This window comes from Lonchura striata, chromosome 5, assembly GCF_050655825.1.
Source record: "Lonchura striata isolate lonStrDom1 chromosome 5, ASM5065582v1, whole genome shotgun sequence".
NCBI lineage: Eukaryota > Metazoa > Chordata > Aves > Passeriformes > Estrildidae > Lonchura > Lonchura striata.
In genome coordinates this window covers 38,997,553-39,285,910 of record NC_140707.1, presented here as the reverse complement: position 1 = coordinate 39,285,910, position 288,358 = coordinate 38,997,553, and the positions used below count along the sequence as shown (strand labels likewise).

The window sequence follows — 288,358 nt, the reverse complement described above, 5'->3', positions numbered from 1 at the left end:
AAACCTGCAACAGGTACAGAGCCAGGCCCACAGTATATCACATCATGCCTTCAATCTGATCCTGCTGTGAGCAGTTACAAGAAGCTGCCCTTGACCCTGCCTCCCACCCAACTTCAAGGATCACCACTATGTTAAGGCTGCCTGAAACTCAGCACCTGCCTGAGGAGCTTTGCAAAAGAGCTGTTTTAGCCTTCAGGAGTTTATATACTTAGATTAAATTCTCACTATAGTAGGCCTTAATTTTGCTGACCACACATTAGTGAAGTCCCTGTTTCTGTGCATTATTAATATTTAGCCCAGATGGGAGAGGTTTGTCTTTGTAGCAATTTGAGCAAGAAGCCTAAGATGAAGCAAACTTGGCAAACAGTCCCATCCACTGCCATGTTGTCAGGGTTGCTCTGGGGAAGGTAGAATAGGTGACTTTGGGTTTTGCAGAAAATCAGTAGTAGAACCCATCAAAGCCCAGCCATGACTTCTATTGCCACAAGAATGCACCTTTTTTTCATAATCTCCTGTAATAAATAGCCTCATCTAGTCTGGCTTCAGAAAATAAATATTGATGATACATCTCTTTTACAAGGCAAAATATGAAAATACTTTTAAATTTCTCTCTCACATACTCTTTCAGAATTTTGTTTTGTGTTTGATATTTCTGGATTTAGCATAGAGTTCAAAAGCAGTCTCAGTCCTCATGTTTTTTTCCTGTTCTTCATAGATCTGTCTGGCAAACTGTCCTAAAATTGCCAGAGCTGGTAGTAGAAACAGGCATAGCTCTCTGCTACCTGCTATTCTGTGAAGACTTTTAGTTTCCTGCTTGGAAACAATCATGCTAACAGCCAGCTCCAAGGAGTTGAGGATGAAAATAGCCTGCCTTCCTGCTAGATCAGAACTGTTATGTCTCATTCACTCAATATTGCTTTGTCCAACTTAATTTTAAATGTACCAAGCAGTAGAGCTTCTGTCATATTAATTTTGAGAGTCAATTTTGTATACTTCACCACCAAGAAGTCCTTCCTCAGTCTCCACATTTTCCTTTCTTAACTTTATCCCTGAATGCTAAGTCTATCGTGATGTATTTTGCTGATTGTGTCCTTGCTCTTCATAATATATAAACCCTCTCAGATCTTTCCTGTCATCACTTAACTGTGCTACAAACATTAACCCCTTGAGCCTTAGTCTTCTGTTTGTGATTCAAGTTTTGCCAACAGCTTAGAAGACAATGCCACAAATCTTCAAACCTGCTTCATAGGCAGAGTGGTGGAAATGATTCTTTGAACCACTCCATTAAAAAAAAAAAAGCACAGAGAAATTTTCTTCCTTTGGCAAAATAACATATGTAATCAATGTTAGTTTTGATGAGAAATTGCAAAATAAAGGTGCTTTGTTTTTAGCAGTCCACTTCGACCTTTTTTGCAGTCATTCATTGCATTGTGTTTAGTTTATTCATCTACCTCCACTAACTTCCAGCTACATTAGTTAATGAAAGGGTGCTTAGCCAGGCAGATCTTTAAATGCTTGCAGCATCCAAAAGTAAGAAGGTTAATAGTCCAAATGCTCTAGCATTTGAAGATGCTTACAGCATAAAAGCTTTCTTTTGCATTTTTATTGCTTTAGTAGATGATTGGAAAATACTTTGAGGACACACTTTTGGCATGTGTTGAAAGACACATCTCTGCAGTGGTGTGTGGGCTGTGTTTCTTGGGGCAGGGGTGAAGGATACCAGGGGTCTCAGGATCCAGGAGTTCCCATTAAACACTCTCTGCAGTAGCTGGTTGGGAGAGTTGGTCTTTGCTTGCAAATCTGCTTATTCAAACAGAATCCCCTGAATTGCTGCAGGGGAAGAACAGAGTACTTGGGGGTATTTAAAAGGTCATTTTCCATGACTGACTGTGGTACATCACCAGTCTTCGTGGACACGGATTCCTTTTGTCACTGATTGTTCACCCTTATCCTGTTCTAAATCTGAGTATTTTGTGATCTGCTCTTCTCTATCAACAAAACACCTTCCCTTCTGCAGCCCTCTCAGTCTTTCTATTGCTTTCCAACTAGGATGCCCATATCCTTGACAAACTCTGACTTTGCATTGTACAGAGATACCTGCTTCAGGAAAATCTGCAAATGTGGATAGTGGCACATGGAATAGATTACAAAGGTCAGGGATCAAACACAATTGTGTTGATCAGGAATCTGCAAGGTGAGGGAAGCACAGTGCAAGCAAATACCTCTCATCTTGTGGGGTGTGCAGCTGCCACTTCAACATGCATATACTCATGCATGGGCAGCCACCCCTGGGCTAGGACCTACCATGTGTTTTGATAATGCACTGTTTATATAGCTTAAGTCATCCATTATTCCTGTCTGTTCTGGGATTTCTTTACATCTAGAGAGGTTTTTGAATTGGGCTACTCCCTGAATAACAGATATAAAAAAAAAAAAAACCTAAAAAACAACAAAAACCTGATAAAAATAGCCCACCGTCTTCAGCAAGGCTGAATAATTAATATTTTGCACATATTTACAGACAGTTCAAAGCTTTTTCCTAAGTTCTTGGACTGATGTTTTTTCCTACCTCAAGCACTTAAAGAAAACAGTGCATGACCTCTTTGTCATCAGATGAATAGGCTAGAAAACTGTCCAGGGAAATCTGTAGCCTAGTCTATATCCCACAAGGCAGGTCCTCTAGATGCTGCCCATCTGCCTGAATTGAGCTCCACAGTAGCTGCCAGGGCTAGGAAGAAATCAGATATTCCTGCAGGACTCTGGCAAGGGGAGTACTTGGGCTGGGAGCTTGCTATCACAATCGACTGATCACAGTAAAGGAGTGGAAGACAAGAGTCTCTAACAAGTCTGTGACCCATAAGAAGGCAGCATGAAGTTGGAGACTGGGGTGAAATTTCTTCTGAGTGAAGCATTAGTGCTTCTAATGACCCAGCACTGCAGGAGCTGGGTGTGAACTAAACTATTTTGGACTTTGGTCTTCAGACTTCCCAGCAGCAAAAGCTTGCCTAAAAGGCAGTTTCCTCTGAATATAGGATAAGCGGTCTAGCAAATGTACATATGCCTCAGCAAAATGATTTTCAAATGAATCTACCATATAGAATTGCAAGCAAAGTAGATTCAAGGAACATGTGATAAGGTGGAATAAATTTGGGTCTCAGTAAAGCATTTAAAAAGAGTCCATCAAAGATGATTCAAATTGCCTTGGTTCTGACATAGACTTAGCCATTTGTAAAACTGCCCAAGATTCTGCTAATATAGGATAGCTGGCAACAAGATATCAGTGGAGAGCACAAGGAAATCAGGGAGCAATGATGAGATATGCAATGCTAAATAGTATGAAATCTGTATTCAGAAAAATGCCCATGCAGGAACCAAATGAGGGAATAGGCATTACCTGGAAGCTGTTCCTGGAGAGTACTGGACAGCAAGGAGCTGTAGGTTCAGGGAAAGGAAAGATGGTTAGAAACAATATGATGGTGAAATTTGTGGAAAGTGCAAAATGATCGCAAAATATGTCAACCTACTGGGGCAAGCCTGGGGGAAGAGACCCCAAGAGAGTTTTAGTCTTGGCAACAGTAAATGATACATAAAGCTTCAGTGCAGCAGGCTCACTATGATATTATTCTTTACTAATTTCCATGGTATCTGAGCACTGCAGAGATTATCTATATAGACACTTTCTGAAGAAACTCTTCTCCCTGCTAGGACACATTAGGAATTTTATTTACCAGCTTTTGCATTTTGCAGTGATGGGATGGGTTATATTGAGAAGAGGGGCTTGAATTCAGGCTTGGTTACAGTAAGATCATCCTGTTCCTGTGAGAGAAAAAAGAAGCTGTACTTGTAATATTACTAGTGACACTCTTCTGTTCTGATCTCCTGCAGGGTTTGCCCTGGTGTGAAAAGGACCACTACCCCTGCTACATGTTGCTGGTGTGAGTGCCTGTCTCTGCAACACACTTGTGCTCAGGAGCTGGAGCCTGAATCTAATCTGCACCTAAAGCAGCAGCCCGAGGACTGCCCAAAGCACTGGTATGGTACCTTCATAGCAGTGTGTGTGGGAGAACATGTGGGCTGCTGAATCTTCAGGCAGATGACATGATATTTTATTTCACTCTATTTCTAGAAACCCCAAACCTTCGTTCCTAAGTGGTGTATGGTGCATTAGTGGTGGTGGGAGGTGGCAAATGCGTGATTCAGCGGTGCCTGGGTCTTTATCCTTCAGTACAGGCCCATCATAAACAGTGAGAAGAGCTTCTAGCTGAGGGCTGGAATAGACTATTTGGCTGTGAAGGCAGTCCTGAAGGATGCCCCTGGGAGAGGGGCATGTTCTGCTGCACATGCTCTGTCTTGTAAACACAGCACACTCCACCTAATTTTAGGTATGTTTTAGACCTGTTTCTTATGGAACTTTCATGGGAATCTTGTGGACTACCCTCTTTGTCACCCTTATGATTAAACTTGTTAGCCAATTTCAGCCAGAAAAGGGCTCCAAGAATAGTACCGGTCTTTTAAATTTCACAAAAAAAACGTTGCGTGCAGAAGAAAAGAGAAATTGTTCCCAGGATTTCCTCTGAGAGTCACCAGTGTTGCAGCACATACCAGCTTGCTTGCATGTCATCAAAGTATGTTTCTGGGGAGAGCTGTAAGGCAGAAAAAGCTGAAGGGTTAGGAGGGAAGAGTGAATTGGACTGTGATTCACTTAGAAAGCCAGTTAACCCCAGGGCACAAGCCCAGAGAGAGCATGGCTGGTCACTTCTGTTATTCACTGACTGCTCCATCCTTGCTCTGGACTTGGCCCAGCCCTAGGCAGCTGGACAGTGCTAGCCATGCAGGGTCAGGGACTGAGGTTAGGGACAGTGGAAAAAACTACATGTTTCTGCACAAAGAGGTTTTAATGCAAGGAGGAGAAGGCATCAGCCATGTCCAGGATGTCCCCACACAGTACCCTAATGTCCATGAATCATAAGTTACTCTGCAATCACAAGGCTGAGTCCTGTCCTTTTCCCTCAGTATAATCCTATTAAAGATCACAGGGTTACAGCTCATCGTTGAAAAAGAATTTGACCTGTGTTTCCCCCCAAGCTGCCAAATGAGGGCTAGTCCATGGTAGGGGTTGTTGCTATGCTGAGGGGAAGGCAAATGAGGCAGGTGTTCAGGGAAGACATGGTGTTTTCTTAGTTTTTAACTGTTAATAAGCCAGCAGAGGAGAACAGCACATTGGTTGATTCAGTGTGTCTTGGGACTGGAAACCCTCATTTGCAGCTGCAGGAGCTGCTCAGCTCTGTTAGCTGGAAAAAACATAGGACATCAGCTGGAGAAGTGCAGCTTTTGCATGTTTCCTTTCACATAAAATTACAGTGGTGGGCTTACTCCATGCTCCCTTAGTCTAGCTACAGCTTAAGTGCCTTAGACTCCCACCCTGGAAGAGGTTGAACTGGAGCTGAAACATGAACATTTAATGGCACAGCAATAAAATTACACCCTAAGGTGTGATGGGCCTTCACAGGCACAGGCTCCTCTCAGAAGCAGCACAGTCTGCAAGCCAAGATCCAGCAGAGGGAGTTTTTGTCGGGAGGACTGTGCAAAGTACAGCGCATCAGTCCAAGAACGTTAGAGGTCAGATAATACTGAGGGGCATTTTCCCCCAAAGGTCCTTAAGCTTCCAGCCTCACAGTCAGATGCCTGCAAGGGTGTCATGCTTCATGGACACTGCCATCTGTGGAGCAGGAAAAAGAGAGAGGAATCTGCCAAATGATTTGCAACCATAATGATCTAGAGATGATAAATGATGAGCAACAGCAGTGTCATCATCTCTAGCCAAACCAAGCATTAACTATTCCTGTGAGTGTCAATAAAGGAAAAAAGATCATATTTTATACTGCCCAGGGACATTGTTTGCTCTTTATAAACACTGAATTTCACCTGACTTCCCTGTGCGAGGCAACTTGTGCTATTGCTAATTCACTGCCTGAGAGCCTAGCAGGCAACATCTTAGTGCTTTGGCTGGGGTTGTGTAACAAGCCTCCAAAAGGAGGGTCTTCTGAACAGAGGCTGTGCCCTGGCCCTGTAGTGGCCCCTGGTTCCCTCCCAGATACTCAGGAAGGCCACCAGTTCACGGCATTCTCAGGGGATTTCAAACAAGTATGAAGCTCTTTAAAGCACACCTCAGCCTCTTAGAGCAGCACAACTCATGGCCACTGGGAAAACAATGCTGTGCTCATAGAAAGATGTAGCTGAATTATTCCTAGTACATTTGTCTTAGGTGCATTAAAAAGTCATTGAAAATATTTACTTTTACCCCCTCCTGTATAGCTCCTACCCCTCTGGAGAAGTGCTAGTGATTAAGCTGGATTGAGAAGATCCCCCTCCAGCCTGGCTAGGCAGGCACCCTAAAGCATGTCAGGGAACATGTATGTGCATGTGCAAAGGGCTTCTTGAAACTTGGGGATTACTGTTTGTATTAAGCTGTTGTTCTTAGGTTTTTTTCCAATAAATGAAGATATCCTTTCCAGAATTCCCCAAGAACCAGAAATAAACAGAAACATGATGGCAGACATAGCTATTTTTTTCCGTTCCCTTTGGTGAGACACAATTCACAGACCTGGGGCAGGTGCTGCTTTGAAGTGATGGGATCTCTGCTGTTATGGTAGAGAGGTCTGAGTGCACATATTCAGCTACAGAGAGTGGTAGAGATAAGGACTATGCCAATTTTAGTCAGTGGTTGTCAAGGGCTTCCTGAGTCCATATCTCCAAGGAAACACTTTATCAGGGAGTGTAAAAGCCCTGCATTCCCAGCTATCACATCTCTTTTGGTGAAGGGCTGGGGAAGTGTGGTAACTTCTGGTGGGCTCCTGAGGAGCCAGGAAACTTGTGGGGAAAATCCATGTGTGGTACTGATGTAATGTTACTTGCCAAGCACCTTTGGAAATCTTCCTTCATGTTTGAAATTCCATGGAAAATAAGGTTTGAGAGTTATTAGCAATTTAGTATTTTTCCACTGGAAAAAATTTTCTTGCAAAATTTATTACTGTTTCCCCTTATGTCTGTAGGGCGTTTATTTGATGGAAAATGCATCTTGCCCAGATGTTTGTCTCTCAAGTGGAGACAAACAGCACATAGGTGTCTTCTTAACATAACCTAAGGTTGGAATTCTAGGTCACTGTGGGTACAGAAAATTCCTGTTTAGGACAGACCCTTGCACATGGCAGCATTTGCAGACAAAGCAATGGCAGGCTCTCAAACCAGTCACAGCACAGAGGTGAGAGTTGTCCTTCTGCTTTTGCACTCAACTTACTGTCTTACTGAATAACTTGGCTGCAGCTAAACTTGGCTCTGCTACCCGGACTTCTTTTAATAAACTTAAGTCTGTCAGAGTGCTCAGGAAAGTTTGATACAACATCACTGCTGAATCAACAGAAACCTGTGTTGAGTGGATTTGCTTGCAAATGCATTCAAGACCTCAGCTGTAATGCCAAAGTTTGGAGTCATTCAAAATACCACAGATCCCTTGTGATTTATAACCATCTAATTAGTACTTTAACGCAGTTATGGGCAGAGAAAGCAAGGGTGAAGTCCCACAAGTATTATTTGCTCATGAGAATAGGAAACTAGAATAAGATCACACCAATTCTGGAAGCAATTTAAAGCCCTGATGTGCCTCTAGATACCATTCTGAAAAAAAAATGCCCCATAGCCCCAGACTTATGGGAATATTTGTATTCATTTTGATGCTAGCACTCTCCTGTGTAGCCCTTCCTGCAGCACTAAACCTTGGCCAGAACCAAAACAAGTAATTTGTAATTAACTGCATCACCCTTTCTCCCCTTCACTGCTACCATGTGCCAGCCTCTACTCCCCCTCCAGCTCCAGATGATGCGGGCAACACAAGGCCAGTTGTTGTTTAAGTGTTTCTAGGCTGTCCACAGGGGGAAAAGTTAATCGTCGTCTGAAAGAGGAAGCTGTATTTTGTGGTTGAAACAGTATTTCCCAACATTGTGGTTACCAGAGTAGTCCCAGAGGGCCCACAGACCAGAGGAAAAGTGCATGGCAAGTGCAATGGGTAGGGGAAGCTGTGTCTGATGATTATATGCTTCTGCTATTTGGATGATAAAAAGATCTTTCTTCTTTTTCTGCCCCTAACACATGTAGATACAGAGTTATCACAGCAGGCTGCTGCCAAGCAGGTCCCTGGGACAGCACCGTAGGTGACTGTCTTCCAAGCTGCCTTCAGTGGGGAGTGTAGGAGAAGATACCACTAGAGAAAATATCAGCATTGGAGGAAGAAAAAGAAACAAGCTGGGGTAGGGGAAACCAAAAAATAAAGGAAAAAATGCTGGAAGGTAAAAGAAAATAGAGGGGACATTAACAGGAAACAACAGCTGAGGAAGGAGATGCCAATGAACACAAGACATAAGCCAAGTAGCCAGTGGTGAGGTGCGCCAGCTGAGAGCAAAAATGGAATGGCACTATAGGACAGACGTGGATGCCTGTGAGGTGTTCCCAGCTTACATTTAATCTCTAGGGTGTGTTAGAGCAGTAGGCAGAGAGGAGCTCCCCGAGCAAGCTGTAAAAGCACCAGAGGCAGGTAAGCAGCTGGATGTCCAGTCCTGCTGTGTCCTGCACTGACATAGCTGCCACATGTGCCAGGTCTGCTGGCAGCTCTGGTAACAGCAGCGATCTTCTTCAGGTCAGGCTCTGACCAGGTGCCGTGTTGCTTATCTCAGCACCAGTAACTGGCTCCAGCCCCAGAGCACCTGAACGCTGCACGACTTCTTGCTCCAGTGAAGCAAAAAAGAGTTAACTCCTCCTCAGTTCTCATCTGAGGAGAGAGAAGATGGAAATGTTTCATGCTGTGCTATTTTTAAATCGTTCAAGAAACATATTACTAACAGAAGAACAGCATAACTGACATTTCCCAGAATCAGCTGATGAAAGTGCACAGCACAGCTCCTGTTGGGCAGTCCAGGGAAGGTGGAACAACTTAAAATAGCTCCCAAATAGAAGAAAAATGCAGGAAACCATTTTAGATCTCTGTTGGCAACACCCTGAAGTCCACTTTAGCTATTAGCCATTGTACTTAAGGCAATAGAGAGAAATTAAGCAATGAGACCACTGGAAGGTTTGTTTCCGCATTGAATCCTAAAATAGCTTCAACTGATTGCTAGTGAAAAGCATCACAGTGACAGGCCAAGGACCAGAGGCATCTACCCAGATCTTACATAAACCTCTGTAACAAGGGTCTCATTTAAAGGAGGGGTCCCCAGCCCTTTAGACTGTGGGATGAACATTCAGGAGTGACCTGTGGCATTGACATGTCTCCACTGTGGCCTGATCTGAGACCCACAACTGGCTTTAGATGATTTGACAAATGACTCACATTTTCCTTATGGAAGCTCATTCAGAAACAGGGACAGATAGGACAACGTGTAACAGCTATATATATGGAAGGATCTGAAATGTCCCATGTGATCAAATAATTGCTGCTACGCTGAAGCAGCAGAACAGTGTCTTTCTGAAGGCTTTTTACTTCTGAGGGCAGTTAAAGATAAAATTTTCAGTGGCTAGTCCAGACTAAATTTCATGTATAATAAATTCAGATATGAAAGATCTTGAACTCTTCTGTGGTCTGCAGGAGGAAGGAGGTCAGGCAAAGAGATTACTTTGACTTCTTCTGAGTTTATAGTGTCAGAAGGAACATGGTTCCTTGTCAAAACACACCAGTGAGCAATAGTAGTAGCACTGCTGGGAGATGTGCTGCAATGAAAAGCAGGTGTCTTAAAGAGCCTGTGAGGAAATGCTCATCCTGTTGGAGTGGATGGTAAAATGTCGACTCAGGTAATAAATGTGGCTTCCCCACTTCCCCTTTGTTTTCATTGTAGGTTACAAAAAACCCCAAGCCTTTCTTCCTTTGTTTTAAAGAAGTAAAAATGAAATGCAGTTTTTGTGCTGCAGGTGGCTGTGCTCTCATCCTGAGGGTGAACATAGTCTAAGGTGTCTTCTTCCAGCTGAGGAACACAATCCTTTGACAGTGCAGGATGCTCCAAAATGCTTTTGGTGCTACCTTCAAACCTGGCATATGCAGCAATCCCCAGAGCAGTACTGTGCTTGTAATGTCCTGAGCCCGAGCCAGGCTTGCATCATCTCTGTGCTCTGCTGTTGCTGCTACGGTGGATGCTGGAGAGAGTATCCCCAGCCTTTGAAGAGTTTGCAGGGGAGAGCAAGCTAACAAGCCTGGGAGCAGTACAAGCATATCTAATGTGTGACTAGTTGTACCTTCCTCACTTACAAGCCATTACTTGTAAATATTTGTGGAGGTACCTAGCAGGAGGCAGGCAAAATGCACTGAGATAGGGAATTTTTTCCTGTCATAAAGAAGCTATATTAGCAGCTACCAGTGGTAGGTCAGACATGCCCTTGGACAAAATACAGGCACTAGGAACTGCCTGGGGACCTGGTATGGGTTATTCTCTGAACAGCTACTGTGCACAAAGTCACAGTTATGTTTTGATTCAATCTTTTCACTGCAGGGCACCTTTTAGATACAAGCAGCTTATCTTACTGCAGAGCAAGTGCTGCAAGTTAGTTAGAGACGGTTGTTAAAGATCACTAACATGCTTTGTTCTCTGGTAGAAAGGTTGCATTCATCTCATGAAAGAGATCCAGGCCCAATGGTTTTCAGTCTGGCTGGGACAGTACTGCATGTGGAGGAAAAAAGTACTCCTGCAAGAAGATTTAAGATTAAGATACTATCCTTTCAGGAGGGTTCTCTGTGCAAACCACAAGTTTTCTTTCATGGTGAGATTCTCTGAAATTTCAGGCAATTTTGTACAAAACCACTGGGTCTGTTTTCCTGTGGTCTCCTGTCCTACAGGGACTCTGCCAATACAGGCCACCAGTGGCTCCCTGGGATAGAGGGAGGTGGGGTCATCCTGTTTGCAGTTCCCCTAAGGCAGGGGTTTCAGAGCTATCCTATCCAGGAAACAGACCGGCAGGGCTCTGGCCTGAACAAGCTCATTTTCTATCTTATGTCTCCTACTAAAGGAGATCTAAACTGCTCTGTGAACACTTAACCAGTGAGAAGAGTGATGGGGTGGAAGAGCAGTGCTTATCTCCTGGCCATATAGATGCAGAAGGTGTCTCAAAGAGAGGTTAAGGTATTTATCTGGGGCTGCAAAACAAGTAGGCAGTAGAGCTAGGAGCTGACTCTCACACTTCTCTGACCCAGTCACTAGAATAATCTTCCTTCCTGGCGAACAACCTCCAGGAAGGACAGCTCAGAAGGAGTGAAGGAGGGACTGAGTGAGTGAGTGAGTGTGAAACTCTGTGTGTGTAGAGTAAAAATGAGCATATCCATTGTTATTCTATGTTTTCTGTGTGCAAAGTAGGAAAAGATGGTGCAATTTGCCTAGAGGGTTGTCTCCACAACTGGAAATATTTAATTAATCAAGTTGCTTTCCTAGTAGTAGTTTAAATGGCATTATACCTAGCCTGAGCCTCATTTTGATATGCTCAGTGGACTGTGAGGAATTTACTGTCAGATTAAGAGAGACAAAAAAAGGTAGAAGTCAAACTGGTGGCAAAATGCAGGTTTTGGCTCCTTGTCAAGGCACCCACATGCCTCATTACCTTGGTTTAAAGCCAACAGACTAACTTAACAGGGCTGTTTATTATTCCCTCCCCTTCCATCTATACCAAAAATGGGGTTTCAGCTACAAATCCTCCTTTTGCTAAGTTGCACTTTGCTTTTATTTTTTTGGATATATACATTTAGAGTGCCTCACAGAAGCACGATGTTTGCATACAGCTGATAAAAGCCACCTGCTGAGGATGCCTCTTGGGCCATTTCAAACAATATCCTGTCTCCCTACCAGCTGTTTCTGCTGGGAACATTATTGTACCCTGCTGCCAGTCTTTGAGCCAAATGATCCTAGGGAGGAGGGGAGAGAGTGTTAATGAGATAATAAAAGTATACTCACCATTTTCTACTACAGCTTTTTCTTGACTTTAAGTCTGATTAGCCATTGGAACGTGGCTCTGTCAAAAAGAAATGTTGATTCCTCTTTTTATTGCAGCCCTCACAGCGCTGCCCAACATGAATTGTCAGCCTTTTCTTTCCCTTTTAACCAGAAAGCATCTGTCCCGTTTTCCTTCATGTCCCATGTAGCACAGACACCCAAGCGTGGTGCTCATTTCCTTTGCACCAACCAGCCTGCCATAAAGACACCTCCTGGAGATGGATATAAATGAGGGACATAAATGCTTCTGCTATAGCTGTGTCCCTTATTGCTGAGGGGATGGGACCAGATGAGAGTCTCCAGAGAAATACATAGCTTCAGGAAAGGAATTAGCTGTAACCTGGCCTAAAATTGTCTGCCCATATTAGGTACAGTAAATATTCAACAGGCAAAACAAAGCACAAGTGCCACAGCTGGTGCTGGATCTGCTCAACCACAGCCCCACTGCCATCCCTTTCTACACAGCAAGGGCAGTTCCACACATGGGAAGGGGTCAGAAAATGAGTGCAGACATACAAGTGGCCTTTTTTTCCTGCTCATCACTCACTGACTGAGAGCTGGACTTGCACCTCCAAGCTGCCCACAGAGCCATTAGCCCTTGACCTCTGGATTTATATCCAGCTAAGTGGTTTCTCTTGTAAGGCTGTGCCAGGTCCCCATGGCCAAAGCTTCTCCTTTCTTTTTCTGCTGAAGAACAGGTTACTTAGCCTGTATCTACACCCTACTACACAGTGTGTCAGCTGTTTGCAGTAGGAACCTTCCATGTAGCTGTCAGCCACCTCCATCATCAATGGCTCCTTAATCACAAAATACTAAAAGTTAGCAATAAGAAGGATAGTCATTTTATGTCAGCAGTGTTTAAAAAGTCAGGGGGTGAATAAGCATATGATTTTGTATTCAGTTAGCCTAAATTTTAACAAAGCTTTAGTCTGACCAATCATGCTGTTCCTACTTATCTTATAGTCTTTCCTATACTGAATGATCCTCCTTCATACAAATGCAAGCAGAGTTCCCAGAGAGCCAGCCTGTAGACTTAGCTAATTAGTCAGCTTGCTTGGGGGGAGCACAGATAACACCTGGCTTCATCTCTGCTGATGAGCTGTCTTCAAAAACCTGATTCAGTGAAGGCAGGGAAGCCCTTCACTGAAAGGAGGTTTTAATAAAGTCTCTGCATGCTCACCCAGAGAGGAGAGATGAGGATTTTGCTCAGCACCTGTACTGCCAACAATGTTCAAGCAGGGATGTGCAGAGTGGGATGGGGTGATGGGTTCCAGCATCCATTGTTGCCTGGCAGAGCAAGCATCACACATAGGTTGCTTTTCCAACCTCACCTACTTCCCTTTGGTTTTAAGAGGGATTGCTTGCAGCTGTAAGCACTACTCCAGTTCTTCTGAGACATTGTGAAAGAATGTGATGATGTAGCTTTATTATTTTTAGCCTATGTTCCAAAGTGAATTATGCTTACACAACTACATCTCTGCAGCCCTACCCTCCCTGCCCCTCAGATGCAAGCACTCGTAGCTTTTACATTCATATGCTAATTTTAAACAAATTTGAGAGGGAGCAGAGGTCTCAGAGCTGTGAAGGATAGCTCCCAGCGCTGGCATGTGGGCAGGAGAGAGACACACACGGCTCATGAGCTTGCTTGCTGGCAGGTAGGCTGGAATAGCTTGGCCCCGGACTATGTCACAGGTGGCTCCCAGCCAGCCTGACCTCACAGGGTGTGGAAAAGACCGGGAGGGGTCAGGCACAGGGCACAGGGGAAATTGCGGGGAAGGCTGAAGGATGTATAAAGGATGTAAATCTGTGGCAGGTCCGACCTCAGCAGTGCTGGCAATGAGGAGCTTCCTGCTTTGTCCAAGAGCAATTGGTGCCCTTGGCACAAGTCTAAAGAAGTTTGTCTACAGTACTCCTCAGCAGGACTAAATTCTGCTTGAATGGATTAAGGAAATAGTGGTAGAACCTGCCTCGACATGTTTGCTGAGTCTGGTTCTAGCTTAGGACAGGACTTTCTGGGTAGAAATGCAGGGTACTGGGTGCTTGTATCACTACTGCACAAGTCCTAGGCATTTGATACTCAACATCCACCTGAAAAGTGATAGTCATTATAGTCATTAGACATCAGATTTGTTGTGTACAAAGGATGAGGAGATAAGTAAATTCAAAGGGCTTATAAGGAGTACATGAGGCAGTTTGGCCTTTTATTTCTATTTGAGGATTGTTCTCCAACCTTTCTCCAGCAGAGTAGTCCTGCTGGAGAGCTGGACTCTCTCAATGGGGTGTTTCTTTGGTGGTGCTGGGTACAAGCTGATGTTTAAAGGTAGAGCCACAGCTAACACTGTCTGTTTGGTGGCACTGAAATCAGCCTGAGTATAAACTTATTTTTTCTATTTTATAATCCAGACTCTTTAATTTTTTTTCGTAGTTACTATGGCCAGTAGCCAATCTTTCAACAATAAGGACTTTCTTTCACTTTATCAAACATAAAGCTTAGAGGAAACTCAATTCCATTTGAAGTACCATAGTGTAAGAGAAAGAACCTCTTACCTTGAAACTGGAGTGCTGCTGACTGTCAGGAGACCTGAGCTGCCTGTGGGGTCAACCTGCCTGTGCTCTGGAGAAAAGCACTGGGACCAAACTCTCTTCTGAGTAACCTTTCATTTTGAAAGTCTCACTATTTGCATACCTGTCCCGAGGCTGCTGACAGTTTTTATCTTCTGTTATTTGTGGCTGCTTCTAGAAACAGAGCATGTGTATAATTCTTTTATTTTAATTTTTTTATGTCTTTAATTTTTGGCTACACAAGCTTTGTATAATTGAGTTCCCGTGACTATATTACCATTGTCTTTTATAATCAAGAAGCCTGTAATCAAAGAGAAATGTAAAATTACTAAAATATCACCTTAGCTCTTATTTTTAAACTAAAGTAAGCAGTTAAATGAGACATGTACTTGAAAACAGTCAACTTACTCTGACATTGTGATTTCACAGTAGATCAAATCCAAACCTTATAACAAATCTGTAGAAGATGATGCCTTGGCCACATAAATCAGAAGTCCCATTTCACAGGAGCTAAGTGGAGTTCAAAGGAAGCTGTTTCTCCATTTGAAATGCCAAAATCTCATATGATAATATTTAGACCACTCATCAAAATAAAACAAATCCACTTTCTCCACTATGACTGCACAATAGAGTAACTCTTATATTTAGCCTATTTAGATGGTAAACTGCCTATCACTGAACAATGCCATTCCATGGAAGACAAAAGCTACTAAAATCAAACCAGTCAGGTTATCAATGACTCAGGCAGCTAAAATAAAGGAATTAACTGAAAGCACAATAACTTTTAAAGGCATAAAGCACTACAAGGATCAGTTTCTACCTGTTGTAGAGTATGGTAAAGGTCAATAGTGTCTTCTGCTATAATTCCTTTGCAAAACAGGGCATTCACAAAGCAGTTTAAGGAAGGTTGACTCAGCTAAGTGGGATATTCAGGGATCTCTTCAGGTAGTAAGGGGAATAGTGAAAGGTGAGGGGAGCTGCAGAAGACCAGATGCTTGGCCAAAGCTTGATCTGGCTGTATCCTTTCCATGGTGGTTGGACCATAAGAAACCAGCTGTGCCAGCTGAGTATTTTCCAGGCATGAAGAAAAGGCAAGCTATTACTGCTGGACTTGGAGCATTTCTGAGCTCTGTATCTGAAATCTTTACCTTTTAATGTGCAGGGAAATCGTAACAGAAAAAGTGTGCTCCTCTTGCCCTGATCTTGCCCTGATCAGTCCACATGTTTCCATGCTTTGCTAAGGCTGCATGGCCAGATCCAGAGACACCACTTCATGTCAGAGAAGCATCACCTCTGATAGTCCCTGTGGCAAGTCCTTTGGACCAGAGTTTAGCTTCCCCATGGAGAAGAAAAGAGACATATTTCTTACTAATGGGGATAACTTCACTGGAATGATATGTACTCTGTGTTTGAATGAAAAATGAGAAAACCCCTCCTATGGACCTTTCCCCCTGTGGCCCACATAACAAGTTTGTCTCACAGTCCCCTTGCAATTATAATCCCACCAGTAAAGGAGCTCTAGGCTCATTACCTAGCTGCATAATGAAGCACATTAGCAGGACAGATGGATAGTTGGCAGTAGAGGCTGAAACAGGCTAAAATCCAAAGTGCTCTGAAATATGCCCTTGGGCTTTCTCTGAAGCCTATTTGCTTATATAAGAGGATTTTAACATTCAGGAGTTCATAAGAAGCTTGCTTGGTTCCAGAATTCGTCATTGTCCATGGCGTAGAAGCCCCAGCTGATGCTCGGATTCTTCATTTGCCAGTTAAGCCTGGTAATTGTTACACTGTCCTTAAGATTTTAAAGTTGAGTCACTCAGGGAGCAGCACTGCTAGTGCCATGGATTACACCCTCTCTGCCAGGAGTGATCCTTGGGAAATCCATCACAGAAACCAACCACCCTTTGTAGAGAATCTTCTGAAAACTCTCCTGTGGTTCTTTAAAATAAAGTGGTACTTTATTTTTTTTAAAAATTCTCTTTTCCTACAACTGTTTTGGTAGCCATACTGGTTTCTTTGTCAGGAGGAGAGGAATGTCCTGACAGGATAGTCCTGACAAATACTGAGATACACTGACAGGCAGCACAGGGCTATATACTGACTAGCCAGGGAAACTGAATCTTATCCTACACATCCAAGAGTCTCTTTGTTTAATATTTTCCTATAGCATGTGCTGATATCCTTGTGTATTTTTAAAGCACAGAAATTGTCCTAAACAATTTTTCTCCTTGCTGTATAGTAATATTTTATATCACTGGCAAAAAATGATACTGCTGTTGGACTGTGCAGCAGGTGCCTTGTATGAAGATGCATGAGGCACCCTTCCACTGCCTACAGGGGCATTATGTCTTCCCTTGGCAGTGCCAGCTTTCTGCACTGTGCATGGCAGGCCGGTGCCTTCTGCCAGGAAGGGATCTGGCTTCTGCACCAGTGAACATTTCTGATGGGTATTAACTGCTCTGCTGAATCACTTGAAGCTCAGAGACTACAGTTCAGCTCCCCAGGAAGTGGTTACAGACAATCATGAAAATAAAAGGGCAAGTAGCAGAGACAAACCAGTAGCAAAACAAGTCTTATACAAGTGCATAAGAGAGAAAGATAGGGATAAGCACTACCCCAGCCCCAAGGTTGCCTGTAAAACCAGGAAAGACCTCAGCTTCTCCTACAGATCTCATGCTATTGGAAAAGTGGCGTCCTTGGGTGTGGTTCCATCATTCAGATTCCTACTGGTTAGGCTATCAGCTCCCTGTCTGTGCTGGTGTGAGGGACCAGAAGGAAAGGGTTGCTCCCATGTTGGAGCCTGCCTGCCATGCTCAGGTGAGGGGGCTGGGAAGAGGGTTTGTGTTAGAGGTGAAGCCAGCATCCTGTACTGATGAAGTGGAACTGACATTTGTCATTGAAGAGAAAGCACTATCACTTGAGGCTACCCATGCATATGATCTGGCAATATTGAGAACAGAAACAAATGTTACATGTGTCAGAGTGCACCTGCCACTCAAAGGTTTCAAAAATATTTACAAATCCTGCATTTCTGAATTAGCCTTACCTAATTACTTTGCAAAACAAGCAAACATGACAGCACCATTCTGCAGAACACTAAAATAAGCCATGTGGATGCTCTCCTGTAACTCACCAGGCCATGTCCCACTTGGGGCTGATGATGGATAATCCAAATGTTCCTACCCAGTTCCTTTGTCATCATTTGACCATATGGCTTCTCAAACTTCCTTTATCTATTACTTCAAAAGTGTTTCTCTTTGTAATGTTAACTTGAACTAGAGCACAGGTGTTGCCCTACTTTAGCTGCCATCTGTACACAAAACCCTGCTGTAGCTTGGATCTCTTGACTAAGATGGTCAAGTGGACATTCTACATACACTGCTTCATAGGGTAGCTGCAGGCTAATGCCTTAGACTACCTGTGGTCCTCCACAGCTTTTCCAGAATTCTCTGCCAAGCATCCAGAAAGGATAAGCATGTTCTCCCACAGTACCATCAAAAGCTTACTATATGTCTGTGATTTGTGCTAGGCCTTGTATTTCTGAGAAATTAGGTCAGGGCAGGTGTGGATCATCCAGTGTTTCTGCTGTCATGGGTGCCAGACTCACTCAAGGTCAGCAGTGTGACCATAAGTAACTCAAACTGTAACTGCTGGGAGGGTATTGCAAAAATGCAGAAGGCAAGAACAGAAATATCTTCATGAAAGGTTTGTGTTATGTAACTTGTTTGACAAAACAAAAAAGGAGGAAATTAAGGAAAATCGTTAAAAATAAAAACACAGAGTGAATTCCTTGAAACCATAGGTCTGTAAAGTACTGTATTTATTTAACCCAAGCCTACAAAAATACTAAATAAACTGAGTATCTTAGTCTGGGGTTTTAAGGACTGTCTAGGGCATTTGTCTCTCTGCCAAGGGTTTGGGTGAGGTACTGAAAAAACACATCCAGAAAAAAAATGGGAAATGTTGTTTTACTTAAGGAGGAGGGGAGTCAGAGCAATTAATCTGCCAGAGGCAATCTTCTTCTTTACAATGAGTAAGTGTTTACTGCTCCTGAGTGGAGTACAGGTGATGTGTACTTTACAGCAGACAAAGATGAATTATCTGGAATAGGTCGCGGACAGCTGAGCTTATTAAGAGAGTGATGGGTCTGCTGGGCTGGGAATACACTGGCCAACAATTCAATATCATGCTACCTAATGCAAAGACAGATGAAATACTTTTAGCCCTTATTAAGGCAGTAGTATGTAACATTGGATTAATGCTGTCAGGAAGGCAAGGATATATATGACTCCTGGTTTGGTTCCTCCCCCCCCTCCCCCTTTTCTTTGTTTTGATTTGTTTCTGAAGGAGGTGGTTATGTTTTAATCTCCTTGTAATGAACATGAGGATAGCAAGCCAAAAATAGTTTTAGGGGAGTATTTTGCAGTCTCTATAACAACAAAACATATAGATAGGCCACAGTAAAGCTTTACTAAACATGCAGTTGTTTATGATCTAGAAAGGGACAGGTAGTAATGAAGAACTGAATGTAGTCTGCATTTTTGACAGCAATGTGCCTTTGTAAAACAGAGGATGTACCAATCGATCCTTCTTTCAGATTTGGATGCAAAAGTTTATATTTCCCTCTGTTTCCATTAAACCTCCCACAGCATATGACTTGAAAACAATACATTTAATGTCTGCCCCTTTTTATTTTCCAATTGCTTGTTTCCAAGTTTATTTGAATGTGGACATGAGTGAAGGCAAAACACAATGGTTCAGACAGCAAAGAACACCATGCATCTTGTCCTAAGACTGTTAATTAAGCCATTAAAGATTGCTGGGGTTGGCAATACCACGTCTACAGGGAGCTAATTACTTGTGCAACTGATAAAATACCATGACAACAACAAAGAATGATATTTTGTAGACAAGTAACAATGACAAGCTCCTCCCCTGCAGCATAGTTGGAAGTTGGTAAGGTCAACTTGTACCCTTCCAAGACAGGGGGGTATCTCAAGTGAATAAGAGCAACTTAGAACCCAGATTTTTTCTGAGGATGTGATTAGAAAGAATGCAGTAAACTCCAATAAATATACAGAATAGAGATGTGTCAATCAGTGCAGATACACTGCAGCTATACAGTGCATATAGCTGGCTACTACTTTAACAGGAGAGTGATAAGCCCAGGGGCCTGCTGATTCACTTTTTTGTGGTTTCCATTTTACACCTTCATAGAGATTGTGGGTTTGGTTCAAAAGTCTCTCCAAGGGCATCTGCTTTGGTGTTCTTTTTTATCTTTTCTTACCAATACCCCCAAAGGAGTTACACTTGCTTCCCTTTCTCTGCAGCAACAGCAGCACAGGGGCTCTAATTTGTTTGCTGGAAGCATGTTTTTGTGTTGAGAATTATGTGTGTTCCTCTGAGAGCTTTCAAAGGAGCCTGCCTTGTGTAATTTCAGGAGTTCAGATGAGGTCTGACTGTTGAAGGATCTCTTTTTACTCGGTAACCTGTATGACTTATGTCTTTCCCTGATTATAAGAGCCTTGATTTTTAATTAATTTAATATTAATTAAGAACAGAGACTAGTTGAAGCATCTGCTAAAATCTATTCCTGTAGTTTTTTATAGGAAAAGAATTCAAAGCAAATTTTTATGAGGTGGAAGCTTAAAAGCCTTAAGGGTACTGGCATTAAAACATGGACAAATACAGACTGGGAAGAGAATGGATTGAGAGCAGCCCTGAGGAGAAGGATTTGAGGATATTGGTTAACAAGCTCAACATGAGCTGGTAACGTGCCAGTCAAATTAAAGACATCCATATCTGGGCTGTATCAAAAGAAGTGTCAGCAGGTCAAGGGAGGCAATTCTCCCCCTCTACTTCACTCTCATGGCACCCCACTTGGAGTAATTGATCCAGTTCTGGGGCTCCCAACATGAAAAGGACATGGACCTGCTGAAACAGCTCCAGAGGAGGGCAATGGAACTGGAGCACCTGAAAGCTGGGGTTGTTCATCCTGGAGAAGAGAAGAAGACCTTATAGCACCTTCCATTGTCTAAATTGGGCTACAAGAGACTTGGAAACAGACTTTTTACAAGGGCCTGCTACAGGACCAAGGGAAATGGCTTTAACCTGAAATTTCAAGTATAGATTTAGATTAGATATTAGGAAGAAATTCTTACTGTAAGGGTGGTAAGACACTGAGATCACTAAGAGAAGCTGTCTATACAGTTTTATAGGCCTTGATCACATTCAACCTTGATTTTCTCTCCAAAGAGAGGAACACAAGCATTTTTAGTCTCTTTAAGTCAGCTTCTTTATCTTCTCAGCTGTTCTAGTTGCTGCTGTCTAACTCTGTCTGCTACATCCTTCCTGAGATGTAGAAACCTAAGCTGCACTCAGCTGCTGTGGATGCATCAGGACGTTACATAGCGGCAAACCAGTACCTTTTGGCCTTGATCTCTGTGCTCTTTGTGATGAAACAGAAGCATTTCATATTACATGGTGGGTGTCTGTATTGCTATATATATGTCAGGACTAATAGTAAAAAACTGCAGCTGTTTGCCTATCCAAACAGCACAAAATTCCCTGAAAAATCTATCAGGGCATATTTGGATATTTCTAAAAACTGAATTAGCCATTTATTCTGGTGACTTCTGTTTTTCAAATGAGGTAAAGGGAAAAAAATATCCCGCAAAATTGAAAACCTGCCTGACACTTTTGTAGCCACCCATTTTTTTCAGCATTGTGGAAAATAACATTCAACAGGAAGGGTCTAAAGTCTGAATTGATGCAAAATTGCTAGGCACAATTTGAAATGAGGAATTTTTAAGTCTCTGAGATCTGGACTTCAGCCACCTTCCTGCACCTCTCCTTCCTTTTCCTACCCCCACTGGGCAGCATAAGGCATCCAGTGAAAGAGCTGTGGTGACTGGGGACTTAACTATAGGCTCCTGTTTGTGGACACCAGCTGGGAATCTGCTTCAAATTAATACCACCTTGTTTTTCCTCCTGAAATGATTCTCAAAAAGGCAGTGGCTGAAAGCAGAACTTATGGCAATCCCACTCTGCTGAAAACCTGGCTTGTGAGGCTCAGGAGAGAGGGAAAATGGTTAAAAATTATGAGACAGAAAGCTATTGCAGAAACCACACAGTTTTCCTGGCCTTCTTCAATGGATTTTTTTCCACCTAAAAGAAAAAAGAATACTTTGGCCTAGCAACAGTAACTTGAGGTTCAGTATGCCCAGCAAAGTTTTCCACACCCAGCTTCCTGTGAAACACACAGGAGAGGCTGATCTGTTCTGCATAGGCACACAGAGGGAAGGTTTGCAAAGACAGAAACACAGTGAACTGCTACAAGAAGCACCCAGGTGGGAGTGCTCACAGTGCCAATTCAGCATTGAATTTCAACCGCATTGCTTACTAAACTTCCTGTACTTCAGCATGAGATGCTGTTGATGCTGTGGAGGTCACATGGAGGAGGATGCTTGGCTGCGAGGGTGCTGTGGTTTCCCTGCTCGTCTGTCTTCTCTCTCTCAGTGGTGGTCAGGAGGACTGGCTCAAGGCAAGAGAATGTTCCTCACTCCTCCACATGACCGACAAGGCCTTGCTATGGAGCTAATCTCAGCACTCCTTGCTTTGCAACCTGTTATGTAACATGCTATGCTACCTTTGACTGGGGTAGAGTTAATTTTCTTCACAGTAGCTAGTATGGGTCCATGTTTTGAATTTGTCCTGGAAACATTGCTGGTAAATACAGGGATGTTTGGTCACTACTGAGCAGTGCTCACACAAAGCCAAGGCCTTTTCTGCTTCTTGTACCACCCTGCCAGCCAGTGGCAAGAGAAACAGAAGGAGTTAGGAAGGCACAGAGCTGGGAGAGCTGACCCCAGCTGACCACAGGCATATCCCACGGGATATGGCACTGTGCGCAGCATGCAAAGCTGTAGGAAGAAGGAGGCAAGGGATACATTCGGAGTGGTGCATGTATCTTCTCAAGAAACCATTACACATGATGGAGTGCTTTCCTGGGGATGGCTGAACACTTGTCTGCCCATGGGAACTGGTGAAAGAATTCCTTCTTTTGCTTTGCTTACACCCACAGCTTTTGCATTCCCTATTAAACTGCCTTTATTTCAACCCATCAGTTTTCTCATTTTTACCCTTCTGATTCTCTCCCCCATCCCATTGTGGGGAGAGATCAATTGTCTGTGTGTGGTTTAGTTGTCAGCTGGGGTTAAGCAACAAATACATTATGGACTTGGTATTACAGTATTACAGTCCAGACTTTACATTCCTGTGTAAGGCATGTATACTGCATGTCTTGCTACTGCAGGTATGGAATTTAGAAGTTTTCAAATGGCCTTTCAATGGATGGATGGATGGATGGATGGATGGATGGATGGATGGATGGATGAAGTGAGTTCCTACTGGATTGGTCTCTGCATGGCAATCTGCTAGAAACTGGTGGACATGATATTGCATATATTAGTCATTTACAGTGAGAACGTGCAATAACATCATGAAACCTCTCTGGCCTTGGAAGGTGACTTTTGTGCTATGCAAGGAAAATGAGGTTGGGGGGAGATTGTTGTCTGCAGAGTTATATGTGTCTCAAAGCTTCTCCTAGTTCCCTTTCTTGGTAGGCCCCTGTTTCTAATAAAGGAATGCTGCTAGAGCAAACATCTTTTTGTTGAGCTCTTTGTTCTTTTGTTGGTCAAGAAGGATCAGCACTGTCTGTTTAACCTTTGTGCTCAAAGATATACCATATTTCCATACACACAGCTGTCTCTTGGTGCTTTTCTGCCCTTGATGGTTGGCTGGTCAAAGTGATTCCCTTAGATATTTATAAACATGTGTAAATACACTTTAGACCTATCTGGTCCATCTCATCCTGTCCTCTTTCTTTAATTGCCCAAAGTGAATGCTGCGAGCTCCCAGTATCACTTTATGAGATGTATATGAGCCTGCACTCTGCACGGGGGTGGCAGAACCAGGTTCAGCAGCTTTGCAGCTTGCAGGCAGCTGAAGGAAGACAGCCATATGAAAAAGAAATCATATGAAAGAGCATATAATGCAAGAAAAAGCAACCAGTAATGTTGCAGCTAAAGACTGGAAATCAGCTTTCCATAAAAAACAGTGAGGAGAATAAAACAGAAATTGAACTCAAATCTCAGTTTTTCATGTTTAAAAGCACTTTTTCATTAGTTTGAAGATCCTAGCACTTACCAAAGGAAGGGCCTTTTTGCATCCTCTCTTTTACTATTTAACCACAAACTACTAGGTCACGGTGATTTACCTTTCTGCCACTAGTTATGATCTTTGCATGCATTTCCAGTTTACTAGGTGGACAGTTTAGCCTTCTGACATTTATGGGAATAGTGCAGTTAATATAAGTTTCAGCAGAGACAAATATAAGAAAAAAAAAAAAAAAAAAAAAGGAAAAAGAAAAGAAAGGAGAGAATTTAAAAAGGGAGTGGAATTATTTGCATTTAATGTTTGTGTATGAGTTTTTCGAATTCACATTATGTAGTCTGCCCTCATGACTTTGAGGGCAATGAATGCAGACTTTAAGTTCAATCCAACTAAATCCGTGTGATTTCAGAATTCACCTTAAAATGACAGTGCACACACCACTCATTGTTCCCTGGCTTCATTTCCAAAGTCTGTAACAGCATTAGTGGTTATTTGTAGATGCCCATAACTATTTCATCACTTAAGTAACTACAAAGAGCAGAGCACAGTGTCCCCTGGGAGCACTAGTGAGGCACCATAAACAGCACATAACCCTTTTTTTGTGACAACCTCTACCACTGAAGTCCTGAGAGGAGACTAGTTAGTAACATTCCCACAGCTAGAAATTGTGATGAGAAAGTGGTCCAGACATCTTAATGCCTGATTTTGCAGGAGACTGAGCAAACAGGAGAAGCAAAGTCTTTCCCAAAAGCCCTGGATGGCTGGAGATTTGGGAGAGATGCTGCCCCAGCTGCTTGCTGCCAGCTCCCTGTAGTGAGGGCAGTGGGAACAGCCGTGGCTGAGAGCTGGTTTCAGCTCACCCCAGAGCCCCTGGGAGCCTGGGTTGCACAGGCACACAGCTGGTTGGCCCTGCGGTCAACAAAGCTGTGAAAATGTTGGACTTTGGAGCCTGTCCTTAGGGAGCAAGCATATCGACTGCTGTAGCATGCAAATGTGTAATTGCACTCTAGTGGCCTGTGGACAGCAATAGAGCCAGGACTGTGCAGATGTGTTTACAAATATTGTCTACATGGGCAGTTACATTTACTCACAAACTCTACCACACTTTTATATTGAATCCCTATTTTAGGGTCACGAGAGCATATTAAACTTGAATTCTGTCCTGCTGGAGCATGGGGGCAGTGCTCTGGCTTTCTCCTATTCTTTGTGGGTCCTGTGTGCCATAAGGGCAGAAAAAAAGAGCCAAGTACTGACCTGGTATACTCCTATTAATACTGATCCAAGAATTATAAAACCCCCAATCTATTGTAATGTTTCTTTGCTCAGTCTTATAAATGATCAAAAACTCCTAGTTTGCTTCCAGAAGCTTTTCAGTGCTCTGATGGACTTTTCACTAGCTTTTTATTTTTGTCATCAAGTGTATTTACTCTATGTACATTTTGAATAAGTGAATCTTACTTCCAAAATCTTCTTCACATGGATAATCAAAAAGAAGCCTCTTGCTCATAATCACAAAAAGCCACAGAGGCAACTAAGTAGATCAGGAAGTTTGCTTCCTTAGAGTGTTGTGTGCCACAGAATTTGTGTCCTGGCAGTGATTTGGAAAGATACAATATATACAATTAGCAAATAACAAGCAATAGAAAGAAATTATGTTGTTTTTGTAGACATAGTCAGAAATAGTCTGCAGAATTAATTACTTTAAATGGTTAGGCAAGCTGAAACAATTTAACATCTGTGGATTTTTTTTTTGCCTGCATCTTAGGAGAGATAGCAGTGATTGGCCAGGCATAGCACGGCCATGTGCATGTCAACTAAATGCAGAACAGTTGTTGGCTCCAGATATTTGCTGAGGATAGGTTTTCTGAGGCACAGAAAATGATGCTGACACAAATGTAGTATGCATGAGAGAGAGATGTGCATTTAAAGGGCATCATGCCGAAGTGGGACTTGCCATAGATTTGTTTTTTAACTTGGCAACTTGAGGCATTGGTCTTTTGTTCCTTTAGATTAATAGCTTTGGGATCTCTACTATCTACCCATGAAGTGTATTATTACCAAAGAGTTCCCTTGATTGCCCTTTCCACAGGCAGACTTTGGCCTTTTTCCAAAGGCATATTGTATTTGCATTGATCACACTGCTGACTATATGACCTTGTCATTAGGAAAGCATGAAACATAAAATATGAGTTACTTGGATTCCTTCTTCTAGTATTATTCATTATTTTAATTTCTGATCTCTGAGAGAGATTGCAGAGCCAGCAGGAGGTCTGTTTGAGACCCGCTGACACCATGGAATTTGTGGTACTTTAATTATCCAAATGATCTAAACAAAAGAAGTTAAACACTGGATAGTGTATGACAGATTGTTAGCTGCAAACTGCAAAAATTAATTTGGCAGCTGGATTGGTTACTTGAAACCCTGGAGGCTGCTCCTCTAATACCCCAACTAGGGCATCATATTAAATGTGCTGGATGCAAATAAAGCTGGAAGCATTCACAGAAAATTGTTTCTGTACTCAAAAGATGCTTCTTTGTTATATTTCTGTAATGAGCTGCTCAGTCATTACGGTGGGCATCCTCATTGCTCTTCAGGTCAGTTTAGAGTCCCAGCATCCCTCTTCCCCTTATATTCTTGAGTGTTTACAGTTTTGTACTCATTTAACATGCACAGAAAGTCTGCATCTTTCAAAAGTACAAAGAGTAGTGCTTTCTACCATGGCTGTGAGTTCTGTATGCCCTGGATACTAAAAAAATGTTCAGATTAAACAAAAAGAAAGACAATATATGAAAAAAAAAAACAAAAAACAACCAAACAACTCCCAATTTCTTGTCTATATTTGTGGCAGAAAGGTTCTGTCAAGGGTGGTTTACTGGATATGGGTACAGCAAAGTTGAAGGAGTCCTTAAGCTGCAGCTTGCTGGAGAGTATTCTCTAGCACCCTGTGCTTGCCCTTTGCTAAGCATCCCTTACTGACAGTAAGACAGTGGCCTTTTCTGGCACTCTCACCCTCTTAATGGTTTTGTCCTGAACATGGAAGGGAGGATTGGGTCACAAAGACACTTTCCCCCTTTGACATCACTACCAGCCCCTGCTCTTAGGAGACAAGTCAGGGAGTGTTAGGAAACACCATAAACCCAAATGTAGCAATGTAGTTTGCAGTTTCTAGTAAAGTGTTCTTTTTTTTTTCTTGAGACTGTCTTTGAGAGCCATGTAGAGCTAATTACCTGAGTGCCTGCAACAATTTTCATCACACTCAGAACAGGCAAAGCATCCTACCAAAAACTCACAGAAAACTGCCATAATGGAGCACTTACAACAATACTCTGTAAAAGGAGTTGATCTCAGTATTTGAGCATTTTTAAATCTAAAATATGTTTGTCAAAGTCTGCAGTGCTACCATTACCTGTGACTTTTAATTCATCTCACAGTGACAAGTATTTTTGTTAGCCAGGATTGCTACAATTGACTCCTTAGGAGAATCTTCATCTTCTGAAAATAGAAACAAATGGGTGGTCATGAAAACTGAATCAGAGGAGATAGGGAAGAAGAATCTGAAGCTGACTTGGCAAAGAGTAAGTATTAGGAGCAAGGAAGACAGAGCTTACAAGAGGTCAAAAGGCAATGTTCCCATGGCTTAGGAGAGGCAGCTAAGAAACTGCCTGGGATGACTAACAAAATTGTACAGGTGTCCCTAGATGAGAAACTGGGCATCAGCCAAAACATGGGTGAAGCTGCCAACAGGCACATACTTAAATTCAGAGAGAAATTTGGGCAAGTAGAGGGAGAGGAGGAAGTGTACAGACAATTTGGAAAAAGGGACAGAGGGAAAAAATGGGTAGAGAATTTCTTTCTGTAAGCAATCACCTTCCCATTGCTCCACATCCCAAGGATGAGGGATTATCATCACACTCAGTTATTTTCTTGGTCTAGGTAACAGGTCTGTGTAGAGGAACGTAAGTGTCACAGATGATGTATAACAGCCTGATGCTACCACAGGGAATTTCTACTTTTATAATCTGAATAATTATGTATTGCACTCTTTCTGGCCTCACCAGCAAGATTTCAAAGTCAGGTCTTAGATGGCTGGAAACAGCAGGGTTAAGAATGCCTGTGTGTGTTGCAGGGCCACTGTTAATTTTATGGTCACACAGGACTCCACAGGGCCTTGCTGCACCCAGTGCACAAGATGGATGATTCTCATTTAAGGACCAGCTGCTCAGTGTTTTTTTCCTTCATTGTTCAGAGTGTGTCTCCATGCCTTACTGACTGCATACTATCTGCATGGAAGGCAATTACTTTCCTCATGAGCTTTTTGTGCTGCTTATTGCTATAGTAACTGTGTGCCTCACAAATACTAGCTCATCTGTTTTCCTTCTTCCCCTTGGAGATGGCAGGGCACTACCTGTGTTTCATGAATGTAGAGCTCAAGAATGGAGAGCAGAAGCTGAAGGCACTCAAGTGTCCAGTATTAGAATGAAACTGCATATTTCACAGCACTTGGTGACACACAGCACTTTGCATGCTCTAGCTCCAGCTTGCTTTGCCTTTAGTTCTTCAGTATTTCTTATAATCTGAAAGCCACAATTTTGGCACCTGGAGAATAATGAACTACTGAACATCTCGGAAAAGTCTGAGTGACTTAAGCTAATGTCACATATGATATCTGTGTCTCAGATTGGGACAGTATCTATTTGTGCAGCTTGATGTTCATCCATCTGTAACCATGACACCAGCCAGTCCCTCACCTCACTCATCATGTACCATATGTTTTAGGTACATTGCCATGGATTACAGAGGCAAGGGAAGCGTCAGCTAATAAAGTAGTACAGTGAACTGTAAAAAAGTATTGCCAAATAAACAGAACAAGCCAGTAAGTTATGCATTAGCAGTATGATTGCTCTGTGTGCTTGCACATTGTCCTTTTTCTCTTCTCTGTTATATGTTTTAATTCTTTCTATATTACACTCCCCAGGGTTGAGACTGTCATTTTCTGTATTTGCAAAGAACCCTGCATACGCTCAAAATTATTTGAACAGACTGAGACAGGTAAATACCACTAGTTTAGATGGGAGAAACCTAAAGAGGCCTAAAGCAAAAGAAAAGTGTTATAGTGATTGCATATTTGTATTTGTACAAGAAAAAAAAAGCCATTTATGAGCTCACAACTCTACTCCTGTGGTAGGTGGAACAAACAGATGAACACAAGAATGAGGTTTTTAGATAATGATGTGCAGAAGCTGTAAATAATTTAGTGAATACCTCTTTAGAAGTGTATAGATATATGTGAGTCATTCAAAGTAACATAGGAAGTCAATCAGTCTTGTCATCTAATCAGTATAACAAAGGAAAAATATGTTTTCCTAAAATAGCAAGCAAATAAGTCATGTGAGAGATAATACTTTAAATTTTGCTGAGAGTCTGTAAGTTCCAATAAGCACCAATCTTTTTCACTTAATTACCCTCCTTGGGAGCTACATTGCAGGTGTTTTTCATTATTTTCAGCAGAAGTTTAGCAATTTCTCTTCACTTTGTTTTTCTCAGGACTAACCTTTACTTTCCAGCTGGGGATAGTTTTGTTTCTAAATTGTTCCTCTAATTTATCCCTCACATGCCATTGGGAAGAAATCCACTTCCTCCTCCCTGATCATCCTTATGTACTTTCCTCAGGAAGAAGCAGCAAATGTAGGTTGGGGAAACAGTACTGCTGCCCGAAATCTTATTTGTTTGGATGCTAAGCACAAGTACAAATCAATGAAGGAAGAGGATCCTTTTTTCATTATTAGTAATAGCACACTCCTAGCCAGACACAAGGGAAAATAAGAGTCTCTCATTAGAAGGCTTGACCAACCCCCTGCAAGATTATATTAAGCTGTTTATAAGGGTTATGTCTTATTTTAGCAAGTCACATACTCATATACTCAGCTGCCCCCCACTCACACAACTCCAGTTCAGTCAGTTTACTCCACAAGCCAAAATGGGAGTGACCTCTTGGCTACAGAAAATACTTGGAAATGTAGTTATGTGGAACAGACAGGCTTTTTGTGGGGTGGTTCCTCAGTTCAGGGAGCATTCATGCTCCAAAACTGGCTACGGTTTTGGTGATTACATCCTCTAGGGTGATTACATGGCCTTGAGGGTGGATCTCAGACCTATGTTGTGTGTGTCCATTCCTTTCCTTTCAAAATGCTTGGGAGTCGAAATAGCAATATTTTCTGTAAGAAAATGTTAAAGAAATTAATGCTTTCTGTTGACACAAGCTAGAAATTGGGTGCCTCTGAAATGCTACTTTATGCCCTGTGTTTTTAAGCATGCTGAATAAGTGACTTCTAGACACTACAGAACTTGAAACTACAAAAATATTAATGGTAAATTCAAACTACAAACATAAACCCAGCTCTATTCTCTGAGAGCCTCTGCAAGGCAAGTGAATCTCTAATGAGGGGCATGAAGGACTATGAAGGTGGGTGAGTATGAAACAGAAAATATAACTGTAGTCTTACAGTTAACAGAATTAAATTTCCTTTCTGGCCAGGACAGTGGCAGAAGTTCAGTGAAGTACCCTGGGATGTGTAGCAAGAGGTGGCTTGGGGTGGAGTTTAGCAGCTTTATCTGCAGGCACTCCTCAGTATTTTAACCCACTGACACTCTGTAAGGGGAGATCTGTTATGTTAACAGATGCCTAATTCAGGCCTTGGAGCAGGGCTTTGCGTTTACAGTGCTTTCCTAGCGGGAAAACTCTCACAGCCTGTTGACTAATTAGGTTGTTTTAATTTACAGAAACATTAAGCCCTGATTTTTAAATCTGCTCTTGAAATGCTGCCACTGAAACGTCCTTGCCTACAACACCTCCAAGTTTGCTTCTGCCAGTGTAAGGCGTGACATAAATCAGCGCATCCCTGACTAGCTGTCTCTTAGCTGTTGCTTTGGTATCGCCTGCAGTTTGGCGAGTGGCGGCGGGCGAGAGAAGACGCGTGCCCGGGGGCGAGCAGGGCGCCGGCGTGTCCGGGGGCGAGCAGGGCCCCGGCGTGCCCGGGGGCGAGCAGGGATCCGGTGTGCCCGGGGGCGAGCAGGGATCCGGAGGGCCCGGGGGCGAGCAGGGCCCCGGCGTGCCCGGGGGCGAGCTGGGCCCCGGCGTGCCCGGGGGCGAGCAGGGCCCCGGCGCGCCCGTCTCCGTTTGCTCCCCAGGGCAGGCGGGTGCGCAGCTCGCTCCTCTCGGCTGCCACTGCCACTGCCACAGCCACAGGGCTGCAGGGGCCCCAGCCCTGCCGGGCACCTCTGTCCCCACCCCAGGAGGGCCACGTGGGCACCATGCTCGGGTGCCTCCAGGACACTCCAGGTGTGGGAATCTGGATGGAGCCCAGCTGAGCTAGCCGTGAAAGAGCCTCCTTGTTTACCATGTAATGCTATTTGCTGTAGCTCTCATGCAGTGATGTGCTGGTTGAGAGCTGTCAAGGCCAGAAGGAAACATTGCCCCTTGATTATATCCACTTTTTTGAAATGGTGACATGCTTTCCTATCATAGTGAGAGAAATGGTGACTACAGCTTATTATGTATCCTTCTTTGCCAGCTCATGGAGACACTTTGCGGCCTCTACCCTAAAGGCAAAGATACACCCCTGCCCTAAGGAGACAGATGCACATCTAAAGCTACAAATTCAGCTCATAAGTACTTGATAACTACCTTATAAAATGTGTGCACAAGCGCCATGCAGAAGTAAGGAAGTGGAAATGCCCTGAGGAGTGGCATGAACTTTTTGTTTGGTACAGCAATTTACAGGGGCTCATCCCAGCTGTGACTTGACCAAACAGTCTCTCCTCTCTTCCTTGAGAAGTCAGAGAAACTGATGAAATTGGAATAAAATTCTAATCTTAATTCCTTAACTTTTCTGGTCTTAGTCTGAGCCTTAGTTTTGTCACATTTTTGTTCAGAGCATTACAATACATCTGGTGCTAAAACCCCTCCTGGATATAACAAGACTCTTAAAAAGCAGATAGGAAATGTTCAGGAAATTTCTGTATTTTCTAGGTCATCATATGGTGTTGGTAAATACAGTGTGGAAATAAACACTGGATCTGCCTTTGGCACTGTTCATTTTACAAATGATTTAAAGAATGTGGATAATATAGGGAGTGAATGTATGTTCACATGTGTATAAATTAAGATGTACACATGTTAAATATTAAGTTAGTAACAAAGCAGCAACATTTACTTCATTTTCAAGATCTGTTTTATGGAATTTATTTAGGACTGTAGCAGCAGCCAGTCTACAAGCAGTTAGCTTCCAGTCATTTCCAAATGAGTCATTTCCACCTACATTAACACATGTCAAAATGGTTCCTACTGTGTGTCTACCTACTGGAAATAAACAGAAAATAACTGTTAGTCTGAACTTCTACAGCTTCTTTTACCTTAGGGTCTTAAAGAAGTGTAGAAATAGAGACCTCCCGGCCCTTGTATTGTGTTAAGGTGTTACAATTATACACGTTGTGGCATTTTTTAAATGGGAGACTGAGGCAAAAAATAGTTCATTTGGCTAATGTCACATAGCAACTCTGCAAATAGAGTAAAGTTAGACACAGCTTGCTCCCATAGCTTTGCTGCCTACCCACTGGACGGTACTGTGATTAAATCCCAGTAATATATATATATTTTTTTTTTTATTTTATTTTTTTTTTTGCTTTATTTCCAGATGGAAGTGATGAAGTTTTTTTTCCTTTCTGTTGCTTAGCTACCCCCTGACCTTTGGATAGTCTTTCTCATTGGCTGGGTAAACGCATTTCCCTCCAGCTGCCTGGACACGCACGTGTCTCAGACCTCCCCTCCGGCAAGATTTCATCAGCTGCCCTGTCTCAACCATGTGTTTCTCTTTCCATCTTGCTGAAAGAAATTTTGTTATTCTGCCTCTAGCACTTATCAAACGGTGCTAGAAAGAATGTAGAAACAGCCTTTGTGAGTGATGTTTATTTTATCGACTCATTGTATTGCTTAACAACATGCTGTTAATTAATGCTACCCCACTAAATTCTGTGATTCTGCTTCTCTGGGCTTTTCCACAACCTACAGACCAGGGGGTATAGTGGGTTGACCCTTGCTGGACACCAGGTGCCCACCAAAGGTGCTTGATCACTCTTCCTCCTCAGCTGGACAGAGGAGAGAGAATATCATGAAAGGCTTGTGGGTTGAGATCAGGACAGGGACAGATCATTCACCAGTTAATGTCATAAGCAAAACAGACTTGGGGAAATTAATGGAATGTATTACCAATCAAATCAGGATAATGAGGGTGGAGAGTAGGATAATGAGAAATAAACTCAACATTAAAAACACCTTCCCCCCAACTCTCCCTTCTTCCTGGGCTTAATGTTTCTCCCAGATTCCTTCCCTCCTTCACTCAGCCGCACAGGGGGATGGGGAATGGGCTGGGCTGCAGCTAGTCCATCACATCTTGTCTCTGCTGCTCCATCCTCCTCAGGGTGAAGACTCCTTACACTCTTCCCTTCCTCCAAAGTGGGGTCCCTCCCCAGTAGACAATCCTTCCCAGTAGACAGTCCTCCCCAGTAGACAATCCTCCTTCCTACAGGCTGCAGTTCTTCACAAATTGCTCCAGTGTGAGTCCTTTCTACAGCCTGAAGTCCTTCAGAAACAGACTGCTCCAGCATGGGTTCCCTCGGGGATCACAAGTTCTACCAGCAAACCCGCTCAAGCATGGGCTTTTCTTCCAGGAGGCCCACAGGTCCTACCAGGAGTTTGGTCAGCACAGGCTTCCCATGGGATCCCAACCTTCTCCAGCATCCACCTGCTCCAGAATGAGGTCCTCCAGGGGCTGCAGGTGGATATCTGCTCTATGGTGGATGTCCATGGGCTGCAGGGGGAGATTCTGCTTCACCATGGTCTACAGCATGGGCTGTGGGGGATTTGCTGCTCTGGCACCTAGAACAACTGCACCCCCTCCTTATTCACTGACCTTGGTGACTACGGAGCTATTTCTGTCCCATATTCTCTGTCCTCTCTTACCTGTCCACAGTTGCTTTTGGGCAGTAACGTTTCCCCCTCCTTAACTGTGTTATCCCAGAGGTTCTACCCCTCACACCAACGGGCTTGGCTTTAGGCTCAACCAGTGGTCAGTCCACCTTGGGGCCAGCCAGCACTGGCTCTGTCAGCCATGGAGGAAGCTTCTAGCAGCTTCTCACAGTAGCCCCTCCTGTGGATTTCCTCCCAGCCTTGCCACTCAAACCCAATGCATTGGGATTTCCTGTTCAAAACAGCTAAAACTACAACAGTGGGAAAACACTGAACAAACGGGGATCTGAACTTGAAGACTTGAATATCCATCCACATGACTTTACTGATACTAAAAATATCTCACTAACAAAAACTCTGATGAGAAGTCTACTTGGTATGGGGTTTTTAAAAAATCTTTAAATAAGACATTTGGGAGTGAAACTTTCAGTCTTAATGGTATTAGTACCATTTCATACTTTTTCTAGGATTACAGTTCTAAACTTATTCTCAATTTTGGCTCCAGAAACAAAGGCAGACAGAATAATCAGAGATAGCTTATTTTTAATTATTTATTTATTTTTAACCAAACAGCTTGTGTACATTCTTATCTGGAAATATTTTGCCAATTACCACATTTGCTGGAAGTGGAGAAGCAGTGGTTGGAACTGAAGACACAAAAGAAAGAGAAGAAACATGCCTTGTCAGGCCATTCTTTAACTTTTCTTGAATTATTTAATCATGGAAGATGACACCAAATGGACTTCATAAAATGTAGAGCCCTATGTTAGACATGAGCATCCTACACACAGCACAAGGACAGAATTAAATTTTCTTTCTAATATGATTTGAACAAATCATAGGATGGAGCTTCCTATGTTCAGCCTTTGATGAACCGGCCAAGAACCAGCCGGGAAATGCTGATGATACATAAGCCTTAAATCCACTTCTTTGGGAGTCTTCCAGGAGGCATATTCATCTCTTTGGGATCCATTATGTATGGCTTTCCCTTTAAGGGTTGAGGAGGTCACTCTTTTGCAAACTGCCAGAAGCTAAGTTGGGAGCTCATGCTTCTGCAGAGCCAACCTTTGCAAAACACTGGGTTCCTGGGGTCAGTTTTCATCCCAGTCAGAAATGCTCAAAACTGTCTGTGACCTCTTGGGAAAGTGTCCTTGCTATCAGGGTATTTGGTATTTATCAGAAATAGCTCACATGTGAGAGACTGAGCTTAATTCACAGGAAACTGTACAAACAGTCAAGATCTTCAGATGGAAGGTTCTGCAGAACTGAAAATTATTGTATTTAATCATACTGCTCTTGAGACTCAGCCCTTTGGAGTCTGGAGGCTTCCATTAGCAACATCATGTAATGCCAACCTCATAGTTGAACATAATGAAGATACCTTCAGGATGAGGGGAGAAAAGAAGCACTGAGTTTCCTCACATGGGAGGGAGCATAAGAAGTAGATATGCAGTCCTAACAGATACGTTCCTTCAGGAAAGAAGAATTTGTGTATTTCTTCTGGCATCAAAATGAATTTACCAGAAATTTTAAGGCAACCTTGCCCCTTGCTGATTATGCTCTCAGGTCATTTTCCTCTTTGTAAGAAGGTGCATCCTGTCTCCTTAATAGACTATCTGCAAGCATCCCTAAACACCAGGAAACTTTCAGTCAGATTTGAATTTAGGCCCCTATGCTAGCATCCATTTTGTAGAGGGAACGTGATGCTGTAACACTTTCTTCATGAGGATCTGCATCTCAGTTTTGAACTGGGCTCCTCTATGACCCTACATGATTGCAAATGTCTTGTGACCAAAATGGGCTCTTTACTACACTATAATCTTAGATCTGCGGTGCACCAGAGAATGATGAAGGGACCCACAGGCACAGTTTGTGCTCTAACCTATTCAGGCCAGAAGCCAAGCAGATGGGCAGGGAGCTGGAAGAAATCAGCAGTGCAGAAGTGAGAACTACTCTAACTTTTTTTGTGTGTGTACAATTGAAAAATGTGGATTAAAAGCCACTTTGCTGCAAAGTGAATAAAGGAAGGGTATATAGCTAGAGTGTCATTAGAAGTGCAAAAAGCACCAGCAGACACAGCAAGTGCAGGTAGCAGAGAATCTGTAATACCATGGCCTTAGTTCTGCTGACACAAACCTGCAAGTTTTACTTTTTCCTTGGTATTTGTCACCCATCCATTCATCCAAACAAAAGAAAAAGGCTGGAAATTATTGCCAATTGTAGCATATTTGCAAATTCTTCTCTTATCAACAAACTTCACTTCTATAAACAATTTCTGTGCATTACTAACTTTTAAAATACAGGACACATGGAAAAATCATACTGGGGAACTGGTTCCAAGGACACATAAATATCAATAACTCTTTTGAAGTTCAGCTGGATAAAAAATTATTGGAGTGGCTATGAGCTTTCTCCTGGAAGGAAATCAGCTAGCAGTAGGACAATGAGGGGGGCTTTGTGAAATTTTTGACCTTGTAGGGGTTCTGGAAAGAAGTATATTTACTTAGGATTATTTGAGGGGCTTGGCAAATTGAACAATTAGGGTCTTAGTCATCTTTGCGTGGGAATAGTGTATGCTGTCTGTGTAGCAGCCTTGAAATGAAAAGCCTGCTTGCCTGTCTGCCAAGGAATGGGACTGTAAGCTGATTCAACATGGAGGCTTTGATTATTCTGGGTCCAGATTTGTATCTTATTTCTTTCTCCATTCTTTCATCTTTTGTTAATCTGCAATAAATCATCCATTCTGGAAACACATATTTTTCACTTTGCATTTGGAAACTATTACTCTAGAGACCTCTACTTTCAGCACTGAGCTACATAAACTGATGTTTGTGTATCACAGATTATTAAAAGTTCAGGAGATTATTATAGGGTTTGGGGATACCTGTAGGCACATGGTCTAAAAAGATAGGTGAAGTGGTAGCATTTTTACTTGATCTTTCTAGGTGGAGACCTAGTGAGTTGAGTGATGGCTGGCACCCTTTGGGCAGTAGGCAGTGTGCTGAGGGCAGATCTGCCAGCCCCCCATGGCCTGCTCTCCACAGTTCTTCCTCCACTGCAGTGCTTCTGACACTCTGCTTTAAGTCTCAGGGATATATTGGTTTGCCAACTGCAGAAAAATTATTTCCATGTTATGTATAGTAACCTGACACATCTTGCTGCATCTCCTGGCACCTGCTGGAATAAACCTTCCTGGAATGCAAAGATGAAAAGGGGTCTCTGCCTCTTTCTGCCTCTCTTCACTGGCTATTTTTTCTTCTTTCCTTTTTTTAATATATTTTAATTAAGTGGTAAAAGTAAAGTAATGGTTCCTGTGATGGGATGATATATCAGTGTTGTGCAAGGATTAGCTGAATGGGTGGGTTTGGGTATTATAAATGGGATGTGAGTGTGTATTCCTGGCAGTAAGTAAGACAGGGTTAACCTGCTTGGCTCTTTGTTCTTGTTAGACAAATAAAATGAGTTTCCTCTGAGTGGGTGGTAGAAGGGTGTATTTTGGATGAAGTCTCAAACATGAGGTTCTTTGTGGATGTTTAAATACTCCCTGGCATGTTATGTGAGAGAAGGGATGGGTTAGTGGAGAAGCAGAGGTCTGTGGCTGCAGGAAGCAGTCTAGCCCAGCTGCTGGAAACATCTTTGGAGGCACCCCACCAGGCAAATATTTGACTGCTGAGAAACCCAGGCCAGTGTTATGACCTTGTACAGTGAAAACAGTGTTTGGTCCTTTTGTGGGCTCCATCCTGCCTTTCTTTATGTGACCAAGGAGGTCAGGAAGAAGATGCCTGAAATTTTCTGCTCTACAGTCCACTCACAGTAAAGGCCAGCTGGGGTTGTGACTGAACACCCTGCTGTTGGTACCTGAGCCTTTTCCCTGACTCTGGAGGGGTTATTCAGCTTCCTGCTCATGATGCTTTCCTTTTGGCATGCAGCAGCAAGTACTGTGTACTGCTTCTGGACCAGACCCAAGGAAGGTGGCTGCATGTATTGCCCTCAGAGCCTCTTAACCACTCTGCACAGCTGAAAGATTAAGAAAGTCTCTAGGAACCTCTGCTTCACCAGCACAGCTGTACCCTCTTCATTGCTCTAGGTGATGGGAATGGAATTAGGGTAATTGGATCAATGGTCTGGGAACAAGGACTGGAGCTTGTAAGAGAGTTTTTGCATGGCAAAAATTATTTTTAAAATAATAAAAAGCAAGGAATCCTGTGATAAAAATAATATTAACAATGTGCAAATCTTCCTGCAATGTAAGAGGAAAGGGAGGGGGAAAGGGAATACACCTACAGAAGGAAGAAAATATGACTCCAAGAACTGAAGAGGATGGACTGTAAAAGCAGTGCAATAATAGCTAATAATCAAGATCAAAGAGAAACAGAGTAATTATTAACTTATTTGCAGCATGTAATTAAAGCCTAATCCTTCAAGTGAAAGGAAAACTGAGTGGAGTTCGACTTCCTAACCTTTGTATATGGTAACTGAAGAGGTAAGCCAATTTCTGATTTTTTTCCTAAGGGTTCACAGATTTAAAAAAAACCCAAAACTTCTGAAATCTTCTTAATTTTTTTGTGAATACTATGAGGCTCTTACAGCCATTGTAGAACTTTCTTTTGCTTTAGTTCCCAGGTGGTGCTATATTTAAAGGAACAAACAACCTCTGCAGTCCTGCCTATCAAATGGAAACCTCCACACCCTGCTCATGATGAACTGTACAGAAGAGCAATCATGGCAGGCTTTAGTCAGTTTCTGTGTGCTCAGAAGATACCAATTTTGTTTCTGGCTCTCTCCTCTGAGGAGAGGGGCTCAATCCCACTTGTCTTACTCAGAGTTGGTGCTCGAGTCAAACTCAGCAGTGTGACATGTGTGAGTCACTGCATCGCTGAGTGAGTTACAGTCAAAATGGTTTATCCCAAATTACAGATCAAAGAGCACAAATTGCTTCCATTGCTCTTCATCCTTAGCAGCCTGCTACATTTTATTGCTGAGCATGTATGGGAAGAAAAGATGCACAAAAAGAGCAGCTTAATGATTATAGCAACTAAGGGAGGGTCAGACTCTCCAAACCTGTTATCAGATGCAGAACTTCTCTGCTTTGTACTGCCAAGGCTTCCTCTTGCAAAGGAAACAAGCACATGAAGAGTCAGGCATTTCCTATGGCTCTTCTAAAAAGCACATCTGTATCTACTGAATCTTTGGAGTATTAAGAAATTGATGCTAAACCAACTGCCACACACTTTCCCAGCCAACATCAAATTAAAGTAAAGCATGGTGTCATAATTTCCCATGGCTGTTTTAATCTGTTACAAAAAGAAAGTCCATCCATTTATCATAACCAACCAAATTATAAAATATCTGGATCTCTCACACAATTTTTAATATGTAGATAATTTTTAATATTATCTTTTTAAAGCAAGGCTGTAGTGTGAGATGAATGATGATCACTTCTCACTATACTAGCAATTACTTCACCAATTCCTCTCCAAATGTGTAATATACTAATATTTGAAGACCATATTCAACAGCAAGGTAAACTGAATGCTGCAAGGGAAGTAATTACCTTTGAATATAATTTTTCAGACATAATGAAATTTCTTTTAAATTAATTTTGGAATGTTATCAGAGCTCATGTAAGCACATCTGTTATCAGCTTTGTCTAATTATATGCAAACTGCATAGTGATACTGCTTATACCAAAAAATATTTAAAATATATCCAGTATTACAAGAAAAGTTTGGTTTTGAAGAAGTATCAGCACAGTAATAAACTTTTTCAATAAAAGGCAAAACTTTAAACTATCTATTTTTTAAATTGTCCCAATAATTATTGCTCTGTGTGGAAGACAGAAGAATAAAGGCAGTCATGACTTAATAGAAAATGTCTGGCTAGAAGAGACATATTTCTAATTTTCTTGACTGGAAATCTAATTTTAATAATGGACTTGGGTTTGGCTAAATTTCTTAGGAAAGATGGTATTCTAAGTTAATTTTTTCTCCAAAATTAAAAACAAACTGAGAGACTGTTGGTCTGTGGAAATAAAAGCTCTCTTACACAAGAGAGTCATGGAAACATGTAGTAAGTTAAGGTAAGCAAAGTTTTCATAGAATCATAGAACATGCTGAGTTGGAAAAGATGCACAAGGATCACTAAGTCCAGCTCCTGGCCCGGCACAGGACACCCCACAAGTCACACCCTGTGCCTGAGAGCGTTGCCCGAACGCTGCTTAAAGTCTGTCACATTTAGTGCTGTGACCCTGGGGAGCCTGTTCCAGTGCCCACACACCCTCTGGGTGAAGAACTTTTTCCTGATATCCAACCTAAACCTTCCCCAACTCAGTTTCATGGTATAGTTATTCATAGTATATAAAAATGCTAGTGTCTATAGGCCAATGATTATTCTACAGAAATAATGAAAAGTATTTGGTAATAACACAATGAAAATTTCATCCCTAGCACTGTGGGTTGTCATTACTCCAAGCTTTAACAAATCGGGTAGGCTCTGGCATGGGGAGCACTCTAAGAGAGAGATCCTTCAAAGAGTGTAAATAACTTGCTCAGATGAAGCTCTGAGAGAGCTGCAGTTTGAGCAATGAGTGAAACCACTTGTCAGCTGATTACTCCAGGAAGAGGATTAAATAATGAGGTGTCTGTGAAACCTGTGTGTTGTGTTCTTCAAGTAGCCCCTTCCAGCCTGATATTCCTGGTTTATTTTTCCCTGCAAAGCCCTGCTTAACAAGGAAGGAGTTTCGTGGGGAGCCTGTCCTTTTGGGTTTTTTTGAATGAAGGTGGCAGTTTACATCCTCCTTACATTCTCCTAAACAACTCTGTCTGGTTCTCCTGAGAGCAAATTTTGGCTCCTGTTGGTGGAGGAGGCTGCAAACCAAAGGAGAGGTTGCAACTTTCCTATGCTTATGTGCAAAGATTAATATTTTTTGCAACTAATAGCTGCAGCACTTTTACCAAAACTGCGGCAACTCGTGCTTTTATTTCTGGAGTTATGTAGATCAGCTGTTCTCTGTGTTGGCCAAATGTCCTCATGCATTTGCACTGTTTTATAAGAAAGCAACACAAGACTGTCCTGTAAAGATGTTACATGAACACTCTAGATTTCTGCCAAGACGTATTTGCAGCATTAAATTTTGTGTTAGATTTTTTGGTAACTAATCTGCACTTGCTGTGTTTCCTCTGTGCAAAGAAAATATATTGAAAATAACAGGACTGTATTTTCTGAGGCTCCTGATATTCTTAGGGCCACTACTTTTTAAAGAAACATAGTAAAATGGAAATCTTCAGCCCAGTAGCTGCTGAGGTGATAGCTTTTTGTGCTAAAGTCCAAAAGACTTGAACTCAGACTTCAAGAGTCTTCTATAATTTGTTGTATGCTGAGGTATATCTTGCTTTTGGGCTTTGGGCTGAAATGCGAGCTTTCTAGTATAAATAAGCATGCAAGAATTGGCTTTATAACTCACAGGTCTTAGACTGTCACTGGCTTTGGATTATGTCCAAGTGTGACATACTGTCGGGAGCTGAATGCTTTTGGTAGTTGATGTGTATACCAGCACTGCAATACTAACAGGCTTCTAAATGCCCACAGTAGTAAATTTTAACCAAAACTAAGAGGATATTATGTCAAAATGTCTATAGCAACTGCCTTAGCTCCTCACTGCTTGGTTTCCTTTTGGTCTTGCTTTTACTCCTCCTCATCTCTCCATTCTGCCCGTGCAGCACTGGTGTACTGGTACATCCAAAATGTCCTTCTCTAGTAATGGAGACAGAAGTTGACAGAGAAGCTTCTGCATGTAGCAAGTCACCAAGGGTCTGTAGGCTCTTGAGGAGGGCAGTGCTGGGGAGGTAGAGCCCATAAGATGGGATACTCTAGGAGGAGAGCCACCTCGGGCTGTAGCCTTCTCCAAGGAATTACATTCTCCCAAGTGTCAGATCAGCTGGAAAGTTACCATTAGGGAGAGGAAAGGGAGAAATTCCGTGCTCACACGATCCACCCGTAAAAAGTTCACCTATTCCATCTGAAAGAGTTAATAGCATTGAGACAGTGGTATTGTGATACTGTGTTTTCTGAATTGTTACTGGGAAAAATGTTACTGCCTGTCATTACTTCTTGGTCCCTGGCAGGCAACACTCAGCACATGACAGGAAAAAGACCAGTGATTCCAGCATGGAAACTCTCCAGGACCAATTTTTCCCATACAAGAAATAGAAATCCTAGCTTGAATGTCTGAGATTACAGCTTCAGACAAATATCTCTAGACATTACAAAAGTGAAGAGATTGACAGAAAACATTCTTCTGTGCAAGACATGCTGTTTTCCATGTGGTGATGAACAGCATCTCTTTCCTCATCAAATACCAGGACATTCTGAGGCATATCCATTGATGCTGTTCATGGCAAATGAAGTGATGCTAAAGCAACAGACTTGTGCATACATTCAGCACTGGAAATTTTTTTTGGGCTCTTGCAGCTGCTATGGTTACCAGTCACGCGGTTGGCCACCTTCTGTAGTGGAAGTACAGAGCGATTATACCGTACATTGTGTGAGGATGTCGGATAGACCTTGGAGGTGTGAGGTGGGTGTGAAGTTCATACCCACTGCAGACGGATCTGGAATTAAAGTTCTCTGAAAGGAATACATTTCAATGCTAATACTGCCTGAGTGTTTGTAAAGCAACTGTCTTTGACTTTTATATTACTTCTAAGGGAAAGAAAATCAACTGCAGATTGGTCTTCAGGAAGGAGCAAAGCACTTTTTGCTCAGACATCATAGTTTAAATCACCATGCTAATGAAAGAGCTGTTCATTTTGCCTATCCAGGGATATTTTTCCTGACTTTAAGCTGGCAGCATGCCATAGCTGACAGAAACTTGAATTTCTTCTTCTTGATGACATTGCAGCTGTTTACAAGATGGGCTATTTCCATGTTGTTCAACATCCTGCCTTTTGTTGCTATGAACAAATGGTGCTGACACTTGTGCAGCTTTGATTGAGTTTTCACAAAAGCTGTCACTGTGGATGAGACTGCCTTTGACTTTATCTTTGTTTGTCAGTGATGTCTGCTTGTGGTATTGTCTCCAGTTTATAGTATTTCTTTGGGCTTCAGTGGCCTCCACCCAAGATTTACACTTGCCATCACCTAGGTTCAGCTGCTGGTGCTGACTCCTGTGAGCTCATTGATGACATCAAACCCTCCAAGCCCTCTCACTCTTCCATTTCCCACCCCGTTACTGGTACATTAACTGGGCTGAAATGTTAATATTTATTAGAATGTGTTACACATAAGAAAGGTAGCAGCAACAGCTTGAAATCTTAATGTTTCCTGCTTTCTTACCCTATACAGAATACTCTCTATGCATACACACCCACATGGGCATGATTTTACTTGTACTTCTATTGCTGCCTGATACTCAAATCAGTCCATGGCAGTTTAAGGTGTCCTTCTTGCTAGTATGTTAAAGAGGCAATAGGGGTCCTATATATAGAAGTCCTGTATATCCCTAAAGGGCATAAAGGAAAACAAATAGAGTTATGTCAATAACAATTTCCTGGGCAATGAAATAGCATATAAAGAGTTGAAAAAGAAATGGCAATAAATTCCTAATAGTTTTTTTCATTTGTGAAATGTTCTCATGTATTTATTTTGTCAGTTTTCCCTCCTCCATGAGGGTAAGAAAAAATCCTTATTTTAAAAAATTTTATTCTGCAAGCTTATTTTCAAAAAGGCTACTGGCAGGTTGTCACAGACAGGGAAGATTATGATTAACCGAAATGTCATCAGCCTGTTATTCTCCACAGAAGCCATACGAATAGGAATTAAGTAACAAACTTCTGCAAATGGGTGATAGAGAAGCAGAGGTAACAGGCTGATTTCTCAGCTAATGCAGGGTTTTGCTAAATGAATGGAAAATGAGATTTTCCTTTTAACTTCTTACAACTCATCAACTCCTATTATCCAAAAAAGACAAAACTCTCTTGTCAAAAAGAAATCTATAAGATCATATAGAAAGGAAACATTAATTTCCTCTTTATTTAACCAAAGTCTTGTATTTTTAAGCTTTGAGTTTCCTATTAATATTACTGTGGCATCCATGCTGCTGATCTTTTTTCCAATGTTGCAAGATTAAATCATTGCAATGACCACGGTAACTGATGCATTTTCCTTCACAACACTAGCAAAATGCTGATGATTTTATCCCATGGGAAGCTTGTGCCTGATTCAATCAAGCATTATTTAACTTCTTAAAAATTGTTTTATCAAAGGAAAGACAGAGCAGTTTATTAAGTTATACATTATAACTTAGAATGAGTTCAAGCCATAGAATCTGGATAAGAATTTCAAATGCCTCTAAAAAGCCCATGTTACTGTGCTGATATGGCTATATGGCTGTTGTTTGAAGTGTTCAATGGTTTGGAGGTGAAATCTCCAGAGAAGTCTGCCCTTCCTAATTGGACAAGACACCAAAATTTGCCAATGCAGCAACATGTTAGAATCTGTGATATTTAAATGATCCCAAGATTGTAGAAAGTCTTTGTCTTTCAGCCCCGCTGCCAAAGAAAAAGTCATAATTCATCTGTGCTGGTTTTCAAGGTTGTTTATTCTTGCTTATCTCTAACATATTCTACTGCCCTGCCACAGCTCTGTCTTGCAGGGCAGTGAGTGAGGCTCTGCCCCTCAGTGGGATGTTACAAACATTATATACCAGAAACTACCTGTGCTGTATTTACAATAATGTGCCAATATCTGTCACCTACATTGAACAGTGTGTTCCCAGCCTAAACCAATAGAAAAATACCAACACTACAGTGAAACACAGAAGGCATGAAGAAGAAGGACAAGACACACCCAACTTCCTCCATCTTGCCTTCTTTGAACCCCTAATCTAGAATCCTAAAACTCTACTTTTGCACCCGTGCCACACTAATTATTACTTATCTCAAACACTCAGAGCTTGTAATTCATCCTGTAAGATTGAAATCTCTTTTCCATGGACAGAGATCAGAGACAGTGTCTCTCGGGGCTCTGTACAGGGAGGTTCCTGACCCTCTTGCCAGGGTCCCAGACCTTCCAGGGTGGCCAGAGGGATGCCCTGGATTCCCACAGCAACAGAGGCAGTAATCCAGCCATGTAACACACAATGGGGGAAAAATCTCCTGTCAAATGGCAATAAAACTGCCTTCTGTCCAAAGGTTAACATATCTGTGCAAGTCTTGTTGACAAGTTGGTTCCTCTGTATGTGAGAGAGCAAGCTGTGCTTTAACACTTTTTGGAATTGTCCTGCCATGAGCTCTTCATTCTGTGACAGTGGCAGGCCAGGGTCCCAACAGCCTTCTGCTGGGCACAGAAACCTGGCTGTGCTGAAGGAGCCTTTAAACTGTCCACGAATTATGGTTGAAAACCACCTCAATATGGCAAAGAAGTGCTGGGCTGCAGAGAAAAAGCTGCAAGGCCACAGGTCAGATTCCTCCTCCCCTTCCCATCCTTTAGGGACACAGGAGAAACCATCTGCAAGACCACTGAGAGCATTCTCAGAATGTAGTGGAGAACTCACAGCTGATTCTTGTGACAGTCCCCATTTTCCTGCCCCCCCCAGCAGGTGCTGAAGAAGTAAATTACCAGCCACACAAAGCCAGCTCTACACTTGGGAATCAGCTTCTCTTTGCCTAGAGATATTTAAAAGACATATAGACATGGCATTTAAGGACATAGTTTAGTGGTGACTTGGCAGTGTTAGGTTAATATTTGGGCTTCATAACCTGCAATGTCTTTTCAAACCTAAATTACTCCAGTACTCCTTTACTCTTTTTCTTGCTTGTTCTGTGGGAAAAGCATTTGCCCTGCTGTTAGCCTAATCAGTTGGTTTTTCGGGTTACCTTTTGTAAGACTTCCTTACATTATATGGCATTATATGGGAAGCAACCAGCTGAGTGATCCATCATTGCAATTTCCACTTCTGAGATACAAAGAACAGCCCACAGAGGCACAGGAACCAGCTACAGCACAGAACAGGCACCCCCAGCCTGCAGCATTGCTGGGTTACCTCTAAACTGCTCCAGGTAAGCTGGCAGTGGTGGAGTTTGTGAGGGATTCCACATCTCCAGCATGACAAGATTAGATCACACATTTCAAAACCTTCAGTACAAAGTCCAAGGACATGTTGCCATCTTGTAATAATAATGTAATATTTCTTCACTCCAACTGAAAGCACACAATTTTCAAAGATCACAAATGGACCTGTGGGCCAGAGGTGGTGGCATCCATTGACACAGTTAAGGGAACTTTGTTCTAATTATTTAATATAAAATGCTAATAATATTATTTTATATAATAAACTCTGAAAATAACACTTTCAAACCTTACTGAATTTAAGTGCCAAGATTCCATAAAAGGTCACTTTTTCTCTGTCAATTGCTTTCTTTTTTTCTAAACTGTGGTAATTAGAATCTAAAGAAACTCCAAGCTGAATAGGGGAATTGAAATCTTGCAATTTCTCACAATCACATATCTTAGTGCTCTGAATAAGGCAAATCAATTTTTCACAATGTTGTCTTTATAATCTCTCCAAAATGCCTTCCCCCAACCCTAGTGTAACTCTCTTCAAATATTTGCCTTTTTTTTCTGATAAGTAATTTTACATTCATTGGCATTGCTTGCTTGTAATCAGAGAACCATTCCAGCAGCCAGCAGATGTTTAAAGACAGTGTCTGTTGTTTTGTTTAAACTGGGGAGGGTTTGATCCCAGATGTCCTACCAAAATCAATGGGGCTGCCTGTCTGCTGTAAAATACTCGGTGGCAAGATGGGTAGAACTGAGCTCCAGAGCTTTCAACGGAATCAAGCAGGTATTTAGAAAGGATTGGTGGAAGCTGATTTTGCAATAGTAATTCCCTTGATAGTACTGATGCAGGAGTGCATTTCAGATTTTGCAATAGTAATTCCCTTGAAAGTACTGATGCAGGAATGCATTTCAGATGGGTTGTGGAATAAACTGAATGACTGGCAATATTCATTGCTCCCTCCTACCTGTATGCTGCAATGAGAGCTCTAGTTTCCTGTTTCTACTGTGGTTCTTGTAATGTGCTGAAATAGAGTATCCTCTAAAGTAGCCAACAGCAAGACCAGGTGCGGAGATGGTGGCAAACAGAGGTAAGCACATCTTTGTAGAACAGTGTGGAGATCAGATGCTACTTTATGTGATGGTGGGCTCTCAGCTAGCTGACAGCTGCATCACTTCATACTTGTGGCTGATGCTTGTAATGTGTAGCACATTGCAAAGAAGTATTTGTGTACTTTATTTGTTGGTGAAATACATGACACAGCAGAAAATTTTAAAGATGTCCCACATAAATATCTAATGAAGGATTTTCAGTTGCAGTAGTTGTGACAATTAAACAGCAGAGGGAATGAAATGCTATCTGCTCTAGAGAACCTGCTGTGATATATTTAAAGCCTCAGCTAATACATTACACAGGGACCTGTTCCAATAGTTTATAACAATCCCCCATGGCCAATAGCACCTCTCTTCAGGACTGTAACGCCCACAAGAGGCTTTCTTTAGGATGAACAGGATTTATCTGAATCCGACTTGATATCACAAAAACATCTTTTGCTTGTGGTGTATTAGGTGCCGAAGATGCAAATGAATAATCCCTGAGTAAATTTTACTATTACTAGGTTGTAATATACCGTTCCAATTCCCTGTTTATTCAGGTTTACTGCTTTGATATTTATGTGTTGACACCATTTATTATGATAACCAGTCACCTGCTAGACTTGCTCTTCCTTCAAAGGTGTTTTATGTCCCATTAGGTCTTATACAATTTTCAAATCTCACTGCTCCCTTTCCCGCTTTCTCATATTGATTTAAACCATTATATCACCTGCACATTATGCACATGACTTCTTGTAAACACTGAACTGCCCCTTTTAAGGCACTCTTGTATGTCACTCCCACTTTTCAGACCATCAGAGACACAAAAGCGTTTTTCTTTAAATGACAATCAGGCCCCATGAATCCAAGTATGAGATCCTCTTGGTTATAGCTGTGTTTTTTAGGAGTATGATAACAGAAATAACATTTGACAAAATGAGCAAATATTGGCTCATATAGTGACACACCAGCAGTACTTTGGGTTTGCCATAAAAAAAAAAAAAAAAAAAAGGCAGGATGTTGGGGAGACAGTTTCAGAGTGGTGGAGTGGTGGGAAGCCAGCTCATCAGGGAAGACAAGTGATTTAACATGGCCCTTCACAATAAGTGCCTGCAGCTAGCTGATTGCTAAAGCAGCATTGAGAGGATCTGTAGATGAGATTAAATAATCAAGCAGGCCAGCTAGCAAAAAGGATCCTGTGATGGCAATAGTTGCAGCAGTTTCCATTGAAAAGCAGGCTGATTCCTACCAGTAGTGTTCTTAGACTTCTGAAGATCACTTAGAGTAAGCATTACTTGGTTTAGTATGCATTTTTCAGTTTACCTTGTTTGTAAGCTTTTTTAGCTTGCTTTCTGTTGGTCTGTCCTTAGATGATTATATGAATAGTTGCTCCTTCACTTACCTCTATCTTTCACTGTTCTCTGGGGAGAGAGATGGGAGGGAACATCCTGTCATGAGAACCCATATTTGATCAGCCAACAGAGATAGCTACAGAGTAGTTGCTCTTCTGGTAGCATTCCTAAAATCAAATCACCAAAACTGAATTTTGAGGTAGCTGTGCAGAATGCTATCTGCAGACCATAAAAGTATAGTTAAATGGCAATATATGATTTTTTAAAATATTATTTTTTAAACCACCAGCCAAAAAAGCTAATGATAGTCATAAAGAATAGCAGATGGGAGAGTGTCTTGTTCTCACCTGGTCCCAGACTGATTTTGGAGTGACTGGCAAACACTTAAAGGTTGCATGCATTTCATTACGTGAAATACTTTGAAGGTGTCAAGATTGATTTCTGGATAGGTTCATCAGCAAGGTTACTTGTGTCACACAGCTTTACCATGTCACGTAGAAATCCTTCTACTGCCAATAAGAAATTACTCTATAAATACTAAAGGTGTGCCAAAACCCATAAAGCACTGTAAAAACCTAATGCTGTCCTGCCAGGGCTCAGATGAGTAGTGACTCTCGCTGATCTGAGCTGATCTGATATGCATTAAGCTGTGACAGTATGTGCATATTGACACAAAAAGAACCTAGATCAATATAGCCACTTGCAAAATGAAGGGGATGCATTGCTATGGAGCTATTATTAGGCAACGTAAAAGAGGAAATTTGAGCCAAAGACATTCGTGAAAATACTGAAGACAGTCAGAAGTGTTATGGGAAGTTTAATATCCACACACGACACAGCTGTACAGGGCTTAAGCTCTCATCTGGAAGATAACATCAGGAATATTTTACTCTATGTGCTTGCATTAATTGCATGTTTACAGTTTTAGAAGGGCATTGGGGACTTATTGGAAAACAGATAGAAAAGAATTTTCCATCATATCTTTTAACCAAATGTGTTTCTCTGATGTTAGAGAAGGAATCTGATTTCTATTAAACCAGCATAAATCTCAAAACCCCCCATCACTCTAATTTTATGATGGTGATGGATTTCACTGAATAGCTTGTGTCTCCCCAGTTTTTAGAAGCAATGAAGATAACAAAAAAAAAACAAAACAAAACTGCTGAAGGTTTACAGCAGGAAAAACCTGCAAAATTATTGTCTGTACATTTTTAGTTATAATAATCCTGTAGAATAATAAACTATTTTGTTGCTTGCAAAATTGTGTGGTGTTATTTGTTCCTTACATAATTGTTGTACTTGTTTCATCAAGGCTTAAAATTACTAATATAAGCACATTTTCAAGCAGTGACATAGTAGAAAAAGAATTCATTTTTATGCTAGTTGTCAATAAATTGTAATTAAGAATTCATACAGACATGAAATAAAGAGCGGAAAGCAAATTACAAAAAGCGACAAAAAGTATTTGTGCACAAAACTCATGTCTTGTCATTCTGAAAGTCCAATCTCAGTAAAGGCCATTTAAGTATTTAGGCAAGAAATACCAGCTAGGAAAAATGCACTGCTGCATTTATACTTATTGCATTCAATTTGGAAATTATTGCCAACAGCACCACTTACAAGGAACTTGAGTCTGCTTGGATATAGATTTTCTACTGACTACCCCTGGGCAACTACCAGAGAGGATGGTCACATCTAGGATGTCTAGACAACTAGTGCTTGCCTATTTTTACAGTACAGTTACATTTCTATTGAGCCTAGAGATCACAGGAGGGCAGAACATAAAAGTTACTAATCCATTAATGTTTCCTGTTTGTTTCGTGAGAGGGTTATGAATTGTTTCAGGAAATAGAGTGACTTCAGGGGTTATCAACAGATGTCTCAGATTAATGACTCATAGTTACTGTGATTCAACTAGGTTATGTTTTGGGGTTTTTTTCAGAGAAAAGAAATTAACTCCACCAGACAATATCATAGAAGACAATCACTGCAAACTTGACAAAAATATCTGCCTAGCAGGGCAAGAATGGAAGCTCTGTGTGTATTCTTACTATGCAAATAAAACACACAAAACTGAAATTGTAGGGGGGGGGGAAGGCAGAAATTATAAAACTTGTAAAGACTCTATCAAGACAGGAAGTCCTGCAATCCATGGGCCTCATAAATAGATCAGCAGACCCATCTGTGTCATTAGGTGACTTAGGGGACCCTGAACTGAAAGAACATATATTATTCTGCTAAATGTCATGTGAACTCCTAGGGGTTTTATTAATACAAAGGTGGTTGAAATTTATAAAAGAAGAAATTTGTTGAAACTCAAAATACCTTTCAGTTCTGAAAATATTAGGTTTTCAGGACATCCAAAGTTTGGAGAAATGTAAAATAAGTCTGGAGACTCTGTGTGTGTGTGTGCAATGATGTAACTAAGGTGCCTCATTAAGACAGACAGACTGATTTAGATTATAATCTCAGGAAAGCTTTTAGAAAACTGAGGGGAAAAAACATAAGGATTTATCCACCAGAAAGTGGGACAGGGAATTCCAAAGTTTTGACAACAGCCTGAAGTGTAAGCATATCAGCTGCTCTAGATCAGAACTGATAAGAATGTCATGAACTTCCAAGTTTTAATTGAGGGAAACATACACATATATGCAAAATAATCCCAATAATTTCTGAATAGGTTTTGTACAGTACTATGTAGAGCTTTTATCTTTTCTTGAATGAAAATTGAAGATAACCTTTTATTCAGTTTAAAAAACTTTTTACTCTTAAAATCTGTTGTTTTTCAGTTTTGATAATGGATAAGACTGAAATATATATCTTCCCTGCTTTCACCAGAATTAAATTCACATTTTGGCTTTAGCTAGCATTCCGAGACATAGTTCATTAGTCCCTTGAAAACTACAGAAATTTTTTTTCTTAAAACAGGGTCTCCAGGTCACTTTTTTCCTTATCTCTCTCCCATGAATAATTGCCAAAGGTCCCATTTTACAAGCTCCTGTGTATTTTTTTTTTTCCCTGGTGATTCTAAAACCACTGGGATTTCATAGTCTTTAAACATTGATGGCATTTCAGGCTCTCAAAAATCCAGCCTGGCTTTCATGTTCAACAATGTGTGTAGCCACATCTATCTAAAGTTTATGCAAATACACTTGGGCTTGTTCCTGTAAATAATTTTTGTGTGATTATATAAGCTAATTTAAAAACCATTAAGCACTGAATGAGCATTTGTATCAACAAAGCAGATTTCTGTGATCTGAAACCACAATTTACAATTAAAAAGTTATCTTATTGATTCTGCTTTTGAAACTCCTGTGAAACTTGATGAAGGATGTATATGCAAGACTACCTATTTGGCCCTTGTGTAGAAAATGTTTATCAAGGAGCAAGAGAATCTTCCCACAGAATATTGTTTTCAGGCTACAGGATACATTCAAAGCTTTCATGGTTTAACAGAGTAACTCAGGTCTAGGCCAGTCCCTTCTATTTTCTACCTTAGCAGCAAAAATAAATCTATATTGGTGCACTCATATTACTGAAGAGTAATGCATCCTACTCACATCCCCATTGATTTACTTTAAATAACTCCTGAGTTTCTGCAACTATACTGGCTATAGGTACAGGTTGATATAGGTACCATTACAACATAACTAGTTAATAGAAAGCTTGCAACACATATTTGTAACTTTTATGACATGCTGAAGAGTCATGGTAAAGAAAGTCTATGGCACAAGACAAGACTGCAATTCTCCCTCTTTCATATATTTAATATGAAATACAAGCTGCAAAAATAAAAGGAAAAAATAACTGTCTATATACCTGGGACTTTTCCTTTACAGATCTCTGCAGTCATCTTTTAAAGATCACTGAATTCCAGTTGCAGTTGTAAGTTGAATGGTAGTTGAAGTTCTAACTTCCTCCTGTTTCAGTGCAGGCTTTTTTGGCAAAATATCTGGAAGATGACTTCAAAGCAGCTGAAACCTGATGTAGGCACAGCAATGAAAGAGGAAGGTGAACACTGAGGTTTGGATTGCACAAAACAGTCTTATGAGATCTTAATTTATCAGTCACTTCTAAGTAGACTTGTGAGTCCCATATAAAGATTTTCAGACCCTGTGGAAGCAAAAAGGCCAATTAGAACCTACACATAAAAGGGTGGGGGCTGGAGCAATCCCACTCTCTGTGGAAACCCTATAGGATTCCAGAGGAGAGGAAATTCTGATTTCTACACCTCTTCCTCCCACCCAAATCTTTCTTTTCAACAGAGTGGACATAAGATGAGAAGGACTATTCCCAGCAGAAATGATAGAATTCAAGACTGAGATCTACAAAAAAATCTGTTGACCCATAGAGATCTAGGATGAGCCACGAGGAACTGAATAACCAAACCAGAAGTATAGCTAATCAGCATAACTTGCTCCATTGAGTTGATGTACTCTGTGAGTATAAATATACTTTTATAATAGATATAGTAACTATAGGTGGCTCAGCTCTTTAAAAATAGCATGGGAAAAAAAATTGTGTTTTAGCCATGCTCCAGAATCTTTTTGTCAGTTTTTGGACTTCCAAAACAGCAAAGTGTTTTCTCCTCTCTTCCTGCTTTATGAAATCCTCAGACAAACAACAGTGACTACTCCCTTTGCTATGGAAAGAATGATACTGAATATTTAGAGAGTTGCCAAAAGCAGAATAAACAAACTGATACAACAATTTCCCCTCTCTATCTAATATGGTGATCTTGGAGTTTCAACATCAGTACTGAAATCCTCAGACAGAATAGTCTTTCAAACGAATAATATCTATTTGAATGTAATTTTTGAAGAAGCAACTTACTCTGCTGAAAAATGGAAGCTGATGATACCACAATATTATACTCTTGTGGTAACAGTATCATCTCTTTTCATGCAATATAACTGTTTCTTCCATAGTAATTTAAGCCATAGAATCCTGTCACTGCAATTTGTGATTCTAAGAGAGTTCTCGGAATATATCCCAGCACTCTCAGTGATTGGCAGCTTGGTAAAAAGTGCTAGGTAGCCCAACTATCCATCAAACAAATGAGTGGCAAGTCATTTGGAATTTCTCCCAATGCTATTCAGTTTTCTGTAGAATTTAATTCTGTTGTGTGTAGGAGAGGTTTCCCAAAGGTTAATAACTGTGTCATTCTATATTTTGCTCAGAAAACTGAGAGCTAGAAAACCATATTTCAGACTAATTGTATATAAAATACTTTAAAAAATAGTCACCTTGAATTATGGAAACACAAAACTGAAATGTATCTGAGGGCTTTTTTATTTTATATTTTCTTCAGAATGAATCATTCAAATTTGTTTAAGAATGCTGCTCAAACTTTCTAGAAATTTCTAAGGATACTCGGTTTTGTTTCCCTCCCCTTTTAAATGAATGTGCTGTTAACATCAAAGATAAGACTAAGAGATATGAACAGCCCAGAACCCTTTGCTAGAGAGAAACGCTTGCTACAAGTAGAAATGAGAGGGCATTCTTTAATTTTGAGATGTTGCCAACAGAAGGGGTGCTGCTCCTTTCTGCCAGGACTAAATTTTCCTTGAATACAGAGCATTGGGTTATGTTTCTCTCTGGTCCATATCAATCTTCAACTACATGTTCCACTTCCTAGGCACATGCTATAGGCATGCTACTGTCAGCTATTCTTGGGGGGAATGTTCTCCATGGCTACTGCTGAAATTTTGCCATTTACCAGAAAGGAAAGGAAGGATTTCTGGTGCCAGAGCATTAAAGTCAGTACTGAGACACTTTGGACTTTACACAAACATCATCCAGAATGTGTTCTTCAAAAAACATAGAAACAACCCCCGGGGCAAGAATTCAAACTGCATTTCCTCTTTCCGGCTCACTTGTCTTAAATATGATACTCATTTGCAGAATAAAATGGACCTCCTTCTCTACAAAGTGCTCAGAAAATCTATGAAGATATGCCAATTTAAATATTACATTTTAACTCAGTATGTGAGCCCCATCAGTGAAGAACAGTCCTACAGTCCCACAGAGAAGGAAGACTCAAGGGAAACAGGCAGTCAAAAAAGAGAGTTCAGTAGTCTCAAGGTAAAAAGGCAGCTGAACTGAAATTGTGTCCTTTCCACCGCTACCACACTGTCTTGTAATCGGGTCTTTTCCTTTCCAGTCTAGTCCTTGAACAACACTGATGTGTTTGTGCCCCAATTCTGAGGTTCAAGTCGTTTCTATCCAGAGGAAGCTGCTGCTGCCAATGAGTGAAGAAATCCTATGTGCCTGCCCTCTCGGCTCTTTGCTTCTGTTCCTGTATTTTGTCCTATCTTGTATCAAACGTTTATGAGGCCACAGTCTAAACTGCATCAGGAAACTGATAGGTCTGAACACTTATTTTCCTGCTGGGTTAGTTTCTAGCTAGGAGAAGGTCTCTGAGTTAGTTTGCTGTAGAGTCACATGAACAACCGTGCAGCACAAAGGTTGGGGCAGCACAGGGCAGGAACAGGCAACCAAGAGGAAGAGGGAGCAGAGTGTGGAGAACACAGATCTACTTCCATTAGCAGTGCCTGTGAATGCCATCTTGTGCTGCTTGAGCCTTACACCAGGGAGCCTGGGGCTTGATTTGCAGCAGTATTCACAATTACAAGTGAATTCCTGGGGAGATGTGCTTCTGGAAAAGAAGAGCTATCCCTTCCTAACCACGTTGGAAAGCCAGGTGGTAGCTATTTGAGCTATGAAACGGGGACAACAATATCACCTTACAGGAAAAATGCATTTGTTGCTGTTTGTGAAACACTGTTCTGATGAACACTCCAGATCGACCTAGTTGGCAACACATCCAGCTGTCTTCAGGGCTGGCGTACAGCAGTTTGCAGAAAGGAAGGCATAGAACTTCACTATGATTTTCCAGGCTTCAGAGAAACGAGGGAGAAAGTTATATAATCATGTAATTGCAATTCATATTATAGAGTGGCTATGCCCAAGAAATTTGAAATAAAGGTACATGAAGATGGTGTTTGGGATTTATCACTTCTGAGTATTTGAATTTTCATCCCTAATCATGGGAAGGGAGTTTTTATTAAATAAAGCAGAGAAATTCTGCTTATGTTGTTTTAAAACACTTGAATGGTATGATTTAATGGCTGACATTGTATCACATCACTTGCAAATTCGAAACAAAGCACCCTCTCTCCAGAAACATCCCTGCTGTTTTACCTTCTTGTCAGCAAGAAAACTTTCTAATTTTCCTTCTCTTTTCTTGCACTTTCTCCTAAGCCCGTAGTACTATGACTCCTTGACACATTATGCTGAATTACTGTACATTGGTCTAACCAGCCATATTCTTGCTCCAGGTACTAAATTAAAACCAAAAGGTAATATCAAAATAATATTTTTAAGTATTCTGATGTGCATCAAATAAAATGCAGGGTTTTTTTTTTTTACAAAAAACCTTTCAGCCGATATTATTAACTGTGCCTTTATTATTGAAAAGCCTTCTTGATTCATAAAGTTAATGGCTATGTCATGCCTCTGTAAATGCAGACTTGAGACATGCTCTGAATGTGTGTTTTGCAATTCTTTTCTGAGGAATTTACAGCTGTCTAGGTCCTAAGTGGCTCCCATTAGTACAGTTTGTGGGCTTTTTTCTCTATTCCAGTGGTTTGGCAGACCATAGAAATGCATAAGAATAACGCAGATCCTTGTGAATTGTGAGAAAGAGGCTGCTGACTGCAAAGCAGGACAGACAGGCTTGGCAGGAGGAAGCAACAATGTGGTTGGGTACCTCTGTGAGCCCACAGCTGAGAGGTCACAAAATTCTGGCCTGTCAGACTTCACATTGATAATTTCATTTTGTACTTCCCACTTGACAATCCCTTTGCACCAGCCTTCAAGCTCACCTGCACACTTTGTCCCATTGTTGCAAATGCTCCTGCATTCTTTATTTTCAAATCCTTTTTGAGGGAAATCCTTCAATATTTCTACAATGTTAAATTTACCAAAGTGTGAAACATTTCCTTGCATTTATAAAAAAATACATTTTTCCCACTTCTAGCTAATGTGTATTTCTCACATTGAGTTTTAATGACTTAAAATACTTTTATGCCCTACTGGTAATTACCCATTCCAATTAAATGGAACAGATTTACTTCAGGATGAATTCTTATAAGCTGCAGAAAGCATTGCTTTAAAATGCTCTGAAGTCCCTTAGAGAGTTCAAATGACTGTATTAGTTGCCTAGAATTATAACTGGTGAAGTCAGGGAGTGTTTATATCTACTTGATGTCAGAAGAGGCCTGTTGGTGAGTGAAAAAAAGGAGAAAAAAACACAGAAGTTATAATTCACAAGATGCTGCCTTTTCCTGCTAACACTGGCTAAAGAAGTTTCCTCTTGTCCCCGTCCCCAGTGCCCCAAAGCAAAACTGGCCTTTCCTTATCGCAGTGTAACTGTTTATGTGATAAAAACTGGATCACTGAAATGATCCATATGAAAGACAGTCCTCTAATCCCCAGGGCAGCAATGCTAGAAAACACTCCAAGAACATAAAGCCTTCCCCACATACAGAGACTTCCTGAGAGCATGAATGTCCTGGAATGCACTCATCTTGGGCTCTATCTATTTTTCTGGGGAGATGTATATCCAAATTGTAATGCTTCTTGGAAGGGTGTTCTGGATACAAACTTTCACATGTTCATTGTTCATCAATGAATAAATGATGCAGTTTCAGGGTGGTTCAGGTTCCTAGTCAGATTTTCCCTGTCCTTCCAACAGCTCCGACCAGCTTTACTCAGAAACAGTCCTACTATTTACCCTTTCATAAAGCCAAATCTTCAGAGAGCAATATAAATATTAATTAATTTACACTCATCTTGCTCTTCTAAGGTAAATAACTGTCTCATTTTCCCTTTTTGTTTAAAGGACAATACTAAAACAGAAATTAAGTGACTTGCCTATGGTAACACAGCAAGTTAGTGGCAGAAGAAGGGCTGGCATTCAAAAATCACTGGAGTTTTTGAGGCTTGTCTTTACATAGGGAAACCAGCTGTGCATCCTTCATTCTGTTACAGGTAGTCAAGCAGACACTGGTGTGTGACTGCTCTATAAATGAGAAGAGAGCCCTTTTGTTCTGGAATTAGGTGTGCATTATTGAGGCAAGATAATTATTTTAGAGTAAACCCCCTGTTATCCTTCTTATTTTGATCAGCTCTTCTGATGACTTTCTTACATAGGCTGGAGGTAAACTCTAAATTCTGCTTCTCTCCCTACCTCAAGCCTAATTGCTAATTATTAATTACTAATTATTAATAACTGTTTATTATAAAGACACAGAAAAGTTTGCACTTCCACAAAAAGAACACATATTGCTCTTGAGTGCTGCTGCCCCCTAATCACAGCTCTGGACAGGGAGCATCATGCAACAGGGAGAATGTGATGAGAACAGCGTCTCACACCAGCAGCCCTCACCACAAACCCCTGCCGAAGCAGATGTCAGCCTCCAAGGCCCGGGATTCAGGGAGAAACCGCAGGGGCCCAGGACAGGAGCCAGCTCCTGGCTGGGCTGCAGGCAAGGGTGTGTGCAGCTAGCACACAGGCTGGGCTGTGCGTGGTGTCAGAGCCTCTCCCTCCCTGTGCGCCCCTTCTGAGTGCCTGCCTCATCTGAAGATCTGACGCAGCAGCAGAGTGTGAAGGAAGATCATACAAACCATTGGAGAATGTGCTAGCCTCATTAACCTCATTAAAGAGCTTGCAAGCCAGAGCCTCACTATCTAAATTCCTCTGATGAAGGCAAATTCAAAAACTGCACACCACAGTTGCTAATGCTGCAGTCACATCCAGTGCTGTTGCGTGTATGAACCTGAGGCCTGTAAGCCTCTTCCCTTTATAGGACTGGGGCTCCAGCTGCCAATAAAAAGTTTTCATTTAAGTGAAAATCAAAAAAAGCCACATTCTTTTAAAAGTAAAAAAACCACTTCAGGTTTGTGACATAAGAAAAATATATTTAAATTCTGAAAATATTCCTGTTTTTTTTCTTTTTCCCTAGCTTTTCAATTCTACTTTTTCTTCCATTCCAGAGCAGCACTGGGATCAGTTATTTGTCCATCCATAATGTTTCTTCTTCTCAGGAAAATGAGTTCAGGATTATTTTTTCTGACCCCATAGCACCTGCAGGAGTCATGATTTCAAATTGAGAACCTGTAAAAGTGTGATTACTCTCTGGAAACCCAGATATTTTTACAGTACCAAACACTGTGATATTTAAACATGAGTCCTTAAGATCCGTTAGGAACATCTTCAGAAGGTATCAAGCCACATGGACCCGTATGCAAGTTTTGTTGGTCTTTGCTGTCTGGACATTCCTGGAAAGTGAATGGGGTGTGAAGAGAGAATGTCTGCGGCAGAGCAGCTGCTCACCGCAGCTCGGTTGCTCTAGCTATCACCATGCTGCACACTGCTGGAACGTCGCCAGTCCAAATCACCGTGTCCTAATTTCAGGGAAAGCTTCACTTAAAGTGGTTGAACTGAGATTGTTAAGGTTCTGCCAAGCCAAGGACAGTAACAACCACTAGCATCCAGAATATGATACCCGCAGCTTGTTTTCAAAATTCTCACCATTTGAAAACTCAGCAGCGTTCCTGCAGAAGGAGGAGTGATATTTACGTATGCTATTTTTCAGATGTGCCTTCCCACATCTTTAATTTGTTATCTGTGATGGATATCTAAGGGAGAATCCATTTTAATTTGACTGGCAGCAAAAGAGCTCGGGATATTCTTTCAGTATGGTAGCGGTAGGCTGTGTTAGCAACTACAGCGACCTTCTCCCTACAGGTCTCCAGGAGGCTGGGAAGTGCTGTAAATACCAAAATGGTCAGCAGTCAATCGGAACGCAGGGAGCTCGGGCCTGAGCCGCCCGCTGGGCCCGGCTTGGCCGTTGCCATGGGAACGCCGCCGGCGCGCGGGCGGGCAGCGGGCGGCCCCTCTCGCGAGAGCGGCGGCGGGCGGAGCGCGGCGGGGCGGGCGCGAGGTGAGCTCATCCCGGGCTGCGCGGGCGGGGAGCGCCGCGCTCAGCCCAGCCCAGCCAGCGGAGCCGAGCCGCCGGCAGCCGCCGCAGCAACTTTGTTGGGTGAGTTGCGAGCGGGAGCGTCGAGCCGGGGCGAGCTGCACGCCGCGCCCCCTCCTTCCTGCCGCGGGGAGCCGCCGTGCCGTTGGCCGAAGGGCTGTGCGGGTGGGTGTGCGGGGGAAGGGTAGCGGCCCCCAGCCCCGGGGCTGCGCGGCCGCCTGCCCGACGGGGGTTAACGGGGCCGAGGGCAGCGGGCTCCGAGTGAAAGTGGCCTTGTGAGCTGCCCCCCGCCGCAGCGCCCAGAGCCGGGCGGGGGTGCCTGCCCTGAGCGCCCCCGGGGCGGTGGGAGCCTGCCGTGCCGGCGGCTCCGGAGCGGGCCGGGCGCGGGTCCGCCTGCAGCGAGCCGTGCCGGGTGCTAGGTTCCGGATTTGTGTTTTTTTCCTGCGCAGGAAAGGCAGCCCCGAGCGGGAGCGGCGGTGGCCCGGCTGCGCTCCGAGGCGGCGGCTCCGCGCTGCCCGTCCGTGCGGAGGCGGCCGCGCCGAGGGCGCCCTGCGGCGGGGGACGCGCTCCCCGCGGCCCGCAGCGGCACACGCTGCTCGCCCCCGCGGCTCGCTGGATAACTTGTCTCTTGCTCGCCCCCGTAAGTTGCACTTGAACCTCTTTTATTTATTTATTTATTTATTTCCTTCTTTACTTTTTATAGCCAGCGAGGGTGTAGTGGGACCGGTTTTGTTCCGAGCCGGTGCTGAGACCGCGGTAATGATAACAATTAGGTGATTTGGGGGCAGTGCCGGTGGGGATGTTCTGAATGCTCCGCTCGAGGAGGCGGGGTGGAGGAACAAATGTTTGCGGATGGTTGATTTCTTCACTGGGAGCCTGGAAAAGTGGGAAAGCAGGGAATGCCTTAAATCGAATCTTAAGGGGAAGGAGGAGGTGGAGAAGCAAGGAAGGGTAGATGAGAAGGCGAATGATTATCTTCCTAAGCCGAGTTGGTTTGCTCTTTCCCTTTTATATTGCGTGAAGTCCTGATGTTAATGTTCTCATGCTGTATGTAAAAATAACTGTATTGTCTGTACCGGATAGCTGTGATGCAGCTTCAGCTCATGTAATGAGGAATGTACTCATTCATGTCTGGTACAGCAGCGACACAAAATGGGAATTGCTCAACTTAATGAAGATCTCCTTGTATAACCTTGGCCACAACATCTGTATGTTTTAGTTTGAGGAGGCACGTTTTAACCCATAGAATAAAATAGAGGCATTTTTTTTGATAATACGGCTTACCAAATCGTGTTTTTAAATTTTTACCTGCAAAATCGCTTTAAAAAATTTGAGTGATGCTGCTTTAATGAACCCGTTACTGCATGCTGAATGAAGTGCATCTGTGAGCCGGAGCCCTAGTTGATAATACAATGCAAATTTGTCTTCAGAGTTAAGGTGTCGGATTTCATTAGGTTCCAGATCTGTATGGATAAAGCAGGATTGGTATTTTCTTTAGAAAGCAGCCCTTTCGTGATGGGATTTTGATTGTTTTTATTTCTTTTTCTAACCATGGGAATTATTGTTTCCTTTAAAATAAGGCATATACCAGTTTTGTAAAAAGGAAAAGAGTTTTTGCTGCAAGTACTAATTGGGTAACAAGTATCTGTGTTCTCTCAGGCGGAGAGTTTGGTTGTTATTTATTTGGAATGTATTGCTGGGCTAGACTCCATTCCCCTTCAGCTGAAGTGGAGGGAGAGACATGTGAAAATATTAAGGTAGAAGTTTGTGGCAATTGTAATCACAGAGATCTCTGAAGTTGTGTTTCAATGTCAAGGCTTTTATGCCTTAGGCCATCAGATGCCATACCAGTTACTAATGTAGAAACAGTGTGGGAACTTCACAATAATTTTTTCTTGGTTTCAAAAAAACAACCCCATAGGTTCTATTTAGGTAAAGCTAAAAAGAAAAATTTCTTGATTGTTTGTGTGTATACTGTGTCTCATTTTGGTGATAGGAAGTTAGGGATAGAAGATTTTTTTCACCATTTTAAGTGTTTATTTATGGCCAGTTGATTAAAGGATGTGCACTTAGTTGCTCAACATTGCATTAAGAAGGTTTTACTGATGCTAATAAAGTGCTTAGTTTCATCATTGCTATTTGGGATAGGCATACTTAGCTCTCAGTTGTGGTTCATAAAACCTCATAGATCATGAAGTCAGAAGCAAAATGGGATGTCAGCTCTGGCTATTGTAGGGCTGCAAAAATTTGCTTGATGAAAAAGGCTAGCAGGTGTAGAAGCAAGCACTGACACAGACCTGTGAAAGGGTGGAGCTGCAGCCAGGAATGAAGACTTAATATGAGGACATGCAATTAATTATCTATTTTTTCTATAATAAAAGGTATTATTGTAATTTCAGTCATGCATCATTGGTTCTAGGCTGGAAGAGCTTTTTTTCCCTGCTCTCATGTTTTATCTGAAATGTTATTTCAAGGTTTGGGATTAAGTTTTGGATTGTTGTTTTAAAAACCATGTCCAAATGTGGCCTCTCACCCTCCTGCAGCTTTTCAAGGAGTGCTTTTTTTTCCATCATTCTTATAAGCATTCTGCTGGCACTGTGGGAGCATTTTGGTCTTGTGTAGCTCTTATTGTCTTCTCAGTTTTGTAAATCTGTCTCAAATATATCCTTTAAAATGTCCATTTCAGCACTATTAGTTTTGCTACTATGGAGGCATTTTTTATTTGTAAGATAGGAGAACAAAACTTAACGTAGAATAGTCCAACTGGTTATTTTGAACTTTAGTAAGGTCATGAGGATAATTTTAGAAATATGTTGGGAAAATGTGAGGTAGGCTAGTAAGAGAATAGGTTGAGGCCCAGTTGAATTTCTTTTCTATTCCTCTGTTTTGTCCTATAGCATGTCTATTGTAGAGGAAAAAAAAAGGGAACAGTTTTCTCCATATCAGTAGTTTAATCCCTTCAGCAAGGGGGTTGCTGCAAGCTATTGAGTTCTTATTGCTACTGGTTAGAAATCTGGGATGCCCTACTGGGGTAAAGAAGCAGAGCTTCTGCCTTCATCAAAATTTCAGTCACACAAGTTAGTTTCCCTAATGCTGATGTGTTCAGAGGTTGAAATTTATTCTCGTTGACCCTAAGTGTTGGTTGTTTTGCAAACAGTTTTGATCTATTGTTTCGTTGGCTTTCTTGCCTTCAGGCAGATTCCTTTTATTTCTCCGGAACTCTTTAATTTAGATATTTTAAAAGTCAATAAGAGATCATTTAATCTTAATTTTTAAATATCTTTGCTCTGTTTACTTCTTTATCTGTAATTTAGATTTTTGTTTTATTCATTTATTCTGAGAGCCATTTGTTTAACTTGTTAACAAGTTGTGACAGGAATACAACAATAGTAAGTGCAGTTATTTTTTATCAGTGTAAATACATAATTTTAAGAACTGCTAGGTGAGGGTTTTGTTGATTTGGCATGTAAAATCAATCATATGCTCAGTATCTTTCTGTGAGTGAAAAAAGTTACATTGTTCTGTATTTTATGTTTCCAGGGAGATTTGACTTCAGTGACTTGATTTCAATTATATCTCCCCTAAATGGCAGTTTTTAAGTAATCTTAAGCTTTATATTTCACAAGACTTCAGTATAGTATTTGAATGAGGACTCTCAAGCTGGAGGTTTATAAAGTGGGATTTGATGGCTCTATGAGACTTGAGGTTTTCTCTAATGAAAGGCAGTCAGTGCTTTTTCGGGGTGCAGCCTTACCAGCAATGATGAACCTATGGCTTGATTGTAAACCTACAGATTATAGTCATTGGTGAGGCTGAATGACAGTAATTTTTTATTTTAAATTCTTATGCAGCTGGCAGCACAAGACTAACACAGTCTGTAGCAGTTTTGGTGTTAGCTTTGATAGTAGTTTTGCACTGTGAACTTGGGGAAACCCGTTGGGAGTTGTAGAGTCTATAACTGTTTTTGAATATGAATCAGCAGATAAAATAGTTTTAGATGTCTGGTTTTTGCATATGTAAAGCTAAATTATGTCATTGTCTTAGTCTCTTTAGTATTGGATTCTGTGGCTCAGTTTACTGAGCGAGTTATTTGATTTAGAGTCAGCCGCAAGTCTTTTATGTTAAGTGAGGCTAAGCATTTACGTCTTTGTGTTCTTTATGGAAGCATGTTTTAAAGAGCACTACTTTTGAATGCAGGGACAGAACACTTTTCATAATCTTAGTAGCTGTTGAATTGTATGATTGCTAACCAAGTATTTGTCATGGTTCTTTCAAGGGTCTGACTCTGTGAGTGGAGTGGAGTCCTGCAAAGCTGTGTGTTCACGCTCCTTCAGCTTGTGCTGGATGCTGCAGTGCAGTAGTCATAGTTCTTGTTCCCTTCATCGTGGATGGCTGTCTCTTTCCAAGAGAAATCAAGTTCATCAAAATGCATGGCTGTGTAGAAAACTTTTCTGAAAGTGTATCATAGAGAAGGAGGAGTTGTTACTGGCACTAGTGGTTCATACATAGGCCTGAGAGGCACTTCGAATTTTTTGTTGATGTTTTAATAGTCTTTTACTTTTGGTCTTAGGGTCTGTAGAATGGGAAGAATGCTTTCTTCAGGTGGATTGGAGAGATTAGTGGAATGATTTTTGAAGACCAAGTTTTATTTTATAAGTTTTCAAAACTTAGAGAAGCTACTGGTATGTATCATATAGTTGGTTTGTTCTTTATTAATCCATATTGTTTACTTACCGTGCTCAAATAGCTTTTGGAGGTGTTTAAATTTTGTGTTATTTACCTTTTGAGGTCACAGGATTTGTACCTCAAAATACTCACATAAACCTCAGAGAGACTGATTGTTATTTTATTACTGCAGCTGTGAGATGTTAACTTTGAACTTGTGCTTTAACACAGACTTTTAATTTAGTGAAGCTTCTTCAGTTAACCCTAAAACAATCCTGTTTTTCCTATAACTTGTAATGTTATAGTTGATTAAATATTCAACTAACCAAAATCATCGGGGAACAAGTTCTTCTTCCAGGCTGCTCAGAGGTATGGGTCAGAAGTTGAGCATAACTTGGACAAAAGTTGCCTGTTGGATCTGCCTGTGAGAGTTATGTTTAATTTGCTTGGCTGGATTATTTTATGGATTTTAATATTTACTTTTCTGGGTGGGGGAAATTGGCAAGCATCTTCCTTTGCTGTGTAGGCTGCCTTGCTGCCTTCTCTGTGCAGTGGAGGGTGAGGTTCCAGGAGGTGCCAAGGGCTGCTTTTGTAGCATGGCTCTGTTCTCAGAGTTTCTCCAGTCATGATGCATTTTACAGCACCATAAGCTAAGTCAATTGTCTTTTGACTTTTGAATAAATAATAACAGGCTTATTGTATGCTGATGTGATGTGAAATAGGATTAATACAGACTTTTTTTAAGAGTGGCAGATAGTATCTGTAAAACAATTGCTGTGGTGGCAGAACTTTCTGTATGCCAGCTCACATCAGCAGCTTTGGTACATATCTTGGGTTTTCTTGTTGGCGGTTCTAAAGACAGCTCTCTTTGAAAACTTTCAGACACTTTTAATGCATGCATTTTTATATTTGACCAAAGGTTGCTGTTGTGGTTTAACCCCAGCCAGCAACTAAGCATCACAGCTTAGCCCCAAGAACATTTTAAAGTTGTTCTTGGAACTTTTTCAAATGATTGCAATTTTATTTTTGTATTGTTTTTATGATTAAATACTGGATTCACACTGTCTCTGGAAGTATTTGGCAGATCTATGTTGATTGGTGTTTATGGGAGAGATTATTTCCTGTTTTAAAAGTTTTTTTTCCTTTTTGTGTAAAAATGTAGTTTCATTTGATTTAAAAATTGCTGTTTTATATGCATGGTTTTGTCACTTGGTCTTACTAGAGCAAATAATTTGGCACAGTAGACATGGCTCTCTGGCTGAAGGTGGGGGCATTAAGTCTTGTGGATGAAAACTTTTTGCATTTGAGCAATTTTACTTCAGACTGAATTTAGTTTGATCTCCTGGATTGGATGTTCCCTACAGAGATGTGGTTTGTTGGCTTGGACCTCTGTGACCATTAAGGGTTGGGTCACATTTGGTGAACTTCTGGGCAGGGATTTTTAGCTCAGTTTCCTCTAGGGGAATTCTGGTTTATGGACACCAGAAAACATATAGAAATTAAAATAACTAATTCTGAGGGTGAGAGCATTTAACAGACCACCCCAGAGTTTGGTGAATGTCCATCATTTGAGATGTAAAGCTTGACAGGACAAAGCCATGAGGCCCAGGAAGCAATGTGGCAGCCAGCCCTGCTCCAGTGGAGGTTGGGCCCGGGTTAAACCTCTGTGGGCTCTGCTGACTGCTAGCTGGTGATAGCTAGAGAGCTCCTCAAAGGGCACTGCTGTTGGAAGTGCTATTGTAGGTACAGCTTAAACAACTTCAAGAAAAGAAAAACCATCCTTATAGCAAGCTTTTTTTATTACTCATGTGAAGCACTTTTCCTTTGGTGTCTAGCCCAATTAGTGTCTCTTGCAGCGGTAGCAGCAGCACTGCTGGCAGCTCTCAGGTTGCAAACCTGCGACAGGAAGCCCCCTTTCCTTTATCTCCAGGCACACAAGGGGGGCAGTGGGTTTTGTGTGTACTTAGTTATTTTTCCTCAAGAGACTCATGTAAGCAGTAACATACACATCTTGAACGTTTGCCTTTTGGCAGTGCCACAGCACGAATTTGCTCTTGCTGAAGAAACTGGCAAAGATCAGACTTTAGTTTTTTCTTTCTTGCATTTCTGAAGTGTAACATAACTTTGTCTGCATGTTTAAAAATTAAAGAAGACAATGGGTGATGAAACTCAGACTGCAGGCTTAAACATGTTAGTGCTATATAAAAGTTATTACAGTTCTTATCTCTGAACTGTTCAAAGATCTCTTTTTGTTTTTGTGGACATGGCTTCTCTCCTAATTTTCTGAATTGCCAATCTATTTTTTTTTTTTTAGCTTATAAAAGCTAAAATGTCAGATACTCTTTTTGGAATGTTTTTGCACATGTCAAATAGAAGACAATACTAGACTTCAACAAATAAATCCTGGAGAGCCTTCCCTCCTTCTGCTGGATGCAGTTGAAATTTCTAGGAGTATTCTTCTCAAATTGTAAGGGCTGAAATAGGATTTTATGCTTTCAGTCCATGCTGAAGAACTGCATAATTGTGCAGAAGAAAGATATGGCATTTTCATGCCTTGGAAATAAATATATTTTCATGAATGACATGATACTGGCACTGATAATCTGCTTCCCATATGTATTTAACCGCTTGTTGTATGAATCAGAATAAAATAGTTCAATAGACTGCACTGTATTGATCATGCAGCAGCTGGAAGAAAGAGCGAACCATGATGCTTTCCCACAGCTTTTGCTGAAGAAAATATTTAGAAGTAAGGAGAAAAGGAGATACTTCTGTAAAAGCTGTTAACATAGTTTATCCTTTCCTTGGATGTTTTTTTTTCCTTGACTCTCTCCCTTCTTTTGCAGTCTTTGAAGAAGGAACTATTGACAGAATGTCTGTTCTGGTTTTGTTTAACCTTCCCCCCTCCCTGATTTCTGCATTGTCTTGTAGTGTAGTCATTGACTCGTACTCAGCCTAGCTCTGGGAATTCCCAAATCTAGTACTGTTTATTGCATTGCCATACAGAGGTGGTAGGAGAATCTTTGCTAGGATGCCTCTGTTAATATAAACAAAAGGAAAATGCTAGTGTAATCTTAAAACATGCCATCCGTTTCAGATTGAAAAGGCTTTTTTAAAAATTCAGATCTGTGAGTTTTTAGTGCTTACCTGTACAGTGACATGAGTGTTGGTGGTGGTCTGGAGACCTACCTGCCAGAGACACTTCCACTCTGCTATTTGAGCTGTGATGCACTGTGGAATAATTTGAGAGCCTGAAGTTAAGTCTTGCCTTATTATACAGTTACCACCCAATCTAGGTAAAGCCAGAAGATCTGCAGAACCTCACAGGGCTTTTTATCATGTGCTAAAATGAAATAATCAGAACTTTTTAGCAATCCTGTACTATTGTACTTTTATTTTCAGCTGGAACTTTTTTTTAAGTTAGTTAATATGCTAGATAACATTTGAGAACAGGGACAGATTATTGTCTCCAAACAGCAGTTTTGGGATTGGTTGTGAACATGAAATAGTGTACTCTGTGTTCTAGACTTAATCACTTGTATATGCAGTGTTGATGCTGTAAAGACTTTCAAATTTGTTGGTAATTTAAAGCGCAGCTCCTATAAAACAAAGGTGTGAAAATAAGCAGTTATTAAATGTTGCAAAAGGTGCTAATCATTATTTTAGCAGAATTTACTAATTATCTCCTGATTGTTGACGTCATTAAATATATTTTTTTTTAGTATATGAATTGATACTTCACTGAATTGAGGTTTTCCATTCTTGCATTGTTGATGTACCTTTTTTTTTGTGTGTGTTAAGTGTAATGACTTGCCTCAGACTGCCAACAACTTTATGCCTGCCAAGGGCAAGAGGGCATGTATTGTGAATGTATTTTTTTAACTGAGACATAGAATGCATCAGTTCTGAAAATAAGAGGGGGGGAAGCAGTTATTTTAATTCATTTAATTGCAGTTGTGTGAAGCTGGCTAAATTAAAAATAATTATAGGCAAGGTAAACATTGCCTCTTGTAGAAGCATGGATTGGCCAGAGATAAAAAATGTCTGAAGTGCTGGATAAGGGAAGAGAGCTTAACTCCTCCTTATTTTTTGTAAACCTGCACTTTGCTTGAAAAAACCCACAAAGCAATTAATACTAGTGATCAAATATTCCCAAGTAAGGTCAAGCTGTCTTTATGTTCTTGAAGCATAGCCTCAAGTGACGTAGGACTAAACAGACCTCACAAACTGATACAAGTACTAAAATTAAGGGGTAGTTGAAGGAATTCTTAGATAAAATGCTCATGTAATCTTTCAGTTACAAGTAATAGGAAAAAGTAATTAGAATTAACAAGAGTCAAACTTGAAGTAATTGTAAAATGTAGAGCTAGTGGACAGATGTAAAATCAATTAATGCTTTGATAATTTACTTATTTGGAACATATTGGAAGGTAGTGTTGTGAACATCAGGGATACTGTAGAGGATAAAAGCAATCTCAAAGCATCCAGAGTTAGCATGGCTAATGCTTTTTGGTAGAGAACAGTACTGATGAAAGCATTTTTTTGATGTGTGTTTAAATGTTGTAGCTAAAACTGTATGAGCAAGTGAATCATGTTATCTGTTTCTGCCTCTCTCTTCTTCTCTCCTTTTCGTGTTACAAATTATAAAAGAAGGGTCCAGAGATGTCTCATTTTCTAGCTTCAAAAGTGAGAGAAGAGTTGACAATATGTTTGAAGGGAGGTGGAAGAAGAATTGGGACAACTCGATAGAAATGAAGCTTAATGCTTAAAATTCTGACTAGTTTCTTAAGTTTGGATCCTGCTTTCCTCCAGAATGCTTAGTTTATTTTTCCAGGTGTTGTCAGAAAACAGAACTAAATTAATGCTTTTTTGAAACATCACTACAAATTAGAACTTTATTCCTTGAAACAGAGAAGTTACATGAGCATTGTAAAAACATTGTATTGGCTTGTGTGTTTTTTCATATTCACATTTTTACATGGGGGAAAGAAGAGGACTTGTAAAACAGTGCTGTCTATTTCACTGGCATTTTACAGGTTTCAATAAAAACTGCAGCAGTATGTGGGTGTTATGTGCTTGCAAGTAAAGTAATTTATTGTTAGTGTTTAATAGTACTTTTGAAAATGAAGTAATGGTATATGTAGTATAATACAAAATATCCCTAAGTAGTGGTTGGTTTCAGCATTACAGTATTTTCCTGTTCCTGGTGAAGGAGGTACAAAAACCTCTTTGTGTTAGATGTTCAAAGCTCTTTTGCCAGGTAGAAAAATTCTTTCTGAAGGTGGTTGTATCTTTTTGTTTTGAATCCAGTGTTAGTGCTGAGTGACTGTTCTGTTGATTTAAAAATATTAATAGCAGTAGATATCTTGTTTGCTGTAACCTCTCTTTGTTATCACGTTAGTACTTAGCTGAGATGCCAAAAGTTCTTGAAATAAATTGCAGCTTCAAGCAGGTTAGGTGCTCAAATACTGGCACCCTGGGTTGCAAGTCAGTGTGTTTTATTATCCCTATGCTCAAAATTTTGAACCTGAAAGACTCAGGATACTATTGAAGTGCCACCGCTGTTCAGTTTATAATGATGTTAATTAGTGCTGAATGTCATTAAGATGAGCATATGCAGTGTTAATGAAACTACTTCTGAAATTAAACTGTTGTCATTATCTCACAGAATGGCTGTACCAAAAAGTTGTTTGGCTCTGCCTCACAAGGAAGATAATTGAGAAGGGCTTACAGCATGGAGCTGTCCCTTGGGAATGGATCATCTGGTCTTAGTTTCCTCTTCTGAGACACTGGACAGTCAGAGACTTGGCTGCAAAGGGAAGGACTGGTTTAATAGCAATATACAGCTCTGAGCACACGCTCTTCTCAGGGCCTTTGCTTGTCTTGTGAACACAAATGACTTGTCCAGTCTCATGATTACATATAAGGAACAAGCTGTTGCTTCTGGTAAAGGTTAATGTCATCTGATCTGCTCCTTTTTTGCATCTAGGAAAGAAGGGATTTTTGTAGGAAAGGTTTTGTAAATGGTTTCTACTAGACACAGAAACAATTACTTCTGGAATGAAGCTGGTTCCTTTATATCTCACTTCTCCGTCTCACTTAGTTTTAGACTATTCTACCTGTCTTGATTTAAAATAAAGGGGAAATGAATCAAGCAGAATAATTACAATATTGACAATAGGGAGGTATTATGCACTTGTGTCTGTACTTTCATTGACTGGAAAAGGCCGAAGCCCTAATTGGACATCTTAGATCTTGGGCAAAATACAGAATCATCTAGGTAACTAATGTGGTGCAGCATTAGTTGCATGATAGTGGTGCTGCTCTGCATTGCGTGCACTCTATTTATAATGAGAGGTACTAATGAGATTGTATTTTGATGTGACATTACTGTAATGTCAGTGCCTTGTGTTCCTTCATTAGTTTATCTCATTGACTTTGTGAAGTAAGGAAATGAAGGTGCCCTTGAGCAAGGTGTCCTAACACATACATGAGAAATATCTAGTAATGTTCAGAGCAGAAGCTGCCTTGGGCTTTAGATTTCATCCTACTACGGACAAATTTATTTATTACTAGCTGTAAAGCTGTGCTGGAGATTCTTGAGCCAGCTCAGAGGAAGGCAGGGACTACATCTGTACTTGTCTGCTTTTTGCTTCCAAGAGTGGCTCTGCTCAGCTCAAACTCTTGCTGTTTGCTGGGAACAGTCCCTGGCCTCACGAGATTTCGTGTACATCATGGCCCCTTAGTAAGCTTGAACAGAACCATGGGAGTTATGGATTAAAGCTTAGACCTGTGCCCTGGACTTATTTTATTTATTGTTATAGCTTTAGCTCTTGGTGCCTACATGGCACCATGTAATGCTGTGCTGGATTTGTAGGTGCACGTGTGTAGCATTTAATGGCAGGAGCGTAGCATTGCATGTGGCTAGCAGCCTTTCCTCTTCAGGCTCAGGGACAGTGTTGGGCTGATGTGGCTGTCGCCTTTCTGGTTCTGCCATTAGTCCAGCAGTTTTAGGTCAAAAGTCAGAAGAGCAGTGCTACCAGCACAGTACCTGGCATGCTGCAAATTAAAGTAATACTGAAATAGACTGCCTTGAATTTTAATTGCTAGATTTCCCTGTTTTAGTGAGCTCTTGTGCATCTTGACTTGTAGCAATAGAGAAGGTCCATAAAACAGCAAAAGGAATCAAACAGAATGCATAGAAAATGCTTAGAAATCGTCAAATCTAAGGCCATTAAAATGTATTTTAAAGTATTCCTTTAAATCTGAATTAATATCTGGTGTAGGCTCTCATGATATCTCCAGAAAAAATTGTGTTCAGAAGTTATCTGTGAGGTACTGCCTGGCTGTACTTCAGGGAGTGTCTTTGTTGACACTGCACCCTGTGAGAGGCAGCCAACATGCCTCACATTGTCACTGGCAGGTTTTCTATTTGAGCTTTTCTCTAGTTCTAGCAAATGCATGGATAGTGTTCTTCAGCTCAGCACTAGCTTGGGTAGCTGTGCTGCATGGCAGTCACTGCTGTGATTGCAGTGGCTGTGTTCTGCATTTCCTGTAACAGCTTTGAGGCAAGGTTGCTCTCAAAGTTTTTGGTTTGCTGTGGAAACCCTTTGGAATGGTTATGCTGTTTGTGTTCCTTCCAGTTTGCTTTCTTCCTTAACACTTCTTTCTTCTCCCCAACTTCCTAAATATTTTGTATTTGCTGGGGTTTGGTTTAGCCCTTTATGAGGTCTTAAAATGTCCAATAGGTTTTGTAAAGGCTAATGAGTGAGTGAGACCGAGTCTCAGCAGTGCTAAGAGGTGTAGCACACTCAAGGATGTTCTAAGCTGCCAGAGAAGCTGTGATGAATGCAATTTCATGGGAAGAACTTCAGCTGAAGTGTATGTGGTTTTATATATCAAATCTGAGAGAGATTTGAAGGTACCAAGACCTTGTTAGTTCATGTAATTGCTTGTCCAGTCTTCCTTCCGGAAAAAGTGCAGAAGATAAATGTAGTGGGAGTCTGTAGTGGTGTCTGTGTTTAGGTTGCTCAATAGTTTTAGCTGTAGCTAAATGTCTTACAAGATCTCTTTCTTTCTTTCCTTCCAGTATGGCTAGTGCTACTCTTGTGTGAGCAGCTTTTGTCTATTTTTGGCAAAGGAAATCACTTTGTATCAGGAAAATGTCTTTTTTGCCTTGGAGTATTTTGAAATACCACGCCCCTCTATTCCTGCCCCCCCCCCCCCCCCCCCATAGTGTAACTCTTGAACTTTGAAATACTGGTTACCAAAAGCTTTTTCATAATACCTTTCCTCAAGAAGAATCTCTTAATGTGCTACAGAGATGAGTGCTTTAAGGCTCAACCTGCAAAATTCTGTGAATGTCAGAGGAGGATGAACACAAATGGGATCCTGTCCTCCCAATTCACTCTTAGCAGACCCTTCTGACTGCCTGTGCTTACTGGCAAGTGCCTTGCAAAGCTTAGTTGAAAAGAGGTGGTCTGATGAGTGTGAAAGATGGTTTTATTCTTGGTTTTGCTTGTCTGACCAAAACGTAAGCATTTTTTTCCTTCAATTTTTTTGGTTTTGTTTGAGAAATTAAGCAGTGTCATTTTGTACCTGGACAGAGAATGCAGAGGTTAAGTGTTTTGGGTCTCACTGGACAAGTGGTATGAGAAAGGAGTATCCCAAAAAGAGCATCCTGACTTATAAAGTTAGAATCTTATGTGGTTGTAATCCTTTTGATTGTTGGACAGTAAGCCTGCAGGTAAGGCAGAATTTGTAATGACTTATTTTTCATCTTGAGACTGACTAGAAGATAGTTGCAGTGTGAGATTTCTTGTGTTGTAGAGATGCAAAGCCAAGTGTTTATATCCATCTCAGAAGGGGAGATCTTTGAATAAGCTGCATATTGACTTTGGTTGTCTGCAACAGTGGCATTGTGGGGAGCAGTAACGGGGCCAGACTCCCCTTTCTGTCTCTGGGAACTCAGCACCTGCTGTAGGATGTGCAGTCTGGGCTCAGTGAGCTCTTGCTTCCATTCCATTGCTCCTGAGATTAGAGATCTTTGATCCCTCTTTCCTTCTGGAGTTGAGGAGAATACTTGTTCATGTGCACTGACTATTTGCATGGCCTAATACTAGATTATAGTTATTCACAGATATTCTAGGATAACTTTGTTTTGAGGCTGCTGTAATGGTTTTGCAGTTTTGGTGACAGTGTCTGTCAGCCTCACCCTTTTTCAGGCATTCAGTATTAATCAGCACTGGGTTGAAGAAGTGCTGCAACACAAAATAAATGCATTTAAGTTCCTTCTTAGTAAAAGGAGGAAAGAGCAATTGCACACAAAGTCATAAAAGTTCATGTGAAGAGTATGTAATAATATGTATCCAAACTTAAGGTTACTGAGTTAGAACACTGGTTCAGTGATGCTACAAGCAGGACTTTAGGACTCCCACTACTGGGTCAAAAGTACAGTAGTCATAGCTAAAGTATCAGTCTCTTAAATTATTATGTTGGCTTTAATAAAAACAGCAACACCAGGTAGCAGCATGGCTTATTTGCATTACATGTTGATTATTTAGACCACTAGGATACTGAATTAGATCTAATGTAATTCCCTACCACTGATACCAGTTTGGTATCGTGTTCTGCCACACCTGATAAAATTTGAGCATGTGCCTAAATCTCATTTGGACCAAATTTATCATGTTTGGTGATGTGATAGTGCAGAGATTTGCTGTAAATGCTTGTGAAGCCAGTATTTCATCTCCTGTAGCTTCCTGACAACTTTATCTCTACAAATATTTGAGAAAGTGCACTTTTCAACTTTTTTGGACCTAACAAATAACTGGTTTTATTCAGTGTTTGAGTGGTTATAGAAGGGTTGGTCTTTGCATACATTGTGCAACCACTGTTGTCTCAAGTTATGAATGGATGCTTTCAGACATGCTAAACTGATCCTCATTGTATTTATCTTTTTGTTCATCATCCATTCTTAGTTATGCCAAACCCAAAGCCTATTTCTAATTTTAAAAATAGAAATATAGAAAATAGAAATATTTGTTGTATTTTTAGAAATTTCTATTTCTAAAAATAGAAAAAATAATTTAGTCTTAGTTAGGCAGATTTTTGCTTGAATTCTCTTTAATCTTTTTGATAGGTATGAGGCTACAAAGCTTTTTATCTGGAGAATGCTAAAGAAAGGAAGGGGCTGTTAGAGGAAAAGATTGTAATGGGAATGTAAATGTTCTGTTTGTATCGGTCTTATTAGACATTGCTTGGAAATTGAATCTCCTTCTGAAGACATTTACATGTTCCAAGTTCTCAGTATTTGACCTGATTTTATTACGAGCTGCTATTTATGTTTCAAGACATGAATTGGGTTCTTTTAAAGTCTTTTGACCTTTCTTTTGCAAAAGAGGGAAATATAATCTCTCTTCTAGCCTTGTGGCTAAGTGTATTTTTTAAAAACTAAAACAAAATTATTGTAGGGTCTGGGGTGAAACTTCTACAGAATAGGATATGCTGAGGTTCATAAGCAGTGTCTTGGATGCTGTGGAATATCTCTGAATCTATGGTGTCCAGAAGTGCAAAGTGAAGACCTTCAGCTTCAGATAATGTTGGGAGGTTTTTGGCAAAATATTTGTTAAGGGCATGGCTTAAAGTGATTTATTTTTATTTTGAACAATTGGCAGGGTTTAAAATTTTCTTATTATTTTAGTAGAGATTCCATTTAAATGTTTCTATTTTTAAAAATTTTTTTCCCTTCCCAATAGTGGTGTTTATCAACAATGTTGAGGAAGGGGTATTTCTATTTATTTTCATGTATCATGTGCCACAGAAGTGTTTTCTTACACATTCTGCAATGGATGAGCCTTTCCTGACCCTGATTATTCAATTTCAGTAACTTACAGTGATAGTGACTTTAGCTTAGTCTTTGCTGTAAACTCCCTTTATGTAGGTGCAGAAAGCAAGATGATCCCTCAAGCCTTTTCCAAGTAACAAGTGAGGTAGCTCAGCCTGTCCTTGTTCCTTGTGCACTTCAGTCCCCAAATGGCTTGGTGGTCTCTGCTGAACTTTCTTTAGTCCATCTTTGTTGCACTGAGCAGGCCGAAACTAGGCATCTTAATTTAGGATCTCACTAGTGCTGAGTAAAAGTCAATGTCACTTCTAGGTTTAGACAGGGCACCATCAAGCACTTCAAGGCAGATTTTTTAAAATTCGGTCTTATCTAGAGCTTGAGATTGTCTATTTTTATTCCTAGATGCATGAGGAGTCTTAAATTGAATAATATTTTACTATGTTACTTTTGTTTTCAAATAGAGTTTTTTAACATTGTTTGAAGTAGACTTCCTAATTCATAGCTAGCTTGTTTCATGCAGCTGCAGATTAAATCAATGTATATCTCTGCTCTTTGAAGCTTTTTTCTGTCTAAATTGAACTGGCAGTAGTTGCACATAATTCTAGTTGTCCCCCTGATACATTTTGCCTTGTGTGGCATGTTATATTGCATTTCTTCAAGTTAGGCATCAAGCAAACTTGTGGTTGTCTAACTTTCAGTGAAAAAGTAGCTTTCTGCCTTCTTTATTTTTGTTATCAGCTTTCAGTTTATAAATTACTGTTTGTTTGATCTGCATGCAGGGATGCACTTTGCACCATATTTTAATGTGTCTAAGTCAATAATAGTCATACCAGAATAAATGCTTATGGGAGAAACATGAAAGTGGGTATTCTCAGTAACAGTGAGTAGGAAAATGAAGTAGTGGCAGGGAACAGAAAACAGACAATAAAGATATTTTAGTCCAATGCAAATCAGTCTTTTACATGGACCAGTGAAAAAAGATGTTTTGCCGTTGCTACTTGTATCTTTCATCATATTGCTTGTGATGTCTGACAAGCTGCATGATGATGCCAGAGCAGAAGCAAGGTGCCATAGAGCTCTCTTGGTGCAGAGTCCAGGTCATCCAGAAACTGGATTCTTGGTTTAGGTTCAGACCTCTCCTATGGTAATACTTTTAGTCATATAATGCTGAAGACCTAGCTAAAACTTGCTGGGACACGCACAATATTGTTTTCTGGTAGCTGCAGCTCTTGTGCCATGGGCTCTCAGCAGATAGGATCACTTGCTTCATTTATAAGAGAGCACATAGTGTTTCAAGAGATAAGGACAAATCAGTTTGCAGCTTGTGCTTGTCACAGCTGTCTTGCCTTGCACCTCATGGGAAAAGATTTATCAGGCATAATTATATCTAATTGAGACACTCTTGTTATCTTGCCAGTGTTACTTTTTTTCTGTTAATTTGCTCAGTGGACACAGACAAGATAAAAATATAAACAGTGCCTATTTGAATTGCTTTCTGCTTCTTGGATTATTTAAATGTTTCATTTAATCCGCCATGAAATTATGCAGGTTGTCACATGGAGATTCAGCTAACTCAAGTTTTCTATATCTAAGAGTTGTATTTCCATGAGGAAAGTTTTAATATTTTTAATCCCTTGTACAGGATGAATTTATTTCATCATGTACTTGCATCTCGCTTTCTGTAGTCACAGGCATGGACTTTCTAAACTGCAGCTTCTTCTTTGTAGAACAACTTCTAAAAATATCCAGTGTTCATGATTATCAACTTTTTCAGCCTTACTGTTGATATATTATTTGTAGTAGATGTAGGTGAGCTAAACCATACTAGACTTGTAGGAGCTTAACTTTTGGTGTATATGTGTAACTCAGGAATGCTTTAGGAGAAAGCAAGGCTGTATTTTAGGGTAGGGAGTCTGTCTGCCTTGAGTGAAATAGAGGTGGCTTGCAGGGGGATTACTGTAGGGAAGCTATAGAGATGTTGTTGCTGAGTGAAAGCCTGTCTGGTGTCCTGGAAATACAAATCTTGAAATAGAAATGCTGAGGATTTGGGAATAAAAATAAAAGGAAAGGAAATAAAATGGTTTTTACTTCAGACTTGAATTTCCTTTATGTTTGAACATGTTATATTGCGTTTCTAGTTCTGTATGTGGAATTACTTGTTGGATGGATAAGGTGAAGAAAATTGGGGTATAGTAAACTTGAATTAATTTTTCTTTCTTTCCCATAAAGTGCATTTTAAAGTTTTTTTTCCCCTTTATTAAAAAGTGTATTTTTCCAATGGCAGGAGTATGGCTGGAGATTTTCATTTGTAGCCTAAAGCAGTCTAGTTGGAGATGGAGGTTTGCCTGTGTGTGGGAATTGTTCTAAAACGGCTTTCTGTCATTGTTTTCTTCTAAGACAATGCTATACCAGATAAATATTTAGAATATGTCTTGACTGGAATATAAGAGTTAGTGGCTTGCTTTTGCTAAGAAGGTTGGCTCTGAAGACCTTGCTGGTTGTTCTTTGCTTCCAGTATATACCAAATGTGAGTTTATTTATGGAAGGTGAACCTGCTTTAAAGCAGCTGTGGCCAAGGTGAATGCAGTCCTGGCTTTTTTTATTAGTTCCTGTCTTATCAGCTGGTGAAATCAAAGAAATAACCTAGTACATATAAATGTTTTAGTTTTTGATTTCTGTGCCTTTAAAAAAGCCTCATAAAACACCACTCTTTCCCAAAAAAGCTGACGGGAAAAAAGGAGAAATGCCTGGTGAAAGATCTTTTCTATCTTAGCAATCATACAGAGTGGTGGTGCTGCTCTTGCCATGCCAATGTGTTTGTGGAAGATCCAGTGTGTCTTGCTCTGACATCATGTACAGTGCTGTCAGGGAGTGCCTGGAGAAGAGGGGCTCCCAGGTGGTGATGGCTTTCACAAAAAGTACTACACTAGCTTGGGTTGTATTGAATGCCTTCCCTCTGCATCATGCATGAAACTGTAAGGGATGCCTGTTTCAAGTTTCCTACTGTTTATAAATTTGTATTCGTGGTTGCTTGTGACTTCATTAGAGTGATCTAAAATTATTTCAGGAAATAGAAGAATTTGTGTAGCATTGAGGAATAGGAGACATTGGTGGGGCATTAAAACTTTTCTGCAAAGGCAATTGAATGCTCAGTGGGCAGGAAGTCACTATTGCTGATTTTAAACTTTTTTTATGTATTAGTTTTTCCCCCAGCTGATGCTTTTGAAAAGTTGTGTAAAAGTTGCTTCAGTTAATGAGCTTCATCTTTTTGAGAAGCCTTTCCTTTTTACAGGTGGGAGAATAAATGATAAAGTACTTGCTTGATTAGTCTTTGTTTTCATGTGTTTTAGTAGATAAAATGGAGATTGTTCTTAAAAGCAAAACTCCACTTTGCATAATTGCAGCAACACTAAGTAGTAAGATCAAACAGTAATTAGCTGAACAACTGGCTAATGACCACTGGAAGAGGAGAGAAAATGGGCAGGAGAGGTGTACTGCTGTTGAACCTCTACCAGGTTATATTCTGGTTGGGAATCTTTACTAGGAAAAAATGGTGCTGATTTGGAATACTGCTTTTTAGTGTGACTACTGATCACCACATCTCCTGAAAGATAACCCTTAACTGCAGCCTACAAAAAGTAAAAACTGATGCCGGAATGTGTGTTCAAGGTATAATCAGATCTCTGTATTTTTATATCAAGGCTAATGTTATTAGTGTTTGTGGTTTTTGTACCTTACTGTGATAATGGCTTTCAGTCAAGGTGTATGGAAGAATTTTCTTGATGTATATGTTTGCTAGGACATAAGCGTTTAGTGTTTAGAATTTTCTGATTTGCAGCTCTGGCGGTGTGTGAAGTTAAGAGATAAATTGAGAACTGAGTTACAAAACTTGGAAGTAACTCTGGAAGTAACTACTGCTGTACCCTGCTGAGAGATGTTGGCAAAAAGGTCACCTTAAGTATCAGAGGAAGGTTAATTAGGAAAAAATATCACCACCAAATAAACCCACTGGTTATTTCTTCTAATAAACATGGGGATTTGGCAAATTCCTGTACCATGTTCATGGTTGTGGTCCTGTGGCAGAGCCGTGTAACTCCTGTGCTTGTTTAAGGTACTGTTGCTGCTGTGTGGAGTGAGCCAGTGATGTTCACAGTAAAGTGTTCAGACTGTTGGTTCTTGCCAAAAGGGCTTTTTGTGTTCTGAACAAATTGCACAAATTGATTCTTTTGTGTACCTAAAGGATGATGAAGGCATATGGTGCATCCATAATTGAACTTGCCATGTAGTCCTACTCGGTTATCAGTTTGCTCTGTGAATTGCTTATATGGCTGAAACTGTAACTACAATTTTGCTTGGTAAGGTCTTTACAAAAGAAGAGAATGAATTTAGAATGCTTATTTTGGAGGAAAATGGGATTTTTTGGTGTGTGTATCTCTGTCATGATGCTGTTGCCATTAAATCAGATATTCTATTTTTGGTGTATTTTAGATTAAGATTATTCTTTGGACTTCACAGACGTTGGTACTGATAGGGATAAAAAAATCTGAAGATTTTTCTGAACCTACATTTTTAGAACAGCTATCTAAAGGAATTGGTGAGCAGGATAAGAATTCCCATATCTTGCATAAAATTCTTGTGGGTATCTGGCTACTGTAATGCAGAACCTGCCAATTCTTGCTACCTAAGTGGAAAAAAGAGAGGAAATTATGAAGGATAAAGGCAGCAGTCAAATTCAGTCTGTCTCTGTTTCATTATAAGGCAAAATACCATCATTTGGAGTAGTTAAACCTGGAAAATGGCATACATCAAGTGTTTTCCACAATACCAATATATGGTGGCAGAACACTGAGGGAGTGGAGGTGAAGTTTTGGCACCTGTTTATTCTGAAATGTAACAAAATAACTGAAGTGCCATGTTGACAGTGGAGCTTGGAGGAAACAGTTTTTAAATGAGGTTTAATATATTGAGGTAATGACTGTTACTCAGGAATAACTTCAGGGAGTTGCTTTAGGTTTGAAGTATTTTAAAATATATTTCATTTTAATTTAAATAACTTTTTTCTTGTCAGATACTAAAGTTTTGCCTGATAATTTTTTTGCATGCAGTAGAAAGCTCACATTGTGAAGAAGATGAAGGAGAAGTGGGCTGAGAACGTAACCTGTTTCTTTTGAAGGTCTGTTTCACAGTGTGTAGATAAACTATACCTGGATTTTTCTGTGTTAATTTCTTTTAACTTCTTTAGTTGCAGAGCTATAGACTATTCATGTAACAGTTTCTGACCTTTTCTTCTAATTGATAATGGAAATAGAATGACCTTTTAAAAAACATTGTAGTAATTTAAAGAAAATTTGATGGACAGAAATAATCATCCCTTGGCAAAATTGACTTAGTACAGTGGCTTTATACTTTGAAGCTCTTATATTTCTACCAAAGAAAATCTGATTTCTGCACTGCAATGCTAACATGGATTTGGCTCAATTTTTCTTTTTAAATGTGAAGAGTGTCTGAGCTTGAGATGAGTGGAACAAGGGTTTACCTATGTGCAGGTAGAGTTTTTTTTTTAACATTTCTTGAAGGTAGATGAGGAAAGAGCAAAGGTGGTTTAAACAGACCTAACAATAGTTGAGGTGGTCATGTTTCTAACCTTGCAGGTTAGAAAACTGTTGAATTTGTTAATAACCTTTTTTGTTAGTGTTAACTTTTGAGGAGTACTTAGGAAGGCTCTTCAGTGTAATGAGTTCAGTTCTTTTTCCCGAGAATGGTTTAGACCCCATCTTTAATTGACTGTATGTGATAGAAGGGTATTTGTGAATTTTCCAAGTTTCTTACATGATTGCTACCTAAGCTAAATTATGCAGGGACAGCACTTGTTAACCTGTGGTGTGCCAAGTGGCCCTCTTTCCTGAATGTTGGTGAGCCATTCCTACATGCCCACAGCAGACCTGTGTGGTTAAGACAGGGTAGAGTGGGGAACTTTTGTTTCACTGGTTTTGGTGTTTTTTAATTTTTAATTTGAAATTTCTAAGCATATAAAAGCACCGAAAACTGAAATGTACTTAAGTGCAGGTTGGGAGGATGATGTGCAGGATTTCCTTCAATCTCATTTGAAGTTCTGATATTGAGAGATGTCTCTAAAAATTTTGACAGCCTAGGAAAGGGACTTGCAATACAAGGTAATATACTTAATAATGAACTAGAGTGCCTTATGTGTCAGACTTACACCTGCAACTGCATTATGACTGGCCTCTCTTACTGCTAGATTTTGCTTCTAGGCCCCCCTCCCATATAATGTCACTGCTGCACAGGGCATGTTGCTGTGTCAGTCCTCCTCCACCTCATACCTAAAATTGAGCAGACATGAGAGGGGCAATTAGCTGCACCAAAAATTTGCTCGTGAAGTCGCATCCTAAAAGTAGTGTTGTAACTTCTGGGGTTTCTGGGTGCTTATATGTTGCTTTCTTTGAAGGCCAGCAAAGCTAGGAAATACATTTTTAAAGAGCTGGTATAACTTTTATCTGTAAACCAAGAAGAATACAGGTTGTAAGAAATGCAACTTTGTGAGTATAGTGCAGCTGCTGTCTCACTCAGAGAATGCACAGCCACAACAATTCTTCTGTTTCTTTTGATTTTTATATCCTGCAATGAGGATGTTAATTGAGACTGTTGTTGGTTGTTTTGGACACTAGAAACTGGGATGAGACAAGATCTCTTTCACAACACTATACACAGCTGTTGGATGAGAATAATCTAGTTATGTTTTCAACTCTACTTGAAATCTATAGGTGACAGACCCCTTGGTTTCCTTTTTTCTGTTTTTTTTTCTTCTGTTAGGAATGGGTCACTCCTTTAATTTCTCAGTGCTGTTTCCACCTATGCCATGTCAATGATCTGAGGTATTTATGGACTTTCTTTATGTTCCTGTTATGAAACGTAAAGTTTGTAAACTGTTTTTTTTTTTTGTCCCCTTTGCCTCTTTCAAATCTGTGTCACTTGCAGGTTTCTGCATGGCAGATTGCTTCTGTACATGTATTCCAACAGGTGTGTTATTTTTGTTTTCCTGGAATTTGTTTTGCAATTTAGTATGAACATACTTTATGTCTGTATTTTGGTCTGGTTCAAACAAGTTTAGCTCAAGTAGTGGTTGAGTCGTGGTTTTGATGGAATGACTGTTTGGCAAGCATTGCCCGTAAATGCTTTGGTGTTTTCAGCACATAATATTTTGCGACTGCCATAATCCAATTGCATAATCTTACATTATGTGCTTACAAATAAGAGATGTTTTCAAAGATTGAATAGGAGCTTTGAAGTAAATAAAAAAAACCTTGTAACTTCTTATCACTGACTTTATTTTAAAACTTTTTTTTTCCACTTATGTGCATATTTTCACCTAATATGATTATCCTGATGATACAAGAATATGTGGGATTTAGTTCAGGTTTTTTAGGGGCTCCTTAGCGGAGCAGTTTGTTCAACTTTGGTAGTCTGTAGTTTCAGATGATTCATTTGTGATCCTTATGACATTTTCCCTTCCCCTCTGTTCCAAATGGTGTCTAGAAAACTTTGGGTTGATATGATGTTCAAAAAATGCTGCATTTTCTACTGAAAAATGAGAGAACTATGGTTCTTTTCATATTTTGAGAGTGACTTAGATATTAAGGAATAGTGTTTTAAATGTATCAGTTTTGAGGATATAAATCTAAGCCTTAAACACTGCAGGGTGTATGTGTAGCACATCCACCTAAAATTGTGCGAGATTTTTACAAACCATATAAGAGAAGCTACAAGCAGTTTTTACAGTGTTCTACTGGCTTAATGCCCGCCAGCATTGGAGGTGACAGATTTAGGGTGTTATTTTTAAAAAGTGCCAGATCTTCTGTGGATTCTCTTCTTGAATCAAACTATAATTCTGATTTTCATATTGTCCTGTGGTAACAATTATATATTGTATGGGAAAAAAAAAATTGCTTTTAAATTCCTAAAGTCTGGTTATCTTACTGAGATTTCACCAATCCTTGTATACAATGGATAACTATTTCCTGCTTATGTTGCTGATTTTAATTATTTTTAATGGCTCCAAGGCCATAATTATCCGTAATTTTTTATATGGAAGATATGCTATGTCCATTTATCACTTTTCTTTGGTTCCTCTATCTTTTTGAACAATGAGTGGTAGGTTGTATGGGGCAATGATTTTTATTTTCTCTTCTAAACTATCTCAGTTGTTACCACTTGAGGTTATTTTTCCATTCTGTTAGATTTATGGGCGATGGATTTCATCTAACATTTTATTTTGCAATCAGCCATTTGCTGTCTAAACCTTCTGTGGCTATCCACAGTGACTTTGAAACAAGAAGGTTCTGACTGGATAGCAAGCTTTTTAGCTTTACAAAGTTTATGAAAGTTTCTATAGCTGTCAGTTTAATCCATATTTGTAAGTGTAAGTGTGTATCCTTGTGGAAGGTTATCAGTGCATCATCCTCTTCCCTTCTTTTCTAATTACTGGGTCACCATTTTCTTTAAGACCATTCAATGAGAGATGTTAATATTCTCCTAAAACTCCATGTATGTTTCTGGGCTCTCCAGATTATTGCATCTCATAGTTTTTGAGTGCTTATTGTCTCTTTAGCAAATCCTAAATGCTTGGACTTCTCTTTGTGGAAGGCAGGGTGCTTTACTACATACCATATTGTAAAGAAATTATAGATGTTTTTCTTTGAACAGGCCAGCAAAGTGGGGTGAACAGTGAAGAGTACCTCCAGAAGAGCCAAAAGGCACACCTTGAAGTTGTGGCAATGGCATGAGAGCTCTGAGTTTTAACCTGTTGCATTATGCTGCCTTAAACCCAAGCTGCTGCACGGTAGAACTGGAAATATTTGACAGGCAAAAGTTCCCTGCCAATTTTGAGGCAACCACACCCTGACTTGTTTGCTATGCTTACAAAGGTACATTTTTGATTTGTAAACATTTCCTTAATGTTGCTGTGTAATAAGAAGCTGATTTAATGACGTTTTTGAAAGGAACAAGAACTGTAAATCTCAGCTTTTCTTAACTAGTTCTTTTGTTTGAACACTTTAAACTGATGAATAAAAAGTGTGACTTCAGTTAAGTTTTACTGTGTACATAGTACACAGCTCTTTGTGCCTGTTGCCTGCACTAAGGTGGTGGGGAAGTTTCCCTGGGTGTTGCCTTCCTTGAACTTTCTTCCTTGCCCCCTCACTGGCTGTGTAAATCAGTATGCTGCAAGTACACAGGTGTATTTTAGACCTGTCAGTATTCCAGTGGCTGTCTAACAATCAGAGATATACTATGTGGAGAGGTATCTAGCAGGCAGGATTTGAGAGCCAGTATAGTAATGTGAAATAATAATTTGCACTAGATTTTGGCACCAGGTTACATTCCAGATAGTAAGGGGAAGATGCTCAGAATATTTCTAGTTTGCTTGCCTTTACAATTATTTCTCTGAAACTTCTAGATAATACATAAAAATCAATTCATGGTTGGGCTCTGGTGTTGCAAAATGCCAAACACAAGACTTGTGAAGTATTACATGAACTAAAATGAGTTCTGTTACTGATGCCTTCTGTGAAAAATGGCTTTTCACTACTCTTTAAAAGAGATTACTCGTAACCATAAAGATGACCTCATAAAGTGTTATGACTTTAAGTCTACTTCATGCCACAGAATAATTACATGCAAATACTGTATGGAAATACACAGATATTTATACTAGGAAATTTTGACTTGATGAAAGTTCTACATGGATAATGAGCAGAAGGCCAGTTTTATTGTAGTAAGATTGTGGTGACCATGAACATATGCCTTGAGCTTTTATTTATTGCTCTAGCTCAGAACTCCTTGCTTTTTATTTGTGGGGAGCACAGGCCTGCGTTTTGCATGGTCATTTTTTTTACTTTGTAGGATAGAGTAGGGGTTGAAGATCTTTTGGAGCCAAATAGTTTCATCCAGATTCGGTCAGCTCTCAAGTGTATAAAAATCTGGTATGAATTTAAAGCATCAGAGTTCATTTAACAAAGAGAATGTGCTTTTTTTTTTTTTTTTTTTTTGCCAGTTTCTAGAAAAAAAGTGATAGGAACAAGAAGTAATGCAAAATGACGTTTTAACTTGATTCATGCATTAAGTATGATTCCACTAAGACCAGCTTCTACATTATTAAGTATATTATTATAAGTGTACATAACCATGTATTTTATATATGTGTATATGCATATTTCAGGGTGCTTGTTGTCCTTGTAGTCCAGAAGAGTTGCTACATACAGTACCTATAATGGTTATGTACTCTCATGGCTGGTTAATGAAACTGTTTGATCGAATAAGTCCATTAGTTCCTGAAAATATCTGCCCATGGAAATCTGAGCAGCAAAGTCCATCTAATAGCTTGAGCTATGAGTTAAGCTTGCAGCTGTGTCAAAAGAATAGATTTCAGGGAATCAGCTTTTGAGGAATTGGGAAAAAAGGACAGTGCATCTCTTACTGTGTTTCATTTAATGTTTCCATACCCTGCTACTGGGTGTTTTACTCTGCAGCAGATGAACTGAACTGAAAAACTTCTATTGCTTACTATGCATTTATGAGTGAAAACAGTTAATGTACAGACCTTCAGTGCTGCTCTTTTTGTCCTTCATATGAAGCAGTTTTTCTGCTTGAGATACAATTCCTCATCTGTTTCCAATGTCAGAGGACAGACAAAGAGCTTAGAAAGCAGTAATTACTTAAAGCCACGTGAGAGTAATATATTACATTGGAGTCTTTACACTATCTTTGCTTGTGCTCTCCCATGTGTACTCTTAAAATTTTCTCTACTATTTAGTGTTTATTCCAGTTGAAAATGAAATGTAGAGAAAAACTCTATTTGTTTATTATTTATAAGACCCTTAAAGACTTTCTTACTCATCAAGAGAAATCAATTCTTGGAGTATGGATGCTGATCCTTGCATATATTTTATGTAATAAACTTCAGTTTGGACTAATATTTTACTGGCATCAGTCTCTATACAGCACAGAGCTGCTCTGTGAGAAGCACTGACTTCTCTGTAGCCTGCCAAAAGCTGTATGTTTGTTGGCAGCATGAATGCCATCCTTTGGATGAAATCTTTTGATGCCAGGATTAAGCCGCACAGAAAGTAGAAGGAAAAAACTACAATATGGAGTCTGTTATTAAAAAAAAATTAACAAGTTAGTCTTTCAGTATAGAAATGGTGCAAAATAAAACGCAACAGTTTTGTGATGTTTCTTCACATTTGGACACTTAATACCTTTTCCAGAATGTTTTGAAACTTATGGGCGATTTCTTTCTAAAAGAGAGCAAGATTAACCATTTTGGTAGTGTGCTGAGTAAGCAGGAAAATTGCTAAGTTTTGGCTAATATATCTAAGAGGAATTTTAAAGATATATTAGATGCTTTGCAATTAAGGGTTTGACTTGCTATCTCAAGAGGGAATAATATTAAAATCACTGTGTTCTTAGTCATGAAGTTTTGTGATAATTGTATAAGGTAGTTACATTTTCTGAGCAGTAAAGACAGAATGAAGGGCAAATAATTTTTTTCTTCATGAATGCAGTGGGATTTGAGATACCTGAGGATATGATGTTTTCAGTAAATGCCGTTTCCTACTACACAGTTGTCTAATACAGATTCCCTTTGTGAGGGGAAGAGGAGGGGCAGACACTGATCTCTTCTCTGTGGTGACCACCAGTGACAGGACCTGAAGCTGTCAGGGAAGGTTTAGGTTGGATATCAGGAAAAAGTTCTTCGCCCAGAGGGTGTGTGGGCACTGGAACAGGCTCCCCAGGGTCACAGCACTAAATGTGACAGAGTTTAAGCAGCGTTTGGGCAACGCTCTCAGGCACAGGGTGTGACTTGTGGGGTGTCCTGAGCTGGACTTAGTGATCCTTGTGGACTCTTCCAACTCAAGAGTATTCTGTGATTTCCCTCATGGAAATTTCTTTGGAACCATGACCAGAAAAGCAGTTCAGCTAAAATTTAGTGAAGAGTCCTAAAATTTAGTTGAAAACCTGGATTAAAAATGAGAATTAATCTTTGTTACAGATAAGTTACAGAATTTACTTATTCCAGATGTTCTTTAAAGGTGTATCTTGTTCAAAAGTCAATTCCCACAGTGCCTGCAGTTTGAAAATGTACTGTGTGTAGTTTTGGTTTCAGCCTAAGGTAAACCAGGGCTAAAATTGCACTTCTGCTACATTACTTCTTTCTGCTGAAGCATGCTACTTTCCTTTCTTACAATAGTACTAATAGATGGGCATAAACAGTGAATCATAGAAGCTCATGGACCTGCACAGATTTTTTGGTTTTGACTTTTTGGATTATTTTTCTTCTTAGCCAGAGCAGTAAAGTTATTCAACTTGGTGTGGACACAAGGGAGATTGAGGCTGTGGGGCTGTGCCTGCATCTTGTGTCGGTCAGTGCAGTGTTAGATGGTTCAAATGAGTAGTCAAATTTTTGTATTTCACTGTTAATGGTGGTGTTGAAACTTGCTCTTGCGTATCATCCTAATATAATAATCTATATATATAAAAATTTAGCCTAATTAGTTTTTGAGTTATGAAATCTTTTTAGAAAAGCTTGCCAGTTCTGAATAGCTCTTTGCCTGCCTGCCTTCCTTACTTATTCTTCTTTATAAAAATAATCTGAACAATTTTTTGCAGTTTTGTTGCATTAACTTCTGTATCTGGTCACTATTTCCAAAAAGCAGAGAACTTGGGATAAATTGGAATAATTTTTTTTGGTACAAAAAGTATCAATACCGATACAGGAAAATTTGTGAGACAGTGCTCCTTTGGCTGACAAGGCCTATGAAATTGAAGTAAAAATAAAAGTTCTTAATTTTAAAATAGTGATAGATACACTATATCTGCATGAAAACTCTACTATTTTATGCTGATTACAATGTATTTTTGAGGGGATGTATTCAAGCAATGGTAACATAAAAAGATAGTATCAAATTGTAATTGCTTTCAAAACATCCTTTTCTGCATCTTGAATTTTCTTTATATTCATGTTTGTTGTTTTGTTTTGCTTCCTATACTCCATGAGAGATTTATTGCATTGTCCCTTCTCTAAATGTTGCTTTCTGTAAAATGTGTTGTGTAACTTGTTTGTCCCTTGGCTTCCTTGTGGAAAGGATGTCCTGTGGTTGTTTACGCTTGTGCATTGCTGTCCTTTCTCATCAATTTTGTGACTGGATTGCATTTAGTATTCTTGTGCTTTATCTTATGATGAAGAGATTTGATGATAGTGAGTTATTTGACTGTTCCTTATTACAAATGGTTTTAAATGAGAGCTACACTAAAACTGGAAGTAAGTGCAGTTAGCAATATTTCTGAAATGCATGTAGGATGGTTGTTCAGAATGGGCCAGGATCAGCTGTGAGCAGTAAGGTATAATGAGGATTAAACAGCTTGTACATATTCTTGAAGGAGTCCCAGTTTTGTAGGGGCCCTGTGTGACTGGGACTAGGTGTAACAATGTTGTGGTGTAACATTGAATATGTATCTTCCTCCTTTCCTGTTTGTGCTTTTTTTAAAAAAAAATTATTTTCCTATTCAGTAGAGCTGTTTTAGGAACTATGTATGCTCATTTGGAAAGTACGAACAGCAGAATATCTCTGAATTTGTGTTGGTGTCTCTTTTCCTTCATTCCAAGTGGGTAGTTATCAGGAAATCTTGCTATCATATGTCTGGTAGAGATAAGACTAAAAAGCACAAGTGCTGGGAAACGGTTTAAGTAATCTATGTGAAATTTAGCTTCAGATTCTGCTCTAGAAAGAATGGCCATATGCTGAAAAATGTCAGCACATGTTCCTGGAAATGAGTAATTATGAAGAGGGACTTGACTTAATCTCCCTTAGTACTCAAATTCATTTAAAAAACATAAAATTACTACTTCTAAAGTAAATTGCTAAAGTTTGTTTGTCGAGCTCCTTAGATAATCAAATCTTGTGGTTGATGCTGAAATAGAAATAGTGTGATTTCTAAATTAGTATCTTAAACCCAACAGTTTTCCAGAGTATGTACCTGAGTGTTTCTCTGACGATGGTGCAGATGCTCATAATTGGATTATTGAAAATAATGTGTTCTTCTCCAGTTTAAAAAAAGGCAATGAAATGTGCTCAGTCATTGATGTTGAATGCATTGTTGCATTAGGAATTCAGTTTTGTCTCTTAGTTTAGGAGGATCCAGGGCTTTCTTTTGTCATGGGGCTAAAGATGCTAAAGTGATGTTTGGATGGTGTGGGACAGAGGAGCTATATCCAGAGTTATCTGGCCTCTGTTTTGGTGGGGAAGGAAGCCAGTAGCTTCCCCCCGAGATTATTCATAACACACTGCTTGCTCTCAAGCAAGAGCTGGAGGCAGGAGGTTTGCCTTTGTGTAGTACCTAACTCATAACTGAGTGTTTGCATTTTCTACAGGTACTGTGAAACTCTGCCCTGAATAGATAAGGCGCAATGAAGAGTGATATAAGGATTGGATGCTTAGGCTTGCTCTGAGATGTCCATAAATATTTCCCATTTCCTTGGGTTTCTTATGGCTTCTGTTGTAACTGCATTTTGATTTATTATAAAAGGTATTCCTTGGGTCTTTAGCTGCTATTTAGTAATAGCGTGGAATGCAGTGTAATGAATGTTATGAATTTTATTATGTATTTTTTTAAGTTTTACTTGTTTGTTCAGCTTCTTTGTCAGCTCAGCATAAAGAAAAAGGTGTTGCCTTTTAATTTTAGGTTTAATATCTGGTAAATTACTTTTGGGCTTGTGGGTTTTTTAAAATTATAAAACATGACAGAACAGTGAAAAGGGAAGTTTGTCTATAAAAAGCCTTATTAGAGACTACTTTTTGCCTGTCTTCAGCAAGCTTTATAAAGGTGGAAGGATGACAAGTGGTTCAAAGTGCTAGCTGTATACTTTCATTAGCATTACCCTACAATTCTTTGTTTTATAACTTTGTGCAGGTGAGAGAGATGTGTACACCTGTTGGTTCATTCCAAGGCAGTATGACTTCCCAAATTCTCATAAAATTTCATGTTGAGACAGACCAAAGGCACGTTTGAAAAAGGGCCTGTGGTTATCCCACCACCCAACAGCTCCCCCTCCCATATTCCCTGTATCAGCTGCAGGATTGTGTGAGTGCTGTCTGAGGCTCCCTTGGCTCCTGTCCCAGCCTGCCCTTAAAAGTGAGACTGAGCTTACTAAGGGCAAATCCTTGCCTGAAAGCAAGTGGTTTGGGATATTAATATCTCAAGCTACTCTGACTGTGTACAAAGAAGTTTGTCTGGGACTTGGATTTACGCAATGAGGTTCGTTTAGGTTTTTTTCCTTTTCAGCCCTAAGTAGGTTCTTTTTCAAATGCCTGCTTTTTAGCACCCAACGTGGCAACCCAGGTCACTTTGTTATATGCAGATCTGACAACAGCGTGTCTAAGGAAGAAAGCAAAAGTGCTGTGTTTACAAAATACAGCCTTTGTCTCCTAATGTTTTCCCATGTCAGGAGATAGATCTGATGTTCCTAGTTACTGCTTTTATGTATTGTTAATTGATTAGAATGGTTATATTATGGTCAGAAGTGACATTTAAAGGATTCAAATATTAGTTAGAATATTGCTGAAATGGAGCTTGGTTTTAGATGTGTTATACAGGTATATTTTCACTGTGTGTGCTCTTGAGGGGAAGGGGCTGAAATCTTAATTTTCTCTTAAACTGAAACTCCTATGCTTTGTGGCATGTTTAGTTTCTGCATAGCTTAATGTCTCTTCCTGGGGTGAAGAGCTTGTTTTAGCAGCACTCTTGTTAGATGTAATTAGAATGCTTTGTGTAATATGCTTTAGTTCTGTAGGGGCCCTGTGTGATTGGGACTAGGAGGTGTAACAATGTTGTGGTATAACATTTAATATATATCTTCTTCCTTACCTGTTTGTGCCTTTTCAAAAAAAGTTATTTTCCTATTCAGTAGAGCTGTTTTAGGAACGAAGTATGCTCATTTGGAAAGAACAGAATATCTCTGAATTTGTGTTGGTGTCTATCTCTTCATTCCAAGTGGGTGATTATCAAATAGTGGGTAATACAAAAGAAACCCTCCAGCTCATTTGAACAACAGTTTTTCTGCAGTTAGATTGGTCTGGTAAATAGTTTTAAAGTGTGCGTTTTAATGTATATAGTAAATGTTTTGAGAGCTGTCAGAGGGAGACCTAAAAGGACATCCACGTGGGTGCTGGGCTGGACAGCAGTGACAACACTGCGGATGCACAGGTTCTGGTTGAGACATGGCATTGTTTTGGATCAGGTCCCTGTCTGTAATTCTTGTTTGGAAAGATGGAAATTACTATTTCTTTTATAAGGCCTAACTAGATGTTTGTGAAAAGCTTTGAGAAGCTTTTGGTTAATAACTGTATGTAACATGATTATATCACACAGAATAATAGAGGGTGGGAGGAGAAAGAACAAAGCTTTGTTTTCACAATGCTTCAAGAGCTACATTGCCAGCCTTTTTCGTATGCTGTCTTTACATTTAAATATCATTTCTTCTGCTGTTTTCCCCTTATTCATTACCTTTTCCAGATCAATAACAAAATATGAAAGAAGCAGGTCTCTTTTTAAATCAGGAAGAAGAAAAAGTCTAAGATAGGTAGTTTGGGCTAGTTATGTTGTTGGTTAAAAAAAAAAAGTTGAACTTTTTTTAAAACTGAATTTGCAGTCAGTGTCTGTCATCCCAATCCATGAAAAATTACTGCTTTTTTACTCCTCCCCCAACTTCCTTTTTTTAAAGACACCAGTAAGTGGTAAAATTGTTTGCAGGCTTTTTTAGTGTTGGTTACTTAACTTCATAACACTGTAGAGCAATACTCTGCCCTTCTAAGTCTAAAACTGAGGCACTTTTAACCTTAGACACCTAGGTATCCTCCTTTCCTCCATTTCTTTTTGACCTACATATCATCCCAGTAACTTCTTGGCTGCAGGTTCTTTGAGTTGCTTTTGCATTTAACATGTATCCAGCTGTTTGAAAAGTAATTTCAGAGTGATTATTCTGAGGAGGTGTTTCTGGCAGCTGTGGATGACTGATTTGGAACTTGGATGGCAACTTGTTGGAGGTGTGGTGGAAAGACTTGCTTAGGAGGACCAAGGGCACTACACTCCAGAAGCTGGCCAGAGGAAAGCAGCAGACCTGGAAATGGCTGCTCCACTGTCCATGGCATCCTACAGGATAGTGCAGTTGATTTAAATGGGCTATCCCAAATAAGAGCTGTAGGTGAAATTCTTCCAGAACTGTGGTTTCTAACCTTTTGTATTTAAAAAAAACCAAAAAACCCCCCCAAAAAAACCCAAACAAACAAAACCAACCAACCAAACCCCAAAGGAATCCAGTAGGTGCAAATAACATGCTGGAGGCATAATCTGGTGGAGGAAGTTAGAAACTTTTCTGCCAAGGTTCTGACCATGGAGTCCTTATCTTGGCAAGAGTTGTCTGAGAAACTTGTCGTTTGTCAGCTGAATGTAGGTGGCTAACAAGCATTTAGTCTGATGCTAGCAGTTTTTGTCAATAGTAATGCTGGGATATAATGAAAAATAGTAATGATGGAGAAACATCACTTTTGTGGGAACACGGTTATATTGGAAACTTGTGAGAAAAACAAGACTTTGCCCTTCAGAGGTGTTATTAGTACATACTAATATATACTGAAGAAATGAAGCAACAAGTATATGAATCTCTTGGAAAAAAGAAAATCCCCAAAACCAAACCCTTCAGCTTCTTCTTTAGCACATGGAATTGTCTTGAGTGAAATTCATTTTGGTTTGGTTGTAAAATGTTCAACTGCATTACAGTGGGACAGGTTCATAGACTTTCTCAAAGGGTGTTTGGGTAGGGTTGAAATCCTGTAATCTAAGCATGAATTGCAGGTGAAGTAGAGGCCAATAGGCAGTTACAGATTGTATTTTGGTGATGTGATTTAGTTAAGAAAAATCTAAATTACAGGGTTAGACTTATGTCTATGAAAATGTTTCATTGGCATTTTTTTTCTGTACTCTTCAGAGCACTTGAAACTGTTAAAAACAATTTAGCATTAAAGAGACAAGATTTAGCTGGAAGGAATATTATGTTTTTTTCCCCCAAAGACTCCATATTTTATGTATATGGAAATATTTTTGAAGGCCTTTATAGTAAGGAAGACACCTTTCTGCTTATTTGGAATATATGAGTTGCAATACATAGACTGTGCAATGAGCACTTCTCTTACCAAGGGAAAAATATAGCGAAACAAGAATTTTCAAGTAACTGCAAAAAATTAAATGGAAATTGCAACAAAAAGGAGAGTATGAGGAAAGCTAGAGGTAAACTAGACTGTAAATGTATGGCCTGGACTGTTGTGTAAAGCAAGCTTTGTTTGGAATGTCTGTCTTTTAGGTTGTGACAAAAGGGCAACAGCAACAACAGGGTTATTTTTCTCTTTAATGAACTTCAAACCTTCCTTAAAACCTGTCCATTATATTAGTAATGGAGTGCCAAGACCTGCTTTTTCTTCTGTGTTATTGCCTGCCCGGTTAAAGGGTGAGGAGGGTGTATTTATTTCAGTTGGAGGTGAAATTCAAGGGTAGATTCACATTTTGATCCATTTAAAATTTATTCTGTGCTACAGTAGGACAGAGGAGTAGTTTCTTTTGAAATGATCAGTACATTCATCTGTGATGGGCACAGTCTATTCCTACTGGAATTGAAATGCAGAGATGGCTTTGCTGTGAAAATATGTAGGCCTGCTATAGTAAGAAAATCTTCTTTAGTGGCAGGACAATATATACAATAATTACAGAAAACAAAAGTTCTATTAATTCTTGATGAAAGATCTGGCTGATAATGTTGTAATTGCTTAATACAGAGACCAACAGCAATTGCCAGTTTATATTTCCAGTCGCTGTACAGTTGTTAGTGCCAAAGTTCAGAGACTGGTGTCCGAGAGACAATTAGAATTTTGTCAGTTAGTTTCATTGGATTACCTTTCTGCCTTCTTCCTGACAATTGTAATGGAATAAATTATATGAAATTAAAATATTATAGCAGCCTGTTAATTTACATTGTGTAGTTCTTGGCTTTCTTACTCTTTTTTTTTTTTTTTTTTTTTGTTGTTTTCTGGGAAGCAAACAAAGGAAAAATTAATAAAAGCTCGGTTTAGTTAGCCAACAGAGATATAGTGCTGAGTTTTGTCAACTAACATATTCAAGCTTGCTTAAGTCTCATTGATGCTTGCATACCAAAGGGATTGTGTATCACACTGGAAACAAATGAATTGTAGTTATTTTTGGATGGGCAAGTCCAGGTTAGGCAGAATTAAGACAAAGGTCAGAAAATACAATATCATATGAAAATTATTCACAGTCTTGGCAACTTGACAGTAAAATCTGTTTTGGAATATTTGCACTTTTTCCCTTTAATGAAGTTCAACATAAGCAACATATTTGACAAAATGGTAGCAGAAAAGAAATCTGTGTTTTAGCTGCTTGATAAAAACCATAAACTTCAGTTTGGGCAGTTGTGGTCAATGCTATACAGCCAGGGAACAAAAGCAATGGCATGAAACAGATGGTTTAACACTTCTTGTGTAATGATGAGAAATCATCAGATTTTAAATGGAATTGTTTATACTGAGAGATGTGCTTCCTTGTAAACTTGAGTTGTTTCATAGGTCAGAATTCATGTCTACCAAAATCTGCCAGATGGGCTTTCAAAAAAAATGAAATATTTGTTACATGTTAACAGAGAAAGATTAGATCATCATCACAAGCCAACAAGGTTAGTATTAATATAATTTTAGTGTGTCAGTTTTCCTCTTCACTGTTGAAAAGCTTTCTTGGGGCCCATTTGAAAATTTTGTTACTTCTTTTTATTTGGTCTAGTAGTCTTTTGCCATGTTTTGAAATGAAAATTTATTTTATCTTCATTAAAATGCATTTCTGTTTTTATTAAACTTCAAGCTAGTTACCTTAAATACATCTCAGAACAAAAGCCTGAGACTCAGAGTGCAGAAAAAGCGTTTGTGATGCCTGAAGTCAGAGTGCAGTGTTTGTGATGCCTGAAAATAACTCAAACTTTTCATTTTTAGGGGTGACTTTAAAAAAAAAATCCAAGCCTGAAAGTTGGGTTTGTATAGTTTTACCTTTCTACCTTGCAAACCATTGCTGTTTGCTTGTTGGTAATTTTTTTTTTTTTTTTTTGAGCCCTGCATGTGTAAGCATTGCATATGTTGGTTCCTTTTTCCTGTGTGTGTTACATGCTTTTGGAGTCTGACAGGTTTACTTGGTAGGTGATACCTGGGAAGCCAGTATTAATCTATTTCCTATGTGTGTCAAACACCATGATGAGGGAGTTGGGAAACCCTGCCATGACTACTGCTCCCATATCTCATCTTTCTCATGATGTTAGTCTGTGTCTGACTTCACTCTGTGCAGGTCAGCTGGGGCTGGTGCAAAGATAACCCAAAAAGATGAGGTGGGGAGGAAATAAGTTGTCTGTCAGGTTATGGCTTGTGGCAATAGCAAACTGTTGGGTAAGGTGGCTATGATTAATCTGACTTCATCTCTTTGGGGGCAGGTGTCTGTATTTAACTGATGATATTTCATTCAGCTTGTTTTTTTAAATGTCTACTCCAAGACAGGGTGGTGGAAAGGAGTGCTGAAGCATTGAGAGGAGGGAATTACAGCCCTGTCACAACAGGTGCCTGAAAACTCAGGGATCTGGTATTACCTTTATTTTTTTCAGTTGTTATGAAAATATTGCTAGATCTTGCTAGTATATAGAAATAAATACATATATAAGTATATATCTAAAAATTATGCAGTAACTTTAAGGAAATACCACCTACCATCAAGGAACTGGGGCCAGAGGAGTATTTTTCTTAACTGAGGTGCAAGGCTACAACCATTAAACTCTTTCACCAGGATTTACAGTACTTGCCCCTTGGCCAAATGATTGTCAGATGGGTGTGATTTTTGTCTTGTTTGCAGGCAGTAGTGCCTTACAGAGGGGCCTGTGTGTGAGATTGCAACAGGCAGGGGGAAGTCTTTGTAGATATGAAATACAAATATTTGAAAGTTTAAAGGATGGCTTTTTTTAAGTATAGGCTAATCTGTCTTCCCAAACTGTAACCTCTCTTTCTCTAGTTAAATGGAATTAGCCAATAGTGTTTATGAGGATAAGCTCAAAACATGGAAGTTTTATATAGTTATTTTTAAATGTTGTTTTCTAATGCTTATCTTAAACTGTTAAAGTATATAGTCTTTTCTGTTTTTTTTGATTTGTTTTAAATTTCTTAAAAATGAATTCTCCCGTTCTGTCAAAGTTTGTGTGTAAACAATCCCAGTGTGTAGTAAAAAGCCTGAAAGATAAATAGGACACCTGCTGCTTACAGTAGAAGGAGGAAAATGTGCTTTATAACTCTTGCATACATATAAAAATTGGTTCACTGGGATTTTTCACTAATTAATCTTATAAAATAATTTGGCCCTTGGGATGATTTAAGGAGGTTGTAAATACTCAAAGTATTGGAATTTGTAAAGAGTATGTTTGTTTCTTGTGTTTGCAGAACTAATTCATTAAGTGTTCTTCTGACAGCTAATTTTTCACATCGTAAATGGTGGTCATAATCAATATTTTGACTTTCACAGGTACTCTGCTGGACCCTTTTTGGGGAAGCACACACACACCTCAGTTGGAATAATAGAGTTGAATTGCAAGAGTTTTGCTGAAAAATCGTATGCCAGTTGTTGGGAAGGAAATTAATTTTCTTTTTGTCTTTCTAAGAAAAAAACACAGCTCTGTTAATTGGCTTGATGATGAAAGAATCTCTCTTGCTTCTTAAAAAAAAAAAAGCTCAATTTTTGATTTTGGGACATTTTGATTAGAAAATGTGTTGTAACTGATTAAAGGTGAGATATTTGCATATTAAAAAACCCTAAACAACATCTGTTTTGCTAGGGAATTTGTTTACAAGAAGCCACTCCAGTGCAAGACTTCACAACAACAAAGCAGAAATCATATGAATTTTTTCTGAATTTCTTGTTCTGCTCTTTTTCAAACCTCCTACCTAGAAATAGATACTGTCACTTGGGAGGGCTGTTGGATGTGTTGAATGTGTTGCAGTCCTGGTGCATCTTTCCTGGGGGGGCACTGGCTTTGGAGGAATTCATCTTCAGGTGGCACAATGAGCTGTATGGCATTTGAGCTCGTGGTGGCCCTGGGCTGAGTTGCTTGTCTCCCTCTCTATTCTCAGTTAATGTTAGATGAAGTCTAGAGACATTTAAGACTCAAATGTTCTGTCTGAATATTAGCAGCAGTATTTATTGGCATTTATCCAGGAGTCATCCTCAATGGGAAGTGAGGTTGATGACTGCTTCTAGTATGGAAATGGTGCTGTGAATTGGATCTGCAATGATGCTTAACAGCCAAGGCAGAGGATGTCACTGTCCTGCAGCACTGTCCATTTGGGCAGTGCTGCTTGAGGACCACCAGGTCACAGTGTACTGAGGTAGCTCTCAGGGATATACCCTGAGTTAGCCCTGGGGACCTTCCTTGCTAACACTGCTCCTGGTGTCATTACAGAGTTGGTAGTTTGGTTTTTGCCATTGCCAGGCAAGGATGCCTGCAGTATTTGGCTCAAGGTTTGTAAAAAGCACTTCTGAACATGATTGGATTGGAGGGGGCTTAGAAGCCTGAGGCTGTGAGTTTAGTCATTTGGAGCAGATTTCCTCTGCTAGTAGGTGAGATATTTTTAAAGTTCCTTCCAGAAATTGCTTTTGCCTGCCTGTGTACTTGTGCAGAGTATTTTCTGGATCAGGTGTGTGTTACTAGGGAGACGATGAATTCCTGGGTTCTGACTGCAAGATATTAAACGAACTGAAACATGGAGATTTGCATACTGTATAATTAAATGACTTTATAGAATTTGTGCAGATCAGATTGAAACAATCAAAACAGGGATTGCACAATAGAAGATGAACTTGTCCATCCTTAACTATATGCATCTTTCCTTATGGCAGAGACAGTATAGTTTCAATATTAATTGCCCAATGCTTGTGGTATGAGAAGTAGTTTAGATAATTATCTTGGGAACTGTCTTTGTTTTTGCTGCACCTAGTACAAAGTAGGTCCTATTTTTATTTAATTTGCTATGTATTGTAATAGGAGTATTTAATAGTGTTTAATTCTTAGTGTGTGCTTTAAGATCACGATCACAGGGAATTTTCATGTCCTTTGAGGAGTGTTTTGATTCTCTTATTCCAGATATGCAAGTACTATATTTCACAAAAAAACCCTGAATACTTTTATGCTACAATCTGTATTTCATGTAGCTATTGTTCCTGAGCATGGTGTTCACATTACTCACATTGCTCTGTAACTCTTCAGACATAACCTTGTACTCCTTGCAGAAATCTATGTGGTGTGGGGTGTCAAAGCATTAATTTACCACCTGACTGGCTGAAGACAGACTGCATTTTGACAGTCAGGCAGCGTAACCTGTTACATGAGAATTTGTAGCTCACCAGAACAGAGAATCGTGATATACTGTATTTATTCATACGCACATCCTTCTCCTGGTATTTGCCAGTGTGACTGCATAATGCATGTCTTGTATTTCATTGACACATGGAGGGGTAGTTGGGCATGTCATTGCTGATGGGTGGATTTGAGTAATGGCCAAGCCTTTCTCGGGGCTGGACCTGCGAGCTAAGCAAATCTTGCCCCTCATTTCAGCTGATACATGAACGAAATAAAATTGACTGGCTCTTCAGCCCCCCTTTCATGGATTTTTAGAAATAGAATGCTTGAAGGAAATCCTTCATTGAACCAAAAGCCTCATAAAAAGATTCTTCTCAAGTAACATGTTATCCTTGCTCTTTCTATTCTGTCCTTTAATGGTCAAGGTGGAGGTGGAAATGCCAAGTGGAATGGCCATTTAATGTATTTCGCTCTTATACCCATGGGAACAAGGGTTTATACATGAAATTAACTTTGTCAAATAAGAGAGCCTTTGGTTTTACTAATTCACTTGAGATTTGAAAATAACAGTATGTATTTTTAAAAGGTGAACCAGTATTGTTAATTTGATGCTTGAAGAAGTGATTTGAAACTTTAAGACATAATATAAAACATTTTTCTCATGAGCCTTCAGGATAAGAACCTTCAAATACAAACATGCCCAATGTTCAGGTCATAAATGACTATGCCATGGAAAGGGAGAGAGATAGTAATTGAAGCGTGAAACGGAAGGGGAAATTCTGTGCTGCTCCTGATGGCTAAAAGCATCTATTTTACTATGAATTTTGTTTAGGATGGCTGTACCATTCTCTGGGTATATAGGAGGACTCCTAGTAGAGCATTTCTTATTTCTAATGTCTCCTCACAACAGGTAGCTTTATAAAGCGAAGCTATATGTGCTGGGAATCACAGATGGGGAGTACTTCCTTTTCAGAATGGATACTCTTCAAACTCTCACATGACTTTGCTTTCTGTTGTTTTCTTTTTAGAAGGCAAAATACTTCTGCCTAGTGGCACATCCTTCTCTGGCTGTGTTACCTGTTCTAATGAGGGAAGCTTTGATTCAGGGGAGGGAAGGCTATTTAGTTTTTGCTTTATTCTGGAATAGATATATGTATGTGTGTATATATATACACACACACACTTTATTATGACACACATATATCTATATCTATCTCAGAAGTAAAAGAAAAAGCAACATAAATGAGATCTTTCCATAAGGTATGCTTCTGCCTACTTAGAGATGAATTATGCTGGTACAGGTTTTACGAATTAAGTGATTGTTTAAAAGACTAAGTATTTCTTGTTTTATAAGCAGAATTATAGATGGTTTGAGTTGGAAGGGACCTTAAACATTATTTAGTTCAGATGTCCCTGTACTTTATTTTAAGTGCAAAATGCAATATAATGATACAGTTTTTTTGTAACAATGCATGGTCCTTTTTAGTAGTACTAAAGTTTTACTGAGATTTTAATTGTTTGGAAAAAACTTAGACAAGCTGGAATAGACACTTTCTTCCTGGTACTAGGAGTAGGGAGAAAAAATGGTCAGCTTTCTCATTCAGCTGCAAGACTTATTTCAGTTTTGAGAGCAACCACATTGATCTGATCTAAAAGTGCAAATACTGTCAAAACATCCTTATCATCTGGGGTGGGCTGTTCTTTGAATCAGTTTTGTATGGATTAGAGCTGAAGTGTATGGTCATAGTAAATGTGACACATCAAGGCAAAGTTTTATTTATAGTTGCATCCTGTGATTTGGCACTGGAGTAAGGTACCCATTTGATATAAAGCTTTGCTGCAGAAGTCATCTTTCCAGAATTATTTTGGTCTGGTTCTGTTTTGTATGTTACAGAATGTATGCTTAATTGGTAATGAAGAATTATAATACAGTAAATGTGGAGCTAATTAATTAGGAGTGGTTGCTTTTCTAATTAGTTATGATAAAAATCAGATGATTTGAGCCTGAAAGTAAAAAGTCTAGACTGTTTTCTTTTTGTCTATTCATATCTTGATCAACACTTTATATTAATGAAATAGTATCTAATCTTGGTCTTGCTTTTTGGATGTGTACTGGTGTTGTCTAGTGAAAACAGTATCTGTTAGTAAATGCAGTAACTTTAAGCTAGGAAAACCCATTGATGTAGTAAAACATAATGATTGTAGCAATAAGCATAAGACATTTTTAGTCCAATTTGTATTTTCTAAGCGTTGATAGAAGAAATTCATCTGTATTATTAAGTGTAATTACACGTGTGTTTACTCATAGTCTGGCTAGTATAAAGAAAGATTTGGCTGGTTGAAAATATATTTCTATCATGTGAACATTTGAAATTGAGTATGCTTAAGTTGTTAAAAGGATAATGATTTGAAAGGCCCAGTAATAGTCATGTAGTCAAGTGTTATGATGAAGTTAATCTGGGTTGCTCAGGATTTTTTCAAGGGGTGTTGTTTCCAGGGGTGAAGTTTCTATGGACTCTCTAGGCAGCTTGTAGCTGTGTGTTCCATGTTACTGTCCACTTCAGGAAACAAGTTGCTCTGTATTCATTTTGGTTCTGTATGAGTAATGAAGATTTTTGCATTCTTGAGGACTGTGAGAACTAAATAGCAGTGGACCTCTTGTGGTATTGCTTGTTGGACTTCAGGTTTGGAAGACCTTTGGATCCTTTGGAGTTGTGGAGGAGGTAGCTGAGACTGAACTTCAAAAGTTGATTGGTTTGCTCAGTGCTGGGAATGAAAGTCACATCAGATCCTTTTATGTACAAAACGGTGCACAGATGGAAAGCCACAATGGAGAACTAAGTAATTGACTTTTGACTGCCTGCGGAGTGACTTGTCAAGTTAAGGATTCCTTGTGCTCTAGCACTCTTCCCACTTCACCTGAAACACTCATTTTATTCTTTGTGACCATATATTCTCCTTACTTTTGGTGAAGCAGAATGTATGCATTATTTATTATGAAAGTATTTATTACTTATGGTATATTTATATATTTATATATATTTATTACTTATGAAAGTGCAGGCTATGTTTTGTTTTTTTTTTGTAGTTGCCCAATATACTAGTCCTCATTCCCTTTTTATTTTGATATTTAACATCTGACCACATCTAGAAACTTTCCTGGATGCTTGTCTCTTCTAATGAACAGAGATGGAGCAGCCAAAGTAAGACTTCTTATGTCAAAAACATGTGCCTAGTTATTCACTTAATGTTTCCTCAACTTTGATCTAAGCATACTTATCTGGAAGGAGTCACTGTCCTAATACTGTGTTACTCCTTGGATGATTGCTCCCAGTATTCATTTAGTAGTTGCAGGAAGGAAGGAATGCCTACTATTTAAAGAAATGAAAAAAATATGTTTGTCTTGATTTAGTGGTAGTGCTTCTCTTTACAAAAGAAAAGGGGCCCTTGAGCGATATTAAGTTGCTAAGTTTGTCTTCTGGGTTGGTGGTCAGAGCATATTGAACACTGTTGGAGATTGTGTATGTGGAAAGCCATGGCATTGCAGTTGTGAACTCCTTGTAATTGGCTTCCTTCTTGTGTCCCAGCAAAGTGCTTTGTTGAGACCAGTTTTAGTAGGTCATGCTTCTTTCTTTGGGTTGTTCTTTCTCAAGGAATGACTAGACTGGTGAATGTTCCCACCCAGCAGATGTTGTCTTTTGGTTAGAAGAAAAGGACTCTCAGTAAATTGTAGAACCACTCTGCTGTTTGACATGCATCCAGTTCTTGGATTTTTATAATGCTCAGGTTGGAGATTGCCTCAACATAGTGCCATTCTTAACCTTAGCCTAAATGCTAAAAGTCACATCTGAGTCTTCATGTTTGGTGCTGTTCTTGTGTCTAAACTGGACCCTTGCAACAGATGAGAATAGTAAAGACTTTTAATTCTTTGCAACAGAGAATAGTAGAGACTGCCTAGGTTGCAGAGCTGTACAAGTGTGACTCTGTCAATGGTAACAGATGAGATATTCCAAGAGAAAGGAAATTGTTGAGCTGAGGAACAATATTTAATTTGGCAGTAAATTTAATGTTACTAGTTCTAGAGAGTTGATAGCTAATATTGTGGGAAAAAAATGTAGTCCAGGAAACATGTGGGGCTATATGCTTTGTCTGCAAACTAATTATTTGTGGGCTAAATGCTAAAACATTTATGGCTGTGAAGGGGACTGACTACCTGGGGTGGTTTACTGACAGTTTTGGGAAGTATCCAGTTCAAACACCTAAAGCTGTATGGTATTGAAGATCTTCAGAACCACAGAACCACAGAAACTCTGTCCATTTTCTTTAGTATCTCTAAATGAAGCTTGTCTTTATACCTTAAGCTGATTGTACATACTTTCCTAAAAGAGTTCTGTAATTTCTAAGCTTTTTATAATTCTTGTCAGTGAATGCTGTTATTGTTTCCTCTGCAGTCTACATGTGCATTTTTCCTCCAGGTGTGTGTTCTCTCTGACTAATTGTCACAGGGGATAAAACAATGCAATAGCACAGGCAGGATTATGTTTACTTAATGGTCTGTAAGGTCTTTTCAGAGCGATGCAGAAATGCCCACAGGAGAAAGAAATCTACAATAATACAGCAGAATGGTCATAGGGTTTTGGCTGTGAGCAAAATAAGGTCACACATAGAATGCTCCTAAGAAAAGCATGATTTCTGAGAATTGGGGGCAAAAACATGAGTGATACGGGAGCCAAAAGCAACCACAGTATGATAGCATGGCAAGAATATGAAGGCTTCAAACTATTTAGCATTAACTTGTCTGCTTTTTGAGTTATCATGATTCAAATCTATTTGCTTATTTCCATTACCTGTGTTTGTAGTTTGATCACTAGAATTCTCATGCATATAGTGATTTAAGAATTTTGATGTAAAGGATGTTAGAGGGACCACGGCAGCTATCTTTAAATATGTATTTAAATCTCTATTCTGAGAGATCCTTCTTAAAAGGAGAGTGAAATACAGGCACTTAATATTTAGGCCTGGGTTTATTTTTGTTCCAAGTCATATTTATTCATCTCTTTGACTTGTTTGTTTTTTTCTCATGGACAGGAGGGGAGTTTGGAATGCACAATCTCAAGGAATGTGATTATTTCAGTGACTCAACTGTTTACTCTAAAACATACTAAAGAGGTTCCATGATAAATGAGTATGAGTTTATTGAACTACTAGTTATTTGAAAACCAAAATCTGAAAATATAAAACCAGTATTAGATCTGTGTCTTGCACGTTCCACTTCTGGAGTGTACTGGAAGGAATTTCTTCTGGTGCAATTATTAGGAGCACTTGCACACCATATCCTACACCTCCGTCTTGCTGCAAAATCTTCTGAGGGTCATGTGAGAAAAATGAGTATTGCAGTCTCTATTTCTTAATTTCTGTCCAACCACAACAGTTTTGTTCATGAATTTGAACTGCAACCATAGGGAGTGCCGGGTCTGATTGATGTGATGGACACACCCAGGGTGTATGCTGAGGGAGTATCTGGGGTTTGTAACTTCTACTTGTGATGTTTCATTAGTTTATCTTAGAATAGAAGAATTATCTCCCAGCTCATCTGTTTGTACTCTTAGCTGCCTTGATCACAGGACTGAAAAGGAAACTAGTTATCTTCTACAAATGGAAAGTCTGGAAGCAATTACCAGGATAAAATATCCCAAAACAAAACAGCAACCCCAAACTTCAGAATATTAACTACGGTGACACTTAGCAGGATCGTGTTTATACAGGGCTGGGTGTAGCTGCCAGCTAGGAGGGAAGAGGGAGAGGTGCAGCTGTGCATGTGAGCCAGAGCAAATAGCTGTCCTGGTCATCCTGGGGAGACTGGTAGCCACTCTAGCAGACCAATACTTGTCTCTCAATGTATGCCCGGGATCAGTGGCAGTTTGGCATCACTGAAAATGGGCAGTTTATTGATAAATTTATCTTCTCATTTGAGAAGTAGGAAAAGTTATTTTCACGCAAAAAGATCAGTGCTCATTTGGACTGGTATAACTAGTAGATTTCTAAGGTCAGCCAGGAGAGATGTGGATGGCAAAGGGATGTTCCTTTGTTGGTTAACAGTTATAAAAAGAGCTCTATTTTATTGGCAAAACAAAGTGTTAGCCTCTCATGAAAAACCCACCATAAGCTGTTTTTTAGACACAGTGAGGTGATGTTTTCCCTGGACTGCACTGTAAATTTTTCATTTCCAATTTGTTTAATCACTAGTATTTTTTTTGCCAAAACCTTATGCTTATAAGTGGAACACAAAACAATATGCCTGAGATATGGGGTTTTTGAATTAGGATAGGGGTTTCCACCAATGCTTTAAATGAAGTAGCTAAAATCAGTGTATTGCATTTCTCATTTGAAAAAATTGAAAGCAGATTAGATTCAAAATACACCAAGTCAAAAGAGACTTTGTGTTCTTGCTTTAACAAAACAGCATAAAAAATTGAAAAGGTAGGTTGTGTGCTCAAAGTGTCTTCCTAGAGGTAACATTTTCCAGTAGAGCCACAGTTCTGAATTGTACTACTGAACATAGATCTCTATAGACAACTTTTGCAATCTGTGTCTGCTTACAGAATTGGGACATCCTGAGAATATTAAGTATTATACAGAGCTCATTAGTACTGAGGGAATGGGTGATTGTGTATTCCATCATGTTGGTAATGCAGAAAGAACATTGCAGTGCAATTGCAATTAAATGCCTTTATTTTATTCCTTGCACACCTGTTGATGCATTGCTTTTTACCTGAAACAGTTTTGTGAATGCGATTTTCTTTGTCTTGCACATATGCTTTTGGCTATGCCTCTGATACCAGTTCTTCTCTGACTAAATACCATTGTGTTAGTACCGTGGAAGTAAAGGTGGAGAAAAGAGGAAGAACTCATGTAGCTAAATTATTTGATTGATTTTTAGCTATAAAACGGTGGCCTTTTTCAGATTTTTAGCAGAAATTTTAATTTTACCTGGAGAGTCAGCAGCAAAGCTTAGCTAGAATTACAAAAGCCAGAAATAACTAGGACAGTGTATTAGAAATAAGTGAATGTGTAAAAGGTGTGCTCCAGACAACATCCGTGACTAGATTTGCAAAATTAAACTTGATGAGGGTTTTATCCAGTTGGAGATATATATATATATATAGAGAGAGAGAGAGAGAGAGAGTGTTGCCTGTTGGCTATTAATTTACAGGTATTTTTTGTGAGGGGATTGGGATGTGTTTACACAGTACATACTTGCCTGTCCAATCTCGAGTATGACAATTTTTAGTAATCTTTTAAATTTGCTAATAATGAATGAGTTAACTTGTGGAAGACTAGTAGATGAGCAGATGGGATATTGCAAGGATGTGTTCCATTTTGGGTATTTTTTTTTTCTTTTTCCCCAACTGACTTGTTTTAAGATTATGAAGAAGTTACTGAAAGTACTTTTTTCCTCTAAGAGTTAGTTCCCAGTTGTAGCATCGTGAGGGTGCTTAATCTGTGAGCAGTCCAGTTAACTTCAGCAAGAGTATTCCTGTAAGTAAAATTACTCAAGCATTTGGGGGGGAGACTATTATTTTAAATTTTTTTCATTGTATTATGTTTCAAAGTAGTAGTAGCATTGTTACCTCAAGTTTCAGCAGTAAAAAAATTACCTTGAATATGTTCTGTTTGAGGAAGCCAACTTGAGAACTATTAGCAGCTTGTTCTGTTCAGGGTTTGAGACATTATTGAACCTGAAGAACAATGGTAAGCCTCTTGTGGCACTGGCTTCCCATGTTGCAAAGCAGGGAGGTTATGAGGTTATCTGAACCTGAGGCTCTTATTTCATTTTAATCTTGCATAAGCTGAGTGACCAGTTCTTCCAGCCACAAAAGCCAAAACTCTGCAAGAACCTTTAAGTTCAGATGTGAATACTATGCAACCCTTGTTGCTTTGCCTCTTTCAGAGGTTCAGTGTACAAAGCTTTTCAATGTGCAGATCCTTTTCCTACAAGACATGGAAACATTGCCTTTTATAAAGGTCTTTTTATAAAAAGTAGTTATTTCTTGGGGTGTACCTTTTAGGACCACTTTCTTACAGGTAGGTGATCTTACATCTGTGATTTTGTTGCCTTTAGTGTTTCATAGCAAGTAGCTGTCTCTGTGTACTGTTTCTCAGCTTGCTCCAGTTTAACCTACTTTTTCCAATCTTGTTCTCTTTTCTCTGAGCTCAGAGTACCTCAAAAGGTGACAGCATGTAGCAGGTTATGAGTTGGAGGCAAAGCAAGGTCAGACACTTGTTTCAAAGAAAGGTGTTTATGGAAACATTCCAGTGTACCAAAATATCTGATCTTTTAACTCCAGCAGCTCCCTTGAGACCTGATAAGATTTTCTTCCTTCAGTTTGGTTTGCAGAATTTGTCTCTTTCTTATGTTATATTTAAGATACTCCTGCTTGGCTTACATTGCAGTATTCACTTCAGTGGCTTGGTGGATAATGGCACGATGAGCATGGTAGGTGGAAAGCTCCAGAGAGGTCGATATGAGTCTTATACAACTAGAAGTAATTTTGGTAAATGTGCCTTCCTACTGATATATAAAACCAGGGAGGGTGACAGACCTAGTTTACATGTATTAGTCAACATAAGTAGAATTTCATTTTAAGTTGGTTGTAAGTCTACTTCTTAACTTACTTAAGACTTTACTTCTTACTTAACACTGTTTACCAGAGTCCCCAATTATCGCTCATTAATTAGAAAGAATAATTTTGTTTCTTTACTCAACTCATGTGGACATTAATATATTCATATGTGTTATGTTCATTTCCTGTTGGCTCTTGAGATCTGACATCAAGCTATGGTTGCTTGCAAGTCCACTAAATCCAGTGTTTATTGTTACGATTTAGCATTTTGTTGTAGTTTTATGATTTTTCTGCTTAGCTTGTGTGAGGAAAGACCAAGATCACCACCTTGTCTAATGACTTTGTTTGGAGTTTGGGGTTAGGAATATTATTGGTTTTATCTGCATGGCAGAAGGATTTTGAATTAATAGGATTTCTAAATTTCTGATTAAAGATAAAAATGACACAATCACCCTGATAACAAAATAATTTTGTGTGATTTAACTTTTTGCTGATATTTAGGCTTTTCTCTTTACTTTGACAGTAATGCCTGTATTAATGCACATATTTGAGTCCAACTGATTCGATTGCCTGAGAATTCAAATAATTATTTCCCTTCTTTTACCTTCCCAAAAGGAAACTATAAATGAGCTGCAGCAGTGTCCTACAATACCCTTCTGAAATCAGTTACATTCTGAATGTTTCTGTTTTATTTGGTAGGTGAAAAGGAAGACACATTGTGTTTTATTTGTTTGAGGAAATCTGATAAAACTAGATATGAGCATGGATTTAAATCAGTGGAATGAAAATGTGGTTCTATATGGGGGATTGGAGAAAAGCCCTTTTATATATCAATAATGTCTTTGCAACTCAGAAATAAAATAATGTAGAAAAAAACTGGCTTTTTCAGTGGTGAGCTGGTAGTGGACAAATCTGTAGTTTGGTTGATGTAAATGGATTGTGCAGTAATGGCCACGTGGAATGCCCATGGGCACAAATCAGAGCTGTGACCGAAATGTCTATAAAATCTGAACTGGCAATAATCCACTATTTCTGGACTAACTTGTCAGCATCTTCTGTATAAATACCTTTTGTTTATATCTGTAAAACCACATAGAAAAGTATCTGAATGAAACATCATGATTCCAGAACAGTGAAGTTAGATAATGTTCTTCCTGCAAATTGTACTGTTTCATCTCTAGCAAGAACTGAGACCACAGCTGAGAAACATGAAATATACAACCTTTGGGAAAAGGTTAGATGCATAAGGAATTAAATAGGAAGCATGCAAAAATTTGGGGATCAGTTTGTTGTGTATGTGCTATAGCCTTTGCACCTAAAAGAAACCTATTTTTTTTCTTGATTACTCTGCATTTGTAATTTCTATCACAGTGGTGACATTTTGTACATCTTTTAATACCCTGTTTATTAGATGACTTCTTTAAAGTAATTCTCTTTTCTAAAGTAGATCTCATATTAGTGTGCCCTGAAATGTCCCTTCTATCTGAATGATGTGCAATCCCTGCCTGTTTCCTGGAATCCAGTCCTCTGTCCTGGCCAATTGTACTGGAGTAAGATGCTGTGAAAACCTCACATTGGAGTAACATAATGCAGGAGTATGTTTTTTGATCCATAGGACATTTTTCAGATCTCTGTATCTCTGATAAAGTACATCTACTGCCAAGGTGGCCTACTGTATCTGTATTGCTGTTGTTGCTGTGTTCTCAGTTCTTTATTTTACAAGGCTTAAAATGTACAGGCGTTTGGTTCCCTTTCTAAAACCAAGTCCATCTTTAAAAGCTGTAACTTGCTGTCACCAACGTCAGAACTAATCATGTCTTCTATATAGTAGGGGGTTGACATGATGTGACTTGCATGGAAACTTTCTTTGAAGGGCTATGTGTCTTCCTGGGGGGAAGTGGTTTGCCTTTTTCACCTGTCCTTTCACCAGCTGGTGAAACTGGTGATAACATACTCTGCAGGAGTGAGTTGCAATTCATTGACATAATGTGTATTCTTTTTCCACCTTCCTTCTCCCCCTATACAGTATCAAGTCACTGCATACTATTACTAATTTATGACCTCTTCAGGGCATAGTAGTCATTTGATAAGATCTGCTTTGGTCTTCAGGGAAATTACTGGCATTTCAATCAGTAAGAATGATACCCAGTGAGCAGTATACCAGTTATCTTGTCTAGGTCACAGACAATTAAAATCCTTAATAAGCTTTTGATTTCCCATGTTTTAAAAACATGAATTTGTTCCCTAGAGCAAAATCTATTATGTATTTGCAATTAGTGTGCTGTATATGTGTGACAACTATACTTATAGTGCAGTTTGAAAGTTGCTAAATATGTCACCTATATCAATATTTAGTAGCTTTCTGTAGATGTTATTTTTATTTTAGAAGTAGGTAAGCTTAGAAGTTATTTAGAAGTTTCCTTATATATATTAATATAGTTATTACAAAAATGTACAAAATATTTTATGAATATTTGGTAGTTTTAGGAGCTAAAATGCAATTTAATGTCTTTTAATGCCAAAAGTCTTCAGTAGACAGTTTTGTGAGTCATTTTGTGAATGGTCAGGTTTGTGCATATTTATTCTTAGTTCATAAAGTACAGTTCCTGGATCTGCTGGTTAAAAGAAAAGGTACGGGGGGTGGAGGGAATCAATTGCACTGTGTCAAATCTGAGAAATGCTCATTTACCCTTTATAACCAGTACTACCACCCCTTTCCTGAATTCTGAACTAGCAGTGTCTGTATTTTTTGAGTGATGTGGATCACAGTTCTCTTGTTCTGTGAGAGATGTATTTTTGATTTAGGTGGATGTGCTTGATTGGGCCCTGGTGGTGTGGTGGTTTGTTTGAAAACCAGATTCACTTTGGTGGTTTAGGTGGCACTGGGCATAAGATAGTAAAGATGCTCAAACGGATGAGAAGCTTTGGAAAAAGGCATACGGAAATGCAGATATTTAATACTGTAGTTCCCTGGCTGATTTTAATCCAGTCTGAATTTACTCAGAAAACTGAGGTCTTGTAATCCTCTGCAGTTTCCCAAGCTAGTCTGGGAATTGTGAGAGGCATTCAGCAGACTTGAGCGGGAATTGCTTTTTGTGTCAGAGCTAACCTGCCAGAGAAGATGTGTGGAGTTCCAGATGAGCTGGCTCTCCTGATCTGGTTCACCAGGTCATCAGCTGCCAATTGATGACAGAACACGAAAGGGCTGAGAGAGTGGAAAAAGCCAAGACTCCTGCCCTCTGCAGCCCCTGCTTCTTCCAGGAGGAGGTGGTACTTGGCTGTTGGTTGGCTGCCTTAGGGAGGCCCTGGGGACACCATGGCTGCCCAGTAAGTGGCTCTGACCTTCGGTTTACCTACCTCATTGATGTCTCTGAAGTGGTGACATTTTTGTTTCATAAAAGGGTGATAAGGAGACATCTTTGAAGACTCCAGTAAGGAAGTTACACACTGAGTATGGAATTAGTCCTGGCTTGTAGGGTTGAACAATGTCTTCTGTAATCCCTGCAAATCCAGTATGCTAACATAGCTTTTGTGTTTCTGTGGTTAGCTGGGTAAATTTTGTACAAATCTGACTTGTGACCCGGTTAATAAGTTAAAGACATAGAAAAAGTGTGGTAAAAAAGAGGATGTTTAATCAAAATTGTAGTCTGAGGACAACAAGGAATTCTTATGTGTTTCATTTGCAAACCTGAAAGTTCCGGGATACTGTTAACTCCATAAGAGTTGTTGTAACTTGCTGTGAATTAAAGGAATGTTTAAATATGACAGAGATTGAAAGAAGGTTTTTTTTTGGGATTTAGAACCACAGAGGTATAGTGTAAGAAAGCAGCTTTGCACATGTGAGTTCAGGATCAGTATTTCTGAAGTATTTTCAAAATATAATTATTTGATTGCATTTCGAGTACTTTGGTTGCTAAAAAGCATTGTCAAATGTTTTTATTAGAGGCACCAGCTTCTCTAACCTATGAAAGTTGCTTAATAAACATCCTCTATTACTATAAACATCCTCTTGACCATCTGCCAATTAAGGCCTGAAAGGAAAGAGGAGGAAGGTAGAACCTTTTACTTGAGCTTGTTTAAGGGCAGATATCCCATTATGTATGCATTTTACTGAGAAACAAATGGCTTGTTAAATAAGCCAAACAAAAATACAGCTGCAAAAAAAATCCCTTTCTGAGTCTTCCAGTGTGGTATTTGTGCTTTGAATACAAGTATGCTTGAAAAAATATTAACAGCTATAGTTAAAGGTAAATTGTTGGAAATCCTTAGGAATCCTTATTTCTCAGAAGGATGAATTTATAAACTTCTTGAAGTCCACAAAAAAAATCTGTAAAAAGTGAGTAGACTTTAGCCAGTAATTTCATTAAGTAATGGGTCTGGCATCTTGCTGTTCTCTCATTTTTCCCCCTTTCCTTCCAGATCTATACACAATTTTTGGCATATTAGTGAATGTGAACCAGAATTTGGCTTGATGGAAAATTAAATGTAAACATATTGCACACGCATTTTGGTAGACAATTTTAAGAGGAGAGTTCTTACAGTATTTTCTCAGTAGCCAGAGTTACTTTGTGTAAATTAGTGTACAGCCAAATTAGTCTCCCATTACCTGTGTTTTTTCTTTGTGTGAACTGACTTGGAACAGTTTGCCTTGGTTTTGCTTAGAGGGTAGGGTTCTCCCAAGGCCCTCACAGTTGTCTCTGGGGTTTCTTCTCCCTGCCTACTACAGGGAGGAAGGGTTTCAGGACTTGTGTTGAGTGGTGAAATAATGAATCTAAAGGTTTTTTTTGTTGTTTTTGTAGGCTACTTTTATTTTCAAGGGATATTTTCTTTTAGTCACACTGACGTTATTTACATCTGATGTTCATAGATTACAGCTTTTCTTCCCCCGGAAATGATCCTTTTGTATGTGCTCTAATATTTTTCCTCTTTCAATTCACAGTTAGTCAAGATTTGATTTGCAACATATTGGGGTTTATTTTTATAGCTTGTTTAATGTAAAATGTGATGTGCTTGAGTGAGAAGAGTGCGTCTGTGAGCATTTGCTATGCCGGTGGCACATTTTGGAGAAGGTATTTTTCCTTTGGAGCCTTGTACAGTGCTGATATTCCTGTCTGCCAAATTGTGTGCAGTCTGCTGCCTGGTGCAGGGATTACAAGGAGCATTCTTTTGGCTAAAAGCAAACATTCCTATCTGGAGAAGTGCTCTCAGGTAACAGGTGGGGTTTGATATAAGGTTGGTGATGGGAGAGTCTAGATATGAGGAAAGGCCCTTACTTAGGCTTTGTTAAAACCCAAATATTTCAAAAAGCCAGAGAAGTGTGAGGAATACTTATGATCAAAGTATGCTGGTGTTGAAAGCAACCTAAGACTGTAAACTGAGACTCTATTACACTGAAACAAGTGAGTGAGCAGCATGATAGAAGTCTTTTCCTCTAGAGTAAGCTTTGTCTTATTACTGACTGCTGTTCTTGAGTATCTTACCAGCTATTTTGGGTATTCAGTGTGCAACCAATATGTCTGCAGAGAATGTTTTTAAAATTGTTAAAAATGTGTTAAAAATATGTGCATCTTGTAATCCTGTGCTGCATATGGGCTTGTTGTGTGTTGTCCCCCCTGTGCAGAGGAGTCATGTTTCCTTAGCACCTTGGCTTTATGTGGCTGCGGTGCTTGAGACCCTGGTGATGGGGAAGTCTTTGAGGCCATCATCTTAACCAAGTATGTTGTGCCCTCTGAAACAGCATAAAAATACATATCTTCAGTTTTGCAAACATTTCCTTCTCAAGGATACCATTTCTGTTTACTAAGTCCAAACTGGAACTGCTAATTATTCTGTACCCAGACACTGAAGTGAGATATGGGATGGTGTGTCTCTTTATTTTGGAGCCCAAACATCTTTTGGTTAACATGTCAGTAATGCTGTGTTCTCCAAGTATTTGAAACTGAGCTGGAAATTGCTTTTCAATTTAATTGCTAGATGATAATTTCTGATCTTTCTTAAAAATTATTTCAGTGTTTTTTAAAATGTTGGAAATCGAGCAGAAAATGTAGAAGGCTGGCTTGGCTGAGTGAGGATCTTCTGTTAGAGCTCAGGCAAAAAAATAAAGTGTATGTCCAGTGGAAGAAGAAGAGCTGTCATGGGAGGAATACAGAGGGGCTGCTTGACACTGTGGGGAGAAAATTCATGTAGCCAAAGCTCAGCTGGAGTTGAAGCTGGGTGGTTTGATGGGGGTCTTTAAAAAGAGAAAGGGTTATAGGAAATCAAATTGGTGACTGGTCACTAGCGGGGTTCTGCAGGGCTCCATTTTAGGCCTAGTCCTCTTCAACATCTTAAAAAATGACTTGGATATAGGACTTGAAGGCATACTGAGTAAGCTGGCTGATGATGCCATCGATTCCTTGAAGACAGAGTGGTCCTGCAGAGAGACCAGGACAAATCACAGGGCTGTGTAATCACCAAATGGATGAAGTTTTAACAAAGACACATGCTGGATTCTGCATCCAGGATGGGGCAACCCTGGGTGTACAGACAGACCGGGTAATGAGAGGCTGGAGAGCAGCATTGTGGAAAGGGACCTGGGGGTCCTGGTTGTTGGCAAGTTTGGATATGAGTCAGCAGTGCCCTGGCAGCCAGCACAGCCAGTTCTGTCCTGAGGGAATCAAGCACAGCCAGGCAAGGGAGGGGGTTGTCCCGCTCTCTCTGGCCTGGGACAGCCTCGCTTCCAGTGGTGTGTGCCATTTTGGGCACCACAATATAAAAAATATACAAAGCTCTAAGTGAGTGGAGGGCTACAAAATGAAGGGTGTAGAAGAAAAGCTAAGAAGCAGCTGGAGTCAGTTGGCTTGTTAGGCCTGGAGAAGACTGAGGGGAGATGTAATTGCAGTCTGACTTCTCAGGAGAGATACTGAGCTCTTCTCTCTGATGTCCAGTAGCAGGATCCAAGGGAATGGCATGAAGCTATGGTAGGAGAGATTTTAGTTGAATATTAGGGAAAGGTTCTTCACCCAGAGGGTGGTTGAGCACTCTGGAACAGGCTCATCTGAAATAGAGAAGTGGTCACAACCCCATCCTGACAGAGTTGAAGAAGCATTTGGACAATGCTTGTAGGCACATGGTGTGACTCTTGGGGTGTCCTGTGCAGGGCCAGTGATCTTTGTGTGTCCCTTCCAACTCAGGGTACTCTATGAATCTGCAATTCCTATGGCTGGAAGAGGGTCCATTAACAGAATGCTCCAGTCTGGGCTTCATTTGTCTCCAATCTGTGGGACATTAGGGCTGCAGAAGCATGTCTTCAATTCCCTTTATATCAGTCATCTGCTGTATTTTTTTCAAATATTTCTGCTGAATCTCTTGGAATAGGAGTCAAAAGTGCATCCAAGCCTAATTTTGGGGTGTATGAAAAGATTTTAAGTATGCTTGTACCTGATTAAATTGCTATTTCAGGTGAAGTTCGAGTGTTTTATTTTTTCCCAAAGCAATGAACAGTAGTCTGAGGTAACTAGTAAAGCCAATAGAATGAGATTTTTTTATTAGCTTGTCTTGGAGCTCAGCCCTCTCTTGGCAATTGCTTTTTAGCAGTATGGGGTGGGATCTGTATGTTCCTAGCATAACAGAACTTTTTGCCTGGCAAATTCTGGGTGTCAGGGGCAGCTACACCAGCCTGGCACAAGCCCATGTTGCCCCTGGAAGGGCACACGGTGCTTTTGTCCTGCTGCAGCCTGCCTCCTGTGCTTACAGATGTGTGCAGCTGCAGGGTGGGCTGAGTTGAGGGATCAATCCTGCTGAAAGCCAACACTCCCAGAGATGGGCCAAGAGGGCTCTGCCTCTCCCCAGCCAGAAGCATGGATGTGCTCTATAATGTGTTTGACTGGCCCTGTATGGCCTTAATAGGATATTTCTGAAACTGGATGACACTTATGGTATGTCTGGGTTTTTTTATAAGTAGGATTTGTTAAAATTGTGCTTGTGCCCCAAGTTCTTGCCCTAAATTGTTTCAATTCCATGTAATGCATTACTAATGTTTTCTTTCCCAAGCTTTTCTTAAGCCCATCAGAAACCAGTCATTGTGCATTTGTAGTAATGATGCTGTCATATTGTTAAAACTGGATAAAAATAATTTAAGACCTGCCATAGGCTCTTTGTAGACACTGTCAGTGGTATCATATAACCCTATGGATTTTCATAGTGGCCTTCAAATGTGTAGGGAAAACAAAATGCTGTTAGGTAATTTAAATGGTCACAGTGCATCTGAGATGGTCTTTTTTATATTTTCCTATTTGTAAAACAGTGTAAAGCTTTGTGTGTTCTCTTGCAATAGAAAAAAAATTAAGATTGTTGGATTTTATTTCAGGCACGTGGGAAAACTTTTTTTAGATAAGAACAATGTGGACAGTATTTCAGAATGATTATTTGACTTCAGATTTCCTGTTCTTTAGTGTAAGAGAAATTTTTTTGCTCGAGACATTCCTGTATCTACGTATTTGGAGGAATGTCATGAGGAGTCCATAACTTCCACCTAATAGCATTGATATCTAACTCTCCTCTTACTGAGGAGAGTTTGCTCACTGAGTTGTGCAAATTTCCAGTTGTTGGATATGAATGAACAAATAGTTCTATGAAAAATTAAGGGAAAATATGTTAATATTTTTCCTCAAGATTTATAGCCACTATTTATTTTCGCATTCAACTGGTGGAATATAAACCTTTGCTGCCATGCTTGTTTGGATGACCCATTCAGACAGCATTCTCAAAGCTTTTATTTAGAAGAGTGTTTATGTTCTGCAAAAAGGATATAGGGAAGCAGATGAAGAATTGATATGTTCCTGTGGATTCTCTTGACTGTGCTGGATTATGACTCAAATGGACTAAAGCTGAAGATGCTATTTGGATTGTGAAATTACTAAAAAAGAAATGTTCGTTTGCAGTATATATGGGTTTTACGCTTTTTATACTAATTCTCCTTTTACATTTGAAATTTTTAGCTTGGTGCAAGATTATAGTTTTCTCTTCAATGGAAATCTGAGACACAGAGTGTATTGGATAAAGTACTAGATGTGGATAGTGGGTGTCTCTGGCTGGGTGAGTCGGGTTCTTCGATGGCTGAGCTGAGCTGCTGAAGACAACATGGCTGTCTTCTGGAGGTGTGCAGCTGCTGGTGGAGGTGTTTGCACCTCCTCCTCTGTGGTTCTGTGGCTTGGAAAAACACAGTCTCCCTTATTGCCAGTGTTGTGTTCTCCACATGCCCTTTTTAGTTTTAGGTCAGCATCAAACAGTAGCTTCTGCAGCTTCTGTAATTTTTGGTTAAGTACACTGGCCTGGTGCTGGAGGTCTGCAGTTTATAACACTGGAGAACCTTTCCTTAAAGAGTATCTTTTTGTAAAGTAAAAATAACTCTGTTTTCTATGTCTAAATAAAAAAAAAAAAACCTACATTGTCATTTTATTAAGTCACTATTCTGCTCTTGTACTTCTAGGTTATGTTTTTCCCCAGCAAGAATGAATAATTACTGAAGTGTAGAATCTCAGGTTGTGGTCAAGTAGAAGCGTTTCATGTGCTTCATTAAGAATTTATAGCCTTATTGTTCTGTTTCTTCATAATCTAATTTCTCGTATTAATAATTTTCTTAGTTTGTTTCATTAGAAACAAGGGTCTCATATTCCTCTTCTGATAAAATGAATCGTTCAGCAGTGTATGTTTCTCTCCAAGGGTATTAGTTACAGTATGTTTTGACTGCAGCATTTGTAGATAAACAGATCTGCTATTTTAGTCCCCTTCCAGTCCAAAAATACAGAAGAAGACCCCTGTCTTCCTTATATCTTCATCTCCTAACTTGAGTTCAGTGTTGCATCTTGTAATTATTCTTTTGGCTTCAGACCATGGTACTTATAAAGGTTATGGATTTAGTGTCAGGGTCAGTGTAGTCCATTGACACCAACTGGGTAACTTTTCTGGCCTTGAGTTGAACGTTTGAAGCTGGGAATGAACCTTCACGGATCCATAATAGTTAGCTGTAATAATAGTCTCTGGATTCACAAGGTATTTCTTGTATTTTGCTTTTGGTTTGGGTTTATTAAAAGTATTATATTCAGAGTGTTCTGCAATTCTCTTTCTTCCCATGGGTAAATGAGCACCAAGTTCTTAGAATGTAACATCTCCTTTTGTTAATGAAACTGCAGCAACTTTGAAATGGACAAGAATCAAGGCAGATTCCAAAACTTGTCTGTTCAGATAAACATCTGGCATTAAAAAGGCTGCTGCTGTTCAAGGCTGGGCATTTAGTTCAAGAAGAATTATATTAGCTCTGAGTTTTCTTTTTTTTTTATATATGCAATTTTACTAATATTCTGTAGCTGGTTCTGCTGCAATTCAAATATTTTCTCATTTGAAAGTGAGTATAAAATCTAATTTGTTTTTCCTTTACCCTTTCTCCTTGGAGATCTATCAAATTATCCTCTGCTTTAGATTCAAGCTCTTCGTGAAAATTAATCGTTCTGACCTCCTGTGAGGTAAATATTATTTTCATTAATAGGAAAATTGCAAAGCAGACAAGTAAAATTGCTTGCTTGAATTATGCAGAGCTCTAGACATGTGGTCAAATTGCTAGACTGCCTGTTTTCAATAAATTCTTTACAAAACTTTTTTAATGCAAGCTGTAATAATATTGATACTGTCTAAGCAGACAGAAAAATACTTTTTCTTGTTTCCTGAAGCGTTGTGTGACCAAGAGGACAACTATGAAATATTTTATATCTTGAAAAGTGGGTAGATGAGCTGTCTACTGAGAAGAATATAAAACAGTTTGGAAGTTTGCTGCCGAAACAAAGAATCCTTTTAAATGTTATCTTAATCTGGCAAAAAACATGAAGGTCCTTGAATGGGCAGAGAAACCACATCTCTAATGGAAATGACCAAGTCTGCCAAGTGAATCAAATGGGAATGGAGTTGTAGGATGCTTGTGTCTTGTAAAATAACAGATGATCAGTTTCTGTGATATGCAGGAGAGAATATCTGGAATATCTTACTTTTGACTTTTTCAGTAGGATGGAAATAATGAGTTCTGCTTTATCTCAAAGGCCCTGTAGATGAAAATTTTTTTCCCCCTTGAATGAAGGCTTGTAACATAGGAGAGCAGAAGTTTACATATGCAAAAAGCTTTCTAGCTAAAGAATCTTGTCTTGTTCTTATAGTTGGATTTTCAGTTAGGGATAGAAGATATGATTTATGGAGTGTGAAACTTAGAGATTACTGGGATTTTCAGTTTGACGCGGTGTCAAAGCTTTTGAAGACAAATTCTCCTTAAAAGTGTAATTTTTCATATTATTTTGGATATTTTGAAACTGTAGTATGTAGTTAATACCTCTTTTAGCAAATTTTACAGGCAGAAAGCATCTATACAACTTTTTACTGGGAAGTTTCCATCTGTAGCAGGTGGATGTTGCTGGTGTGCTGTGAAGGAGGCTGGAGACTTAGACAAGCAATGCTTACAGCACTAACCAGAATCTACATTTGGGTACTCCTGGCTTAAAGGCCTTTTGTGGTAAAGGGTCAAGTAATGGAGCTTCTGCAATATTCCAGTATGTTATGAAAGATGGGACAAATGTGATTTCACGTATTGTTTGGTGACACATGTTCAGTGATAGCACTTCATGGCTTTTACTTTGTACACAGGTAGCTCTTTGCCTTCTTGTTTTGGACACCTAATTTATATAGCTAATGTTTTTACTTAGATTTTGTGTATTAACGGTTATTTGAAGTGTTGCTGAAAAGCCTTCCTGTGAAGAGAAATAATTTGCCTTTTCCATGGGTGTTCCAACTTGGAAGGCCAATATTTTTGCTGAACACTTGGCTGCTGGATGACCCTGGCAACTCATTGTCCTTCTCTTGCCTTGATTTACCTTTCTTTACATTTTATTTAATGATATGTACCTTATCTGCTGAGCACTTTGAACACTTATCAACCTGTGGAAGCATCGTAACAGCACCATATTCTCTATGGTTCTTCCTCTGTTTTGATTGACAAACAGCCTTAAAATTCCAAAGTCAGTTGAGACACCAGCTCAGTCTTTCTTTTTAACAGCAGACAGATTAAAATTACTGGGGGGAAGGGATAGGAAAGCAGAATGGAAAACCAGTGAGTTTTCAAATTGTGGATGTGCAAATTCTGTGCTGCATTTGCCCTTTCTAAATGTTTCTCCAGTATTTTCTGCAGTAGACACATTATTAGTTCTGTCTTTGGCAGCAGTAATTCATTCTACACTGTAAAATCCTGTCTGTTTTAGTTTAGCTGTGACAGCTAGACTGAAAAGTAAAAGAATTACTTATATGAAGAGAAAATCTAACTTTTAAAGAGATAATATTAGTATGAAGGATGGGTCATTACCTAATGTAAGTGGGGGGAAGTGGACTCTGTATTTATTGGTGTTTTTCTTCATTATAAACTGTCATCTTTGCATTTCTTGCACTAAAGTGCTTACTGTTAACAGGAATAACTCCAAAGTCCACATTTTCATGGTTGGGCTCTGTAAACTCCATGTTTCACTTCAGTTAGTCCAAATCTGGACAAAAGCATTAGTTCATAGACAAGGAGCTCTTTCAATTTGGCAGCATCCTCTTTGTGTTGGTGTTTTATTTATAGAATGTACAGTTAGTAAAGGTAAACATTAAACCACTTGTATGCTTTTACAGTCACACTGTAGAAAAACTGCCCTCAGCATGGAAGTCTCTAAGCCATGGTGATTGTGAATAATCAGGAAAAGTTACAACTTAATTCAGAAGAATGATGTTGTGAACATCAGAAGAAGCCTTTTCCTGTTAAATTAATTTAAATTAAGTTTTCACTACTGCTTTTGAGAAAAATGTTAAGAATTCCAGTAATTGACTCCTGTTGACATGGCAGCAGAGTAGTTAATGAATTAAATGCAGTGGTACTAATTTTGATTGATACTGTATAATTATGGTGTCAAAGGTATTTAACTTTGTATCAGACTGTAAATCTGCAACAGACTTCTAGTCTACCCTTTACGAAAAAATACATCAAATGGGAAAACCCAGACGCTCCCCCAGCCTGAGTTATTTTGCAAAAGAGTATGGGAAGGTTAAAAGGTTTCACTAATTCAGCCTACTTCCTTGTCAGTAGCATATTTGAGAAACCCCTGAATGTCTTAGTGTCTGAAAAGCAAAAAGTAAATGCTCTCTGTGAATTTTATGTCAGCAGTAGCAGAGTATTGTCTGACAGCCCTCTATGGTCTTTTACCTTTTTTTCTGTCCTAATAGCTTTAGTCTGACTGGAGGTCTTAAAGCCTGAAAGTAAAAGACAGCCTTCCAAACTACCTTAAGCTGCTCTGTTCTCACTAAGAAGTGAGAAATTATCATGCAGGCTTACTTTCATTTTTTACCTAAAAATGAAGCTTATGGAGAATATAAGATACGATTATTTTGGCCATGACTCTTGAAGCAGGTCTTCTTTAACTTGACAAGCCAAGCATGAAGGGATATGCGTTCTTAGGATGTACATTCTATGTGTGATTCATTTGTTGTGTAATATTGTAATGTATTTTTGGTTTAGTGGAATTTCATATTGATTACTATTGAGAGAGGTTTTACTAATATTGGAAATAGTACTTCACTGTTCACCAAGGTGAAAGTCAAGATGCCTATGATTTCAAAGGGCTAGTAGAAATCTATGCACCTTATTTTTTAAACGAGTCCACCTTTTCTAGAATAAGGGATTTCAATTTTTAGCATTTTTTATAGACCATTATTTTTTGTACTTGTTTCTACATCACCCTCTTTTTTGGGTTTTTTTTTTTGCCATTTCATATTCATTGGTTCAGATTCTCTTTTTTCAGGAGGTTCTTCTGCTGGTGAGTTTTATAACTGCCATTGATACTTCATCACTATCTGTCTTTCTGACCCAGAAGAATGTGCTTCACTGAACCTCAGGAGCATTTTAAAAGTAATCTTATGAACTTAGTTGTTATTCTGAGTGTGCTGCTTTTGCTTGCCATATAGTTTAGGGCAAGTCAGGCTTGTGCTTTTCAAAATCCTGTCCTGCCTGTGTTTCTGATGTGTATGTGTAGTAGGCATTAGTCCTTAACAATCATATAGTTGAAAAGTTGCAAAAGAGTTGAGTTTACATTGTAGTAATGTCACTTACCAGTTTCTGTCATTCAGCATCTTCAGTGACAGCATGTTTGGTTGGAGATGAAACTTAGGACCCTGCAAAAACTTTGGTTGCAGATGGCTTCTCAGGAGTACTGCTCTGTGGGCTGTTCTCTGCTGTGGCAGTGTTCTGTGGGTGCAGGAATTCAGTCATCTGCTAGAGGCACAGGGCTTTGATGTTACCAACCCAAACACTCAGGGGAATTATGTGTCGAAGTCCTGTCTCCTTGTGACTGGTTGCAAAATAAGTTGTAGGGCCCAACGCCATGGGAGAAGCAGCATCTTATCCCTGCAGTGAATCATCTCATGTTTATTGAAGTTCACTGGTGAAACTTGTCCTGGCTGTCTTCATTCCCCTGGTAGTAATTGTGGTAATAATCAGGCAAAGCACATATGTCAAAAGCCTTTTGTTTTTATTTTGAAGAGAAAGACTGAGCTAATAAATATATTTTCATATGTTTATGATGGCATGAAAACGCTTCACAGATGCTTCTTTATTAAGGATTTATAATGCTCATAGGTGATGCCTTCCAAAGGTAAACCAAGAAGGATATTTTCCACTGATGCTTGTTCCTTCTTTCTTTGGAAAATCTGAGTTCATTAATAGGACATCCTGAAATGCCTGCTTACTTCTCTTAGAAGATGGAGGGACTGAAAGCTGTGTAGGGTAGGGAGGAAAATATTTTTTCTAAGTCTGTATGAGAAAGATATCTGAAATTCTTGTGGTTATTTTTTGCAGCAGTTTCAAATACTGTTAGATTCTGCTGAGATTAAATGTTAGTTATTCTTAGTGTTCACAGACAGCATTCTCTCTCCTTATGTTTTTAACAAGCTTTGTTTACAATTTCAATACTTCTAATGTTATTAATTATATAAGACTTTTAAAGCTTTGAACTGCTGTTCTGCAGGTGACTTGCTGTTTTATGAGAACAGCTTTTGCATGTTATGGCAGAGAAGTGGAGGAAGTGAAGCATTCCTTGGGTAGGTGGCAGATTCTGAGATCAGAGGGATGAATCTGCAAGGATTCCTTCTCTTGCTTGTAGTACTGCATATTGATAGCTGGAACACAGCAAACAACCCTTGAACTGTCTTCAGTTAACACGTTTGGTTCCTTCAAGGGTGATGTCAGAAAATAGCCTTTTTCAGTAAGACCAAGTTCTTTCTTCCCTCCCTCCCTCCTTACAGACGCCTACAGTGATGTTTTTTCAGCTCTACAAATGTGTGTTTTCTCACTCTCTCTGCTGTGTAGGCGGCCTTCCCAATCACAATTGAGCTTCACAGGCAATCTTTTACCCCCCCCCCCCAAAAAAAAAAAATCATCTTTACACAGCAGGTCTATAATTTAACACCAAAGGAAATTGAGAGTTCTGGGTCAGAATTGTGATGCATCTTAGTAATGCTTGAATTGGAAAAGAATTTCACCCTAAAAAAAAATTAGAAATAGTTCTCTTGACCAGGAGGCCGCTCACTACCTGTGGAAATTATTTTTTTACATTCTACCCAAATGATTTGCCAAAATGTCAGTTGTAATGACAAACAAATAGACTTTAAATATTACACTTGCTTCATTAGGCTAAGTTATGGCTGAACTTTTCTGTCCTAGAATTAAAATGTGATTCTAATGAAAAAGACAAACCCAGTTTGTTGACAATATGAAAGTTAAAATGCAGTTCTTCTAGGAATGTTGCCTTATTTTAAACATGATTCTAGTTCTCTGCCTCTTATAAACTGCTTTTCTGCACTGCATTATTTTTTTTGTGTACTGCAGCTCTTTTGCTGATGCTTCTCATTTCACCAAAGTCTTAATTTTACACAATATTTTGTAAATAAGCCTAAATTTAACTTGCAATAAAAAAATCTCTCAGCTGTATTTTTAATGGCTCAAAAAAGATAGCAGTAATTATTTTCTTGAGTTCTGTTGATAACACTATTTGGCATTTCTTAAAGAATTTTTGTTGATTATAGTGTTATTGCCACCAGGTAGGTAATTCCAAGTTTATAAAACTCTGTCAAGGAGTACCTTTGGGAGAGTAGCAACAGGTGACTTAAAATTTGCTTATCAACCTATCAGATTTCAGCAACAATTATTGCATATAGCCCTTTTACCATGGTTGATGTGCAGTTTGTGCTGCCATTGCAGCTGAAAGGAATCCTCCTTCTCTGCTTCTCCTGTCTGGTACCTTTTCTGTGTCATGGCAGCACAGGTGCTCATGTTGCTGTGCAGTGAACTGGACTGGGGAAAACCAGGCTGGAGAAGAATCTAGGTGTTTTTCTTTAGACTCCTTTACTTAGAGCTGGATTTTAATCTCTCTTTGAGATGATTCATTGTACATCTTCTCTAACACGTGAGCTTGGTGGGAGTAGAGTAGGACAAAAATTCCTTGGCAGTATGTGCGCTGCCTCCAGCTTGTGCCTCTGCGGAGTTCTCGGGACTGCAGCAGAAATCTCCATGGTTACATCTGTTTGCCTGGTCTAATTTTAGAGGACTCATATCATCTAGAGATGCAAGCCTTTTGTAGCAATAGACAGAGGTCAGATGTTAGAGTAATTCTGAAAAAATACAGATTATAATACAGGACCTGGTAAATAGGAAGGACCAGCTTTGAAACCTTTAAATTTCCTTCTACACTTGGAGACTTTTTAGGGTGCTGCAGCTAGTGGCTTAGATAAAAACTCCTGCTCTCCCTTCTTTTTGGTATGTGTTACAGACTTTATGTTGAGCAGTGAGGGGAAAAAAAGTGGGCCACAGCACTGCTAAATGTCCCCTTTCTTTCAGGCATTGCCAAATGTGTGTTTAATCTCTAAATGCTTGGCAGAATGTGTTCTGGAAGAAAATAGCAATTCAGAGAAGGGGTGATAAAAGAAGGGTTGGGATTGTTATAGTGAGAAAATTATCATACAGGCTTACTCAGATGTGTAAGTTATGTGCAAAAAATCAATAGATTCAGTTTTATATGCCTTCATTGTTGCTTCTGGCTTCTCACAAGCACAATTTTCAGAATACCCTTTACCTTTTGAAAAGTATTTCATTTGATTGCTTTCTATTCAAATTTTGTTCATGCCTATGACCTTTTTGCTTCTAGGTTTCACTGTGGTATGATTCATCAGAAGTAGATTGTGACGTTCACTGGGAGTTTTTTGCTGAAGCTGCATGTGTCTCCTTTCTCAGGAATTTGGACAGGTAAGAGTGTATATCCTACTTTTTGTACCTTTTGAACTTTTGGAGTAATGCCAGTTGTCACAAACTGAGTGTTGTTTGCTGATATTGTGTAATGTTTCATGCAGTGTGTAAGGGGTGGTCTCCAGCAGGATGGTTTACCCGCATAGGCTGGCTGCCACAGAGTGCCAGACTGTATCCCAGGCTGTTAGCTTCCTCTATACATCAGTGTTTTTCCAGGAAGGACATGCAAGGGAACTAGATGGCTATTCCCTCCCCCCTCTTTCTACCAGATATGTGTAGAAGAGTTTGCTAAAGCAGGTTGGACTGTGTTCAGGCTGTGACAGAATGCCTACTTTTGTCACATTTTCTGAAACAGAGCAGTTCTTGTAGGTGGTTTCTTTCAACCCACTTGTGAAACTAAACTCATGTTGTAAGGAAGAAAAGGATGATTCTTCTGGATGTGTCTGATCCTTGAAAAAGACTGGGCTTTAGTACATGATCTGTCCTTTTACAGAGTAACATAATTAATTAGAATGTGAAATGGATGCAACAAGTGAGAGGTGCTGCAGTTTTGCCCATGCAGCCTTGCCCTCTGTCTTGTACCAGGATGCAAGTCCTTGACAGGTGTGTGTAATGACCTGGTTCAAGATGGTATATGAAGAAGGTTGGAAAATTGCAGCGTGTGGGTTTGGGGTGTGGAAGGATGAGAGATGAGGAGCAGTGGTGTTGGTTTTGCGAAGATGGGTGGGGTTGGATTTGTTTTTGGATGGATCAGCTTCCTGAATTAACTCAACAGGTTGTGCAAGCTGTACTGTTGCCTAGAGGGAGGTGACCAGAATTTGCTATGGACTGCAGGGAGAACAAAATTGGAGATCTCAATTAAGATTAGTTGAAGCAGATTTGCAACAAGGCAGTAAAAACATAACTCCCTCCACTGAACATGTTTTAATCACGTGCTTATTAACACACAGTGAAACCTCTAGGTATAGGATATGCAAAGGAAGTCCAGTCTGGAAATAACAATGTAAAAACATTGCTGCCAAAGGAAAAACCCTGCCATGTAACATTGGTTCATCAGTTTGTTGGATGTCAAAACAAACAAATATGTTTCTTATGTGAGAGAATCTGCCCTGTAGTTGTTGCAGTTGCCTTGAAGGATGTTGTTATATCAAAAGTGTCAGTGTAAAACTTTCCTTCTGAAACATTGTCAGCATAAGCTCATCGTGTTGGCAGAGATTTAGCTTCTGAGGTTTGACTTCTGGTACTGATAAAGCCTTTCCTTCAGAGGACATATATACTGGAAACAAATGTATTTGTTCACAGAACTAGCAGAGCCCTTGGAAAAGGCTGTTTTAATTGTCTTTTCCCTTGAGTAATTTTACCTTTTCATTTGGCATCATCTTTAGTGTTGATTTTTATACACAATCATTATTGGTTTTTTTTTTATATATAGCTCTCAAAGTTACCACAGAGGAGAAAATTGTGTCCATGTCTTTCTCAACATACAGAAGTTTGTTTTATAAAGTTTGTGGTTCTAAGAGGCTATTTAGAATCATGATACTGGTGTACACTATAGTGGGGCATAGACAGTGAAAAAGGGCTGTCTTGAGTTATGAAGAGCAGTCTTAGTAGTTTAACTTACTGCTGTAAAGTAAATGAGTACTTTTCCCCCCTACTTTGTTTGGATTCCACAGTCCAGGGTTCTTGTCGCATACTTTCTGTAAAGAATGAGATAAGCTTCATTTTGGCAGTGGTGTTACCATGTTACTTCACTGAAACATTGAAGCTGATCAATTCCTTTTTAATATAAATATACAATTTTTTGTTCAAAGTGGAAATTTTTCTCAGTGGAATTTTAATAATTTTTAAATTCCAGCCTGTAGCAAACATAGTAATACAAAATTATACTTAAAACCCAATTTATTTCCTCAGTAACAGCTCTGGTTACTGGTTGTTTATGAAGGTGTAGGCTCATGGTCCTATAAACCCAGTCTTATTTACTGAAATTCTTGAGCAGGTTTTACAGTTGGGAGTTGAACATAACTATATTAACAAGCAGCTTTTTTTAGGAATAGTATCACACTCCAATAAAGCTGATATTTGCTTATTTCAAATAAAGAATCTTAATTTGATTTGTAAGAATATTTAGGTGCAAAACATTCAGCAGAATAAACTTAGTTTTGTTAATTCCCCACATACTTCTGTAGATACTGGCAGACTAAAACTTGTAAAATTCTCCATGAAACTTAACTTCAGACTGCTTATTTGACCTGAACTTAAAATGAAGAAGAGGACTGTGGGGAGGGAAGAGGAAGAGATGGCCACTGTGTGCAAGTGGCTGATATTGACCTTAAGTTATATATTGTTGGTTTTATTTGTACTATTCTTTTCCTGTTGACAGGTTGAAGTCCTGTGGCTTCGTTTGTTCACTAGTAAAAAAGCCTTATTGGGTGGGGTTGAGATGGAAAAGGCTTTGCTTCAGTCATTCTTGCTTTTTCTCAGGGATGTGTTTAAGAGTACATAGTGCTGTTTTCCCTGCAAAGGAAGGCAGGAGCTACTTGGGTACCGTTTGTCTGAATGGCTGGGAGGAGAGTTATACAGAATTGTCTTCCTTCCTTACATTTTGCAGGTTTTATTTTTTTTTCCAGTGATTTCCCCAAGGTTTAATTGGTGATTATACAAAGGATTTCTGTTATTAGGACTGTGTAGGTTTGTAGTTCAAGTTCCTTCCCTGAGGAGTCTGAAGAAAGTTAGGAAGAACACATGCAATTAGTGCTTACAGTTTTAGCCTATTTGTAAAGAAAGGAGGGTGTTCCTTCAGGAGTGCACATATATATTTCAAATGCATGTACCTGTGCACACATTCACCTATGAGTCAAAGGAAATTGATGTATTGGATGCATGCATGTTCCCAAGTTAGTGATTGCCTTGTGCAATGTATTTGTACTGTGGTATTGCAATGATATCTACAGTATTATGTTTAAATGGAAAAGAAATAGAAAGTGCTTATCCTATTTTTATGTTCTTTTATGTTTAAAAACAGTGTGATAAATTAGTAGAAGTTGGTATGTGATAGTTGACAGATTAATGTATTTGAGAACTGGTGAATTGCAGTAAGATCCTTCAGCAAAATAGGATAATATTCTTAATATGTTCATTTTAATAGGGAATAGGTGTTCCTAATAAAAGTTTCACCTTCATTTCATTGTGTATGAGACTGAAAGAGTTGGATATTCAGAAGGTAAGTGTATATGAGTGAATCAAGAGAGGAAAGCCTGGATTCCATTAATTTTTGGCTATCTCTAAGTTGGTGAGGATTTTATGCTGTGACATCTTTTTTCTTACTTCAAAATGATTATTTAATAGTATGGATTGTAGTGATCCATACTCTCTTCTGTTGCAGGCACCTGTTGAATAGGCAGGCCAAGAATGAGGCATGCCATGTCTGCAGACTTCCTGATTTCAGAATGGTTAGGCACACCCAAGTTAGCATTAATCTGCCTAGCCTGGATTTAAAATGATTGCAAGGATTTAACAGCACGGATTTTAGTATAGCCTGTTTGAGGCTGACTAGAAGTCTGGGTGCTTAATCATTGCAATCCTGTGCCCTGGAAATTGAGGGTTTTGTAAAACCGAGTTCTGTAGCTCGTATAAATGTGGAGAGCTGTTGGTAGATTAAATACATACATTATTCTATGAATTTTTCGTAGCTCTCCCCTTAAGGTGGTAGTAGTGTAACTTAGAACTATTAAGTATGTACTTAGTACTTTATATGATTACAGATGTATATGGAGTAATAAACAAGATGTTTTCTGTTTATTAAACAGGAAAGCAGCTGATTCTGCTATATTAACATTTTATGGGACTGGCTGGTGAAGAATGAGTAATTGTTGTGTTTTGATTTTTAGGCATTGTTAAGTTTGCACATTGCTAAAGTATGTTGTGCTGTGCTCCTTAAACTTGAATAGTAGTACAATTTTTGTAGTACAATATTTTCATTGTTTCAGGTGAATAATAAGAAGTGGCAATTAAATAAATCTGAGGCATTGAACAGATGTGAAATTTGTGAATTCCACAGACGTGGAAGCATAAGAACCCCCCCCCACTAAGTTTATGTACTGAATAAAACACCAAAACCCAGCAAAGAAAAAACCAAAATAATAAAAACCAACAAAAATAAATAGTCCCTCTCCCCCCCACCAAAAAAAAAAACAAAACAAAACAAAAAAAAAACCCAAAAAACCCCACAACCAAAGAAGCAACAAACAAAAACTAGCAAACCCCTGGCAGAAGAGACAACAGAGCAGCAAAATTTGGACTACTATTGTTACTCCCTGCTTTTTTTACCTGTAGAAAACAAAATACTTTATTCCTTTATAAAATGTTTTGAGAACACATGGAACTTCTACTACTACAATTGCACTGACCATGAGATTTCCGAAATTCATGCTTCAGAAGAGATGCATCAGCTTGAAATACAGCATTTCTGTAGAAAGCTTCAAAGACAATGTTTCTGGCAATTCAGAGATGAACAATTCTTAAATTATTTCATCTACCTAAAAGCAAAAGGTGTCCATTCACTTGGTAGTCCTTTTAGAACTCTCCTTGTTTGAATTCCTTCCTTCTCTTGGTCTCTCCCTTTTTAATAGGCATTTTATTTTTTTTTCTTCAGGTTTCAGTACCCTTCTTGAGCTGTAAAACCGAATTTCTCTGTGCCAGACAAAATAAAAGAACTGCTTTTCTCTTTTAATTGGTATTCTCTTGTTTAAATATTAGTGGCTTAATATTGGCCACAGCTACGTGTTTCAAGTTTTCTATTGTGTACATAGATTCAAGGAAGCTGACTAGTAAATTGGAGTGATGCTCGGAGCTGTCACCTGTGACGATCAGAATTCACACTTTCCACTTGAGATCAGAGAAGATAGGCTTGCTTTTCAGCCTAATTGTATTCACTGCTTATACATAATGCAAACCCACAACTTAACTCTGCTCCATTTGATGAAAGATAAAGATCAGTGCCTACTAGACAGTGTGATGCTAGCTTTACAGATCCCATCAGCATCAGGCATTAGTCATGTTTTTTTATGTATAAAACATAGCATGCATGTCTGTACACATCATAATGGAAATGTAGTGTTTTAGCATAGAATACCAGGTTGGAAGGGACCTCAAGGATTATCTGGGCCAATCTTTCTTGGCAAATGCACAACTCTATGGACACAATGACCCAGCACTCTGTCCTTCCAAATCTTAAAAGTGTTTGATGTTGGGAAATCCACTACTTTTCTAGGGAGATTATTCCAATAGCTGGTGGTTCTCAGTGTGAAAAATTTCCCCCATGTCTAATTGGAATCTCCCCAGGAGTGACTTGTGCCCATTGCCCATTGTCTTTTCCATGTGACTTCTTGGAAGAAGGGAGCTTCAGTTGTCTTTGTAGCAGTAATAGTGATGCAATTAATAAGTAGTGCATCCTAATAATCTTGTGTGTGGATTTTATAGCATGTTGATCTCTTTAGTCTTATGCCCTGTATATGTAGATGAACTTGCCATCAGTCACTAGTTAATTCCATCAGTTCCTTGTGTACAGACTTGGTAGTAATACACAGCTTTTTAGTACCTCAAAGCTATATCATTTATTGCATTGACCTTTAATACCACTAATACATCTTTTCACTGAGTCTTTTACAGCTTATAGTTTTTTTAAAAAAACAAAGGAAGTTTTCAATTTTCTAATTCATTGGAGTAGTTGAAAAATCAGCTTTGGCTTTATGCATTGCATATTTACAGAAGCTTTATATGTTTGAGCTGCAGTGTCTCTGATACCTGCTCATCTGCAATAGAAAATGAAAGGAGAAGAAGCAAGGTTTGTCATTAAATCTCATCAAGTTACATTTTTGCATCTATATATGTATATTAGAAAACATTCAAGAGGAGATGTTTCTCTAAACTGGCAAGTGTAGGGTGGCAAACATTTTTAAAGTTGAGGAATTGCCTAGATAGAATTAAATTGGGATGTGGCATGGTGGATTTTTTGGGTTAATTGCTGTTGGTATTTTGTGTGTGTGTGCATGCAAACCTTCAGAGATCGTGTGGGAATGGTCCTCTCCTTTAGCCACATCAGTGTCCCCTAGTTTGTGATGCTCAGTGTTGGGATGTGTCAGGTGGCCAAGGCTGACCTAGAGCATGCTGGCCTGGCCAGCTGTAGTTCCTTCATTCCACCTGCACACAAAAGAAAGGCAGGAAAGCTGTTTCTTATCTGGTTGTTCAGCGCAGCTGTTTACTTTGTCGTACATGCTTGCAAGTGTTCGGATGCTTCTGGTTGTGTAGCTGTGACACAATAAATGCTGTTTATTTTTTTTCTCCCTTGTTTTGGTATTTTTTTAAAGTTAGCTGTGTCATTATTGGTGTAGCATTACTCTTAAATACCTTGATTTCTTTGTGTGATAGTGATACCTTAGGGAAGCAGCCACAGTTGTTCTTGCTTTCTCTTGTTGCTGTGTTCTTGGTAATGTGTTTGTAAAGCCTGCAGACCAGAGGTGCAGTAAACTTGTATGTCTGTGTGGTAGTATAGGTATAATTTTTCAGGTGATGAGGAAGCACTGAATAATCATTGTTTAATATAATCTTTGTGTTATTTCTTGTTCTGTTTTCTTACTGTGCTCTTTCCTTTATTTTCTCTACTACTTTTCAGCATTTATTTTCTGCAGCATATCTTTCACTTTTTAATCCCCTTTTTCTCCCTTCTGATGCTTAGGTTAGAGCTCTTTGCAAAAGTTTGCTGAGGAGAAAGGTTGAAGTTGAGAACCAGAGCACTGTTCCCTCCTCTGAGAAGGGAAAACTGCTTTAGTCACTCTTCTCTGAAATAAGTTGCTCTTGAGAGGAGGTTGTGTGGAAAAAAGATGAACTGCAAAATTAAACTGCTAAAGCCTGAGGACTTTACTGCCTGGGATTAATTTAGAATCAAAGCTTATAATATTTTCTTAAACATTTACAAGCTTAGCTGTGCCGGAGTAGAAGGGGACAGACGTGTACCTTGGAGATCTTTGCTCCTCGTGTCTGTTCTTGACTATAAAAGGGAAGCAGAGGTACATTTGGTTAGACTGAAAACTTGAGAGAGAGAAGAGCAGGTAAATGCAGTGGCTATTTAATATTTTTGCTGTGGAGTTAAGTTGTAAGATAACTGCTCTTTCTGGGATTATTCTGCAAAGCAGTTGTCATTTTTTCGTTACGGAAGGTTAATCTGGGGTTTTTAGCTTTGCTTTTATTAAAATGGCTTGGATATAGAAGGACATGTTGAGGCTCCTGACCATCTTCAGAGAGACTACAAAGGTATTTCGAAGAGCTGGTTAAATATTTGGACAACATGGGTGGATTTTCTCATACATGGAAATTTAACTGTTGTCCTTCATCCAGAAATCCAGTTAGTTTACTCTGTCAAATCAAAGTTCCCTCTCCACAAGTGTGTTGCATCTGGCAGAGCACAGCAACAGATGTAAATGGAGGAAGATAGGATGGATTTGTAGCTGTAGACTTAATGTCATCTATCTCAGGACTTTGTGAATCAGGAAATCCATTACCTTTTGGTCTTTGTTGCCTTTCACTTACACTTCCTTATTCTGCAAGAGCTTTTTTTAATTGGGAAGAGCAGAATTGCATGTGGTAGTGATGGTAGAAGTCTTACATGGTGATGTGGTAGTGAACGAGTGTTCTTTTCAGAATAATTGCTAATGCTGTCAATGTGTGGGTGTTGGTTTTGTGTTGTTGGGTTTTTCTTTATTGTGAGTGTTGGGGTATGATTTGATGGATACAAATATCTTCCTAGTTTTCAATATAAAGAATTCTATAATGAATTGAGAAATACCAGGTAGTATTTTAATGTTTTTTTTTTTTTTTTAATTTGATTATCTGTTTGGTACAGTCACCTAACCATGGGTGCTTCAGAGCTGGAAGGCATTGCAGTGTGTAAAACATTGCAGAGTTTGGGCTCCTGTAGTCATGATTAGGGCCTAAGCTTACTCCAGATCAATAATACCTCTACTGACATGTCCAGAGGTGTGCCTGCTGCATTTTTGTTACCTATGTCAACTGTTACTTCATGTTCACCAACAAATATAGCTCTTAATTTTTTCTAGGATAGTTGTACAGTTACATATCTTGAGTCCAGAGGGGACTCCAGAGAATAAACTAAGTGGTCTCGGTGCTCTAAGGACACTTCTGGAGTTGTTAATTTACAGAGCAAAGAGGATTGTGGCTGACCTTCTTCTAATGTATTTATATAATCAGGATTTAAGCTGTTTTCTAATTTTGCCTATTAAATGAAAACAGATTTAGCCTTTCCCTTGAATTAATAGATTCTGAAGCAAATCAATGTAGAAAACCTTTAGAGACCCTTTAGAGTTTTACTGTGCATGTGGGAAATTGCAAGAGTGTATTGCTACATACTTTGAAGTTTTGGTATGGAAAGGGTCAACAAACATGGCCATTATACAAAATCTGAGGGTGCTGCAGGAGGTGTTTGCTCTTTTGCAACCAAAGGACTAGTGTTACTGGTTTTTCCTGACAGATTTTTTTTTTTGTGTGTCCAGAATTCTATTACGAGAGAAATGGAAGTTTTCTTGTCCTTTGGTAAGCTGTCAAGAACTGACATTTTTGTCTTCCCTTTTTCAAATAAAACCAATCCTTGAGGCTGAGGCTTGGGTTTGGTACTCCAGCTGTGAGCCTTATAGAGACTGCTGCATGTTCTGTCATCTCAACTGAAACACAATTTACCTATAAAATAATTTTAGTCTGTTAATACCTGTGCAGGGGTTGTGCTTTTGTTCTAAATTGACTGGTGAGGTGTTAGAACAATGCATCTTGCTTGGCATTTGGATTATTGGTGCAACTTGGGATCATCCTGATCATGACAGATATGAATTCAAAAATACCATTCTTTAATGCTTTTATGACTGGACAAATCAGCTGATATAAACAGTTTTCATATTTTTCTTATTTAATCTGTATTTGATTGCTTTTTTGCAGTTAACTTTGTGGCTTACAGTACTAGTTTAGTGTAGCACCATGCCTGCCATTTTCATTTGGTGCTTGAAAAATAGTGTTTGTACAGTAAGTACTACTGACAAGGAATTACACAACTATATTGAAATGCTTTTAGTAGTAAGTAGTACAAAAAATCAGAAACAGCTATGTCAAAATGTGTTTGTACTTTGTGGTAGAGGAGCATACATGAGTGCATAGGGTTTTATTTTGAGTTTCATAGGAACAAAATTTAAAATATATTAAAGCAGCATAGAGGGCATAGAGACATTACTTTTTCTCTTGCTCAAAATAATGTATTTCATATTATACTAGACAAGTAGTCATTTGGAGAAATCTTTTGCCTGGTTTGAGCAGCTGAAAAGCTCCTTTATATCGCTAATGTTTAATGGATTTTTTTATCAACAACTAGATTTAGTAATTATTTTCTTTAGTCCCTTTTATTAGTCTGAGGTGTTTTGCAGTATATGTTCTAATGCATGACTTATATTGGTAAGAGTATACAGAATAATGACAGTTCTAGCAAGATCAGGCAAGAGCAGGATTAACCTCAGAATAATTTGCCTTTATTGTAACAGTACAATCAATATAAAATGTAACACATAGACCAATATTTTGTGCTTTTCATATAGACTAGATGGTGCTTTCTTGTATTTGAATAGGTACACACTTATAAATCCAGTAACAAACTTAACTTTTTTTCCCCCATAAATCGTCTAATGTAAAATTATCTTTATTCTAATAAAATACATCCAAAAAGAAGCTTGACTATCTCCTACCCCCATCCCAAAAACAAAAAGCAAGCCTAAGTTCTAGGGTGTTTTATGTGTGGTGATCTGAGGCCACTGGCTAATGTTTTCAAGACTGAAAACCCTCAAAATTATGTAGAGTTTATTTTCTGGACTTCAGTAGATGTTTAGATAGCTGTTTATTCTCTAATACAATGTTTTCTGGTTTGTTTTGTGGTTGAGAGAGGATTATTAAAGATATACCTAATATGTAGAAATTCTGTTGTCTAAAAACAGAAGTGCTAGGCTAAGAGCCATGACCTTTACATTTGCTGATTTGCCACAGATTAATAATACTACTGTCTCTTTTAATCACTGGGATGTCTACTTAAAGTACTGCTTTGCCTTTTGGAGGCACAGGGGCTTCACAGATTTCTTTATCATACCTGGGAGTTGGCAGTTGTGAAGACTTGTTGGACAGTAAGATGAGTGTTGCTATAGTTAAGAGCTCACAACTGTTTGTTCCATCTCACAAGTTCCCAAACAATAACAAAATGTAGGAGCAAATAGTTTTGGGAATTGTTTCCTGATGGGAAATGTAATGTTAGGAGAGAGATCAGCCTTCTGTAAGGCAATGGTAAAATCATTGCTATTCCCTCTTTTCAATAGCATTTATCTCCCTTTTGTTGTAATGGTGCTGCCCTGTTCAGGTGGATATAATAATCAGTGGAGCTAACTTGTTTTACTATTATTGTGGTGTTTTAGATTTTTGTCTAATTTGTTTGCCAGACTCTTCGTTTTCTTTCTAAATGCAAATGTAAGATTTGCTTTTAAAGCTTTACAAATCTGCCATACATCCAGATAGATAATTGGAATGTTTTGAGTTCTGTTTATGAAAATGGAGGCTTGTGCATCTGAAAACACTGCCTTTTGCCCATAGTATCAGAGAAATAGCACCTTTTTTTTGCACATAGGCCAGTGGTTGCCTTCTTTCCTGTTGCAGTACTGCAGTACTCTTTCTGTAGGTGGAGGAGTTTTGTGTTCCTTATCATGAGTGACTGTTGGACCCAGGCCTCACTGTCTGGTTTCACAGATGTTTTGGAATAGCCCTGGAGGTGTAATCAAAGTCTTGTTCTGTCCTTCAGCAAATATTTTCACATGATATGTAAGGAGTCTTGGGTTTTCAGACAGCTTTTTTATGTTATTCTGGCTTTTAGATCTCTAAACTAGTAAATATGCACATGTATTTTTAAAGGAAAAGGGGAATACTGCCTGTTTGTGGATTTCTGGCTGCTGTAAGTGTGTGTGCTTGCCACTCAGTTTCAATACATGGATTCATAGAAATTAATGTGTATAATGTACTGTTCTTAAATTTCTGGCAGACAAGAATGTTGCTGAAGGCATTGGCATGGTGGTCATCTAAAATCTAAACAAGAGTTCTGGAAGTCTGAATTTTTGAAAAGCCTGAAAGATGGTGTCATATTTTGGTATGGACTGTTGACACTCCAGCTAATAATTGCTTGAAATCTGTCTGAGATAAATACATACTAGATTTTTATCAAGTATGAGTTAGAATTTTACTGCTTGTTCACAGGACAGCTGAAAAATAAAACCAAAGCTAAAATACACATGACAGAGCCAAAATAAGTGTGTGCATATACAACTGTTGGTAAAGTCTAAATTGTTTTATATTAATGGTGTAAACACAGGGTATGATAACCAGCTAGAGTCAAAACGCAACTGCTGTCTAGAAGGAAAAAATCCTCACATTGAACCTTCTTTTAAATTTTAACTTCATTAAAAATGAATTGCAAAGTGTGAATTGCCAAGTAGAATTACTACAAATATTAGTAGTACCGTCGAGCAGAAAATCTATTCTATTTTAAAAATTCCATGTTAATTTTACAAGAAGACCAAGAAAAGAGGAAACTGAAATTGGAAGGAATTTTTCTATTAGTGGAGGGAAAGGTGAAGGGGAGGGGGAATCTTTTCATGTGCATTGTCATCTAAAATAAGTCATATAAATGAGTTCATACCTTAGGGCTGCTTCGTTAAATTTGCTGTAGGTAAGATATCCCTTGGAAAGTTAAATAACTATATTAAGAAGAGGAAGGATTTTTTCTTCCATTTATCAGTCTCTTTTTAATAATCTTAGAACTAGATTTTTAGGATTTGTTCTTAGAATACACAAGAATGATGTATGTGATATTTCAATGCTAGGACAGTGGTGTTGATGAGTCTTGAAACAGCTTAACCTTGTGCTCAGTAGTCTTAATCATCTTCTCAAATTGTATTTTGCTTTCAAGATGAATATCAGGTTTGACTCTTTAGTCTGTGATCCTGTACAGTTTCTCTTTTCTGCTTTATTACTCTTAATATGACTACTTCTGCATACATATAGGTGTTTAATTTCATGATCTTTTTCAGAGTTACGGTATTTGGTTTTGCTCTCACTTGCATAGATGTTATCAAGTGTGTTTTAGAATCCCTGATTTCTTAAGCTCACTTGGAATCAGGATCATCTTCTTCATACTCCTTGCAACTTCTACCCCCTTTCCCCCTCTCCTCCACTTTCCTAGTTTGGTATCATTTGCAGATTTTTCAAGGGGGCCTGTGTTTGGTCACCAAAATTAATAAACTAAACAAAATTTGCTGCAGGTCAAGTTGTAGCTGCACCAGCCCAAAATCCTTTCTGTTTTGGTTTATTTTTTTTTTTTATTTGGCCATTAGTTTTCTGACAGTGAGTATTCCAGTAGTTACCCTTATCTACACTAATTATTTTGTATTTATACTCTGTTATGTTGAACTTACATAAGCTGCACCTGCTGCTTCAGTAAGACATTTCCCCAAGAGAGAACATGATGCTGTTTTGAGGCTTTTTGACTATCAGTTATCTTTCTCCCCTAACTGAAATTCCTCTTATTTTCCCCCAGCAATGTATGCAGATCTTTCTAAGCATCAGGATTACATTGTTTGTCTTGCTACTTAAGTAATTTCCCACTTCCCTACTCTTGTTATGAGATATATACCCTATATCATGTTGCTCTGGGATCACTATCTTTTACTACTCTTCAAAGCAAATCAGTAATACCTTAGAAATAATTTAGACTAGTCCTTTTATATATCCTATTGCACATTATTGTAAGTAGCTGGTGTAAACTATGCATTAATTTTTCTAATTCAAGTATCAGTTTGGGGTTTTTTAAGAGCATTTATTTTGAGTGTTACTTGCTAACTTTCTGGCCTCTTCCTTGTGGAGGTTTAGAGTATTGGGGTCCCTCATTTTCTAGATCAGATTCTACAATTGGCTGGCAATGGTATGTGCCACCACAATTTTATTTATCTCTGCAGGCTTTGACAGCCTGGGTAAGATCCAAAATCAATGTGTGGGCTGTCCAAGCCAGAATGCTATTGAAAAGCTGCCATTAAGCACCTCATTCTTAATGAACTGGAGAGCAGTGTTGATATTTCTCAGAATTAAAGTGATAATGCTTGTCCTTTGTTTTTATTGGGAGTGTGATTTGTAGCCCACCGCCCCCAGAGACACCTTGCAGAGCTCTTCTGGACTGGTATTTCACTCAGGAAGACTTGGAGGGAATAGCTAATTCTCTGTGGCATTGCTAACCACCTACTTATGTGTGTGGTGTTTTTCTGCAGTTCCTATTTGGGCAAGACTAGGACTGACTTAAAGGTCTTCTTGCCTTAGTCAGAACAGTGTAAAAGAGCACAGAGGAGGTTCTTGGCTTGCAAGGATATAAAGCGCTGTACAAACAAATGGCTTCTATGACTATTTTTGTTGTATTATATCTGTCGTTTGAGCATTTGAGCAGACCTGCTGTAGCTTCAGGAACAAAGAGTGTTGCTAGGTATCTTCTAAATGTACCCTGTAACATAGGCCTTGGGAGTGCCTTGCTGATGAGGGCTCCCCTTGTTCCTGACTTAGTGAAGGATGTTGCTTGAAAATGTCTGTTCAAATAACCATAACACAGCTACATGTGCTGAGAGCTGAAGGCATGGAGACCAGAGGGGAGGCAGAAATCTCTCACTCTTCTAAATGGTTGCTGTTTGACGAATTTCTTAGTGAATTACTGAACCATTACTGAGAATCTTTTGCTGGTGCTGCCAATCATGCGGCTCTAATAGAACCCTCAAAATCCCAGCTCCAAAGTGTGGTACTCTCTCTCTTCCTTTATTTAGTTCTATGAAATAGACTATACTGATAAATTCAAGACATTAAAGAGGAATGGGAGACAAACAGATGCAAATTCAATCTGGTTTAGTGGTTTGTTTTTTTTTTTTTCCCCTCCATGTAGGTTTTGTGCTAACTTCTGCTTGACACATGAGCTTCTGTTTAATCTGTCATGTCTGGGAAGGCATTTTAAATGCAAATAGAAAATAATTCCAAATGGCTGGAGGACTGACAATGTTCTGCATCAGAGTTTTACATTAGTTTGCCTGCTTTAATTGGAAGGGAAGTTTAAGGATATTTGCTAAAAATAAGAATTGCTAGACCTAAATCAACAGAATTCTGTTTCTGATCTTAGGAAAAAGTTGCAGTTTTCAGTGAAGGTTGGTTTTTCTTTTCTGTTTCCCCCTCCCCTCCCCCCCCCCCCCATTGTTAATGGAATTAATCTCACTTATGAACAGCTGTTGAAATAATTAAGTGTGCTACTGAAATTGTAGTTGTAGCTGTTCTGTTTACTTGAAAGTCCCAAGCAGACTTAAAATTAAAAACTGAAAGCCAGTGGAGGATAACACAGGCACCTTGCACAACAGAAGTTGAAAATAGGGGAACAAAAATCTTGAGCTTGGCGTACACATTAATTCACTGAATTCTTTTAAGCTGATGTCCTTTTGGAAGGGGTGGTCCAGGCTTTCCCCATCTGCTGATTTGATGGTTGCTTCAGCGTCTTTCACCCAGGAATAGTGGGAGAGGATAGGTGCATGAAGTGTGAACTGCAGGGCGCAGCATGTGCACTTGTATTGCCTTGTTAGAGGAAGGAGGCATCTCTTAGTTTGTTTTTCTTAGTTCAGATAATTAAATATTTCATGGTGGCTGGTGTTGCAGTACTGGTTCTGATGCATTTGGAAAAACTGTCCAACAGTTAATTTTTGAAGCTGTTGTGTTGGGATTTGGTTGAGATGTTTTACTACCTAAAATTTATACTTCTCTAAGTGATACTTCCTTATGAATGGAAGTAGCATATTTTGCATTGGCTGCCTACAGCTATGTTCCCTGCTGAGCCAAAGGCAGAGTTGCTTTTCAGCGAGACTTTCATTTTCTGAGGTTTGTAGCTTAGTGTTGCAAGTCAAGTCTGCGCAGGCTATTGGTTTGTCTTAACTACCATTCTGGAAGTGTTAGTCTCAGTATCTTGACTCATCAGTCTGCTTTGGGATTTGCAGTGCAGGAAAAATACCTAGTATTTTATTTAGCTTACTCTGTAGTTGATATGAATAGCTCTAGCGGTCCCATCACCTGGAAGTTACAGGGGGGCTTTTGTACTGTGAAAAAACCATTCCCATTTCAAGCTTTTGCTGTCAAAGACTTTTAACTTGGACAGATTTTACACACTCATTCTAGGTTTACTAAGTTTGGTGAAGGACTTTCATTTTGCCTCACTCCTAGTTTCCAGCACTGTGAGACTGGGCAGGGTCTGATGAGGCCCCTGAGCTTTGCCCAGTGACCGAGGCGCGTTCCCGCTGCAGCGGCAGCTCCTGGCGCCGAGGCTCTCCGGAGCGGGAGCGCAGGGACAATCTGTGCGGTGCCGCCTGTGCTGGCATCCAGCGCCGAGCACAGCGAGGCAGCAGCTGTGATTAAATACCGGGGACTGAGGAACAGAAAGGAAGCATGAGATGCTAGGCTGGGACACCGAGGGCGAGCTTTCAGATGAGAGGAATAAAGACTGTGAAAGCCTGAGAGTGTTTTAGAGAAAAAGGGGGCTATGCAGGGAGCAGGAGAGGTGAGAGGACTTGATTTATAAGCAACAATGAACAGCAAAAGGAGGTTCTGAGGATAGGAAAAATGCAAATAATTACTTGTTTGGGTTAAAAAAGTTCTGGATGGCCTGGACCATTCTTCTAGAACAGCAGTGCAGTTTGATACTGCTGAGATTTTGTGGCAGGTGTTCTCAATGGAAGGTTCTTTTTTTCAGGAATTTCATTCTCCACCTCGTTGGCTATTTAGGTCTTGAATTAGTTAACTCTGAACAAGAGTATTTTATCTGTATATTTTGTTTCTGTTTTACTAGCTGCTGCTTCTTTGAAGAGAGATTACCTCTATCCTTCAAATGCCTGTGGTGTTTTCACGAGGAACCATTTTTCTGTAAGTGTAGGTCTTTTCTATAAACATAAAATTAAAACCATGAATTAGTGGAATGCATTAATAGGAATGTGGGTGTGAAGAGAAGTCTGAAATGTTTAAAAACGGGATGCTTTTTGTACATAGTATGGTTTTCATGATTCATAATTGAGAATAATGATCGATGCTCAGGGGAAGCTACCTTCTTTTTTGTTTGGTCATTTGAAATGAATAGTATACTTCTGTTATAAGCTCAGACAGTGATGATAAAAGCAGTACTTGGCTCTGTCAACATTTGTGAAAAATAAGTCTCTGGAGATTCCTGAAGGTTTTATTTAATGATGAGAATAGTAAATCTGTCCTGTGTAGTGTCTGGATGAGCTGTCTTGTATCAAAACATTATTAATTGATTTTTATGCTTTACAGCTGTGTTTTGGGAATAAGTACTGGAAGAAAAGCCAAAAGCTCCATTCGGGATTTTAAGAACCATACTGGAAAAGAGTTAAGGGATTGATTTAGTTTTCTGGCTTAGAAATTTTGAGGAGGAGGAAAAATGAGGGACTTCAGCTGCCTATTAACTTCATTTGCCAGCAGCCTCAAACTAGTTACGTCATCACAGGGGTATGGTTATCCATTTCTGTGCAAATATCTTGGTTTATGAAGATAGGCATCCAGTGAGGCCTTCATTTTCACATAAACCCGTTATGAACATTAAATTGTGGAAGTAGGGATTTACTGGGATTGCTGAACTGTAGATTTGTTTCTTCAGATATGAATACTGTCAAGGCCAGTTGTCAGCTTTTATAGAAATATGGAATTTTACATTCTGGAGACATTCTATACATTAACCAATTCCTTAAACATTGTGTTTTGTCTTTATTCTGAAACTCATAGTGTAATGTCAGATGGTACAATATGGATAAAGGACTATGTATGTTTGTAACAAGGCTTGCTTCAGCTCAAGTAAGAGATATTCTGAGAATTTTCTTCCCAGTTTGGAATTTCATTTTCAGGGAAATAAACAGCTTCACAAATAGCTGAGGGGTAAGTTAACTCTTCTATGTATTTTGCCCTCACAAAGGGACATTGCTTTGAAGGTTCTAAAGCAGGTTAATTTCAGTTTAGTTGAGCCATGAGTTTTCTATATGCTTGTGTTATGTTTGCTTTTTCTCCTCCTACTTGGAAGGCATACACGCATTCTTAAACTCTTTAGGATATAGTAAAGCTTGTTCTGGTTTGGAATTTGAGTTTGCCTGTAATGTGAGGAGAAGACTGCAGGCCATAAATAGAGAAGATGGGAATGGAGATGGGAGGGTTCAGTCTCCTTGTTCCTGGCAGTGGCCAGCTGGGCTGAAGCTGTAATGTTAAACTGCAGCTCTGGGCTTAGAGTGGGCCCCCAGCTCACATTCTGTGGCCTCAGAGATGTCGATGTTGGTTTTGTCCCTCCCACAGATTTGATGCATTATTGGGGAGGCCTTGGGACACCTTGAGAGTGAAGACACACAGACAATGCTGTTTTGCAGGGCAGAAACATATGGAAGTATAGGAGAAGTCATCTGTTTATTCTCGTGCTATAAAATAATGCTCAGAAATCCTGTGGTGCAGCACATTTTAGGGGACTCTTCAGATGAAGTATTGAATTCCCTGGACTTGAGGGAGTCCAGGGAAAAGTGAGAGCTGTGTCTAGTACCATAATTATTACCTTTTGCACACATATTGTGATGTACGTATATCTCCCGTTTCCCCAATTCCTGTATGCTCAGGAGGAATCTTGCTGCTAGGACCCCTTTGTGGTATCTTGAAAGTAATAGTCTTTATCTGGAAAAAGGAGTTCCTTTGTGAGGGGATGGGCCTGCTGAGGACATGCAGCATGCACTGGAGAAGGGTTTTTCCCTTTTTACCTTTTCAGGTTATAGCTTTCTTCTTTCTGAAAGCCAGAAAAGCCACGCTGAGACAAGGGGAGGGGGAGACAAGAAGGGCCAGTTTGGAAGGAGGGAGTTGGGTTAGACACAAGCCAGGGCTGCTTCAGCTGGCATTACAGGGATTGGGGTGGGGGAGAAACCTGGGGTGCAGAAGGCTGTTGGCCTGTTAAATTGGGAGGGGTTATGGGGCTGTGGGTCACAAGTCAGTACCAGCCCTTCATGGCCTGTGCTGTGACAGGGAAGACAGGTGTGAATGAGAAGGTGTTGGGAACTGCAGTGGCAGTGGATTGATTCTTGCTTGGATTGTTTTTGTTCTTACCTTGTGTATTGTGTACCCTGTATTTGTGTATTGTTTTTGGTTTTACCTTTCAGTAATGACTTCTACCGAATTGTGTTTTTGTACATGTGCTAATCTTTGGAAGGAATTGTGTGAATGGGTTTTTCTTATAATGAATGATGAGTGTTCCTTCTACTGAGTTTCATGTGGAAAAAGAATGAAGAAATGTTAATCTTGTATTAAAAACAAGGCCTCATCTGCTAATAGGATGGATTTCCATCTACTATAATGTAACTGTATAAAAATGAAACTGAAGAGTTTGTGGAGCACCTATGGTTAAAACATGCATCTAGGTAGCCACTCTAAAAATCAGAGTACTTTGCAGACTACTTGAAACAGGGGAAAAAAAAAAAGGATTGTCTGTGCAATCCTTGAGCGAGAACTGTCCTATGTTATGAAGGTAGGTGTAAGAAATTAATACTCATATCTGTGAGAAATTCATACTCATAAATAGTCTAGTTCTAACCTTTATTGCTTTTTATATAATTCAGAATTGAAAGTTCTCATCAGGCTTTTATTGGTACATAGAATGAATGACAAATGCAGATTGCATAAACCTCCAATGGTGAAACCTACAAAAAACAGAAGTATCCCACTCAAATCTATTGATCTTCTGGTCCATCTGGAGAAAAACAACCCACCTGTGCCATGAGGGACACAAAAGTTGAAGCCTTAATTATTGGCTTAATTGCTCATATGTTTATAAAGAGACTTCACAATATTTCAAGTGATCTAGTTTTCATATGTACAGCTATAGGGAATAATTTATGTGAAGGATTTTGAACTAGGAGATGGTTTTACAAAGGAATTTTTAAAAGTGCGTTCAACAAAAATGGAGAGCTTTTTTCTTCCACCTCCTTTATGTAAACATCTGTACTTGTACCAAAGCTATTTTGTTTTCCCAGTTATAATTCTTACCATCAATTTCATCTAATCACCCAGTTACAGTTCGTTTTTAAAGATAAGACATAGGAATTTGAAGATATTTTTATAACAAATGTATACATATTAATTTGAAACAACTGTCAATAAAAATTGCTACTTTAAGGTTTATTTTCGTAAGATTTTTTGTTTTTCTCCAATCAGCCTCCTATAAAGTTTTGAAACTTTCCACTTTTGGAGGGGATTGCTTTGCCTGTCTTTAAATTTTCAGTACTTAAAGCTGTGTTTAACACCTGCAGAGGTTGAATATGGTAGGTTTATATCAAACACTCAAAGCAGGGGTCAGTAAGAACATTTGCACCTGATGTGTCTCCTTGTCTCTTAGCATCAGCATTTTAAAATGTTACAGAAAATGAAAGCAACTTCATCCCTGTATTATGACAGTTGGATTTGCAGTGATTCTAAGTAGGTATAACCAAGTATTCCTATTCTATGGATATTTTAATACATTATCACTGTAAATTAATTTCTTCTCTTATTTATGAAGGACTACTGGCTGTCAGTGTCTTTCAGGTGCCTGTCAACATATCACCATAACTCTTTTCATGTGTACACATTAAAAATTCCCATATCCATAGGGAAAATATTTTAATTGGAGAACTTCTTTATGAGTAAAAATGTAGCCATAAAAGGCTTCATCTTTTAAAATTGCAAATGCAGTAAGATGTAGGCTAAATCAGAGATGTGGTCTTAATTCACCTGAGCAATATTTATATTTAACTGTGATATAAAACATATGTAAAATTTACCCTTTGAGACTACTGCAAATTTGAGACACAATAAGAATTTTCAAATGCAAGTTGACACAACTTGTGTCAGCATAACAGTGTGTTTTAACTGAGAATGCATTTGGTCTGTGCAGGAGGAGAACCTCTGAAATCCTTAAAAAAAACCCTTAAAAAAGGGACAGGACACAGTCCCATTAACATACAGTGATCTATATACTAAATGGAAGATATATAAATGAGGGTCATGTTGCTTTTTATGAGTTTGTTTTGCTGTATGGGTTTTTAATTTTATTTTTAAGCCTCTTAAGCATTGCCTGAAAGAACATGGTGCGTACTTCTTGTTTTTCTCCCTTTTGCAGATGTTTATTTTCCTTGATTACATCTTCAGAACTTCCTTGTGTCCTAGGTAACTTAAGAACTGTGGTAGACAGTGTCATTTTGAAAACTTTTTATGGGGAAAGAATTTAGTCTGCTGTCAGGTGCTTGGGTTCAAAGGCTGTGATGGCTGCAAGGCTTTTTATTTTCATACAACTGCAATGAACTCTTGATATCTCCAATTACTGCTTTTACTTTTCACAATAGTTCCTTTTTTATGAATTTCAGTAAAATTTTATGGTTAGGATGCGTTTAGGATTGTTTACTTTGTTTTAAAGCTCACCTGGAATTCTTTTCTTAATTCAGAAAGATGGCATTATTAGGCCTATTTTTCTAATATTATCCAATAATTTGTTACTTTAATGCAGGTATATTTAGATTAATACAGAGATCTGTAGGCAGCCAGTTGGTTTGAAACAAGCATCTACTTCTCCTGGCGTAGGTGCAGAGCTGTGTCTCCATGCTGTGAATGGTCAAATCATAAATCCAGTGTAGGAAATATCTTAGAATGCATAGTGTCTTTTTTCCTACAACGTAGAAAATGAGATCAGTCCTGAAGTAAAAATATTCCTGGTAAATAACAAGATAGATTGACAAGTGTCTTAACCTTACATCAGAGTATTCATGTGTGGGGTTGGCAGTGGTTTACCTAAGTCAGTACAGCGTGATTTCATACATTCAATTGCTGTCATTTGTGTGTATTGAACTCACTTTCCCTTAAGGTACTTTGAGATAATATTTTGATTTGTATTTTCAATGTCAGTTTTTCCATGTATAAAAATATATTTGAATATTTTTCAATTAAATAAATTAATTAATGGATTAAAGTCAAATGTTATTATCTTTGTTTTGTTTCTCCCCCTGCCCCATCACATGTGCATGAAGGGGATGCTTAGATTCATAAAGTGGAATGGATTTTTGTTCTATTTGGGGTGTTTTAATTTACATATGCAGTAGGAAAGTTATTCTTCAGTGATCAAGGATTCTGTGAATGGTGCTTTTTAACTGGCACCCTGATGAGTTACCACCCTCAGCACAGAAGCAGTAGCTCTCCTAAGTGTGTCAGGTAACCAGATGATGGGGAGACTGACTTAAATCAGTCACACCTGGTTTTTCATGTGTTCAGAGTACACTACAGAGTGACAGTCATACAGAAGATCAGCATTTTGCAGCTTATTGGTTGTGTTAGAAGTAAGTTTTAAAATATTAGGAAAATAATGGCTGACACAGTAAAGGACTGTTATATTGGACTGAAAAGGAAAATGGCAGTGGGAGAGGAAAATAACTTGCAGTATTGTATTTTCAGGCTCTGTTAATATGCAGTCTAAAAAACATAGATCTATAAATAATTTCCAAGATTGTGGTGAAAATGTTTTTTTTTTTATTTTTTTAAGGCAGATAAATGGGATTAAGCACTATGAATGGCTTGAGCCCATTTCCCCTCTGAAGTGCAGAAATTTTTATGAACTTACAAATGCAAGGAGTTTTTCTGTGATGCAGGTTAATGATGTTCGTGTTTCCAGAAGGAAGAGGTTTCCTTTCTCCATCTTGGAAATGTGCAATACAATATATTTGAGACTTAAGCTTTCCTTTTTAGCAAATTCCTGGAGCTTTCTTCATCAAATTCACCATGTCCAAGAAATCAGCACCTCTGTCTTGTTAGAGGAAGTTAAGATGAATGTGAAATGCTCAAAGTACTGGATTTGCTGTAGAGGAGGTGCTTTACTGACATGGGCTGGGAGGAAGCCTCTAATTTTGACTAGTTGCTGTTAATTAGATTCATCCTGCTTTTGGTTTAGGCTGAGGAACATCCTTCTTGTCTTCACAGAGAATGCCCCAGTAACCAACTTCCTTGTTCCTTTGGTCTCCAATAGGTGGCTCAGTTTAAGAATGTGTATTAGCTCTTTCCCATCACTGTTTCTGCACAGAAAGGAAAAATTTCATTTATGTTGGTTCACTAATAGTATTTCCTGGCAACATGGTGAGCTTGATCACACACGTTTTCAGAATGTAGGCTCATCAGAAGTTCCTGTGACTCATGAACATAGAACTTTTTATCTGGTTAATTTTTTTTCCAACAGAGTATTAAAAAAAATACCTATACATGCATATACTACTGGAAGTTCCCTTTTGTACCACTTAAGGTTGAAACATTTCTGTAGGAGGGACATTACTCATGTAAGGAGCTGTACTTTCATATGTTACTCCTGCCATATTGGTCAGTATCAGTCTCACTCACATCCTCTTCTTGTGCAGATTAATTATTTCAAGCTGTCTTCTCCATCTGTTACCAGATTTGGGAATGCAGCTTTCCGGAGTTCACCTGTGTGTTTTTAACATACACTTAAAACATATAGGCAAAAAAACACCCAACTCTAACCCTTTTAAGCCTTTTTATTTCCTTTGTCTGCATTGTTTTCTTTGGTTTTTTTTACTGGTGTGTGCAATGGTCTTATCAGAAAGTTATACTGAAAATGAACTCTAAATTTTGTCAACATGCTGACTTCTTTCACTTCCACAAATTTCACTGTACAGCTGGAATAGCTGTGCTTCACTACTTAAACATGAAAAAGGACTGAATTATTATCTTGATAATATCTGTGTTTCTGGAGTTAAATAGTATTTGCATCTGGTGGAGTTTGTGGAAGCCACAAACAGTGGCTTTTTCTCAGTACAGAGACTGTGGAAAATTCATTGTATGAAATCTTCAAAAATATTTTTTTCAGTGTCGTATACTAGATGGCTTTGAGACCTATTTAGCTATCTGATTTTGTTAGTCTTTGCTGCTTCAGACCTCAAAACTTAATTTCCCCACCTGCTGATAAATATAGGGTCATAGGAACTGCCATATTGGGTCAGACCATCTGCTCTTTAATTAGGAGCAGTAACAGATGCTTGGGATGATGATGCAAAATAAAAAAATCTACAATAGGCAGATATGACAGTAATATACTCTGGGGTGTATCTCTGCAGTCCTGTTAGTTTGACTTGTGTCAAAAGACTCAGACTTTGGTACCTATTCTAGCTCTTTGTTATTCAAATACTTTTTGTTACAATGTGATTTATCCTCTGTTCTTCCCTTTAATGCTGTTAAACTTTTGGCTTGCAGTCCCATATCTCTTAGCAGTGTGTTCCCTAGGTATAGGTATGAAGAGGCAGCCCTTTTTGTTGATGGTAAACTTGTCAGCATTCATTTGGCTGAATATAATCTCTTGTTCTTGTGGTATTCTGAGGAGGAAATTCTACTCTGCCTTTTGTGTGCTGTTTTCTATCTTGGCTGGGCAGGGGAAGTCTTAGTCTGCTTGATTTTCCCCTTCATATTGATATTTCCATGCTGCTTGTTATTCTTGGGATGTTTCTCTGTAAATATTTTAACTGAATGGCAGTAAGTGGATGATTCCAATTTCTCATCATGTTTCAACTGAGAAAACACTGCTAGTTCCTGGGAGAGAGGACTTTTATTCCTTTGAAAAATGTACAATTCCTAGGAAATAACTTCAGAATTTTTGCTTTAAATTGAGTTGTAGTGGTGAAGATGGCTTTGCAAGGGAAATGTTGGCTAAACCTGAAACATTACTGGAGGCAATCATGTGGCTGGGGCAGAGCCCCTTTTGGTGGGCTCATAGGATGTTTATGCTTCCCTGAATAGTCCTGCATCCAAAATGAAAAGCAGCACTTTCCTTTTTTCTTACAGCAACTAGAGTAGTTCTTAAAAGATTCTCAAACTGGGGTGGTGAAATGTTGGGGTTTGGTAGTAGCAGCAGCCTTATTATCTAAACAGCAATTCCCAAGCCAGTTCTTGTGGCAGCTACAGCTGGGCATGGAACACAATAGAAACCTGTTGAGTTTTTTTTTGTATCGTGTGGTGATCAAGAGCACTTGGTACAGAAACCAGCTGATTTAGATCAAGATTAAAAATACCTCTGCAAAAGGGGCTTTAATTCACTTTGTTCTTACCAGTTTTACAGGGGGAGAGTTACTACTTAGTGGAGTATTGTTTCGATATTGCCAGCTTCCTTAAACAGCTTACAGTATTCTGCATAGATGCTTAGAAAACTCATGAAACCTCAAGGTTGAGTGCAAGTTAGTAGTGAAGAAGTGGGTAGGATTTGGGGGAGTGGCTGAGAAGACAAGTAGGAAATTTAATGGTGGGGAGAGAGACAGCTTCTTGTGAGATACATTGGTGAGGAGAAATGAAGTGTTGAGCCCTATCCTAACGAGCAAGGGAATGCAGTTGTTTTTATAACATGCTTCTAAGCATTAGAGCTAGCAGTCTTTGTGCTGTGTTCAGGTTTCCAAGGAGATGTGAGATATTTTTATGAAACTGAGAAATTGAGAAATCATGGGAAGAAGAATTTTAAATGCATGTCAAGCCTGAAGATACAGTGGCAGGAAGAACCAGTGTAATGGGCAAAAATTTTAAAGAATTGAAGTGCCATATGACTGAAATTGTCTTTTTCACCAATGGTGATGCTTTAGTGTTTAACTGAGAGCTATTTTAGAATAATAAACAACATTCCTTTCATTTTCAACTGCTTGGAGGGAAGACTAAGTGCTTTGCAATAGATGCTGTTTATTCCAAAGTCTACAAGAATCCTTTACTCAGGATCAGAAATCCTGAAATGTTACTGCGAATTTGTTTAAAGAATTTGCATATCTAATTCTTGAGCTAGCTATTTGCATTGAGAGTGTTCAATTAATAGATTTTGCATGTTGAGCAACTCAGGAATGTTCTGTGCCTAGACTGCTGAATGCGATATAAGATTGTATGAAATGCTCAAGTTAACTTTAGGAGGAAATTAGGGAACTTCAGTTGTCAACAGCATGTGTGTATATGATTGTTTTGCCTATAAAAGGTACTTGGATTCAGGCTTAGGCTAAGGAATTCTTGGTAGCTGTGGGGAGTCCCTTGAAGCTGCCAGATGAGTGGGCTAATTTTGCTAATTGTGAAGACATGCCTGTGTTTTGTGAAAGACCTCATGATTTAGTAATCAAGAGATGGACTTCTGTATTGGTGGTCACATCACAGTGTCTGTTACAGGATGTTTTAGTGCAGCACTGTTAAAATTCGATGACTGTGATTACAACAGAATTACAAACTAAAGGTGAGACTGATTATCATTTGTGCTTATTGCAAATTACTTACTTGCTGCTGTATGGCCTGTTTGAACTTAAGATTTTTTTTCTAGTCATACACTGCTGTTGATTTGTTGTGGTTCTGGTTGATTTTCTATTTCTTCTGTTTATTTTAACACTCTTGTGATTTCACCTTTATGCCCACACTCACTACATGTGCTGATCTCTTTTGGGGTTACAGTGCTATGCACCTTTGGTATGGCTGGCAGGTAGGACATGTAACAGGGGAGTGTCTGAAAATTCAGAAGGATAAGCAGAAACTAAAAATACTGCCTTGTGCATGAGAATCTGAGGTGCAAGCCTTGAAGGGGACTAGTTCAGACTAGGCAGTGTTGGGGGAGGAATAGTTATAATGAACATAGGTGAAAAACACAGGCTTCAACTTCAGGGTAAATAAGGTTGTGAATCAATCGACAATGACGTATAGGTCTATTGGAAATCAGTCTTCCTCAGAACTGCTTGTTTAGGGAAGCCAGCAACCCACAGCATTGTCAGATTCTCAGCTGTGATAGTTCTTACTATTTTTTCCATAGGTCAATGTGTATTTTCTTTATAAGCAGGCAATAATAGGGCTTTTAAAGATGTATGGAACATCTGATTTAGTTAAAAAAAACCCCCAAAACTCAATGAAGTATGAATTTTTTAGAATTCCACTAGAAAAAAACAAAACCCCAAAATGCAAAGCACTGTCTTGAACTTCTTGGTAGAAGAGTCCTTCCTTTTTATATATTTAAAATATTTTTTCTAAAATACTTTTAGTTGTCGTATCTCTTTATGATGGTTTCCTGCCGATTTTTGGTTGTAAGACACTAGGTTTTGTTTTACTCAATATTCTAGGAAAGAGTCATCTACATTTACTCAATAACATGTCAAACCTTAATTTCATCCTGTCACCAATGAAGATATTTGAACATTGATGTAAACAAGCAAGGGAGCTGAAAACTTTGTATTATTGAAAATATTTGTAATAAATATGGAAATACTGTCATTGAGAAATCACAGAACACAATGAATTGCAGAAGTTTTCAAGAGTACAAAACTGTTAAGAGATTTTTTTTACTGATGCTGAAAAACAGATGTCTTTACAAGCTATCACCAGTTGTGGTTTTCAGTTAAACTTGCTGATTTTTTAAAGTAACAGGCCTCTGAACTACTCTGGTGATTTGAGTTCTGCTTTTGCTTGAATAACATATTCTTGAGATAAAGATAATAGAAAAAAGCTTGAGTAACTTCAAAAAGGGACTGAAAGTGCAAAAGCTTTGGGTTATAGAAGCAAACATTACTGAAGGTTACATTACCTGATGTGTAGGAGCAATTAAATTGTTCCTTGTTAATGTAATGGCATCAAACTTCAGGTTAGGTTTAGATGACGTATTAGGAGGAGCGTGTGTCCTGTGAGGGTCGTGAGGCACTGGAACAGGCTGCCCAGAGATACGTTGGTGCTCCATTCTGGGAAGTGTTCAAGGCTGGGTTGGATGGGGCTTTGAGCAAACTGGTCTTGTGGAAGGTGTCCCTACCCATGACAGTGGTGTTGGACTAGGCTATCTTTAAGGTCCCTTCCAACCCAGACTGTTCAATGACTTTGGCTTTATATGTGTGGAAAAGGTGAAAGTGTGAGGGGTAAATTATATAAGGATCAACTAATAAGAATATAGGGGTTTTTCTGTTGGCGTGAGTGCAGAGAGAGTTTCAGTGAGCTCTTCAAGTTATTGAGATGTACTTTCCCAACTTTACTGTAGAGAGCAAAGTGAAGATTTTTTTTTTTGCAGTGGAACCTCAAAGCCGAAGAGGAATTTCAAAATTAAAATAAAATCATCATCTGTCACGAAAGTTTCATTAGCTGCTATTTAGTATTGAAAACTGAGAAAAATGCTTGTGGCCAGCTAAATCAATATGAATGTGTTACATTTCTATATTTTTTTTCCTTGCACACATAATGAAACACATCTAAATTTTGATTTAGGCATGGTTGCAGTTGGTTAATGTCCACTTGAATTTAAAACTTTTCTGAAAGGAAATGGTGCTTTTGTGAGAATCAGTTTTATTGTAAGGAATGCTAAGTACAATTTTTTACATAGATGAGAGGAGTTCCATCCCTTCAGTTATCTCCCATACAAAACTGACACCAAGTTTCATTGAAGGCATGGTTTGCTGCTGTGAACATTAAACTTGTTAAGCCTTGTACAGACAGCCCTTCCTACATGTAGTTCCTTATTAATTATATCCTTGAGGATGCTGCATAGGGAGTCTAAAATTCCTTACACACACATCTTGCCCAAGGGAAGGCCTGTGGTATGTATTTTGTTGTAAAGTCAGAAGAATTAGTGTCTGTGGTAGGTTTAGTAATCAAAATTGTAGAGGTCTGGCTGCAGCAAAATGCTGTGGTCCCCTTTAAGGGTGTGTGTGTCAAGTAAATGTTCTTTCTCTCTCCAATGTGAGAGAGATTTCTGCTCTTGCCAGCATGTGAGTGTCATTTGGCTGAAAGAAATTTGGTCCCCTGAAAAATCATTGCTGCTTGTGTAGTAACACATCAGCAGCCTCAAAATGAGCCTGTACCTTCTGAGCTGCCTCCTGCCTTTGAGTGTTTGTGGGCACAGGCTCACCTGCCCTCTGGTGTCAGAGCTGCAAGCAGGGAATGCAGCAGCATTCCCAGGTGTTTAATCTCTGAAGTTGGGAAGGTGGTTATGCACTCCCCCACAAAAGGGCAGAAAGGTGGTATCTGTAAGCGATATGTTTAGCACGCACAGTAGCTGGGACAGTAAAAGCCTAATGCTTTTCCTATCCATCTTCTGTAAAAAACTGTGTACCTTTGCCCAAGCCTTCATCTGAGAGAAGAAGGAAGGCAGTATGCTTTCCACCTAATTACGTTTTATACTTTACATGGGGATTTTTGTTTCATATTCAGGAGCATTTCAGAGCCATGCTGTGGCTGATGCACTTCTCATCTCCAGCATTGTCATCTTTGCTGAAATGCTGCCAGTGGATATAGATCCACTGTGGATATAGATCCAATTGTTTGTCAGAAAAGCCTGTTAAGTTAATTGAGTTCAGCTCTTAACTTAATACTCCAAGTTTGTCAGTAAGCCACATCTCCAAATACCTCATCTAGATATCTTTTAAATACCTCCATGGATGGTGACTCCATCACTTCCCTGGGCAGCCTGTTCCAATGCTTGTCAATCATTTTGGGGACAATGTTTTTCCTTAATATCCAGTCTAAATAACTGGTACAACTTGAAGCCATTTCCTGCAGTCCTGTTGCTTGTTACTGTGGAAAAAAGACCAGCCCCACCTTTGCTACAGCCTCCTTTGAAGTAGTTTTAGGTGTTAAAGGAAATGCAGTGGTGTGAGTCAATGCTATTAAAAATGCTGGTAAAACAACATTAGATAGTAGGACGCAGTCTCCTCATGGTCTTGAATTTGGCCCTGACTGTGGGGGTACAGTGTCTACATCTGTTTTTGTCATTGAGACTTTCTAGTACTGTGCAATGAAGAAGCCACCTTTATGGCACTCTATGTGTAAGGTTACCTGTGCTGTTTGCATTATTCAGTTTGTAAAATTAGTGGATGTCTTCAGTGCTAATTAAACATCATCCTGGCAGGAAGCAATTATCTGTAAGTATATGAAACAGCAGCAGCATGATAGGTGTTGCATCCCAGGAAGGATGAAACGTTTCCCTGTCCAAGGCTTCTTCCTTAGCTAACAAGTCTCATTCATTTTATCAGTTGCATTTACATGTGAGAGCTCAAAGTAGAAACCTCAGGGCATTGTTGTAAATACCATTTGCTTTTTTTTAATGACTAAATGAAAATGCATTTTAAGCTTTTATCAAGAACATTTTATCAAACTTTACAACTAATTTTTAATGCGTTTTTTAAGAGGTCTGGCAAAGAAAATTTTCTTAGTAATGTCACTCATCTAAAGGGGGAAGAATGGCTGCAGCTGAAAGCTGTTTACCAATTTCTTAATGGAATGGTTCTAAGAAGGAAACAAGAATATTCCAGTTGTGCAAATGTTTGGCAGTTTGGGGAATTAAATTAGTGATGCCAAATCCAGTAGGTGACTGTATGTGTGTCAAGACTGAGGTACATTGATGGGTCTCAAATCCTTGTAGTATTTGCACACTGGTTCCAGGAGTCTGTTTCCTGCAAAGTTAATCAGATGCTTACTTTTTACAGCTGTTTAACCAGCAAAGAGCTATTTTAACTGCACTGTGATATTCAAGAGGCATGTCACATGTTGCTTTCATTAGTTCTCATATTTACAACAAAGTGAGGGAACAATTTGTTTCTTTCTTAAATATTCAAAATAAATATTTCAATAAAATCTTGAATGAAAAGCCCTTACAGCTATCCCTTCACTATTTAGGATTCACCAATATCTCTTTTGCCATCATTTGATATAGTGTCTCTCATATGAATGGACAGTGGAGAAAACTTACTCCTTGATCTTCATCTGTTCCTTCATGTAGAGAAGTGTTAAGATATATATCCATGTTTTATGAATTTAAAAAAAAAAAAGTTATTTCCCTGTAGGGAAATGGCATTCTAATTTTTTGCTTTTAGCTCAGGGATATGCTGCCATTATGATTATTTACTGTTAGGCCCTCAGGTTGCACTGGTGAAAGGGTGTTTGCAGAACTTTTTAGCGCAGCTCAAAGAAGCTGCTGGAGAGCATGGTTCCTGTTTGGGGTTTTTCAGTTCCCCCTGCTGAAGATAGCACATACCTCCAGAGTGAGACTTTCCAGCATTTGAAACAGTAGATTCTAGCACACAAATTGCATTACTTCAGGGAAGTGAATAATCTGTCTAATGGATGGCACGTGTTATGTCACAGTGTTAAGGAAATCAATTCCAGCAGATGTGCAGCTGTCTCCCAGCCTCCAGCTGCTGCCGCCCTTATGTTTCACACCCAAATGGCTTGGAAAGTATTTTTGGTAACAGGGAAGGTGGATTTTGGTGTATTTTAGGCATCTTAGACTTAAAAAAGCATTTGATGTTTTGGACATGTTGTTGCTTTAGAAATTGTCTGGTCTGAATCCATTTCTAAATTGGACAGTAACATGAGATTCCAATCAGTAGTAACAATCAAAAAATCAAAAATATTTTAAAAATTATATACTTATTATATTTATAATAATATAAATTGCATTTATATTTATAATAAATATATTTATTATATAATATTTATATTATATACCTTATTATATATAAAGTTCAGATATATATTATATTTTTATATATTTAATAATGCATTTCTGTGACACATAGGATAATGGTTTTATTAAAGGGTTTCCTCTGTATTTAGTAGAAACTTTACAAAAGTTGTCATTGTTTTTGAAGTTTTGTATATGCGTTTTTCCTTTGGAACTTAGAGCATTCAAAAAGTTTTCTGCAAAATAATGGTTTTTTTTTAAAACAATTAAAGCTTCTTATTGGCAGTGAAGTTCTCTTGTGAAATAACATTTGACTTTTTTAATATCTAATGAGCTCTTGTTTTAATACAGAAATGTCTTTTAAAAAAATGGTGTCCTGACTCTCTGTTACTGTCATTCTCATTGGTGGTTGTGGGGTGCAGTGCAGTAAATACTTTAATTCCTGAAGGCATGTGCTTTAGTAATAAATTAAATTATGGCTTTAATTATATAATACTGCATAGGCAATTCTTTTGCAAGGAAATTCAGTGCACTGGTACTGGTGTTAGAACTTGGTCTTTTCATGCAGTTATTATGCACCGTAAAATTCATAGCACAGTGGAAGAATTAAAAGTGACAGTTGCTTGTTACAGTTTAAATGGCATAATAAAAAATTATGATCCATGCGAGAACTTTTAATTGATCTTTTTATGCACAAGTATAATCCTGACATACTGCCAAAATGAAGGTGTATATGAATTAAATTTCCAAGTTTTCTAGTTAGTTGCATAGATTTATTTCTCAGACCCTTTTTCTTGAAATGACACTTCTGTAAAAGGTTAAATTTTAAAGATTTTTATCAGATTTGGGGAATTCTCTTTTTACTTAAATGCTTACAGTAATTTTACAGTACTTCTATGTATGTATTTAGTAGAGAGGTTCTTAAATTGGCTTTGTGCAGTAGATTTTATATATGGTGAAGTCTACCACCTTTTTCCATTTTCATAATATATCATTCATTACTTTCCTTACGTCTTTGCCAATACTGTACTGAACCAAAATTGTTGTACAATGGTTGGTGTATGATGTTCAAGTCCTACCTGGTAGAAATGTTCTTTTAGTTGTCCAGTCAGTTATGTAGGATATCTTCCTTCTTGTAGATAATTGCTCTAACAGCTACGAGAATGTATTTACGTAGATATATCTGTGCAGAAATATGATTGTAGATATTATGTCTCTCATAGTTATAATGCAAGTAGCTTTTTTTTGGAGGTTCTCAAAATGATATCTTCAATTATTAGATTTCTATTCTTGCCCAGTCTTCTCCCAGAAGTTGCAGTAAGTGTCAGTGTCTGGTGTGCAGGAAAATGAGATGTGACAAGAATAATGTATAGAGAATATTTTTTAACTGCTATTGCTGTGATGTGTTCCTTTAACAAACAAGAATTTCCAAGCATGTCTGCTCAGATTGGAAGTTACAGTTAACTAAAATGAGGTTCTGTAGGAGCAGTTTTTGATGGTCTCATGATAGGTGATGTTGGTATACCAGCTTTTAATGCTGATGATGTATTCTTCAGAAGAACCTTCAGTTGTCCATAAAATCTTTGCTTAAAAGTATTGATGTATTTGGCAGTTCACAAAGCTAGATGGGCATGCTGACATTTCTCACCTTGGGCTTTCAGCTGGAGCAATCTTAGTTTTAAACAAAAGAGTGTACTTGAAATTTTGGTTTCTTCACAGTTAACTCTCTTGATTTTATGATTTTGAGATGCAGATGCTGAAAATAACTGTAAGGCATTTACCTCTATTTCTCTTCTGCTCTGCTCTTCTGTTCTATTTCTCTCTTGACTTCTGCTGTGCAAGTCACTTGTGGAACTTTGCAGTTATCCTGAATGTGTCTCAGTTTCCTATGGCCACACCTTTTCTGATGCATATGGATTGTTTCAGTGTAGCTCATGTTGCATGGAAAAGTCTTCGAATGCAGCTACAGCCAGGGTGCAGAATGTCACATTGGCATGGAAGTAATGCTGTATCTGCTAAATAAATAGCCACCCAGCTCACTTATCACTGTCTGCTGTGTGGTAGCTATGCCAATTAAAACAGAGGAAGTATCCATGTTTAAGACTGCTGCTTTGGATACACTTCTGCCCTGTTCTCTATGTGTTGTGGTGTCAATCCTATGTGCCCTTTACCATGGCTTTCTGCATTTCTCTTTGAAATGTTCTGCTTGCTTCTGTCTTTTGTGCTTTATCTCCTGCTGCTGTTCAGGTCTTTTGCACAGTGTAGAGTTACGTACCCTGGTATTTGTCCACTGTTTGAATGGATTCAGTGGCCCACTTGGAACATAGATGTCTGAGCTGATGTGTGATGACTTTTCTTAAAAGGATTGTTGTGCTATGCTTGTGTCTATGCATGTTTTGAAAAACCAGTAAACTAGTATATGGTATGCTGGGTTATATTTCAAGTGTTGGTCATATAATTTTTGTTTAGTGCTCAGATTTTTTTTATAATAATTCTTGATGTAAAGTGTTGGTAATTTGGCATCAGTTAAAAGAAATGTGGGGATGGGTTTCAAAGCAATTTCTATTCTTGCCTTATTGTGCTAAATGTCATTGTTCTTCTGAAAATATGGATTGTCTTTTTTTTTACGTTGACAATAATGAAGTTTTGTCTGTGTAACTGTTTATTGATAGAGAGAATGTTAGTTTCAGAAATCTTGCACTGTATCACATGAAAATATTCCCAAATCAATGTGATGTAGGAATTCAGTGTGATCTGGGTTGACAGGTCTTTGCAGTGAGCAAAAGAGTGTAGAGCAGTCACAACTTGAGTTTTCCAAATAGGGTTGTTACTCTTCTTAAAGCCTTAGGAAGACATGAATTATGAGTATTTTTATATACCTCAAATCAGCTTTTTTTTGTCCCACTCATACTTCAGCATCCTTTGAGTTGGTGGTTTGTTGAATTTTCTGATTTTGTTCTGGTGTTCCAGTACATAAGAGTGTCAGAAATTTCATGGGAACCCCTGCAGCTCCACTCTCTCTTCAGGCTGATGGGAGGTGTTTGCCCTGTCACCACCTCTCCTCAGGACTTCATTTTTGTATAGAAGGAGCTGTCAACTTCTTTGATACCTCACAGGATCACAGTGTCATTGCACAGTGCTGGCTGAAACATCCAGGTAATGGTTTCCTTTCCTGTCAGTCTGGAGGTCTTGCATTAGAACTGCTGGATTAATAAAACTGGTTTTAGTTCAGAAGGATGACTTTGAGTTTATGGGCGCTCATTGATTCTTCTTTTGTGGTTTGAAGAAATGTCCTTTGCTTCAAATGAATCACAGGAATTTTTACCTTATTTCCCTTTTACAAGAATCTCTTATCTTTTTGATATGCTCTAAGCATACTTGAATCCTACATTTCTGCTCTGGTGTAGATAAGCCAGTTATGCAACTATTGCTTTATTAATACAGCTTTAGAAAAATCTGTTGTGTAACCTCTTTAAAGCTTGTGAGACATTAAGGTTCTTGGAAGCATATCTTTCAATGATCATCATAGGTAATAACCCTTCCAATATTTCATGACAAGAAATTAAATTACATGCCTAAATAAGATGTGTCTGCCCCAGGAAATCTGTTTTGTCATTTAGCAGACACTTCAGTCTCCATTTCAAAGATTTGACTTGTCTTGGAAAAGACCCTCCTTATCTATTCTACCAGCAAAGTAAATCAGCCAGGCTGTTTAATATGTGAGAATTAAAATAACATACTGGGGGTTTTTTTTATCACCAGGAAACCTCAAGAGTCAATAAAAAATGATGTGTTGTTACATATTTTGCATTTTTAACAGTAGAACAAAACAAATTTTGCTCGTTTTTATTCTGCAAATTTAATGCTAGTAGTTGACTAACAAGTGTGGCTGAACTTAATGACTTTTGCCAGCTTCTGCTGCATTAGGCTATGGACAGTTCTCTTCATATTTCTATGAAAAAATATGAAGATATTCTAGCAAATTAAGAAAATTCAGGGGTCACCTGGGAATTGTTGCTGAAATGTCTCTCTTAATCTGATACGAGAATCCTTAGGACCTCTACTAAATAGTATTTTTCTTCGACAAAAATCTGTTTCTACCCTTGAGTGGTATGCTCTGCTAATCATTTAATGATTTTTTTAGCGTTGTCTTGGCTTCTTGATCACTTACTAGTATAAAGTAAGATTCACTGAGGATAGCACTGGAGTTGGATCCAGCTCCAGTGGTTTCAGGGAAGCTATATGGGCCAGTTTGGAGTTTAAATGGCTTAACCTGTTTTTGCCAATGGTTTTTTATACTAAGGGGTAGGTGATAATGATGGACCTGTTCCATCACTTCTGGTGTTTACTGTCAATATTTCCCTAAAGAAAAAAAAACAGTTAAATGGTCAGAGTAAAGTGCTCATGTTTGAAATGTGATTCAATGAAAAATTCAATCTCTTTCCAAGTGATAGGAGAGATAGTAAGATATTTGTGTATAATCTGGAACATGTTTGTAAATGGACAGACAGGATGGTATCTTCCATGATCCACTGATAAGCAGAAACCATTCTGTTGCTTGGCTTAATTTCTGAGTACATTGATTGCTGAGAGCTTTGAGAACCACCTTAGTTCTTTGAAAATAACTGCTTTGTAAGGTTGTGCCGTTGGGGATATTATGTTGCTAGTAGTAATTTGACGGAATGTTAAAGTTATTAAGTAGCAGTTTAATACTGTGAGTGACATCCTTAATAATTTGTGGGTTTTGCTTAATCTACCGTATGTAGTTTCATGTGTGTATAATTGCCTGGACCACCAAACTGCTACCAAGTTGAAATAATAGCTTCCCTCCATTCTTCACTTATTTGCAATCTAGCTGTGCTACCAAAAAACCTCAAAATGCTACCTTTAAAAGGTATAGAAGGTATGATCTGGCAAATTGAGAAGGGTATCCAGAACTCTGCCTAATTAATAGCTTTTAACAAAATTTGAGACAAATGTTATAAACAGGTATATGTCAATGGTTAAAGATTTTCTGGTTTAATAGCTGAGTCGAGTGTTTCAAATCTTGTAAGCTCCAGAGGTGGAGAATGTCTGATGCTTTTTGTTCTTCAATTCTGGGTCCAATAGCACAACATCTTGGCCAAAATATTGAAAAATATTTAGAAATGTATTAGTATATGTTGCTCTCAGCACCTCTGCTCTTAGTTACACTGAGCCACTTTTCCTAAGTATCTCCTTGAAAGTTAATTATCATCATAGTGAATGTATATTGTGAGCATATTTGTGACCTCAGAGTTTTGCAAAATGGCTCCCAGAATTTGTGCATTTTCCTTGGGATTAGGGTTGGGTGTTTTTTTGCCACAATATCACTGGGTTTGTTTTCACTGTGGTCTCTAAGAAGACAGGAAGAAAGGGAAAGCTGCTATAGTAGTTTCTTCAGAAACAGGAGCAAATTCTCTTTGGTAATGTCACATTGTTAAGTGCTGCTTGAGGAATAAACTCTCTAAAGACAAAACACTTTAATTTTTCATGCTTAGTGTCAGCTGAGATGGTGCTCTCAAGTACATTGTTGATGTTGGTGAACTTTGATTTTTACTGCAATTTTCTGTTTTATGTTAAGCAAGACTGTAGATGAGCCTTCTATTAATAGTTGTTTCTTACTCTCATGTTTCAAGGTTGTATTTATTACTAGCATTTTTCTGTCTGAGCTACACTTGCAAAAGTATCTTTAGGGTCACAATTGTGGATGATGTCTCACCTTTTTCATTATTTAAATATGTTGTACTTTATCTACAGTGTGTGACACTATGCTAATGTGTTTTGGAAGAAGTTGGCTGAAGCCATACCTAAAGTGATGGGGCAGCATGAATTGCCTAAGCTGCAGACATGTTGTAACCTTTCTGAAATCCTGGATGGATTCAAAGATGGTAAATGCTGGAAATGCTTTTTCTTCCTCCTTCATTGATGAGTTATATTAAGAGTTTGTAAAGCACATGCTAGGCATTAGAGTAAGCAGTTAAAACTTAGCACAAATGATGTACTAATACAATTTTTTTCCTTCTCTTTTTTAATGTGTAAATTTGGAAAAAAAAAAAGAGTATGTACTAGTCTTTGAACCTAGACTATATGTGCTTAACACCTCATGTAGGAATATATAATTTAGAAGATGCTGTTAGGGAAGGTACCTTTTTTGACTGAGGTAGATTTTTCCAGAAAAGCAGTCTTGGTAAGCCTCAAAATAGTTTGCATTTAGACAAAAAGTTAAGTTAATCAGTTAAAAAGTATATCAGCAGATACAATCACTGTGTTGTTTCCTACTATTGTCCATACTATTAACCTGATTTCCCTTATGCAGGAAAATTGAGCAACTTTCTTCATACAAGCACGCAGATGTATTTACTAATGGTTCTCTAGTGAAAATTTTTCTGATACTTTCTTTAGAGATACTGAAATTAAATCAGAAAACATCTACTTCCAGAGAAGGTCCCACCACACCCTACACAAAATATTATTTATTGGCTAAAAGTCTATGGTAGTCACTTAAACCTGTAAATTCTTATCCCCATTGGTGAATTAATAAGTACAGATACAGTCAAATAAATCTCCTTGACACTTTATCTCAAATTTTGCGAAACAGATTCTTGATTTGTATTTTGTTAATTAGGCTTTTTGTTTTCATGGATATCAATTAAATTGGCATATATATAAATTTACCAAAACTTTTGAGTGCATGTACACAGAAGGCAGAAAGAGAGGTCTTGGCTTGTCCCTCTTTCTTTTCTGTAGAATCCTTCAAGAGAATAGCTTTGGCCTTTTTCAGCTATTCTAAGGTTTTGACATTTTTCCAGCTGTGGGTTCCAGAGAAACTGCACAAGGAGATGACTTGGGACAACAAGCAAATCTGTTCCCATTAAAGACAGATTTGGGAATTGAATGCTCTCATGGAACAGTTGGTTTGGGCAACCATCCTCCTTATTGAAGGAGGAAGCAAAATCCAATTTAGCTTCAGCCTCCTGCCCCAGTATCTCAAATAACATTTTAAAACATTTATCTACTTTTTGGGGGGGGGGAGTGGTGGGGAAGAAGGAAGGTTGGGATGCTTGGAAAAGTACTGCACCACATTAATTTGAATCTGCAATGGAGGAAAAAAAGTATCTACAGAATGTACAGGGAGGATTTGTGGTGGGTTTCCCCCGCCCTTTTGTTCTTACTTCTTCATAGATATTTAGTTTCCATAACAACACATGCTGGGGTCTGGGTTTGTTTCTGTTTTGTTGGGTTATTTTTTTTTTTATTTTTTTTTTTTTGTTTGTTTGTTTTTTAATTGTTGTGGGGTTTTTTTTGTTGGTTTTTTTACTCCTTGCATTTGTAAGTGTATTTCATGTAGAGTAAAACCTCAGGAGTAATATGGCAATCCTGTTAATGGCTTTTGTTCTGAAACTAAAATATAAAACTGATAAAACACGGTGTAATATTTGGGAATGGCATCTTGATTTTATTAGTTTGAAGTGAACTTGTGATGTAGTGTTTGTTAATGTGCAAGTCTGGACTGAGGCTAAAGGAGCACATAGAAAATATCATGTCTATTGTCAGTCTTTAAAAAAATTTAAGTCTTAAACCATTCAAGATGTTACTAGGGCTTACATAAATGTAGCATTGTGATAATCTGCAGCTTGAATACTTCAATTGCAACTTGAATGCTTACCTGACTGCCTTCCAGCCAGTACTAAAAATTACTGGTCTGAAATACCTACCCAAAAACCTGTGATGAAATGGACTCTTGATTATTCTGGTTGCTGGTGCATAGTATCTGCTTTTTTTTTTTAGTGTGTTAGGGTAGAAACTGCAAGTAATTGCCTTTAAGGACAGTGAACGTATTGTTGCTGATGAGAAGCACTGGTGTTAGTTTTGATGCTGGACTCTGTGTGGCACTGGCTGGTGAAGGTGAGGGGGGCACAGCTGGTAGAGCACTCGGCAGCAGCCGAAGGGAGCGGGCTGTGCCGGTGGGAGGTACATCTGTTCTTTGTTGTGTGACTTTCTGGTGGGCAGAGTGTTGCATTGGCTTTACTTCAAGCTTACAGAAAGGACAGAGCTATTGAGAATCCAAGCCAAAAAGCAAAGTTATAAAAGAAAGCAAACATTGTGCTTCAGTTTCTGCTGTGTGCTGAAGCTGTGGAGCTGACATTTCAGCAGCAGAACGATGTCTTCATAGAGATGATGAGTACAGGCTGAGTCATGTAATTTTCAGCTTGAAAAATTAAAATTATTCTGCTGTACATAAAGTTTTTCATTGCTGCCAGCTCACTTTGAAAATTTAGTTATGCTGTATTTGCCAGTGTTTGCAACCATTTTGTCTGTATTTTCTGGTTTTGTTTTTTTTTTCCCCCCAAAGAGTAATGTATATAGGTTTAATAGCAACTTGCCAACAGTTTGCATCTAAACAGCCACAATGTCACCTTCTCTCTGCATTACTATGCTAGTCTTTTATGAACTTGAGGCTTTTCCTTATCGCAAGTTTGATTGATTGTCAAAGTTCCAATGTAGGTTTTGTCTTTGTAGGTCAGTTACAGTCACTTAGAGGTTAAACAGCAATGTGGATTTTTTTTGTTTGTTTTCATTCTGGGATTTTAATTTTTAGTATTTTAAGCAAATGGGCAGTAATATAAAGTAGAGATAAGTTTTAGGGTATTTGATCTTTGCTTGCAATAAGGCATACCCATGTCTTTAATGACTGGATAATCACTTCAGGAAGGGAAAAATCTGTTTCTTTGAGCTGTATTCCATGAGGTGTAATACCTCTTGATCTGCTCTTTCTGACGTGGAGTATGTAGTGTGTTTGTACCAGTATCGTCAGGGTCTGTTAGAGTAACAGATAGGGCATGATGTGCTGAATGCCCTTGAAATCCAAGTGGCAGAGGGAAATAAGACAAGTTAATTCCATGGCTTGAGATTTAGAATCTCCAGTGTAGGAATTTGCTTGTTGTTTCTATCATAAAAGAAAAGGAAAAGGAAATAAGGAAAAAAATCTGGAGGAATTTCTAGCCATGAGGATCAGTAATATGCAAGGTTGCTCTTAAATGCTTTTGGGCCTGTCAGCATTTAGATTCCCACTTACTGCAGTGATTTTTTTTTTTTTCCCATCTCAAGTTACTTAAATATCTTAAATGACTAATGGTTACATGTAGTGGTGTTATATGAATTTTGTGCTACTGCCTTTGTGCATGGGTGATGATTCCAAATTCTTCCTTGTGTCTGCCTGCTTCTGCCTCCTGTATACAGTTTTATTTTGCCCTGCACTCAATCAAGTCTCTGTTTCCCGTAACGCCTCCTCCAGAGTCCAGATTGATGTGCTGTACTACTCTTTGTCATTTCCCCAGGTTCTTAACCACCTCTCTTTCTGGTCACCATAGCCAAGGCTGTCATGGCCATCCCCAGCCAGGCCATCCTGTTAATTAACAGCAGACCCAGCTGTGCATCAGCCTTGACTGACCCATGTAGTACCTGTGTTGAAAGCTTTTCTGTGTTGCTCTGTGATATTGCAGTCGAGTTTGGAATAAAAGTACGTCTTCCACTGTGTTAAATACTAAAATAAGCTGATTGAAAGCAAATGTGATACTGTGTACAAAATTGAATATAAACTGGTATATTCAATAACAGTTTGCTTTTCTGTGTAAAACAGAAATTGGGAACACTTTGTATCATAGTAAAATAAAATAAAGGGAATTTCTTTGCACGTATCTGTATTTTTATGAGACAAAGCAGATATCTGCATCAATACAAGCTTTAGAATCAACAAATTATTTTCACATGTGCCACATAATCATGTGGGAGGCCTTCATTGTGAACAAGCTGGTGATATTTTTCTTCACTTATATCTGAAAAGAAATTTCTCTGGTAACAGTGACACTTGCCAGTTTGGTCTTAGTTATTTCTTTCTCTCTGGTAAAATGTCATTTGCCCTAATAGCAATCATTGTGTACAGGTTCTTTCTATAGAGAGATGCATGACAACCTTGCAAAACACTTTACTAAGGGTTTTCTGATGCTGTGGTAGTTTGCTTATTTTTATCTCTGTCCTTTCAGTAGAAAGTATTTCAAGAGGAAAACCATGAAATGTGAAACCTAGCCTTAAAAGTTGATTATGTTACTGATTCAGTTTACTGATTGATTTACACAAGAATTGTGTGTAATTTCTGCCTTACAGTTTCAGCTGCAGCTTCCTCTCTGGTGTCTTAATGGAGGCTGAAGAGGTCAATGAAAGGTTCACTGCCAGGAAACATTAATATCATACTTCTGCAGTTTATTTGGTGGGTCTTGCCCAAGTGTAAATGCTGAGGCACAAACACATAACCCAGTAGTTTCTGTGGGATTGAAACCTTTACATCCTTATTTGAAAACTTTACATCTGTATCATGTAATACCTTCAGCTTTCAATTGAAGCACACAATGAAAGATCCCCTCTTTATATGCATTAATATTAAATTTCAATTGTTGTGCTTCTGATGATTTTTTACTGTTTTCTATTTAATAAATCTTTATATTAGAGAGAGTTAAAAATATTTGGTAGCTATGAAACCAAATGAAAGGCACTAGAGAAAATGTGACTGGAAAATGATGGATATTGTTCCTAAGCAATGATTGTAAAATCAAGTTGTTGGTCATTCCATCTCAAGGCTGAAGGGAAAGAATTTCTGGGCTGCAGTTCTCTTGCCTTTTAGCCACAAACCTTTCTCTTCTTATGGAGTTTACCTGTATATTCTTCAGGTGTTCTGTCTCACCTCACCTTCTGACACTGCCACCTGTGATCCGGTGGTATCTGACTTGTACAGGAAATATTTGTTGCAAGTGCCTTCATCCATGATGTCGCCTTATTTTTTTTTTAATGTAAGTTTTTCACACAACTGAAAAGCAAATGGAATTTCAGTCATTCTTGTGCTCCTAGGCAGACAGAAATTTCCTTGTTATTTCTGAGGGGGAAATCAAGGCGTGTACTTCTTGATGTCTTTTCTTAATCTAAACCATTTGACCAGGTAACACAGTAATAATTTCATATGGTGGCTACTTTCTTTTGAGAGCAACTATAATTAATGTAAAGTGTTTCTTATGTGTGACACCAGTGAAGATTTGAAGGATGGAATTAATTTGGCTTGCTTCCATAAAACAAGGTCAGGGTTGTTTGTGAGGCTTATTTTTTTTTGTGCACACTATCTTACCACATTGAGCCCTTTTTTTCCCCTTGGTGTCTGACAAAAGATTAAAATTTTCCCACTATAAATTTGGATTGTTTTCTTAGTATTTAATGTAAAGCAAATCTTAATCTGTATATATGGTCGTTTTTTGGGTTTTTTTGGTATGGTGGTTTTTTTTGGTTTTTTTGTTTTTTTTTTTTTTTTTTTGTGGAGTCAGACATTTTCTTACAGAACTAAATAAGTATGTGGTTTAAAAAAAATGCTTTCTTTTTTATATTGGCTGCTTTTGTGGTCTGATAGTTCCTGTATTTTAAAACAGATAAGAGCAATTATTTTGGAAGACTGATGTGGTTTTTGTTACTTGCATCCTACATACAACCTATTGATTGATGGTTTTGACAACCATATTATATGTCATATTCAGAAAAGTTGTAAAGCGTATTTTCTGCTTTTTTCCCCATCCTTCCCTGCCATGGTGACTTGTTAAGTCTTGGTCTGCTTGCTGAAGATTCACATACCAGTGAAAATGTCACTAATTGCTGGTACAGCTGGGGGAGGGGGCAGAGCTGTGTTTTGCTTTGTCATCTTAGGTTTCTTGGCAACTTCAGCTTTTAGCAGCTGCTGTACACAAATTGAGGTTGGTACTGATTATTCTTTGCTGCATAAGTATGAACATTATTACTGTGTGCTAAGATGCAGGCTGTAGAAAATAATAAAATGAACAAAAAGTAATATTGCATCCTGGCATTTTTCCCAAATCTCTAGATGCAGGATGAAATCCTTTGAAGTCTGGACATCAGTTCACCACAAGGTCTGTCGAATAGCCTGCTCGGGTAGACGCTAATCTCTGGGTTTATTTTTAGCAAACCATTAGTCTCTCACAGGGGAGTGTGGGAGTAATTGTCAAAGCTACTGAAGGACTGCTATTAAACTGAATTGCTGTAGCAGGTGTTGGGTGGGATCTCCTCCATTCTTACCAATTAGCAGCTACTGGCTTCACGTTCAAAGGCATGTGAACAGCAACCCTGTCATGCGGAGATATCCCGGCCTACCTTGTGCACTGTTAGATTGGGTCTTTTGACAAGTACTTCTTTTGAAGTTTCTGTTCTTTGTCAATATACAAGAATTTTCACTATGTAAATCCTTTCTGTAGTCTGTTGGTTTATTTTTCAAGGGGATCTCTTGTACTGCATTTAGTCTGTTTGCGAAGGAAGTGAGGCTTTTGTGACTAGACTTGCCTATTTGTCCATCCCTCTTTCTTGCTTCTCCTTCACCCCAGAAGGGGAAAAAAGCCATCCACCCAACATTTTGGGTATTAACTGCCTGCTGATTTCACATCGATGACAGGTGTAAAGTTCTTGGTATGGAGTCAATTGTGAAATTGGTGCTACAGTGAGGAGAAATGCCTGGGTCAAATCTAGCTCTTAGCAGTGGCTCCACATGGTGCTGCCACTCCTTGCCAGGCAGCGTGCAGCCGCGGGCTTGGTTCCAGCTCGGTCTTTCCTGTACAGAAAGGATGTACAGATACATCTGCTGGGGAGAGGACAGCAGCAGGATCTACTAATCAATGGGGCCTGTTGGCCTCAGCAACCATTGGTAATGTGACTCAGGGCTGCAGGGTGGGAGGTGGTGGTTTAGTTTCTTTCTATCTTTTATGTTCTTTTCTTTTTTAGCCCAGTTTGTTCCACTGGGGCCAGTGGTGGTTTAGGACTTCATTCTTTCAGTTACCTTGGAAGTTGGAGCCTACAGCTTGGTTTCACAGAAACAGCTCAGTTGCCTTTAATTTATCTGTGTTGGAGTGCAATTAAAAAAAACCAAAACAACCCAAACCCAAAACATAAACCCCACTGAATTTAAGAAAAGACAGGAAAAGACTGTACAAAGCAGAACACAGGCTCCTTATATGGTGTGTTTCTGATCCTGCAGTTTACCCAAACTGTTCTTCCTTTTGTGAGTTCTATGATCAAGACAAATTATTTGACAGGAGACTACTATAATTTCATTGATTCATTTTTTCTCAGGTTTTTCTGACAAGGGTGTCACACAGATGTGGATATTCAGGAAACTCATGGTAGCACAAGACAAGAACTCAAAGGAATTCCCAACAGGGGATCTCCTAAGCACTAAGTTGAGAAATCTCCAGCACAGTGATGATCCAGGTCTTTCTGGTGAGGGGATCAAAGCTAATTAGGATTAATGCTTTCCTCCAGTTCATAATTGCCTTAACTTCTGTAAATGAGAAACACTTGTTAAAGCACATCATCATTGTTTAAATAATTGATCTGAGGTGCCAGCTCCAGGATAATGCAAATTATGAAACTCTGTAAGTTCTCAGTTTGTAAGGAATCACAGAAATATCATTTTGTTTAGAAAAATTTGGAAGTGTAGGCCATTTTAATGCATTCTATTTGTTTGTTTCCCTCTGGTAGTTAGAGCTATGGGGTATCAGATAAAAGCTATTGCTGTGTTGAAACCTTCAGTATTAATGAGATGGCCAGCACAAATTCTGTGTGTTATTGGGATTTCACACATGAATGTGCTAAGGAAGATTTTAATGGTGCACAGGACTTGTTTCAGTCTCCTGAATCTCTGTAACAAATTCTTTCTCCCTTACTACACCAGGCCAAAGAATAACCTTTGCAAAAGGCAGAGAAAAGTTTGATTTATGCTGTTCCCCTGTTTCAGTTGGGTTTTTCCTTCTTGCTGCAAGTTCTTCATTGACACAGCCGTAACTAGTTGACATACCACTGTCTTCTGATGACTCTCTTATCTCCTGCCACTAACTTAGTAGATAGTGCTAGTGATGAAAATGTAGTACAGGAATAATAAAAACTGAACCTAAAAGTGAAGATGGTATGATATGTAAGATAATTAATGTTCCAATTTTCGTGCATTCTAGCCCTTTACTTAGTAGAATAAAAAAAATAATCTTATAATTTGGAAGTAGTAGAGGAGGTGGCTACATTTGCATCTCTTTACTCCGTAATTTTATACTTGGTTTTCATGTTTTTATTTTCAGCTTTTATTTGGTAATCGGATCAGAGTGATTCTGTTGTCTATGTCTGTGAAAATTTTTGATACCTTCCCCCAGGCATCCTTCGGAAGGAGCATGGAAGGGTATCCTGGTTGATGTGCAGGTTAATAGAGCCCGTGACTAAAGTTTCTGTCTCACTTCACAGGAAACCCCCTAGTATTCTTGATTTATTAATACATCCACACTTGTTTACATCAAGGATACAGAAATCAACATTGACCCTTGATTTTGGAGAAAAAGGAAACAACACTGAGATTTTGAGGTAATGGGAAGACAGTTGGAAATGAATGTGTATAATTACATTCGCTATACCTGTATGTTTTCTTTTTAAATGGAAGATGAACTTAAGGATTGTTTCACAGTAGATTTTTGTCAGTCTTTCATTACTGACTGACAGTGCCTTGCTTTCTTTCTACATATATAAAGTAAAAAAATCCAGAAGAGAGGGCCATACTGCTAAGATATCTATTTTTATTCTGGCTAATGACCTCATCAGAGAAGCAGTGCATACCACACTGCATACCACAGTAATGTATTCTCTGGCCAAAACTGTAGCTTGTTGATAATGGGAGCTCCTTAGTGATGAACTTTTTTTTCCCATTTGCGTAAAGAATTTAATATCTTGCTGTTGCACATCTTCTGCAGAGCAGCCTGGTGTACTGCTTGGTTTGGTTGTGTACAAAGTAGTTATTTCAAATAATTATTTGACCTAAAAGTCACCTTTGTTACATTAGTCAAAAAAAACCCGCTTAAAATCTGATCTTCATCCTATCCTTGCATTTATTTGTAGGTTTAACCAGACAATTATATTAATCTGTCCTACTGATAAGGGGTTTTTGTGCAGAATAGTAGAGTTAGTACTGGTTGAAAACAATTTTTTTTTCAGCCAGGTGCTTATGAGCCTGAAGTTGGATTTGTAATTCTTATCATGCTAGTTAGGTACTTGACATGATGATCTGCTCTCAAAAGATGACATTGAGTTGTTGGCTGTGTGTGACAAATGAGTTTGATTAAAAGGATCACCAAGTTGTAATTAAGGTCTGAATATATCCAGAAGGAGCAGAGAATCTTTTTTTTTTCTTTTGTTATCCAAATCAAGGCTTTTAAAGCCACTTGTAGGAACTCTGCTTTCTTGTTGAGTCCTTGAAGGACTCAACAAAAGGTGGTTATAAACCTTTTACCTGACAAAATGGAAGTATTTGAAAAAGATTTTAAAAATTTCTCAAAGCATCTAAGAATGCAGAAGAGGGATTTTTAAGTGTTCACTACATAAGAAATTACTTTAATTGTAGATATTGTAGTACAGTACTGTCTGCTTATGTTCTGCTTTGAATAGTGATTTGGATAATAAATTACTTACGTTGCCAGTTCATGCATAAAAGTGCTGTTTCTTAGTTAAAGGGTTGTTGTCTTCCTGTTCCCAAAATGTTTAATTTTGCACAAGCAAAAGTAATCTGGTATCAATGTATGTGGTAATTCTCTGCTCATTTTCTTTTCTGCTGATTAACTATTGATCATTAGCCACAGGAATTATGTGCTAATACAGCCTCTCTGCTGGCAGTTAGATTGTTGATTTAAAGCCATATTTGTAAGGATCAATACCCTAGAAACACAGCACTTTTCTGTTGCCACGTCTTCCCCTTATCAGTAAGCATCTGTTCAGACTGCTCACCAGATTGTTACAGCACTGCATATTACCAGCAAGTTAGAAACAGTACAGTAATTTGTTACCTGCTGTGTCATTTCCCAGAAATGCAGGTCTAATATTTTTGGCCTATCTATATAGAAATTCCTGGATTATCAGTGATGATAAAGGTGTATTTTAACAGTATTTTAAGTATAGTAGCTGCTGTGCTGATACATAACTCAGTTAAGAAATCATTTTTTAAGCAATATTTTAAATAGTTTTCTATTTATGAAGTTTTCATTGTGGTTTTTAAAACTGGAAGCTAAACTTTCTAGGTATACTTACACTACCTTCACAAGTAGTTCTCATCATTGTTACTGTTTCTACAACTTTTACTTAATCTCTGCACTGAGCATTGCCTTCTGTCTTTATGAAGTTCAGTTTTAGGTCTGTGTTCTCAATGATTTTGTTTCCTTCTGTGGACACACCTAAAGGGAGCTCTGACCTCCTGTTTGAGGAGATGTGAGATAGGAAGGAATGTGTTACTCTTGGTGTGAGTTGGGTTCTGCTGGTATTTCACTAGGGCTGTAAGTTAATGTACTACAGCTGGAAGTGTATAAAAATAAAAATAGTGTTCATACAATGGAAATAAATGAAACTGTTGTGGTTTAACCCCAGCCAGCAGCCAAGCCCCATGCAGCCACTCGCACACTCCCCCACCATCAGGATCGGGGAGAGAATTGGAGGTGTAAAAGGTGGAGAACTCCTGATTGAGAGAAAGACAGTTTAATAGGGAAAACAGAAGCTGTTCACACAAGCAGCACAAAACAGGGAATTAACTGAATGCTTCCCATGGGCAGGCAGGTGTTCAGCCATCTCCAGGAGAACAGAGCCACATCACATGCAACGGTGACTTGGAAAGACAAATATCATCACTTCAAATGTCCCACTCTTCCTCCTTCTTTCCCCAGTTTAATATAGGTGGCATGATGTCAGATGGTCCTGAATATCCCTTTGGTCAGCTGGGGTCATCTGCCCTTGGCTGTGTCCCCTCCCAGCCTCCCATGCACCCCCAACTTCCTCACTAGTGTGGCTGTACCAAAAACAGACAAGGCCTTGGCTCTGTGTAAGCCCTACTTGGTAATAACAAAAACATCCCTGTATGATCAACTCTGTGTTCAGCACACATCCCCATACCAGCAACTATGAAGAAAATTAACCCAGCCAAAACCAGGACACTGCATTTTAAAATAAACTTTTTTAATATATAATTTGTTCCTTTCTTCAAATGCTTTAGTAATTTAGGACTGCATTACTTTACTTTGGGTATGTAATTTAGATGAAAACGCAGTGCTAAGTAAGAACTGAAGAATTAAAACTCTCTTCTGTTTATCAAATTATTTTTTTCTTCATCTGTATTGGAAGGTGAATTGTTTTTGCAAAGATTTCAGATGTAATCAGGATTGCTAAAACCTAATTCCCACAGCAGCAATAATCATCATATTCAGTCCATGAAGTGCAATGAACTTGAGAATTTTAGCATCATGTAACTGAGATTTTTACATCTATTCAAAGGGATGTTATTCCATGATTCCCAGATGCTTTAATCTCTAAGTGATGATTTGCAGGAGCAGTAGAAGGAGATCCATTTAGTTTCCATATGTATTTGCACTAATGCAGCATCATCTCAGTTTCTTTGCATGCAGCCTTAAATTCTGCTTTTTTTCTCTCGCCGCACTTTCCTATTTTGTTCTCATTCTACATATACTCACTAAAATATTTTCTCTTGGCATACTTTGAACTGATGAATTTTCTTTTTTGAAGTTAAGTAAGATAGAGTTAGTGGGAGTTGATGCAATGACTTTGTGTGAGTGGGAAGTTATGATACTGATTTTCAAACAACATGGTTTGGAAAATGGTTATACCGGTCTGTTCCTGGTGCCCTCTCTGCAAAATTAATTTAGAATATGTCAAAATCACAAGCTATTTTTTTTCTTCATAATCACTCAGATACTAGCAGTGCACAGCTCTGTAGCATCTCCCAGTGTGTGCAGATTTTTCAATTTAAGGTAGGTACTGTTGATGGTATATAATGTACTTTTCACCTTGAAATCAAAGCTTTCTCTTCTGTTTTAGAAAGAAGGCTTTGTCGTAGTTTCATTATTGGCTGTGGTAAATTAATAGATAAATAACATTAAGGAAAATAAGATATTTGGTTTCTTGTCTTTTCAGGAACATCCTTTTCCTTCGCTGTTTATTTTCTTATTTTTCAGATCCTCTGACTTCTAAAATAATCTTGTACCTTTCTACTCTTCTGTTTTTGGATTACGTCATCCTATTATCTCACATGGCTTTGTCAAAATGGTTTCTGTCTGTGAGCTGTGGGTGGAGAGTGCCAGTCTAGCTAATTAATGGTAGTTTAGAGAGTGTGGTTTGTAGACTTGATCTATAATCAGTAAGGACGGACCAAAGTCTCCTTTAAGGGGTAATTCAGAGAAGACTTGACTTAAATCCTCATGTTTTAGGTTCAGTAAAGTACAGGGCTTTCAAGGAAAGAGTGGCTTTTAGAGTGATTGTAGCCATAGGAGAGGTCCTGAAGCTAGCTTTTAAAATAACCTGTTAAGTGGTACAGTCCTCATGCTCTGATTGCATATACTTGCAAATTGGCAAAACATGAAAATGCTTATTTTTTGTAATTTGACAGACAGCCTTGTGAATAGCTGATGTCTGAGCCATAGGTCTTAAATGAGTGTTTTGAAGTCAACCTACTTCTGAAAGTTATTTAGTTTCCAGAAGCTGCATTAGGCTATGCTAACACTCCCCAAACATTTTCTATTATGTTCCTTGCCTGTTTCTTTGTTTGTTTTAACTTATGGGCTGTTCTGACCTAATGATCCTTTTAAAAAGCCATTGTGGTAGAGTAGCATGTGGATTTAGGGAGACAGGTTTACAATACCAAGTTTTTAACTGAAACTGCAAGCTTCAGGTCTTCAGGGCTCCTGAAAAGCTCTGATTTTCATCTGAGATGGCAATACTAAAACATTATTCCCTTAAGCTAATTTCTCTTACTAATAAAACTTGGTGATTTCATCTTATGTAAGAGCATAACTAAGGGCAGTTCTGAATCAGGCAAGTGCTGTATTTGTTTGTATGGAAAAGAAAGGTAGGAGCAAACAAATACTTACATATCTCATGCTATGTTTTCCTAGTTCCTACAAGTCTGACCGAGGAACTTCCCAACTTCATGTTGAACTATTTGCACTTGAAACCCCAGATGATGTTTTTTGTATGTGAACTTACCTGACCACTTTTTAGCTAGGTTTTGGCATCCATAAGTCATGGTTATGATTGATAACCATGCATTTTTGCTGGTTGCTTTATAGAAACTTTCTGTTTCTGTGGTAAGAGAACTGTTTGTAATATTTCAGTGGTCACACCATGATTTTTAGCACACAAGTCCACTCCTCCCCCTTTCAGAACCTCAAAAACAGAGTAAAGATACGGAAATCTATTGTGTTTCATGGTAGAATTTCTTCCAGTACTTGTATTTTTTTTCTAATATGAAAAAAAAGATTCACCAAAAACTTACTCCCTTTTCTGAACTGAACCACTCAAGACTATCAGAAATTTTATGTTTCATTTCAGAGAGATTTTCAACTAGAATGAGTGCTCATCCTCAGTGGAAATTCTGTCAAGTCTGTATTAATGTATAGGGGATCAGAAACTGATATAAGTACTTTATTTGGAATGAAACCAAATAATTTAATTATAAAAGTTAGTATTGTAAAGCGCTTCAGTGATCTTCAGAATCCATGCTTATGTGGCATTTTTCAAACTGTGATCATATTTTGAGCCATGTCTCAAAAACTGACTCAGTTTGGTAAATGAGGACTGTATGGTTGGCATGAAGTACAAAGTAGTGAAAAAAAGAAGTATCTGTAGATTTAGCCATACAGTGGTTCTAGGCGACATCTTTTTTTGTGTGTGGGTGTGCAACCAGTTCCAAATAAATTTCTCTGCTCTAATCTCATTGCTGTGCTCACGGTAGTCTTGAAGAATGGAGTTCATTTCCTGAGGGCTACGATGCAAATTGAGCTGATGGGCTAATTTTTTTTTTTTCCTTTCCCCACAGCCCTCCTCCAAACACATTTGTGTAAATAAAACAGCTTAATTATATTGGTATCTTCCTGCAAATCCTAGATACTTAAACTCATGTAATTACTGAAGAGGATTTCTTTAGTGGGAATATAAAATTTTACAGTACGATGAAAACTGAGTAGTGCTAGCATCAGACTGTTTACTGAATCAGCTACTGAAATTGTTATTAAAAACAACCATTTTTCTGAAAGATTTCTCTAGAAAAAAATTCTGTGTTGCAGTATAGAAAGATGAGTTGCCTTTAATAGTGATGGTATCACTGAGCAAAGTTTCTCGATGTATAAAATCATCTAGTCTTTACAGGGTGAAATCAAGACCAAATTTATCTTGAAATTTAACAAGCAGGTTGTGAAGCACAGGTATGATCCTTTTCTGGTCAGAAATTCTGCCAAAAAATTATAAGTTATGCTTCACAATTGATGGTATTTTCAAGTAGTTTTCTGATATTGATTTGACTAACATAAAATACATTATGTTGATAAAATCCCCATTTTGGAGTAATAGAAGAATAGACAAAAAAACAGAAATGAAACTGCACATGCTTAAGAAAATGCAGCCCTGCGAATCAAAAAAGGTACATTGGGCTTCAAAGTAGTGTTTGTATCCCTAACTACTCCTCAGAACTCTGAGCAGGGTCTGCAGTTTGTCAGCAGGACATAGGTGGCTCCAGTTGATGCAATTGAAGTAATGTTGACTTACATGAGCAGGGAAGTGCATTAGTCTTCAAAGTGTGCTTTTTGGGGAGGATCTTCAAGGACTTGTGGGCTGCAGGAGCAAGTGGAGCAGCACAAGGAGGAGCTGCAGCCGTTTCACTGATGGAACGTTCAAGGAGATTCCTGTGGTTTACAGTTGGCTCTTATGGCTTCCACAAGGTCAGGGGTGGCTGGAGAAAGTCACCCCCAAACGCAGACAGCAAGGGTGAAAACTGGTGCAAGAATGATATTTCCTTTTTGAGAAAGGGTTAAGGAACATTCTTGCTGAAGTGTTATCAATGTGATTTTATATAATGAACCATAATCAGAAATAGTATGCAAGCCTGATTAAGGCTGTTGATGCAGTGAAACAGGAATACACCCACACATGTACTTTCTGTAGGTAATTTACTTTTGAAGGTTTAGTATTGGAATTTTAATTATTTCAAATCTGTTTTTATTTTATAAAATGTTTTTTCGTGCATGTAAACCAGGAACAGATGTAGATATTTCCTTTACTGACCATGACTGGAGAAAAAAAAAATCACATAAGACAAAAAGATTTTTCCATCATACTTCCTTAGATTGTAATGAAAAAAATCTCAAATGGGCATGCTGGACTGTATTTGGGATGTTTGGCTGGAGGCTTATTTTTGTGGTATCTGTGTGTTATTGCAGCCCAACTTGGAGAAAAGTGGATGGATCTTGTAAGGAGTAATTTGGGTCTTGGGCTAGAAATGCAGTTGATAAAAGAGCTGCATGGACAGGTGGGCAGGTCAAACACACACAAGTTTACTAATGCTTTGAGACAACTGGTAGTATCCAACCATCCACCTAAATTTTCTTCTTAGGTTTAAAAATATATGGATGAAGTGCCAGTACTGCTGGCATATGTGTGCTTGTAATAGACTGTTTCCTATTTAAATTGCAAAGTGTGTTTTTAGATGTCATTGCAACCTTTCTTGCTCTTCTCAGTTTGTATCCTGATTTGCCAGCTTGACTGTCTGGATTCCTGACTTGAATTGCTTATTTGCTTCTCCCTGGTATTGCAATTTGGTGTAGGTTGCTTCACACAATGAGTTGTGCACAGACTTTCACAGTCACTCCTGAAGATTCGATGTAGGCAGCCAAGTAGGTATTATTTTCCTGTTCCAGTGCTGGAGATAACTCTGCCCTCAGTGAGTGACTGGAATGGGTGTCTTTAAAACAGAAGTGCTGTCTACTTGGATGCTCTCAGTTGCTTTGACCATATAGTCTGGTAGGACTGTAGAACATAATCTGCCCTCATCATCACATCTAAAGATCTCATCTACTTGTTGGTCACTGCTGAGAGATTTTCCAAGTAACCTTTCTTGGTTTTCTGCATATAAAGAGTTCTTCTAAGTCCTGTGAAATCCAGCCTGAACACCCACTCATAGCACAGCAGTCACAAGAAATGAATCAACTGAAATATTTATATCTACCTTTATTGTTTTCTAAACCATAAATGTTGCAATCATGCAGGATATAGGTTTCTGCTGAGTAACTGCATGTGTTCACACACAGGTTTTTGTCGCTTTCTACATTGTTTTAGTCATCATTATTAGTACTTGAAATATTTTAGATGTAGAACATTAGTTTATGTACTACCAGTCTGGCTTTTGCCTCATGTTTTTGTGTATGTTCTCATACAGAAAAGGGGAATGCCATTGTAATATTTGTTAATTTAGCAGAGTACAAGGTTTCCGTAGTTGTACTCTGTTCCCTGCTAGGTTTTTGGAGCTGTTTGCAGGTTTATATGTTGTTCTTTTGCATTTCACACTGGAAACATCAGCCATCTTTTGCAATTTTTGAAGTGATATCGGTAATGGGTGTAACACACTCATCTTTGTAACCTGGTGATAGAATACCTAGAGCTCTTAAATTCCTGTCAGTTGTACGGTCCCATCAGTATTTTTCTAATGTATTTTCATGCCCCCAAAACTGGTGAAGTCTTACTTAAAACTGTGTTTCTTTTAGTCTTAATTGTAAATGACGTTTTAAAGCAAGATTAACCGAAAGAGCTATATACAATCTTATGTGGAGGTTGAACTCTTTATTCCTTTATATTCATGGATATGGTATTTTGGAAAATACATATGTAGTGCATATATTTAGAAAGTAAATGTGCTTGTCAAGGACAAAAGCTTTTTCTATGCGTTTTATCAAAAACAGGAAAGTGAATTATCCCCAGGGATCTCTAATGCCATGCCTTCTCATGTTATATAAGAGAAGCCTGAAAGCTTTTTTTTTTAATTGCGGTGGATTTATGTTTCCTCACAAGGTTAGATTTACACAGCATGTGTGTCAAATGGTAATCTAAGATGGTTTTCTTTTTTTGGTCTGTGGGATGACCCCGCATTTAACTCTGAATGAAACCAAACTAGTAAATAAACATCTTCCCTGGACAAAGACCACAGCCTTTTTAGTTTAGGAGGATCTGTTACATTGGAGCACTAGGAGGGGTTGCCATAAGCACTGCTCTAAAAATATGTGACTTACTGAATGCGTTGCTATGCCTTCTATGTGAACAGTTTAATTGTCTGAAGAAAAATGTTATTGCATCTGGTTGTCATTTTGTGTTTGCTTCTATGGATAGAGTAGGCTTCAGAAAGCACAAAATGTGGTTCCAAAAAGAAGATTGCACCCACTGTTCAGTATCCCACTTTGGGATGGAGTATATGGGAGAAATGCAGCATGCAGTAATCCATCAACACCACTCTAACAGTGATCTAGGTGGTTGCTAGTGGCAATCATTTTAGAATCCTTTTGGAAATTGATGCATAACTGATTTTGAAGCCTATTTCAGTGTTCCACTGAAAGGACACCAGAGTTTGGCTTGTAAATGAGATTGCATGTTTGTGAGTGAAATTATTGCAGGCAAAGTATGAAGCTGATGGTCTAAGAGCAAAATGAAAAGAATGGAAAACATACAAACATGAAGAGTTGCTGAAAATTAATTCTTGCTTTCTTATAAAATCTGTTACTTACTAATTTTTTGTTTTCTCTTCTAAGACCAGTATCAAATAAACAGTTAACTTTTCTTTAAACCTTTTGTTTTAACTTACTTTTATTAGGGGGAGTTTATTTTTACTTTTTGTTTATCTGCACTCTTAGATCATGTTCTTTGCACTGATACATCAGTATGCTTTCAAGAGCTTAGCAGTATAGTAATAAAAAAATTGAAAGTTGAAAAAGATAAATTGGCATATTGATGAAAAGAATATTACTGAGTTTTTAGATTTTTTTTTTCCCAAAAGGATTTTTAGTGAAAGGCTGTAGAGGGTTCCAAAGTGCATTTCAATTTGAATATTGCAGTTGTTCACAATCATAGGATTAAAAGAAAAAGTTCAAGTTTTTGCTACAAATTACTGTCTTTCCCTAACATTTCTAATTGACTTTCTTTCTTGGTGTTGCACACTTGACTGGATGTAGCAGTCACTTGAAATGGAAACTGCTGTACTTCTTGCAAGGATTGTTTGGGAATTACATGCTTTCTCAACTGTTCAAACATGTGAACTGTAAAAAGAATCTCATTGCTCTCTGTAGCCCTTGTATGACTTTATCGTTTGGGCTGTAATTTTCAATATAATTATTCTGTGCTGTCTTTGTTTACCTAAGGTTCGAATAATCTCAATACCTAAACGATTCATGCTGTTGGGCATATTCCAGGTTATTAGAGTCAAAATTTCCTGCATGAATGTTTGATAGATTTTGCTTTAATTTTGTTTTCTTCATATAGCAATAGTGATTGCAGTTCATTAAGTATATTTACTAGTGTAAAACACTAGTAATTGTGGAAAGTCTTTGAATGTCTTGAGGGTTAATTACCATGTTTGCTTAAGTTATGTTTAAATACTTCCATCTACAGAAGCTTTAGAAACGTAACATTAATATCTTGTGTGGAAATATGTGTACATGTATGTACACAAAAATATAGATGGTATATACACACAAAAGCAAATCATGTGTTTTAGGGGGAAATATTTTAACTTTGTGTTCAAGTCTTTGTCATAAAAGAATACCATGTAGGTAGTTTGACATTTTTAATGGATTATTTGGAGGAGGAAGACCCTTTCTTGGGTGTATACTTTTAAATGTTATATTTCAGTGGCAGCTTAAGCTTGTTTTTCTCTTTGCAAATGTAGTGGTTTATTTTATCTGTGGAACTTCCAATTGCATTTTTTAAATTTTTTCTTTAATATTCAGGAACTGTAACAGAGTCAAGTAATGATCTACTTGGTATTTTCACATTAGCTGATAAGGAAGCAAATTCATTTAACACCTATTATTCATTTGGAAGCTTGAAGAAATGGTATTTTATTTGAGATGCTCAGCTTTCTTTTGAATGGCTTTTATTGAGTGAGCAAATTGGGGTCTGAAATTCCAAACTGATGGAGTTTGTTCTATCCCACTGGAGGCTGGTGCCAAAAAAGCTGCAAGGCAGAGGGTACTGGGGTTGAGAAGGAAGGACTGTGCAGGGTGATTGTCAACAACACCAGCACCTGGGTGAAGTGATAAACAGAATAAATAAATAGACTCCACAACTCGATAATCTTCTCTAGTATTGTCTTTTATGCAAGAAGCTCCAAAGATTTACTTTTCCCTATGCCCTTTGTACCATGGCAGAGGTTTCTTTCCTGATACATTCATTTTGTTAGCTCAAGTGAACTCCAAAAATCTCTATTTCAGTGGCTTAGAGTGACAGAGACTGCATATGACTGGCTGCTGAAGGGGCCTGGGACGTCAGCAAGGGAATGGTGGTGAAGCAGATGTGATGAACACCTTTGGTGTGGATGTCTGGTGACACCCTCTGCTCATAATTGTCATCTCCAGCACTGCAGCAATACATTCAAAGCAGGAGCAATAGTTGCAAGAGCATCTTCAGGAATGTTTGTGAATGTGAAAGGTTATCGAGATGATTAATACCAGGGTTGTGGAAACAAAAGCCTGTTAATTTTAGGTAAATTTTAACTTTTGCTTCTGAAAAGCTGCTCTTGTTTCTCCTTTAAACACGTAACTTAATTATCAGCCAACCTATGGAGAAATAGTTCTCTGTGGAGGTTTAAGAGCTGGAATACTTTTGTGACAGCACCAGAATAGCTCCTTACAATTATTTTACCAAATAAATAATTTAGGGAGCACTGCAGTGATAGATTAAAGGAATATTAATGGTTTTGAGAAAAAGATCTCAAATGCTAGCAAAATTATGGGCTTGTATTTTTTAATAATCCTTTTATCAAATTAGTGACGCAGCCAACACCTCTTACAAGAAAAATTAAATTAGTTTTGATGGCACTCCAGACTACTTAGAAGCACCTGGAAGTTTGGAGAGGTAGTAGGTCAAATACCCTCTTTACCCCTCTTCAAAGTGAGGTCTCACTCAACTCTAATTGTGGCATGTCATGAGCCATGGTGATGTCTGTGTACTCGTTTGCCAAGTATGGCCAGCATGAACGGAGCCAGTAGAAGCAGCTCAGAGACCACAGGCTAAATTCTGTCTCTTTACTGGTGCCAAAGATATGCTGGAAACAAATTGTGGCCATGCTGGAGGAGGAAGGACTTGTATGGGCCTTTGTGCTATGCAAGTATGAGCAAGGATGCAAACCTTGGGAAAGGGCATCCTTGGCACTTAGTGGAATTTGTAGCTCTTACACTGAACTGTACCTAGGCTAGGAAGTATCAGCCCATTTTGGGGGAGGTTGTTTCTTGGTCTTTTTTGTTATTTTGGTTTGGGACTCTTCATAGGTCAGATTGTCACAGTATCAGATATTAGTCATTGATTAACTTGGACACTTGTCAGTAAAGCAACTTTTTATAAGAGTCCGCACACCAGGAAGGGCAGTCTGTTTCTGGAACTATTACCCGGGGATGCAATGTAGTAACAGCTATAAACTGAGAAATAGACAGAGAAGAAGCATCTCTTTAAAATAAGAAAAGGGAGGGTTAAAAATCAAACTGTTTTGTAGTTGGTAAAAAAGTTGCTTTCTTTAGAGATGGTATCTGTGAGCTGGAATAACTTGGGTCTTGTGTTGCCATTCGTTTCCTAGAGAGCAAGCACTCCTTGAAAAAGTAAATTTTTATTAACAGTTTTGTTCCGGGAATAGAATACAGTATAGCATACAATAAGACTTGTCCTCATTTCTCTTTTAGATCCTGTAAATTAGCCTCCAGGAAAGGAATTCTACACTTAATTAACTAGATGACATTGGTACCAAAATGGAACAGGAGTGTTGAAATAGGAATGATTATGTGTGGTCCTCTTCTCACTCTTCCTTTCTGTCTCAGAAGAAGTTTTTAAGTTATTTGTTTCACCAACAGTTACTCGTTTACTTAAGAATTGTGATATCCATGTCTTGATTAATGCATATGAAATGGATGTGAAAACAGAGGGTGCGGTTCTGGCTTTGAGTTATTGTTGTGTTTGGTGAATAATGAGTAGGAAATCATAACAGAGCAAAATGTGCTGAAGTGCACAGGTGGGAGATTACTGCCCCCTGTGTTGCTATATCTGTCTCAGTTTGATAGCTTTTATTATGCTTCATTTCCCGTCCTGTTATGTCACGAGCATTTACCACTGACTGCAGGAGATTATGATTATTGAGTGTGAGTTCATGGTCTTCTGCACAGGGAGGACAGGTGGTTCACTGTGCTCTGAGCCAGCTGATGGTTTACAACCATGGTTACCAGGGCTTGAAACCTGGGGGAGCACATTCTGCTGAGTGACATCAGTGGATGTGCTCAACTCAGCACTCTTTTCTAGTGGCTGCGCATCCTCCTCATGTTCCACCGTGAGAGCAGAGCGAGCTTGGCTTTGTCTCTAGAGAGGCATATACTGCAAGAGTGCAGAAGCTGGTGGTAGTGACTCACAGTGATTACTGTTACAATCTAAAATCAATGTAACCTTGCCTAGGTTCATGTGTATTTGCATCAGCTACTTCAGCAGAGAATGAAGCTAAGAATAAAGCAGTGCTAAATCCTAGGAGATCAGTACAGGTGATCATTGTGTGTATGGTAACAGATGGCACCCAGTGTCCTCAGGGCAAAGATTTTCTTCTGATGGTTAGGGTGCAAGGAAACATTCAGAGAAAAAGGCAGAAACACAGACTTGCTGACATGTAAATCACTGCAAATTTTGTAGATACAAAAATTGGTGAAGTGGAGGGAAAGGAAAGGGAGGCTGAGGCAATCTGTCTATCTATGCAGAGCTGACAGTTATGACAAACTCAGGTAGCACAAACCCAGCAATTTTAATAAGTTTGAAAAAAAAAAAAGTAAGTTAGTAAAATACCAAACACTATTCTTCAAATAGATTTTCAGTTAATAGTAACTTCCTCAGAAAGATGAACCTTTTAGCTTTCCTGCAATTACAATGATGGTAGTAATCCTGGGAAGAAAAGGATAAAGTTAATAATAGGTAACCAGATAAAGTATTTCAAAAGGCTAAATTGAATTTTTCTCCTTTGAGGAATTAATTTTATGCAATTAGACATTATTTTGTACAATAATAACTTAATTGGCTGATAAATTAATATTCCCTCCTGGGGTTTGATCTGTTATAATTCAGGTAAGAATTTGTGACACAAATAGATAAGGTTTAATATATGAAATGTTTTTCCTTGTTCTCATTTATTTTTCTAGTTTTAGAGGAGCTTCTGCTTTTCAGGAGCTTATGCTGATGACATATCTTTTCCCAGTAAAAGTTAGCAAGGATTGCTGCCAGTAATGTGTGTTGCACTGCATTTCCTAAATTGACTGTAAACCTCATGGGACAGAGATCTCAGTTAAGTTTTTAACAAGTCCTTTCTGTAAAATGTTATTCTGATCTCCTTATCATACAGTTTTGGTGATTTTAAAGTATCCCTGGTAATATGTTGCATTTACCACCCTCTCCTATGTTTTACTGTTTGGAGTGGAGCAGGTCTTTGGTATGGAGGCTTGGCAAAAGCAAGACTTTCCTAAAAGCTGAAAGTGATTCACTAATTTCCAAATTTATAATTTTAAAATGCCACTTTATAGTGAGGGCTGATGGTGAAGTATGAAGTCTTTCCTTTGGAACGTTACAAGTCATGAATAATTTGGTGCCCCCAAATCTATCTCTGTCACTATCAGATTATTAGGATCATTAGCACCTGTGATTTCAGAATCCAGAGTCTCATCATGTTCTCAGCAGATAAGAGAAATTGCTGAATCTTGTCAAGTAAGACTCAGTTGTGGGTGAAGTACTACTTTGCAGAGAAAAAAGAGCATGATTCTACATAACTAAAGCTAAAAACTATAATACAAGATATCTGAATTGATGTGTCAGGCATGAGCTCCTTTCCTACCTTAACAATTAGTTGTTGAATTATCTTCTTTATCTAACTGGATCCAAGATAGAAACTGATTACTGTGCAGTAGTTGAGAGTTTTTTTACTATCCTGAACTGATTTGAGTGAGGTATTTCTTCTTGCTCAATTACTTGTGTTGGTTGCTTTGTATTCCAGAGCTCTCTAGAAATCTTGACTGGTAGGTCTTCATTTTTCTGAGTGTTTGACTTCAGGCATGACAAATAAGAAATCAAGATCCTTGACTTCCCTGCCTTTTATGAATGATGGACTCCGCAAAACCGACTTTGAGTTCATCAACAGGGTCCTTTTATAAGAGTGGTTCTTTGTCCTGCATCTGAAACTAGCTTTGAAGGAGACAGCAAAGTGATTTTAAAAGGTACAAATAGAAAGGAAAAGGATGAAGATAGGTTTTTACCAGTACCAGATGACTAAGTATTTAATCTCAACTCAAAATTAGCAAAAACCTAAGAGTAAAATTTCTCCTAAGGATCTGAGACCTATTTTGAACAGATACTTGGACTGCTTTACTAATTATTGTATGCAATCTGATAAGCAGGTAATTGGCTTTATGATTATTCTCTTAACTCTCTATTCAGGTTTTCAATTGATATAATCAGTACTAAATTTTCATGTACCCTTTCAGTTTTTGCATGTGGTTTTCATTTACAGCTTTTTGTATGTAGCTGTTCATCTGATGATTTTGTTTGCCTCCTTAGTAAGTTGAGATTAATTGGAAAAGTACATTTTCATGGTTATCGAGTTTGTCCTCGCCATATTCTGTTTGCACAGATATTCATAGCTCTACCTTAAGTTGTATTTTTTCTGTATTGAAATGGTAACAAAGTAGGAATTGTTACTCTTCACAAATGCTGCTCTTGGCTTTAGAAGTAGGTACCATACTGCCAATCTTGTAACTAATTTTAATATATTGCATATTCTATGTTAGTGATTTTGGTGCTCAATGTTTAAGTTCTAGCAGATTTTTCCGTTCAAAATAACACCTGTTACTAGTCTTTTAAACCAACTGGATTTGCTTTGTCTCTGATGCGGTCATGTTTTGCAAATAATGAATACTAGAAAAGGTTAAAGTACAGATTACTGTTGTTGTTTATTTTCATTAAAGCTGATAACCAGGGTACCCAGGACCTTTGCTTTAGGAATTTTTGATGTTATCAAATGTAATGTTTTCACTTTATTTTGATTGAAACTAATCAAACCTTTTACACCAGACTGTTAGGTCTTGTATTAGACACCAGGCTGGGAAGGTCTGGAGAGATAAACACGGACAGGTGGTTGCACTCTCAAAAAAAATTGACTTAATAGTGATTTAATTCATATAGACACAGCAGTGGAGTTAATTTTTTTCAGAGTATGATATTAACTATTACCGTAATCATTTAAGGCCTGTATTCCAGCTGCTACAGCAGATGAAGGAGGACAGCTGCAAAAACCTGCAGAACATGAAACAGCTGGTCCCCAGAGTGAGACATGTGTAAAGCTGAGTCAGGAACAGAGAATTTCCTTTGGAAAATAAACTGTGTGGTCACATAACTAATGACAAAACCATACATACAACAGGTCAAATGTAAGTTACATAGACCACTTAGGTATATATTTTCACATGATTATAGATGTGTTTGTGTATCTGTATCCTTAGGATTGTTGTCCTGAAAATTTTTAGAGGAAAACATATAATTTGGGGAGGTAGGGTAAGCTGGTGGTGTTTGGATGTTTATATGGTCATCAACAAGCTTGGGAATTTTTAAGAGTTGCTGCGTGAACTTATGCCCTGAAGTTAATGAGAAACCTGTACTACTGGGTGATGTGTTTCAGTAGAACAGTATTTTGCGGGGAGGAGGTGTATACTTTGGTTTCAGAGATATTGTTGGTGGAAGGGGAACAGAGATGGACAAATCTTGGCTTTCACTGCAGACTGTGAAGAGCAGCTTGTGGTAGTGGATGCTTCTACTCCTGCTTGTTTTATGTTTAACCCTCAGCTTGGCTTCTTTACAATCTCTTTCAGCCTGGCATTCTCCTGCCCTAAATCCTTACCAGTTTTCATTTTATTTTCCTTCTGTCCTGCCTATAAAAGCTAGCCTGTATAGATCTTTAGAAAGTGCTATGGAATGTTGCTATTTCATAGAAGTTAATAGTGCTTAAACACTCTTTGATAGGCACTGTTGAAAAGTATGGGCAGAAGATTAGGTTATATCATGGCATACAGTGTTTGCATTTTCCTTTCCTTGATCTGATGGTGCACAAAGTTGTTTCACTAGCCTCATTGGTTCTTAGGTTGGAGAGTGTTTGAAAATTGTAAAATGTTACAGCTGAATATTCAGTAGTTTTGAAACAGCAGCATGGGTAGACTGCCTTTCTAAAGTTATTCTAATTATTTAACTTAAAAAAAAAATATTTCAGCAATATTATTGACAGCACAGAGCTGAGTGCTGCAGCTGACAGAACAGAAAGAAGGTATGCAATCTAGGAAGACACTGGTAAAGCTGAAAGAGCAGGTCTGTGAGAACCTAATGAGGTTCAACAGGTCCAAGTGCAAGCTGCTGCACCTGGGTCAGGGCGATCCTAGACATGAGTACAGTCTGGGAGATGAACTTTTTGAGACCAGCCCCATGGAGAAGGATTCAGGGGTGCTGGTGGACAAAAAGCTGTACAGAAGTCAACAATGCTGCAAGTGCAGAAATACAACCATATCCAGACCTGCATCAAATGCAGCAGGGCCAGGGGTGTCAGTCTCCCTTGTATTCTGTCCTTATTGGACCCCACCTGGACTAGTGCATCCAGGTCTGGATTCTTCACGACAAGAAACATGTGACTCTGTTAGAGCAGGTCCAGAGAAAGGCCATAAAGATGATAAGAGGGCTTGAGCAACTCTTCTGAGAAGACAGATTGAGAGAGCTGGGATTGTTCAACCTGGAGAAGAGAAGGATGTGAGGAGACATTGCAACCTTCCAGTGCTTAAAGAGGGCTTTGATAAAGATCGAGACTTTTTACCTGAGGAAATAGTGATAGCACAAGGGGGAACAGTTTTAAATGCAAAAAAAAAAAAAAAGATTTAAATTAAATGGTAAAAAGTTCTTTCCTGTGAGGGTGCTGAGGCACTGGAACAGGCTGCCCAGAGGAATTGTAGATGGCCCATCTCTGGAAGTGTTCAAAAACTGATCTGCTGGATGGCATCCCTGCCTGTGGCAGGGTTGTTGGAACTGGGTGATCTTTAAGGTCCCTTCTAACTCAAAGCATTCTATGATTCTAAGATTGTAGCAGCATTACAAGGAGAAGAGCTGCATTTATGTAAATGCCTGTACAAATACAGTAGTACCATGGGCGACTCGCACTGTTCTTGTTATGTGTGATGCAGTCAGCTTGCATTTTAAGTATTCCTTATGTGTTGAGCTTTATATTAAGAGCAGCTATTTTAAAGAGATGCTTTTTATGGTAAGTAAATTTAAACATGCTGCCTTTGGAGGCAAAAATTGCCCTGGCAGTGCAAAGTACTGTAGTTCTGAGACTACAGAAAGTGCTGGTTTCCCTGGAAGCATCAGAAAGCCTTGATTTTAGACAATACTGTATTGTCAATGCAGTGCTGGTTCAGCAGCATCTCTGCACAGATTTGACGAATATTTAAAGGACACATTTTGAGTGATTGGTTCAGCCTTTGAAAATTATTAGCTTCTTTGTGTTAAAGGATGTACACAGCAATGCAAGATTTTATCTTAACAATCCCATGCTTTTGTCTTCTACCAACAAGGATGTATTTGTGGTTTGTTTTCTTAGCTCCTCAAAGGGCAGTGTGCTAATGGCTTTGTAATCACTTCTGTACTGATGAAGTATGGGAAAGCATTTACTTTCTGTGACTTTGTGAAGCTGGAATAATACAGGAGCTGTGCTAGACAAAATTTTATTAGCCAGGGAAATAAACGAAACTTTTCATATCAAGTTACTTAAAGTATGTGTTTCTATTTAGTTTTAACCTTTCTATATGTTGTAAACTCTGGTGAGAGGTAATACATCATTCTGGACTATGCAGCTGATCTGCAAATAAGGCTGTGCAAAGCACAAAATATATGTGCTTGTGTGCTTGACAACCATTCTCTCTTACAATTTTGTACACTTCTTGCTAATTAGCTTCCTTTTTTTTTTTTTTTTTAAGTTCACACATCAGATGTTTACATTAACTGGAAAGTTGAATAGGTAGTGTTAATACCTAATGGCACCCAAGGATGTATGACTTGTAAATGGTTAATTCTTTAAAGTGGTTATAAAAATTGGACTCCTGATCTGGCTCTTACATAATTTCCCTGGGAAATGCATGCTGTATGTATCCTTAGCTGAGAAGCTCCCTACTTGTGCTTTGTAACACTGTTCACTAACCGAACTAAAAAGTACTACTAATGAATTCAGAAGGAAAAATTTCTACTTGTTGGAATCAGAACCCAGCAATCATTTTTCAGAAGGCAACCTAACAATACCTAGAAAACTCCTTGCCACCATGTTACACAGCACTGCATTTTTGAGATAATGATCAATGTGAATTAAAAACGTGTTTCTTAAAAATATTAATTATATGTAATAATTACTTTGATAGCGTTGGTTAACAAAAAAGTTCTGTATTAAAGAAATAATGGTTTTCTCTCTTTTTTTTTTGTTCTAGGCTTAGAAGAAGCATAAGAGATTTAATCACACCTCTGATGTTTTGGAGCATGAGTGACATTAAAACTATTTGAATGTATTGGAGTATGGCTACTTCTTAAAATGCAGAAGTTAAAGGAAATTACTGCTTATCAAAACCTACTGAATATCTGAATTTTCTGGACATTCTGCATTTAATTGTATCTTTAAATGTCCATGATTAAGATCTCATGCAACCATTGTATATTTTGGAGACTATTCTCCAGAAGAGAACTGTGCATTTAAAAAGCAGAAATGACTGTGGTTTTCTTTGGAACTTACTAAGGTTCAACATACAGAAAGACCATGACCAGCTTGAAGCGGTCCCAGACCGAAAGGGCTGTTGCCACCGGAGTATCAGTCGGAACAGATGGCACCTCAAAAGTCCACTCTGATGACTTCTACATGAGGCGCTTTAGGTCACAGAATGGCAGCTTAGGATCTGCAGTCATGGCACCAGTTGGACCTCCTCGCAATGAGAGTTCCCATCACGTTACCTCTACCCCTGGAGTCCCTAAAATGGGGGTCAGGGCCAGGATTGCTGATTGGCCCCCAAGGAAGGAGAACATCAAGGAGACAAGCAGATCTAGTCAAGATATTGAAACATCAAGTTGCCTTGACAGCATGTCTTCTAAAAGCAGTCCTGGGAGTCAGGGAAGTTCTGTTAACCTGAATGCTAGTGATTCTGTCATGTTAAAGAGCATCCAGAGCACACTGAAAAACAAGACCAGACAATCTGAAAATCTAGACTCTAGGTTTCTTACACCCGATGGCTATCCCAGTTCCCCAAGGAAAGCTCTTCGCAGAATACGACAGCGCAGCAACAGTGACATCACCATAAGTGAGCTTGATGTGGATAGTTTTGATGAATGTATTTCACCCACATTTAAATCTGGACCATCTCTGCACAGGGAGTATGGCAGCACATCTTCCATAGACAAGCAGGGAACTTCAGGGGAAAGTTTTTTTGACTTACTGAAGGGCTATAAAGATGAAAAGTCTGATCAGAGAAGCCCAGGCTCAACTAAACTTGGTGAGCTTCTGATTGCCAGTGGAAGCAAGGGTTCAGGATTCTCTCTAGATGTGATAGATGGACCTATTACTCAAAGGGAAAACCTGAGACTCTTTAAGGAAAGGGAGAAGCCACTCAAGAGACGCTCAAAATCTGAGACAGGAGATTCATCTATTTTTCGTAAGCTGCGCAATGCCAAAGGTGAAGGGGAACTTGGGAAGTCTTCAGATCTTGAAGATAACAGGTCAGAAGATAGCATTAAGCCTTGGACTTGTCCAAAGTGTTTTGCTCATTATGATGTGCAGAGTATTTTATTTGATTTAAATGAAGCAGCAATCAACAGGCATAATGTTATTAAAAGAAGGAACACAACGACAGGTGCATCTGCTGCTGCTGTAGCATCACTTGTCTCTGGACCCTTGTCCCATTCTGCAAGTTTCAATTCTCCAATGGGCAGCACTGAAGACCTGAATTCAAAAGGAAGTCTTAATATGGACCAGGGGGATGATAAAAGCAATGAACTAGTATTGAGTTGTCCTTATTTTCGTAATGAGATTGGTGGGGAAGGGGAAAGGAAGATCAGCCTTTCCAAATCTAATTCAGGTTCCTTCAGTGGGTGTGAAAGTGCCTCATTTGAGTCGACTCTGAGTTCTCATTGCACAAATGCTGGAGTTGCAGTTCTGGAAGTTCCCAAGGAGAATCTGATTTTACATCTAGACAGAGTGAAAAGATACATCGTTGAACATGTAGACCTTGGTGCATATTATTATCGAAAATTCTTCTACCAGAAAGGTAGGTAAATTGTATTTCTCCTTGAGTTTTAAGAATTACTTTGTTTTCCAAACATATAAAATTCAGTTGATACTTAATAGTATTTGCAAGAATTAGGGATTTCTTCAATAGTGTATTTTACTGATGGTATGTGCTATATCTAATAGTCTTTCAGAGTGTTGGAATATAAGAATGTTGAAGATTTTTATTGCTGATAGATATGGTAGCAATGGCTACAAAATATGAATGTCTTGAAACACAGCTTTGGATATCCATAGGAGTGGGCAGGGGTTGACACTTGAAAGACTGAAACAAGAAAATCTTAAAATACAAGAACTTTTTTCCCACTGTGCCAGGAATTGATTTACTGAGGATTTAATGGAATGCGCATCTTAGACAAGGTAGCATTTACAATAATCTTTGGACATACTAATTAACTTAATAATACATTTCAAAAATTTTCAAAACGAATAATACAAAAATAAAGACACATATAGATATAACTTTATATACTCACACAAATACCTGTGTTTGAATGCCAACAGTATATCTGAAAAACCAGAGTGCAGTTCTCTTATCACAAGGATTATAATTTCCATTGGATGTACATGGGAGGGAGAAAAAAGCCCAAAGCAACAGATCAAAGCCTTTTGACCTATAGAAAAGATCAAGCCCCAACATTATCCAGATACTCCCCCTCTCGGTCCCCCCAGTTAAAATAACACTGGTACTGGGGGGTGCAGATCTCTCTTTGTTCTTCATGATTCTGAAAATGATCAAAAAGGATTCCAGTCCAAGGTCCATTAAAAGAGTCTGCAGGGTTGTGTTGTATTTCCTGATGGATAGAGCTGATCTGATGACTGACCTGGAGAGTGCTTGATCCTTACCTTCCAATGATCAGGATTGGGTTTCTTCTCTTCAGTGAATGCAGGTCAAAAGAGCTTGTTTCTCACATATAAAAGCAACAGGGATGCCTGGTTAGAATTAAATTGATGGTCTTAAAAGAAAAAGCTTAGGCTTCCTAAACTGCATGTTATTGCTAGTACTCTCATTTCCCGTTTTTCTATAGTCTTCAAAATATTTCCATCTTTCACCTCTTCCTCCCATTGTCCATTGTTTAGGTGGCTCTTACTACTCTTTCCATATTCTCTTTCTGCATTCTTTCTATGGCTGAGAAGTAGCCTTTGCTCCATGTTTTTTGACAGTGCTGAACCATATCCTTTGGACACATAGGAGTTAGGAGAAATAATGGTTTCATGGGAAAAGTGAGCTAGATGTGTGATATAGGATAAGGTATGTTTGGAGGGGAGAGCCTGAGGTTTGTGACCTTGGGGATTATCTTCCTCTCTGTCTCCCTCTGGAGCAATTTGATTTCTTATCAGTCTAGTGACTTTTGCAATCAGCAACTAGAGTTTCATGTTGCAGCTGACCTGATTTACAGCATTTCAGCATAAAAGGGGCAACATTTTTCCTCCCTCTTTCTTGTACCGTTTCTCTTGTTTTCAGAGAACTTGATAAACCAGTTGAGTTTACTGAACAAGCAAGCAGAATTCTTGCCATCACAATAAACTTGGAGTTTACTGCTTGGTTGTTTCTCTCCAGTTCTGGTGGGGGATATTAGCTTTCCTTGCAGTCAGAGAAGTGCCAAAGCCATGCAGCCAGGTAAGGGATGGAAGTGAACAGTAGAGGAGGAAGGAGGCATGAGTGGCATTTCAGCCCTTAGACAAAACCAATTTATTGGTTTGCCTTCTCCTTAAGGGAAACCACACCCTCATGCTACTAAAGTTCCAGTCACCATTATGTTTCCATTTTTTTTAGATGTAATTAGGAAGAATTGATAAAATGAGCATAATGTAAGGGTACTAGTGAGGGCAGCCAGATATAAAATTGTATGTTATGGAGTAGGATAGGATGGGGAGAAGCAGCTGTGGTTTGTTGTTTTTTTTTTTCCTTAAGCAATAAAATGGGGTTTTAAATTGACTTTCCTTGTGTTCAGTCTGGCAGAGTCCAAACCAGGGGTGTTGTTTCTTCCAGAGATTTTTTTATTTTTATAGCTGTACTTCGGAAGCCTCATTAGATATCCCAAACCCCAATTTTCTACAAGTACAAAACAAGTTTTGTTGACCACCCAGAGTATCATTCTGTGAGCAAACTTTAGACTAAGCTGATGAGGTGGGATAGTGATAAAACTTGAAGAATTATAATGGGGAAGAAAAATTTGGGAAGTCAGTTGTAAGTGAATTTTTTATGTAACATGAAGCAATGGTGCAGAATTTTTTTTTACTGGAAGAGGAGGTTGGATTTTTATGATGTTATGAATGGAACAGACAGTGCCAAAAGACAGTTTCAGTACGTTCAGCTCATCAAGTCAGTAGGCTTTGTATAATTTTATAGTCTTAGAAGTATTCCTAGATGAAGTCTGATTTGACAACAATACCTTTTAAAGATCTCAAATCAGGAAAATTTAATGGACTTGGAGAACACCTGGTAACCCTAGAGCTTGCAAACAATTAAAAGCAGTGTTCCAGAGAATTGTAAGCTGAGTTGGTTTTCATTCCAACTGGAAATAACAAGGTAATTTGGGACTATATCAATAAAGGACTGCAAGTTAAAAATCATCCATGATGCCAGTCAGCATGATTTCATAAAAAATAGGTCTTGTTACATAAAAGAAAAAAAAAAAACAACCTAGTTAATCTTGTGTCTGAAAAAAAAGGATGAATTAATATATGTCCTTTTAATTTCTTCAAGGTAATTTGGTGAAATGCTGATGGTGACTCATCTGAAGTCTTTAATTATATGAAATCAATAGCTTATTTTTTACAGGTACTGTTACTTAGATAATAGAGCCATCTCAAGTTGTAGCAGTGTATGGAGGAAGGATAAGTGAGCTTTCAGTATTACTAACAAGGTCCAAATTAATTAAAATATTTTAATCTAGTTAGTGTAAAATATTTGCATGTGAAATTTATGGATGAATCTTGTATAAGTTTAATGAATGCAAATGGATGAGTTTTTGTATGTAAAGGAAATTGGTCCCTCTACGAAGTAGTGGAATTTATAAAAAAGTATTCTGGCCTGGTGTCCAGACTTCTAAATGTGAAAATACTGGTGGAGATAGTTTAGCGGACGTTAGAAAAATGATACTTAGAAAAAGATATTGTAAAGAGAACTTCATAATAATGGTACTTCCCTAGGCTGAATTCAGTTTCTCCACGTTTTATCTGAACCAATTGTGCAGACTACCTTTGCACTCAGTGGAGAGAAATGAACCTTCCAGGATCTTATCAATTTCAGTCTCTTCCCTGAATTCACTAATAGAAGCTCATGCACAATTAACTCACATGGAAATATTTATTTTTATAAGAAATGTATGTTTGTCTTATGATGCCCAAAATGGATTTACAAGATGGTTAAATATTGGTGTGTTTTAAAAGGTATATTTGATAGAAGGACTTAATTAAAAATTTGAAGTGTAGACATTTATAAGTTAAGCTTGTGCATAAAAAAAGAGGGAGGATGAAGCCAGCACAAGAACCAATTTGTGACATGTTTATTAAAGACTTATGTAAAATCAATATTAAAATCACACAGAGAGAAAAATCTGTTTCTGTCAGCTTGTTTGAGTGCAGTTCAGGAAAGAGAGAATGTCACTCCAGAGGTGCAGTCATTCTGTTTTCTGTCCCCATAATTTAGTCTGGGAATTACAGTTCTCATGGAAAGAACCAACAGCATCTGTTTTGCTTCCATCCTCCTCATGCAGTAGTTGCTAATGTTGCCATTTAGGACAAATGTTAGTTACTGGCTTAGAATGAAAGACTTGACTGAGAAGTAAATAGTTTCCTGAACTGGTTTTGTAACAAATGAGCTGTTGGTCGGCTTTCCTTTAGCTGTTGGCAGCCAGTAAAAATACCCTTTCCCCAAATGCTTTAAATTGCTGCATGTTCTGTCCAGGAGTTGGTGCCTTGCAAGTATGTGGCTAGACTTGCAGAGCTCCCAAAATGCTGCCTGCCCTTTTGTCTCCAGAGAAGTACTGGGCAGGGTTTTTCAGTACTGTAAATGCTGAGCTAGGATTAGAGGAAAATGCTTGATGTGAGTTTCATTCAGAAGATAAATGTTTGGGGTTTTTATTCTAGTCTGATTACACAGAATATTAGTTGGACATGATATCTAACGATAAATATGATGAAAGCACAAAAGAACTTTTTCAGTTAAAATCAAGTCTATTTACTTGGATTTTCTTTGCAAAGGAAGGTCATAAATATCTGCGAGGAAAATTTGGTTATTTCACAGGAAGTATATTTTAAGTTATATGATAGATATTTAACTGTTTTTAAAAGCATGTATTGTTTGTTTTAATGACCAGCTACAATCAAGTCATTATTTATTTTTCAGTATGGATTTATAAATAAATTTATGGCTGCTGCTAGTTGTCCTGATTGTCTGTTAATTAAATGATTTTTCAACAGTTAAGATTAAATGTCAACCTTGAGAAATGTTGTTTCCAATTACTTTCTGTGTGGTGTGGAGAAATAAACTGTCTTCTATGGTGTTCATGTTTGACATGAAGTTCCTGAGTTATAATTGTGACACAGTCTTTATTTTCCCAATAAAACCACTAATTAGCTCCCTTTATACTGTTTATTAAGCTTTTTGCACTTTAATCCTGCTACTTCTTTTCTTGCACTGGAAAGAGAAAATTGTTGGATATAAGGAGATTGAGTATTTAAGGGAAAATTAGGTAGAGGTACAAGGAAGTGTACCAGAAAGAAAAGTAATCAGGTACAGGGATATATATTGTAGCTTGCAGAATGAATACAGAGATAGTGTTTTGGGGAGGAAGAAGAATGAATATGAAGGTAAAGAATGAACAACCTAATAGTAAATGTGAGTAGAGGAGAGTGTGAAGGATGTGCAAAGGAGAGCAAGAAAGACACTGTGCAGTGCAGACTGAAGGAAAAGAGAATAAAAGATGTTTCCTCTTAGTAGAGAAGTATAAAGTTCCACACTACATGCATTTTTCCAAAGCAGCAGGAGCTAACTAAAAAGCTTAATCAAATTATGCAGAAGTGTATGTGTATTTTGTGTATATGTATGCAGTTTCAAAAATTCCTCTTGCTACCCTTCTTAAATGTGTTTTCAAGATGTAGAATAACTTTTCCTGAGAAAAATTTCTATCTGAATTGCAGGCTACAGTGGTTGCAGGGTACACAAGTTTTACCATCTGTGTGGCTGTCAATACAGAAAACTAATGAATTGTTTGGACCCTTCTAGTATGCATGACCTCCCTATCTCTTTAAGTTTTTCAATCATAAAAACAAAGCCATATCACTGGTTTTAAGTTACTAAAAGCAGTTTAGTGTGGAGATGGTCAAGTTACCTCAGGTTTTGGAAGCTGTGTAATATGCTGGTTCAAAAATTAATCTAACTTTCTTCAAGACTGCTGCTTCTGCATTGACCTTGTGTGCCATAAACTGTTTGGTGACCTATAAACCTCCTGATGAAAAGCGAAGCTACTTAATGCAGGAGAAGGAAAGGCTAAGGTGCAAGTAAGATAGTTTGAAATTTTGAACAACAGAACATCTCTGGCATTTACGAGGCTCATATCTGTGGACTAGTATGAAAATGTAATTGTGATTATATAGATAATCTAATTTATTAGTAATTTTCCCACTCACAATTCAGCCACCCAAAGTTTAATGACAATATTTACAGAATACTCCACAATATATTGAAAGAATTTTGAATTTTAATTACTTTTGTTTAGAGTATTGGATTTTCATAACTTGCAGACAAATTTGGTAGAAAGCAAGTCTTCTAATGCTGCAAGCATGTCTGCAATGCTGTCTTGCATGCTTTGAAATCTTAAACAGAAAACACTGAGTGAAGGATAATAAAATACCAGACACTGGGACTTGAGTAGAACCCCCAAGGGCTTAAAGTGCTGGACAGCTGTGTGAAAGCACTTAGTATGTTGGAGGGAGATTTTGTAAGAACCAGTGAGTATAAGTTTTTAGAGTAAAAAATGAGGCTCCTATATTTTTAACCATATTATTAATTGAAACAATTATTACCATTCAGTTTAGATGGACTGTATTTCAATATCTGTTTTTATTATCTTTAAAGATGCAGTTCTTGATGATGTTAAAATACTTTACATTTTATCTCTAGTAGAACAGCTCATATTAGACTGCTCCTAAAGTTCTTACTTAAAGTTGTTTTAAGAATAACAAGTAATCTATATGTGCACGTATAAATTGATTTCTATATGCAGCTTATGGAAAATGATGACATGGGACTTCCTTTTCTTGCACAATGCTTGACTCCTTTTTTTTTACTTTTCTCTTAAGTTTTCTTTTTGGGAATGTATGTTTAAATTCAGCAGTCACTTAAGATATATGCAACTTTGTTTATATGTTGCTGCATTAATGGTGATGTACTTTTGTCATCAGTCAAGATAGCTTGTAATGCTCAAAAGGTTCTACAGAAGAGCCTTCAACACCAATCTCTAAAATTGTTGAGCTTTGATTTTTGTAAATGTGCTTTCCTAACTTCTTTTCATGTAAAATTTGGCTTTACATGTCTATAGTTAGACAAATATAAAAATGTATTTCATGGAATCTGCTGTTCAGCTAGTGAGTGATTTTTACCAATCTTGTGTTCTCCTCTCTGCTGCATTCCCCACTGGACTGTTTATCAACTGAACTTTTAGCACTTTAAGGGTTGTTGAACAGTTTACTGTTCAATATTTATGCTAGTAATTTTATTCTTATGATTTATTTTTCTGTGGTACTATGATTTGATATTTTTACTGTGAACAGGCCTTTAATTTCTTTTTCAGCTTCATCGCTTTTTTCCACTTTAGAACTGAGTAATGTGTATGGAAAAAACAAAAAGCAGTCAAAAATAATTTGTATCCTTTGCTAAGTACAGTTGTTAGACATTTCTGTTTTAACATAGGTTGTTGAGTTTCCCTCTTTGGTACACTTGGCTTCCTTCTCTGTTTTTAAGGGGCAAAGTTGGTAGTACTTATTTAGTTCAATGTGAATGAAACAGATGGCAATATAAAAGCTGATGTAAGGTGTATCCTGTTTTGGGCCTATTTAAGCAGATATGCCATGTTGAATTTCAGCCTTTTTGTATAAATGGTGCTCACAAGAGAAGTGAAGCATAAGAATGACATCCTGGTACCACTTGAAGACATGCTCTTATTCACTCCAGAGACCTGGCAGTTTATTTCCAGTGTGACAATCAAGCATGAAAATGTAGTTGAAGTGTTAAGAAGTAAGACAGATTTTTTTTTTTTTTCCCTCTCTTATACAAGAACACTGGAACTATTTTGGGGCAGATGAGAACCTGGGTCCAGTAGCTGTGAGTATAAGAAGAGAGAAGCCAGAGGAAATCAAAGAAAATGGACCTCAGTACAACTACCGGATCATATTCAGAACCAGTGAGGTAAGCAGTCCAGGGAGATAGTAAAAGAAACTAGAAGTGAGCAGGCAAAACCAGGTGGAATATGTGGGGTGTATGTGCTTTTCAGCATTGATAATAGATTTCTGTATAATCTGGGAACTTCCTGACAGAATTATGCTACATGTTTATCAGGCACATAATATATGTGAGTTATTCTATAACATCCAGTACAGAGGAAATGCTGAAGGCTGTTTTGGTTAAATCTTGAGAAACTTCTATATTAGCTAGAAGCAAGCAAAGAGGAGGGAAATTAAGGGAAATTTCTTCACTATTATATGTGGCAGTGGGTACTTGTGACAAATGTAGTTTTTACTTTTAAATGCTCTATAGTATAGAAATACTGTACTATAATTAATACTAATTTTTCCAAGTAGTAGTTTCCTGTAAAACTTAAATCTGAAGAATCATTTTAAATCATCTGATTACTGTTATCAGTGACATTTTGTGTATCAGTGTTGATCTCATGCTAACAGAAATTCCTTAATGTCCTTGATCTCTACCAAGAATTGGAAAAATAGTATGTCTAGTTCCACTGCTATTGCTAGTCAATCTCAGTGCATAATTCAATATATGTGCTGTTTTTCCTTTGTATGCATAGCTCATGACATTAAGAGGCTCCGTGCTGGAAGATGCTATCCCTTCTACTGCAAAGCATTGCACAGCCAGGGGACTTCCCCTAAAAGAAGTGCTGGAGTATGTGGTTCCAGAGCTGAATATCCATTGCTTAAGGCTAGCCTTCAACACTCCAAAAGTCACAGAACAGCTTATGAAGCTTGATGAGCAAGGGGTAAGTGCAGAGTTACAGAATTAAAAAAATTATTGTAATCTGTCAGATTATTGCTATGAGTTGCAAAGTGATCTTTTAGTTTTATATGATTAGAGTAAGTCTGTTGAAATGCCTCATTTAAGCTAAAAGTTGTCATCTGTGGGGAGAGTTATGTTGCATTTATTTACCCCAACTTCTGCAGAATATTTGGGATGTATAAAATCAAGTTCATTTCTCTGGGTAGCCTAAAGTTTTAGATTAATGTTATGGCAGTTGTTTATTTAAATTTCCTTTAAAAGAGACTACATTATTGTTTTTCAAAGATTGTGGGAAGGAGGAGTCCTGTTTTTCTTATTGCTGTTATACTAAGAAGAAAAGTCTCCCATGATGCTAAATGTTTCACTGTAATACTGCATTGGCTAAACCATGACCAGGGTGCTGCCTGTCTTGTTTTGTTGTGTTGGTGTACTTTTTTCCTCTCCCCTGGAACAAACTACATGGCAAAATATTCTAAGGCTTTCTTCATATGAATCATTTTTAATGAGGTGATAATCTTGTCTTTTAAAGATGGGACCAAGGCTCATTAGCACTACAGCTTTGACTTGGCAAAATGGAAGTCCATGACTCAAGTTAATGTTATGATTATAAACTGAAGTAGTGACAATTTATAGCTATGTGCATGCCTCAGTCCTCACTTGGAGCCTCTCTTTCCATGCCTCTTGAGTGGATGGACCCAGGATGGGGGACTGGGTTCCTCCCACTGTAAGAGAAGATCGTGCTCATGGCCACCTGATGAACCTGAACATGCATAAGTCTGGGGGACACAATGGGATGCATCCCAGAGTTCTGAAGGAATTGGCTGATGGAGTTGCCAAGCCACTCTCCATGGCATTTGAAAAGTGATGGCAGTCAGGGGAAATCCCGGGAGACTGGAAGAGGAGAAACATTGTATCCATGGGTAGAAGGGAAGATTCCCTGGGATCCATCACCCTGTCAGCTTCCCCTCTGTGCCTGGGAAGGTCATGGAACAGATCCTCCTAGAAGCTCTGCTAAGGCACATGGAGGGCAGGGAGGTGGATTTGAGGCAGCCAGCACAGCTTCAGCAAGGGCAAATCCTGCCTGACCAACCCAGTGGCCTTCTATGATGGAGTGACTACATCAATGGGCAAAGGAGATGTTACGGGTGTTGTTTTTCTGGACTTCTGTAAAGCCTTGGATGTGATGCCCCACAGCGTCCTTCTCTCTGAATTAGAGAGAGATGAATTTGATGAGTGGACTGTTGGATGGATAAGGAATTGGTTGGATGGTCACATCCAAAAGGTAATGGTCAACGGCTCAGAGTCACGGTGGACATCAGGGACAAGTGGTCTATCTTGGGTTCATAGTGGGATTTAGTATCTTCATTAATGACAGATGAAGAGATTAGTGCACCCTCAGCAATTCAGGAAGCTGAGTGGTGCAGTTGCTATGGCTAAATGATGGGATCCCATCCAGAAGGACCTGGAAGAGCTCAAGAAGTGGCCCCACAGGAATCTGATGAGATTTAAGATGACCAAGGGCAAGGTCCTGCACCTGCATTCTGCACCTCTGGTATTCACAGGCTGGAGACTGAACAGATTGGGAGCAGCCCTGCTGAGGAGGACTTGGAGGTGCTGGTGGGTGAGAGGCTGGACATGACCCAGCCATGGGCACTTCCAGCCCAGAGAGCCAAAAGTGTCCTGGGCTGCGTCCAGAGCCCCGTGGGCAGCAGGGCCAGGGAGGGGATTCTGCCCCTCTGCTCTGCTCTGGTGAGAGCCCACCTGCAGGGCTGCACCAGCTCTGGGGGCCAGCACAGGAAGGACAAGGACCTGTTGGAGAGAGTCCAGAGGAAGCCACCAAGATGATTAGAGGGACAGAGCATCTCTGCAGTGAGGAAAGGCTGAGAGAACTGGGGTTGTTCATCCTGGAAAAGAGGAGGCTTGGGGTGACCTAATTGTGGCCTTCCAGGACCTGAAGGGAGCCTGTAAGAAAGAGGGAGAGGGACTTTTTGCAAGAGCACAGCGTGACAGGACAGGGGGAAATAACTTCAAACTGAAAGACAGTAGGTTTAGATTAGGTATAAGAATAAAGTTCTTTACTCTGAGGGTGATGAGGGCTGGAACAGGTTGCCCAGAGAAGCTGTGGATGCCCCATTACTGGAGGTGTTCAAGGCCAGGTTGGATGGGGCTGTGAGTAGCTTGCTCTAGTGAGAGATGTCCCTGCCCATAGCAGGGGATTGGAGCTGGATAATCTTTAAGGTCCCCTTCCAACCCAAACCACTCTGATTTTATGGCATCTAACAAAACTGTGAGGTTAAATTATCCTTAGTTCATATCCTATATGTTATTAAGCTCCCATCATATGGCTTTCTAATACTTAAACTTTTGAAAATCATTAAGGGCGAGTGATAGTTGAATTTTTATCTGCATCAAGGTATTTTCTGTTTTTGTGGTAATGAAACAGTTTGACACTTCTAGCAAAAAAGATAAGTGCACTCTGTACTAATTAGAAGTTGCATTTTTTTCAATTCTGAGCTAACAAAAATTGGGTAGCAGCTGCTCTACTAATTAAGTGCACAGAATGTTGCTCACTTCTTGCTGAGTGTCACACTGTTTCATTACAGCATGAATAGGTGCCTGTTTGATATAGCAGATAAAATGTTTTGGAAATTTAAGAGTTAAGATTATAGAGTCACCTTAGCCTGACTTAGTCATTAAATTTCACCCAGGAGTCCCTTCACTGAGCCAAATGTGTATGCATCAGTTTTCATTAGAGTAAGATGTCTTTTTTATATTTGAGTGAGGTCTTAAATTAGTTGCTTGTTTTCATATTTAAAAATTTACACTTCTTTATTTAAATTTATCTGCCTTTAGCTTTAAGACTTGTGATATTTTTCTCTGCTACATTTTAAAAGTCATTTTGGTGTGAGATCTTTTTTCCAGCAAAGGTTTTTGTATGTAGTGATTATATCATCTGTTGGTCTTGTTTATGATAAACTAAACAGATTGCACTTTTCAAGTCTTTCACTACAACATATTTTCTCTGCATTTCATATCACTCTTATGGCTGAGCTCTGAATCTTCTACTCTTTCAATATCTGCATATGTCATTCAGTGCTAGAATTAGAATATTTTTCTTGCCCTAGTTTTGTACTGGTAGTGTCTGTGAAAGTTTCTTGTTCCTTACTTCCTCTTACATTGCTAGAGTGGTAACATCTGCTGTTCGTACATATGGTCCACACTGCTTGTCACCTACCTGTTCTTTTATTGGATTTATTAAAATGCATCAGTTTGAACAGTTATGTGTTAAACAGCAATCCAATAATTTCCTAGGGCTGCACTGGCTTCTTTGCTAATCACCCTCTACTAATCTTTGTCTTGAATGCAGAGCTCATGGTAGGTTACTGTAAGTTTGCTTCCAAATATGATTTAAAAATTTGAATATTAGGGCAATTACTGATTTATTTCAGTTGAAGCTAATCTTTATTCTTCATGCACAGAAATACTGTGAAATGTCACTTGGTTCTTAATATAATTCCTAGTTCATAATATAAACTTGCTGACTGCTTAAATCCAAGCTATACTTTCTGCTGTCTCTACTGGGTGCTAGATAAATACTTTGCACTTTTCCCATGTATATAAATGTAAATACTTTCAGATTATTAAAATGAAGATGATACTTTAGTAGTTTTGCCACAACAGAATTCATGCTTCAACTTCTTTTTTAGCTTTTTCTTGTAGTTAATACACTTCTAAGGACTGTAGGTTTATCAGAAGGAGGTCTAATAATGGGGACTGTATGCTGTTCTCCAGATCTGCTTTTTGATTCAGAAATGCCAACTTGTGTTGTCCTTAAGGAATTTTTTTTTTTTAAAAATTAGCAAATCTAAGAACACAGCTAGAAGGCATATCCTGCTCTTTGCATAGCCCTTGTTCAGTTTCTTAGGCTGACATTATCAAAGCAATAAAGCATGGTTTGTTTGCTTGCTCATTGGTGCTGCGTATCCCATTTATGCTTATGTCCTTGAAAATATTTCCTTCACCTAAAGTTGAAGTTTAAATAGTGCAAGTGTGCTTCATATTTTCTTTGTCCTAACTTCTTTAAGTGAGATTACTAGAAGCTATTGCAGGTGATACCTGAATGGGCCAAGACAGAACCTGCTACTGATGGTATGGAGAGCGACGGCAGTTGTTCCAGCAGGAATGGCAGCAGTGCCACCTCTCACCACCCTTTCTTGCTCCCTTCCTCTCTCCTCTCTCACCATGTCTCAGCAGGAGGCACTGGAACAGATTGCCAAGCTGGGCATGTCCCATCCCTGAAAGTCTTAAAAGTCAAGTTGGATGTGCATTTGAGCAAGTCTGGTCTAGTAGAGCAGACCTGGTCTAGTAGAAAGTGTCTCTGCTGCCCACATCAGGACTTTAGAAACTAGGTGATCCTTAAGATCCTTCCAACCTAAACCAGTTCATGATTTTGTGCTGTACTTGAGTTTTGTCATAAGAAATTTGGACATATACAGAAGATGCAAGTCAGTGTTTCAGACTATAAAATAAAGGCTATTCTGTAGTGGGGAAAAAAGAAGCAGCCTAGAACTGTGATTTACCATATGTAATGACTCCTGCTAATAGTTTATCCTCATCATCATTCATCCTTGGTAGTAAAGGAAGAATGCAGTAAAATAGCAATTTCCAGAGTTTTTGAATTTTAAAATTTACTTTCTTTAGAGACAGAGTAGGATCACTTCTGAGGGCCTTTAAATTATCCCATCATAAATACAATAGGTTAAAATGAGTGAATTTCAGTTTAATGATGTGTCCACATAGTCCTAGCAAGTTCGAAATCCTTTGCCTCATGGCTTGGGATAGAATCTGCTGAGAGCAAATTACAGTATATTCAGATAACTTTGCTTCCGGTGCCCTTGCAAATTACTGTTTTCACTTCACGCTAACATGTAGCTGAAATGTGTAAATCTCATGCCAGTTGTGATAGATTTTCTTACAATTTCATTCTGGCACATGTGGTTAGTGTTTATTTGAATAGAGCCTCTGCAAAAATTCATATGTGGGAGGGAAGATTATTTACCATGCAATAAGGAGGCATTTCTACTGGATGAATTACATGCACAAACTCCAAGGCTCTCCCTTGTGCTCCTTCAATCAGAATTCCTGCCTGTGAAATTGGTTTTGGAGACAGCAGTAAATGGCTGTGGATGCTGCTTTCTTCTCTTCTGTGACTTGTCTATCTGTAGTCCAGATGTAAATAATACCAGTGTATCTCTTTTTTTTTTGTGTGTGCATGTGTATCAATTTGGAATTGGCAGAAACAGTTTGCTTTGAGGAATAACAATTACGGTTGGGTAGAAAATCACTTTATTTACATCTTCAGCTTCTGCTGAAGATTTTTATTTCCATTTTCCTTCTAACTACCAAGTTAGAGGGAAAATGGAAATAAAAAGCACAAGTGTATTTGAAGATCTATGTTAGTAAATAGTACCTTCAAGGTATGACCAGCATTTTTCAATTTAGCTGGGTTTTTTTTGTTATTATCATCATATTTAAGTCAGGGAGGAGCAATGGAATGTTGTGGAGTCTTTCATCATTGCTAACAGATGAATGTGCTAACAGGTGAATAATTTCTGCCTTCTCTTTGAAATGAGAGAGGTTTCATTTGGTCACTTGCTGAAGAAACAAGTACATGACGTACCCCATCTTTCTGCGTGGAAGGCTTAGCATGGGATGGCAGCCGTGGTAGCAGTCAGTGAGTGTCAGGTTTGTGGCTCAGCCCGGCCATGTAGCTCAGTGTTGGACATTCACTCGCAAGCTTCTGTGTTGTCCTCTTGGAAATAAACAATATTCATGTTTCTTTCACTTCAGAAAGCATTTTGGCATCTTCAGATTATATCTGCCATTATTGAGGCAGTTACAGTAGAAAACAATGAGAGTATTTGGAACTAGACTAACTTCTGAAATTAGACTGAATACTAGGTATCTTTTTATTTGTGAATTGTGGATTTATGAAAACCTGGGAGGTGAATTCAGTGCCTAAGTTGCTTCATCACTTGGTATACACATAAAATTTTAATCTGTTTCTTTTTGCAGTTAAGTTACCAACTTAAGGTGGGTATCATGTACTGCAAAGCTGGGCAAAGCACAGAAGAGGAAATGTATAATAATGAGTCAGCAGGTCCGGCCTTTGAGGAGTTTCTTCAGCTCTTGGGAGAGCGAGTTCGGCTCAAGGGATTTGACAAGTACCGTGCTCAGCTGGATACAAAAAGTAAGACTTTTTAATTCTTTTTTCCCCCCCTTGAGTAAAATGCTTGATATTGTTGCTAACTGCCTTTTTGAAGAGTTTTTAAAATTAACCTCTTTGTTGTAGGAAGGCAGTTGCTTAATATAAGTGAAAGCAGAGCACATGCGTAATTTAGCTGTATTCATATAGTCTCTCAACTCTGATAATTGGATTTTTGCACTGATTTGGTATGAAATTATCAATAAAGCTACAACAAGAAACCAATAATTATGGAACAATTACTGGTATTGCAAATCTATCATCAGTGTTTTGTCTTAAGGTTAATCAATACAGCTGGTATGTCTTTTAAAAAATTATATGCCTATAGACTGTTTCCAAAATGGTTTGTGAACCCATCTGCGTCACTTCACCTTGAAAAGTTGATATACTGCTTTTCTGGTGTCTGTTGCATGCAGTTTTTCTTCTAGGCAGTTTTGTCTTAGTCATCCTGTCAAATGTATTCCTCCCTCTGTGCTTTTTCTTTTTTGAGTTATGGAAATTAAACTGGATTTGGCAGCTATGTTATCAGCTCTAACTGTAAAACATATTGCAACAAAATGCAGTGATAAGATGATCTTGGGTGACCGTAACTATAAAAGAAACTCCCTGCATTTGGAATCAGTCATGTGAAGTACCTGTTTATCAGCTAGCACATGCTGCATATAATTTGTAGATCTGTTTAAATGGGGAAATTTTGTCTTGTATTCATTTTCTTTGAGTAGTGGAGCTAACCAGTTCCTATGGAGGTCTTTTGCTATTTTGCTCACTTGTAGCAAAGGAAATGAAATAAGGAGTTTGATTCATGAAAGCTGAAAAACATTCATCAGCTTTAGTGCAGCAGAAGCTGTGATCTTTTCATGGGTCTCCTGGCATAAAGAAAGTACCTTGCTGTGCTTTAATGTTCCATCATTCTATATTCTGTCCTTAATTCCGAAAGCAATTGCATTGCCATCTCCTTAGGCTGTTCTTGACCAGTCTGATCATCAATCCTCAGAGGGTTCTAAAGCCTTCTTTGGCTTTAAACCTAAATTAATACCTATTTTGCACATATTTAACATTGAGCCTGCTTTTTTTTTACTTGCAATACTTATATTCCCTCTGTTGTAGTTCCTCCCTTGAGAGCATTCATAGACACATAGAATAGTTTGGGTTGGAAGGGACCTGAAAGATGTCTCATTTCAACTTGCAGCCATGGGCAGGGACATATTCCACTAGAGCAGGTTGCTGAAAGATCCATCCGACCTGGCCTTGAACGCTTCCAGGGATGGGCCATCCACACGTTTTCTGGGCAACCTGTTCCAGTGCCTCACCACCCTCACAGTAAAGAATTTCTTCCTAATATCTAATATAAACCTGCCTTTCTTCAGTTTAAAGTCATTTCCCCTTGTCCCATTGCTACATGTCCTTGGGAGAAGTCCCTCATCAGCCCTCTTGTAGGAAATACTTGTAATTCTCAAGGTGATTTTTTCTTTTGATCAGCACTGAACTGTCATTTTATTGGTTATAAAATGAGCTAGGTCAAAAATCAAATGGGTATGGAAAACAGAGAAAACATTTAGCTTCTGGTTTTATATTGTGACTTTGTTACTTTCAGTTGTTAAAGCAAGATCCTGTGACAGCACATTTCTCTGTCTCAGGATTTTTCGTAAAAGTACACAGAGAGAAAAAAAGAGAAAACAATTTGTATTTCTACTCCTTGTTTTTCCTATGTTGGAATGTACTTAGAGAATTGTTTACCTAGGGTGATTACTTAATTAGATTCTAGTGAAATTGTTTAAGTCTAGTAGTCAGTCAAATCCACCTGTGTCTAGACTCTAAAGAACAGGGTCATGAGTTGTGAGTTAGATATAATAGAGAAAGTAGCATGTAGTTTTAATATCTTCCTTTATATAGTATATTAATGTATTATAACATAGTTATAATAAAGAAATCATTCAACTTTCTAAACTGAGTCTGACATTATCATTATTCCCATTACATTCACATGAATTTACAATAAAGATCCTCTTTTCCCTTTCTTCCAGGTTAATTAAGATGTGGAAAAAAATGGAAAATAACCCATATTTTGGTGTCAGTCCACACCACTGGTTTCTAGTATGTGTAAATGCTGTATGATTGAGTTGATTCATCTGCTCAAATATACCCAAGAAAACTGTAAATGTCTTCTAAGCACTTTTGTATTTTCTTCTGAACAGCAGAATTTTCCACGGATGTTTCGAATTCCTTGTTGTTGCTTCTGACTTGAGGAAAGAATATTGTCAGGCTTTGAGTTTATGGACTAGCACCTCTTGAATGGAACTTTTAAATTGACTGACTCACTCCTGGTTTTGACAGTTATTTTCTTGTAATGAAGGTTTCTCCTCCATGTTGAGAGCTGGCTTATCTTTTTCACATTGCCCAGCAGACCCACTCAGCTCCATTCTGTATCTAAAAATACAAAGAGTCTTTATGTGAACACTTCAGTATGACCATAGAGGACAGGAAATCCTCTGAGTGGAAACTGCTGCTTTCATGAAGGATTACCTACGTTATCTTTCAAAGTTTACACCCTTACATATGTGGAAACTTATCAGCCAGAACTGCTTAAGAACTCTTTTAAGTTGTTTGAAATCTTTCAGGTTAGATTGCCTGTAGGATTACTGAGAAAACACATGACTACTTGTGAGCATGTATGAGTTCTTAATGAGTAGGTCTGGACAGCAGCAAATGTGAACAATAGCAGCAAACATTTCTAATTTGATCTTGATGGTGGTATGTTCTCCTTTCTGCCAGTGTGCAAAGTACAGATGGAAATGCTGAAAGAGAAGGTGCTTTGGGAGCACAACACTCAGCACTTTGGATAGCTGCATTTGGAAACACTTAAAGCATATTCTTCACAGGATATAGGGGAAAAACACACTTAGTGGTAGAGCAAATGTTAAAGACCAGAGATGGTCACAAGAGCTGCATCTCAGGTGTGGGGAATATATGTAGTGCAGAATATAGTCAGGTAGGTACTCTAAGTCAGCAGTCAGAACTTTTGCGTTGGCCTTAACACAGAGACCAGCAAAGGAGGGGGTTGTGGGTTTTTACTGTGATTTAGGTTTATAGGTTTTGCTGAAACAGCTAGGTCTACAGCTAAGAACTGAGCTTCTCCATCTTCCAGCTCTATGCCCTTTTGTTGCTAGACAGCCCTGTCTTGAACTAGTTCTTGTAGTCTCACTACTCAGGAAATTTTCCTGCACAAGAATTGTGTTCAGTGGCAGCACAGTTGATTGCAAAGATGTGCTTAAAAACAAATGTCTGTTCATTGGCTTGTCAGAAAGGTCAAGACTACTTGGCTAGTTTCTGTACCTTTGAAAATATTTAGCAAGCTGTGGAAAGTAGTTGCATGATGTAGGACATGAAAAGATTTTTCTCTGCGAGGAGATGAGCTGATTTGTATACGTACTCTTGGAAACACAGTATTTTTAATTTTTTGCAAATTTAGAAAAGTAAAGTTGCTCTAGCAAAAGGCAATTTCAGAACAGTTATTCTTAGAAATTTTTAGAGTCCTAATTAGTAAGTGTCCATAACAGAGCCAATTCCTTAAAAGGAGGTATCTCATGCATACTACTAACTGAAATCCTATTTAAGTGTATTGCATCCTTCAAGGGCTTTTGTTTTGGATCTCTGCCAGTATCACTGTGAAAAAGAGATGCTACTTCTCAAGTTTTGTTTGTTTATTTCTGGAATTACCAGAGGGGAAACAGTCTATCTCCTGGCAGCCTGCAAACTTTGGATAGCAAATAGAGCTTGGAAATGTCACCTATCCCACAGTGACTAGGAAGCTTATGGGCATCACTTTAAAGTAATAAACATCACAGTGATCTTTCAAATAATAACTTCAGTAATTTTACTTTATTTTCTAGTTGCAGTGCATGCTTTATTTCCCTCCCCCCCACTTAGTCTTGCTTCTCAATATTTTAAATTGGTAAGTGGGATCAGCTTGATAATGCTAGGCCTGGTAAGAAGGATTGTGTGTCCAACAGAGTGGTAGTGTGGTTGATAGGGGAAGTAAAGGAAGTTGATTAATATGACCTGGGAATTTTATAATTTATCAATTTGACAAGATTGTAAACTAAGCTAATAATAGTAGGTTTCCATGATAAATGTTTATATACTGCATGATTTTCTGATTAAGACATCAGAAGAATATAAAACCATAAGCTATTAAGTAGATAATAAAATTTAGGCAGTGAATGGACTTTGAATTGACATTTCATGTATGGGTTGTCAAGAAACCCTGATGTTTGTAATTAAATAATATAGATAGATTACCTTCTTAACTTGCACTATATAACAGCTTTCCAACCTTGTGGAAATAATGATAGACTTGCTCTTGGGTCTGAGGTGTCTGTTGGGAGACCAACAAATCTTAAAATGTTAGGTTACTTAGGAAGCAGAAATAGGGATGAGGGGAAGTCCATCTGCATTTATCTGCATTTGTGTTACACATATACTTTTGGATATTATGGAAGTTGATCATGAGTGCTTGGTGTAATGCTTGTGTATGACATAAGAGAAGTGTTGACAGCTGCTGGCAAAGCAAAGGTAAAAGGGAGAGACATTAAGCTCTGAAAATATTTGTTCTTATGCTTTTTACTGTGAGCCCTACTGCAGTTTGTAGTAATGGTTGTCCTGCCTTATCGGTGTAATTTATTTTTCATTCTCCTACAATTTCTTGCAATGTTTTTCTTTGAAACAGGGAGTCAGATTCTCTACTCACAACGTTTTTTTAGAGTTTTCTAGCACAGAGGTTAAACTGCTGTAGAAGAGGCTGACAAAGTCCTGTGGATTCAGTCAGCAGCATGCTGGTGGTTGTCAGCCAGTTTTGAGCACTATTGGAGTTAGGAAAAAAAAACCACTTCAAATGTGAGTCTGTTAATCTTTGTGAATATAGCTGAGAATCGTTGGAAGGACAGAAGACTAAGGAGGTTTTTTAGAGATAAGTGATTGGAAGGGAAAAAGGGTGAACTACTCAGCTAAGTGGCCAGATCCAGTAATGGAGCAAGGCTGGGAAAGCATCATGAGTAACTGTGCCACAAACTGGTGGCCAGAGAGGATGTCTGCAGTGTAAAAAGGTGCTAATGAATTTAAACATCCCTTAGGCCTCAAGATTGCTGGCTTGCAGTTTTGACCCTAAAATGATGGATGTTATTCCAGAACACAGTCTTGAAATTTATTGCAATAGCTGTGATTTGGTTTAAAACAAATACCCTGCCGTTGTGGTGGTGTACTTCAGGAAAAGTATTCTGGACTTCAAAAAGCTGAATGGTGAGAGAGATGCACATACTGCATATGGGCTTCTGTTAGTAGTTGGATTTGCATAGGAAAGATTTAAACTGTGAAGTGCTTGGAAATTGGAATTATTAAATGTGTCATTTGGTTTATAGCCTGATTATTTAGTTGCAAAATCAGTGCTGTTCTCAGAAAACATTTTTCTGCCTAAAATTAAATCCTGCCAGGAACGTTGAAAGCTTGGCTTAAATCTGTAGGTGTTCTATAATACTTCTGGTCAGAATTGCTTTATTCTATTCCCCCAATACCTTTTGACTCCGTTCCCCTCTTTTGGGGCCTGCCTTCCCGTCTCACTTACCTATCTTTTTGCACCGGCTCCTCCTCTTTTCCAATTATTTGTCATATTTTTATATGCTCTGTTTCTAAAAGGTGATGTACAAATCAGTGTATTTACTGTTCAGCAGATAAAGCTGTTACAAAGTTGCATTGATGTTTAGGTGACTTTTGGGTGTATCTGCCTTCTTGGGTGTGCACTCCAGTGATCAGGCAGAGGACAGAGGTTGCTGTGAACACAGTGCAAAATGAAATTATCCCCTTTCAGCTGTCCTGCAGTTCTAATCAGCATTTAAAAGAAAATTATTATCATATTTAATATTAATATTAAATTATTATTGTAATATTTATATTATATGAATATTTTCTTTCTAATTCCCTTTTTATTATAGATAGAGATTTTGTGCTTTCAAATAATCTATGTGGCTATAATGTAGCAAACTTTCCAGTTCATTTTACAGATAATTTTGTGTTTCACTTACAGTAAAGCTACCTCTATTATTCTGAATATGACAAGGAACAGGCTCCTCAACATTTATATTTAAAATCTAGATAAATAAACTGTATATTTATGTTACTGTAAATGCATCACAAATCTCAAATCTGTTATCTTCTTAGTAACATGATCTCTCTGCTAATGAAAATGCCAAGAAACGGTTTTTAACAGCTTTTTAAAATACATTGTTATAAATAGCTGGGATTATATAATTTAGTAGCATGTTTATATAACTTCAAATAGCCAGAATGCTTTGTTCCATAGATAAAACTTAATTATTTTTCAAATGGTGTGTGAAAGCAGGCTTTTTGTGCTGTGGATAGAAATTGTATTTAACAGTGCATACTCACTATTTCATTTTTAAATGTGCTTCTGCTTAAATAAATGGCACATTTTTCAAGGTCACTTTTTAGAGTGAAAGAAAGTGAAAACAAGTTCACAATTTGTCTATAATCAAGTGTTGTTTTCAACCAACACTTTGTAAACCAAGTAATATCCTCCTCTTCATTTTTCTTTCTAAACTTCATTATCCTAGGTTTTATCATTTTCTCTCCACATGGAAGTCTGTCCATCCCCATTTAATTATTTCTGTGGCTTATTTTTGGATCCCTTATCTTTCTTCTGTAGCTCATTTTTAAATAAGGTGGCCAGAACTCAAAACAGATGAGATTATCTTAGATTAATATACCAGTATCATAATGTAATTTTTGTGGGCTTTTTTCATCCTCAGTTATAAGGATGCTGGGATCCTACTTGGGGTTTTGACTGCTCCTGTCCATAAAGCAGCTGCTCTGGTGAAGGTGCTACCTGATTTCATTACAGTTAATTTCAAGTCCTGATGTTTATGCTTAGGATAACTCATCCTGTTGTTGTGTGTTATAGCTCCTTTGCTGTTTATTATGTGCTTGATGATGGTATTAATTTTCAGTATCTATCTGCCTTCCTTGCTGAAGCCTTTTCACATTCCTTACAGTTCAGTTTCATTCTGAGATATTGGGCGGATATTTTATAACTGAGAGTTATCTCAGACTTTGTTGTCTCTTTTCATGCTTATGTAGGCTTTCTTCAGGGTCTTTTGGTATAAATTCCCTAATGAGTTTTTGTCTGGGAAAAGTATGCAAAAGTGCACAGGTTGTCTTGATGTGACACTTACTTTGGCAGGTGAATAAACTCTGAATAAGTTCTTACTTGCTGGTTATTTCAGCTAGGATTGAGGATGAAGAAAAGTTCTTGTCTTGGCTGATATGTTTTTTAATAAAAATTAAAGTTTGTTTTTAAACTTATTTTTAATAATACCTTTATTTTGTCTTCTGTAACTGCAGCTGACTCAACAGGTACTCACTCTCTGTACACAACATACAAGGACTATGAAATCATGTTCCACGTTTCTACTATGTTGCCATATACTCCAAACAACAAGCAACAGGTAAGATGGGCCCAGAAGCAGATGAACTATTGAGTATTTATGACAACTTTTATGCATTACTAGCAAAAAAAACACTTAAAGAATCAAAAGTAAAAGTGGCAATCTTTGTGTCAGGGAGATGAGCAAAGTAGATGATCGTAGGTACACCATAGGTTTTTCTCCATTGGACTGTTTTCTATTTAGTTGTGCATTAGTTTGATGTGAATAGTATGCAATGATGTCAGTAGCATATGTCAGAAGGACCACAGTGTACCTGATGATTCTAAAATAATTTTAAACCATCTACAGTAAAGTCAATTGCCCTTTAAAGTTTGCATTCAGCAAATTGCAGTATGCACAGAGATAATGAGTGGGTGGTCCAGCACACTACACAAGAATACGAGCAAAAATCCTTTTGTCAAGATCCTTTTTTTTTTTTTTTTTTTTTTTTTTTTTTTTTTTTTTTTTAACTCCATTATACTGTTTGGGCAGAACTGCTTTGTTACACTGAAGTACCTGGTCTTGTTTAACACTAAGGCACATTGTTTTGTATGATGTATATGCATTTTATTCTAGAAATGGTGCTTTGTACTTCTGCAAATAAAAGAGAGATTTTTGTTTTACAATGGAAAATAACATAGAATTCTTTTCAGTTTGCTTTTGTATACTAAATATTCTACTCCTTTGTAGCTCACCTTCTGTTGTTACTGTAGTCTTGTATTTTTGGAAAGAAGCCTACCAGGAAATTGTTTATAGCATGTCTTAAGGACAATGACAACTAATTTTCAACTTTAAATAGAACCTAGCACTGGCTTGTACAAACGTGTGGACTGGGGATGTTTTTCTGCTTCCATGTATCACTGATTACTCTTGATACTCACAGGAAGTGTTTTTCCCCTTTGTTTAGCTTAAAATTTTCACTTACAAGTTTACCCTCTATGCTACATATAGAAATGAAATGGTTACAAAAACAACCATGCCTGATATATATTAGGTGAACAACTAATTCTGGTACTTGTTATATACGTCTCAATTGTTTCAGTTTCCAACTTGAAGCATCACTTGGGGAAAGAAAATGTACAATAGTAATTTATAATAATGAGAAATAAATTATTGGAAAACTGTGAGAAGTCTGTTTTAACCTTTTTTTTTTTTTTTTCCCCCCACATTAAAGCTTCTGAGAAAACGCCACATTGGAAATGATATTGTGACAATAGTTTTCCAGGAGCCTGGAGCACAACCGTTCAGCCCAAAGAACATCCGATCCCACTTCCAGCATGTCTTTGTCATTGTGAGGGTGCACGGTCCCTGCACTGACAGTGTGTGTTACAGGTAGCTATTGCTGCACTCACTGAGCACATCAGTGCAAAGCCAGCTGTCATTCTTCTCTGAAATTCTCCAGTAGGGAAATGTCATGAAACATGAAGGTCAGGGAGGTTTTGAGTCATGTGAACTTAGAATTCTTTTAAAGAGTAAATAGGCACACAAATATGTAGATGAAACACGCCCAGTGAGGAGACTGCTGCTGTCAGCTGTGAGTACAGACACACACACACACATGCACATACACATGCATATCAAGCACTTGGAAGTTATTTTAGAATTGCCTTCTCACTTCTTTTTTATTCTCTTCATTAAGAGTATGCTAGAAGAATATTTTTGCATAGATAGAAATAGAACAAAGGTTAAAAAAAAAAAAAACACTTTCACTTTTTGCTTAGATAATTCGGTCATCTAGTGCATGCTCCATTTTCAATATTAAGATAGTGAAAAAGTGTGACTTAACCTTTCAGGAGGAAGCTAAGCTCTCTGAAATATTTTCATTTGCTATCTCATTTCAGTCCAACAAAGAAATGATAGAGAATTATGCAGCAAAAAATAAAGGCTTAACGTGATCTCAAAGTCAATATAATTAAAATAGAAAATGGTAATTGATAGTAACATGTAATAAAGCACTACAAGATGATATTCCTGTTTATATAATTTTTAAACTAAATTACAACCATATAGAAATAATGTTTCTGAGTTACACTGTTTTACTATCAATGAAAGTTCTTACCTTTGTTATTTATGTGCGGAACTCTTAAGAGTATTTTCATTGTTACATGTTGACTGATCTCTGAAAACTTCTATAAAGCATTTTCATTTAAAATTTGAAATGTCAGGCCAGTGGATTTAGAGTATGTATCTTGAAATGAGGTAGCCTTAGAATTAACTTGTTTTTGCTGAAATACAAATGTTCACTTAAGTATTTTATTAAGGCTAGTGCTTATTTAGAGGAAAATCTAAGACTGCTGTGTATGAGTTGCTGTATTCTTTATTTTTTGAGTACATATAGATGGGTTAAAGGCTTTTCCCTACTCAGAAGATTTCGGTAAAGTTCACAGAGCATTTCTGAAATTAATGCTGAACTTTGTATATGTATTAACTCTCCTGGACTAAGAATGTTCATGTGGATACTCTTTTCAGACTGCTTATTGAAAAATTCAATTGTTGCATAATTTATGTGAACACAGCTTTTCTTAAACTCTTAGATATATGTTTCAGCTCTTATCCTGTACAGAAAGTGATTTTCAAGCAAAGGGAATGTAGGAAATGCATCCACAAGGGCTGCAGATGCATCTTCCACTTGAATTGCATATTAAAACATAGATCTGCTTTTGTCTGTTACTTTAAGTAATATGGCTGCATATATTTTATTTCTTTTAAAAGGTGTAGGAAGGATTGATACTTGCTAAACTGTAATAAATTCAAGTATCTGAGGGTTCTATTTTTTATCTTCAGACTCCTGAATCACCTCATTTTTCCAGTGTGTGTAACTATAAGGGCTGGAACCTCATTGGTTGCTTAATAGTAATTTTGGCTTTAGTGATGGTACATGCTTAAGTTTTAAGGGGAGGGGAAACAGGTGTGGAAAACAGTTGGGAGTATGTCAGTGTTCATTTTGATACACAAGACCACCAAGACATTGTATATTTTCTGTATTGTCTTTAAGATTGAAATACTATTTTTTCCTGTCCTCTCAATGCAAAAACTTGATTTCAATTTGTAGAATTCTATTATGAAAAGTTTTTCTAGGAGACTTTTCAAAGTAAGTTTGACCTCTTTTTCACTGAATTATTTGGAACAGTTTCATGGATTCATAATTCTAGACAAAACAGGAAACCATATAGCATAAAAATGTACTGGAGTTTATATTTAAAAACTACATAAAAGGAATAAAGTCAAGCACTGTCTTGGCCAGTGATTCTCTCTCCCAGCTAAGATAAACAATATTTCAAAAGTCTGGCATCTCTGAGCATTGCTCACTTTTTAAAACTTCTCTAGCATGTGTTAAAGATTGAATTCTTATCCCTGTGATTCATGACACTGAAAACTGAACCAAACAAAATCTTACTGGTAGTTTCTGGTAGGTTTTCACTGCATCCAGTAATTGTGTTTAACACTTGGGCTTCCATTTCTTACTAACAGATCCTTCAGGACCACTAGAGATAAGTCAGTTGCTTCATGAGCACCCCCTGTTGCATACTTGGAGATATACTAGTATACATTGGGAGGACATATGACAGTAATGACATTTTCAATATCAGTTGCCAGAAAATATAGTAATTGAAAAAACAAACAAACAAAGGAAAAAAACACCCCAAGCAATTCAGAACAGCAAAGCAAAACAAACAAAACACCCTACCACTCAAAACCAGAAGATACGGTTGTAGATTGGGTGACTTAATTTTTATTTTTGGTGTTCCTATATGCTCCCTCAAAATATATACTCTGAAATCTTAGTTACTGATTTTTTGGAGGGAATTTCTCTGATTATCTTTAAGAATTCAGATAAAATCAAAATGTGGAAACAATACCAGCCTGTGTTCCAAGTAAAACACCACATACTTTCCTAATGTGGTCAAGTTTTATCCTATTCTTCTTTATTTCCATTACCATGGTATCTTGGCCAAAGTTAGTTAATGATTTTTTAGATCTAGTTACAGATATGTGGTAAATCCTAGTTTGGACCATTGGAACGTTTCTTGTCACAAAACCATCTAAGTAGAGTTTCAGTCTCTTAGGATAGTTAGCCAAGTGAATGATACTGGATTGGAATGTCAAACAACTCTCATGTGATTTATATCACAAGAGAATTGACAACTGAGAATCACTAAGCTGGTCCGTGTTGCTAAAGGCAATCCTATTGTCAGTCCATCACTTGGTGCAGGAACTAAAAGGAAGAGTTGAAATAGAACAGATTTGTTTCTACAGTGTATCTCTGAACTTCTCAGAAGTTTCTTATTTCTGGTATTTTCAGAGTTGTCTTCTATCACTGGCATGCAATATCAGCTAGTGAGGTTTTCAGTCCAGAAATGTAAAACATTTATGTGATGTATATATGCATCACAGTCACCAGATGATTTTTGCAGTGGAACTGGCCTTGTAGGATGACTTCATTGCCTTTATCTTTTTAATGTGTTCATTTAATCTACATTTCTAGTGTTGATCACACAATTGGCACTGCTTTCAGATGAGCTTTTCAGCATTGAGTAGCTACATTCTGAGCTAGCCTTTCTCCTAGTGTGAGTTAGAAATTTTCTTTTTATACCAAACCCAGACAAAATTCACAACTGCCATACATGAATGATTACTTATAAAAAAACCCCTCAAATTTTGTACTTGATGCTCTTTTTAAGCCATGGGACTGGGAATGACTCAAAAACGTCTATATGTAAAAAAAGTGGCTTTCTGTTTATACAGTATAGGGGGCATAACCTCCACACTGGGCAACACTAATATGTAAATTTAGGTGTACTGCTGAGAGAATAATAGAAAAATTGAGGGAATGTATTGTCTGTAAGCAAAAACTGCTGAATTTGCCTAGAGTGAAACACTGTTTCTTATTCTTTTATTTCATTTAGTGTTGCTGTGACAAGATCTAGAGATGTACCATCCTTTGGCCCACCTATTCCAAAAGGTGTGACGTTTCCTAAATCAAATGTGTTCAGGGACTTCTTACTGGCCAAAGTCATTAATGCAGAGAATGCTGCTCATAAATCAGAAAAGTTCCGTGCGATGGCCACCAGGACTCGGCAAGAATACTTGAAAGACTTGGCAGAGAAGAATGTCACCAACACACCCATTGACCCTTCTGGCAAGTTCCCCTTCATCTCGCTTGCTTCAAAGAAGAAGGAAAAGTCTAAACCTTATCCAGGAGCAGAAATCTATAGTTCTGGTGCTATTGTCTGGAGTGTCCATGCAAAAGACTACAGCAAGGGTATGGAAATAGACTGTCTCCTAGGCATCTCTAATGAGTTTGTAGTCCTCATTGAACAGGACACTAAAAGCGTGGTATTCAATTGCTCCTGTCGAGATGTGATAGGGTGGACTTCAACAGACACAAATATCAAAATATTCTATGAGAGAGGTGAATGTGTTTCTTTGGAGAGCTTCATCAGCAACATGGATGACATCAAAGAGATCGTCAAAAGGCTGGAGGTTAGAATGTGTTCTCTTGTTTGGTTCCCCTTCTTTGCTTTCTCCTCTCACCCCTTGGCAAAGTAAAGCTTCAGCTTAATGCCTGGGATTCCTAAAACTGTTAAATTGCTTATTGTGAAATTTATAAGGGCTCTGCTTCTGTTTCTCAAAACTAAATATTGCTTTCACTGTAATCAGATATCAGCTAGTCTCAGCTGGCTCTCTGTGTGTGTGAAAAATGTATTAATGTATTAAAAAGACCGGGTTCTTCAGATGCATAAGTTGCTCCCACACAACAAGGACAGAAGTATCACATTATTTCTTTTCTTTGTTTTCCTTCCCTTTCTCTGTTTTACAGACTTGCTGTATCTTGTTTCAAATGAATCTGCAATATCTTTGAGACTAACTTATTATGTTGCCAGCAGGGTGCAGTCCCAATCCCCACTGCAACCTTCAGAAACACTCTGAATGCATGTGATAAACTAAAAATGCAGTGAATCATGATATCTCCCTATAAAACATCTGTCCATGCTCATTTTATATCCAATTAAGTTATGAAAGAACATGCTACATTTCACTCTTTTCTGTAATTTCACAACTGTAGTTGTATAACGGTTGTATAACAATCAGGAAAAAAGGAAATCTAGGTCCTGTTAAGTTACTCTTGATGACATTGATGCCCATGGTACATGGAAGAGCTGGCATAATCCCCAGTTTACTGTTCTTACTAGCTGCATGCTCTGACTGAGAAGTTATTTTGCCATTTCCTGAAATGCAAAGAGCCAGAAATTGAGAATGTTTTTTGGTTACTAAAGTGTAAAAGACAGAGATGCTTGTGTAACTCCATGTGTTTTTCTGTTATGTGCTACCATGTATCTTCTAAAATTCCTGTGGTTGCAGTAAAAATTCCAAGGCAGAACTTGAGTAACCAGATTCTACTTAGTTTGAGCAACAAGACTCATTTCAGCTGATTATGTACCTAGGATTGCAACATATATCCCTTGATGGTGTCCCACCATCATCCTTGCGAGTCAGTTGTTCAAAACCTGAGCCCCTAAACCTCTGTTAGCCCCAGAGATGTCCCAATGCATTAAATTCTGTCAACATTTCAATTCATTTCAGCTTGTGACCAAGGGTTGTGAAACCGTGGAGATGACTCTGCGCAGGAATGGCCTGGGCCAGCTGGGCTTCCACGTGAACTACGAGGGCATTGTGGCAGACGTGGAGCCCTACGGCTACGCGTGGCAGGCGGGGCTGCGCCAGGGCAGCCGCCTGGTGGAGATCTGCAAGGTGGCTGTGGCCACCCTGAGCCACGAGCAAATGATTGACCTGCTCAGGACATCAGTTACCGTGAAGGTCGTCATTGTCCCTCCCTATGAGGACTGCACACCACGCAGGTATTTTACAGTCACTGTGCTTGCTCTGAAATTGTATCTTGCTTTGTGGGAAGAGCCGCCACAGAGTGCTAGCCTCCAAAAAAAATGCAGTGTAACTATAATACAGCATCCAATATTTTAAGGTTGGAAGAAGAGAGCAGGAAAAACTGCCCATATTCTGTCTCCATGCTGCCTAAATATTAATTGGATATGAAAATGTAATAACATGTGAAGAAGTTCATGGAACCATGGAACTGAACATGGAAATCAAACAACATTTTAGTCGTAATTGTGTAGTTAGCATGCATCAAAATTGATTGTGCATGTTCCTGCCTGCTTTTCCATTTGCTGATAGTTTGTAATGCCTGTGAATATAATTCTTGAAAGCTAGAAATAGATTTACATGCTTCTATTTTCACCATAAGTAAGGCTGTAAATGATGGGGATTTTTCAAAGGTATGGACCTGACCAGAGAAATTGCTGCAAATGGTTATTCTTCTTAACTCCATAGATCTTGTTGCATCTCTCTCACTTCCTGTCTATATTAAGCCTGAAGCTCATGTCATATTGCTGTTTTTATAGTTTAAAGCTGTTGCTTCATCAGAAATAAGCAATAATGTGTGCATTTTTTCTTAACCGCTTTTCCTGAATTCACACTAAAGCTTTTATAATTTTTATGAATTCTCAGTGTTGTCTGTAGCCTTCAGCCACATCACTAAGTCCCAATTGCATGTTTCTGACATCCTGTATTTGTATCCTAGAAATGCTGCTATGTGATTAAAATGGAATGATGTTTAATAAATAAATTTGCCTGCAGGCTAGCTGAAGGCTTAGGATAGGTTTACCAAGAAGCAAGCGTAGTTACCAAAGTTCAGAGGATTCCTTGGAGTGAGAGACTAAGAGGGCAATTTTGCACTGCTGTTTTTTAATCGGTCTATACCTTTGTAGGTGTAATTGCTAAAACTTTGTATGCTTAAGACTGGAGCTGAACTTTAACACATATTTATTATATTGATATGAATTTGTGTCTCTGAGAAAAGACCTGTTATTTGTGTAAAAGAAAAATTCTGTGTTTGTTTTTACTGTATGAAACATGAACTTCTTTGTAAATGCTAGCAAAAGAGGAGCAGAGAGAAAAGTAGTTTTTTGTCCTTTAGCTGTCAGTGGAAAACTGAATACATGTCAGGGATTAAAATGATGAGTGGCATAAGGTCACTCATGAGATACTTGGAAAGCTTTTGTGCAGTATTTAGCAGCCCGAGTAAATGGGAAGTTCAGCTGCAATCATCATAAAAGGATTAGAGCAGAAAAATCAGTGTGGAAAGCACAGATCCTATTATTTCTGAACTAAAATTAAGTACAGCCAAAACCAGGCTTACTTTTAGTATACCCAAACCCATAGCAGTAAGAGAAATGACTGCACTTTTTGAAATACTCAAAGGATTTTTTTGTTGCTGTCTAGTGAGCAAATGTTCATGGTGGGTTATTGCTGTTATAAAATTCCATAAAGCAACTCTTGATCCCCCCATTTACTCTGTCCAAAATCACAAAAGTTCAAGAACTGTCTTAAATTTGTAGCTATCCTACGTATATTACTAGAGACTTCAGTTAAGTATTTGCACAAAGCATTTTCCTTTTGGCAATCAGTTTTCTGCAACTGGAGTCCTTTTGATATATCCTCTGGAGGTCACTGAGTATTTCTACTACAGTAAATTCTGCAGACCATAACTAAAATGAAGATGTGTTCTGCTTGGAATACTACATTTATATGGGAAGCATTCCCTATCCTAATAAATTGGTTGGCATGAAATTGGAGGAAGATCAGGAGTGCAGTTAGATAAGCTGACTTGGCAACAGGCACATGTACAAGGTCAGTAGGAGATGAAAAAATACATCCAAATACCCCAATTCACATTCTCATGCCCTGTGCAGAGGCAAGCCTTGTTGTTAAGTCTCTACTAAACCATGGTTATTAAAACATTGCCACTGAACTCATTTAGTGGGGCTGATTGCTGGCTTTGAAACCAAGGACACAGCCTTAAGAGGAAATGGTGCATTCCTGCTTGCTAAACTGTAAGTACATTGCACGGGGCAAAAGAGAAACCCAAAGTACATATGCACTAGGGAAAGAATAGCAGAGAATAAAACATGAAGAGAAAGGAAAAAACAAAGGACATCAATTATCAATATTCTAGTTCAGTTGTGAGTGGCTTTATCTCCTGTTCATCCTTGTATACCATGCAGTGGATCACATCTGAGTGGCCTTGGGAGACTTTCAGCTGATCTCCATGTGCTTGAGAAGCATGCCTCATGCCTTCCAACTGATAATTTAATTTAGACATTAAGACTAGAGGGTAGACCAGCGTAAAACTACAAAATGAGTATACTGTAGGCTGCAAGACCTTTGCACAGTTTCACTTTGTCTGTTCCTATTAGACCACACAATTTGCTTATGTCAGCATGGCCAGATAACAAGTTCTGTCTTGTTTTCTGTGTTTTTTTCAGGGAAGATATTTCTCACCCCTAATGGTGTAGTTACTTAGAGGAAGAGCTGTGGGTTCAAAGTTTTGCACTGTTTTTTTATTTTTCTTTGCATTAGAGAGTGATGTATGCAGATCAAGTAATCATGATAAAACATACTCATTTAGTGTTTACTCAGATACATATACATTTGTCAAGAGAAATGTTAAAATTATCCTTACTGAAGCAGATGATCACATCGTTTTTCCAAGTGCCTCATTTGAAATATATGCAGAAGTTTGCCCTGCTTCTTATGTGGGCTACATTGGCTTATGTCCTGTTATAGACAGATTTTCATGCTGTGCTGTTCCTTACGAAGCAATGGGCCTCTTTGGGGTTTGGCATCTAGAGTTTCTAGCAAATCTGTCCATAATGTGCATATTTAACAACTGAGGTACTCCAAAGGCAAAGGTGTTTGAAAGTTGTGTATGGTGCCTTATTTCACATGACTCTTGTCTTTTAATGTCTGTGCATCAGAAAGATGTGTCTCAAAAAGAACAAACATGTCAGGTCTTATTTGTCTGGATGCAGGTAAGTTCTAAATCCCATGGCTTTTTTAAGAAGGGGAGATACCTTTCTAACATACCTTTTTAGCTTTTTTAGCCCAGTATCAGATGGAGAGTATCAACTTGACCAACTGGAATGCATGGCTGTAAAGTCTTCTGGAGGGATAGACAAGGACAGGCATTGGGTTAGGGCTCAGTGATGGTGCCAACAGAGTTAGTGTGTGAGAATCAGGGGAAAGGCCAACAAGGCAGAGTCCATGGTAGTCTGTTGTGCATCACTCACCAGGATGACAAGACAGACTCTCACCATCACTAGTCCTTTTCCTTGTGTGAGCCTTCAAAAATCTGTTAAATAAACATTTTTTTTAAAAGAAAAAACTCATACTTTCATAGAATTGATTCAGCTTCTTTCTTTAGATTTCTCTTCTTGTGAACAGGACACATGTTTTTATGTTTTATAGCTGCATTTCTTCATTTCTTCATTTCCAGGAGTTCTTCAGAAAACTACCGCATGCCAGTGATGGAGTACAAAGTGAATGAAGGAATGTCATATGAATTCAAATTTCCCTTCAGAAATAATAACAAATGGCAGCGAAATGCAGGCAAAGGGCAGGGACCTCATGTGGCTCAGGTGCCATCTCAAATGCAAAGCCCAGTACCATCTAGGATTAGCTCTGGAAAAGGAGAAGGAAAAATGCCACCCCCAGAGCGAGCCAACATTCCCCGAAGCATCTCTAGTGATGGGCGCCCGTTGGAGAGCCGGAGGTGCGTGTCGTCTTCACAAATGGTTTTTCATTGCTGCTCTGAGCCTTGCCTGGAAAAATTCACAGGAGTTTTATCTAAGTATCTGAAGTATCTTCCTTTAACCTTGGTTTTAAGTAGTCAAAAGACAGCATGACTATTAGTGAAACAATAATCAAAAGAAAATACCTTTCCTGGCATAATTAACCACTGAATTAAGTGTGCTGGGATGTTTCCCTGTGTTGGATGGTATTCTGAAACTGCTGTGTTGTTATTTAAGTTTTAAATGAGTTACAGTCAAGAGTTTTAGAGCTAAGTGTTCATGAACTTATATTTTGGAAAAGTAAATCAAAAATTTATTTTGTTCATAGGCTTGGTGGAATTGCCTAAAGCACCGAAAGCAAAAATAGTATATGACAGGGTTTTTAGGAAGAGAATTCTGACTAGAAAGTAAATTTATTTGATTGGGGAGTTTTCAGACATTTTAGGCTAGAGGAGTAATTCTCCAGGGTGGTTTGGTGCTTTTTGTTGTTTTGAGTTCTTTAAATAAGAAAGCAATCGTTAGGATAAAGGTGTCAGGTCCATCATGTAACAGTATTTTTATTCTTTCATGGAAAAATATGTGTTTTATAGCATTCAAATGAACTGTCATTGGTTTGATTATCTATATAAATCTCTCTGCATTCACAGTGAGATCTGTGGAAGGAAGCAAGTTGATAGCTTGTATTTCTTATTTTGGACAATTCCTAGGGAAAAAAAGCTTTAGATAGATTCTGATTATCTTTGTGGGTAAAAAATATAAAACAGTGGTAATAAGATGCATATTGTAGAAAATGTAAGAGAGTTCTAATGAAACAACTTCAAATCTTTTTCACTTCTTGAAGAACTGGGGATGGAAAAACATGTTCAAAGATGGTACAGCCAAGACCAAGAAATTACCAAAGTGAAATTGAAACTTCTGTGTTGAATAACTTGTTAGGAAATTGCAGTGGTTGCTAAGGACTTAATATTCTTACTTTCTTTTTCTTAAATATATACTTGAAGATCTCCCATCTGTGGGAATTGGAAAAAAAGTCTGCAACACTGAAGGCACTAATAATTTCACAGACAACCTGACTAGATTGTCTGATAAAAATGTTTCAGAAGCCACTGAAATGCTGGACTTGATTCTCAAATTATGTATTTGACCGACATAAAAATTGCTTGGCTAGAGGGTATATCTGTTTGTTAGAGCAAAAGACAGGCAGATGCTGAACTGGGAGGAACAGCAGCTGGGCTGGTAGCATTTTTTACTCTCTCCAATGTTGAACGGCCTCTTTATGTAGTTCCAGAAGGCATAGTAATACCTGGGCAAAGCTTTAGGCAGTGACAGACTATTGGATTCTGTTGAGTTGCTGGTTTTTCCAGACGCTTCCATCTCGTCATGTATTAACCAGAGCGCTTGGCTGCAGTCTAGAGTTGGCTCACGTTGAAGAGAGAGCCTTTGGCTGCCCTGAGAGAAGGGGTATTAACAGCTGTGTGTTCCTTGTGCATGAAATTGTATGCAGGCAACATCACATACCTGAGGCATTCAAGACTCATCCAGTCTCTGGAGGCTTCTAGATGGGGGTTATGGCCTGATAAATGTTTGCAAATTGAAAGTTACATTGTCTCAGTCAGTATTTGTTTTCAAAAAGTGAAACTTTGACTTTTCATTTCCTTCATTTTCAGGACATGTAGCTGGTGGTTTTTTTGTTGTGTTTTGTTTTTTTTTTTTTTTTCCTCTAGGCATTCTTTTAAGTATTCTTTTTATTATTATTCAAAAAGGATTCTATTGGATTTTTCATCCTTGAAAGTATATTATCAAAGTAGCTTTTAAATTTCACTGGGAATTTTTCTGGATGCTTGAAAAATGTCTTCTGTCATCTTTATGGTCTGCTAAACATGTTAGTCTTGGGTAGATCAAGTTTAAATATATCATCACTTGCATAAGGTTAATGTCTTTCCAGTTAAAATGAAGAAATACATTTTTTTCATTTTAAAGAAATACAGGAGGGGGAAAACCTCAACAATAAGCTCACTGCAAGACTCATTTGTCTTTTCTCTACATGTAAAAGAAAGCTTTGCTTTTCAGAAAGCTCAGATACTTCTTATTGTTTAAAGTCTTAAAATCAACAAAGGTGCATTTTTCATAGCCCTCTTAACTACTGTCTCATTTAATTTTTCACCATTAGTTTTCATATTTATCCTAAAGAACGCTGAGGAGGAGGTGCTGAAATGCATGCATGTTTCTGGTGTAGGCAGCAGTGATGGTGCTCTGCTATGCTTTGCTCCCTGTAGTCCATTTAAGTATGCAGGAAATAAATAAAATCTGCATTAGCAGTCTTGAGAACAGGAGGATTTCACTTCATATTCATCCAAACATCATCTCCCCATAGAGACTGCTATTGTAGGTGGGAGAGTACATCGCCTGACAGTCCCTCATTCTGAGAAGGCAGACAGTCCAGCATAGTACTTAAATTTGCCTTCTTTGGATTATCTTCTTATATCCAGCTTAATAACTTATTTTCCCTGATCCTCACAGTACCTGGATCTTTGAATGTAGTTATTATTGATATGGGTGGGTATTTGTAGACAGGAAAAATAACCCAGAACTTTATAAATCTTAAAGTAAATCTCTATTCTTACTGCAACATTAAGACTAAAAAAATCTAATTGTACAAATTCAATAAATCCCAAGTTATAGCTTATTTCGCAATATTAATTACCATGTGGGACACTATATAGCCTATTACCCAGAATTAATATCAGAAGGATATGCTAAGGAAAAAACAATAAACCACATATGTGTGAAATAAACCAGAGCTAATGTTTTTGGAGAACATGTAATTATAGGACTTTATTTTTTTTTATTATTTATTTCCCCCCTTGTCACAATTTTCGGGTTTTTTGTATACTTGGCTTCCACACTCTATTGAGAAGCACTGTGCAAGGAAAGGAGAGGAGATAATGGTAGATAATTATCTGTTTTTAATTAATTTGTCAATTAAGCTGTAACCAGTTTTGACTAGAACTTGATTTGACAGACATTTGAAAAAGTGTGGAAATCAGTGATGAAAGCATGTTGAAGACCCAAGTCTGGACTTGAGCACTTCAGTCTGCAGTTGATTACTGCTGAATGAAAGCTCAAAGCTCTTAACTAGAAAATTTCTGAGCACAGTCAATATTTTAAACCAAATGGAAAGCTGAATTACGGCATGACTACGGTCCACACTGGCAGTAAAATTCCACAGTATAGAAGTTTTAGAACAATATCATTGATTGGTTTTGTGTCATATTGAGGACTTTGAAACACTTTGGAGTCTTGCCCTAATTATTTGAATGATTTCCATGTAGTCAGTGATAGTAATTATGCCAGTTGTAGTTTATAGGTTAATTCCTGCAGGCAGCTTCCATTTTCAACTGTTCCCGTATTACCTAAAAATCCTAATCTGCTGCAGTGTATCTTGGATCAGTGATGTTTTTCGAACTACAAACAAACACGTCTGTGTTCATCTTGCTTCCTGTCAAGTCAGCATTGTAGTGCTGACTTGCACTGCCTACCTCAAGAGGTTTGAAGATTTGTTATTTAAATGTTCTCATAACATTCTTCAAATTAAAACATGTACTAACATGAGATTATATACCACGCACTTCCTACCAGCTCCGGGACCTAGAGCTGGATGTAGCAGTGAAAAACCAGAGGTTTGTTGGTACGCATGCCTGTGCAGCCAAACTCTTGCAGTGTAAAAACATCGGACAAAGAGCTGTGCTGTGTCATCTCAAGATTCGGTCATTCCTGTTTCACAAGGGCCATCAATGGGGACCAGGGAAAAGCATAAGAAATGCTTTCAAGTGTAAAGGAAGACTTTATTTACTAGGTCTGACAGTCCCCTGGCTGTGTGCTGTGTAAGATTGCCTGGAGGGGGGGTGCACCTGTACTGCTGTGGCTGCTATCTCTACATCCAGGTTCCTGCTGATGGGTCTCTTGGTAGTTCTAGACCTCCTACTTGTTCTTTTGTTGTGAGGGATAGTGAATAATCACTGCTTGCTTGGTCCGGTGTAATTCATGTTTGGATGAAGTGAAGCAGAGAGGATAAATTTCTCTATAATCCCTGGAGCCACTGAGCTTTTCAGTGTGTCTTCATGCACGAACTCTTCTGTACATCTGGTGGCTCGCTGCCTGCCTCTGTTACAATGTGTTTTCTGAAAGGCCATGATCAACTTGAAAAAAACCCAAAAACTTGAGAAGGTACAACATGACAGCATAATTACCTTTTCTGTTTCGTTCACTATCCCCTTCCTCAAAATTGCTGGTTTTTTTTCCTTTTTGAATGGAATGGATTAGTTTCCTTTAAACACGAGAGCATTTGAGACAGTGTTTGCAGGGAATTGTTGTGGCTTGCAGCATTATTAGGATTGTAAAACTCAAACGCATGGAAGGTAAGCATGCCAGAATTAAGATTTGCTTGCTGTTTTCTTCAGAACTTTTGTGTAACTGTATATTCAGATGCTTCTTTTGATTAAATTACAAGAATTTCTTGTAACAGAGGACATCTGCCCATTCAATTCACATAGTGGATGCAGCTCATTAAAGAACAGCTATTTAATTTTTTTTCCTCTTCATTACTCTGTCTTTTATTTACTGGATGGCATTCAAATCCTGTTGTAAAGATGCCATTACTAATTCCCCTCTAAGCTTTACAGTGGCGCCATTACTATAGTTTCTGAATGCTTCATGGGTATTAATTAAACTTACTTTTAAAAATTCTTGTGTGAGAAGAAATGTCTTTGGCCCTCTTCAGATTAAGAACAAAGCTAGAGAGATAAATTATTTCTAATTATTTGTTCTGCTTATTTTGACCATCTCATATTTGGAAGTGTGCCCAGCGTTGTTAATATTTTATATATTCAAATTATAGCCTCAGTTGACATCAGCTGCTTTAGGAAGATTTTAGCTCAGAGATATAGTGGGCCTTGGAATCAAACAAGGCCTTTGAAAAATTAAAATTAACAACAACAAATGAAAAATTGTCATTAACAAATACAGTAGTGGTCACGTTGGAGTGCTCCAGCAAGCGCAAAGTGAGAATTCAGTTTGCCAAGTCAGCACTGACTGTAAGGCCATTTTCCCTCTTCTGCCAGCCTGACACTCTTTTGCTTCTGAGCTCTGCAGCTCTTGCAGGAGAAGTTGTAGCACAGTATAGGACCTGTGCCTGTATAGTTTTACAGGAAAAGGTACCTGTGTATGGTCTTGTAATTAGACTGCCATAGGCACAGTGATCTAGACTGACATTTTTATTCTGATGTGTGTACTACATACCTATGCACACTGAATAAGTGGGGAAAATTACAGCTAATGACATGGAAATTAATTTATTAAGAGCAAGATGGATGCTTTCAATGTCTGTGTTGTCATATTAAACAAAATAAATGTATGTCCATTCCACTCACTGCCTTCACAAAAGATGATGTTCTTCCCATACTTGGCAAGACTCAACCAGTTCTTTCAGGATGAACTAGATCTGTTAGAACTAAATCATGCATGGGATAATCCCAGTTCAATTGACTTAAGTGTAATTGTATCTGTTTAATGTAATGGACGCTTGGCCTATTTTTAAATTCAATTGTGGGACTCTTGCACTTAACCATTTTGGTATTTCTTTTAAAACTCTCTTTTGAAATAGATAAGAGCTTGCTTTAGTATGGTTTTTAATTATAAACAAAAGACAGACTCAGATTATTTTAGCTATAGGGGCATACTGCTAACGCAACACAATACACCTTTTGTTTTGGGAAGTGCCTTTCATCAAAAGATTTCAAAGCAGTTCAAAAAGTCAATTTGAACTAATTTGCTCTTAAATTCTTTTATATGTTCAGAAAATGAAATGTATTATAGTATTAGTGGGTTTTAGTGTAATTGTGAACTGTACTAACAAAAATATACTTCTGCTTTAAATAAAAGAATATCCTACCTGACTAGTTGTTCATCTCTATTGTTCAGACTACATTTATAATACAATTTTGTTTGCCCTCAAGATCTTTCTGCTTTGTACATGAGTTAGAGCTCTATGACATAGTTCGGAAGTCTTGATGTTCCTTCTGAACAGTGCTGTCACTTTTTGGTGACGTAGAGGAAGAAAAGAAAAGGCATAGCCGAATATGAAATGAAAATGTAAGCATTTTTGAACAGAAAAAATTTCAAAGAAACTATTTGAGAAGTAATTGGTTTCCTTGCCATCAATTCCAATTTAGTATTGGGAAAAAAGGTCATAATTTAAAACTCTGTATTGCTCTGCAAGCATAACTGAGTTTAAATGTGTATGCCTTTATAGGTTAGTGAGTGCTAATGAATGTGCATTTTTGTGTGGCCAAACTATTTGTTCTTCTTTTTAGAGGAATGCTTCTGGGAAAATAAACTGCTTGGCTTATGGGTCCCCAAGTTTTCAAGTCTTCAACCATGTGATTTGCAAGCAAATATTTCAAAATAGTTGCTTGATAAATGTGGGAAAAGTTAAAATGTGTTTAGTAGACAAGAAAGGCATTACTGGATATGGTGTAGTATCAGGGTTTAGATAATTCCTTTTTGTCTCAGAAATAGTTACTATTAGTTATATGCACTTTATGGTGATGGTGCCAGATGTTTGATCCAATCATACTGCTCTTTCCATTTTAAGGTTTTGTTAGTTAACTGCTTTCTTGCAAAGTACTTAGGAGGACAATGCACCTTTGATGTAAATATAAATATATATACGCACACTGTTTAGATATATGTGTATACATAAGGACCGTTAATCTGTTCAATTATTGCTTTTTAATTTCCAAAATATTTTTTTTAAACTTCAAGGTTTTGCAGTATTGTGGTGAGAGCTAATTTAAAATCTGCCACTCCTTTGAGATACAGATTTAAATGGCCAGGCTAAGATCTTCTGATGCCCAAGACCTGAGCTGGGTGCTGAAGCAATTTATCTATATGTTTCACTGAAGTCATTATCTATTTTTCAAATATTAAATTATTTAGCTTGTTCAAATTACTGTTTTTCTAGATAAAATGAATAAAGGCTTTTGTTCACAGTAGGATTTTGATGTTTGTGAATGGCATAATTCAAACTTCACTTAAATCACTGTCAAAGTTTTGAATAGCTTCAGTCACGTCTGAGTAGAACAAAGAGCCAGCTAACAGCAGTGAGTTCTGCTGGGCTCTGGGAAACAAAATGCACAAAGCTAGCAGTTATCTAAAAAAGCCTTTGACTACAGAACAGGATATTAGTTGGGCAGTACAAGCCTGCTGCTTCCAGCCATTCTGCCCAGCTGCATGTGTTACAGTTCAAGACTGTTTATTTGCTGTATGGTTATTCTGACAGGTGAAGGCTTTATGTGACTCAGGTCTGTGTTTTCAAACAGAGTTCTTGATCTATTGAGATAGTTTTGTATTAGAATGTTGAGTTTTAAAGTGGTATGTATAGATTGCATTGCATTTTTTAAGTCCTTGTGTTTTAATGTGGACAAGTTTGGTGGCATAGAGGTAAGCTTGATACTCTTGGAAGAGTTTGCATAGGCAGCTCACTACAGTTTAAGTTCTAGGCAAGAGTTTGCTATGAGAATTAGGAATATTTTCTTCTATTAAGTATTTTGATGAGGAATGTCATGATTTGTTATTCTTTACAATCAATCTGTAACAGACTTTAGAAACCAGGATGTTTTCCTAGTGTGTGCCAAAATTTTCTTCATACATTGGCCTTTATTTCTTCCCATGCATCCAGGGTTTTACAGTTGATTTTCATGGTTTCCGGTAGATTACTAAGGGGGAAATGTGTGCTCCTTCAACTGATAGGATGTCTGCTGTCTCCATGATGCCACTGCTTGCAGCTGTGGCAGTCTGCAGGGTGTTGAGCTGCCTTGCAGTGTGATCCTGCTGATGTGAGGCTTCCCTTGCTCTGAACAGGCTGTCCCCTGGCTCCGATGTCTACGTCACCGTCTCTTCCATCGCCTTAGCAAGGTCGCAGCAGTGCCGTAACTCTCCAAGCAACTTATCCTCCTCGAGTGACACTGGCTCTACTGGAGGCACGTACAGACAAAAATCTATGCCAGAAGGGTAGGCACCAGACTTTTTACATATTCTGTTTCAGCAGATTTTTTGTTCTCTGTTCCATTTGTTGTAATGTGTGCTCAAGGAGTGCTTATATAGGCTCCTGTCAGCTGTTGTTTACATACATGAAACCATGGCTGTTTTCAAATAACACTGTCATGCTTCTTGAAAAGCCAGTTTTAAAAATCCTTGCTTCCAATTCTACCTGGCAGCCTAACCACTCTCTCTGATCCTTGTCTACAGCTGCTCAGGTTACTACACAGAAGGACTTTTATATATTTGAATATTTTCATTAAAGGTGCTTGTTTCATGTGGCAAATTGCTTCCTTTCACAGGTTTAGATTCTAAAGGAAAAGAAGTAATAAGTTTGGGACATTGCAGTCAGTTAATAGTTGAAGCAAAGTAGTATTGAGTGCAGCTAAGATATGTAGGCACAAAAGTGCTAATTAATCCACAGCTAGCTTCTTTTTCACATATTCACAGTCATTCTGTCTTAAGGCTTCTAACTTTTCAGAAATTTTCAAACTCTCTGAAGTGTCAATGTAAGGGGCAACTTGCAGAGGAAGAAATTAAATCTGTATCATTTTCAGAGAGCACCGAGAGAACCAATAAATCAAAGATCTCCAAGTAGAGGAAAAAAATAATTGGCAGCAGAGCAGCTGTCAACTACATTCCAAATTACTTCCTATAGAGAAGATAAAGGGGCAAAACTGCTGATAGTTCACCCTGCAAATGTTCCCTCTGAAGTATTCTTGAGTACTTTGCAGGTCATTGTGTGTAATTCATTTTGCTTTGGGTCTTCTATAAAGCAGAAATATCTTTATTTTAAAAAATAGATTATTAGTAGGATTAAATGTCATTATCCAGAACTGCTTAGTACAAGGACAGTGTCTTTTGCCTTTGGATGCCCTGTGCCAGTCCAGAGAACACTTTTCTGAGCATGTGTTTGAAAGAGTACTGCTTCTTGCTCCATAGCACTGAAGATTTGTCCTCCCCTGTCCTTCCTGCAGCTCAGTTTGTGATTTTATGAAGAGTCAGTCTCTTCTCTGCTGCTCACATTCATGAAGGCTTTGATTCATGACACTGTGAGGCCTGTTCTGGCTTGACTTCAGGAGATTTGCCTTTAAGCCTGTAGAACTTTGCTGTGAGGAAACACTAGCTATAGGTGTATCCAGGGCTCTACAGCTGGAAAAAGGCACTTAACCTCTTTATCCTCTGTAGACTTTCTGGCTCACTCAAATCATGCCAGCAGCATTTCTGTGTTACCTTGAATTCTCATGAGTAGATTGTGCTCCCATTTTTGTTTGCTCTTTTCCAGCTACGTCATTTGCGCTACAAAAAAGGTATTGCTGCCATATGTCCTTAGACCATCACAACCAAAACTGCTTGAGTAAGAAAGGATTTTCAGACACACTTGAAAGTTTTAGTGGTTCTCAGAGCACACCAGCAACCATCCCAACCCTTTTCCATCTTTTAAGTTAATTATAAACATATGTTTACTACAGCATTCTTCAAGCATTTTGAATTTTCAGCAAAGAGATGTGTCCTAGAAATCTTGGCTATATTGTAATATTGAATTTTAGTTCGGTGCAAGGAAACACAGTTTAAATGGAATAATGAAAGAAGCAATTAATACGTGAACTTTGCATATTCTTCGTTGGATGCTCTTTAGAAAAACCCCAGATTCTTAACTCCAATTATTTTAATATTCTGTTCTATTCCTATAAAAAAGGCAGTTTGTCTCCAATATTGTCCTTGTACACATGAATCATACTTACTCGGGATTGCCCTTAAACATCTACCTAAATGGTAAGCATGTAAAGGCTAAATGGAAAGCATGAAAAATGTGACTCTTAAAGAATGTTTTCCTTGCCTCAAGAAGAAGTTTAATGTCTGTCCCTTTACTAAAAGCCAGTGCAGTTCCATGTTGATTTTCTGTTGAGATTGGTCTGAAGGAGCAGGTTCAGGGCAGCTCTGTAGCTATGTTTGGTATCCCAGGTAGGTCTGGTCAGCATTATTCCGGATGTGTTGTTAAATTAGGGGAGAGAAATTGTAACATTCAGTTCATAAGATGTTAGAGAGAATATCTTGAATATCTTGAATTGGTATTGAAATCACCATGTTTAATTTAGGTATTCGATAGGTGAAATCCTACTTAGTCTGTGAATAGAAAAGGAAAACTTACTTTTTGCATAATTTCAATGTATACTTTTTACATTCAGAAGGCAGATATATATATGTTTTCCTTACTTTTTTTTTTAATTCATCAAAATGTATGCTGTATCTATCAGGGAGCAATGAACAAAAGGGAAGTATGATTGTTTGGGTGAATTTTCAGAAGGCTAACATTTCAATATGTGCTGCACATTGCAAGCATGTTCCAGCTGCTTCTCTTTGAGGATGGGAGTGGGATTTGGATTTTGTTGTTCTGAGCTGTATAATGTTGCTGTGGTGGGTTCATATGAGTTACCAGGTCTGTGAATTTCAAGTGGGATAACCACACTGGGCTTGTTCTGACAGCTGGGAAGCTGTCTTACTTTGGAGGTTGTGTGGGGCAGTCTGTAGCTCACAGAATGAGTAGACAGCACAGCTGGGCTGTTTTATTTTCTTTTGTTTTATTAGACATTACAGATAAACTCATTGATATAGAGATGATGTATCAGCTTGTAATTATTTTGTGTGTTATTCTGTGCATGTAGTGTTGGAGGATTTTCTTTTTCCTTCAGGGTATATCTGATTAAAATAAAAATCTCAAAAATGCATTATTCTTAATGAATTCTTAATGATTGATATGCTATTTCTGAACCCAGCTATAATTCTTGCAGACTTATAAGTGATTTATATGTAATACAGAACTGTAGATTTCAAGTCTTACAGGCTTTTAGGCATATGAGGCATGTAGGCTCAGTGTGGCACAGGGGCACGGTGTGTCTCTCTTTTCATTAGCTTGATCTCCTTGAGTTTACTCTGTCTTTATTGATCTTTCTGAAATCCATCTGCCTGTTCTGACAGGATTTACAAAGTCCATTGAACAGAGTTTTCATTTTGCTCTATATACTTTCTTTTACAGCAATACGTGTATATCTCGCTGTTTTCTTACACCTATATTTAGTTTGCACTAATCCACTCAGATCATTTTATGATCAAATAACTTAAGAATTTACAGAATTTATAAAACCCTAGGATTCGGAAATCCATATTCAACAATCGACTTTATAGAGGCTTATTTAAAATATTTGGCAGTGTTAATATTGTCCCAAACAAATCCATGTTGTTGGTGTATGTCTGCATCGCCCAGAGATATGACCTTACTACTCTCTTGGTTGGAACCCAGGGAAATGGCTGAGATCCATGGGAATTGTCCTAGCAAACTTTCTGATGCTTTCTTTGACTAGTTTGAGGTGATGCTTTGGGGTTGTTGAAAGGATCTGATTATTTCCCAATAAACACACCTCATTTCCCTTTGTTGTTTTTATCCAAACTTTTACATTTTACTTACTGTGTTGAGTTTTTTACAACCATGTAACAGTCTGGTCACCTTTTTATGTAAACATCTGTGTAAATAAAAACTCATCATTTTCTTTCTTGATGTTTTGATCTGGTCTTTTTTCAATTGTATCATTGTAACCAGTTGTTCTTGCCCAAGGATGCTCAACAAATTAACGCATATTGTAATTGAATGTGTTAAAGCTGGTAAAAGGGTCTGGAGAGCTACCACAAAAATGAAATAGCCAAGCATTATAAATCCCTCAAGCATTTGTGCTATGCGTTGGTTTGCCCTGTTGTTCGACACCGGCTTATTAAATTGCTTTTTTTCCCCTTGTGTGTGGTTTATATATATATCTAAAATGCTTATCTGCTTTGTGTTTTGGGGAGAACAGGTTTGGAATTAGCCGTAGATCCCCCGCTTCCATTGACAGGCAGAACACGCAGTCGGACACGGGCGGCAGCGGCAAGTCCACGCCCAGCTGGCAGAGGAGCGAGGACAGCATCGCTGACCAGCTGGGTACGTACGGAGCCCTGGCGGGCCCCACGCTGACTTGGCTGCTCCTGGCACACACAGAGCCCTCTTCAGCACGCTGTGTTCAGGGGCTTGCAAAGTTAGCCCTGTTCATCGGGATGAATCATTAGGTCTGGAGCATGCACTGAAGCTTCTGCAGTCTGCTTCCTTGAGACCTAGAAGTATCACCTGAGGATGAAATGATTTCATTTCCTTATTTGATTGGGGGATTAAATCTGCCCTAATGGTCTTACCCTGAAACACTGCTGATCCTTTTAGAAGCAGCTGGGCAGACACACTTATTAATTTGCCTTGCTGCTGAGGACTTGTTTGACCTTACCTGCTCTGCTGAGTGGCTTGGCTTAGTTCAGTTTTTGCTTACTTTGTCTAAAGTGCTTGTGATGCTTCCTTTTCAAATGGTGCTATATAAATGCAAATCGATTGTTTTATCATTGAAGCTATAAAAAGACCATGTAGAAAATGGAAAAAATACAATTAAAGTTTAAATATTGAAGTAAATCTTTAAGTAGGTGATCACCTTCCCAAATGTGTACATTTTCATTGCACATGCCAATTAACCTGTCAGTTGAGGGAACGTATTAACTACATAAAACAGCTAGGAACTGAGAATTTACATTGTTAGGCCTTCGTTTGAAGTTCTTGCACATAGACCTTTTGCTATAGCTGTAGCTTGAAAGGATTACCAGTAAGTCTGACACCAGTGAAAATGTCCTATCTACAAACAGCAGTTTTCCAACGTGATGACCCTGGCCAAGGTTGCTAAATTGTGTTTCTCTAAATTTTTTTGCCCTAGATGAAACAATTCTATACTTAGTTATTGCATCACTTTACTGCATCACTGTACAAATGGGCTAATGTTCAAGGGAGAATACACTTCAGTGAGATGAGGAATTTAAGGCATATGCTGCCAGCCTTTGCTTCTGAAGATGTTCTTGGTTCACACACCTTCAAAACCTCAATAAGCTGTGCTTTGTTATCAAAGCTATCTGTCAGTCCCTCCCTTACAACTCCCCTCATACTTCTCAATAAAAAACTGTCATTATACTGATCTGCAGTTCTAATTTTGACAGAACAATTTTAATCGCATGTATTTTGAAGCTGTGTGATGGCAATGACACATGTAAAAATGATCTTTTGCTCAGCATTACTTCTGCAGACCAGCAGTTGGGTGTTGGCGCTGGCACTGAGTGGAGCTGCCAACAAGTTCTGTTCTACAGTGTCAGGTGTCAACATATTAGCAAAATAAATAAAGCTAGAAAGAACAGGAAAAACTGCATGATAGGGGAGATGACTCCAGCATTTGGAAAAGGATGAGAAATACACAATGACATAAAATGCCTGTATTTTCTCTTGTGTATTGTCCTGCATTCATCAAATTGGAAGCTGCATCTCTTTATTGTCAGATTGGTGAATCTAGCTGAAAGTTTGATTTTATGGCAAATAAGTACATTTCCACTTGGGATAGTCTGTCTCAGGGTAAAGGAGTCTTCAGGTGTAGTGTATCCACACACTGACACCTTCTTGGCCTATCCTCTGCTTCAGAGCACCTTAGTTCTGTGTTTACCAACACTGCTTGCTACCACTTGCCAGGGGAAATCAAGTTTGATCTTATTACTGGTATTATGATTATTATTCTTTTAAAAAACTCACAACTTTTATTTGTTTTTTAAAAAGCTCATAATGCTGCAGATCAAGATGAACAAACCATAGCTGTGGTGGAGAAAACACTGCTATTTACAATGGATATTGTTAAGTACTTGATGTTTGTAAGCACATAATCTACTTAAAAGGAGCATTTTTAGAAGTGCAGAATATATGTAGTAAAAACTCATAACTGAGAGAGATTCTTTTAAAATATTGACCTTGGGCTCTGAGAAGGCAATTACCTACCTAACAGGCTGTGTCTGAACACCCTCTAGAATCCACAGTTATCTCCTTGGAAAATAAGTTTTATTAGCAAAGTGCATTCCTCTGAGTGTCCATGTAAGAAGAGTGATTTGACTTCTATTTACTTTTATCAGGTTTAATTTAAGAATTATTCCCTTTGTACATCTATGCAGTTTCCACATTCACAGCCAGCAATGTTTAAGATAGAGTAAAAAAAAAAATCTCTTGACATAATACTTTCTTCCATTAGAAAACATTTATTTAACTCAAATTTGGTAAGAAATGTGTAGTAGTTGTACTGGGGGAAAATTGATTCATTTAAGTGATCACTGTAGATTTATGCTATTGTCTTGCCTTACATAGAATGCCATTTAAGGAAATGTGGGTGTTGAGCCTTTTAAATCTTTTGTCAGCAGGTATTAAGTATTTAAAGATCCAATGTCAATACCCTTTGAAATGGAATACTCTGCTGTTTAAATGCTCTGATATAGTGCTGTTGGACAGTGGGAACATAATACCTTTATGATACCATTGTTCTAACAAAAGTCAGAATGGTGGCAGCTGGTTTTTCATGGAGCCCTAATGATTTACACCAGGCAGGAATGGGTCCCTGCTTCCTCGCCTGTGCTCTATCACACTACGTTCTATATATTACAACAGTACCTCTTTCTGGCAAAGGTTGTCTTGGAAAAATTGCAGTGTAAAAGAAGGTGAGATGTTTTCTTAGCTTGTAGCATTGCTCTCTCAGTCCATGGGTGTGTGCTTTGTTGCAGAGCCAACATGCCATCTCCCAGCAGTCTCAAAAGTATTGCCGTCCTTCCGAGAGAGCCCCAGTGGAAGACTGATGAGACAGGATCCCGTGGTACACTTGTCTCCAAATAAGCAGGGTCATGTAAGTTATCCTCAAAAAGGAATTATTTAATGTTTTGTTTTTGCTCCACAAGTTCTTGATACCAAAACTGTTGTTCTAAGTTATATTTAGAGTGTCAGTTTAAAAAAAAAGAAAAAAAAATCCTGTTCCCTACTAGAACATGGAGAATGCAGCACAGCAGGCCTGTTGGTGCCTAAATCCTATAGCACAGCATATTGAAATATTTACTGCTTAATAAAGTTTTGCTGCCAGTTGATCAGCAGTCTCTTGTCTGTTATCTTGTGAGAGGCAAAGGATTACTAGAAATTTACAAAGCTATTCCTAGACCTCACATATGAGACTTACAGTTTAACTAGTGTGACTTCTAATGCAATGCCCAGAAAGCCACTGCTTGGAGACAGAATTGTGATTTTGGTTTTGTATTTTCTCCTTTTTCATAACATACCTTGAGCACTGTTGGAAATCTGTCTCCTGGAATCCTGCTGAAAAAAACCTACTTGCTTTACGTGTTTTGAAGTTCTTAAATAGTAAATTGTCTATCTGTCTCTGCAGAGTTAACCATTCATACCTTTGTGGAGACTGTCACTTCCTAATTTTTATACAGAGAAATAGATAAATACAGTAAAGTTAAGCTTTAAGCTTTAAATTACTCAGTAAGCTGTATTACTTTTTTTTATTTGTCCAGCAAGCTAAAATACAGAGTTGTCTTGCATGATGTTACTGAAAGTATTACTTGCATTTATTTAGATGTGTGAAAGCCTTTAATTGGTTCCAAGTCTTTAATTTGCTCCTGTTTGCCACCATTATTCTTTCAATGAAATTGGCAGTGTTGCTTTTAGATTATTAATTCATAACAACACATTTATTATTCAAAGAAGAAAACAACAAAGAAACCCGAACAGTAACACACCTGTCTTCATATTCTTAGAAGCACAGACGAGTTTTTAAATTTAGATTGACCTGTTTTTCATGAGATGTGTTTGACTGCATAGTGATGTAGCACATAACTCATTACCTTGAGTGCCAAGTGCAATACTGGAATTATTAATGCTTGCATTATTCTGGTTTAGTCATTGCTAAAGTAAATCTTTATTATGTGGATGGATGAGCAAGTGATGAAATTCTTAATGAAGAAAAGTTACTTTAATTGGAGATAACTAGGAGTCCAGGTCAACTTCATATTCACCCATTTTCCTGTCAATTCTTTCTTTGTATTAAATAAAGACATGGATTCTGATGATTCCTTGTTCTTAGTATGCATCTGTTCCCTATTTCCTTCTGAAAACAGAAGCAGTATCTATTTTTTATATTTGTCTAGGATCTCCATGTCTGTTCAGTAAAATGAGTAGACAAATAGAAAACTTTTACGTCCCCTTTCCATCAATTCCTTTTTTCCCATGGCATGTGGTCATCCAACAGGTCTGTTGCCTGCTACTTCATTTCTGATTCTGTAGATGATCAGAACTTAGGTAAGTTCAATGGAATTCAAATGGATATAAATACCCCAAAAGTAGATGAGCTAACTGAGCAGTAAGTGTATGACAAGAAGTTCTTCTTGAAATGGGATATTCCACCACTATGAAATTAAGGATATTCAGTTTCTTTGTAACAGTGGGCTGTAACCAAGGACAGGTCATACAAACCAGCTGGGCACTGGCATGACCTAATGGAATCATTTAAAAGCATTACATTAAAGCTTCTTTTCATGCAGCTCTGCTTTTTGGAAAACAATTTCACATTAGTGAAATGATGGTTCACTGGTCATTTACAAAGGACATTCCTGCTGAGGAGGAAAGACACCCTACTGCCAAGACAAGGAACAGAAGTGGCTGTGCTCTCCTTTGACTTTTTGATAGGCAATTGGATTACTAAAATAGCATTCACTTTCTGTGGATTGGTTGTTTCATGTTCTAAAACATTGCAGTCATAAAATTAGAATATTTTTAATTATTGCAGTTATAAACCAAGTCAAAGTCTACATAGTTCAGCCAATTTCATTGGACTGGGCTGAGCAGAACTGTGCTTGAAAGGAACCACCACAAGGTATTTTGGGACAAAATATAATCGACTCAGGCTTTTCCCTGCTTTCCAAATCCATAAGAAAAGTTTTTTTATGTGCACCCAAAACAGAGAATATGCATTGTGTTGGAATCCAATTTTTAGAGTTTATTAGTCTCCTCAGTGTATCTATCCAATACCTCCAGATAGGAGAGCTCATACTGTATAGTGGTGGCATTGTAACCCTTTATTTTCTCTTCTCCATTGTCATAATTTTGTTGTTTCTTCTGTAGTCTGACAGCCACTACTCCAGCCATTCCAGCAGCAATACACTCTCCAGCAATGCCTCCAGTGCTCACAGTGATGAGAAGTGGTATGACAGTGGGGAGCGCACAGAATCGGAGCTGAACAGCTACAACTACCTTCAAGGGACGTCAGCTGACAGCGGCATTGACACCACTTCCTACGGACCCAGCCACGGCAGCACCGCCTCCCTGGGGGCTGCCACCTCGCCCCGCACAGGCCTGGCCAAGGAGAAGGTGGCCCCGCTGTGGCACAGCTCCAGCGAAGTGGTCTCCATTGCAGACAGGACATTAGAAAAGGACAGCCACATGGACCGGAAAGCTGAATCTTCACTCAGCCTGGATATTCACAGCAAGAGTCAGCCAGCCTCCAACCCTCTCACAAGGGAGAACAGTGCTTACAGTTTAAGTGATGCTGTCTCACACACAAGGTAATTTTCACCTTCTGTATGATGCCCTCCCCATTTTCCCATTCTCACTCTCTAACTTATCAAAAGTGAGAAGTGGATGTTGAAGAGAGGGTGTTCTACTTAAGTTAATCGGTGTTTTAAAAGATTTCACTGTGCAGAATGCTTAAAAAATTAAGACCACCTTTAGTCTTCACATCTGCTGCTTATAGTACTAAAAATCTTTAAGAGCATATTCTGTACTAAGCTGCTACTACTGAACTATCCATAAGACAGACACGTCTGATGTGTTCATGGGGAATATCTTGTAACAACTGCAGTTCATGTGTGGATCAGGAAGGAGATCTGTCCACGTTATTAATGAACAGTTTAATATTTGGTTTATTCTTAGTCTTGCAAGTACTCATTTCAGATGTTTTGCATTTCTTCTCCCAGTCTTTGTGTTTGGAAATCTGCCCACAGTTGTTATGATCAATAATGAGAGCAATTTGCTTGGGAGTGCCAGCATGTAGATCTTACTCTCATTCTGCTGCAAGACTGTGATATGACAGGTTACAGTCACCTTCCTTCTCTCCCTCAGTTTTGCCACTTGTAAAATCAGAAATATCAAGTATGTGTGTAATGTAATTAAATACCTCAAATGGAAGATACCTACTTTACAAGTTAATCAGTGCTGCTAGAAGCAGAAAATATTTTAGACCGTTTTCCTCACCTATTTTCTAAGAAGTATTTTGTGTGCTTTTAAAAAATATGCCTACTCTATCATACTAGCAACAAAAAAACCAAAAAAAAAAAAAAACCCCAAAAACATAGGTCTTTCAGGGAGGATGCAGGATCATTGTAATTTGTTGACCTTGTGGAGCTTGACTGTTGCATTTTTAGTCTTAAGACACCTCTGTTTCCAGTGTATAGCAAAAATACCTGCAGACTGGAAGTCCAATCCAATTTCTGCTAATTGTCTTGAACAAAGCCACTGTGCAAAACTAGATGTTTGAGAACAGTTCACTAACTCCTCATACAGAAGCTGCAATTAAGGGGTTGTCCTAGAGACCATAATGGTCTTCATGTGCTTTGTCAGGGTAATTCTGACTTAGTAATCCATTAATAGTGGTCCCACTCTGCTTTACTGCCTCTCTTTGTTGGCCGTTTTTGGCACCAAAGTTCATGCTCAGTTGATGGAAATACCACCCAGCTGTTTGAGACTCATGTGTTTCCAGTAGCTGCATATGCATGAAGGACTTGAACCAGTCTGGAGAAAACACTCTTCAGAGGGACTTACTTAGATTTCTGGCATATTAGTGTGTTCTACTTTCTTGAAGGTAGAAAGTCTATAGATGGTTGTCTGTAGTGTTACACCTTTTATTTTAAGATAAGCATGTTTTATGTGCATTTTTTAACATTCAGTAGAATTTACCATATGTCCTGCAGTACTTGTCTGACTGGTAGTGACATCAAGTATTGAGATTCCTACACAAAATGCTGATTGCAATAAAGTTAGTAGCATCATCATTTGGAAGGATTTTTTTCTGAAGCCACTTAAAGAATCCTATAAAATTTATCTAAGTCTTGGAAGCTTTATTGTAAAACCTAATGGAATGGCATCTTTCTATATCTGAGGTTCTGATTTCTTCAAGCACCAAATAGGGTTAGTTCCCTAGGAAAGCTGAGAAAATTTTATAGAAAGAAATATTTGCAGAGCAGGCATACCATGACAGCTTCCCTGTTCTGTGAATATACTTTGCAACATGACTGCAAACTGGCGTCTGTGTTTTTGTCCTGTTATTTATTATATTATACTGTGTCTCCAAACATGGTGTTTTCTCTAGCTGGTGTGGATTAATTGACATAATGTTTCTCTGGTCACATTGAAATTATTCTCTCTTTGTAATTTTGGGGTTGTTACTGAAATTTCCAGATAAAGGTTTCTGGGGCTTTATTCTGGAGAAAACAGTTGAGGTTTCTTTTGGCTAAGTTTAGTTTAAAATTCAGATGTTAATAATGCAGTTCTTTGCCAAAAGGAGTAGTAGAAGTTTGTAGAACACATGGAACATGATACTAGAGAAATGCAGAAATACTTGCACATACATTGTTTGTTGTGGCAGATTAAAAGCAGATTGACTCACGTTCCTGCTTTGCTTTTTTATTTTTGAAGACTCTAGAGCATGTGTTTGCTGCCTCACAATCAAACAATGGCATTGTCTGGGATAAAAAGCTTTGATTTTGTTTCTTGTGGCATCCACAGTTGGTGGCTGCACACTGAACAGCAGTGGAACCCTAGGTCATCCAGCTGTTTGCTTCCAACTCCTTTCTCATTGCTTCCACTGTGGAGGCACAAAAGCTTGGAGCTGGAGGCTGGTTAAAGTGGCACTTCCAAAAGACAAGAACAGATTTTGGAGGTTATTATGGAGATGCCTGCTTTAAGAAGGTGAAGGAGGGGAGATGAAAGAAAGATTCTGAACAGGCTACTTTTCATGAGAAATGAACAGCTTAATTGGTGTGTTTCTCTGTTGGTTTCTAAATTGCTGTCCTTTGTTGCTTCTCACTTTTTTATCTTTTGCCTGTGGATGCCATAATGTCTGGAGTGTCCTTAAAATCAAGTTTCTGAGCAAGAAGAAAAAGAATATGGCCTTAAAAAGATCTCTGTGACAAAAGAAAAGAAAATAACTACAAATTAGAGTGTTTGTGTCTGTAGAAGACAAGAGTGATAATTACTGCTCAGATCATTTAATGGTGCATAAAAGAACTTGTACCTGAGAACTGGTGGCAAAATGTAAATTATAGTGATTAACTTTTATAGCAGAGCTTCTGGCTGGGTTTTATTTTTCTTTTCCACCCCCATTCCCAAAGTCCTTCCTGATGATTGTGCAGATTTCTCATAGCATCCCAGGAGAACTGCATTATGTAGGCCAGTAATTATACAGAATCATTATAGCTGAATGTCATTAAATGAAGCAGTATGTGCTGATGGCATGAATTCCTTACAAAAAAAAAAAATTAAATCAAACTTTCATTTCTACCTAAGCTATACAGTTTCTTATGGTCTTCTTACCAAAATTAAAAGTATAATCTTGACTATTTGTAATCAAGTAAGTTTTTCATTAATTCTGATTATTTTAAGGTACTTAAAATATTATTTATTGTAGAGTGCTTTTATGAATGGCTCATCTGAAATTTTTGCAGACAGTCATGTAGTATTTGAGTGTTTTCATAATTCAGTCCTTAGTGTCTCAATAATTGAGGTGGTAGATACGGGACCCATAGTGACCATCTCTGTGTCCTGAGAAAGAGGACAATCTCTTCCAGATAAAACTAAGCTGGTCTAGGTATCTGTTGCAGTATGATGAATTCTCTGCATGCTTCCTGGTGTCAAATGTTCTAATGACTTTCCATCACTACCATATGCACAAGCTCTGATTTAGTTTTTGTAGAGTATAACCAGAGCCTTTTGGTTTCCAAATATGCTCTCATTTAACAGTTGTGTCTCTTTGCCTGTCAGTATCCTGTTGACCTGTCTGTGTTTACTGGTAGGGTGAAAAGCTTCAGTCATATCCACAGTTCTGTGCGTAGTCCTGAAGCAGAATATCCTCCCCAAAATACTATATTGTAAGAACCACACCTCAAAATATGCAATTCTCCTTAAAGAAAACCATATTTTAAATTGTATGCTAATTTTACTAGAAATTACCTCTTGGTGCCTATTATGAATATTATAATAAATATTCAAATAATACCTAAAATGTACAATGTGTATTTATAGTATGCTATATAATAAATATTATACATACATATGCATCTTATATAAATTTATGTCAAGAATAATTAACATCAGTTGTTGCCTTCTTTCCCCGTTAAGTAACATTAAGGCTCAACACCATTAGCTTATCCAGGGGCTGTATTTTTTTTTTTTTTTAACTGGTTTTTATTAACAAACAGTTTGTCACAACTGGCACTTCCTTGAGAAATACCTGATGGGTTGAAGAATTCTGAAATGTGGGCAGGGATTCCTTTCTTCTTTTTCCCTACACTAAAACACAAGACTTTTGTGCTTCTTGAGTGTCTTTAGGAGGGGGTAAAAATGGCAGTTTATGCTGTGGTCGTGATACCTTACAGATGGGCTGGTTTACTCAGCATGTGTAGGAGATTTTTTCAGTATTGGAAGAGACAAAGGGGGAATGAAGAAAAATTTACTGCCTATTTCCTTAGCTCTTAATTTTCTCTGCTTTCTTGTTATAAGTGATGCTTGCTTATATCTGTTACAAATATGAAGGTTGTGCTGTGCAGCACCAAATGTATGGGATTGATGGACAGGAAAATAGCTTCCTGTGTTTTCTCAGTCTACTGTCTTTTGTATAGGCCTTTCAAATGTAGAGAAGGAGGGAAGGAAGAAATATAATTTTTTACTACAAAATCTGTATTGTTGTAATTTAATTTGTATGCAAATGGAGAGGTGCATCTTGCCCCTAATGTGATGCCCCTGGGCTGCAGCAGGCAGTAGAAGGCTACAGTCCACCCAGGCTATTCATCAAGCCCACAGCACTTCAGTGCTGGGAATTGTGGTGCTTAACTTGAGCTACATGAAAATGAAACAGATTTCAGGGTGATTCTTTTGACTCCATCTGGTGTCAATGAAGACAGAGAAGAAACTCCAAAGCATTAATTCTCCCTGCATATCTGAGAGAGCTAATTTAAGACAAGCAGAACCACCATTGACTACTACAGCAGGAGCTAGACAAGTGGCATAGATTAGGTAACTGATTGCTTAAGACTAAATGTAGGTGATATTATTTTCCCAGGTGGCAACATAAATTTAACCTAAGTTCTTTTTTTCTGTTTCAATAAGAGGGATAGACATGAAAATGCATTGTTTTATTAAGTTATGAAAAGATTGATGAAGAATTTTCTGCTATGCAAAGGAAGAAGAGATTGTTCAATGACTTTATTTAGCCTTCCAGCTAATTTGTATTTCTCAGTCAGAAACTGTTCTTTACCACGGGGCCATCTGTTTTAAGTTCCTCCACTGCAGTGTTGGATCCAGGGATGAAAATGTGGATAAGTTGTGTAGAGAGCTGGTAGAAAACTGGTCTCCAGATATATAATGCTATTTCAGTATTAAAGCTGAACACAATGATTTCCTGTTATTGTGCTTATGATGACTGACCTTTTAAGGTTGTTACAGTAAATACTGTCTGAGGCCTAGTACTCCTGATAGGAAGCAAGTTCCATCAGATTTGAGCATCAGCATAACCAAAGAGTATCTTCCATCTAAAGCCCCTCTCCTTCTCCCATCAAGCTGCAGTTGGTTTTCCCAGCTCCATTTTGTCTCTTGACAAATGGTGACATATGTTAGAGACCTGCTCTAACTTCTCAATTTAAGTCTTTTTTTTTCCCTTGAAAATGCTAAATAAATGTTTTCAGGTGAAATTCAGGAAGCTCTATTTTGAAAGGTGTATTGGTTTCTTCTTTAGTTTGTTTTAGGATTTTAGAGATGTTTCTTGTTGCTTAAGTTCCTTCAAAATATGTTTTCTTCTATAGCCAGGTATTCTAGCAAGAATTTGGACTTTGGTTCTTTTTTGCTAATTCAACTAAAATGACATGTATTACTTTTAAACTGCCTAATGACAATTTCCCATTTTGTGAAGGATGGTTATATTGTATCCTTAGGGGTTGCTTGCCAATTTTTTCCATTACATATGAGTTGTTTTAATGAAACATTGGTGGAAGGCCCTTAAAAGGAGAGCAAACTGGTTTTGCTACTTTATCTGCTGTTGATAAGAATTACATCTTGTGCCCAGAGTTCTGCTCTAAAATCAAACGAGGCCTGTATGCACACATTTGAGGCAATTTCTGTCTTTATGTTCTTCTCCTAGTACCATGAGCTCACGACACTCTGCCAGCCCTGTTGTCTTCACCAGTGCCAGAAGCTCACCTAAAGAAGAACTTCATTCTGCTACTTCTCCGCAGCTTGCACCTTCTTTCTCCTCCTCCTCTTCCTCCTCATCTGGTCCTAGGACTTTCTACCCTCGCCAGGGTGCTACTAGCAAGTATCTGATTGGATGGAAAAAGCCAGAAGGGACAATAAACTCAGTGGGGTTTATGGATTCAAGAAAGTAAGACTTTTTTTTTTCTCATTTGATCACTTGCTTTAATTGTAAAAGAAGCATTTTGATCTGTGACAGTTCTCTGTAAAGAAGAGCTCAATACTGTTTAATACAATGCTTCATCTTCTCTGGAACTTAATCTCTAATCTAGTCTTCTTGGAGTATGGTTTAAGTATGTGATAGTTGGCTAATCTCATTCCCTGTTAATTTGTAAAGTTGGGGTTTTTATCATTTCTAGAAAGCTGTATGGATTTAAGTCCTATTAAAGCTTATCGTTTCTTGGGACTGCTTAAAGGTGACTCAAAATGCTATTTGAGCAAATATTAAAAATCCTCTTATTGTAGAGCCTGAGTTTTACTTAAACCTCTCATTCATGTAGTAGTACTGTGCATGTTGTGCATTAACTCTGGCATTCCACGTTGCCTTGTTAAAATTGAGGCCAGTATCCAGTCTAACTGGCTTAAAGCAAGCCAAGATATCTCAGCTTTACAATATGCAAGTGTCTCTTTTTGAAGAGAAATTGAGACACAACTTACTAGTGAAAATATTGTTATATTGTATGACTCAAAAAGCAAGTAGTTCAGAAAGCCCATTTCAAAGTAATTTATTCAAACCTTCTTGACTGAGTCAGGCACAGTATCCCTAGATGATCCCAATAACTGGCTGTCAAAAGGAAACTTTGTGATAACTACACTATTAAAAGCCAGTTGAAATTTTAAAGCAACCTGGTGATTTGCTGCTTTTCAGCTTACTGAAGACATGTGTTTCTAGCTTTGTATAGAATGCATGTTATTTTAATGGATTTGATCCCTTATTGGGAAAATCTATTACATTAACCTTTCAATTATTTTATTGTATTGCTAGTTGATGTTTTTAAACAAGCTTAGTGCTTCCACAGGTATCCACTAAGGTGAGCCTCTGCTATAGTAGTGAAACTTCTTACATCCTCTCTGCCCTCTACTTAGTTCTTTTCTTTTAAAAACTTGAGGGTGCTATAATTCTTGTTTCATTCATACCTCCTGCCCCAGGGCTTTGAGACCTGAATGTGTCTGTTCCATTTCGTTTAAGACGTCACCAGAGTGATGGCAATGAAATGGCCCACCCCCGGCTGCGGGCGTCGGCAAGAGACCTGCGGGCATCCCCAAAACGAGCCTCCAAGTCCACTGTTGAAGAAGAGCTGAAGAAATTGATAGATCTTGATAGCCCAACACCTGAATCCCAGAAGAATTTTAAGGTATGTTAAAGAGAGAGATAGGATTTTTTCTATTCTCGCCCATAACGGGAAAATAAAATGCAAAGCATTCCCTGAATTCTTATCATGGACAGAAAAGAATCTCTTTGTAACTGATTACTGGAGAACTGATTTGGTGAAAAGTTTCATTATTACAGTCTCCACAATATTATTACAACTTTGTGTGCAGATTTAAAGAGACTAATATGCCAAATTGCAAAGAACATTTAGTACTGCTGGGTTATGGAAAATCCTGTAGTGTCGTCTTACATATTTTAACTATTCTCTGTTGCATCACTAGACAGTGACTTACTGACAGTACTGAAACTCCTTGCAAAAAGCACACTTTTATACCTCACTGATCCTGTTACCAAAAATGATCCCTAAACTTAAGCTGATATTTTTGCAGAATAAGTAGAAACATTTCCTAATGTGTTTCAAAATATGTTGAATAACATGTAAGTGCATGTATTAATTTTTAGAATCCATAATCTGGAAGAGAATGTCTTGATTTCTAGTCTTCATGTACAGCTAGTGCTTGTCATCCAGAGCCCAAATTGTTTCCACAGCAACCATGCAGAAGAGAGAGCTGTAATTTCATTTTTTGCTAGTAAAAACCTGAAGTGACTTGTTAAAGCTTGTAAGTGTGGCTTCCATGCACAGATTATTTAAGATGTTGCTTTTGAGACCAGAGATTAAAAAAAAACTGCTATTGGCAAGATAGCTTTTTCTTAGGTTTGTGGTAGTTCTGAGAGGAACTGGGACATGGGTGATGTGAAGACCTCCTTGTTCATTGTTTTGAGCAAGAGAATTGTTCTAATTCCAAGATATCTTCCCAAATTCGCTGTTTTTCTGCTGTGGGGTTAGTGAATCTTGATCTTTATTTCCTGGTTGCACTTTGATGAATTTCAGCAAGTTAAAAGCATTCTGTCACACCAATAAATTGCATCTTAAAAGTTAAATGTCACTTTAAAAGTAACTTAATTCTGCCTACTATATATGACTTAGATTTCATCTTACAGAAGAAGTCTTACAACATAAAAATTTTTGACCAAATTTCAACCAAACTGTAAAGAAATGTTATGCCTTAGAGACAGCTATGTTGCCACGGGTTTAATGAAAATCAGAGTCTCTGCTGGTTGGAATGGTCATGATAGCTGCTCTCTGGCACTGGCCTGAGAGTGCAAATCTCCTGGCTACCCCAGCATTGCTTTCTCCTGTGTGGAGCATGGGGGAAGCTGGACAGATGGTGGGGGTAAGACACAAGCTATCTTATTCATGGGAGTGCTTTTGATTCAAATACTTCGGAAGACCCACAGCAGTGGTGGATTTTCCTTGTTGTTCATAACAGGAGACTTCTAAGTAGTTGGCATTTGCTGGTGCTGTGCCTGCAGAAAGGCAGCCAACCCTGTGTAATGGGAGAACTCTGGTTTGTTTAGCATTCAGGCTCTTTCTGTATCCATTTCTCTGCTACATATCAGCTCCAGAGTCCACAGGGGCTGCCTGAGATTTCCACTTCAGGAGAAGTCTGAAGGGTGTTTAAAACTTAAAATGTGAGATAGGCTGAAAAAAATCTATATATGTTACCTAGCTATAACCTCCTTAAAAGCCAGTTTCTTCAGTTCTTTTTCCTGTCCACTCTGAAAAACTGCTATGTAAAAACTTGGTTTCTTACTTAAAAAAAGTTTTAAAAAATTACTTCAAAAGTTTCTTTATTGATTATTTTTTTCTCATTTCTTTTTATTTGTGTTTATGAATGTATAGTCACACACTCTGTCCTGTCAGTCTCCCTTTCCCAGCACTCCTACCACAAGGCGTGCCTTGCAAAGGACTTTGTCAGATGAGAGTATTTACAGTGGTCAAAGGGACCACTTCTTCACCTCACGGGCCTCACTCTTGGACCAAGCCATGCCAAATGATGTTCTGTTCACCAGCACCTACCCTTCTCTCCCAAAGTCGCTGCCGTTACGGAGACCATCCTATACTTTGGGAATGAAATCACTGCATGGTAAGTGGATTTCCTATTTTTCTACTTGCATAGGAATCCTTTGTGAATCATCTTGGTGGAGAATGTTTGTTACAGCAATTGGTAGTTCCATCTTGATTTTGCTCAGATGAGGAGAGTCCAGTCACATAACTGTAAAAAAGGTCAGGAATTTAAATTTTCCCCTCATTTCAGTGGGTGTAAGATGGTATGACTGGTCATGCATTTGCTGTGTAGAGGGAGCACAGAAATTTGCCTCACTGGCTGCAAGTTTGTCATTTCTTCCAAGAGTCAGTTTTGGGTAGATAAGTTGGACCAATGGACAAATAATGTATGCCTGGTTATCCACCAGAGAGAACTTCAGGTGTCAGTTCCCTATTGTGGGATTTCAGGAACAAAACATGATTAGAAAAATGATACAGAAGTGAGTAAATACTAGTGGACATTTAGAGACACAGCTACACCAGATACAGCTTTTGTTGTTTCAACTGTTTTTAAATTCATTCCCTTACCTTATTTATTTTACAGCACTTGAATTACTTATTTTAGTCACACAGTCAACCAGAAAAAGTTATTGTAAAGTGCTATCACGAAGATGCTCAGCTTTCCCCATTAGTTTACTGAAAAGTCTCAGTATGATTATATGATGAGTTGTGTGTTGCTGCATGTGAATGTTACAGTGAGAAATGGAATTTTCACAGGTTCACACTGTAATTCATAGCTGAGTGTATTTTCCAGAAATAGAATAGAAATAGAGGTAGATCTCAGGGTAGGATTCTGCAGTGTTTTCTGAAGACGTACATATTCTGCTCTGATTTAGTCATATTTTAATGTTTCAAGAGGAAAATGCAAGGCTATCAATAGATCCAACTCACTGTGGTGAGCTCTAAGCACAGTCTGTATTTAGCTACACAGGATACATTTGACAGTGAAGGCTGATGAAGAAATCTATTTAAAATTCTTTTCATCTGACTGTGATCACCAGGCATCAGTTTGCAGTGTTGAACCTGACATTTTCCTGAGCTGTTGTGTCTGTATAACGTGTTTCTTGCATAAGAGTTAGGAAACTGAGCTCTTTTCATTTCTGTTTTTTATATGCACTAAAATAACTTTGTACACTTGGTTATGCTTGTAACTGGATGGAGGATTTAATTTCTGAGGCCTTGGGGTCAGAAGATTAATGATGCCACCAGAGTACAAGTGGAAAGCAGCACTTTGCCTCTTTTCATTTAAATGCTGTATTTCCCAAAAATAAAACTATAAAACCTTCTTTTGTTACCACGTTCTCTTCCACCCTAAACTGAAAAGTCCTCCTAGCACAGAACCTTTCTACCTCTGTCAACAAAACAAGATTTTCCATCTTCTGTAAAACGTAGGAACTGCATGATAAAAGGACCAGCTATTTTATTGGCACGCAAATTGTCTTCCCACACACACCTCACTGAGAAAAGGATTAAGTAAGCTAGATATTTAGTACCACAAGTATTTGTTGGTTTCCAGTTATTCAAAATTCTTTAAATTCAAAGATTCCAGAGCACATCCATTTTTTAGAGGAAAATGTTGAGCTAAAAATGCTTGTATTTACTCATCTGCCTTAACAATCCAAGTCACATTTTGAAAACAGGTAACTTTTCAAATAGGTTTTCGTCTAATTGCCTGTATCTCTTTACTAACTGGAAATATTTTCATGTTAACAACCTCCAGAATAACTCTTTCAAGAGCTAAGACAAGAATCCTCAGTGTTAATAATATTGAGCCAAAATTACACTTACAAAAAGTGAATACACACAGACACAAAAAAATATAAAGATTTCTGAGCAAAGAAGTGAATGCAATGTAGCTTTTCTAGTCACTGCTCTCCAGGCAGCAATATGATCTAGCTGAAGTTGTTATGAATTATTTTAATTATTGAAGTTACATCGTTATTAGACTACCAAAAAAAAAAAAAAAAAGTGGCGGGGAGGGGGAGGAGGGGAAATAAACAACACAACTCAGGCATTTTGGGATTGTATCCTGCCTGTCACACTGTCTTTCTGTTCTGTATGATCCTTTTCTATAATCTTCTCAGCAGCTTCCTCCCAAGTGCCCATTCCATCTTCTCCCCCCTACCTCTTTCTCTTCTAATACTGCCTACAAGGTTTTCGAAACTATTTTACATCCTGACAGAGGGCATGGAAAGGGAAGTTGCTGTTCCGGAGCTCACACATGTGACATTGCACATTTTTTGATTGTCCAGCCAATAAACTGAAATAAAGTAGATAATTTTTGGTTTACAGTTTGGTCTTGCCCTAATTAGTGGTGAAAATCGAAGTGTTTCACTTTTGATGTTTTAATTTGCAAAAAAATTACAGGGATTTTGAATTCTTCTTTCAAGCTTGCCAATACTTCCATAGTGAGCCATGTAACAGTTTACAGGTGGGTGTGGCTATTTTTTAGTAGAGATCTGAAGGTTTTGCTGAACTGCTGAGAGATGTGCAATGCTCTGGAAGTAATTTTAAGGGTTTTCTTGTTCTGATTCATCTTGGTAGGCTTAATTCAGCTCCCTTTGGTTTGCAAGATTGCAAAGAGGAGGGGAAAAACCTCACAGTTTTGGGTTGATTTTTATAAGTTTTTTGGTGTTTTTTGAGGCACTCGGCTGAAAAGATTAAGGCAAGTTAGAAAGCAGCTGAATGTGCTGGCTTTAGAAAACTGCTTTGTGAAGGGCTGTATCTGGTGAACTGCAGTTGATCAAACATTCTTCAGAATTTTGGTTGATTTTGAAAAGTACTATGCCAGAAAAATTAAGAATAGGGTATGCAATATATTAAGAAAGGAATTTTCAGATATTTTTATGGAGTTTATAATCTGTTCTGCGTTGCTCCAGGAGAGTTTTCTGCCTCAGACAGCTCCCTGACAGATATCCAGGAGCAAAGACGGCAGCCCATGCCAGACCCTGGTCTTATGCCATTGCCTGATTCTGCCTCTGATCTGGACTGGTCAAACTTGGTAGATGCTGCCAAAGCTTTTGAAGGTAAGTTTTCAGAATACAACATTTGGGAAGCTGGTCTTTGTGCATTTCATTAAGGACTGTGGGTTTTGTGGTTGTTTGGGTTTATTTTAATCCTGACTTTTAGTTTTTCTGTTCTTAATTTTCTACTTAGTCTAAAGCTTAAACTCATTTAAAATACCTACTCAAGTATTAAGAGTCTTCATATGAAACTTCATATGTAATACTCAGATGCCATTTCTTCATACTGGAAATCCTCAGTGGTATGGTTTGGCCAAATCTTTGTGAAACTGGTCACTTTTCATTTCACATAAAACACTTGCAGGCAGCTGGTCTGGGAAAGGCACAAAAGTGCAAAACTAGAGCCATATGGTAGAGGAAAAGCACACTAAAGATTGCTTGCTTACTGCACTAGTGAGAACTACGTATAGTGCAGATGAAGTTTACTACAAGATAATTTGGGAAATACCCCTTGTTAGTAAATACATTTTCATTGTCTCTGCATAACCCAAAGATGTAGATTTGCATGTATGTGTTGTTTTATCCTATGGCGTTTTCCATCTCCATGACACTTGGTAAACTGAAGGGAGCTGTAAACTCTCTAGATACATTTGAACTTAAAACTTAAAATGCAGTTTAGACAAAAGAGAATTTGTTACTGGAATCCAACAGAAAAGTCTTCTAGGTGTGTGAAACAGAAGTGTTCATTCCTAATATGTGCATAAATGCTGTCCCACCTTCATGGAAATATTTTTTCACTGATCTTGAATCTTTTAGGCCTTATTCAGCATGGCTGGAGAAGTCTGTGAAGTAATCTGATTTCTTGGCTGTTCTCTCATAGTAGCCTTAGATATCATTAGGACAGTGTGTGTCTCTATGAGTGTTCAAGATTTACTCGTGTCTTCTGCTCTGTTGCCACAGAAGTTGTAGGAGCAGCCTGGCTTATATTTCTGCTGTGCAGTTTTGGGGAGAGTATTCAATGTAAGACATGGACTTCAAGAAGAGATGAATTTGTAGTGATGTTTTTTTCACCACCACATATGGGTGAAACTCAGGTTTTAACACATTTCCCTGTGATTGGCAGTTTCTCTTTAAAGAATCCCCTGTTTTTTTGTGAGATTGATTTGACTGTCCTCATTAACCTGAATCCCTCACTTGGTAGGCCCCAGACTCACTTGTGTTTCTCTTCAGAAGTGTGAACCCAGTCACTGTGGTCAAGATAACAGACTGACAACTCAGATGAAGAAAAGCTGGAGTGATATGTTAGCTGGTAGCTTCACCTCACTGCTATAACAATACATTCAAATTTGACTTGGAGAGGGATCTCAGTATAATTCCATTGGTGTGTGGTTGTCTAGTCTCAGTATAATCCCAGTCTCAAGTCTCTGACAAGTGCCAATAGGGATTGACACATACCAAGAAGTCTATATTCTGATTTGTGATCTGGAACACCGCCTCTACACCATTGATTGGTGTCCTCAGCGCGAGCCTCTGAAGTTACAAATTGTAGTATCTGTACCAGCTGAAAGAAAAAACTGCCTGGATCCCTGAGCTGCACCAATCTGTATGATAAAAATTTACCAAACAGAAAAAGACAATACTCATCTGTTTCTAGTGAGAGCCCAACAGCTGCTGAGGTTCATTTATTAAGCTAAAGTCTTTATATTGCTGTTTGTCACACCATGTGATAGTATTTTAGAGATGTGTAAGAACAGTTTTGAACAGTTTTTTTGAACAGTTACAGGACAAGAAATACACACACAAGGCAGGGAAGAGGTTTCATGTTTCAATCTGAAAATGTTCTACAAGACACAAGGAAAAAATTTCAGGTTCTGAAAAATTACATTGGTCAAATTGCACACAGTGAGCTTTTGTTTCCTCAAGATAAAGGCATTCATCATAAAGTGAAGGAAGCTAAATATAGTTGCTAAGTTATTGGGTGGTATCATGCAGCTGTACCCAGGAAGATCTGCTTGTACTTCCTGGCTGCAGTATAGTGGCAAACCTACTGCAAACACTTGCACTGGCAGTTTGCTTCTGTCAAGTGGACATTGGTATGTCATATCATCACTTTACCTTGCTTGAAACAGACTGAAATGCTGAGATGCTGCAGTGTAGCTGTTGTGCTGTGCATGAACAAATAATTATTACTACTGCCATTGTTTTTCTCTGTATGTTTGCCTTCTCAGTTCAGCGAGCTTCATTCTTTGCTGCTGCTGATGAAAATCACAGACCTGTGAGTGCTGCTTCCAGCGGTGATCAGGCTGAGGACCAGCTCACTGCACAGATAAAGCCTTATACAGGGTAAGTAAATACACCAGATGTGCAGGCTTTCCCAGCTACAAACCAAGGAAAAGTGTAGGGATGTCTTCATTTAGAAGCCATTTCCAGGCTTCATACAATAACTTTACAAGTTCTCATAAAGATGGAACTGAGAGGTGAAAATAAAAGAATTTTAAGTGCAGTTGAATCTTTTTGCAGGTTTTTTCTTGTCTGAGATGTTCATGAAACTGTCAAAAGCAATTATAATTCAAGGCATATACAGTGAATTCAAGTAGAAAGAAGTCAAGTGATGAGATGACCCCAAGTAATCATGAGTTAAATTTGCTCTGTTGTTTAATGTGCTGCATGTGTTCCATGTACTCTTTAGTATGTTAATTTTGTGACCTCTTGGTGCACACAAATGCATACCTTCATAAAGCCACTTGGTATAGGCAAAGCTTCTAGCTACCCCATGTGAAGATAGTAAATCATATCAATACTATTCTTATTTCCTGTTTTCAACAGTAAAGAATCTCCTCCAACTCTTGCCTCCAAAGTGGACCAACTGGAAGGTTTGCTGAAGATGCTGCAAGAAGATTTAAGGAAGGTAAGCATTTCATCTACAGAAGGATTTGTAAGACATGTATTTAGTTGGTGCTTGGTGGTGCTAATAACTGTGTAATCCTGCTTTCCATGCCTGAGCCTGTGACAGTCTCATCCTTGTATGAGAAAAAGACATTTATTTGCTACTTTTCTCAGGCTTCTAATTATGCAGGCTGGGATGGGGTGTCTGAATTTGTAGGCGTTTGATTCCTCTGCTTAAATTAGGAGGGTGATTCACAGTACCTTCACTCCTAATTCAGGTGACACTGCAAAAGGCTTGAAGTTAGTCCATAAAAATGTATCCTGCTGATGAAAAGTTGACAGTGTTATCTAAACCTGTAATTTCTGGGGTGGAAACTTCCTGTATTGTTTTAATGCCGATTTGGTCCAAGAAGGATTTGCAATAGTGAGATGAAGTTTCTTAGCTGGGAAAGTGTTTGCAGGAAGATTCCCTGTCCTTTACTTAGTTAACCATCAGCACTTGTACATACAGAACAGGTCATGGCCAATTTTATTGGACTACCTGGGGAGTCAGCTTCTGTATTGGGATCTAATACAAAGAAATCCTGTTCATGCAATCAAAACACGGACAAGGAACACATCACTAATGTCCCTTGAATGTAAACCCATGTGTTACTGCACATAAAATCCTTAAAAAGAACAAGACTTATGCTCTCTTAAGAGATTCCTGCTGCTCTAGATAGATAGGTAGCATGACCTAAAATTTCCACTAAGATCTGTATTCTTCCTTATGCCTAAGGAAAAAGAGGACAAGGCCAGCCTTCAGGCTGAAGTGCAACATTTGCGGGAAGACAACTTGAGGTTACAGGAGGAATCCCAGAATGCAACCGAAAAGCTGAAGAAATTCACCGAATGGGTTTTCAACACAATTGATATGAACTGAGAACGGTGTACGGGGAAGGAAACTTTCTGTTATGAATATTATTACTGGGACTTAAGCTTTAATGCCACCTTAATTATGACATGTGAAAGTATAGTCAGAGCAATTCCCTGTTCTTCATCCTCCAATAACCCTTTTTTGCATCTCTGCGTGCACTCAGAACAATTGCAGATCAACAATCAATGTCTGCCTTTTGTAGAAAAAACAAAGTAAATAATTTTAAAAAGGTAAAATAAAAAAATAAAAGTTTAACTGCTAAAATGTGAATGTCTATTTTTTGCACATTGTCTCTTTATCTGTTATGTACAAAATAATTTGGAGGCCAGGATCAGGCTTGCTGTTCCATCTGCCTCTGTTTCCATTAACTCCTTTCTCTCTGTTTCAGGTAATCTGCTTTTCCTTGCAGCTTTGGCAAATATTATGACATCTAGAAAATTAGAAAGAAATGTTTACTTTACTGCTCTTCTAACATTGTTTTCTGAAGTATGCCACAGACAGGGGATGCAATGCAATGTTTTAGGTGTCTCCTTAGCAATTTGCGCTTGGTTACTAGTGCTACCTTCCCATACATTGCAAAGAGCGTGTGTCCATAGTGTATGGTACAGTATGACCAGCATCACAGCTTAGAGAGAGACTAGAGAGGTGAGCCATGGGTGAGACATATTGTCACACATCTATTGCATTAGCATTTCTGGTGGCCTTTGTTTCCTGTGGAAACAATGGCTGCAAGTACCTTTACAAATAGCAAAACGAGGCATGCTGCGGTTCATCCCACATCAGGCAGGCTGAGATATAAACAATCCAGCAACAGTGCTCAGCAACAGCACCCTTCCCTTCCAGGGGAGTCTGGTGCTTGCATTTGTGCAGGAAACTTAAGCTGAAGTTGTAAAGAGATTAAGATTTTTTTTTTCTCCCTCTGAAATGTCACCATGAAAAACCACACAAACTGTCACTGTGTACCTGCCCTCCCATTCTGTTTCCCTTGTTTTCTCAAATCACAGCAGATTTGAGAAAAGTTGATGTGTGTTTTCTTGCATGAGAGATCTTATAAATCCTTTACTATGGAAGATAGAGGAATATGTAAAGGGGAATTAGAGAAGTGTATTTTTCAAAGCACTGGGACAGGATTGGAGCTCTGAAATCCTGAGTCCCCAGTGAAATTGTCTCATATGAGATTTCCCAAACTTTACATGCCAGCAAAGTTGATTTCTTTTTCTTTGAAGGAACAGCTAACTTGCCACAACATGTTACCTCTACAGAAAATACCTTTTAGGTGTCAAAATACAGCTTTTAAGCACTGCGGTCTGCACAGGCATTGAACTGTGTGGTGTGCTGAGAAACCTTTTCTACTCCCTTCTGAGGATATAGTTACTACCTTAGTAAATATTGCCTTCCATAAAGTGCAGTGTATTTGGGGGTTAATTTTGAGAGCAACCTCTCACTCCCCTTTATCATATTCTCAAATACACAGATTAAAATCACTGGCACAGTCTTGTCAAAGACTTCCATGCTTTCTTCAAATCCCTTTTTCACAATCTTTAATCTTGCTGCACACAAGTACACACTACACTTCAACCTCAAACTTCATTTGTGATGCTAATCCCCATGGAGTTCTTCTCTAATGTTTTGTCATGGAAATGGATCTCTTTGGAGCTATTTCTGGAGTGCTTTTGTAAAGGTTTAGAATGTCTTGGGTTTTTTAAGACTTGTATGAAGGAGATTTATATAATGCCTGATATTATTTGTAAATGGGAAATATTGCTAACATCTCTGAGCATCCTGAAGTCTTGCTTTTATTCTCTTTTATTTTTAAGTTTGGTTTTATTTTATTTCAAAAAATATTTTGGGACTTGGGGCAGACTATTTATTAGAGTTTTGCAACAGAGTTCTTCTTGTATGATGCCACTGAAGGCTACTTGTAAAATTCTGACAATAAAACTCATTTTAAAGGTTCTTCTAAACCATTTTCTGATTTTGTTGGCTTTGTTAAGACTTCACAGAGTGTCCATTTCTTCCTGCTTTCTTCATGTACCACCTCTCTCAGTACTTATTGATACAGGAGTTCCATTCTCTATTAGATTCCTATTTTTTATCCCTTTGAAGGCCATTATTTGGTATGTGAAAAACACTTAATCCCTTGACTTTTTACTTGTATTATTGCACAAATATATCTTTTCCCCCCATTTACAAGGGTTTGCTACCTTTAGCAGTTGCTCTGGACTTCACCAGAGTGATGTAAAGGAGAGGCAGTGGTTTTAATTTATCAGGATTTATCAGGATGATAAATTAGAACTGACTTGGGCTGAAGCTAATTTAGGTGAAAACCAAACTGTCCTAGCTCATCTGCTCAAGGACACACAGCTTTCAGTATCCCAGAGCCAAACGGGCAAGTGTGCAACATCGGGTTTTAGGCTTGGGAGGGTGGGGCAAATAATCAATTTGTTTTGTTTTCCAGATCTCCATCTTTCTCTTGGGAGATGACCTTGGAAGTGTTTTGAACAGATGTTTTTTTGGCCCAGTGATTCAGCATTCCACACAGCTCAAAAATGTGGAACTAGGTCAGTCTTCAGGAAAATGTCTTCCAGTTCACTGAATAAATCCCCACAAGGCATGTGGGGAAAGAAAATTCATCTCTTTCTAGCAGTGAAGTTACCAGACCAAGAGAGCTGTGAAGCAGGAAGAACAAATAGAAGCATCTGATGAAAAATTGAGGTTGAATCTTGTCAAGAAAGCTAGATGCTGTCTTACCATTTGTAATTAGGTTCTGGTAGTTGAGCTGAAGGAGAAAGCTTCCTTCAAGTCAAAGAGTTACTCTGTCCACATTCATAATCAATTCATGCTGGAGGCCACCACACACAGCACTAGGTCAGCCTAGACCAGGGTGGGATCCAACCTGCAGGCATCTCCTTGCAGCTGGAGCAGTGACAGCCTCCGCAGAAGGTGGATGGCTGTGGGAGCAGTGTGGGCAATAAGATGACCTTCCTGTTTCACCCATTTTTCCCAGAGAGTAATGTTTTATGTTCCTGGAAACAATTTAGTATTCCTTGTCTACATTCCAGTGCAAAGGTGCTGTTTCCCTGTGGCAGGTTTTTGGATAGCTGGATATGGCTGATATAGCAGCAGCAATCTGCCTTCTTTCAAAATCCCCCAATCAGGGTGTGGGAATGTCACCACAGGGGGGCTGCAGCTTGCATGATGGATATACTCTTCTCAGAAGTGGTGCTGAACATGGGTAATAGGTCAGAGGGTGGTAACTGGGTGTGGTTAGGAGTGAGCTGTGAGGCATATGGGAGCAGGGATTGTGAGGGGAGAGGCTGGTGGGAAGGGGCCTGGGGGAGCTTGTTATGGGGTTAAGGGAGAGGAGATGGGATGAAATGCAGCACATTCAGGTTTCACTCATCTGAAAGAGTGGTTACTGCTTGTTGTTGCTGTGGGAGGCTGTGTAGTGTGAGAGCCTTTTCCACAGCTCTTTCTCTTGAGGGAAAGGTCCCCATAAACCAGTCATAGCCTGGGAGGATTGACTGGTCTGCTTCTAAAACCTTTATGTAATTCTCTCATCTCTTAGTGCCTTCCTTTGGTCTGACAGCTAACAAATCCTCTTTTTAAGCAGGCAGCTCTCTCCTGGCAGACAATTCAGCATGGTGTTAGTCCTGTATGTGAGCAACTTGCTTTGCTGCAAGACAGCAGGGGAACAGGAGGTTACAGTTTATCTGTAGATATGGCATCCGAAGCTGGATTCCCTGGAGGAGAGATGATACTGTCCCTTCTCCACTGCTGCAGCTGGAGCAGACATGGGCTGTACTGAATTAGTAACTAATGGAGGGAAGTTGAGCAATGAGATTATAAAGCTTGTACAGATGCCTTCACCTTTTCCTGATAATGGTAGCGGTAAGGAAATCCTTGCTGGGTTTTTTAAGGAAATGCTAGGGGGAAAAGAAGCTCATAAAAATGTTCAGAGCTCTGCAGTAAGATCCACTTCCCCCAGCAATTTTGGCTGGGCATGAGGGGAGTAGGGCTGGGAGTTTGTGAGTTGAACTTATTGAAGCCTCAAGACAGGCTGTGGCTGATGGCAGCCACTTACACCCCCTTTCTGTAAGGAAGATCAGCTGCAGCCAAGGCAGATCCTCTTCCACTTTGTACAGGAGCAGCCTGAGGAATCAGAGTCAGCGTTGGGGAGACAGAGCTGCTGGGAACCTTGTGGGGTTTTGCCCCACTCAGTAAGCAAGGTTTCAGGAAATAACTCCCTCTGTCCAGCTTTCCTGTGTTTGCATGGATGGACCTGTCTCCTTTCAGAAGGTAATTTCACAGTATCACAACCTGCTTGTGTATTTCCCAATGTTTTGTGTCAGTGATTTAAGGTGGACTGGGCTGCCTGTGGCACAGCAAAGCATAGGCAACTAGAGAACTCCTATGGGAAGTAAAACCAGTGTGCTGCAGTAATCTGTACATCCTTACCAAACTGCAGGACTGGAGGCTGCAGAATTTATCATCTCTCACAAGGTAACTCATGTTGGAAGTATCTTCAGAAAGTCTCTTCTCCAGCCAGTTGTTCTGGACTTTACCCAGTTGAGTCTTGAAGAAAAACCTTTGAGCATGGAGATGCATGGTCTCTCTGGGAAATGCATTACTTTGTTCATCATGAAAAGGTTTCTATTTTCAGGGTTATTAGAAGGAAGATGTAACCTCAGCAGCAGATGCAGGCTGTGTTTTGCCTACATTCCAAAAGCTTATGACAAAGGAGTCTATGCCTTCCTTGAAAGTCCCCAACATGTCCTCTGTCTGCGGCCAGCAGCAGAGCTACCACATGTGCCATTTTCCCTTTGCTGAGCCTGGCAGAAAGGAGAAGCCTGCAGCTTGGTAGATGCCAAGTGCTGTTTGCTCCACTCCACTAATCAACTTCCTACAGTCCAGTTCTGCTTAGTTTCCAGGGATTTCTTTTTTCTGTACTTGGTGCTGCTTATTCATGCTTTAATCAGGGCCTAGATTGAACCCCCTGGTTGTCCTTCACTCTGTGCTGCCTGCAAGAAGGACACACGTTCTGGGGAGCCACAGCTGCGGGCAGAGGATGCTCCTGCAGCTGAAGAAGCCTGTCAGCTATTGGCATGTGAAGAAGTCAGAGACTGAAATGAGGATGTATTCCGGGACTAGGACTAAATGTAGTTTCCTAACCTCATGTTGCAATAGTGGCAAATGCCACCAACTTGTAACAAAAAAAGAGGTTTCACACCACAGGGGCAAAAAGGAGGGATTTGTCCTAGTGCTGTTTGCAAGTTCATTTCTGTTCTTTCCTCTTGCTTCTCTTCCCACCTCTCCTGCATTTTTCCAGCAGTTTGTTCTCTTTGACTGGTGGCTGCTGACTGCTGTTCTGCCTCCTGGGATCTGATGCAGAAAGAGGGGCTGCTCCAATGGTCCTGTCAACGAAGCTGTGTCTGCCTGTGGCTGAACTGAAAGGTGAGACAGAGTCAAGCAACTGAAGGACTTGGCTGAATTGAAGAGCTTGACTGCTCACTTATTCTGTGAAAGGAGCCAAGGCACATTTGCATCTCTTTCTATCTCACACCCATAAGGAGTTTGCTGAGCTGGAGCTGGGAGGCTTGATGATAACTTCTGCTGTATGGAAGGAACAAGCGATGTCATGCCCAACTTGCAGTGTGCCAGGGATAATGCCTGGGATGTGTCTGCCCGACCACTGTGTGCTTGCCTGGCCCTTCCTCCTTCAAAGCTTCTGGCTCAGTCCAGCTCTGCCCAGAGGAGCTGCCCAGACCTCTGCAGTGCCAGCTTCTGCTGCAGGCATTGCATGGATGGGGAACTGGGGACACTTCACTCTCTTCTTTCCTCCGTGACCCATGCCATTTGATCCTAATAGTGGGATAACATAAGTGTGCATCTATTTGCTTTTATCATTCTTTGTAACACCTTTTTTTTTTTTAGAAAAGGTTAGGTGTTTTCAAGCTTTCATGTGCACAAGCATCTGACAAAAGCCATTATTCCATGTTATGCTTCACATTGGAGGACTGGTCAGTCACCACCATCTTCAAGTCCTAATAGCATTATTGACAAATAGATTGTTTTGTGACCTTCTCTGCTTTATATTCTTTCTCAGGTCAGGCTCAACACACAGCCTGGGGGGAAGAAGAAAGGGCAGAGGAGTACATAGAACTGCCTTCTTGCCTACTGAGTATTTTCCTCTTCCTGCTTGTTTGTGTTCTGCCATACTAAGAGCTGTTGAAATTGGAGAATTTTATATGTGTGAAGTTTTCTAGCTGATCTAGTCTGCTAGAAAGTCCCTCATGGAGACCAAATATGTGAGAGCTGCACTGTGTTCTGCTAACTAGTCAAGCAAACAAGGAATTGCCTCCTTGATGAAAACTTGAGGTTTATTTCCATGCTATAGTTATAACATGTGGTTACATGAGGTGTAACATAGGGTTACACCTATAGCATGGAAATCCGAGTCTCCCTCTTTGTTTTTCTTTCAGTGCTTCCCTGGCCCAAAAGCAACACTCAAACCAGCATTAGTTCCACAGCTCTGATTTGTTTGGTCTGATTTTGCAGTTAGAGTTCAGCTCCCCACTAAAACCCTGTAGTTTTTAGCCATATTTGATTTTTAAGTGAGCCATCTTTATTAGACATATTAGACAGTCAAAATATGGATCATAGCTTACATAGGGGAGAGTCATTGGAATCAAAGCATGTAGTGTGGGTCTCTGGTCTGCTGTAAGATGTCACCCCCAATTCCTGCAGTCTCAGGCATGCAACCTGCATCCTGTTGTCTTTGTGGCTGGAGTGGGCAGAAATGATGGGAAGTGCCTCAGAGAAAGGTGCTGGCAGGCAAAAATGTCCCCGTCTGAGGTCAAGAAAAGGCAGACAAGTCCTTCACACAACAGTCACTGGAGGAGCTGCAGCAGTCCTGGACAAAAACCCTTCAGGTGTTTTCCCAGCAATCTAGGGGCCAGCAGAACAGGAAAAACCAGGGCTGTTTGGTGTGAGGTGCCAACCATTTCATGATGAGAAAAGGAACGAAACTCTGTGGTAAGTGCACACTAGTCTCTCTCTTACTGGAATTTCTCAAGTAGGAAGTGGCAGAGTAGTCTTAGAGCAGGCCTGTGGGAAAACAGAACATTTTGCTTAAGCTTCATGACGTATTGAGAGTGGGGAAGAGAGTTTGAGGGATACTTTCATTGTAATCTGTTTTAAAATAGTTTCTTTTTAGGGCTCTTATAGAGGGCAGATTTGAAAAGATCAAGTATCAGTGTCTTAATGCACAGATAAAGGCTGTATCAGTTTCAAAAGGTGCTGAAGTGGGTTTATTGCTGAATTTCTGCTGGCTTCTGAACTTCCTCTGTCCTCACATGAGGGGGAAAACCAGTAATGTTTCCCCATACATACCTTTGTACTTATGGGCTTCCTTTACATAGCTTTGTACTTACAGCTCAGGAAAGGCTGGCTGACCTTTTTATCCCATTGCATCAGGCACTGGGGCTGGTCAGCAGTTCTGTGCACCCAGTCTTCAGGGCACCAGCGTTCATCATGTAACGCTGTGTACACAGAGACATCCAAGCCTTGTATGTAAGGCATGACTAAAAATCCTTTCCTGCAATAAGTTCACGCATCAAGGCATTCAAAATTAGTAGCAAGTTCTGAGGACACTTTAATCTTAGTGCCTTCCACTTTCCTCCAAATTTTCTATGGTCCTGGTCTGATACCACATACCTGAAGCTAACAGATTGTGGGATGTACAGCAATCCACTGTCTGTCCATACAAGACCTTGGTAATCCAAACTACCCAGTGCCTTTTAAAGGTATTTAACAGCCAATCATGTAGATACATCTTAAATTCAAATACCATGTTTGCAGTCCTGCCATGAAAAAATGTTCTAAAAGGTTTGTTTTTTACATTTTCAGGCAATGATGTTGCATCACAGACAACTAGGTTGCTTATGATTTTTTTTTTTATTTTTTAAGAAATCAAAATATAGAGACATGGGATGTTACACTTTGGCTTGTCCATAATCATCTGTATATTTAACACTTTGATGGCAACTGAAAGTTTCTGCTGACAGCATATCTATGCTGTGAGGTTTAATTTCTGAGACTAGATATATCAATAAATTAGTTCTTATTTAACCAAAAAAATCTTTGTTATCCTTATCTGGACATGAATAAATCCCAATAAAATAATTTTGTTTATTTGATCTAGTAGTCTAGTTGATCTGAATGAGTATTCCCCATCTGGGCTGAAACTGAGCTCAGGAGTTCGTAGTTTCAGATGAGATGGAAGCCAGCCTGGTTCAGTGTTCAGCACAGATCCAAGAACAGGGCAGGGAGACATGGTCATTTCCTTACAATACATCTGCAGCAATTTGGTTTAGGGACTTCTTGACCAAAGGAGTCAGTTTTGTACATAAACACCTTCAGTTGTCTCTTTTCCAATCTCAGTCTGGCCTTAATCTTACCTTTTGTACGGAAGCACTTTTAAATCCTTCTCACTGCTCCCCTCTGAGCCCTGTACTTTCTCCTAAGCCCTTCTGCAGATGGCAGGACTGGAAGTGCACAGTCTTTGGGATGCAGATGCCCTGCTGTGCTGTCCTTGCATTCTCCATTGTGTTCACTATCCCTTCCCAAAGCATCACACACATAATTTTCTAACTGCTATAGAACATAAACTAAGTTGGCATTATTTTAAGAATAGGTCCAAGAGCCCATCTTGATATAATGAGGTCAGAAGTGTTTTTCCCATGTCCTTTCTTTTGAATTTCAGTCCAGGTTGCAGTTTTCCTGCTGTCTTCTCACCTTGTCATTTGGTAGCATATGGTTGTTTTGCAGTTCTTCACAGATAACCCTTCTGTTTTACTCAGAATATCCTCATGCCACCAGGCAGTTTGTCACATTTATTACTCTTTTTTTTGCCAGCTAATTTACTAAGTTTCAAACATCATGGCCTTCAACACTCATCTCTCTGATACTGCCCTGGTGAATGCTGTCATGAAGGTTTACTCCTTATATCCACCTTTCATTTCCTGTCCTTTAATCATTCATCCACTCCTTATCCTGTGAGTTTATATTCCTAGGGAACCTTTGGGGAAGAAGCCTGGGTCATGGTCCTCCAGAAGGATAAGCAGGTGCTTGTATGCACTGAGTCTTTTTTGTCCATGCACTTCACAACCCCCTGCAGAGGAAGTGAAAGCAGGGATGAACACCAGCAGGTGATGGGGGGACAAGGATGTAGCTGAAACCAGGTAGGTATAGAAGGGTTACAATGCAGTCAAATGACAGCTGATCAGCAAGGAACTGTTTTACCTTTACATTTACAGTAATATTGTAAAGCTCTGGACAGGGGCCACTTACCCAGCTGAGCCCTTTGGCACTTCTGTCCTTAGAGCCTTCCAGATGCAAATCATAGCTCTCTCTTGCTTGGGTAAAACAAAGCACTTGCACTTATGCCAGAGAGACTAATCCTGCTGTGTTCTCTTAGGATGAGCTAGGCATAATGAGACTTTTTTTGTAACTATTGTCTATGGTAAAACGAGACACCCTTCACAGATTATTAGCTAATACAATGATAGTCTGATGCACTTTGTAATTCACTTTTTATTCACGAGGCCTGAGCCATTTACACAATGTACTTCAGGACTGTGTGGTCTCCATGGAGAGGTTTCTTCTTGCTGTGTCAGGTGCTTTGGATATTGAGAGATGATGAAAAAATTGTTTATGTGTGGTAGCTTTCCTTCATGTTTTTTAAAAAGCCAGAAGAAGTAAGCTATTGCTAAGACAGACACAGTGTCATGGTTTGACACGGAAAAAGAATTTTTCTCGGAAGGAAGAGGTCAATTTAGATATTGACCAATTGAAGGTGGACACGCCTCTGAGAACACAGAGGGGTTAAAAGCAGAATTCCCAGGTGAACTCGCTCCCTTTGGTTCTGGTCAGGGTGCAGTGCAGAATCTCCCCTGCCTGGCGACGAGCTGCGTGGAGGAGGGGAAAAGCCATGTGGCCTTCAGAGGTAGGCCCAAGGGTGGAGGGACTGGAACCGGGTCTGGCCCCCTGCAGATGGAAGGGTGGAGAAATCTGGGATGTCTCCGTTCCCCCCCCCACCCCCAGAGTCAAGAGAGAGAGAAGGAGAGAGAGAGAAAAGACAGTGGTGGTTTTGTCAGCAATACACTGCGGGGAAGGAGAAGAGCTGAGGGGCCGCAAGGTGCCCAGCTGCCTGTGGGAGCTGGAGCCTGGGCATCGAGCCATCCCTGGGAGTCGGGACATTTAATACTTCCTTGAGAAATGAAAGCTTTGTGAAATTTTTCTCCTCCTCAGTTTGAAAAAGAGGAAGAGAGACAGCTTGGACCCTGGGATGTTGGAAGGAGAGATTCTAGGTGGGAGGAGATGATGGAGTGGCTTTTTGGCTGGACTTTTTCTTGGTAGCCACAGACTGAACCGATTTTTTCCTCCAAGAGAGACTATATTTTAGGAGGATGCCAATGAGCCAAGAGACCTGCTTCAGCTGGGAAAAGACAGAAGTGGAGTGAACAGAGAAAAGTTATGGAGGTTTGTGGTGGTGCCCCCTGTCTTCAGAGAAGAAGAGATCTCTGTTCTTGGACCCTCAGCCCCAGGGGAAAATGGGGGGGGACTATGGTCCCAAGAATGAAAAACTGAACTGTTGTTTTTTTCCCTCTTGGCAGAGCATCCTTGAAAGGAAAATTCCTAAAAGCAGTCTGTCCATCCATGCATTGGTGGTGAGAGCACTGTGCATGGAAAGGAGAGGGTCACTATGGCAGACTTTTCTCCGGGCGGTGCCATGAGTGACATGGAAACACAGGATGTGGAGCTGTGTTTCTTGGGGGGTCTGGGGCACAGGAGGGACTCCTCTCTCCCTTGATGGACTGAGTATCGATTGTCTGGAAGGTGGATACCTGATTGGGGTCCATGTTGTGTCTCACTGTGGTGTGTTGGGTGGTGGGAGGAGGAATGCTTTGGAAGGTTTTAATTTTGAATTTTGTGTGTGTTTTTTTTCCTTCTTTTTTTCCTTTTATAGTAGTATAGCAGTAGTAGCTTAATAAAGTTTTTTTTTTTTCCTTGTTATAAGCTTGGGCCTGCTTTTGCACTGTTCTCGATCGCATTTCACAGCATTCAGTTGAGAGGTTGCATTTTCCTGGGGCCATTGGCACTGTGCCAGCATCAAACCATGACACCCAGGAACTTGGCTTCAGTATTCTCTTAATCTCCTTGGCCTCATAATAATTTGGACCTAGCTGCATCTGCCATCACTACTATGATTTCTTCAGATGTACTCAAAGCTCTCGGATATTGCCAGGTCCAAGTGGCTTTTGGAGTGCCACAAGGTTGATTCTGTTTCACATTCCAGTCCCTGCCCTTACCAAGCATCCAGTTCTGGGAACAGCCTTCTGATGGCTGGGAGCTGCTGGGAGATGGTGGCAAAAACCTTTTGACTTGGAAAGGATTTTCAGCTGTGGAGAGGATTTCTGATCCATGCCGGATGAAGCTAATAAGATCTGCACTGAATTCAGGATGTGCTGGCTCACATTGGGTAGGATTTTGGCAGCTTGCATGGCTGTCAGATTGCAATGTTATATGCCTTCAATGGCAGACAGGAACTGGGAGAAGAGCAGATTGTGGCCTGCCAGGCAGCTGGGAAGTAGCCTGATGCAGTAGGAGGGATCCTACATGGCTGAGAACACCAACTTGTGTAATGATGAATGGGAGATCAGTATGAGCACAAAATCCTAGCCTTGTCTTTAGCATGTTTTCCTGACCACAGTCTGACAAGGAAAAAAAAACAACAGACCATTGGAAAAGTTAAGTAACATCTGAGAAATTCCCAACCTTTGCTAAGCAATATTTGCATAGAGGGGCAAGGACGTCTTAGAAATATTTTTCCTGTGGCAGCTTGGTTAGGACTTCTTCTAGCTGAAGTTCACTGGTTCAGTGAACACAGCAAGATCTTTGACCTTGACCACAAGAAATCAGGCCATGTTCCGTGTAAGTGCATCTAACAGAGTGTGACCAGAACGTGTCTAATGTATCTCATAGCAGTTCTGTTTTAGTGAGACTGGTGCTCCGTCAGAGACTACTTTCAGTTGCTCCTCACTCAGCTGCCCTCAACATTTCAGGCACCCCTGAAGACTTTTCTAGCAGGCCCTGCAGGACGCTCAGTCTCCTCCCTGGCACAGGTGGCTGAAAGGACATGTGGATGCAGAGGAGGGAAGTTGCCCGGTGAGACACGCAGCCCTGCCCTGGCTGCGCCGCGCTGCCCTGCGGGGGCGGCTGCGGGGCTGCTCCCGCTGTGGGCCGCAGAGCGTCTCGGGGAGAGGCCCGGCAGGGAAGATGTGCAGAGCTGCCTGGCGGCAGGGAGCAGAGACTCTGGTAAGCCACGAGGAGGAAGCACTTTTTTCCTTTCCCACGAAGTAAAAGGCAAAAGGGAAGGGAGGCTCCCGCAGCCCTCCCGCGCCGGAAAGGGCCGTGAGGGCTGGGAAGGGGCGGGGCGCCCTCTGCTGGCAGCGGCGCCCGCCCGGCCGGCCCGCGCTGTGCCGCCGCTTCGGGGGCAGCAGGCTCGGGCGAGCCATTGCACGCCTCTCGGATCCCCCGTGAGGGCAGTGGCCACAAGAGTCCGGCTTTGTGAGGTGTTGCGAAATCGGCTTGTAAAAGATGTCGAGTAGGAGCAATGCTCTCTGCTTATAAAAAGCATTGTGCAGGAGCATGTTGCTGCTGGAATTGTGAAAAGAGGTGGTGCAGCCACACTTGGGGACTGCATTGAAGCCCAGGTTGCTGCAATAAATTGCTCACCTTTGCAGTCCTAAATCCAGTCTGCTGGGAAAAAAAGATCCCAAAGCCTACAATTATAATTTTTAATCGGTGTGTCCACATGCTACTTCCAGAATAAATGTTGTGTTTTCTCCAAGAAACAAGGGCTGATTTATCTTTGGTTTTCAGCTGTGTTTCTGAGTGGTAATTGTGTTTCACAGCAAGTAAATACTCTTGATATTGCATAGTTGTCATGAGAAAGAAGATGGCATGCTGGTAGTTTGGCAGCAGTTCCCTAGTAAAAGAAAGCATGTAATGATCTTATTGCCTGATTTCCCTATTTTCCTCTTGTTCCATATCTTCCAAAGATGAAGGCTGGAGAGTAAAAGAATTACACATCCTGGTTTTCTAGCAAAAGTCACTTTTCTCAAGAATGCTCCTTGAACTTTTTGTAAGTGGCAGCTCTGTTTAATCCCTGTTTCTCCTCCTACCTTTTCAAGGTTGTAAGGAGTTTTAGATGTATAATGTGATTGTCATAGGCCATTTTCCTCCTGCTGTGCTGAATCAAGGCTGTAGACAGCTAAGTTTCTTCTCAGCAGGTGGAATCAGCTGTCAAGTGATAAGAAATGTGCAGTTTCTGCTTTTTACATTCACTGTTGTGGACTAATGGATGTGGTTGCTAATCTTAAAGCAGCAGCACAATATACCTCAGCTAGACTTTAGTGTTTTTTGGGATGAAGTTTTCAGTTGTTCAGCTGGGTATAAAGTGGAGGTGTGGTCACTTTAACCAATTAGCATCATCTGTAAAATTGCTGCTGCAAATATTTGTCAGCTAAAAGAAAATTGTTGACTGTTTCTTGATGCATTTCTGTTATGTAAGTAAGGTAAGTATAACAATATACTGTAATGCATTAATCTGTATGTGAAGAGCTGGTTTGCTCACAGGCTTTATGAAATAGAGCTTCTGTCTGATTAGGAGGTTCTTTCCTAGGGGCAGCTGGCAGTCCACTGGACCCAAGGAGCAGCTGGGTGCTGTGTGTGGCTGCCACTGCTGCCTGGGACCACAAATTGATGGCTACACTGAGTACATTGATTAAAAAGAAAGGACAATAGGAGTAGGTGTATAATCTGTACACCCGTGCCCCAACAATGTCCTGAAGGCCAGCCTACTCTTCCCCCTGTCTATGTCTATTGCTATCGCCATCAAATTCTTTCAGCCCTTTTTGTTCATAGGCTCAGAGCTGAAGCACGCAGCTGTATTCAGTTGAACAAGCTGAAAAAGAACAAGCCATTTGATGAGTGGTGAAAAATTTGTCCTTACAGATTTGGCTGAAGAGCATTCTATCTCTGTGGTCCCCCCAGGGCAAGACAAACACTTTAGTAATGAAGTTGTATATAGTGAGCCCTAACCTTCCTGGCAACAACTAGCAAGAATAGAAGACAAAACTTAACTCACCTGCTGCTGGAAGCTCATCCTTCTACACCTATCTCATTTCTGCTAAAAGAAATGTGGCTCAGCAAAACTCTAAGTACTTCCAGAATCTGACTCTATTCCTACCTTCAAAAAAGGAAGTGAAAGAATGCCAACAGGTAACCTGCCAAGCTACTATCTTCCTCTGATAGATTTGCTCCTTCCATGTCATTATCCTCCTGCTTGTATGAAATGTTTTGAGAATCTTAATTCTTGGACTCCATGTGAGCAAATTTGATTCCCTGATGTCCTGCTAATGCTGTTGTGGGAAAGAGACTGTAAAATACAAGTGGCAACTTGTGCAGAGACCTGCCTGTCCTCCCAGAAGCTGCAGCATTTCTCATCATCACTACTGCCACAATAACTTGAGGTTGGTCCTTATCCTACATAATGTTTGCAAGTGCTGCAGCCAGCAAGGAGAACACAGGGTTTTAAACACAGAGGTCTTTCCCTCTGCTCAGCAAATGAAAGATTTTTAAGTACGTCTAGCTTTTCTTCTTGGGGAGGCCATCAGCTGCACCATGAGGAACCTAAGGGCCTGTCAGAAGGCCAAATGTTATGTTCTCTGCATGTCTGATCCAGAGATCACATTGTCACTTAAAACAACACATCATGTCATTTTCCTGCTGGGCTCATCCTTCAGATTAAAATCATCTCTTTACCTACCTCTGACAGGTCATGTTCCTCTGCTCCACAGAATTCTCTGCATTTGAAACCAGGTCGAAAAAGCTCATCAGTCCCACAAATACTTGGCAGTCAGTGCATAGCCAGAACTACGCAATGTTGCAGAGTAGAGAACAAATATACATGTAGCTGTGATTGGAAATATTTACACCTTCCTACAATGATTTGTTCATCTAGCTAGAAGCTGGGGAGCAGTTCCATAAAATTTAACACAATAGGTTCGAAATAAACATGGTTTTTGTACATCCACATTGCCAAGGTGAATAGACTATTAATTATGCAAAAACAGTCAGATGAGTGAGTGGTCCACGCCAGGACAGCTAGCCCAAGTCAGAAGCACTGTTAAAGCCTGGTGTGAATTTGGAGAGAAGGAGTGGAGAGAGGCTGCCCCTGCTTAAAACATTATGTTAATGATGTAGTCACAGCATGCTTGGGATGGATTCCCCTGACTTTTTACCCTTTTTCTCTAGCCTGGGTCCTCTCAGGAGTAAGAAGCCTTTTGTCTGTGAAACTCTAATTCTGAAGTGATCCCAGGCTCCAGCACTCCCCCAGATCTCTGCCATGGTGTGTTCAGCATGTTCTCAGAAGCTCGGTGGAGCAGAGAAGTTGCCTGATATTGACAGATCATCTATGTAGTATGAGAGAGCAAGGCGTCAAAGAGCACCAATTTCAATTTCTGATCAGAGAACAATGCCTACTGTGCTTTGTTATGCACCAAATTGAACCACCTGGTGTAAGGCATTGGAGATGCTTCAAGGGGACACCATCCACTATAAATCTGTGCAGCACCTGTACAAGTCAGATAAACTTTCCTGATGCTCTCACAGCCATTGCAGTATGAAGCTATAAAATAATAGTAACAGTACTCTGCTTTAACAAAGGAAACAGAATAATGTTGTGAACTGTTGGCTAAAAATACAAGGATTAGATCATGAACTAAAATCTGTTTTGGCAGAGGGTGGCCTGGAGTCTTTCTAGTTTTCTGCAAAGTACACTTGACGGTCAAGCCTTAATTGATGGCTTCACGTGAGGAACACAGAAGTCTTCTCTTTACATCCAGGGCTGCTTGTGACACAACACACTTTCTAAAATCTCCCTTAGGTTTATCTCTTTGCAGAAAGGGGTAGGCGAAAGTCTAGCTAATTCTCAGTAGCCTCTGTTGTTCAGTAGTCTATTGCCCATGTTTACTTCCTCCCAAAATAGTGCTCTACTTAGTTACAACCTTGCGGTATTCCTATAAACTGTGTATCCTCTGACCCTGTCCCTCCTTGAGTTATTATCCACCTCCCAAGGGACTCAGCAGTTAACATTTCAGAGCTGATGAGACTGGCCTGGACTGCCTGCTGAGATGAGTCAGCAGGGCAGGAGTGCTTCTGCCCCAGCTTCACATCTTCTGTTTGCAGAACTCCTGGTACCAAGTGATACAAAAGCCTGCCTGCCTGTGCCTAGTGCCAAGCACATGAGAGAGAAGGGCCAGGTTGTGAACAGAAGCAGGTTTTTCTGGCCCTCATCTATTAGTATATTGTGGTGATGCTTTATGGGAATGTGTGCTCAACACACAAGCTCTAATATGCTGTACTACTCAAAGTAAGGGCTTCTTTGATTCACAGCCTGGTGTCATGTGGTCAGACCAGCTCAGAGATATTTGCAGTGTGCTGCTTTCGGTGTTAGGAGCCCTGCCTGGCCTCAGCTGTGGCAGCCCCGTCATTCCCTTGCCATGGCTATGTGCACCATGTCCTCTCAGCTGGGTCAGCAGGGTTCCAGATCCACTGATATCAGCCTGGGGACCTTCGGATGTCCAGGACAGGGACTGTGCAACTGTCCAGCTGTTGTGGGCAGGCCCAAGGCAAGAAGCCAGCATCCAGCATTATGAATAACTCTGTATTGGGTGCTGCTCTTCTGTGAGTTCAGACTTGATTTCCTAACTGCATCGTGCCACTCAGAGCAGCTGTAGACGGGATGTGATCTCCCTGATGGACAGGAGTATGCATCCTTTGCTCAAACACCTCCATGCTAAGTTTTCCTACACGCTTTTCTGCTAAAGAAGCGTGTGGTGCCTGCTGCTTGCACCCACTGGGTGGAGCAGCTCCCTGCTTAATGTCTACTGCCTGCATATCCCCGGCATAAAGGGTGAGTTCTGAAAAATCACAAAGCAGAAACAGACAAGGGGCAAAGCAACAGTGAATGAAGAACTGCTTCTAGCCAGCTAGAGTAAAGCTGAATTTTACCAAATAGAAAGGCTATCATATAGTATAAAAACAAGGTAGGGAAAGCAAGTCTCCATGAAGAGCTATTGATTAATCAAGATCCAGTGCAGGGCTCTAAAACCCCTTTAAATGTGTCTTTAAGAACAGGCAAACAAACATAAAAGCTGAAGCCCTCACAAATGTTACTATTGTAAGTCCCATGACCACATTAAGTTAGTGTTGTAGCAGTTAAGGCAGGGCATCAGCCACAAAGGGCTCCATGGCTATGAAAAGAACTAGTCCAGATGATTTAATCAAATAATTTTCTGTAAAATTTGGATATTAAAGTGAATATTTAGGAAGGTTTTAAGCTTTTATTTTAGCAACCAAAGTAATCAAAGAAAAGAAAGAGCAATTTGACAGGAAATTTTTGAAATCTGAATGCATGGCGGTTGCTTTATTAGTTTGCCTAATAAACCCCTGATTCCTCCATTTATTCTCCTCTTCAGGCAAAAGATTACAGGGAATTTTTAAAAATGTTTCCCACCTAAAAATGTCAACTTGGATAAATTTTCTTCATCTTTGTTATGATTACCACAAAATGAACAAATTCAAAACACATTTCTCCTTTCTGCACAGTAGGGTAAGGAAGACATTCCCACATGCATCCTCTCACAGAACACAGCATTTAAAGAATACTCGGGAGCTTTTTACAGTCTCTTCTCTTTCTTTTCCCCTGAAGTTGCGTGAAGCATCTAGAGAAAAACCCTACAGGAGCAAATGGTTCTGCAGCCACCAAAAGCTCCAGTCGATGGAGAAGGTGTCCAAAGAAGCACGACCCAGGATCCTCAGGGCCTGCTGAGCACTCTAGGATCAGTGGTAAGGAAGTTCACCTTCAGTGTTGATAAAGAAATTACTCTCCCCTTACTCTTTTCTTTTTCTGGGTAGCAGCTCTGCATTTCATATCTGTAGATCTCTTGAACCAGTTGTCTCTTCTTGTAGACCTTTCTGTTGAAGCACCACTACTTGTTTCCCCATTAATCTCATGACAAAAGGACCATAAAAGATGAGAGAACAGCTGGAACGAGAACATTTAGGAGTACTGCTGCTACATCCTTCTGGCCTAGCAGTAGAAACAACAGAGGATGATATTCTTCCTTCACCACTGATTTTTTTTCCAGTGCAAGCCGGAGAGGTGTCAGTTTCTTTCAGTTAAACTTCTGGCTTTAAAACTGTACTGACCTGTTTGCTTTCCTTTATGCTGTAGGACTTTCTAATCTCTAGCTTCCTTTATGGACCCAAGGCAGCCACTATGTTCTGTGCAGGGAGTAAGCAGAGACCTTTTGCATGGCACTGAATGTTCTTCTGGCAGTTTAGAAATGCATTTTTATTGTCACACAGCCCCTGTGTATCAACACCTTTATCACTTATTCAAGTAATTTGGTTGCTCATCAAATCCTCCTTGAAGTGTGTGGTGCAGGCAAGGGAGGACATGATGTTAAAATTCTTTTACTGCTGAATTTCCTTCAGTGGCTCCTTCCCTAAAATGAGACTGACCTTTATTAGCTAATTAGGGTCATTAAAATGGCACAATCACATTTAGGTTTTTTTTCTTCTGTGGATACTTCAGATTAAGTTCTCATCATTAGGCAGGTTGGAAGGGAACTTGTAACCATGTGTGGAAGTCAGCAGTGCATAGTCCATTTCAGCTCCCTGCCACAGCTACTGAAATTGGCTGGGAAGCTGTGCCATATGGTGCCAAATAATGGGTTTGACTACATTGTGATAGTGTTAACTTAATTCTGTACCTATTTTTAGTGAATGGCATGCTTATGTATATGCAAAACAGTTTCTATTTGGCCAAGACCAACCCAGGTTTTACAAACAAATCCAGCATTTAATGTATGGTACAGAAAAATCACCCTGTTACAAGATCAGTCCAGTCCATCAGGCTGTGCTCTACTGTCCTGCTTGTACAACAAAGTTCTGAAGGTTTAACAAATACTGGAGTTCCTTCAAATTCTCAGTCCAGCTGCCTCATGGGCAGACCCCAGATTGATCATGGTAGGCACTGCTTCCAATCTTTGATAGCTCTTCCAGAAGATTCCTTCCTGATTTCATTCATCTTTTCCCATATCCAGAGATGGAAGTCGCACACACAGCAGGGTGGCATGGAGTACTTGCCAGCTGGAAAAGCAGTATAACCATGAGATGATACTTGATTGCTGCATCACCCTCTTCCAATCCAGGAGCATCAATGAAGAACTACTGTACCATATTTTACCACTTTACAGGGAGCAAGAAAATCACAGCATCTATCAGATGAAAGCAGTTCCATGAATATCTGCCAGTTTTAGAAATGAGCTCTTACAGGATTGCCCCATGCTGAGGAAAAAAGGAAAAAATGATAAAGTTTCCTTTTCATCATCACTGCTATTCTTCTGATACTGCAATTGTTGGTTTTCTTAAAGACTTCTTGATTTCCTGAGGGTCTAAGCATGAATCAGTTTTATAATCCAACCTTGGCACCTTTTGCTGTTGAGAAGTTTGAGCTGTGCTGTAGCCACTGTCACAGGACCCTAAGGCTGAGCTCCCCCTAAGAAAGAACAGGAAATTTTCTTGTGCTCAAGACTCAGTATCAGGGAACACTTCAGGCATTCACCCAAGTGCTTTAAGCATGCATTTAACTTAGGGGCATTATACTTCTCTTGCCTGGCACACTTGGCTATCTTTTTTTCTTCATGAAGACAGCTTATAACAATCAACTGCAATAGGAAAGTTTTTCAATAGCAAAGCCATTAAAAAGAGTAAATTACAGCAGTGTAAGAAAAACTTAGTAAATAGCTTGTGCTTAATAGTGACATACACATTAAAGGGGAATTAGTTCTCCAAGGTCTCAGTTTTTCCTCTTTGTGCAAAAGCAAACTGTGTCTCATTAACACTTTACATGTGTAGGAATTCCATAGTACTCAATCCCTTATTATCTTCTGTGCTGTGGGCTAGACATGGTGTTGCTTTGTCAGCCTACCTTCCCCTGTGCTCATCTTGTGCTGCAGGACTGGCAGCATCCTCTTGGAAGGTCCAACAGCTGGAAGGTTTGCAGCTAGTCCATTCTGCCACATGTGGCTCCAGAATGTCTTCCCTGCTCTCGCCTTTTTAGGGGGTTTGATGTATTTGAGCAGTGCTTGCCTGCTGATAGTAAGTCAGATTTATATTTACATGCATTGAGGTAGCAGAGAAATGAATAAATGTAGCTCCCAATCTGCTTTCTCTAGGACATTTGCATTGTTAATGTCTTCCCCTCCCTGCTGTGTCCACTCCTCACCTCTGGAGCAGCATGGCAAGTGGGGTAAGGATAGAACCTCGTGTCAGTTAATGACTGAGGAGCAAGGCAGGTGGCAGGAAATCCAGGGTGTTATGGTGATGTGATTTACAGCACTGTTGCATTACTGTGGGTAATCCTGGTAATGTGCAGTTAGTGCACCAAAATTACTTAGATTCTGTTAAATTCCTCTATTAGACTGATTCCTATGATTTGCTGGGGACTAGATGTACTTATGGAAGCTTTCTGAGCAATCTCCTTGCTTAGCAGCTCTACTTTTTGGAAAGGCAGCAGAAAGCTGTGTGTTCAAGGAGAGAGCTGAAAGCATCTTAAGGCTGACAATAAATGCAGACCTTTTCAGGACACATTCCAATAACTGTAGAAAACACAAAGATTTAAAAAAAAAGCCTGTCAGGGTTCTCTCTCCATGAGATGGGGGAACTACAGCATCTGCCAGAGGCAGTGGCTACTGCAGGTTCCTGGCAGAGTTGAGCAGCTTAAGAATCTTTTACTTGCTGCTGGCTAAACCAGGCAATCATTTCACATTTGCATGTGTCCTCCAGGAATAGAGGGATGTATTAAGGCACAGACACAAGTACAATTTCAAGCACATTCCCATTCTGGGGGTAAACTTATCTGAGTTAAACCAACCTGAAGGCATCCTGCTGGGTCTGCCTAACACAGTCAAGAGAGCTGGGCACTGTCACACACAGACATCCTGATGTGCACACCTTCAGGACCAGCAACTGCTTCAGCTCCATCACAGGGACTCCTAGGGGCATGGCACCCATTCATTTCTGACCAGAGTAACATCACCTGGGAACCCTTGGAAATGGTTATAACATAGATTCTTTTTATCCTCTTTTCAGAGTTGGTATAAAATTCCTTTATACAAGCATTTCAACTCTGAGATGCACTTTTAATTTATTGGCCTTCTTTATACTTATCAGAGAAATGGAAGACATTCTCTTATTTAATGTGTGACCTGTTTTGCCAAGAAAATTTATGGAAATGGTGCTTCCTAAAAATACAGGGACAATGGCAAAGACTGTCTTTATAATTTATACTCTACGCTCATTTTAACTCACACTAACCACTGCAGCAAAATAACTCATTTGCTTTAAAAAAAAATTAGCTATCAGTTTGTTTTCATATTCGCTTGGTGACCTTCTACTGTGGCTATAAAATAAGTTTGTTACGATCTACATTTTAAATTATTACCCATTCCACATCTCCTCTTGTTGCTGCTTATTTGTGTCACCAAAATCTTAGACCTCTTTCCTGAATATCATCCATCAGTGAACCTTCTTAGTAAAAATACCAGAAGGAAGTTAGGATGCCATTCACCAGAGTTCAGGGGTACAATATATATTTTTATTATATATATTATATATTTTATTTACACTGAATTTTCTTGAACATTGTTGGCAATTATGGTCATGGCTGATTTCTTAAATGTAAGTTAGGTCATCCACAGTGTCATCCCACTGGCTTTGTTGCTTCAGTGGAGCTCCTTGTAGGAGCAAGGGATGACCCCCCCATGAAACTCTGCTTGATCAGTGAGTGTTTCTCCTGTATGGAAAATGTTCTGCATGTATCTTCTGAGATCCACAACTACCAGTTTATTGCTAAATATTGTCTGGGTAAGGAGGAGGTGAAACATAGAATCAGGCTAAGGGACACTTGCAAGGAGAACTGACAGGACTGGTGTTGGGGTTTGTACTGCTCATGTTGTTACTGCAGTAACTCCCACTTGAATGTGTGTAGATGTTGGAGGTGATAGCCTTTATCTTGCTCCCTTCCTCAGTGCTCCTTCACAAAATCTGTTTGCACTGAGCCCCAAAATAAATATAGCTGGTGACTGTGAGTTCACAGCAGAGATTTTGTTTCTCTTTGTAGACAGACCAAGTGGTTCACATGGCTCTATCTGAACATAGAACCTGGGACACAATGAAAACTGAGCTCTGCAGAGATCTTAAACTTCACTCTAGCATTCCTCTTTCATCCTTTATGTTTTGCTGTCATCCCTTTTGTATAATTGTTTCTTTGCTTTTTCATCTGGTTTATTTTGTATGAGTGCTACTGGTTTTGTTGTGGTCTGAAATATCTGGAAGTTAGTACTTCAGCTTAGTATATTTGCGATCTTTTGTATTTGCAACCCTTCTGGATCTATTCTGAAAATTGTATTTCAAGGATATGTGTTGAAGGGATGGTGGAGAGTGAATACCAGAGATTCTGCATCATACAATTGCAGTATGATGTCTTTGTCCACTGTTTAGATAAAAGCTGTAGAAAGCCCAGGGATTTGTTCTGAGAATTGTGAGCAGCCATTTCCAAGACACATAGGGTTTGACCTGTCTGAATTTATTTTAAAATTAGTTTGAAATCTGAACTGGTTTTGAGGTCAAACTATAAATAAGTCACCCAATTGTTCAGTAAAGTGTTGAAAAACCACTTCAGCAATTTGAGGTAAAATATGGAGCTTTGAGCTAATAAAACCTATGATGTCTTTGGGTTTTGTCACTGGAGTAACAATGTAAGCTCTCTGTACAAGAAGGTCTGGGCTACTTTGGGGGTCAACCTCTCAATCTTTGATTTTTGTTTTCATCTAGAAGAAAACCTGAAATTCTCCATCCTGAGATGTGACGTTAGGATGTAGTTTCTGAGGTCTGATGTTGTTTAAATAGGATGATTTAGTATTTGCTTTCTACCTGCAGTATTTGGCTAGAGCACCAGCTGCACTTTTCTTCATGTAAGAAAATGACTTGGCTCCCTGACTGGCTGGTGTACAGCATCACCATGGGCTCATTCTTTTGCAGCAGGATGGGTGGACCACTGCAGTTCTTTTTCACAATACCTCAAGGAGCAATGCCAGCCCTGGGCTGCATGACCATGCAGCAACTCAGTGCCAGTGGGATGGAGCTGCCTGCCAACATGTGGCCGAGGGGGTAAAAGTTCTCTTTGTCCTTTGCCATCTTTTCCATGCTGGAAAGGAAATCTGGCCCTAAAAGTCAAGGGTGTTTGATGTGCCAGTGGTGGCAGCAGAATTGAAAGCTGGACAGGATTCTTGGGATAGAGCAGATAAAGTGTCTCTTTTCAGACACATAAAGAGTCACTATAATCCCTTCTTTATCCTGTTTTCCACCATCAGCTGGGATAACAGAGAACCAAAACAAACAAAAAGAGCCCCAAAAAACTAGCTGTGAATCATTTTAGTTAGGGCACTAATGCTTAATAAAAGTGTAATGCAGAACAAATTGTCTTTAGAAGAGCTCCCAAAGTGAGCCTCAAGAGTGTCCCCTGAACTGGAAAAGGTTGGCTGGACCTTATTTCCCTCCGTACACTGCTTAGCCCTGCAGTTACAAATGGCAGATATCTTCTCCCAGCTATCTGCAAGCAAGCTCTGCCCTCTTTCTAGCACTGGCAATAGCAGTGGCAGCTCTTAAATGTCATGAACAAGTTCAGCAGGGTAATACAGGGAAGCAGTTTTGGGGCAGCATATGCCTGCTCTGCCTGTCTCTGCCCTGTTATTTCATCCTGTGTGTTACCTTGCTCTCAGATCATATGCTTCTTATATCTGCAGCAAATTGCTTCAGAGTGGACCCTACCAGTTTTATCTCTCTAGCCAGCACTTCAGCTTTATCAGCTTTATGGAGCTCTTCCATCATGGTTTTACTATTCAGATAATTTTCTGAAGAGAGCCATCAGTTTCCAAATTCACTTGTCTTCTTTAAATATGCATGTATACCCTCACCAAGGGTAGCAGCAGAAGTTTCCCAGTTTCAGCTGGAGATTCTCTAGGCCAGTAAGTCCTGGCTGTGTTTGCTCCTTGTGTTGAGGAAGTATCACAGGATTCACTGGCTGAGGATGATGTTTATAATACACTGATTTGAGCAAGGGTAAAAAAAAAAAAAACCAAAAACCAAAAACAACAACAAACACCCACAACATTTTTTAATCTTCACCTATTAGGACTAATGTACTCTGGTGAAATGATGGGGAAAGCTGGATGCTAAGGAATACTAAAGAACACTAAATTCACCAATAGATATTGTAAAAGGATGGTGAAATGTAATTCTTCTCAGAAGAAAAATCTTTACAGCAATGGGTGGAAGGAGAGAGAGGGAAGGAGGAGGAAAAAATGCATTTGTGTTCTGTAAAATTCTGAGCCTTTAAAGAAGGACAGTATCTCCTTTTGTGATGGGTGGGACATTGGCAGATAACTACCTCAGTGCTTAGTTAATTGTGCTGAAAGTCCCTTCCATTATTTAGATCTTCAGTTGTATATGCATTTTTTTCTCTCTGCTTTAATGCCCAAAGGGAAATGCCAGACTCTGGATGATCAGTTTGCCAAATGGCATTATCTCACTCCACAGTTATGATTGTAGTGATGTGTTTTAGATAAATGAAGAACAGATTTTCTACTCTTCATAAATCCCCTCTGTTCTAATGTCTTGGTCAAAGGTATTTAAGATAATGCAGATAATTCATCTCTCCTGGCTTTACAGGATAGATATAAGCAAAAAGTGACAGGAGAATGTTTTATCCAGTAGTGCACAATTTTACTTGAAATACAAAGCCCTAGGTTTGTTGACTATAAATATGGTAGGTTTTTTCCCAGTTAGCATGTGTGTGTACAAAGTGACACTTTGATCTTTGTTGTTCTTGGGTTGGTGTCATTCACTTGAACTCCAAAAAGAAATGTGTTGAGTCTTTTTTGTCATGTAGTCTTTATATTTGCTTATAGTTATGGAAAATAGGTTTTGAACAAATACATACTTATTCAGAGTTTTCCACTCACTGCAGATGGAGATGTGTTATGTGCTCATTTTGAGCTGTCTTTGGCAAGACAAATGTCAGCCAAACGCTAAAGATGATGGCTAATCAAATAGTAAAGTGTTTTTGCATTAAACAGCTTCTGTCAAGTCACTTTATTACTCTGTCACCCGTACACAACACACCCCACAGCTGAAGCGTGTGATCTGCTTGCTGTCCTTAGAATTAGTAAGATTTCCACTACATGTTTTAGATCCATAAATCAGTCAATCCTTACCATCAGCCCCTCACTTTGTGAGACCTGCCTATGCTTTGTGACAGACACATTACTTTTACCAAAAGGATTGGTCTTTCTTCCAGATCACCATTCATGCTCTTATATACACACTCCAAAACTGCAAATGGCTGACTTTGATAATATTGGCACAGAGGGTTGCGATCTGCCCAAGAATTTCCCTTCTGTGGTGTTAATACTGCAAAAAATTCAACTCCTAAAATTTTGTTATTTCACTTTTTATTTTAAATAAAACCTCAAGCTGACAGTAGCATTGTTTTTTCATGACTGTATGGTCTACTTTTTCATCCCCAAGTGCAATTACATATCCCTCTTTGAATATATTTTTGTGTCATCTGAACACATGTTTCTTCAGTAATCTGTTTTGGATTTTTAAACTTGACTGTATCTGATGAAGGCAAATGACAAGATAACTGCCAAATTTCCATTACTTGCTATTTTCTGAGTTACTAAGTATAGAATTACAGGCAGGAGGAAGGTGAGCTTGGAGGACACTGGGTGGGTCTAGAGACCTTCAAGACTACTGCAGGGATGAAGGAATTAAAACCTGGCATGGTGTCAAAGAAGATGAAAACACCTTCAGGCCTCCCAAAAGGAGAAGGATGTGGGAGGTGAGTGACTATTTTGAAACAGGGTGGCAGTACTGACTGTTCTGGGAGAGACCACAGAGGACCAGCAGGATTTGACAGCAAACCAGGCAAAACTGTGATGGAGAGTGTTCTTCCTCAGCAAGTGCTTGTACCAAGAAACAAACAGAGATGTTTCCCCACAAATTCAAACTAATCCAAGCTTCCCTTTTTGAGCCCTTGCTAGTCACAGACACAGACCATGTCCAGTACTTCCTAGCACCACACAGTGCCCGTGAGAAAAACTTCTGGTTTGCTTCCCTCATTCAGGTCAACTTAAAAAATTTGTTGAGTGAATAGATGGCTGGAGCCCTGTATTGCTGAGTATTATGTTGCCAGGCTAGGTGCAGGAAGAGGGCTGTCCTGCAAGAACTTGGTGGATGAGGAGTAATATTTCCCTGCATATTTGAGTTTCCCTTTGCACAGTAGCACAAGATTAGCAGAGCAGAGAGGAGCCTTGGAATATTTCAGCTTAGACCACAAATACCCACTGCATGCCCCAGTTCTACAGACAGCTGCAGGTACCAGACAGGTAATTTGAGGCTCTTAGTGAGTATACAGTAAGGAGATACACTTCCTCTTGCAGCCCTTTAGCTTTCATACAAGAGAATATCTTGCAGAGGGATAACCATCTGATAGTACCCCTTCATGAGATGGGAGTGGCAGCAAGAATTGTGATCTGTAGGGTGAGAATTGTGGTTATTAATTACCACAGCAGGTAAGATGAAAATCTTGTAGCCTCATTGCACCTTGTGTCCTCTTACCTGGTCTGTCTTCCTATAGCTGCCAGTGGTATTTCTTCAGCTTGGTTTCAAGTAAGTTCACTGTGCAATGTGACTGAGACAGTGCAATTACTTCCATTACTACTGTATATGCATAATTAAATCCAGAGAGCTAATTTGCCTCTTTGCAAGCTTTTTATTACCCAAGAGAAAAAGTGGGATTCCCAGGCAAAGTTCAGTTGCAAAGTAGAGGCTGAGTGATGTAGAAAACTCAATTTTAGTGCTGCAGTGCTTAGCTCTTAGGTTCCCTAATGCCCAATGAAATGAAAAGCCTGGCTAAATGGATATTTAGGTGCCTAATTAGAGCTACAAAAGCTACCATGCAGTCAGAGACTCTCTAAGATGGTCAGCAACAAATGCCAAGAAAGGAGCAGGAGCCACATGTATAATTTTGAATGATGTGGGCGCTTCCCTTCATTGATGCTGCTCATGCCAAGCATTGATTACCTGTGCAGCTGGCTCGGCTATTACCCGTCATATTCACTGGTTAAGTGAAATCCTTGTGCAAAAAAATCCTTACCAGGATTTGCTGGTACATTCAGGAGTGACAGAAACACACTACAACCAGCTCTTTGAAACACACTACAACCAGTTCCTCTTTCTTTCTCCATCTTCCTTATTGTAGCAGTGGTGGTAGTTTATACCACCCCACCACCTCCTTCTTGGAGCTCTCTGCTAGCTCTGGGTTGACATTCCCATTGAATCCCAGTTAGCGGATATCACTGCTAAAAGGGGAATGTCTTATCTATGAATTCCTATAGAACTGAAATATTGAGTTTTTCAGTGCTGTCAGGATTTGAGTATGTTTGTGCAGGCCCAGAAGCAGAAATTAAAGGAACCAGAGAGCTTTACTGATGGGATCTTAGGTGTCATGGGGATACAGCCAGTGCCAAAGTCAGGCAAAAGCTGAAGAAGGGACTCTGAGGACCTGCATTTTGAATGAAGGAAAAAATCTCTGTAGACTTAGACTGAATATTATGCAGGATGGGAGGCAGTGGGGAGGCAACCCATTACATTGTATTAACTGTCTGAGCAAAGTGAAGACTATAATTCCCCTCAGTGCTCTTCTGTCTGTCAGGCTTCTTGTTTGAAAACTGGAGACTGTTTAATCTAGAAATGCATGTGACAAAGTTCTCCAATATACCCTGTGGATAGCATTTCTTGGCTTCCTTTTCCATCAGTCAGAGCACTGACTGATGAAAATGAACAGGACTTCCCATCATGACCCTCCATGACTTTGGGTCAAGATTACAAGATAAGCACTACAAGTAGTTAAAATAAATAGATCTGCTGCAAATTGATTCAACTTCACAGAAACTTAGTTGCTTTCCTTTATTCCTGTGTCTTTCAATGTAATTACATTATTGAACTGGAAGCATTTCTGGCACCAAAAGACTTTAAAGGCTAATATAAAGATGGAGTATTAGATTCCTGCAGGAGGTAACTGTGGAATATAGTGCTATATTGGGAACAGTGCAGTGGTGGGAAAAGCAATCAATGGTCCTTGGAGGATGGCAAAACAAACAAAAAAAAAGTGTCTGTGAAAAACTCATTTTTATGATTTGGAGGACCACCAGTTGGCTGAAGTTAAAAATTGAGATTTTAATAAAATTTTATGAAATGAGGACTAAAGCAGGTGAAATACCTGTTAGTTCCCATTAGAGATATCCATTAGCAGGGCTGGCTTAAGGTCAGTGATTTGTACAAGGTCTAGCTTTGCTGTCATAGAGGAATAACTTGTTTTGCTGCTTTGTCTGACAAAGATACAAAGATGGGCAGAGCAGGATGAGCAGCCAGGGAGGTCAGGGAGGTAGCTTGTTTGGTCTTATTGTCCCTCGGCCTGGGAAGTCACTGGAGCAGCACCCTCCAGCTGCTGTGAGCCTTGAGGATCTCCCTCTGTGGATCTGTGTTGCCCTGGGAAAATACCGACTTGACCTTTTCCTAAGGTCAGGCTTTGGTACTTCCTACCACTTGTCCAGATGAGCTGTTTCACACCCCAGATTTTTGTAGAGGCACTGCTTCTGTTAATCAGGACTGCCTAGGTAGTGATGTTTGAAACCTAAGAACAGAAGGGCCCACCTTCACATTTAAGACAAAATATTTCTCTATCACATTTCCTAGCAGAGATAAGGAAGCCAGCAATGGTGGGAACCAATCCAGCAGGTTTCACTGCCCACACTGACAGCAGTGCAGTAATAGAATTATACTAGCAGGGATCAGCAGCCCTCTTTGACACAAACTAGTGCATGGTTTCCATTTCAGTCCTTAAAGATGAGCTCTCTGTGAGTGAGGATTTTCACCTTGTCATTCCTGGGCTTGGTACCATACACATAAGTATCCAGGATCTGCTGTTCTTCCATGTTGCTTTTCCTGTAGTTACAGTGTCAGAGGTCACTGTGCCCAAGTGGCTCTTCCAAGTTGGAAACTAAGAGAACTGGGACAGTAGCCCTCTGGCATACTAAGAGTAATGATAATTACGTTTTTTTCTAATGGATTGCTTATAATTCCCAGAAAGGCATTTTCATTCTGGCGTACATTATCCTCATCTGAAAGTGGCTGGGTTGGTGAAGCACAGAGGTCATAATCTATGTATCCTAAATTAGGCTGGTGCAGGAAACACATCACAGGTGATGCTCAGTGCTGTACTCCTTTGCTATCAAACTCTAGAAGAGCGATCCTGTATTTACCAGAAGTGGGAAGTAATGGCTGAAGATTATCAGAACAGGTGGAAGGAATGTAAGTAGATCAGGAAAAGCCTGGAGGCTGAGGAAAGATGGAAAACTGAAAGTGTTGAAAGCTTTTGATTAAAATCTTTTACCTGAAAGATTACTGGAGTTTAATTAAGTCAAAATTGATGCCCAGAAGCAGCACAGAAACAAACCCAAAATTTGAGGTTTGCGTTCTGAAGTTAATATAATATTTACTGTATCTTCCCATCTACATCAATCAGTAGTAAGATTTTTTCTTAAACATTGTTGTAATTCTGCCTATTCAAGAAATTTTATTGAAAAATCTGAAGCATAAAGAAATGGAAAATACTGTGTGCTATCTATTTGGCTTCAGATATTGTATCTGCTTTAATTAATAATGATGTATCTCTGCAGATTAAGAATAAAAATACCATCTCCACTATTAATCCTTACATTAAATTTTCAAATATTCAATATTAATTAAATATAGCTACAGTAAAGTAGAGAAGTATTTGTTTGTTTTTACAGGGCATTATTCTGTGTGTTACATCAAAGATTTCCTTTCAAATTCACCTGATTTGAAAGGTAGAATTTCTTCTGACTGTGCAAGTTAGCACAGAAAGTATCTGTATTTTATCAAATTCAGCTGCACCCTTCTTGCTGAAGCATGTTTAAAAGCCAACAGATCTATGTTTGTGAGTCATTGCAGTCCATTCTGCTGCTGTTCAGTTGGAGAAAGCTATTTTTGTAATTTTGCTATTTTGTAGCAAATGTACCAATTTAGTTAGTAGTGAAAAAGTTCCAGACATCTGTGATAAAGGCTGATAAATCCAGAAGAAATCTGTTTTGCTGCTAAAGGGAGTGTGCTGGCCTGGGAGACATTTGCACAGAGTTCTGAACTAGCATTGCAAAAACCAAAAGTTCTGCTTTGATGCAACAGAAGGACAAAGACTGTCTTTTGTATATGCTGAGGAATTTAGGAACAGCGGTGAAAATGTGTGGATGTGTTCACCTTTTGAGATGATGTGATCTACAGTGCTTCAGAGGTCCCAGTGACTGAAGATGGCTGTGCCCTCCAATTTTCTCTTCATCCGGTAGGTTAGAGCCAGGACTTCCACAGGTAAGGGAATACAGCTTGGAAAATTTCCCCAAGGATTGTGATAACTGGGCCCTGCTCAGATTGTGGCCTTGCTCTCAGATGGGCTAGCTCACGTTGCAGAGGTGGGGTTGCAGCCTGGGGCACAACAGCAGCACTGGATGGCAGTGTTACACAAGTTCAAACAGCTTCTTTTAGGTTTAGGAATAAAGGCAAAAAGTATGCCATGCCTGTGACTGGAAATGTATGGGATTTGGAGGGGGCATCTGTAAGTCTTATTGGGATATACTTGACCAGATTCCCTTCATTTCCTCTCCTATCCTGTCTCTATTCTTTGGAGACTACTTTCCCATGCTTTCTTTTCTCCCATTTCTCTTTTTTTTAGTGTGTATTGAGGTGTTTCTCATGCCTCTTGTGAGCTGGCCAGATACTGAAAAGGCCAGACATAAACAGCAAAGTTTTGCTAATGTAAAAGCAATATATAAAACCCAAGAATCATGAACCCAACAAAAAACATTGTCTTTTCCTCCTTCCAGTTCTTTATCTTTAGGAAGAAACAACCAGGAGGGGCAGAAGGTCTTGACATTAGCCCAGTAAATGTGCATTTAACATTAAGCTTGATAGAACCAAATATACTGCAGGGAAAAAAAATGAATTTGTGTAGCTGACAGTTTACTCCTGTTATGGAGTTTGTCTGTCACTGCTAATAGCTCAGGGTAGCAATTCCAGGGATGATACTAAGGCAGAGCAGTGTACATGTAATCCCAGTGCTGACACATGTACTAGCACTGTCCCTCCAGACATGTGTGGAATATTCCTCTGGCAGGGAGATGGTAAGGCAGTATAAGCTGCTGAATAGGTATTGTTGTGGCTTTGTTCCACCTACTTGGATCTTGAGCTGGGATCTTTCTTCTGCTTTTCATCTCATTTATCAGTGTAA

The 288,358-nt window shown here is 38.9% G+C and overlaps 1 protein-coding gene across 3 annotated transcripts; it reads left to right on the top strand.

Annotated features, from left to right (window-relative positions):
- Positions 1-59,920: 59,920 nt before the first annotated feature.
- Positions 59,921-258,698, top strand: SIPA1L1 (signal induced proliferation associated 1 like 1). 3 transcript variants are annotated; one of them, XM_085581888.1, is made up of 22 exons: positions 59,921-59,964; positions 124,209-124,306; positions 188,639-190,459; positions 197,763-197,893; positions 198,510-198,698; positions 204,791-204,965; positions 212,391-212,494; positions 213,648-213,805; positions 217,381-217,957; positions 219,059-219,333; positions 222,828-223,103; positions 231,043-231,192; positions 235,068-235,192; positions 237,868-237,986; positions 240,257-240,696; positions 246,540-246,779; positions 247,839-248,004; positions 249,787-250,009; positions 252,849-252,995; positions 255,161-255,275; positions 255,759-255,840; positions 256,597-258,698. In XM_085581888.1, exons 3-22 carry the CDS (start codon positions 188,962-188,964, stop codon positions 256,738-256,740), a joined length of 5,334 nt encoding a protein of 1,777 aa, XP_085438014.1. In that variant the 5' UTR covers positions 59,921-59,964; positions 124,209-124,306; positions 188,639-188,961; the 3' UTR covers positions 256,741-258,698. The 3 variants fall into 3 exon arrangements, with proteins under 3 accessions (XP_085438014.1, XP_021398799.1, XP_085438013.1); XM_021543124.4 differs by having other exon boundaries at positions 249,766-250,009; XM_085581887.1 differs by lacking the exon at positions 59,921-59,964 and adding an exon at positions 83,554-83,774 and having other exon boundaries at positions 249,766-250,009.
- The last annotated feature ends 29,660 nt before the right edge of the window (positions 258,699-288,358 follow it).

Coding starts and splice junctions, on each gene's coding strand:
- SIPA1L1 (XM_021543124.4), top strand. CDS start 188,962: ATGACCAGCTTGAAGCGGTCCCAGACCGAAAGGGCTGTTGCCACCGGA. Junction 204,966..212,390: donor TGCTCAGCTGGATACAAAAA/GTAAGACTTTTT, acceptor CTGTAACTGCAG/CTGACTCAACAGGTACTCAC. Junction 252,996..255,160: donor TGCTGCCAAAGCTTTTGAAG/GTAAGTTTTCAG, acceptor TTGCCTTCTCAG/TTCAGCGAGCTTCATTCTTT.